The 246,457-nt window shown below is 43.5% G+C and overlaps 4 protein-coding genes, 4 long non-coding RNA genes and 3 pseudogenes across 21 annotated transcripts in view, besides 21 other annotated features; 5 read left to right on the forward strand and 6 right to left on the reverse strand.

Annotated features, from left to right (window-relative positions):
• HSD3BP4 (hydroxy-delta-5-steroid dehydrogenase, 3 beta, pseudogene 4) overlaps positions 1–2,188 on the forward strand; it is an 8,697-nt pseudogene extending 6,509 nt beyond the window's left edge. The window contains exon 1 of the transcript NR_033781.1: positions 1–2,188. This exon is cut by the window's left edge and continues 6,509 nt beyond it. The product of NR_033781.1 is annotated as a hydroxy-delta-5-steroid dehydrogenase, 3 beta, pseudogene 4 (transcript).
• On the reverse strand, positions 25,577–26,862 carry GAPDHP33 (glyceraldehyde 3 phosphate dehydrogenase pseudogene 33; annotated as a pseudogene).
• Positions 27,314–28,903, reverse strand: LINC00622 (long intergenic non-protein coding RNA 622). Its single transcript, NR_036540.1, has one exon. It is a non-coding gene; the product is annotated as a long intergenic non-protein coding RNA 622 (long non-coding RNA).
• Positions 30,864–39,150, forward strand: HSD3BP5 (hydroxy-delta-5-steroid dehydrogenase, 3 beta, pseudogene 5; annotated as a pseudogene).
• Positions 34,325–35,524: an enhancer, noted in NCBI's record as "MED14-independent group 3 enhancer chr1:120147336-120148535 (GRCh37/hg19 assembly coordinates)". NCBI's record gives its function as "activates an origin of replication core promoter dependent on BRD2, BRD4, P300/CBP and CDK7 cofactors, and independent of MED14, by STARR-seq in HCT116 cells {active_cell/tissue: HCT116}" and the evidence as "EXISTENCE:reporter gene assay evidence [ECO:0000049][PMID:35650434]".
• Positions 47,044–47,244: a silencer, noted in NCBI's record as "peak396 fragment used in MPRA reporter construct". NCBI's record gives its function as "represses an SCP1 promoter by STARR-seq MPRAs in K562 erythroleukemia cells {active_cell/tissue: K562}" and the evidence as "EXISTENCE:reporter gene assay evidence [ECO:0000049][PMID:32103011]".
• On the reverse strand, positions 48,989–77,878 carry ZNF697 (zinc finger protein 697). 3 transcript variants are annotated; one of them, XM_047433849.1, is made up of 4 exons: positions 77,683–77,878; positions 57,246–67,429; positions 55,487–55,749; positions 48,989–53,728 (listed from the first exon to the last, which is right to left on the reverse strand). In XM_047433849.1, exons 3-4 carry the CDS (start codon positions 55,710–55,712, stop codon positions 52,317–52,319), a joined length of 1,638 nt encoding a protein of 545 aa, XP_047289805.1. In that variant the 5' UTR covers positions 55,713–55,749; positions 57,246–67,429; positions 77,683–77,878; the 3' UTR covers positions 48,989–52,316. The 3 variants fall into 3 exon arrangements, with proteins under 3 accessions (XP_047289805.1, XP_005271372.1, NP_001073939.1); XM_005271315.4 differs by lacking the exon at positions 57,246–67,429; NM_001080470.2 differs by lacking the exon at positions 57,246–67,429 and having other exon boundaries at positions 77,303–77,878.
• Positions 61,040–61,089: a silencer, noted in NCBI's record as "silent region_1244". NCBI's record gives its function as "represses an Ori minimal core promoter by ATAC-STARR-seq in GM12878 lymphoblastoid cells {active_cell/tissue: GM12878}" and the evidence as "EXISTENCE:reporter gene assay evidence [ECO:0000049][PMID:35858748]".
• Positions 61,180–61,339: a silencer, noted in NCBI's record as "silent region_1245". NCBI's record gives its function as "represses an Ori minimal core promoter by ATAC-STARR-seq in GM12878 lymphoblastoid cells {active_cell/tissue: GM12878}" and the evidence as "EXISTENCE:reporter gene assay evidence [ECO:0000049][PMID:35858748]".
• Positions 65,412–65,521: a silencer, noted in NCBI's record as "silent region_1246". NCBI's record gives its function as "represses an Ori minimal core promoter by ATAC-STARR-seq in GM12878 lymphoblastoid cells {active_cell/tissue: GM12878}" and the evidence as "EXISTENCE:reporter gene assay evidence [ECO:0000049][PMID:35858748]".
• Positions 77,295–77,458: a silencer, noted in NCBI's record as "fragment chr1:120190306-120190469 (GRCh37/hg19 assembly coordinates)". NCBI's record gives its function as "represses an EF-1alpha promoter that drives an FKBP-Casp9 reporter gene in an ReSE screen in HepG2 liver carcinoma cells and phorbol 12-myristate 13-acetate-treated (for megakaryocytic differentiation) K562 erythroleukemia cells {active_cell/tissue: HepG2 | K562(+PMA)}" and the evidence as "EXISTENCE:reporter gene assay evidence [ECO:0000049][PMID:32094911]".
• Positions 77,756–77,815: a silencer, noted in NCBI's record as "silent region_1247". NCBI's record gives its function as "represses an Ori minimal core promoter by ATAC-STARR-seq in GM12878 lymphoblastoid cells {active_cell/tissue: GM12878}" and the evidence as "EXISTENCE:reporter gene assay evidence [ECO:0000049][PMID:35858748]".
• Positions 77,874–78,714: an enhancer, noted in NCBI's record as "OCT4-NANOG-H3K27ac hESC enhancer chr1:120190885-120191725 (GRCh37/hg19 assembly coordinates)". NCBI's record gives its function as "activates a minimal SCP1, AML or CMV promoter by ChIP-STARR-seq in primed H9 embryonic stem cells {active_cell/tissue: H9 hESC(primed)}" and the evidence as "EXISTENCE:reporter gene assay evidence [ECO:0000049][PMID:30033119]".
• Positions 77,886–77,955: an enhancer, noted in NCBI's record as "active region_1594". NCBI's record gives its function as "activates an Ori minimal core promoter by ATAC-STARR-seq in GM12878 lymphoblastoid cells {active_cell/tissue: GM12878}" and the evidence as "EXISTENCE:reporter gene assay evidence [ECO:0000049][PMID:35858748]".
• LOC124904389 (uncharacterized) lies at positions 77,928–78,588 on the forward strand. The gene is made up of 2 exons (XR_007066506.1): positions 77,928–77,999; positions 78,336–78,588. It is a non-coding gene; the product is annotated as an uncharacterized LOC124904389 (long non-coding RNA).
• Positions 89,278–89,572: a silencer, noted in NCBI's record as "tiled region #8207; K562 Repressive non-DNase unmatched - State 21:Repr". NCBI's record gives its function as "represses a minimal TATA promoter and a strong SV40 promoter by Sharpr-MPRA in K562 cells {active_cell/tissue: K562}" and the evidence as "EXISTENCE:reporter gene assay evidence [ECO:0000049][PMID:27701403]".
• LOC124904390 (uncharacterized) lies at positions 89,310–101,126 on the forward strand. The gene is made up of 2 exons (XR_007066508.1): positions 89,310–89,525; positions 98,803–101,126. It is a non-coding gene; the product is annotated as an uncharacterized LOC124904390 (long non-coding RNA).
• Positions 92,060–92,109: an enhancer, noted in NCBI's record as "active region_1595". NCBI's record gives its function as "activates an Ori minimal core promoter by ATAC-STARR-seq in GM12878 lymphoblastoid cells {active_cell/tissue: GM12878}" and the evidence as "EXISTENCE:reporter gene assay evidence [ECO:0000049][PMID:35858748]".
• Positions 105,238–105,739: an enhancer, noted in NCBI's record as "H3K27ac hESC enhancer chr1:120218249-120218750 (GRCh37/hg19 assembly coordinates)". NCBI's record gives its function as "activates a minimal SCP1, AML or CMV promoter by ChIP-STARR-seq in primed H9 embryonic stem cells {active_cell/tissue: H9 hESC(primed)}" and the evidence as "EXISTENCE:reporter gene assay evidence [ECO:0000049][PMID:30033119]".
• Positions 108,847–109,422: an enhancer, noted in NCBI's record as "OCT4-NANOG-H3K4me1 hESC enhancer chr1:120221858-120222433 (GRCh37/hg19 assembly coordinates)". NCBI's record gives its function as "activates a minimal SCP1, AML or CMV promoter by ChIP-STARR-seq in primed H9 embryonic stem cells {active_cell/tissue: H9 hESC(primed)}" and the evidence as "EXISTENCE:reporter gene assay evidence [ECO:0000049][PMID:30033119]".
• Positions 110,938–141,458, reverse strand: LOC105378937 (uncharacterized). Its single transcript, XR_947757.4, has 3 exons — positions 141,346–141,458; positions 117,679–117,757; positions 110,938–111,038 (listed from the first exon to the last, which is right to left on the reverse strand). It is a non-coding gene; the product is annotated as an uncharacterized LOC105378937 (long non-coding RNA).
• Positions 117,221–117,824: an enhancer, noted in NCBI's record as "OCT4-NANOG hESC enhancer chr1:120230232-120230835 (GRCh37/hg19 assembly coordinates)". NCBI's record gives its function as "activates a minimal SCP1, AML or CMV promoter by ChIP-STARR-seq in naive H9 embryonic stem cells {active_cell/tissue: H9 hESC(naive)}" and the evidence as "EXISTENCE:reporter gene assay evidence [ECO:0000049][PMID:30033119]".
• Positions 141,338–141,867: an enhancer, noted in NCBI's record as "NANOG-H3K27ac-H3K4me1 hESC enhancer chr1:120254349-120254878 (GRCh37/hg19 assembly coordinates)". NCBI's record gives its function as "activates a minimal SCP1, AML or CMV promoter by ChIP-STARR-seq in naive H9 embryonic stem cells {active_cell/tissue: H9 hESC(naive)}" and the evidence as "EXISTENCE:reporter gene assay evidence [ECO:0000049][PMID:30033119]".
• Positions 141,349–141,398: an enhancer, noted in NCBI's record as "active region_1596". NCBI's record gives its function as "activates an Ori minimal core promoter by ATAC-STARR-seq in GM12878 lymphoblastoid cells {active_cell/tissue: GM12878}" and the evidence as "EXISTENCE:reporter gene assay evidence [ECO:0000049][PMID:35858748]".
• Positions 141,539–141,818: an enhancer, noted in NCBI's record as "active region_1597". NCBI's record gives its function as "activates an Ori minimal core promoter by ATAC-STARR-seq in GM12878 lymphoblastoid cells {active_cell/tissue: GM12878}" and the evidence as "EXISTENCE:reporter gene assay evidence [ECO:0000049][PMID:35858748]".
• On the forward strand, positions 141,546–173,827 carry PHGDH (phosphoglycerate dehydrogenase). 8 transcript variants are annotated; one of them, XM_011541226.3, is made up of 14 exons: positions 141,546–141,772; positions 150,782–150,933; positions 152,988–153,053; positions 153,931–154,061; positions 154,397–154,487; positions 156,463–156,517; positions 156,616–156,714; positions 164,246–164,378; positions 164,907–165,055; positions 166,726–166,878; positions 169,998–170,130; positions 171,379–171,509; positions 172,419–172,656; positions 173,498–173,827. In XM_011541226.3, the coding sequence occupies exons 1-14, from the start codon at positions 141,635–141,637 to the stop codon at positions 173,650–173,652; spliced, it is 1,824 nt and encodes a 607-aa protein (XP_011539528.1). In that variant the 5' UTR covers positions 141,546–141,634; the 3' UTR covers positions 173,653–173,827. The 8 variants fall into 8 exon arrangements, 7 of the variants coding, with proteins under 7 accessions (XP_011539528.1, NP_006614.2, XP_011539529.1 ...); XM_011541227.3 differs by lacking the exon at positions 141,546–141,772 and adding an exon at positions 142,343–142,470; XM_047417680.1 differs by lacking the exon at positions 141,546–141,772 and adding an exon at positions 142,524–143,072.
• Positions 141,869–141,958: an enhancer, noted in NCBI's record as "active region_1598". NCBI's record gives its function as "activates an Ori minimal core promoter by ATAC-STARR-seq in GM12878 lymphoblastoid cells {active_cell/tissue: GM12878}" and the evidence as "EXISTENCE:reporter gene assay evidence [ECO:0000049][PMID:35858748]".
• Positions 142,099–142,198: a silencer, noted in NCBI's record as "silent region_1248". NCBI's record gives its function as "represses an Ori minimal core promoter by ATAC-STARR-seq in GM12878 lymphoblastoid cells {active_cell/tissue: GM12878}" and the evidence as "EXISTENCE:reporter gene assay evidence [ECO:0000049][PMID:35858748]".
• On the reverse strand, positions 177,608–198,544 carry HMGCS2 (3-hydroxy-3-methylglutaryl-CoA synthase 2). 2 transcript variants are annotated; one of them, NM_005518.4, is made up of 10 exons: positions 198,353–198,517; positions 193,784–194,238; positions 189,476–189,601; positions 188,730–188,894; positions 186,885–187,050; positions 185,039–185,209; positions 182,892–182,998; positions 182,161–182,286; positions 180,409–180,520; positions 177,614–178,453 (listed from the first exon to the last, which is right to left on the reverse strand). In NM_005518.4, exons 1-9 carry the CDS (start codon positions 198,454–198,456, stop codon positions 180,414–180,416), a joined length of 1,527 nt encoding a protein of 508 aa, NP_005509.1. In that variant the 5' UTR covers positions 198,457–198,517; the 3' UTR covers positions 177,614–178,453; positions 180,409–180,413. The 2 variants fall into 2 exon arrangements, with proteins under 2 accessions (NP_001159579.1, NP_005509.1); NM_001166107.1 differs by lacking the exon at positions 189,476–189,601 and having other exon boundaries at positions 177,608–178,453; positions 198,353–198,544.
• Positions 198,098–198,392: a silencer, noted in NCBI's record as "tiled region #1341; HepG2 Repressive non-DNase unmatched - State 4:PromP, and K562 Repressive non-DNase unmatched - State 22:ReprW". NCBI's record gives its function as "represses a minimal TATA promoter and a strong SV40 promoter by Sharpr-MPRA in HepG2 and K562 cells {active_cell/tissue: HepG2 | K562}" and the evidence as "EXISTENCE:reporter gene assay evidence [ECO:0000049][PMID:27701403]".
• Positions 210,704–210,902: a silencer, noted in NCBI's record as "fragment chr1:120323715-120323913 (GRCh37/hg19 assembly coordinates)". NCBI's record gives its function as "represses an EF-1alpha promoter that drives an FKBP-Casp9 reporter gene in an ReSE screen in K562 erythroleukemia cells {active_cell/tissue: K562}" and the evidence as "EXISTENCE:reporter gene assay evidence [ECO:0000049][PMID:32094911]".
• On the reverse strand, positions 223,629–241,072 carry REG4 (regenerating family member 4). 3 transcript variants are annotated; one of them, NM_001159352.2, is made up of 7 exons: positions 241,021–241,072; positions 238,641–238,814; positions 238,315–238,475; positions 232,680–232,777; positions 229,337–229,474; positions 228,109–228,214; positions 223,629–224,297 (listed from the first exon to the last, which is right to left on the reverse strand). In NM_001159352.2, exons 3-7 carry the CDS (start codon positions 238,379–238,381, stop codon positions 224,230–224,232), a joined length of 477 nt encoding a protein of 158 aa, NP_001152824.1. In that variant the 5' UTR covers positions 238,382–238,475; positions 238,641–238,814; positions 241,021–241,072; the 3' UTR covers positions 223,629–224,229. The 3 variants fall into 3 exon arrangements, with proteins under 3 accessions (NP_001152824.1, NP_114433.1, NP_001152825.1); NM_032044.4 differs by lacking the exon at positions 238,641–238,814; NM_001159353.2 differs by lacking the exons at positions 223,629–224,297; positions 228,109–228,214; positions 229,337–229,474; positions 238,641–238,814 and having other exon boundaries at positions 230,782–232,777.
• Positions 241,073–246,457: the final 5,385 nt, after the last annotated feature.

Raw genomic sequence — 246,457 nt, forward strand, 5'->3', positions numbered from 1 at the left:
CACCTCCATGAGCTTCGCTTCCACACAGCTCAGGGGAGGCGGCAAGGTCCTCCCAGTACAGGTGTTACCAGCAGAGGGCACACTCCTCTCCCCAGTCCTCCACCAGGCTCCACAGGAAACGCCAGGGCAGGGTTTAAAGGAAGGTTTATCACCCCGACTTTACATAACCAGGTAAACAGAGTCACAGCCAGAATTGGAAGCAGCTTTCCCAGGGAATGCACAATCAGGAAAAGAGTGTGGGTTTCCAGCATCTCCCCACAAGCCACTGTTCGCTCAATGACTCCAGGAATGGTCCTGGTGACAAAGTTTTACCAGTCCACTCAAAATGAGAAAAATACCAGCAATTATATGTATATTTAAGAGTACATTTCAGAGTGTATATTGCTTATATACAATTGTGTATGGGTGTGTGTGTGACATAAATTCTTCCAGTGCCCTTTTCTGCCTAAGGACTGGGACTGTCCATATTCTCAGAGTATATCTTCCTGATTTGTTAGTTTTTCAATAATCTGCCATTAATGGTATTGATGTCACATTGTAATTTTTCAACATCATTACTTGACAGAATATAAAGTGATAATTCTAGGTCCTTTGCCAAAATTACAGTATATACACACACACACACAGACACACACATCCATATACCCAAAAGTCTAGAAATTCTTGCTCCCCAGAACCCACATGTCAGTTTCTTTTCATTTTGGTGTTTTTCCTATGGCTGTAGCATGGCCCAGTCTCAGTCAGAGTCACATAAGAATATACCCCGAGTCTGTTATAACCACTGCACTTGGGAATAAATATCTATGCACGTTGTTGGGGCCCCTTAGTTATATTTCCTGACACTGACAGAATGCTTTTCGTAGGTAGGTACCCAGCTTCTGTTGGAGGCCTGTGTCCAAGCTACAGTGCCAATCTTCATCTACACCAGTACCCTAGAGGTAGCCAGGCCCAATTCCTACAAGGAAATCATTCAGAACGGTCATGAAGAAGAGCCTCTGGAAAACACATGGTACGCTCCATACCCACACAGCAAAAAGCTTGCTGAGAAGGCTGTGCTGGCGGCTAATGGGCTGACTCTGAAAAACGGTGGCACCTTGTACACTTGTGCCGTAAGACCAATGTTTATCTATGGGGAAGGAAGCCCAATCCTTTCTGCCGGTATAAATGAGGCCCTAAACAACCATGGAATCCTGTCAAGTTTCAGCAAGTTCTCCAGAGTCAACCCAGTCTATGTTGGCAACATAGCCTGGGCCCACATTCTGGCCTTGAGGGCCCTGCGGGAGCCCAAGAAGGCCCCAAGTGTCCGAGGACAGTTCTACTATATCTCAGATGACACGCCTCACCAAAGCTATGATAACCTTAGTTACACCTTGAGCAAAGAGTTCGGCCTCTGCCTTGATTCCAGTTGGAGCCTGCCTTTATCCCTGACGTACTGGATTGGCTTCCTGCTGGAAATAGTGAGCTTCCTGCCGAGGCCAGTTTACACCTGTCGACCGCCCTTCAACCACCACAGAGTGACATTGTCAAATAGCGTGTTCACCTTCTCTTACAAGAAGGCTCAGCAAGATCTGGCATATAAGTCACTTTACAGCTGGGAGGAAGCCAAGCAGAAAACCATGGAGTGGGTTGGTTCCCTTGTGGACTGGCACAAGGAGACCCTGAAGTCCAAGACTCAGTGATCGAAGGATGACAGAGATGTGCATGTGGGTATTGTTAGGAGATGTCGTCAAGCTCCATCCTCCTGGCTTCATACAGGTGACAAGGGCAAAAGTCCAGGTCCTGCTGCCTCCCTTTCACATAATAGCCAACTTATTGTCTTCCTCATGTCATCAAAACCTGCCCAGTCCCTGGCCCAACCAGAAGCTTTTTGTCCTAATCATATACCAGAGGAAAGACAATGTGATTTGCTTTTTCCATATCTCAGTGGCTGATTCCGAACAATTGTAGTCTCTTCTAACTTGAGGTCATTTTTAACTACTAGAGCTCCATTTCTACTCTTAAATGAGAAAGGATTTCTTTTCTTTTAAATCTCCTATTTCTTCACGCAGTCCAATGTAAAGAGCAATAAATGTTTTAATCCTTAACCTGGAGGGAGGTGTAGTTTCTGTTAATACCTAGTTCCCTCCTTTTCTTTTCATTTCCAGGTATCACCATCTTTTACCTAGGAGAGTAGCATGGAGCTGGGGAAGGGGGGTTGGCAGAGTAGTGGGAGGATCTGGAAGGGCGATGAAGACTGAATAAGCTCTACTATGTTTCAGGCATCTACAACATGACCTACATGTGACATATATTCCCTCACTCAATACTTATCAGAAACCTATCACGTGGGGGTGACTATTCCCATTTTACCCTTAAGGAAACTTGTTCACCATCACACTAATGATTAGTGGCTAGGCCTGCTACCAGGAAGTTGGTCTTGAAAGACTTTATCTTTCCCTAGAATCATGCAGCCTGAACTGGTCTTATCAGTGGTACAGCAGAGCACTGGAGCATGGGATGCTGATACTTGGGAGAGCCCCAGCTTTTTGGGGTTACCTCTTTCTTGCCCAATCTGGTACAGGGGAATCTCTAGAACCAAGGATAATCCCTGAGGGGCATCTGAAAGGGTTTGCATGCCTTTCCTAATGGGCCTGAGCAGGGCAGAGAGAAACAAAAATGCATCAGGCCTCCACCCGCTTCAGTGTCAATTTATTTGAAGGTCTCTAGAACACTCCTGGCTATATGTGTGTTGGCCATTCTGATCATACATAACCCTGCATTTCACCCTTTCAAATCACACAATGAGCCACACCATGGGTTCCTGGACAAGTACAAAAAACAAGTGTGAACTTCCTCCAAAATATACCTTCTACTCAGCCCAAAATTAGAAGTCTACTATCCCACATCCCCAGATTTAACTGTCTCTCTCTTCTTTCTCCTTCTCTTCTCTAAATCATATCCTTTCTTCCTTTATTCTTCCATATCCTTAGCCTCTTTCTTCTCTCCATCTCCTCTTTAATCACTGGTTCTCTCATTCTTCTCAATTTCCCTGAAGAGAGGAGGCCAATCAAGACAAGTTTGGGGACTTCAGTGATGACATAGTCATTAACCAATCAATGAAAACACACTCAAAAGAAACACTGTCAGGGGCATCAGGGACAGAGTTGAACTGAAGCAGGTGAGGAGGTTGCTATGGGTCCAGAGTGTGGGGTGGAAGCTGTCTCCCTCTGGACCTTTGTGTATCACAGCCATGATGAGAGTCACACCCAACATCAAGATGGCTTTTTTCTTACACAGGAAATTAACAGATCATTACTCAGTTGAATTTGATTACCACAATGGAGTTAGTTTCAGTGTTCATTCTGAAGAGAAAAGGGAACCACATTCTGGCCCAGATGAACAGGTTACCACCATCTTCAAAAGCCCAAGGAACAGATGATCATCACCAGCGTCAGGGGGGAGTGGCCCCAGGCAGTGGGGTAAGGTGAAAAATGCAACACCCAGTGGTCACTTCCAAGATGGCCGAATAGGAACAGCTCCGATCTGCAGCTCTCAGAGAGATTGATGCCGAAGATGGGTGATTTCTGCATTTCCAACTGAGGTACCTGGTTCATCTCATTGGGACTGGTTGGACTGTGGGTGCAGCCCACAGAGGGCGAGCTGAAGCAGAGTGGGGCATTGCCTCATCCAGGAAGCACAAGGGGTTGGGGGATTTCCCTTTCCTGCCAAGGGAAGCTGTGACAGGCTTGCCTGGAGAAAAGGTACACTCCTGACCAAATACTGTGCTTTTTCCACAGTCTTAGCAACCAGCAGACCAGGAGATAACCTCCTTTGCCTGGCTCAGTGGGTCCCACGCCCAGGGAGCCTTGCTCACTGCTACTGCAGCAGTCTGAGATAGACTGGCAATGCTGTAGCTTGATGGGGGGGAGGGGCGTCTGCCATTGCTGAGGCTTGAGTAGCTCACAGTGTAAAGAAAGAGGCTGGGAAGCATGAACTAGGTGGAACCCACTGCAGCTTAGCAAGGCCTACTGCCTCTATAGCTTCCACCTCTGAGGGAAGGACACAGTAGAACAAAAGGCAGCAGACAGCTTCTGCAGACTTAAATGTCCCTGTCTGACAGCTCTGAAGAGAGCAGTGGTTCTCTCAGCACGGCATTCCAGATCCGAGAACAGACAGACTGCCTCTTCTAGCAGGTCCATGACCCCCATGTAGCCTGACTGGAAAACACCTCCCAGTAGGGGCTGACAGACACCTTAAACAGGTGGGTGCCCCTCTGGGACAAAGCTTCCAGAAGAAGGATCAGGTGGCAATACTTGCTGCTCTGCAGCCTCCACTATTGATACCCAGCCAAACAGGGTCTGGAGTGGATATCCAGCAAACTCCAACAGACCTGCAGCTGAGGGGTCTGACTGTTAGAAGGAAAACTAACAAACAGAAAGGAAGAGCATCAACATCAAAAAAAAGGACGTCCACACCAAAACCCCATCCATAGGTCACAGTCATCAACATCAAAGACCAAAGGTAGATAAAATCACAAAGATGGGGAGAAACCAGAGCAGAAAAGCTGAAAATTCCAAAAAAGAGTGCCTCTTCTCCTCCAAAGGATCGCAGCTCCTCACCAGCAAGGGAACAAAACTGGACGGAGAATGACTTTGAGGAGTTGACAGAAGCAGGCGTCAGACCTTCGGTAATAACAAACTTCTCCGCGCTAAAGGAGCATGTTCTAACCCATTGCAAGGAAGCTAAAAGCCTTGAAAAAAGGTTAGACGAATTGCTAACTAGAATAAACAGTGTAGAGAAGACATTAAATGACCTGATGGAGCTCAAAACCACAGCACGAGAACTTTGTGACACATGCATAAGATTCAACAGCTGATTCAATCAAGTGGAAGAAAGGGTATCAGTGATTGAAGATCAAACTAATGAAATAAAGTGAGAAGACAAGATTAGAGAAAAAAGAGTGAAAAGAAATGAACGAAGCCTCCAAGAAATATGGCACTATATGCAAAGACCAAATCTACATTTGTTTGGTGCACCTGAAAGTGACAGGGAGAATGGAACCAAGTTAGAAAACACTCTTGAGGATATTATTCAGGAGAACTTCCCCAACCTAGCAAGGCGGGAAAACATTCAAATTCAGGAAATACAGAGAACACCACAAAGATACTCCTCGAGAAGGGCAACCCCAAGACACATAATTGCCAGATTCACCAAGGTTGAAATGAAGGAAAAAATGTTAAGGGCAGCCAGAGAGAAAGGTTCAGTTACCCACAAAGGGAAGACCATCAGACTAACAGCGGATCTCTCGGCAGAAAACCTGCAGGCCAGAAGAGAGTGGGGGCCAATATTCGACATTCTTAAAGAAAAGAATTTTCAACCCAGAAACTCATATTCAGCCAAACTAAGCTTCATAAGTGAAGGAGAAATAAAATCCTTTAGAGACAAACAAATGCTGAGAGATTTTGTCACCACCAGGCCTGCCTTACAAGGCTCCTGAAGGAAGCACTAAACATGGAAAGGAACAACCACTGCAAAACCAGCCACGGCAAAAACATGCCAAATGGTAAAGACCATCGACGCTATGAAGAAACTGCATCAATTAATGGGCAAAATAATCAGCTAACATCATAATGACAGGATCAAATTCAAACATAATAATAACCTTAAATGTAAATGGCCTAAATGCCCCAATTAAAAGACACAGACTGGCAAATTGGATAAAGAATCAAGACCCATCAGTGTGCTGTATTCAGGATACCCATCTCACGTGCAAAGACACACACAGGCTCAAAATAAAGGGATGGAGGAAGATCTACCAAGCAAATAGTAAGCAAAAAAAAAGCAGGGAATGCAATCTCCTAGTCTCTGATAAAACAGACTTTAAACCAACAAAAATCAAAAAAGACAAAGAAGGCCACTACATAATGGTAAGGGATCAGTTCGCCAAGAAGAGCTAACTATCTTAAATAAATATGCACCTAATACAGGAGCACCCAGATTCATAAAGCAAGTCCTTAGAGACCTACAAAACAGACTTAGATTCCCACACAATAATAATGGGACATTTTAATACCCCACTGTCAATATTAGACAGATCAGTGAGACAGAAGATTAACAAGGATATCCAGGACTTGAACTCAGCTCTGCACCAAGCAGACCTAATAGACATCTACAGAACTCTACACTCCAAATCAGCAGAATATACATTCTTCTCAGCACCACATCACACTTATTCTAAAATTGACCACATAATTGGAAGTAAAACACTCCTCAGCAAATGTAAAAGAACAGAAATCACAACAAACTGTCTCTCAGACCACAGTGCAAACAAATTAGAACTCAGGATTAAGAAACTCACTCAAAACTGCACAACTACATGGAAACTGAACAACCTGCTCCTGAATGACTACTGGGTAAATAACGAAATGAAGGCAGAAATAAAAATCTTCTTTGAAACCAATGAAAACAAAGACACAATGTACCAGAATCTCTGGGACACATTTAAAACAGTGTGTAGAGGGAAATTTATAGCACTAAATGCCCACAAGAGAAAGCAGGAAATATCTTAAGTCGACACCCTAACATCACAATTAAAAGAACTAGAGAAGCAAGAGCAAACAAATTCAAAAGCTAGCAGAAGACAAGAAATAACTAAGATCAGAGCAGAACTGAAGAAGATAGAGACACAAAAAAACTTTCAAAAAAATCAATGAAGGCCGGGCGCGGTGGCTCATGCCTGTAATCCCAGCACTTTGGGAGGCCGAGGCAGGCGGAACACGAGGTCAGGAGATTGAGACCATCCCGGCTAAAACGGTGAAACCCCGTCTCTACTAAAAATACAAAAAATTAGCCGGGCGTAGTGGCGGGCGCCTGTAGTCCCAGCTACTTGGGAGGCTGAGGCAGGAGAATGGCGTGAACCCGGGAGGCGGAGCTTGCAGTGAGCCGAGATCCCGCCACTGCACTCCAGCCTGGGCGACAGAGCGAGACTCCGTCTCAAAAAAAAAAAAAAAAAAAAAAAATCAATGAATCCAAGAGCTGTTTTTTTGAAAAGATCAACAAAAAAGATAGACTACTAGGAAAACTAATAAAAAAGAAAAGAGAGAAGAATCAAATAGATGCAATAAAAAATGATAAAGGGGATATCACCACCGATCCCACAGAAATACAAACTACCATCAGAGAATATTATAAACACTTCTATGCAAATAAACTAGAAAATCTAGAAGAAATGGATAAATTCCTAGACACATACATCTTCCCAAGACTAAACCAGGAAGAAGTTGAATCTCTGAATAGACCAATAACAGGTTCTGAAATTGAGGCAATAATTAATAGGCTAGCAACCAAAAAAAGTCCAGGACCAGATGGATTCACAGCCGAATTCTACTAGAGGTACAGAGGAGCTGGTACCATTCCTTCTGAAACTATTTCAATCAAAAGAAAAAGAGGGAACCCTCCCTAACTCATTTTATGAGGCTAGCATCATCCTGATACCAAAGCCTGGTAGAGACACAACAAAAAAATAGAATTTTAGGCCAATATCCCTGATGAACATCAATGTGAAAATCCTCAGTAAAATACTGGCAAACCGAATGCAGCAGCACATTAAAAAGCTTACCCACCATGATCAAGTAGGCTTCATCCCTGGGATGCAAGGCTGGTTCAACATACACAAATCAATATTCGTAATCCATCACATAAACAGAACCAACAACAAAAACCACATGATTATCTCAATAGATGCAGAAAAGGCCTGTGACAAAATTCAACAGCCCTTCATGCTAAAAACTCTCAATAAACTAGGTATTGATGGAACATATCTCAAAATAATAAGAGCTATTTCTGACAAACCTGCAGCCAATATCGTACTGAATGGGCCAAAACTGGAAGCATTCCCTTTGAAAACTGGCACAAGACAAAGATGCCCTCCCTCACCACTCCTATTCAACACAGTTTTGGAAGTTCTGGCTAGGGCAATCAGGCAAGAGAAAGAAATAAAGGGTATTCAATTAAGAAAAGAGGAACTCAAATTGTTTCTGTTTGCAGACAATGTAATTGTATATTTAGAAAACCCCATCCTCTCAGCCCAAAATCTCCTTAAGCTGATAAGCAACTTCAGCAAAGTCTCAGGATACAAAATCAATGTGCAAAAATCACAAGCATTCCTATACATCAATAACAGACAAACAGAGAGCCAAATCATGAGTGAACTCCCATTCACAATTGCTTCAAAGAGAATAAAATACCTAGGAATTCAACTTACAAGGGATGTGAAGGGCCTCTTCAAGGAAAACTACAAACCACTGCTCAACAAAATAAAAGAGGGCACAAACAAATGGAAGAATGTTCCATGCTCATGGATAGGAAAAATCAATATCATGAAAATGGCTATACTGCCCAAGGTAATTTATAGATTCAATACTATCCCCATCAAACTACCACTGACTTTCTTCAAAGAATTGGGAAAAAAATACTTTAAATTTCATATGGAACCAAAAAAGAGCCCACATAGCCAAGACAATCCTAAGCAAAAAGAACAAAGCTGGAGGCATCACGCTATCTGACTTCAAACTATACTATAAGGCTACAGTAACCAAAACAGCATGGTACTTGTACCAAAACAGACATGCAGACCAATGGAACAGAACAGAGACCTCAGAAATAACACCACACATCTACAACCATCTGATCTTTGACAAACCGGACAAAAACAAGCAATGGGGAAAGGATTCCCTATTTAACAAATGGTGCTGGGAAAACTGGCTAGCCATATGTAGAAAGCTGAAACTGGATCCTTTCCTTACACCATGTACGAAAAATAACTGAAGATGGATTAAATACTTAAATGTAAGACCTAACACCATAAAAACCCTAGAAGAAAACCTAGGCAATACCATTCAGGACATAGGCATGGGCAAAGACTTCATGACTAAAACACTAAAAGCAATGCAGCAAAAGCCAAAATTGACAAATGAGATCTAATTAAACTAAAGAGCTTCTGCACAGCAAAAGAAACTATCATCAGAGTGAACAGGCAAACTACAGAATGGGAGAAAATCTTTGCAATCTACCCATCTGACAAAGGACTAATATCCAGAGTCGACAAAGAACTTAAACAAATTTACAAGAAAACAACAAATCACCTCATGTAAAAGTAGACAAAGGATATGAACAGATACATCTCAAAAGAAGACATTTATGCAGCCAACAGACATATGAAAAAATGCTCATCATCACTGGTCATCAGAGAAATGCAAATCCAAACCACAATGAGATACCACTCATGCCAGTTAGAATGGCAATCATTAAAAAGTCAGGAAACAACAGATGCTGGAGAGGATGTGGAGAAATAGGAATGCTTTTACACTGTTGGTGGGAGTGTAAATTAGTTCAACCATTGTGGAAGACAGTGTGGCAACTCCTCAAGGATCTAGAACTAGAAATATCATTTGACCTGGCAATCCCATTACTGGGTATACACCCAAACGATTATAAATCATGCTACTATAAAGACACATGCACATGTATGTTTATTAAGGCACTATTCACAATAGCAAAGACTTGGAACCAACCCAAATGTCCGTCAATGATAGACTGGATTAAGAAAATGTGGCACATATACACCATGGAACACTATGCAGCCATAAAAAAGGATGAGTTCATGTTTTTTTGCAGGGACATGGATGAAGGTGGAAACCAACATTTTAAGCAAACTATCACAAGGACAGAAAACCAAACACTACATGTTCTCACTCATAGGTGGGAATTGAAGAACGAGAACACAGGGACACAGGGCAGGGAATATCACACACCGGGGCCTGTTGGGGGTGAGGGTCTGGGGGACAGATAGCATTAGGAGAAATACCTAATGTAAATGACAAGTTGATGGGTGCAGCAAACCAATGTGGCACATGTATACCTATGTATCAAACCTGCATGTTGTGCACATGTACCCTAGCACTTAAAGTATAATAAAAAATTAACAAATTAAAAAAAAGAAAAAAGAAAAATGCAACACCCCTCCTTCCCCAGCCACTGCACAAAATGCAAGAGCCAGCATCGCTCCAGCTCTTGTAAGGCAAACGCAACATCCATATGTTAATGCCAAATACCATAGGAACCAAAGGAAGGTGGTGGAATCAGAGACAAGACGCCTTCCCCTGGTTTTTCAGCCTGGTGAAACCCTACGCTTACGAAACCACCAGGGCAGTTTTCACAGGCAAAGGAAGGAAGAGGACATATCTCCAACAGGCAGTGAGGGGTGATCAGCGAAAGAGGCGAGGAGGCCTGATCAGTCAGCCATCTCACTAAAGAGGTACAAAGGCCTCAGAGTGTTACGGCCAACAAAATGTGCCATTCCTTCTTACAACTGAGGGTGCCAGGCAGAGCTCCTGCACCAAGCCCTGATGCACCTCACAGGATGCACCATACGGGGGCGGAAAGGCTTGGAGGGAAAAACAAGGAAGCCTAACCTGGAAGGTACTTTTGGGTCCTTTTTCTCCACCTGGGTGGCTCTGCAGGGTACCTGACAAAGGAATGAATGAAAGCAAAGGCAAGTGCTCAGCCACCGGCTTAAGGGCTAGGTATATATGAGTACAGAGAATGAAGCTGAGCTGAAGTCACTGGGAAAAGCCACAGGAGCCAGTGGAGCTTGAATGAGGCCTTGAATTCCTCAGTCCAAGCAATGGGCACAGCCCGAGCAGTGGTGCAGAGGAGGATGGAGGGGCATGAGGAGGACCTCTGCTTTCTGGAAAGCATGTACAGAGCGCAGATGAGAGAGCTCGGGTGCCAGACTAAGCCACAGACTAGATAGGCAGATTCCAAGGGCCAGGGTGGGCCCCAGAGCCTGTGATGGACTGGTGAGAACTGGCAGGAAAGTGACAAGAGGCCAACTCTTATGATGTGAAATCCCATGATTTCCAAATATTAGTGACTAACTCTAAACTTGAAAAAGCAGTGTGAAGATCTGCTCCAGGAGAGGGATGTGTGGGCTAGTGTTCCAACTGTATGTGCAATAATTTATATCTTAAAAAGTGGGTGGTGAGGTGTCAGCAGCAAATCTATTCATTCTTGGCGATAAGTCCCAAATATACATTATTATATCATACTCTCAGCTTTCCTGTATGTTTAACATAGGTTATAATTTTTTAATAAATTAAATTTGGTGGGGAACAAATATGCAAACTAAGAAAACACACTCACAGCCTGGCCCCAGGATTAAGGCCTCTGATTTTCCACTTCTGCTCCCAGTCTAGTGGTCCAGTGCGGGAGATAAAATAGGAGACGTGTTAGGTGCAGTGCACAGTAAATGTGAAGAGTGCCATAAGAAAGGAAAATGCTTCCGGGAGATCCATTCCCATAGGGGATTCATGGGGTCCTTGCATTTGGGCTAAATATCAGAAGATGGGTAGGATTTCAACAGACAGGAATGTGAGGGAAAGTATTCCAGGTGGAGACAATGGAGTCTGCAAAGACCCAAGTGGGAAAGGGGTCACTTTTAGGGAACAATGAGACCAGACCAGAGAGCACCACGCCAGGGAGAAATGGAAGATACACCTGGAAAGACATGATGGGCACACACAGGATCACCCGGGGCCACCCCTGGAGACACCCTGCCTCCTTCCTTCATTGACCTCAGAGTAGGAGTTCTGTGTCCCCATTAAAGATGACTTGGGCCGGGCACGGTGGCTCACGCCTGTAATCCTAGCAGTTTGCAATGCTGAGGTAGATGGATCACCTGAGGTCAGGAGTTCGAGACCAGCCTGGCCAACATGGCAAAAGCCTGTCTCCACTAAAAATACAAAAAAGTTAGGGGGCATGATGTTGGTGCCTGTAATCCCAGCTACTTGGGAGGCTGAGGCAGAATTGTTTGAACTCAGGAGGCAGAGGTTGCAGTGAGCTGAGATCACACCATTGTACTCCAGCCTGGGAGACAGAGCAGGACTCTGTCTCAAAAAAATAAGATAAATAAGTAAATAAATAAGTAAAACAAAGAAACAAACAAACAAAAACAACAAAAAAACCCGACGACATTCAATTACTTCACACATACTACATGCCTCATGTTCTCTCAAAAATTGGAATCTATGGGAAAAGAATGTCTCCTCCAGCAATGAATATTGATGGTGATGCTAAAAGCTGGGACGTCATTCACTCTGCAATGGGAATTGTTCAGCTGTCCCTGGAAGATTACCTTGGCAGCATGTCGTAGGATGGACTGAAAGAGATGAAGAGGATACTTCAAGATCTAGGTAAGAAATGAAGGCCTGATTTATGTGTTGGTAACAAAATGGAATACAGGGGCAAATGAGGCAGGCCTGAGGCAGAATGGCCACTAGTTTAGACAGGACTGGGTGTGGGCACAGAACTCTCATGCACCCACTTTTTCAAGACAGAAACCTGGACAGCAGCCCCCCACTCTTCCCACCTATCATTTAGTGCTACCAACTTTACCTCCACAACACCTCTTGAATGTGTCCTCTTCCTCCCTGGTAACATCATTCCTACTTGTACCTGCCACAGGCCTCCCTGTCTTGGAGAGTCACTCATGAAACCTATCCTTAGCAGTGTTGCCAGAGTTGTCTCTCCAAACTAGTCTCACCACGTCATGCCCTTCCTTAAAACCAACCACTGGGTGGAGCCCCAGGACTGTCAGGAGGAGCCTGAGAGCCTTAACATAACATAGAGGGCCTCTGAAGCCCTGGGCCCTGCCTAACACCCCAGACTAATTCTCACCAATCCCTGCCCTGTTCCCAGATTCTCCTACTTTGTGCCTCAACAATTTTCAAAAACTCAGGGCTTCCTGCTTGCAGCATGCTTTTACATCTACCTAGGCCAGTGCACGGCATTCCTTCTGCTTAGAGGGTGCCCAGCTCTCCTGCCAGCACATCCTTCCCAGCTCCTTATTCACCATCCAAAGCATCTCTTTTATAGCCTCTGTGCTTTGTGCATATCTAGTTGCACTGCCATTAATTTTTTATTTATATATCCTGTCCCCCACCCCTACACTGCCATGTCCTGAGGACAGTAACTCACCATGTCATCTCTCTGTCCCCAGTGACTGACACAAAATAGACACATGGGCTGATGGAGAGATAGATGGATGCACGGATAGAAAGATGAAACACCAACAAACTCAAATGTTAGGACGGAGAGAGGAGGGGATGGGGAGTCAGGGAGCACAATGCTTTCAATGACAAAGCAAGAGAGAATTCAAAGACAAATTTTCAGGGTGTCAATGAACCTGAAGAAGCTCGATCATCATGATGAGAGCTGGAAAAGAGATAAGCCACATAGTGGGTATGGTGCTGAGAATGAACTCATTTGTGTGATAGAAAGAGAGAGTGGGGTTGTGAGAGGCCCATGAGCAGGGAAAGGGAAAGGCTGTTGAAGGCGAAGCCCAGCTGCCAAGGTTATAAAGGGACTGGGAATTGGATCCAAAACCTGAAATGGTGCAAGGCCCAGAGCATTTTTATACTACAAAAAAAAGGAAAAACTGCTTTTGAAAAATGAATTCAGAAGAGAATCTCCCACTCTTAGTTGACTCAAGTGAGGACCACGCAACCTCTCTGTCTACATGTGCTTCTTAAGACATCAGGGGACTCTGGTGGAAAATTGAGGGGCGTTCTTTTTCTTTATCTTGGCCCAAGATCCCACCCAATGGTAATGAGCAGGGAATGGAGTCGGTGATCTGAGGCATGAAAGAGGTTCATTATGAGGAAGTGGAGAGGGAAGGCTGGATGAAAAGAAAGTGGCTTAGCCACTCTGTCCCCAAAGGCAGGGAGCACTGAGGTCAGTTGCAGACTCCAAAACAGTCAGTAATCTGTTCTGGAAACCTGAAGTTCCTTATTGAAGAGCGCAATCTTTCCTCAAGAAATGGAAGAACCAGCACTGATGCAGTCAGCCCTTCTTCCAAAACAGGTACTGGCGACAGAGAGGTGGGCGTGATATGGGTTCCGGGCCTATTGTCATCTTAGCATGAACGCTGGCCACTAAAGTAGGAATACCCTTCTCATGAGCCTGGCACTAACTCCCTCCTGCACTAGCTGGAGTCTGTCAAATCCCTGGTGTAGCTCTGAGCAGAGCAGCTCTCTGGGCACAAGGCCGGTGAGGTCACCCAGGGCCTGTGCTTGGCTTAAGGGGCTGCCATGGGACCCCACATTTCATTTTGCACTGATCCCTGTAAAATACACAGGCAGTCCTGACTGAGAGAACTTCTTTCAGCAGCAGGCAAAACACCTATTGCTGACCTAGCATGGTTAAATAGAAAAGGCTTCCTGACTCCTACAGGACAGATCAATGTCTTTGTGGAGTTCAGATTTTAGAGCAAAGAAAGTTTCATCAGGCATGGTAGGGCACACCTGTATTCCCAGCTACTGGGAGGCTGAGGGGAAAGATCACTTGAATCCAGGAATTCAACATCAGACAAGACTTCATCTCTAAAATTTTTATTAAATTGAAGTTAAAGAGGGATCTAGAGACCATTACTCCAGCTTTTAACTGTGGGTTCCTTTCCTGCTTTCATTTTACTGATGAGAAAACTGAGGCCTGGGAAGTGAGATGACCTTTCCAACGTTCACTTAGACAACTGTCTGTAATGGTGACCAATGATTTGCTACCTTTGAGGTAAAATATTTATTAAGGGAAAAAAAACTGGGATGAGAGACATTTGGAAACAGGGCAGAGGGTAGGTTTAATGAGAAGTCTGCTGTCTAAACCATCTATCTTGCCTATATAACCCAACCTCTCATCTGAACATCAGCTTGTGGACGTGGATGTTGCATAAATGGAGACAGGCAGGTGCTTCATGGTAAAGAAATGAAAGTAGTTGGGGGTGAGAGGGACTAAGGAAAGGGGTCAAGGAGGGCAAAAAACAAGCGAGTATTCTTTTGTTTTAGAAGAAGAATATTTTTGCAAATAAGAGTGAAGAGTGAAAATCCTGGGTTCTGATTTCAATTTTGTCATCGAAGTTAAGCAAATCTCTTCACCTTCCTGGGTCTGTTTTCTTTCCTACAAAATGAAGGTTATGGCTCATTTCTAAGGTCTTTTGCCAGTGACATTGGGCTGCAAAAGTGTAAGATGATTTGCATCCTCTGGCACCTGCACACTTCTGCCACTAAACTTCGTAATAACATAAGCCTCCTTGTGCTTATTTGTTTGTGTGAAGCCAAAGCTATTTGAGAAAGTGGTTTCCCAGTCATTCGTGGCTCTAGTGGCACATGGCACCTCACTGGAAAAGGGGCGTCATACCTCTCATAGGGTTGTAAAGGATCAAGAAGTGGGCCAAGTAGGAACCGATTCCCTCCTTCCCTGATATCTGATGACCACTGAACTGCAGAACTTAATGCTGACTTAAATACAGCCTTTTGTTTTGGCATTAAGCTATAGATGTTTCCCAAGAAGGTTTTAAAACTCTTAGACAATCACTAGAAATTAAAATGGGCAGGACCAATAGAGTCAGTGCCTACTGAAAAGGAATCAGAAACCCAGAAAAGTCATGCCTTGCTCAAGTCCACTGCCAGTTAATGCCAAAGCTCTGCCCTGCTCACTCCACACACAGCACACCCTCAAAGGAGGAGCAGAACTAGTTCCTTCTTTCTTCCTGTTCTCAGGAAAGGGAGGCCATGCCTTCTCACTTCCTCTTCACCCTGCCCTAGGAGCTGGAAATCCCAGAGGACAGAGTCCATATGCACTGCAACTGCCTCTCTCCTCCTTCTGGGATCCCAGGAGCTATGATACAAGACTTTAGGATGCCCCTCAGCAGCCCCTTCTCTGCAGCACTGAGCACGACCACCTTGTAACCACCTTGCTTCCTAACATTCACACAAGCCCGTGAATCTTACAAGAGCCTTCATGTTTGTCATTTTGTTTGATTTGATTTTCCCACACCTCATACCTGCATCTTTCCACTGCACAGATGAGAGCAAGATCAAGAATACCTATAGGGCTTGGTCTAGGCTGCAGCAGCATTGAACAGTGGCTGTATCAGTCCAGTGAATCTCAGGCTGTGAAGTCATGTCTGTGATTTCTACCTACTCTATTAACTTCAACACAGAAAGCAGTAGAGCTGCTTCAGGTGAAACCTTGAGGTGACCCTCATTTCAGACATTCACTAATGCTACCCCTAACAAGAGAAATGTCTAGCCAGATACTTTTCCAGCCCCTTGACAAAGTGAATTAGCTTTTCCAAGGTCACACACTGTCCCTTCCCTCACCCAACAAAGCCAGGTACAGTCGACATTGCCTGATTTGCAGCAGTGGTGGAAACTCTGACTTATAGTTGCAAAGTCCTTGGCAGAGAATCTGCTTAACTCTGAGCCTTTGTTGAATGTACCGTCTTGCCCTAGCATAACATGTGAAGCCTTGACATGAAGTTCCCCCCTGTCCACCTCCCATCCCTTGCAGCCCCAGGGGCCAAATCCTTAAAGTCATACATACAGTTGGCAAAATAATTCACCCCAAGCAGGTTGGACAGGCAGGAAACAAAATCAGCCTTCACCTTCGCCCTTAAATGGTGTTGGAATGTGTAAGCATCTCTACCTCTCTCATATCTGTCTCCCCAGCATTGAGCACTATGCCTGGAACATGCCACTCAGCTGAGGGGTGAACTTCTCAGGGTCTCTGCTCTTAATGAGTCACAGCCTTGGGGTCTGGGGAAGGCCAGTCATACACAGATGGTATCAGAACACCCAGGCAGAACCACTCCCTACTTCAGCCCTTGATGCTTTCAGAAAAGCATCTCAGTGGAGTGTCTTCAGTGAATAAAAAGAATGCATGGAACTGCTTCCAGTGATTCCCTAGTCTCTAGAAACAGGGGCCTGTCAATTCTTTCACTTGTGTTGAACATCTTCAACACATCTGGAATGCCAGCTTGAACACCGCACAAACACTGATACCTTTTTCAAACTTCTTAAACAGAGGGAAACATGGTATATGGAACAACTTGCCACCCACCTCACTGGCTTCCAAAGCTAAGCAATCCCGGCTGCCGGATTGAGGTAGGGCACCCACTGGATGCAGAGAGCACTGAGAAAATGGCCTGGATCTCATGGCAGCAGCTGGAAATTGAAACCCATTGGAATGTGCTTTGGGTTAGTGAACATGACCTTGAAACCACAGTCTGGCAGCAGAAAACTGCAGGGCACTTGTGGCTGTGACAATGAGACCGAGGAGCAAAGACTAGACAATTCATGCTGGAGACTGGCCAAGTATGCTCCTCCCCTCCCACCAGGGGCAGAGAGGATGGAAATTATGTGATTGCCAAGGGCAGCTGAGAAAACAAGTCATGCCTGGGGTTTTGCTTTGTTAAGAGAGCTGAGTTGGGGGAATAAAGATCTGAGAGAAGCAGAAGAAGGCTGACTCTGAGTGGTGAAGACGGTGAAGGCCAGCAGCAGCCTTCCACACCTATTCCATTGTCATCTGATGGACAGCCAAGACAGGCACTTTTCCTGGCTCTTACTTATGATATTGTCTTCACTATTTGGAGCAGTTGTGTGAAAGGTGGCCTACCAGGAGCAGACAAAGCCTGATGTACCTTGCACTGCCCTTTGCCTCCATAATTCTGGTGAAGGAGAGGATTTGAGCCTTATGTATTATACTTACTGTAATCCCCAAGAAAGAAAGGGGGTCCCTAATTGGTCCTAAAGAGTTCTCACCCTCTTTGCCCATTAAAATCACCCAGGGAGTTTCTACAAAATTACAGGTACTTAGGCCTCATTTCAAGTAAGTGCTCTCTACATTTAAAAGACAAACAGAAAAGCTCTCCAAGGTTAAGAAAATCTATTGCTTAAACTAATCAAACCTCAAAAATTCCATGGCAATCAGGTACAGTTTCTTTAATTGGAATGTGGGCAGAGGCTCACTCACATCAAAGATAGAGATAGTTGAGCATGAAGGTTCACGACTATAGTCTCAGCACTCTGGGTGGCCGAGCAGGAGGATCACTGGAGCCTAGGATTTGAAGACCACCCTGGGCAACATAGGGAGACCCCATCTCTACAGAATTAAAAATTTGTTAAAAGTCTAGCCAGGCATGGTGGTGCATACCTGTGGTCCTAGACACTCCCGAGACTGAGGTAGGAGAATCTCTTGGGCTGGGAAGTTGAAGATCGCACCACTGCACAACAGTACTCTGGGTAACAGAGCAAGACCCTGCCTCATAAAAACAAACAAAAAAAGAAGGTTAGAGAAAAAAAAGTCTCTCTCTAAATGAATAGCTTCAGCATTGGCTTTTCCAATGTCTCTCTTGCTGCTTACCAAACTGTGTTCTCCATATAACAGCCTGAGAGATTTTTTAAAGTAAACTCAAATCCTATGTCTCACCTATATAAAACCTTTCTGGGGCTTCCCATTCCATTTACTATAGACTCTAAACTGATCTCCAGCTCTCCCGGGCACCACATGATCTGCTCATCCTTCCAACTCGTGTCCTCATCACTCTCTCTTTTACTCACAGTGTCCCAGCCAGATTGGCCTCCCTTCAATTCCATAAACACGCAAGACTTTCTTGCCTCCGGATCTTCACATCTATCATTCCGTTTACATAAAATGATGTTCCTCATCTTCTAATGGTTGGCTCTCTATTGACATGTAGATCTCAGCTGAATTGTCATTGCCCTAATGAGTTGAAACATCCCTGACCATCCTCTCCCAAAAACAATCTGCTTCACTCGTCACATCACACTGTTTCTCCCCTCCTAGCTGTTACCACAACCTGCAACTAACTTATCAGTTGTCTATTTTGTTGTTTATCTGTACCTGCATAGGGACCTTAGACCATCTTGCTTCCTGCTACATTCCCAAGAGCCTAGAATCATGTCCAATGTCATAGAGGGCCCCATAAATATTTATTAAATAACCGAAGGCAAAGCTGGATCAAAATACATCATCACATCTGGAGAATTATAGCAGTCAGAGGAGGAAAACAGTGAGTTAGGATGGAAGCCAGCAGAATGGGTCACTACCTAAACCAACAGACGTGAAAAGTCTTCTATCATTCCTTGACTGGACACTTTCCTGCATGAACCCACGCCACAGTGCAGGTTCACTTTTGCCCAGATTAACCCCCAGAGTCAAGGGCTGGGTCAAGGAAACATTTGCATGGAACACTCCAAAAGAGAAACAGTCCCATAGCAGTCTCCCTGGTAATAACTTTTCAGACCTATTTGCTTAACCAAAATATACATATAGTGCCTTCACCACCCAAATATTTAGAAAGGGAAAATGAAGTATCGTCATATAGCTCTGCTTGCCTATAACTGCAATTCAGATCCCAAAATTAAAAAGAAGTGAACACCCAACCTTTCAAAACAGCAGTCCCTTTAAATAAAATAGTTCGGGCCGGGCACAGTGGCTCATACCTGTAATCCCAGCACTTTGGGAGACCGAGGCGGGCAGATCACAAGGTCAGGAGATCGAGACCATCCTGTGAATGGTGAAAACCTGTCTCTACTAAAAATACAAAAAATTAGCCAGGCATGGTGGCGGGTGCCTGTAGTCCCAGCCACTCAGGAGACTGAGGTGGGAGAATGGCATGAACCCAGGAGGAGGAGCTTGCAGTGAGCTGAGATTGCGCCACTGCACTCCAGCCCAGGTGACAGAGTGAGACTCAGTCTCAAAAAAATAATAATAATAAAATAAAATAAAATAAAAATAGTTCGTTAATTGTATGACTCAAAGAATTCCCATTGATTCTTCTCAGAACAAAAGATCTTAATAGGGCAGATCAGTAACGACTGAAACAGCCAGTAGCTTATAATTTTTTGCACATACTGTCCAAAACTATGGAACTTTGCACTCTGGACAGAAGAGCTATACCTATAAAAATTTCCCAACAGAAATCATACTCTCTATCTATGAAACAGTGCAGCAAAGTTAAATCAGTTGAAAGGAAAAAAACCACGTGTCATTAGAATACTTGGAAGAGTAGTGGATACTTTGGAGAATTGTGGTCATTGAAGAGAAGCACAGAAGGTTAAATCGGATGAAATTTTATTGGGTTGGTAAAAAGAAAAGGGAAATTGACCATGCTCCCAGAGTGAGGCCTTAACTTTTTATTTAGGTGTCAAATTGGCTGCTGCACTGGTGGGCTGATAATTTGAGGCCAAGGAGGGGCCTTTAATCCAGCAGCAAGGATGGAGTGCTTGTGCTGAAAGTTTAGGGAAATACTAAGAAAGCACATGTCTAGGGGTGACTGTCTGGCTGACACAGCAGTCACAGTTGCATTGTGGAACAGGATGCCTAGATGACCACAGGCCTTGAAGATTACTTTCAACACCCTGATTTGAGTGACTTGTAAAAAATGGAAGTGTCATGATTTAGTCTATTTGTGCTAGTACAACAAAATATATCAGATTAGAAAATGTACAAACAACAGAAACTTATTTCTCATGTTCCAGATGCCAGGAAGTGCATGATCAATGTGTCTGCAGGTTCCATGTCTGGTGGGAGCTCAGTGTCTCCTTCCAAGACAGCATCTTGTTGCTGCATTGCCTGTGTCCTCATGTGGCAGAAGAATGGAAAGGGTCAGCTAGTTTCCTCAAGCCCTTTTATGAGGTCACTAATCCCATTCACAAGGGCCCTGTCCTCATATACCAATCACTTCCTAAAGGCCCCAATTCTGAACACTATCACATTGGCAATTAAGTTTCAACATATGAATTTGGAAGGAACACATTCAGACCATACAATTTCACAAGATCAAGAAGGAATACAGGACAAAGGTGAATTTGGTATAGCCTAACTCATGCACTGCTGCAAGGGACTTTGGGAATATTTTTTACTTTGAGTCAGAGGGCAAAAACCAGAGACAAGAAAGAACAGAGGAGCAAAGGAAAGCCTAAAATATTCATTGTCATGACCTAGGATGTTACAGGATTTTGTGGCACACGGACTGATGTCTATTCTGTGCAATTCACTGACCTCCAAGAAAAGTAGCAGAAAGAGAGTTTTCAGATAAGAGTTTCAGGGACCCTGGAAACAAGTTAATATTAACTAGCCCAGTTCTTCACCAGGAAATGAGAAAGGAGATATCTTTATTTTGGTCATATTGGATAGTTTTAGTAGATACTTGGAGACTTTCTCAATAAAGTACTACAGAGCTAAATGAATGACAGTGATTAATGTCTAAGAAATTGTCTCTTACTCAGGGGTCTTCAAGAACACGGCCTCAGACAGTGGGCAGACTCATGAGACAGCTGTCCCACCAGGCACATCCCACAGCAAATGACCAAATCTAGGCAGACTTTGCTCTCCTCTGGCCTGTTCCCCAACCCTAATAGCCTTGTCATCCATCAAGAGTCAGCCTCATGGACAGTGGGACTTGGTATGCTTTCTTGAAGTGTACTCTCTGGAATTTCACTTCCAGATCGTAGAACTGTTCTGTAGATACCACCTTTCTCAGCCCCCTTCTATTTGTGTTAAGTTTATAATTGTAGTCTCATGATTCTCCTCACATCAGAAAAAGATAAGAACATTTTAGTGCTAAATTGTTCCTTGTGGATAAGTAAATAAATAAATAAATCCTTGAAGGTAAGACTTGAAATCAGAGAAAACATAAGATCCAAACACCCAATCACGGTCTTGTAAATCAATTTTTTTTCATGCTTTTATGCTGGTTAGTGATCAAGTTGCAAAATTTCCCAAAGTTGCCTTTATCACAGGCACTTCAATGCAAGCGTAGTGGCCAGCTTAAGGTCATCTCTTCGACCCTGAAATCACCAGCTGAAGACTTGTGGGAGTCAATAGAGATTGGTTTGGGGTAAGAGTAAAACAAATCACATGAGCATATGGTATTAAAGCAATTTGGTATACAGACAACGACATTAGCTTACTTTACAAGAAAAGGTAGTAGAAGCTCTCTTTGTATGCATCTACCTGGTGATAACTGTGCTCCTGGACACAAATGTGTGTAATTTTTTAAGTTGCATCTGGCTCAGGGGCTACATCAAAAATTCCAAGGGAAATGAGCAAGAATCTTATCAAGATACTACCAAAAGGCTGTTCTCCATTGCTTAGAAATATGGGAAAAGGAATGTCCACAGTAAACTGAAGAGATGCATACGAAATCTCAGAAGGAATCTCTTAACTCCTAAAAATGTCTTACACGTGGAATGCAATCTGATACAAATATAGGCAACAGACATGAACAGACACCCACCAAATAAGATATATAAATTATAAGAAAGCGTATGAAAAGATACTCAACATCATATGTCATTAGAGAATTGCAACCTAACACAAAAATGAGATACCACTGCACACCCATTAGAATGGTGAAAATCCTTAACACTGACAACTAATGCTAGCAAGAATGTGGAGCATCAGGAATGCTCATCCATTGCTGGTGGGGATGCAAAATGGTACCGACACTTGTAAGGCAGTTTGACAGTTTCTTATAAAACTAAACATATTCTTACCATATAATCCAGCAATTATGCTTCACTGTATTTACACAAATAAATTGGAAACTTACATCCACACAAAAACCTACTTCTAGGTTAGATCTTTATAGCAGTTTTATTCATGATTATCAAAACCTGGAAGCAGCCAATTTGTCCTTCAATAGTTCAATGGATAATGAAATATTATTCAGTGCTAAAAGAAAAAAAAGTGCTATCAAGCCATGAAAAGACATGGAGGAAGCTTAAATGTATATTACTAAATGCAAGAAGTCGACATGAACAGGCTACATACAGTGTGATTCCAACTATCTGACCCTGTCAGAGTCAGGGTGCACAGAGGGATTGACAGACAGAAGCAGATTTTTAGGGCAGATGACACTAAAATGGTGGTTATATATCAGAATACATTGGTCAAAACTAAGAATGTGCAAGACCAAGAGTAAACTGTGAACTTTGAGTGATAAAGATGTGTCAATGCAGATCAATGATTGTAATAAATGTACCATGTGGTGCAGAATGGTGATAGATGGGGAGTCTGTGTATGTGTGGGAGTGGGAGTATATGAGAACTGTCTGCACTTGCCCTCAACTTTGTTGTGAAGCTAAAACTATCATAGAAAATAAAGTCCATTTTAAAAACTAAATGAGATAACATACGTAAAGCACCTGATACATAGTAAAGGGCTCAATTAATATATTAGAGCTCATATGCAGAGCTTTCTTTGTGCAAGGAGATGTGCCATATGACATCTTGGTCTGATTTCAACTGATTATTCCTTAAAATAAATATCTGGAGTGGACTCGTATGGATGGGTCAAGTGTGTGAAAATTTAAAATATTTTGTCAGATACTCACCAGAAATTTGCATAAACTTACACTTCCACGGATAACACACCTGTCTCCCCACATCTTCACCAACACTTAGTAACTTCAGTGAATCTAATATTTGCTAAACCACTTGTGGTTTTCAAACTGAGTTTAATGAAGGGCTAATGTTCTTTGTAATGCAAGAGAAATCCCCAAGAAAAGAAAGCAGCTTGTTAAAAATATGTCAGTCTACCTATTTTCTTCTTAAACATTGGAGTTCCAAGAGCTCTTGACTTGACTGGCACAAAGTTCCAGTTTCATCTGAGGACTCAACTGGGGAAATATCTACTTTCAAGCTCACTTTCATAGTTGTTGGAAAATTCACTTCCTCGAAGCATATTGGACTGGGAACCTCAGTTCCCCTTTGACTGTTGGCTGCCCTCAGTTCATTACTATATTGTCCTGTCCAGCATGGCAGGTTGCTTCATCCAGCCCAATGAGAAAGAGGAAGTGTAAAACAAGATGGAAGTCACAATCTTTTCTAACCTAATCATGGAAGTAATATTCCATCATTTTGGTCCAATTATACTGATTAAAAGCAAGTTACTAGGTTCAGCACACACACAAGGGAATGAATACCAGGAAGCAGAGATCACTGGATTCAACTTAGAGGCTGGCTACCATACCATCATTGTCAGACTCCAGAGGAAATGGTTGAGTGACATCTATGTGATCTCCCCCAAAAATAACTGACAAACAGAATTCAGTAAGAAATAAAAAAGACATTTTGCTAAAGCCTCCTCCTTTCTCACTTTGAAGGTCTTGCCTGGAAAGACAGCCAAGTTGAGCTCATATAACCCAAAAGCTCTGGCCCTAGTTCTCCCTGTATGGTGGAGGGGATGGCCCATTGTTCTTTACTTCTGAAAACTGGCTCTTCAAGTACACTTCAAATACCTAGGATCCTACTCATATCCGTGCTATAGATGAGAAGAAAATTGCTTCTCCTTGGCAAACAGCTTTGGCCTGGGCAATGATTCCAGCCTCTCATTACTATGGGAAACTTTCTAGTATTTTCATTTTTGTGGTCACTGTTCTCTTCTATTTCCTTCTTTGTATTAGTCTATAAGCACTAACTTTCAGAAGCACTAAGACATTCTAGAGTCTTGATTGTTCACTCATCCTTCCATTTCTTTATTCAATAAGCATGTATTAAGTTCCTATGATGTGTCAGATGTTGTGCAAATTCTTATGGTAATAAAACGATGTATGAGACATAAACACTTTATTTAGTCAAACACTCAACAATGTTTGAACATTTGCTCTGTACAAGGTGCTAAGGATCAATAAAGGAGTAGTCCAGTTTAAGACAACACAACAAAAACAAACTCTTCACTCCACTGGCTGTAACACCTTTTTACTGAGATCTTCATGGCACAACTTCTTGAACAGGTGTTGTTTTTAAGAGTCGCTCTCTTCACATTTTTCTTCTATTCCTCAACACACAAATGAATTGTGTGTTGGACTTTCCAGTTGAACTTTCAACCCAACTATTTGTGGAAATTGCTCTTACCAAATTACTTACAATGTTGCCAAAATCAATAATCAATTATTTTCCTATTGCATTTGATCAGCAGCATCCAACATAGTGAACCAAACTCTTCTTGAAACACTTTCTTCAACTTGACTTTTACAAGGCCATCTCCTTGTAATTTTTCTCCCTCCTGCCACCAACTCCTACTCAGCATATTTAGCTGGCCCCTCCTTCTCTGTTCAACTTGTAAATATTGATATGTGTATTCCAGGATTCAGTCCGGAAACTTTCCCTATTATCCATGAATATTCTTATAACTTATTTCGTCTAGTCATGTGCCTTTAAAACTTATTCTATGCTACTCATGACCTCTCTAGGACTCAAGCACAAGGGGTGTAATTATCCTAAAATAAGCCAGGAGTTTAGTAAGCTGGCCAAGAAGAGGGATTTTCCTTTTCCCAGCATGAGAGACTGTGCCTAGTACAGCTCCCTGCAAAATGGGTGGCTTTCTCCCCTAAAAAAAGGGAAACCCTTTGCATGAGCCCCAAGGACTCTAGATGCTAGGCAGGTGATTTTTCCAGACAATCTTGTGAACATCTGGAACCTAAATCTAGACTGTTTCACACCAACAGCCTGTGTGTTCCTCCACTGATAAAGCTGTATCCTTGTGCTCACATGATAAAAAATTATAACAAGGGAGACTATTGTTCCTACACTGGAATGCAGACTCCCATTGTGAGCCCAGCATTTCCTGACCATTTATGCATCAGTATTAAATAGGAGGATGGAGAAATCATGCTGTCTATTTTTTTGCTGATCAGTAATCTTTGTGAGCTTTCCTAATACCGCTTTTTTTTTTCTGAGCATAGACAGGGGACTTTATTGGTGGTACACGACAAGGTGGGGTTCCCTAGGCCCCTCCCTCTTCAGGGGGTCTGCATGGAAACTGCATGGAGGGGAGAATCTCAGTGTGGTGGGGGACTGAGTGTGGCAGGGACTCCCCAGCAGCTGAGGGCCTCTCTTTTCCTCTCATGCTCTCGCGGGGCTGGTGGCCCAGAGGTCTTACTCCTTGGAGGCTATGTGAGCCATGAGGTTCACCATCCTGTTGCTGTACCCAAATTCATTATCATATGAGAAAATGAGCTTAACAAAGTGGTCACTGAGGGCAATGCCAGTCCCAGGATTGAAGGTGGAAGAGTGGGTGTCAATGGTTAAGCTGGAGGAGGCAACCTGGTTCTCAGTGTTGCACAGGATGCCCTTATGGGGGCCTTCTGATGCTGCTTCACCACCTGCTTGATGTTATCATATTTGGCATGCTTTTCCTGAGGGCAGGTCAGGTTCATGACCAACATGTTCGTGGTGGGGACCTGGAATGCCATGCTAGTGATCTTCCCATGCAGCTCATTGATATACTTGCCCACAGCCTTGAGAGTGCCAGTAGATGCAAGGATGATGTTCCTTTGAGCCCTGCAGCTGTCATGCCACAGTTTCACAGAGGGGCCGTCCACAGTCTTCTGGGTGGCAATCATAGCATTTACTGTGGTCATGAGTCCTTCCACTAAATCGGAGTTGTCATGGATGATCTTGGCCAGAGATGCTAAGCAGTTGGTGGTACAAGAAACACTGTTGATGATCTTGAGGCTGTTGTTATATTTCTCATGGTTCATACCCATCACAAACATGGGGCTGTCAGCAGAGGGGTTAGAGATGATGATCCATTTAACTGGCCCCTACAAATGAGCCACACACTTCTCCATGGTAGTGAAGACGACACTGGAGTCTATGATGTACTTGGTGCCAGCATTGTCCTATTTGATTTTGGTGGGATTTAGCTTTTGGAAGATCGTGGTGGGATTTCCATTGATGACAAGCTTCCTGTTCTCAGCCTTTACGGTGCCATGGAATTCACCACGGGTGGAATCATACTGGAATACATAGACCATGTAGTATGGAATTTGTAGACTATGAAGGGGTCATTGATGGTGACAATATCCACTTTACCAGTTATAAGTAGCCTTGGTAACCAGGCAACCAATGGGGCCAAATCCATTGACTCTGGCCTTCACCCTTACCATGGTGTCTCAGGGATGCGGCTGGCGCTGCACAAGAAGATGCGGCTATCTGTCGAATGGGAGGAGCAGAAAGCTACAGCATATTATTTAACCCATAGTTATCATATTGAGAAATTCTTCACACACTCTGATGTCAATAGGTGGTGACTCGGGTGGGCACCACTTGACATAGCAGGCTGACATTCCCTGAGCATGTGGACAATTCAGTTGTCTCAGTGTCACTTGTTTAAAAGACAATCTTTTTCCCTATTGAATTTGCTATTGTCAAAATCAATTGGCCATATGAATTTAGGCCATTAACCCACACATAGGCAAAACTTCCCTCAAAATAAAATAAAGGCCTAAATTTAAGGGCTAAACTATACACCTCTTAGAAGAAAACATAGATTATTATATTCATGATCTTGAATTAGGCAAAAACCCAACTTTTCCTGGTTAAAAAATAGTTGAAAAATGAAACAGGATCAAAACTAAAAATGTTGGCATTTAAAAGCCACCAATAAGAAAATGAAGAGATAAACCAGAGACTGAGAAAAAAAATTCAAATCATATATTTAATACAGGACTCATATCCAGAATATGAAATACACTTACAACTACGCAACAAAAAGATAAATAACCCAATTTTAAAATAGGCAAAATATTTGAATAACCATTTCATCAAAAAGGTGTAGGAATAGACAATAAAATACATGAAAAGATGGTCAGCATCATCAGTCAGCAGGGACATGCAAATCAAAACTACAGTGAGACACCACTTCTTACCCACTAGAATGCTATAATAAAAAAGGACAGTAACACCTGGGGGAAGTGAAATAATGACGTGGAAAAACTAAAACACTCACGCATTGTTGATGGGACATGCAGTCACGTTGGAAACCAGTTTGGCAGTATCTTAAAATGTTGAAGATATATTTACCATATGACCTAGCACTATCACTTCTAGCTATCTACCCAGAAGAAAAAAACCTATGTCCACACAACACATGAATGTGAATATTCATAGCAACTTTATCCATAATTGTCCATAAAGTAGAAACACTCAAATATGTATCAACTGATAAATGAATAAACTAATGGGAGCTATCCATACAATTTAATAGGATTTGTCCCCTAACAGGATTAAAATATTGATATGTGCTGCCACATACATGAACCATAAAAGTATATTAAAGTAAATGAAAGAAGACAGATACAAAAGACCACATATTGCATGATTTCATTTATATGGTCTCCAGAAAAGGCAAATCTGTAGAGTCAGAAAGTCAATTAGAGGTTGCCTGGAGCTGGGGACTGGGAAAAAGTGGTGGTGACTGATGAACATAGGGGATTTCTTAGGAATGATAGAAATGTTGCAAAACAGGATCATGGTGATGGTCACACAAGTCTAAAATTTTACTGAAAATAATTTAACTGCACACTTAAAACAAGCGAATGTTATGTCAATTATACCTCAGTAAAGCTGTTTAAAAACAAAAGAAATTTAGTAGTGTGGCCCCCATCAGTCTTGCCCTTTGTTTAATTTCTCACTTTCTTTAGGGCTTTTATTTATCGGTTCCACTCAGAGACTCCAAGAGACACTGGCTGAAATCTATCAGCCTCCAGAACTCTCAACAGCATAGGGAATGTCTGGCCCCATCCGAAAGGTGATGGGATCTGTAAGGTGCACTCTAGCATGTGCTATAGCAGGCAAAGGTGTGTGATGCACCTGGGTGGTTCAGATAGTGCTCCACATGTCTCAGCAAGACCCAGGGCCTGTAGCTATCGGAGAACAAGCTGCTACATCTTGCAGCACAGGGCCAACCTTTTCTAGGCAAGTGGGTTTGAAGCATTGGTAGTCAGGTCCCAAGTAGCAGTTGAATGTTTTCAACATGGGAGGAGGGCAAGACCTAGAGTGGGGTTTCAAAGCAAATCATTTGTAGAATATTACTTCCAACAACTGCAGAAAGCATTCGTTTCAAGTGTTTATGGGATGTTCACCAACACAGACCTTTTGCTGCACCATAAAACAAGTCTCAATATATACACAAGGATCAAAATCATACAGAGTATATGCTATGGCCACAGTAGTATTTAATTAGAAATTCAAAACAATAAGATATCTAGAAGATTCCCAATTTCAGAAAACAAGCTACATACTCTGTTGGTATCGGTCACTTGGGTCAAAGACGAACTCACAAGAAAAAATTCAAAACATCATTAACTGAGTGATGATAACCCGATGCATCAAAATGTTGGCTGCAGCTGACACAGTGCTTAGAGAGAAACTTACAACTTTAAATGCCTGTAGTGGAAATGAGCAAAGGACTAAAGTCAATTATATATGCTTTTATAATAAGAACCCTGAAAAAAAGGAGTAAAACAACCCCCAAGTTAATAAACATAAGCTGATAATAAAAACAAAGAAAATCATGAAATAGAAAAATGAACAAACAATAGAGACAATCAATGGTCAATCCTTCTGTACTCCATGAACAAAACTTCAGTTCAGAATGATTTTATATTTAAATATATATCCAGAACCACAGAGATCTTAGAAGAATAAATTAAGAAAATATAGGAATAAAATGAAAATTCTGTGGGAATAAAAATCAGAAAGTAGCTGCCTACCAGGGTAAATTGGGGGCAGGGGAGGGAATTAACTAAGAACAGGCAGAAAAGAACTTTCTGCAGTGAAGGAAATGACCAATACATTTTTTGGGTGCTACTTACATGGGCATACATAACTGTCAAGGTTCATCAAACTAAACACGAGCTCTGGGCATTTTAGTGAATATAAATTACACCTGATTACACCTGGATTTTTTTTTTTTTTCTTTTTTGAGACGGAGTCTCACTGTGTCGCCCAGGCTGGAGTGCAGTGGCGCAATCTCAGCTCACTGCAAGCTCCGCCTCCAGGGTTCACGCCATTCTCCTGCCTCAGCCTCCTGAGTAGCTGGGACTACAGGCGCCCACCACCAGGCCCAGCTAAGTTTTTGTATTTTTAGTAGAGATGGGGTTTCACCGTGTTAGCCAGGGTGGTGTTGATCTCCTGAATTCATGATCTGCCTGCCTCGGCCTCCCAAAGTGCTGGGATTACAGGCATGAGCCACTGCGCCTGGCCTCGATTTTTTTAAGTAGAGGAAAGTATCTTGGAGAGCTTATGGTGGTGAAATTTGGGCAGTTCTCAGGTATACGCTCAAGGAGCATTCACAGCATCTTCAGAAATTTGCTGAGAATGGTTTTGTACCCAAAAATATGGGAAAAGTTCAAACATCTATGATAAGAGTCATTGGAGCATACAACCACAAATCCCCACTCCTGTGGTACAGGCCATATCATTAAATGGTTAACACTAGATAGCTTTCCTTCAATGGTGTTCTTCATCTAGGAACCCAGAGCTCTCTGGGGGAAAATTGCAATTGAGGTTTTGGATATATTGAATAGGTAAGTAAGTCACCTCCGTAAAACTTAGTGATTGGAGCTGTCACCATTGCAAATTTCTAAACTTTGCAAGACAGCAGCAACATTTCAAATGACACTCAGAGAGAGGAGATAACGAGCTAATGTGGATTTCCTTCCAAACATATTTACTGCACAAAAGCAAAGTTCACATTACACTTGGAGATTTCTCTCAGCCTAGTTTAAGATCACAGATTGCGGATCCCCGATATCTGGTATCAACTGACCAGTGTCCTGTTAAGGCTAAACCTAAGACTCTTTACTGCATTGCTGCCTTAGAATTGGACTTCTCTTCCTGTTCCTGGGAAGAATTAGAGATATAGACTAAAGGTCACTATTCTTCTGAGAAAAGGGATGCTGGAGGAGGCAGGAGAAATGAGTATGTGGCAGGAGTTCAAGGGGATAAGGGGCAAGTCAGAAGCCACGGAGCATAAAGGCCCAGGGCTCCCTTAGGGGATGAAGTGACAAGCACCCTGACTCTTTTGTCCAGCTTTAACAATCTAACAGTAAGAGCTTCTTCATTTTCTTTCAGCTACTCCTGGCAATGGTGGAGACATGGAATTTTTGCAAAAAAAATGGGGTAGAGGAAAATAAGACATCTGTGTGAGTATATAACCATTTGATCTCTTTTTTTAGCCCTCTCCAGGGTCACCCTAGAATCAGATCTGCTCCCCAGCATCTTCTGTTTCCTGGAGTGTGTTGTCTGCTACTTTGGATTGGCCATGACAGGCTGGAGCTGCCTTGTGACAGGAGCAGGAGGGTTTCTGGGTTAGAGTATCATCCGCCTCTTGGTGGAGGAGAAGGAGCTGAAGGAGATCAGGGCCTTGGACAAGGCCTTCAGACCGGAATTGAGGAAGGAATTTTCTGGTAAGTAAACTTGATTCATGGGTGTGTGGTTCCATTTTAGACACTGCATGGGTGCAGGAAGGTGGACCTTTTCTAGCAAGTTACAGAGAACAGTAGTCAAATCTAAGCCAATCTCACATCGATAGTCTTAAAAAAAAAGAAAGAAAAGAAAATTAAATAGTATAAAATGGCATAGTGTGAAAGATTCTGGATGGGCTATCCAGAGACTGGATTCTGTCCCTGACCCAGAACTTGAGAGGCAACCACTTTGGACACCAGCCCCCTTTTCTTCTCATCTAGAAAATCCCACATCAGTTATTTTTCTTGTCTGCAACTATTTTAAGTTCTGAAGCTTTTTGTCTCGGCAATTGCTTTGCAACATTCACAAAGGACACCATTTACCTGAAGACCTCACCAGTGGGTCCCTGCCTCTCTAGACTTCCCTGAGCTTTGTTTTGTTTTGTAGCAACCTTGGCACCTTTGGTGAAGGCAAAATAAAAGGAAGTGAAGTTATAGATGAGTGTGTAAGTGTGTGTGTTTGTGTGTGTGAGAGAGAGAGAGCAAAAGAGAGAGAAAATGAGGGGGAGAGAAAATCAGAGAGAGAGAATGAGAAAGAGAAAGAATGCATGAGAAAGAGTGAGAGAGAGAGGGAGAGGATAGGAGAAAGAGACAGCATCAGTGAGAGAGAGAGAGCATGCACAAGTGCACAGCACAGAGCAGAGACAGAGTAAGAGGCAGTATAAGGCCGGATATCCCTCTTTTCGATTTTTCATTTATGGCTTTATTTTTTAACCATTTGCTTCTGTTGCTCAATACCCCCAAGAAATTGCAGAATTTGCTGTAGCAACTTCTTGTGCAAATAACTCCATGAGGAAAGTAGAAAAGGAGTCATATCCAACTGGACAATGAACTATCAAGATCCAGAAACATAAAACAACTTGCTAAGACCATCTGGTTAATGTGTAGCAGACCTCAGACCAGAGCTTCATCCAGAAGCATCATCACTTTACTCTGGAGCTGATCCTTGGCAAAGTGGGTCTTCAGTCTCTCCCTTTGCCTCTCTGGGTGCCCAATTCCCTGTCCTCCTCCCCAACCCAGGGGGTGGGTGAACTGTGTGTCTACACCTGGGCTCTGGCTGTGCAAAGAGTCATGCCCTGCCCTCAGAGAAGCCCCTACTTGACAGCACTCAGGGACCACCACACCCAAAATTCTGCTCTTCTTTTGCTCTTTTCTGACCTCTTCCAATTTCCTCCACCCTCTGTTTTAATGGTGTCTTTCATAAACAAATACTAACACAAGACCAAGATGAAATGTTTGTAATCCTTATGTGTCACCAATATTTGCAATCTAACACCTAATACCAGAAAAAAAGCAACGCTCAGCCTAGAGGAATAGTTCTCCTATGGTGAAAAGGTAGGGGATATAATGGATGGGCAGTAGCCTGTATAAAGATAAAAACAGAGAATCCTTTCAGTGTTCTTTCTGTGCCAGGCACTGTGCTACATGTTTTGCATGTGCTGACTCATTTGTTACTCATAGCAACCCTATGAGATTGTTAATATTATTATCCTCCTTTCTCACAGATTAGGAGACAGACATAGAGAGGTTAATTAACTCGTTGAAAGTCTCAGAGTTAGAATATGGCAAAGCTGGATTTGAACCCAGACAGTCTAGTGCGGCATCTGTGCTCTTAAGCAGTAGTTCACCTAGCAGCTTGGGGAATGAGGGAGCTATGGCTCCATCCACAAAGTCCCCTTTCCTGGTCTCTAGATCCCTGTGAACTCATTAAGGAAAAGCCTTTTCTCTTGGCTTTAGACTTCTTCAGCTTTGAAATGGCAATTCCTTTGAGCCAGTCTGTCTGAAGTTGGCAGCAAAGGGGAAGCAGAGGAAGGGAGCAGGAAGTGCAGAGGTGGAAATACAACCAGAGAAAATTCCACTCTCAGGCTGTCACCCATGTCCTCCCCAGCAGCCTCTTCCCTGCCTCCCCCATAGCATGGCCTTCTTGGAGTTGCCTGGCAATAGGAAGGGGCTGGGAGTAGACAAAACATGGCAGAGGCATTAGGAGAGGAAGTGGTCCCGCCTGTATCCCAGGAAGGAATTGCTCCGGTCTTGAATTTTTCGCTCTGAATTTTACTCTCACTGTTCTTTGGCCTTTGTTGCCAATTTCAGTTGAACTGGCTTATTCTTACTCTTTCTCAGAAAAGTTTATTCTAAACAGCCAGTCCTGTACCTGGTGTGCAGGGTACGAGGCTTGGAGGTGGAGTGGGCAAGTTTGAGCCTCTACTAGAAACGCGACCTTTGATCTGTCCCTTAACCTCTCTGAACCTCAGTTTCCTCACCAGTAAAGTGGGACTCAGAAAACCTATCTCATGAGATTGCTGTAAAAGGAAATAAGCAAGCTGTGAGTCATATGCAGATTATAAAGCACAAACAAGTGTAGTGTATTTATCCAAGCTTCATGTACCACAGTGTTCATTGCGTGGGCTAATTCCAGGTGACAACTTTACTGGCAGCATCACTTCTTGTGGATTTCAGAGGAGCGTGAAGACATTAAAGTTTTAACCACTGCCCTCAGCTAGACAGCTGGAATATCAGTTCATTGGTCGCTAACTTTCAGCATTGCTATCTGCTTTTCAAATCTGATGAGTTTTTCATGGAAATTCCTCATTTAAGCCCATCAGCAATTCCCTAGTAATGGCTCCACTCTCCTCCCAATTGCCCAAGGAGGAAACCATAGGGGTGATTTTGTCTTCTTTTTCTCTCAGCCCAGATCCAGTAGGTATCAGGACCTTCAAGGTAAGGTCTGAAATTCAAACCTGTTTTATCTCTCCCCTGCTCTGCTTCCACTGCTGGACCCTGCTTCCAGTCCTCATCGAAACTTTGGCACAGATACTCTGATTAATATCTTAATTACCTTACTTTCTCATATCCCCTATACCAGTCCATTTTATATCCTCAAGCCAATGTTGACTTCCTACATTACAATTCTGCTTCTGTTTCTCTGTCTCTCTTTTTTTATTAACAGGGTTTGGCTGTGCCACCAAGGCTGGAGTGCAGAGGTATGATCTCTGCTCACTGCCACCTTCACCTCCTGGGCCCCATTCATCCTCCTGCTTCAGCCTCCCGAACAGCTGGGACTATGGGCAAGCACCACTACGCCTGGCTAATTTTTGTGTTTTTAGTAGAGACGGGGTTTCACGAGGCTGTCCAGGCTGGTCTTGACCTCCTGGGTGCAAGCAATCTGCCCACCTCAGCCTCCCAAAGTGCTGGAATTACAGGTGTCAGCCACCATGCTCTGCCTGTTTCTCTACTTATTCCAAATATAAATAAGGGATTTTCTTTGACATGGTGCTGGAGACCCAAAATCATGATCCCGCATCACCAGCAGAATTAAATTCAAATTTTCCCTCTTATACCCAACTCTCCACAGTCACCTTACTCTCTTTAAATATTTTAGTGAGTCTCCCATGACTCTAGAAATGCTTATATTCCAAGCACACCTGACAGCTCATTGCTCAGATTACTTTTCTTAAATGAGATGGGGTAGAAACAGATGTTTGCTCTTTCCCAATAAATTGCTACATATTCTGACTTCTGTGTCCCTGTTTACTTGTTCCTTCCATGGAATGTACACCCTCCACTCCAACACCCTGACTCTAGCCATCCTCGAACATCTATGTAACAACATCTTTATCAGTTTCAGAAATCGTTTCAGAAATCGTTCTGATAACCTGACCGGTGTTCACACAGAGCTCCAGAACAAGACCAAGCTGACGGTGCTGGAAGGAGACATTCTGGATGAGTCATGCCTGAAGAGAGCCTGCCAGGACATGTCGGTCATCATCCACACCACCTCCATCATAGACATCATCGGTGTCACTCACAGAGAGTCCATCATGAACATCAATGTGAAACGTACAGTAGCCTGGGGAGGAGATGAAGCAAGGTGGGGAATTAAGGATCACAAAGAAGGACAGGAAGGGAAAAGAAGTCTCTCCACTGAACACCTGCTATGCTCTGGACCAAGTGTCTTTGCTGATCACTACCAACTGGGGGAGTTCAAAGCTGCTATCTTCAGTTTTTTACATGAGGAAACCAGTGCTACAGATGGCAAGTAACTTGTCCAAGGCCCCCCCAGGTAAGTAAGTAAATAGGAGAGTTAGACTTTAAACTCACCCCTGTGTGACTCCAAAGGCTGTGGACACTCTTTCTATAGTGGCTTCAATCAAAAGTCAACTAAATTCCAACTTCAGACTCTTGATATCCCTCTATGGGACAGAATCAAACCTTCCAGGTGCCACCATAGTCATCATTGTGCTACACACAAGTCACCTTGTGCGTAGGCTTATGATAATGAAATGGGAAAAATTCCCTCATCCCCCTCACCAGGCATGCAATGAGGGTGTGGCTTGCTTCTTCAATGCCTCACTGCTCAAACCTCTGTGGGAGCATAGAGACAGGCAGGCTGTGGGACTCCGACACCATAGCAGTGTCTGGGGTGAATGTTTACAGCTCCTGAAGCCTCAGTGGGTGTGTGTTACATGGTGCTCTTTTAGTCTTGCTCTTTTAGTTTTGACATCTACAGGCGGCTTGTTTTAACCAGCTAAATTAGACCCTCTACCTTGTCGGAAGGTCAGAGGGCTTTCTGTATCCTGGGTTCTTGTTTTGGTTACCAGAGAAATTAGATCACACCTGGGCTTGGAGAATGAGTGCCAGGTTTTGTTGAGTGAAGGTAGCTCTCAGCAGCTGGGGGATGCCAGAAGGGGAGGGTTTTCCCATGGAGTTGGCCGTTCAACTGCCCAACTCTTCTCCGACCATCCCAGGGAAACTCCACATCATTCTGCTGGGCGGTGTGTTCCTCCCAACGTCCAGCTGCCCATGTGTTCCTCTGCTGATGTGTGCCTCCACTGATGTGCCCCTCCTGACATCCAGCCCCTTCTATCTTCTTCTGCCAATCTGCTCCTCTCATTGTCAGGCAGTTTGTGTGTGTCCTGCTAGGGTCTTGGGGGTTTTATAGGCAGAGAATTGGGGCATGGCAGGCCAGGGTGGTCTTGGGAAATGCAACATTTGGGCAGAAAATGTTTGTCCTCATCTAGGTCCCTGGGAGTAGAGCCATAGCCAGGGACCACACCCTCCTTCACCCAGCACTTCCCTTCCCCCCTCCCATATCATTTAAAGGGACCATGCTCTTCCCTTCCCAGCACTCCCATATCAAGAACATTCAGAGCCCTCCTGCCCACCTCAAAGAAGTTCTCTCGAGAGAATTAGTAAAGTTGGTCCACAGAGGTCTGTCAGGACTGAATTATCCAGCACATGCTTTCTCACAATATTTTCTTAAGAAAAAGGGTTTCCCAGTGTCCAGAATACACAGTCTCTTCAGCTCGCCACAGGGCCTGCTATTACAGAGCCATTCCCAGCCAGGTGTCCAACATGCACCTTCATTCAATCCTCATCCCTTAAAGTCTTGGTGGTCTTTCCGAATTGCAGCTTTCCAAACTACTTTAAATTCAGACACATTCCCTTAAGGAATCTCGTCATGCAGTCTCACCCTCTGATTCCCAGAGCCCAGTCTCTTCAGCACCACAGCACCCCACCACTGGCCTAGCCCTCCACATTCAGTCTACTCTGACACCTTTTCTAAAGCAACTAATTGCTTTTGGGTCTCCAGCACCATCTCAAAAAAAAAAAACCTTTCCAGTTTCTACTTACGCATACCTTTAAGTACCTCTACAGTGTGAGGAGGGTGTTAAGAGTAACCAGTGTTTCATTTGAATTATTAACTCTCCACAGCTCCCAACAACAAGAAAGGTAAAATGACAGGGGAAGTGTTAGAGGCATCTGTTTCCTAAACCATTATCACTCCAAGACTTAGAAAATATTTCACAATGTTGGTCATTTCCCCCTTGAAGGTAAACTACTTCCGCATTTTCTCTGCCACCAGATTAATTGTTGAAAACATGAGGCTGTCTCTCCAGAAACTCAAATTCCACAGAGACTTTAAACAGGGCCAAGAATAAAAAAAAATAAGAAAAAATAATAATCCTTTGCCTAGGAAATTCCTTCCTTCTTCAAGGGAAGGCACTCCGAACACCTCCATGAGCTACACTTCCACACAGCTCAGGGGAGGCGGCAAGGTCCTCCCAGTACAGGTGTTACCAGCAGAGGGCACACTCCTCTCCCCAGTCCTCCACCAGGCTCCACAGGAAACGCCAGGGCAGGGTTTAAAGGAAGGTTTATCACCCCGACTTTACATAACCAGGTAAACAGAGTCACAGCCAGAATTGGAAGCAGCTTTCCCAGGGAATGCACAATCAGGAAAAGAGTGTGGGTTTCCAGCATCTCCCCACAAGCCACTGTTCGCTCAATGACTCCAGGAATGGTCCTGGTGACAAAGTTTTACCAGTCCACTCAAAATGAGAAAAATACCAGCAATTGCATGTATATTCAACAGTATATTTAAGAGTGTATATTGCTTATATACAACTGTATATGGGTGTCTGTGTGTGTGATGTAAATTCTTCTACTGCCCTTTTTTGCCAAAGAACCAGGACTGTCCATATTCTCAGAGTATATCTTCCTGATTTTTTAGTTTTTCAATAATCTGCCTTTAATGGTATTGATGTCACATTATAATTTTCAACATCCTTACTTGGCAAAATATAAAGTGATAACCCTAGGTCCTTTGCCAAAATTAAACTACACACACACACACACACACAAAAACACACACACACATCCAAACACCCAAAAGTCTAGAAATTCTTGCTCTCCAGAATCCATATGTCAGTTTCTTTTCATTTTGGTGTTTTTCCTATGGCTGTAGCATGGCCCAGTCTCAGTCAGAGCCACAAAAGAATGTACCTGAGTCTGTTATAACCACTGCACTTGGGAGTGGAGATATGTGCACGTGGTTGGGGCCCCTTAGGGATATTTCCTGACACTGACAGAATGCTTTTCGTTGGTAGGTACCCAGCTTCTGTTGGAGGCCTGTGTCCAAGCTACAGTGCCAGTCTTCATCTACACCAGTACCCCAGAGGTAGCCGGGCCCAATTCCTACAAGGAAATCATCCAGAACAGTCACGAAGAAGAGCCTCTGGAAAACACATGGTACGCTCCATACCCACACAGCAAAAAGCTTGCTGAGAAGGCTGTGCTGGCGGCTAATGGGTGGACTCTGAAAAACGGTGGCACCTTGTACACTTGTGCCTTAAGACCAATGTTTATCTATGGGGAAGGAAGCCCAATCCTTTCTGCCGGTATAAATGAGGCCCTAAACAACCATGGGATCCTGTCAAGTTTCAGCAAGTTCTCCAGAGTCAACCCAGTCTATATTGGAAACATGGCCTGGGCCCACATTCTGGCCTTGAGGCCCTGCGGGAGCCCAAGAAGGCCCCAAGTGTCCGAGGACAGTTCTACTACATCTCAGATGACATGCCTCACCAAAGCTATGATAACCTTAATTACATCCTGAGCAAAGAGTTCGGCCTCTGCCTTGATTCTAGATGGAGCCTTCCTTTATCTCTGATGTACTGGATTGGCTTCCTGCTGGAAATAGTGAGCTTCCTGCTGAGGCCAATTTACACCTATCGACACCCTTCAACCACCACAGAGTGACATTGTCAAATAGCGTGTTCACCTTCTCTTACAAGAAGGCTCAGCAAGATCTGGCATATAAGCCACTTTACAGCTGGGAGGAAGCCAAGAAGAATGTACCTGAGTCTGTTAGAACCGTGGAGTGGGTTTCCCTTGTGGACTGGCACAAGGAGACCGTGAAGTCCAAGACTCAGCGATTTAAGGATGACAGAGATGTGCATGTGGGTATTGTTAGGTGATGTCATCAAGCTCCATCCTCCTGGCTTCATACAGAAGGTGACAATGGCACAAGCCCAGGTCCTGTTGTCTCCCTTTCACACAATGCCCAACTTATTGTCTTCCTCATGTCATCAAAACCTGCCCATTCCCTGGCTCAACCAGGAGCTTTCTGTCCTAATCATATACCAGAGGAAATACAATGTGATTTGCTTTTTCCAAATCTCAGTGGCTCATTCTGAACAATTGTGGTCTCTCTCTCTTTTTTTTTTTTTCCTTTGAGACAGAGTCTGGCTCTGTCCCCCAGGCTGGAGTGCAGTGGCGCAATCTCTGCTCACTGCAAGCTCCGCCTCCCAGGTTCACACCATTCTCCTGCCTCAGCCCCCCCGAGCAGCTGGGACTACAGGCACCTGCCACCACGCCCAGCTAATTTTTTGTATTTTTAGTAGAGACGGGGTTTCACCGTGTTAGCCAGGATGGTATCAATCTCCTGACCTCGTGGTCTGCCTGCCTCGGCCTCCCAAAGTGCTGGGATTACAGGCGTGAGCCACCGCGCCCGGCTTGTGGTCTCTTTTAACTTGAGGGTCGCTTTTAACTACTAGAGCTCCATTTCTCCTCTTAAATGAGAAAGGATTTCATTTCTTTTCTTTTAAATCTCCTATTTCTTCACGCAGTTCAATGTAAAGAGCAATAAATGTTTTAATGCCTAACCTGGAGGGAGGCGTGGTTTCTGTTAATACATACTTTCCTTGTTCCTTTTCATTTCCAGGTATCACCATCTTTTACCTAGGAGAGTAGCATGGAGCTGGGGATGAGGGGTGGGCAGAGTAGTGGGAGGGTCAGGAAGGGCGATGAAGACTGAATAAGCTCTACTATGTTTCAGGCGTGTACAACATGACCTACATATGACATATATTCCCTCACTGAATACTCATCAGAAACCTATCACGAGGGGTGACTATTCCCATTTTACCGGTGAGGAAACTTGTTCACAGTCACACTAACTGATTAATGGCTAGGCCTTCTAAAAGGCAGTTGACCTTGAAAGTCCTTATCTTTCCACGGAATCACACAGCCTGAACTGGTCTTGTCAGTGGTACAGCAGAACACTGGAGCATGGGGTGCTGATACTTTGGAGGGCCCCAGCTTTTTTGGGTTACCTCTTTCTTGCCCAGTCGCACGCAGGGGATTCTCTAGAACCCAGGAGAATCCCTGAGGGGCATCTGAAAGAGATTGCACGCCTTTCCTAATGGCCCCGAGCAGGGCTGAAAGAAACAAAAACGCATTCAGCCTCTACCAGCTTCGGTGCCAATTTCCTAGAAGGTCTCTAGAACACTCCTGGCTATATGTGTGTTGGCCATTCTGATCATACATAACCCTGCATTTCACCCTTTCAAATCACACAATGAGCCACACCATGGGTTCCTGGGCAAGTAAAGAAAACAAGTGTGAACTTCTCCCAAAATATACCTTCTACTCAGCCCAAAATTAGAAGTCTATTATCCCACATCCCCAGATTTAACTGCCTCTCTCTCTCCTTTCTCCTCTTCTTTAAATCACATACTTTCTTCCTTTATTCTTCCATATCCTTAGGCTCTTTCTTCCCTCCATCTCCTCTTTAATCACTGGTTCTCTCATTCTTCTCAATTTCCCTGAAGAGAGGAGGCCAATCAAGACAAGTTTGGGGACTTCAGTGATGACACAGTCATTAACCAATCAATGAAAACACACTCAAAAGAAACACTGTCAGGGGCGTCAGGGACAGAGTTGAACTGAAGCAGGTGAGGAGGTTGCTATGGGTCCAGAGTGTGGAGATGGAAGCTGTCTCCCTCTGGACCTTTGTGTATCACAGCCATGATGAGAGTCACATCCAACATCAAAATGACTTCTTTCTTACACAGGAAATTTACAGATCATTAATCAGTTGAATTTGATTACCACAATGGAGTTAGTTTCAGTGTTCATTCTGAAGAGAAAAGGGAACCACATTCTGGCCCAGATGAACAGGTTTCCACCACCTTCAAAACCCCAAGGAACAGATGATCAGCACTAGCATCAGGGGCGAGTGGCTCCAGGCAGTGGGGTAAGGTGAAAAATGCAACACCCCTCCTTCCCCAGCCACCGCACAAAATGCAAGAGCCAGCATCTCTCCAGCTCTTGTAAGGCGTGCGCACGATCCATATGTTAATGCCAAGTACCACGGGAATCAACGGAGGGTGGTGGAATCAGGGACAAGAGCCCTTCCCCTGGTTTTTCAGCCTAGTGAAACCCTACACTTAGGAAACCACCAGGGCAATTTTCACAGGGAAATGAAGGAAAATGACAGATCTCCGACGGGCAGCGAGGGGAGTTCAAAGAAAGAGACGAGGGGGCCGGATGAGTCAACAGTCTCAACTGAACAAGCACAAACGCCTCGCAGTGTTGTGGCCAACAAAATTTGCCATCCCTTCTTACACCTGAGAGTGCCAAGCAGGTAAAGCTCCTGCACCAAGCCCCGCTGCACCTCACGTGGTGCACCACACGGGGGCAGCAAAGGCTAAGAGGGAAGAACAAGGAAGCCTGACCTGGCCGGGATTTTTGGGTCCTTTTTCTCCACCTGGGTGGCTCTGCAGGGTACCTGACAAAGGATTGAATAAAAGCACAGGCAAATGCTCAACCACCGGCTTAAGGGCTAGGTGTATATGAGTACTGAGAATGGAGCTGAGCCGAAGTCACTGGGAAAAGCCACAGGAGCCAGTGGGGCTTGAATGAGGCCTTGAATTCCTCAGTCCAGGCAGTGGGCACAGACCGAGCAGTGGTGCAGAGGAGGATGGAGGGGCATGAGGAGGCCCCTCGCCTTCTGGAAAGCATGTACAGAGGGCAGATGAGAGAGCTCGGGTGCCAGACTAAGCCACAGACTAGACAGGCAGGTTCCAAGGGCCAGGATGGGCCAGAGCCTGTGATGGACTGGTGAGAACCGGCAGGAAAGTGACCATTATGATGTGAAATCCCGTGATTTCTAAATATTAGTGACTAACTCTAAATTTGAAAAAGCAGTGTGAAGATCTGCTCCAGGAGAGGGATGTGTGGGCTAGTGTTCCAACTGTATGTGCAATAATTTATATCTTAAAAAGTGGGTGGCGAGGTGTCAGCAGCAAATCTATTCATTCTTGGCGATAAGTCCCAAATATACATTATTATATCATACTCTCAGCTTTCCTGTATGTTTAACATAGGTTATAATTTTTTAATAAATTAAATTTGGTGGGGAACAAATATGCAAACTAAGAAAACACACTCACAGCCTGGCCCCAGGATTAAGGCCTCCGATTTTCCACTTCTGCTCCCAGTCTAGTGGTCCAGTGCGGGAGATAAAATAGGAGACGTGTTAGGTGCAGTGCACAGTAAATGTGAAGAGTGCCATAAGAAAGGAAAATGCTTCCGGGAGATCCATTCCCATAGGGGATTCATGGAGTCCTTGCATTTGGGCTAAATATCAGAAGATGGGTAGGATTTCAACAGACAGGAATGTGAGGGAAAGTATTCCAGGTGGAGACAATGGAGTCTGCAAAGACCCAGGTGGGAAAGGGGTCACTTTTAGGGAACAATGAGACCAGACCAGAGAGCACCACGCCAAGGCAGAAATGGAAGATACACCTGGAAAGACATGATGGGCACACACAGGATCACCCGGGGCCACCCCTGGAGACGACCTGCCTGCTTCCTTCACTGACCTCAGAGTAGGAGTTCTGTGTCCCCATTAAAGACGACTTGGGCTGGGCACAGTGGTTCACGCCTGTAATCCCAGCACCTTGGGAGGCTGAGGCAGATGGATCACCTGAGGTCAGGGGTTCGAGACCAGCCTGGCCAACATGGCGAAAGCCCGTCTCTACTAAAAATACAAAAAATTAGCCAGGCAAGGTGTTGGCGCCTGTAATCCCAGCTACTTGGGAGTCTGAGGCAGGAGAATTGCTTGAATCCAGGAGGCTGAGGTTTCAGTGAGCCAAGACTGCACTATTGTACTCCAGCCTGGGTAACAGAGTGAGACTCTGTCTCAAAAAAAAAAAAAAAAAAAAAAAAAAAGACAACTTGACATTCAATTACTCCACACATACAACATGCCTCATGTTCTCTCAAAAATTGGAATCTATGGGAAAAGAATGTCTCCTCTAGCTATGAATATTGATGGTGATGCTAAAAGCTGGGACATCATTCACTCTGCAATGGGAATTGTTCAGCTGTCCCTGGAAGATTACCTTGGCAGCACGTTGTAGGATGGACTGAAAGAGATGAAGAGGATACTTGAAGAATCTAGGTAAGAAACGAAGGCCTGATTTATGGGTTGGTAACAAAACAGAATACAGGGGCAACTGCGGCAGGCCTGAGATAGAATGGCCGCTAGTTTAGACAGGACTGGGTATTGGCACAGAATTCCCAAGCACACACTTTCTCAAGCCAGAAACCTGGATGGCAGCCCCCCACTCCGCCCACCTATCATTCAGCGCTACCAACTTTACCTCCACAACACCTCTTGAATGTGTCATCTTCCTCCCTGGTAACATCATTCCTACTCGTACCCCCAACAGGCCTCCTTGTCTTGGAGAGTCACCCATGAAACCTATCCTCAGCAGTGTTGCCAGAGTTCTCTCCAAACTAGTCTCACCATGTCACGCCCTTTCTTAAAACCAACCACGAGGGGGAGCCCCAGGACTGTCAGGGTGAGCCTGTGAGCCTTAGCATAACAGAGGGCCTCTGAAGACCTGAGCCCTGCCTGACACTCCAGACTAATTCTCATCAATCCCTGCCCTATCCCCAGATTCTCCTACTTTGTGCCTCAACAACTTTCCAAACTCAGCGCTTCCTGCATGCAGCATGCTTTTACATCTACCCAGGCCAGTGCACTGCGTTCCTTCGGCTTAGAGGGTGCCAAGCTCTCCTGCCAGTGCATCCTTCCCAGCTCCTTATTCACCATCCAAAGCATCTCTTTTTACAGCCTCCATGCTTTGTGCATAGTACCACTGCCATTAATTTTTCATTTATATATCCTGTTCCCCACCCCTATACTGCCGTGTCCAAAGGACAGTAACTCACCATGTCATCTCTCTGTCCCCAGTGACTGACACAAAATAGACACATGGGCTGATGGATGGAAGGATGAAACACAAGCAAACTCAACTGCTAGGATGGAGACAGGAGGGATGGAGAGTCAGGGAGCAGAATGCTTTGAGTGACAAAGCAAGAAAGAATGCAAAGATGAATTTTCACGGTGTTGATGAACCTGAAGAAGCTGGATCATCATGATGAGAGATGGGAAAGAGATAAGCCACATAGTGGGTATGGTGCTGAGAATGAACTCATTTGTGTGATATGAAGAGTGAGTGGGGTTGTGAGAGGCCCATGAGCAGGGAAAGGGAAAGGCTGATGAAGGCGAAGCCCAGCTGCCAAGGTTATAAAGGGACTGGGAATTAGATCCAAAACCTGAAATGGTGCAAGGCCCAGAGCATTTTTATACTACAAAAAAAGGAAAAGCTGCTTTTGAAAATTGAATTCAGAAGAGAATCTCCCACTCTTAGTTGACTCAAGTGAGGACCACGCAACCTCTCTGTCTACATGTGCTTCTTAAGACATCAAGGGACTCTGGTGGAAATTTGAGGGGCGTTCTTTTTCTTTATCTTGGCCCAAGATCCCACCCAATGGTAATGAGCAGGGAATGGGGTCGGTGATCTGAGGCATGAAAGAGGTTCATTATGAGGAAGTGGAGAGGGAAGGCTGGATGAAAAGAAAGTGGCTTAGCCACTCTGTCCCCAAAGGCAGGGAGCACTGAGGTCAGTTGCAGACTCCAAAACAGTCAGTAATCTGTTCTGGAAACCTGAAGTTCCTTATTGAACAGCGCAATCTTTCCTCAAGACATGGAAGAACCAGCACTGATGCAGTCAGCCCTTCTTCCAAAACAGGTACTGGCGACAGAGAGGTGGGCGTGAGATGGACTCCGGGCCTATTGCCATCTTAGCATGAACGCTGGCCACTGAAGTAGGAATACCCTTCTCACGAGCCTGGCACTAACTCCCTCCTGCACCAGCTGGAGTCTGTCAAATCCCTGGTGTAGCTCTGAGCAGAGCAGCTCTCTGGGCACAAGGCCGGTGAGGTCACCCAGGGCCTGTGCTTGGCTTAAGGGGCTGCCATGGGACCCCACATTTCATTTTGCACTGATCCCTGTAAAATATGCAGTGAATTCTGATTATGGGAACTTCTTTCAGCAGCAGGCAAAACACCTATTGCTGACCTATCGTGGGTAAATGAAAAAAGCTCCCTGGCTCCTACAGGGCAGATCAATGTCTTTGTGGAGTTCAGATTTTAGAGCAAAGAAAGCTTCATCAGGCATGGTGGGGCACACCTGTATTCCCAGCTACTGGGAGGCTGAGGGGGAAGATCACTTGAATCCAGGAATTCAACATCAGACAAGACTTCATCTCTAAAATTTTTATTAAATTGAAGTTAAAGAAGGATCTAGGGACCTTTATTCCAGCTTTAACTGTGGGCTCCTTTCCTTCTTTCATTTTACCGATGAGGAAACTGAGGCCTGGGAAGTGAGATGGCTTTCTCAATGTTCACCTAGACCACCGTCTGTAATGGTGACCTAGGATTTGCTACTTTTAAGATGAAAAGGGAGGTGAAGGCATAGAACTAGGAGGTTGCCCTACCAACATATTCATAAAGTGGGGTGGGGGGGGCGGGGGGCGGGGAACCTGGGATGAGAGACATTTAGAAAGAGGGCAGAGGACAGGTTTAACCAGAAGTCAGCTATCTAATCCATTTGTCTGGCCCATACAGCCCAACCTCCCATCTGAACATCAGCTTGTGGACGTGGGTGCTGCATAAATGGAGACAGGCAGGTGCCTCATGGTATAGAAATGAAAGTAGCTGGGGGTGAGAGAAACTAAGCAAAGGGGTGGAGGGCAAAAACAAGCGAGTATTCTTTTGTTTTAGAAGAAGAATATTTTTGCAAATAAGAGTGAAGAGTGAAAATCCTGGGTTCTTATTTCAATTTTGCCATCGAAGTTAAGCAAATCTTTTTACCTTCTTGCGTCTGTTTCCTTTCCCGCAAAATGAAGGATATGGCTCAGTTCTAAGGTCTGTTGCCAGTGACACTGGGCTGTAAAAGTGTAAGATGATTTGCATCCTCTGGCACCTGCACACTTCTGCAGCTAAACTTCATAATAACACAAGCCTCCATGTGCTTATTTGTTTGTATGAAGCCAAAGCTATTTGAGAAAGTGGTTTCCCAGCCCTTCCCTGGCTCTAGTGGCACCTGGCACCTCAATGGGAAAGGGGCATCATACCTCTCATAGGGTTGTGAAGGGTCAAGAAGTGGGGCCAAGTAGTAACCGATTCCCTCCCTCCCTGATATCTGATGACCACTAAACTGCAGAACTTAATGCTGACTTAAATACGGCCTTTTGTTTTGGCATTAAGCTATAGATGTTTCCCAAGAAGGTTTTAAAATTAATTCTTTGACAATCACTAGAAATTAAAATGGGCAGGACCAATAGAGACAGTGCCTACTGAAAAGGAATCAGAAACCCAGAAAAGTCATGCCTTGCTCAAGTCCACTGCCAGTTAATGCCAAAGCTCTGCCCTGCACACTCCACGCACAGCACACCCTCAAAGGAGAAGCAGAACTAGTTCCTTCTTTCTTCCTGTTCTCAAGAAAGGGAGGCCATGCCTTCTCACTCCCTCATCACCCTGCCCCAGGAGCTGGAAATCCCAGAAGACACAGTCCATATGCACAGCAACTGCCTCTCTCCTCCTTCTAGGCTCCCAGGAGCTATGACACAAGACTTTAGGACACCCCTCAGCAGCCCCTTCTCTGCAGCACTGGGCACAACCACCTGGTAACCACCTTGCTTCCTAACATTCACACAAGCTCCTGAATCTTACAAGAGCCTTCATGTTTGTCCTTTGGTTTGATTTCCCCACACCTCATACCCGCATCTTTCCACTGCACAGATGGGAGCAAGATCAAGAATACCTATAGGGCTTGGTCTAGGCTGCAGCAACACTCAGCAGTGGCTGTGGCAGTCCAGTGAATCTCAGGCTGTGAAGTCATGTCTGTGATTTCTACCAACTCTATTAACTTCAACACAGAAATCGGCAGAACTACTTCAGCTAAAACCTTGAAGTGACCCTCATTTCAGACATTCGCTAATGCTATACTTGACAAGAGAAAAGTCTAGCCAGATCCTTTTCCAGCCCCTTGACAAAGTGAACTAGCTTTTCCAAGGTTACACACTGTCCCTTCCCTCACCCAACAAAGCCAGCTAAAGTGGGCATTGCCTGATTTGCAGCAGTGGTGGGGACTCTGACTTATAGTTGCAGAGTCCTTGGCAGAGAATCTGCTTAATGCTGAGCCTTTGCTGAATGTATCATCTTGCCCTAGCATAACATGTGAAGCCTTGACATGAAGTTCCCCCCGGTCCACCTCCCATCCCTTGCAGCCCCAGGGGCCAAATCCTTAAAGTCAGACTTATAGTTGGCAAAATAATTCGCCCAAGCAGGTTGGGCAGGCAGAAAACAAAATAGGCCTTCACCTTCACCTTTAAATGGTGTTGGAATGTGTAAGCATCTCTACCTCTCTCATATCTGTCTCTCTAGCATTGAGCACTATGCCTGGCACTTGCCCACTCAGCTGAGGGGTGAACTTCTCAGGGTCTCTGCTCTTAATGAGTCACAGCCTTGGGGCCTGGGGAAGGCCAGTCATACACAGATGGTATCAGAACACCCAGGCAGAACCACTCCCTACCTCAGCCCTTGATGCTTTCAGAAAAGCATCTCAGTGGAGTGTCTTCAGTGAATAAAAAGAATGCATGGAACTGCTTCCAGTGAATCCCTGGTCTCCAGGAACTGGCGTCTGGCAGTTCTTTACTCAGGTTGGAAATCCTTCAAATACGTGTGTGGGAATGCCAATTTAAACATTGCACGTACACTGACACCTTTTTCAACCTCCTTAAAAACACAGGGCAACATGGTATATGGAACACCTTGCCACCCACCTCATTGGCTTCCAAAGCTGAGCATTCCCAGCTGCTGGAATGAGACAGGGCGCCAGCTGGATGCAGACAGCATTGTGAACAGTGCCCTGGATCCCACAGGAGCAGCAAGAAACTGAAACCCATTGGAATGTGCTTTGGGTTAGCAGAGATGACCTTGAAACCAGTCTAGCAGCAGAAAACTACAATCTACAGGGTACTTGCAGCTGTGATAGGGAGACAGAGGAGCAAGCACTAGGCAATTCATGCTGGAGGCTGGCCAGGTGTGCTCCTCCCCTCCCACCAGGGGCAGAGAGGATGGAAATTATGTGATTGCCAAGGGCAGCTGAGAAAAGGAGTCATGCCTGGGGTTTTGCTTTGTTGTGAGCTGAGTTGGGGGAATAAAGATCTGAGAGGAGCGGAGGAAGGCTGACTATGAGTGGTGAAGACGGTGAAGGCCAGCAGCAGCCTTCCACACCTATTCCATTGTCATCTGATGGACAGCCAAGACAAGCACTTTTCCTGGCTCTTACTTATGATATTGTCTTCACTATTTGGAGCAGTTGTGTGACAGGAGGCCTACCAGGAGCAGACAAAGCCTGATGCACCTTGCACTGCCCTTTGCCTCCATACCCCCCAGCGGAGGAGAGGATTTGAGCCTTATGTATTATTATACTTACTGTAATTCCCAAGAAAGAATGGGGGGTCTCTAATTGGTCCTACAGAGTTCTCAACCCTGTTTGCTCATTAAAATCACCTGGGGAGTTTCTATAAAACTACAGGAACTTAGGCCTCACTCCAATTAATTGCTCTCTTCATTTAAAAGGCAAACAATCCAAAAAGCTCTCCAAGGTTAAAAAAATCTGTAGCTTAAACTAATCAAACCTCAAGAATTCCAGGTTGACCAGGTACAGTTTTTCTAATTGGAATGTGGGCAGAGGCCCACTCACGGCAAATTCAGGGTGAAGTAGCACAGATAATATGCAAATGTGCCTGTATGGGTATGACTGTATTCTAATGCAACTTTATGTACAAAAATATGCAGGGCAGATTTAGTAGTTTGTCAACCCTTGTTCTACAAGAACATAGCTTCCATAGATAGAGCTGAGTGACATTTAATGTGTGGCAAAGAAGAATGACATGGTAAAAGACTGATATGGATTTAATGACAAATATTCCATATTGGTTGCTGAACACCAGAATGCTGTCCAAGGAACCATCGTTAAATAAAACAACCTGAAAATAAGGCAAATCTCACGTATACAAGCACACTCACACGAAACCTGTTACTTTTAGGATCATTAAATTATTCACTATTTTAACAAACAGCTGTAAAATAACATTACAGTGAAGAAAAATGTGCACAAACTTCAGAAACACAGTTTAGATTGTCTATGAACACAGGTCCTTAATTTGTATTTTTTCACATATGTACAGTCTCTTGATTGTAAAGAGACCACATGGCTCAAGGGGTTAACTTCTCATTTTCTCCTTCCAACTCGGAGCTCAAGATTTAATCAAAACCATTTAGCCTATTTAAATTGCTCCAGGTTTTGCTTAGTAAAGGGCAGCAGAGGAAGACTGCTCTTCATCAAATTCTCCAGGAAACAAATAATACACTTGCTTCCACCATCATTAATGAGTTGGTGGAAAAAGTCCTCAGATTAACGTTTTCAAGGGTGAACCGCAGTTAGCAGGGTTTGCCGAAGAAATATTATTCTAAAACTAGATAGAAGAAACAAACAACCTCCTGAATGCATTTAACCTCACTTAATGCAGGTAAGTTCCCTGAAGAATTGTAAGAAAAAATGGAATCACATTTTAAATGCACCAATAGAGTCGGGTGTTGGTAGTTGGATTGTTTTCTTCTGCTAAGAATGTGCTCATAGAAGGGATATCAACGTAGCAGCTGACTTTTTTATCCATGGTAATAGAAATAATGAGAGAGGTAAATGAAGTCCAAAGATTCCCACTGCCACTAAACTATTTTACATTAGCTTCACTCTCCACTCCCTGTTGAACCCATTCTCTAAAGTTGCTGATATGTAGTATATTTGATGCAGACGAGACCAGGCATAGCAATGGCAGCAAAAAAGCAAAAAAAAAGCGGATAATCAATCCATGAATAATCAAAAGTTGGATGAGATTTCATAGGCACAGACTTGAGAAAACTTAAAACAGCTGGAAGAGGTAGATGTACATGGAAAGAAACCCACAAAGCAGTAAGATTACCTAGAAATTGGCTATATTATTTTCAGGTGGGTCTAATATGTTTAGTATTCAGATTACAAATCAGAATTCAAAACGGACACTTGTTTGCTTGTATTACTCCTGACTAGAAGAAAATGAGAATTAATGTCTTTCAAAACTGTCTGTAGTTTGAAAACCTATTTGCATTTGTGAATAACAATAAACTGATTAAGAGGGCAAGATCAACAGGCATTATACAAGCCCAGAATTATCAGGATTTTTAAGTGTTTTTATAACCACAAAAACATGCTTTCCTACAGTCCCCAAAGAGGTTCTTTACTAGAATACAACTGATCAAGTATAAATTACTAGCATCCACAGAAACTTTGCTAAAAGTGTAAAAACAATCTCGTAGCTTTTTTTCCCCCTTCCACTGTGTCTGATATTTTGTGAAGATGCTTCCATGAAATGTGTAGGGTAACAATCACTAGAGAAGAAAACAATACTGCTTTCCACAACTCTAACTTCTAAAGGCTAACCTAGCACAGGGATCTTCAGCATAAGTAACTGAAATCTATACAAGAGTCATCTAACTACAGCCCCTTACTAGAAATGGAACATAGCTAGGATACCCTAATTAGGCGACAAAGACCAGCTTTGTCAATAAGGACATGTTTGGCCCTTCTAGGCTAGCCTTAAGTTTTTCATCAAGCATAAGAATTTTCAGTGTCCTTAATTTTATTATATAAATCATGACAAGTAAGTCTTCCTAGCAGCTGAGCTGGAGAATGCAAAAGGTCAGGCTACAATTATTCACACTGTCCTCAGCCTCTCTTCAGGACAGCCTGCACACTCCTGTTCCCAGGCCTTCCCTAAGACAGCGGTCATAATACTGATCTAACTCACAATGATGTGAGAAACAGCTAACAATTATTAAAAAGCATAAAGCACTTTGCAAATATCAAAGTGCTATTTTGGCATCTATATAACAACCAGAAAACATTCATTGTTTGTGCTATTTGGCAATTTTGCATTTACACCTCTCCCTGACTGGGCTCTTCTGGGTAAAGCCTTGAGATTTCTACTGTGCCTCCACGCGCAGGCAAAAGACATTCTTACTTAGACTAGATCCCTCGTCAATATGCATGGAAGTGGGGGTTAGTGGAGGTCACTAACAAATGCAAAGTGAAGGCAAATGAGACCAAGGAGTCTCGCATCCCAAAAAAGTGAACACTTTCTTGGATTTCTCACATAAAGGCCAGCAAAACTCTGAGCTAGTTGACTTTTTAGCAGGTCACTGGGCAACTGTTGGTCTAAAGTTCACTTGAAACACCTACATCAAGGTGAGGTGGGAAAAGGAAAGTCACACATAGCTGTGATTGTTCCTTTTCCCTGCACTTAAAACACCACAGTTGAGACCTGAAAGAAATACTGGGTGTGGCACACACCTGGGATGGGCGAGGGCGGGGGAGGGGGGTCATCCAGGTAAACCACCTTGACCCAGCATGAAGCTAGAGTATTTTCAAGGAAGTAGCAAAGAACCCGGGACAGAATCAGGATTTCCCACATCAGAGAACCAGTTATAAATGAATTTCTAAACCCCAGACATTGCCCCTTGAAATGAGTGTGGCGTTTTTCAGCCCACTTCCCCTTGGATGCCTCAAAATAGCAGCTAACTGTGGCTCAGAGAAAGGAAAAGTACATTAAATATCCTGTCCTATGTGACTGACAAGGTTCCCCTACTTTTTGTGAGACAACAGGTGATGTGTGGAGATCGGGCAAACTCTTGGTGGGACCAAGATAGAATCACTTATACTTGGTTTTATTTCGCCCCATAACCCTCATTTAAACCCTCTCCCCGCAACCTTCTACAGGCCATCGCGGCCTACCCTAGTCTATTGCCCGCCATCCTGTTCCCACCCCAGCCCACGAACTGCCCTTCCTCAAAGTGCCTGGTCCTCCAAGCTCTTCACCCCCTACAGCGTGTATTTAAGGAAGTCATCACCCCAAGCGCATCTCCTGAACAATTCTTCCGTGGAGAGGAGGCAAGTATAGCACCGGGAAAGACCAACTTACTCAACACTCCTCCCACTTCAGGAAACCCCAAACACCAAAGGCTCCCCAGTCACTCTCAGATTGTCCCTCCCGCCCCTTCCCCACTTCCTTCCCCTGGGTCAGTCCCAGGATATCTACCCCCCACAGGCTCCCCAGACGGCAGCCTCCCGCGGACCCAGCCCCTAACACAGGTGCAGCTTCTGGTGCTGCGCGAGGTGCGTTTTATAGCGGAAGCCTTTGCCGCAGCCCGCACACTTGTGCGGCTTGTTGCCCGTGTGGATGCGGCGGTGGCGGATCAGGTGGGAGCTCTGGATAAAGCTCTTGCCGCACTCGATGCACGTGTAGGGCTTCTCGCCCGTGTGCGTGCGCTGGTGCTGCGTGAGCGTGGAGAAGTCGCTGAAGCGCTTCTCGCACTGGCCACAGCGGAAGGGCTTCTCGCCGGTGTGCACGCGCAGGTGGTTCACCAGGTGCGAGTTACGCCCGAAGCCCTTCCCGCACTCGCGGCACACGTAGGGCCGCTCACCCGAGTGCGTGCGCTTGTGCGTGAAGAGGTGCGAGCTGACGCTGAAGGTCTCGCCGCACTCGGAGCACATGTAGGGCTTCTCGCCCGTGTGCACGCGCTGGTGCTTCACCAAGTCCGAGCGCCAGCTGAAGCGCTTGCCGCACTCGCCACAGCCGTGCGGCTTCTCGCCCGTGTGGATGCGCTGGTGGTTGGCCAGGTGCGAACGGCGCACGAAGCCCTTGCCGCACTCCCCGCAGGCGAAGGGCCGCAGCGCCGCCGCCCCCGCGCCGCTGGCCGCCGCGTGCGCGCGCCGGTGGCTCAACAGATGCGAGCTGAGGCTGAAGGCCTCGCCGCACTCGGGGCACGGGTAGGGCTTCTCGCCCGTGTGCAGGCGCCGGTGCTTGAGCAGGTCGGCGCGCCAGCTGAAGCTCTTGCCGCAGTCGGCGCACAGGTTGGGCCGCTCGCCCGTGTGCAGGCGCAGGTGGTTGGTCAGGTAGGTGTTGCGGCTGAAGCCCTTGCCGCACTCCCCGCAGCGGAAGGGCTTTTCGCGCGGGGGCCGGGCCAGCGGGGGCCCGGCCCCGAAGCCCCCCGCCACACCCACCCCCATCATGCCCACCATCGCGTCGCACTCGCCCGCCAGGCCGAAGGGCTCCAGGCTGGCGGCGGCAGCGGCCTCAGCCAGGCGGTGAATGCGCTGGTGCTGCAGGAAGGCGGCGCCAGGACTGAAGCTCTCCCCGCAGTCGGGGCAGATGGTGGGCGCGTCCATGATGCTGGCCACCAGGCTATCCAGCTCCCCGAGGTCCACGGCCATGGGGTGGTGGAGCCGGTGGAAGCGGCGGTGGGCGGGCTTGTCACCTCGGTGCCGACTCCCCAGGGAGAGATGTCGCCTCCAGGGAAGTACGGGAGGGGCCGGCTGCTCCTCTTCCTCCTCCAGCCGGTTCTCCCCAGCACTCTCGTCGTCGTCCTCCCGGAGGCTCCGGGATATGCTGTCAGACTCAGACAGTCCTGGGAACATCGCCATGTCAGCTACACCGGATTGGTCATCCTCTTCCCCACGGACAGAAACGCCTTCTTCCTCACTCAGCTGCCCCTCTGCAACAGAAAAAGGTGGCAGTGGGGGATTACTATACTTGGCATTCAAAAGATAAGCCCAGAGGAAACCTCAGTAATAAAACTGTGATCCCCTCCCTCAGGCACTCTGGATCCCTGCCCCTCCAAGACCCCCTGAGAGTTTAGCCTCTCTCAACTGGATCCTCCAGGGAAAGGCCTAAAGGAGAGTGCACTCATTGCCCCCTCTGCCCACCAGTTCTTCAGGCAGCCTCCTCGGGCCCAGGCCCCCCTAGCTGGACCCGAGGCACTGCCTAGCAGAGCCATCTGAAGGCCTGACTGCCTGTGTTCAGGATATTCAAGTCTGTGCCAGGTGGGACACTACGTAAGATCTCAGGAGAAAAGGTTTACTCACTCCAAGAGCTACCAATGCCTTTTAAGATTCTAGTCTCAAAAGACAAGAACAGTCTGCCAACCTGAGAAAGACCACTTGGCCTAACCAGGCCCTGGACTAATTTTTTCTTTTTCTCTTTTTATTTTTGAGACAGAGTCTTGCTCTGTCGTCCAGGCTGGAGTGCAGTGGCGCAATCTTGGCTCACTGCAACCTCCGCCTCCTGGGTTCAAGCGATTCTCCTGTCTCAGCCTCCTGAGTAGCTGGGATTACAGGCTCATGCCACCACGCCCAGCTAACTTGTATTTTTAGTAGACATGGGGTTTCACCATGTTGGTCGGGCTGGTCTCGATCTCCTGACCTCGTTTTCTGCCCACCTCGGCTCCCAAAGAGCTGGGATTACAGGCATGAGCCACTGCGCCCAGCCCTCAGGACTAATTTTTAAAGTACATTTGGTCAGTCTGAAACAGCTTATGATGGAACAAAAAACTGAACTCACCTTCAGGACTTTGCTATGGGTGGGGGGAGGGGGATAGTAGTGGGGAATAGAGAAAGAGATTACAGAGCCTAGAGCTGGTGAGCCCAGGTTAGAGGCTGATCCAGGACACACACCTGTTGGTCTCTGGCTGCGTATCCCCAAGCAGAGGGAAGTTGCTGAGATGTGAAAGGCCTCACATGTGCCCTCCTGCACATGCTTCTGTGCACTGCGGAGGAGGGCAGCAGGGAGTCTGGGACTGTGTCACAGGGGAAGGAATGTAACCTCTCAGTCCTGGCCATAAAGTATTTTAGCTCATTTCTGTCCCCAGAGCATGCACTGAGCAGGATAAAGTAATGAATGCCCAAAGACAGAAACAAGGAGGTGGGTGGAGGCCCAGCATTCACTCTTTCAGGTCAGTAAGAGTAAGGCATTTAGCAGAGGCCATGGGCACTTTGGGAATTAGCCACATGAACCTAGGCAGGTCACTTACCAGTGAGATGACTTATCTGCAAAGGGAGATGAGGACGTAACTGTAAACATCTGGATACCTCCTATTTGCACAGTACTGTGCTTAGTAACTCTATATGCAGCAACTCATTTAACTCTCCCAATAACACTGTGAGGTAGATTCTATTACTAGCTGGGTAATTCTACTGTAGTGTTGTTCCAGGGGTTAATTTATAGCAGCATTCTCTACACTGTAAAAAGTACTGCGCCAGTGAGTGAGCCTCTTCACAGCTCACCTCAGACTGGGCTGAAAAAAAGGATGGTCTTCAGGCTAACACAAGAGAGGCAAGTCAGTACAGAATCCTGCTTAATGGTCCCCTCTATGGAACTCCCTTACAGAGAATGCTGTCGCTAGTTATGATTCTAGAGGAGCTAGAAGTAAGTGTAACTTTGGCAACTTGCATAGAAATCCCAGCTTTCTCCTCACCTGTGCAGATGTCGGGCACTGCTTCCCTGTGCCTTGAGTCCTGTGGGTTGGAGCCCATCTCCGGCTCCGGATGGCCTTCTCTCTTGTTTGTGTCATGTGGATTAGAGCCCATTTCTCTTTCTTCTGGGTCCCCTTCCCTGTCCTCAGAGTCCTCAAAATCAGAACCCATCCCTTTGTCTTCTGAGTCCTGGTGTGCACAGACACCCTGATTATCTTCTTGTTTCATCCAGGAAGAAAAGAGCAAGGGAGGTGACCAGGAATCCCTGCTCCAGAAAAACACAAAGAAAGGTCACGTCAGTCCGGTCTCATCCCCTCACCACGCCCAGCCTTAATTTCCAATTCTAATAAAATGTATGGAGTTCCAAGCCCCAGATGGCAAACCTCCACTTCACTCCACATTTTAAAGTAAACAAGTGAGTGCAAAGGAGGGTGGACTGGGTGGCAGAAGAACAGTGACAACCTCACTATGAGGTTGGATGCCAACTCTCACTGGACCAAATCTTGATCTTCTGGCTATGATATGGATGTCTATTAGTGTGGTTTTATAGTTTAACAGTGAACTAGATGTTCCCATTTTTACAGCTGAGAAAACTTGAAACTCAAAAAGAAGAGGCCACTAGCCCAAGGCTACATAAACTTATAAGCAGTAGAGTGGGGATTAAGCAATTGGGCTGCCTCAAAGTTCCATGCTTTTCATACTCTTATTAAGCTTGCTCGCCTCCAGCCCACAGCAACCTTGCAAGTATTTTGGTTATCGTGCAAGTATTTTGGCTAATTTAAGGAGCCAGAGGAAAAGTACATCAAGACACAAGAATAATAGAAGCATCAAGTATAGTAACTTCTTGTCTAAGACCATGTCACCAACAGCACCACCAACCTGGCTTTTGTAGTGAGGATCTACTTTGCAGGGAGGAATGAGCCAAGATGATTCAAGTAGGCCTGGTGGGGCCAAGAAAAAGAGGTACAGGGGACCCTCTATATTAGAAGCCATCTCTATCATCCTAATTACATATTTTACAGTATCCGAATTGTAGAGAACCCTTAACAGGAACATACACCAGAGATAATTGGTAACCCCTCTACAGAAAAGGCCAACATGTGAATCATAGGGAGAAAATGACATCAGATTCCTAAACCTTTTGTAGACGTCAGGATAACATTTCAAATTTAAAGGGCCCCCTGCCAAGACTGAGCAGTTGAGCCAAAAATAATTTATTTCTGCCATCCATCACTCCTACAGCTTAGCTCCAGGCAGCCAAACAGTTTCTAGGTCGAGGATCTTGGACTGTAACTTTGAAGAGACTAGCTCTCTGCCTCAGCAGTCCCCAAACAGCAAGAACATGGCTGAGCAAGATGCCTCTTGCTTGGCTGGGAGCTCTTCCTGCCTCTGTGGAGGCCTTCTCTGAGGTGGCCCTGGTTCTACAGAGCCTTTGGAATGGTAAGCTGGAGTTCCAGGCAGCGCAAGTTGGAAATTCCAGCTGGGTCAGCCTCACTAGAGAGCCCAAAGCAAGTCAATTAACCTCTTACTGTTCCAGTGTCCTCATGAGTGGAAGAAGGGTAAGGCTACTTAACCTTTCTCACAGGGAGGGTGTTAGAAGGAAACTAATGAAAAAGCACTTTGGAAAATACTGCAGAGAGTAACTGATGCTTTGAGTTTTACAAGCGTGTAATACACACATTTTTCCTCTTAAGTCCTGATGCCATTCTAGCACACCCCAAAGACACGCTAGCCCCTCTGTAATTTTGGCAGACTCATCACCATATTAGACTCTTTCTGAGAGACGATGATGCGCTCCCTCAATTGGAACATCAAGCCCTCTCCTTTAATGTCTTCGGATATGGCTGTGTCTGAGGTTGGTCAGTCAACAGGTCCTGAAATGCGGTTGAATTCCTTTAGAACGTATACTGTTTAAAGCACCAAGTTTCCAACATTTGGAGATTTCTTGTCTAAGACAGTAGGAGAAAAATCTCATTAAAGCTGTAAACCTTTTAAGAGGTATACTCCATGACTACTGACCCCAAATCACTTCTGCCCATCACTCTTGCCTCTTTGGAGCTCAGACGCAATGGACAAATACATCCCTTGAGTCTGCATATATAATACACCTGAAAGTGGCTAGGCAAGAGTAGTGTCATTAAACATGACCTATTGATTTGCTAGTAGTGGAAAACAGTGCAGGCGTTGGCGGGGCGGGGGGCGGGGGGAGTTAAGAGGGGATTAATCAATGGTTTCTACCAATCTTGAGACCAGCAGGAGGGTTCTGTGTCAATAAAGTCAAATAAGCATGTCATCAGAATCTCATAAAACTAAAATAGCAGAGGTACAGTGCCCAGCATGGCATAAAAGGGATTGCAGCACTCCATCCTGAAGGACAGGATTTAGGAGTCCGATCTGGGAAACAGGGAGCAGGGCTTCCCCTCTAAGCCCTTTTATGGACAGGCTTCTTATGGGGCACCTCAGACATAGCAATAATGGAACAACAGAACTTTCTGATTTGTGATTTATTGGGAACCGAGACATCAGATATTAAACGTGGAAACATGGTTTTTCTAGATTTGAAGGCAGGGAGAGGGGAGAACCAGAGTGAGTTCCCCACTTAGGGCTGACGTATGAAAAGTTCACAGTGCTGCCTCAGAATTAAGGCAGGTTCTGAGCTCCGAAGGGAGTAGTTCCTGATCCTTATTTTCATTTAGACTAGGGGAGGGAGGATTAGGTGTGCTCTGAAAAGAGCTTGAAGTTCCTGTCACCCAGATACCATTCATGGCACAACAACTACTCAAATTTGTTTTAAAATGCATTATGTTAGTGCAAAACTGGAAATCTGCATGCCCAGTAACACGGATTCAGTTCCATTCACGCCAGCACATCATGGGGTTTTAGGCAATTGTCAGGTGATGGAGAAGGTTATTTAGAAGTTAGGAAAGATGATCACGATGTAATTATATGAAAAGCAGCTGGTTTGAAAAATATTTCACTTTGGCTTATATGCATACTAACATGTATATTTACACATGTATACACAGATCAGAGAGGAAGACCAGAAGTTTATTAAAATACTAAACTTCTCAGTCACTTTGGGGGCTTTGCAGCTCTTAACTCATTTGATGTTAACCTAATAAAGTAGGATATTTCCAACTTCACAGATAGGAAACGGGCACAGAAGTGACTAGTCCAAAGTCATACAAATCATAAATTGCAGAGCAGGGATACATACCCTTGCAAGTCTAGCTCCCGTACACACATTCTTAACCAGAAGCTGGTATATAGTTTGAGACTTGTCCTCTTTGTACATCTGTATTTTCTACATAAACAGGTATTTTTTAATCAGAAAAATAACTTTGTTTTTAACATGATAGAAGATGTTAAACCTGCAATTACTCTAGAAGTAATAAAAAGGAAGACAAGGGCAAGAGTTGTGATAACCTCAATCTAGAAAACTTAATATTCAAAAACACCAGACACCATGGTATAAAGTGTCAGATATTCAGGCATATTTTGTTCCAGCTCCTTTCCCATTCATTCTCAAAAACTAGCAACATGTTTTCTTAGGCAAGGCTGGAGCTGGATATCCAGTGGGCAGCAGGGCAGTGTGATCACTTTGTGGCCAGACTGACCTGGGTTTGAATCCTCTGCTCTTTGCCAGCCACTTTACCTTGTACAAGTTTCTTAGCCTTGCTGAATCTCAGATTCTGCATCCATAAGAACAAGGATGCTGCCTCCTACCTTGCAGGGTTGTTTCTCGAGCCACAAAAATTAATGTTTGTAAAAGCTGCTGGCATGTTAGAGACACAATAAATGGTAGTTATTACTATGATGAAACTTCAGCCAACTTCTTAAGAAAATTATACACACCCCCATTCTAAATTGGGGGTCACCTATTCCCAGCTACGTTCATGGAGAATGGCCTTTGGCAAGTACAAACAGCTTCCCCTAGCCTTGCTGCTAAAGGTTCTATTAATGAACAACTCACCATGTGGATACAAGAACCAGGGAGTGACTAGTTGCTGAAGGGAGCTAGGTAGAGGGAGAAAGGTTTAATTCCAAATTCAATTAGTTTTCAGCTGCTGATTGCCCATCCTGTAAACAGAGTATAGGTCTAAAGCTAAATAGGGTGTGGGTGCCTGGTTCAGTAAACCCTAACGTACACCATCTGTAAGGGAGCTCTCCTTCCCCCAATAAGAAGGAATAGAAGTTTAAGGGGGAAAAGCAATAGAGTGGTGGGCATACAAAACTAATTCTACATCTGGTTGTAATCACTGAGGGAGACAACTCTGGTTTTTGGCCAACACAACCATTGTGCTGTGTGACTTTAAGCATTTGCCCCCTTCGGGCTTCCGTTCCATGAGAAGGTTGGGTTTGAATGTTCCTGAGTCCTCTTCAAGCTTGTCATGTGACACACAGGTGAGTTGATCCAGGAAGGCATCATTGTCAGTTTCATTAGACATTTCCAGCTCCAGCTTGTTAATCCACACAGCAAACTCTTAATCCCCAAACATTCCACCACCACCATCACAAAACCTTTTTCTTGGATGCAGATCACTTCAAGGTGGGATTGGGCAACTTCAACAAGACTGCTCAAATCCTGGTTTCTAGAACTTGTGATATTTTCATGTCTCTTTCCCCTACCCCAATTTCAAAAAAGTAAGGCCTATCACCCTATCACTGGGAAAATGCTCAAGAGCCTTCTAGACAAACTCAACCCCACTTGAAAGAAAGATCACTTTGAAGACACTGCTACAGAGCAGAGGTGAATGTGATAAAGTGTCTCTAAAAAGAGAAAAAGACTCCAGCCTGGGCAACAGAGCAAGATCCCTTCTCTACAAAAACTTTTTACAAAATAGCTGGGTGTGGTGGCACATGTCTTTAGTCCCAGCTACTTGGGAGGCTGAGGCAGGAGGATCACTGGAGCCCAGGAGTTCCAGGCTGCAGTGAGCCAAGACTGACCCCACCTTCCCCCGCACTCCAGCCTGAGAAACAGGGCAAGACCCCATCTCAAAAAAAAAAGAGGAAGGGAGGGAATGAGGTGGGAAGATCGGGGAGGGTAACTGAAGCCAGTAGCAGAGCCAGAATTAGAATTTAAACCAAGTTTATTGGCACATTCGCCAAATCCCCCACTTTGGGGCTACCTGTGAAATCTATCCCTATTGAACAAGGTCCCCACCACTTTGTGGATTTAACCTAACTTCCTATGAAGAGGTTAGGGCAGAGGAGTGTACACAACTCCCCCACCAACCTGGATTTTACATAGAAACCAAGGCCAGAAATAGCACCAAGTCTCCCAGCCTCTAAAAGATAAAGCAGGGGCGCAGCTGCCGCCTCGCTGAGGCAGCCTTCTGCGCGGACCCCAAGCTGTCACGCGGCCCCTGGCGTGGATGGCACCGCGGAGGCGGTGTCTCCTTGGAGCGGACCTAAGCACCTTCCTATGCACTGCAGCGGGTCCATCTCCTTTGACTCCAGTAACTGAGAGGTAAATCAGGGTGACCCGTTTGACGTGTAAAGAACACTGAGGCCAGGGAAGGTGAACCCCAGGCGGCGTCTCTCTCAGGTAGAGACAGCAGGTGTTCCCCTCCGCTGGCTCCTAGAAGGGACAAATGGCCAAGCGCGTTAGGACTGGAAGAGGAAGGCCAGTTCCCAGCGAAGCAGCGCGGGCCGCACCTGGCAGCCCCGACCAGCAGGGACGGCCAGTTCCAGAGCAGATCACTCCCAGCCCCCGCTTGGGCCCCGCTTGGGCCCCGCCTGGGCCCCGCCAGCCCCCAGGGCAGAGGGCGGAGGAGTCATGTGCCGCGGCGGCCGCTGCCAGGTGGCGGGGAGCCAGGCCGGCAGGGCTGTCATGTCAGGGGAAGGAAGCGGCCCGGCGGGCGGCGGGCCAGGAGCGGCTCCCACTCGGGCCTCCAGACTGCAGCTCCTTTCCTGTCTCCCACTCATCTCGAGGGTCCCTTCCCTACCTCCTCAGAGGAACGCAGGGCCGGCCAGCAGCAGCTGGAGGCTTCCTCCCTCCTCTTCCCACGCCCCCCTGCCCACCACTATTTCCCAAGGGAGCGCTTCCATAGCAGAGTCCAGGCGGGGACACCCGATTGGGTAGAGCGCTGGAAAAACAATTTCAGCCTGCGGTTCAAAAGGCTGAACTCATGACCACAACTGGGGTCTAACCAGAGATTCCAGGGGGTTAATCATTTGTCCATCTTCAGCACCAACTGGGTAAAAAGTCAGCTAGCCTCTCGGGGGATATGACCATCAAGGTCCTGCCTCCTCACTGCTAAGTTTATGGTCAAAAGGAACCCAAAGGGCAAAGAAAGCCACCTCGCCATATTTGCAGGGGATGCCTCTACTGAGCAAGGGGTAAGCACCTTACACAGAATGTGTCCACAACCAAACGTGGCAGGCGAACTTCCCCTCAGCTGGCTTGGCCAGGCACAAACCCAGACTGCCCAACCCAAAATGCCAGCCACCCAAGTGGCAGACTGCTGCGTGAGGGTGAACATTAATTCCAGACAGGGACAGCCAAAAGATTACTGCACCTAAGTGTTGCCCGCTCTCCAGACAAGAGGAGCTAAAATAATATGGTTTCTGCCTTGTGGTTACTGCTTTTTTTACCTGGAGAGGGAAGCCCAAGGTGGAAAAACAAAAAGGCTCAAAACCAAGGCAACAGAGAAACCAACCTACATCCCCATGGGTCAGCACCAGTTTGAGGCTCCTTCCAATCTCTGTGATCAGGAATAGCACAAATGCCCTTGGGGTCAGACATTTCCTGTCCATCGGTTGGGCTAGGGCCCCTCAGTTTGGCTTGACAGCCTCAGCTTATCACAAATGCCAATCCTCCACCACCACCCTATTCCTCCTGCACGAAATAAGAATTAGTGCAACGCAGACACAGATCCTAAGTGCCCTCAAAGTTAGACTATCTGCCCTCAGCTGAGAAGTCACAAAAGCTACAGGTTTTCCCGTTGGCATTTACTATCCATATTTTACATTTAACTGATTAGAATCTTCCGCGACATAAATCAGGGTGATCCATTTTCCTGTATATTTTCCTTATATACAGGAAATCCTTCTGTTGATGGTTTTTTATTCCCTGTGCTCCACCACCACTACTGTTTTACACCCTCAGTTGTTTTGTTTAGTAAGAGAAACTTTGGGCAGCCCTCAGAATTATTATCTCTAGACACTTTCTCAGCAGCTGGCTCAAATGTTCCATGTTTGCATTTCAGGAAATCACAGACCTTGGAAATCCCTTCGTTTAACCTTCTTTTACAGAGATGAAACTAAGGCTAGAAAGGGAAAGTGACTGAAAGTCAGGTTTTACTAGAAGAGTTGTGGCCAGACTCTCAATTTTGCGGATGGTGTCTCCAGTGATCTTTGCATCTCTTTAATATAAAACACATCTTCAAAAAATAGCCAGATAAATTGAGGACATATACTTGTCTTTTCTTTTTGTTTTTGCACACTGATTAATCAGGGTCCTCCTAAGAGAACCAATAGGATGTGTGTGTGTGTGTGTGTGTGTGTGTGTGTGTGTGTATAGAGAGAGAGAGAGAGAGAGATTGATTTATCATAAAGAACTGGCTCATGCCATTATGGGGTCTGGCAAGTCCAAAATCTGTAGGGTCAGCTGACAGGCTGGAGACCCAAGAGAGCAGATGCAGAAGATTCCTCTGAAGATCAGTCTGTTTGTTCTATTCAGGTTTCAGCTGATTGGATGAGGCCCACCCACATTATGGTGGGCAATGTACTCGAAGTCCACTGATTTATATGTTATCCTCATCTAAAAAACATACTCACAAAACACCCAGAATAATGTTTGACCACAAATCTTGGCATTCTGTGGCCCAGCCAAATTGACACATAAAATTAACCATCATACATACTGTAGCTTAAAGGTGTAGTCTGCAGTAATTGCATCATATTTACGCATTTAAACATTTTTCATGAAAATCATTACTACATACAGATAGTTGAATAGAGTCTCAGGGTATATGTGCTATAGAGGATGGCAGGGAAAAATCAAGATTAATCTTAAAGATCTACACAGCCACATGTGTGTGTTATCTGGATTGGGGTCCTAGTTGTGTAACACTCCTACAGCAGAAAGACATGCAATTTAATCATCTATTTCACTGAAGGACAAAAGAGAAAACAGGTTAAGACTGCACCAGGGGTTTATGTGAGCTATGTGAGTTGTTAACAGACAGCCTTGTTCTGGGAAAGTTGATGCTGGAATCCCATATTAACGTTGCCAGATGGGGCCAGGTGACCTCAGGAAGTCTTTTCCAACCCAGATGATTCTGTGATCATATTTCCACTGTAATGAATAGCCCTCAAGAGAATGCTTATCATAGCAAATAAGGAGAGAGGGGTGTTGGGGCCAAAGGACTTGAGGCACACATTCAATCACCCCAGCTTCCCACTGTATATTCAACAACAACAAAACAACCGCTCTTCTAATTCTTTGCCCAAAATAACTGTTTGGTGTTGTTGATGAAGAATGGCTGGCGTGTTCCAGCCCAGTGCATTTCAGCAGTGGGTAAGTGACACCTCTCCCTATAATCTGCCAAGATATCTTCCAAAAAGAAAAAACAGGAATAAAAATGTAAAGAAGTCACCTGATGCCTGAATTTTCCTGCCTAATTAAGTGTTAACTTCCACAGCTAGTTTTCAGCATGAAGTAAAACATTTGCATACACTTAAAAACAGGTTTGAAATAATTACATACCTGTTACTCTTATTTCCTTAAAAATAACAGATTATCAGCAAAAACCAGATCATAGGAAAGAATGTAACACACATGATCCACTTTCTTCAATAACAATGCAACAGTGACAAAAATGGCAAAGAAAGGGGAAAGTAGAGAGACCTGTAGGTCAAAAAACATAAACAATATCAACCAACCCCAATATACTGACCTTATTTGAATGCCAACTCAAACTTACAAATTACAGAAACAAATTATAAGACAACGGAGGAACTGTGAATACTAATTAGATATTTGATATCAAGGAACTTCATTTTGTCAGGTGTTGGTACTGAGATTAAGTGTACAAAGAGTTCTTATATCTTTAAGAGATATATAATGAAATATTTACAAGTGAAATGATATGTCTAGAATTTGCTTCAACATAACTCCCGGACAAAGGGGAAGGGGCTGGGGTACAGATGAAACAATATTGGTCATATATTGACCACTGTTGAAGCTGGATGGTGGTATATATAGGCTTATTACACTACTTTATCTACTTTTATATATTTACTAGAAAGCTTATAAAAAGTTTTGAAATGGATAATTATATTTTTTTCTGAAATTTTGGGTTATTTATGTTCATTTAAGTTTTGGCCAGAACATAATAAAATATCAGTGATTTCCATAAAAGGAATAGCCTGCTTTTATAAATCATGCCAGAACAAGAGTGGTTACAAGGCTTAATACTGAACAGAGCTCATGGGAAGTGGGAGAAGGGGCAGTGGAGCAAAGATACTAATAGAAACTTAAGTTTGATGCTTTTTGCTCTTTTTAAAAATGAGATAAAGGAATAGCTGTTATGTTCAAAATAGAATCAGATTCTGTTTCCATTTTCATCTACTTTTATATTTCCAAACAACTAAAAAATGATCCTGCCCACCAGAACTTGTTTATTTCCACCATTAATGCAGCAACTCTACACTCCAAACCAAGAAGGAATAAACTGGATTAGGGGTCCTAGTTGTGACAATTCTATTAGGGGAATGCTTTATCCCCAGGACAGACAAACTAATGAAAGGATGTGAGTGTCCAGTAGATTAAGTACATCAATTATTGGTCCTCCCTAGAATCACCTTCTAAGGGGATGAAAAATGGAAGATCATGTACAGATGAAAAGGAAGATAACACAGTAGTGATTTATGAAAATGTGATCTCCATGAGATGAACTCTGACAGGAACAGTACTTTACTAGCCCAAACTGAGAACTTTTAAATTTAGATAGTGTTGTCAGACAGTGCTCAGAGAAACTCTGAGGATGCCAGTCAAATTGCTTCATATCACACTACGAAGAGAGCAACTAGAAGATATTATGCTCCTACTTTACATGAGAACTGAAAGCTCACAGATATTTTCTGTTTCAGCCAATGGTGCACAGTAAATCTAGGATGCACACACCCAGTCACAGGACACAGCTTTCCTCCAGGAAGTGATGCATCTATCTCAAGAAGGAGGCTTGCGTGTCTGGGACTCATTCATAACTTGAACATCACGTTACTAAGTCATTCATCAGGTTCAGTCTGGGTTCCTTACCTTTAGTTCCTAGCATTTCCCAAAGAGAGCAACAGTACTACACAAACTTGCAAATAGAGTAATGGTATTTTTCTTGAGCATGAGTTCTTAGCCTGAGGGCCTTCAGAATCCGTGAACTCCCTGCAACCATACGGAAATGTGTCTGTAGACACTTTCTCCTGATGAGAAGGCCCATAGCTTTTTCTTGGACTCTGAAAGGATCCGTGGAACGAAAACAAAAACCCTGTTATAAACCACTATTACAAAGGACTCATGATACATTTCCTTATCATAACAATTCAAAAATGATACAGAGTGGTTTTGGGTAAGGGGGATAAGAGCAGTTTCACCACTATATGCCACAAGATCTTTTGGCGTGCTGGTGGAAAAGAGAAGATAATGGCAGTAAGTCCAAAAGCAGGGAGTAGCACAGACAAAAATATCAGTAAATTTCAAACACATATGGAGAGCGAGGGACCTAGCAAATGGAACCTGCCTGAGATCACCACTTTGGTGATCTCACCTAACACCCTATTTTACAGATGAGTCAGGCAATGGAGACCAAGAAAGGTTAAGTAAATTGCCCATGAACACACCAGTTAAGGGCAGACACGAGCCTAAATCACTGGCATATTAACCTTGGTTTCAATCTCCCCTTGCTACTCAATCCAACATAACCTTTGGTGCTTGGCTAATTCACACTTGTGATTTGGGTCTCCCAGCATCATTAGTTCACCTGCTCTTCACTTCCTAGCCACTCACATTATGTGACAGGTGCACTAAGAGGGAGGGAAGTTGTTCCTCAAGACTGTAACACCCTGCCTCTCTTGGACGTATCTAATTTATAAGCTTGACCCCAGGTTTATGGCTCCTATCAGCTGCTTACTTGGGCAGTGAGTAAAATCACATTAATCAAACCATAACCTACCCAGTACACAAAATGCTTTGTTATTTAATCCTTCTCCTCTCAAAGGAAAAAGAATTACAATCTGGACAAAGTCATCAACTCTTTCCTAACAAATCTTCAAAGTGTTAGCAAAGTTATCTTGCCTGCAAAGAATAACATGCAAATACCCAGATAAAGAAGGGCATTCTGAGAGTTACACAAAACTGCAACATAGGGAGGCCTAGTTCATATTAACTGCACCATGGGATCAAGGACTCAGTTCATCCAATGTGACCCATTACTACAAATACAGTTTCTTAGCTCCAACCTGAGCTTTAACAGCTTTGCAGTCCCCATATGGGAAGTTGTATAGATGTGGGCCCGGTGGCAGGGACAGCACCACTCCAAGTACATTTTGCTGTAGAGAATGTATCCACAGATAATGAGCAAATCTCATAACTTGAATTCACAAAGGTGTCAAGTTGGTAGAGGATGGGGCCACCCTTCAGATTACTGGATTCCTTTTAGGTACAATCTCCCTTGCACCACATTCTCCCAACCCGCTCTGTCATATTCATGAGTTTAGTGCTCTGGCTTTAGTGACAACATTTCACTGAACTGCATTTTTCTTGTTTTCTTCCTGACTCCTGATAATTTTTTTCCTATTGTAGTTTCAGTTATTTTTCCTCTAGAAAAAAACATAGAAAATGTTCTTCAAACTTAACTTCATGTGATCCTCAGAAGTGATGGCTGACTTAACAGGTTTTGGATTCTCTGCTGTTTTTACTAGAGAAAAACAGAACATCTTGTTGGCTAGAAAAAAAAAGCAGTTGTTTGAATTAGCATTGAGTTAATGGAGTGTTAGAGTAAACACTGAATAATACTGAGTCCTTTGTATACTATTTGAAAAAAGTCATCGTCTGTGTGTGTGTATGTGTGAGAGAGAGAGAGAGAAAGAGACAGAGAGAGAGAGAGAGAAAAGAGAGAGAGAAAGGAGAGGGGAAGACCATGAAGCCTCAATAGTACTGGTTATACCATTTAAAAAAATCTTTAAAGACATTTTTCTATTCAAACTATGAAACTCATTAAAAGGGGAGACTGCCTCATTCTGCAGTATCATTTTTAAATTACTAAAACCAATTATCAAACTATATTATATTTTCTCCTGCAATGCCATTTTTTGGCCAAATAAATCTTACAGGCTATTGGGAAAAGGAGGAATAAGTGCTAGTGAGCCCTAGTTAAAAACTTAACATCACCACCACACTCTCACAGTTTCCCAGTGAACTCGGGCTTCCAGATGGGACAACCTCAGCAGACAGTGTTAATTGCTAACATTTAGTTAGTGATCCAGACCCACATCAATTATCAGCTATGTATTTCTACCTTCCACATGCCGTGGTCTCCTCTTCTGCTTTGATCTCACCATCAACACTGTAAAGTGCTTGGCATTTAATAGGAGTTCAGTAAATGGCCCAGAAATCTTGTTGAGACACTCTCCTTGGAAATTCTCTTTGCTTAGCACCCACAATATTGCACTGTCCTAGTCCTCCTCATACTTCACTGACCACCCTGTCTCCTCTTCTTAACTCCTAAAATAGGTCAGCCTTCAAGGGTCTTTTTTACATTTCTTCTCCCTCTCCCTCAACGGTTTTGCCTCTTCCTGTAGCTTTATACAGCTCTTCTATCCAAAGACCTCACAAATTTGAACCTCTCACCCAACCCCTGACCTGCACTCCAGATCCACATTTCTCATGATGCCCCAAGCATTACAACTGAGGAGGCTGAATGTCCCTTCCAGTCCTGAGGTGCTGTCCCGCATGTCCCATGTGACAAGGGACAGGAGGCAGCAGAAACAGGAAAAGCACATGCGAAGGAGTCAACAGCACGGGTTAAAGTAGAAGTCTGCCACTGACATATGGTGTGCCCCGGGACAGCTATTTCACCTCTTCGAGTCTTAGTTTAATCATCTACACAATAGGGGAAAACAAGCTACCTTGAAAGGATGCTATAAAGACTCAATGAATTTCCATTTGTATTGTATCTGGCCCATGTCAGATTTAAAAACAAGTATTAGTTCCTTTCTTGAATCTTTGCTACAAATCAGCTCCTCCTGGCAGTGTCCATTTCTGTTAAAGCCGTCTTTGTTCTTACTCAGAAGCTCAAAACCATGGACTCAACTTTGACCCATCCCTCACCCCTTTCAATCAAATCAGTTGCCATGTTCTTTTCACTTTTCTCTTTTTTTCAGTTGCCACTATCACTGCAGTACACACTCTTACTAGTTAACATGCACCTACATGTCACTACTGCATCAATCTTAAAATGTTGTCACTTTATTATTCTGCTCAGAAACCCCTAAGTGACTTGGTCATATAAGCACAGACTCCAAGTCATTAACAATGTAGCCTAAGGCTCTCTTACCTCATCTTAACCTCTGTCCCCTAACCCCAGCCCAAAAGGGTTGCTTTAAATTCCCCAGAAGGCACCCTGTTTTCCCTTCCTGAGATGCTTTTCGTCCTCAAAGCATGGGTTACAGTCTGTCCTTTTCCGGAGGCAGCAGCACCTGTAATGGTTAAAAGCTCAGATTCTGGCCAGGCATAGTGGCTCACGCCTGTAATCCCAGCACTTTTGGGGGCCAAAGCCAGTGGATCGCTTAAGCTCGGGAGTGCAAGATCAGCCTGGGCAGCAGGGCAAAACCCTGTCTCTCCAAAAAAAAAAAAAAAAGCCAGAAGTGGTGGCATACACATGTAATCCCAGCCACTTGGAGGGCTGAGGTGGGAGGATTGCTTGTGCCCAGAAGGTATTCACACCACTGGACTTCAGCCTGGGTGACAGAGCAAGATCCTGTCTCAAAAAAACCAAAAACCAAACAAGATTCTGGAGCCATACGACCTGTGTGAATCCAGTCTAGCTGTTAGCCTTAAGCAAATTGTTCAACCTCTTTTGGCCTTAGTTTTCTTCATCTATAAAATGGAGAGAACAACTGAACCTACCTTATAGGGATAGTAAGTGCTCAGATAGAATTATTATTATTTTTTCACTTTGTATGACTTAAGATACTTTTTCTTATTCTGCCTAATATTAGTTTTTTAAATAGAATCATACTTACAATAATTCATATCTTATTTTTGGCTCTCCTTTTTCTCCTACCACCTCCCAACTGTAAGTTCCTTATGGGAACAAACATTTTATTCACTTTGATAATTCCCTCACACAATGGACCTTCAAATAGTTCTTGAAATGGATAAAATCAGGAGTAATTATTTCTTCCCCTCGGTCTCAAAAGGAAGACCTAAAAAGACTAGGAAATCTAGTGATTTGGCAAAATCACATCAGGTAAGGTAGAGTCATAGAGACAACCTAACTCTCCCAACTGGATCCAATAACCTGTTAGCACCAGGAGCCAAACATGCTTAATTACCCTGCTAAATAGGTAGCCATGACAGGAAATGGCAATTAGCCTCAAAAGTTAGGCAGACCATTCTCAAAAAAGAATTCTACATCTCTTGGCCCAAATGCCAGCATGCTTTGTTTGTATCAAATGCCCCTGTGTGGGTCCTCCCTCCACTCCAAGGGTTTAACCCTTGATTCAGCTGTGCAAACAGAGGTGGCACAGTGCTGTTTATGTTCATTGTGGGGAATGCTACCAGACTGTCCCACTATGACAGGACAACTACTTCTCTCCCACCCAAGGAAAATTGGGACTAGCAGTCACAGAAATTAAATGACGAATGAAGAAAGACCAACATTTAATCTTCAAAGTAATTATGAGACTAAAGAAGTTGCTGGGTAAGGCAGGGCAGGGAGTGCATTCAAATACCGGGGAGATTTGCATTTAACATTAAGAGTGGCTATTCAGACTAAAGTTTTATTCTCTGGCAGTTTTCAAGAGTTTCATGTTTTGTTTTGTTTTTCTTACTACAACAAGAAAGGCATGGATTTCTTGATTTCTCTTCTCACCTACATAGAATCATCAGCCTAGAAAACCCTTTCCCTAAAGGTCCAGAATTAGGCTGGGAAACAAATGAAGGCTCTTAAGAAAGTTAGTAAAGATTACATGCCATACAGGAAGTGTTGACCAGGAATACTTACCACACCACCTATTCAATCAATAAACACAAGCACATATTAGGAAGTAGAGAAACAGAAACAAAAGATGTCCTGTGGCAACTGCCCCCCAGACTAGTGTAGGCTGTGGCTGCAGTCTGGTTAAATTCAACTGATGCTTATTGTTATAAGGGGGGTGGTAAAAGGGGAGTGTGTCTTCCAGTTAATTTCACATTTTGGTTTCTCAGTTCTGGAGTAAACTAGTTTTATATTAAATTAAATCTGGCACACATCCCCCCCTAAAAAAGGAAAAGATGGGGAAAGCTCATATACTAAAAAAAATAACAAGAAAAAGAGTCACAGGTGGGGAGAAAATGTTTGCAAAAAAATATATATGATAAAAGGCTGTTAACCAAGATATAGAAAGAACTCTTAAAACCCAATTAAAAATGGGCAAAAGATCTGAACAGACACCTCACCAAAGAAAATATGCAGATGGCAAATAGGCACATGAAAAGATTTTTAACACTGATACGGTTTGGCTGCGTCCCCACCCAAATCTCATCTTGAATTGTAGTTCCCGTAATCCCCTCGTGTCATGGAAGGGACCAGATGGGAGGTAATTGAATCATGGGGGCAGTTACCCTCAGGCTGTTCTCATGATAGTGAGAGTTCTCAGAAGATCTGATGGTTTTATAAGGAGCTTTTCCCCCTTTGCTCGGCACTTCTCTCTTCTGCTGCCATGTGAAGAAGGACATGTTTGCTTCACCTTCTGCCATGATTGTAAGTTTCCCAAGGCCTCCCCAGCCATGCAGAACTGTGAGTCAATTAAACCTCTTTTCCTTATAAATTACCTGTTTTGGGTATTTCTTCATAGCAGCATGAGAATGAACTAATACAAACATCAATGTCATTTGAGAATTTCAAGTTAAAACAAGATGCCACTACTCGCTCATTAGAATGGCCAAAATCCAAAACACGACAACATCAAATTAGCTATCAAGGCGTGAAAAAACATGGAGAAACCTTAAAACGTATACTACTAAATGATAGAAGCCAATATGAAAAGGTCACATACTGTATGATTCCAACCATATGACAATCTGTAAAAGGCAAACTATGGAGACAGTAAAAAGATCAGTGGTTGCCAGAAGTTAGGGGAAGGGAAGGATAAATAAGTGCAGCACAGAAGATGTCTAGGACAGTGAAACTATTCTGCACTATACTATAATGGTAGATACCCGTCATTATACATTCGTCAAAACCATAGAATGTACACCAAGAGTGAATCCTAAAGTAAATTATTGATTTTGGGTGATAATGATGTATCAATATAGGTTCATAAGTTGTACCAAATGTATCACTCTGGAGCAGGATGCTGAGAGGGGGGGAGGCTGTACATGTGTGAGGGCCGGAGGCAGACAGGAACTCTACTTTCTCAATTTTGCTGTGAACCTAAAACTGCTCTAAAATATTTTTGAAATTTTATATATATATGTACATAATGTACATATATGTAAGCTATCTTCCCCAGCTTATATAATTTATAAGCATACAACCTTACCCACACCTCATTGTAAAAAATTGTCTGTGCCATCATTTTAGGAACAAATTAAAATGAAATAAAAAAACACATTCATTCAACAAATATTTATCAAACACTTACCATGCACTACCCATTATTCTAGATTCTCTGTTGTAAAGATTACATTCTAATGAAATTTCTATTCTACCTTCTATTTCTAAATACCTTCTAAACCACCTCTACTTTCTAAACCACCTTCTATTATCAGAAATCATTGTCAATACCTGCCTGAAGATTTTCAAAACTAGCAAAACAAAAATAAAGTGATTCTTTGAAATTCACAAAGGCTTCCAGGTATGGGGGACAAAAAATTTCAACAACTGGAAAAGTCTTCCTATAGTGCCCTGCTAAACTTCATCAAGCATCAAAGATGTGCTAAGCACATGAAATAGCTCTGAGATGATGAGCCAAAGCAAAACATTTCTTAGCAAATAAAACCCAGAAAGTTTATTCCTGTTTTATAATTATGGTAAGATCCTGATAAACTTCTCAGAAGACCATGTATATCTGAAGTAACTCTCTGAATAAAAAGTAGGCCCTTTCCTTTTAACTACCCATAGCAAATTTAGCCTCCACAGGAAGGAGAAATCTGAAGTATCGCATGTGACCCTCTCACACACCTGCTGGAACACTGTTGCTGGCCTATGGATGCACAGAACATGACTTGCTGAATAGATTCAGTGATCCCAAGAACTCTCCTATTCTCCTTTAACATGACTAATGTGCTTCTAACAACCCATAGCACACTGTGTTTATACCAGGGCTTTCAAAGTTCTCTGCACCCTTGAGGTCAGAGAAAAAGAAGGTTTAGTCAACCTAAGGAAATGTGTTCAATCTAGTGATAGGTGAAACTCTCTTCCACCCAAAGACGAGAAGCTACTGATCTTTTAACCATCCCTTATCAATACATGATGTAATGAATGCCAAATCTATACCCCACACAAATCTTGCTGCTCTGATGAAAACAGAATGAATTATCTTCCTTCCTCTCCCCAGCCTTCTTCTCCCCCAATAAGTGCAGCCAGTGAAACCCCTCTGATTTTCTCAGATGTGCATGACATCTGAGAGATTTGGCATGACAGCAAAGGGAAAGGTACTAAACAATGCCCCACCCCACTACCCGAAATTATTAAACACTATAATCATTCAGTGCCAGTGTTAGTTAAGCTCAGAAAACTCAGCTTACAGTGGTCTGCTCTGGCATATTTCCAGAAGGTACTTTCCTCTTTTGGAAGTTACATGAAAAGGGTGAAAATTAACTAAGAAAATAATTATCCTCTCTTTCTATCCCTCTTCTACAATATAAGCAAACTATCAACATGCAAATAATATTTCGTGCCTCCATTTCTGCATTTTAGTCATTACCAATTCATCATTAACTCAGTTTCTGAAAGTCTACCATATGCCAGGTTGTGTTCTGGACATAAAGTCCCTGTCACGTGTGGGAACCCACTCAAGTCTACTTTCATTAAGAAAACATTGAACTGCAGAATTTCAAACAATGCAAGAGATTAGGGGAGAGGCTGAGGGTGGCCTGGTGTAGTTGAAAAAGGCTACCCAAAAGAAGTGAGACTTGGCCTGGCAAGAGGAATTCAGACAGACTGGGAGAAAAAAGAAAAGAATTCCAAACACACACAGTTCTTTACCCAAAGGTCTTATTAGGGGTTCTGAACCTGGCCTTTCCAACTGATGGTCATTAGAGTTTAAGGACATAAAAATAACAGATCTATGAAGAAAACAGTACTTCTCAGAATAAGATCCATGAGGATGCTTTTAGAAGCACAACATTACTGGTAGGAAATCTGGGAAGTGGAGGACTTCAGGAGAAGAAGGAATAAAGAACTGTCAGTTTTCTCCCATGGAAAGCAAATTCTGAACAGGCTTGACAGTCAGCAGACGTAAATTCCAGTCTACACTCAGTTCAGAATCTGGGACTCCAGGCAAGCTTCTTAGCTTCTCTCCAAGCCCTAGTTTCCTCATTTTTAGAATGGAGATAACAATATGTAAGTCATCAGATTAAATAAGTCATCAGATTAGACATGTAAATCACCTAGTTTAGTAGCTGATATACAGATGTTCAATAAGTGGCGACTATTATTGTAATCACATAAAAAGAAGCATGAAAAATTGCCCAGTTCGAGATAAGTGAGGGACTACTAAATTGTAGTGTCTTTGGGGAAAATTTGAAAGTCTGATTTGTTTTCTATTTCTATATGCTACATTTTAATCCTCATAGATTGCTTGGGCTATAAAAATAAAAATGGCATGGTAAATGTCTGGCTATAGCAGGACAGTCTTCGTAGTGCTGCTTTTCCAATGAGCACTTTGCACCTTCATAATTGAATGGAAACAGTTACCTTCTTCAGTCTAGGACAATGACAAAAATTGTTGATTATTTGCTTGGGATTAATCCACTCCATATTCTGCCTGAGAGTTTAAAATGTAGGCTGGCAAATAACTTATTCAACAAACTTTTTGTGAATGTCCTTGTACTAGACACTGTGATAGGTACTTTTAGGGTCTCTTAACCCAGGAGCAAAAGGAAAAGCCTCAGTCTGACATGTCCTAGGTGCTTTATTTTCACAATTGCAATGAATCATCACAGGTCTATGAGAAAGGCTCCATCCCATTTTCTAAAGAAAAGGCAAGATAATTAAGATTTTTTTTATCCTTTCACTCCTTCTTTGATTTATTCATGTTTTCAAATCAAACATCCTTTGGGCACTTGTTAGATATTAACACCTAAAGCAGGTGTCATTGAAATAATACAAATTACCAAGGGGTAAGATTAATTTTGACTGTAAAGTTTGGGAAGAGTTCTGTAAGGGAGCTAATCAGCTGGGCCAGGATATGTACAAAAATAATTAGGGACAGGTACAGGGATGTCCAGCAAGCATGGGGTTCAACCGGACAGTCACGGAGGTAGAAGAATGTCTGTTGCATCTTCAAGGACTGGGGAGCTATTTGCTCGAAGGATGGGTAGGTAAATTGGGGTGGCACAGGTCCAGTAAAGGAGAGGGGTAGGTAGGCACTGAATTGTGAAGAATTTTAAATCCCAAAGTAAGGAGTTACTTTTGTTGATTATATTAACTCTACATAGTGTGTGGTACTGAGAAACCTGTTAAGGGGCAGGTGAAAGAAAAGAAAAAAGAAGTAGAATCTTAGATACAAAGAAAAGCCCATATGGTACTGACATAGGTTCAAGCTCCAGACCTCTTACTGACACTGTAGCTATTTTTTTCTTTCTACATAAGCAGACAAGCTCCTTCTTGCCTTAGTTTATCATCCTTACAACCAACCTTTACCCTTTCTCCTTCCCTTCACAGGACACTAGTAATTAGGCAAAAAATGTAGATTCTGAGGAAATTCAAAGAGTTTTGGTGGGGGAGGGAGAGGAAATGTGATGCAACTCCATGAGCCTTAGTCATGCTGCTGATGTGAGGTCACTATTTACCACTTCAATCCAGCCGCATCAATCCAGCCGGTTCTTCTGTCTGACTAGCATCCATTTACCCCTCTATCCCAGTAGTTCTGAAAAGCCATCTATGTGTTCCTTTGTGTAATGTAAAGGGCAGCCTGACTTCATATTTATGATCTTGTTCAATAGGATGCCATCTTATTCTCTGTTGGGCATGGCTGAACTTTTGACATCAACTTTCCCTTAACAACAACCCCCACTTCCAACACACACACACACACACACACACACACACACACACACACACGGCCAATATGTTCTAACTAGAAATCATCTAAATTCACAGAGCCTCTTCCCTTCACTTCATTATCCTCATGGCCTCATCCTAAACAACTCGGTTTTTTTTCTCGATTCCATTCTTTATCTCAGTTCAAATGCCTCATCTCTCCCAAAGAAGCTAAGGAAGAAATGTTTTGTTTCACCTCGAAAGCCATTTATATCAGGCTCAGGGCTCTCTCCATGTCCTACAGCATCATTCTTTCGACCATGAGCCTTGCATACTCCTGCCTGGCCATATAAGTGGCATTCTTAAAGGTTCATTTGGTTCCTCAAACGTATTCCACATTAAATAATATCCACATGTTGGCTTGTTGAGAGAAGAAGGTAAACAGTTGGGGGCATCAACAAAAAATCAGGTGAGGGGAGAAAGGAGAGATAGTGAGTGTGGCCCCTTAGGCATGCTGAGTTCAGTTACAACAGTCACACTTGGACTGTATTCAAAGTTGCCCACTCATCCACCACAGCTACTCAAAGACATTTAACTCGCTAGCCATTATCCAACCGCATTTACCAGACGCTCAGTCTTGAGGGAGGAGGGTAACGCAGTAGGGGATGCGGAGTATTGGTGTCATCCTACAGGTTAAGGACAAACATGCCCACTACAAGGACAGGGATACATCACCAACTTCAATTCAGCCCAGGGTTCATGTAGTAAGGGGTGGGTGATTCACTCCTGTGGGGGAGGCAGGGCGGGGGCGGTTGGGGGAGGCGGTTAGGAAAAAGGAAAATCGTGGAAAGTCCCAGAGGAAGTGGTAGTCAGTTCCCGATGCATGGCCATAATGTACATTGGCCATAAGGTACACTCAGCGCCTCTGTGTCGCTGCTCCCCCTCAACCTTTTACTCACCCACTCCTCCCAACACGCGCCTCACCCGTGCCTCCATGCACAATCCTGAGCCTCGGCATCCCCGCGAGGTGCAGGTTCCAGCTTTGCCCACCACCCCACCACCTACCTACATGGACACGTGTGGTTGGAATGCCTCCCGGGGCTAGACGGCCACCCCTCTTGGGCTGCGAGCTGCTGCCCATCTCTCCACCCACCCGTCCTTATTGTGTCATTTGCCCGGTCTGATGGCAGCCCCAAAGCCGCTCATTTGAGTGGGCTAGAATGGAGAAGAGAGGAAAAGGGAGGCACACATTTCATTCACTAGGACCCAAGATGACCTGCCGCCTCTCTCCTGCCCTTCTCGGAGCCCCCCACCCTCCCTTAGCCCCAGTGGGGCTGGAGGCACGAACAGACAAGGCAAGGGGAGCGCAGTCCGTCAAGGTCCACAGCTGCACACAAAGCCCTTCACCTTCTCCTTGCCTTCCAAGCTCCTCCCTGGGCTTGGTTTCTCCGAGGGTCTCTGATGCCCCCTTCGGTGGTCGGCGGGACGGTCCTATTCCCTCTTGCATCGCTGTCTCCTCCCTCAAGTCTCAGCCTCCTCCTCCCCGCCCCTCGCCACATACCCCTGAGGGAGCTCAGTCCTGGCTTTGGGGGCGCGAGAGCACCCCATAAGCCCGGGGCCCTGCGCCCCAGGGGAGCGGACAACGGTCCACTTTACGAGGCACAACTTCGCCCAGCCGTTCCGCCACCGCACTCGAACACACACCCCATCCCCGCAGCGGTCGGGTCTGGTCCCGATCAGCCCCATCCCCGGGAGGCGGTTGAGCCCAGCCACAGCCACGCTCCTACCTGCGAGGCGGCTGGCGCGGCGAGGAGCTAGGGCACCGAGCGCCCCGGCCCGAGCCCCGCACCGCAGCGCGTCTGCCCTTGTGCGGCGGCGGCGGCTGCAGCGGCCGCTGGGTGGCCCGCTGGCTGGCTGGTTGGCTGGCTGGCTGGCTGGCTGGCTGGCTGGCTCGCTGGCTGGCTGCCCGGCTGACTCCTCACTGGGGCTTCCTGTAGGGCTGGACAAAGGACATTTCCTGGGAGGAGCGGGAGAATGTTCCCAGCATGCCTCGATTTGTAGTTCCCGGGGACTTCCTGCCACCGCAGCAGCGGGCGCCCTGGAGGTAGCTCGGGCCAGGCTAGGACTCCGGGACAGGAGGAAAGGCGCTCGCTGCTTCTCTAAGCGCTGTGGGGAAGGGAGCGGCCGGCGGGTCTTGCCCCACGCCCCGCCCCGCGGCGCTCAAGGAGCCCGCTGTCCCGGAGCACGCGAGATCCCAGCGCTGCACTCCGAGCTCGCGGCACCGGTTGCGGGCAGCCGGTGGGACGCTGCCGCTGAGCTGTCCCATGGTTCGGGAGGGCTCTGCGGTGGGAGAGGCCTTTTCTTTAAAAACTGGGAAGTTTGTGGTGGGTTCGCTTTTTAAAAATTAATCTAAAAACACAAAATCTATCTTTTAAAATAGATTTTCTTTTTGTCTTTTACGCCGTTGACATCCTGCTGGGGGCCGATTAAAGAACTTGATTGCTCACCAGGAATTCAGGTTCCTTAAGATCTTGGCGCTTCATCTTTAAAACCATACAGAGCTGATTGTTTCCAGATCCCGACCCGGTGACATTCCTCCCTCATTGTTGACCTTGTCCCAAACATCTTTTCAAGAAAAGCAATTAAATTGAGATTGAAAATAAATTACGTAAATTAAATATTAGACGTGAAAACCTGTGTGCTGCTGAATTAGGAAAGTGCTGGACTTTCTGCGTATCTTTCCTTCATTAACCTTTAGGATTCAGCTTCTTGGTCCCATAAAACAGATGTGCTGGCCACTGTATATTGAGTGTGTGTATTTCGGGAGTGGAAGGGTGAGGAGAAGAGGACATTGGCTACAAGAGAGGAACTCTACTTCCAGCCTAGCAAGAGTCTATGATGCCCTGCACATGTTTTTGTCTATTTCTGGGACCACAGACTCAGGACCCTTAGAAAATCAAGGAAGGACCACATAGAGACTAAATGACTAAAAGCTATATTCTCTCCTGGAGCATGAGCAGAAAGTAATAAACTGAACTAGGAAAGGACAAGTTCTAGGATGCTCTAGAATGTGTTTGAAAAGTAATCAGATAGAAAAGTCTCTGGGAGGCCGGGCGCGGTGGCTCACGCCTGTAATCCCAGCACTTTGGGAGGCCGAGGCGGGCGTACTACGAGGTCAGGAGATGGAGACCATCCTGGCTAATACGGTGAAACCCCGTCTCTACTAAAAAAAAAAACACCAAAAATTAGCCGGGCGTGGTGGCGGGCACCTGTAGTCCCAGCTACTCGGGAGGCTGAGGCAGGAGACTGGAATGAACCTGGGAGGCAGACCTTGCAGTGAGCTGAGATCATGTCAGTGCACTCCAGCCTGGGCAACAAAGTGAGACTCCGTCTCAAAAAAAAAAAAGAAAGAAAGAAAGAAAAGTCTCTGGGCTTGGTGGCTCATGCCTGTAATCACAGCACTTTGGGAGGCCGAAGTGGGAGGGTCACTTGAGCCCAGGAGTTCAAGACCAGCCTGGGCAACACAGTGAGACCCTGTTTCTACGAAAAGTAAAATAAAATAAATAGCGGGTGTGGTGGCGCGTACCTGTAGTCCCAGCTACTCGGTCGTTTAAGTGGAAGGGTCGTTTGAGACTGGGAGTTTGAGGCTGCAGTGAACCGTGATTGCACTCCAGCCTGGGTGACAGATTGAGACTCTGTTTCAAAAAATAAGGTCATAATTACGTGTCACTTCCACTTGTCATTTCACATTTTAAATCCATATGATTAAAACATTTGGGTGAAGGGTTTAGCTTACATTTAAGTAAAGTTTATGCTAGAGTTCTCTTTCTCTAGAGATCCTTAACCTCACGGATAAGATGGCCTGGATTAAAATGTAGAATTGATGAGAAGCATGCAGATAGGACTGTTCACCTCCCAAAAGTTCCTGTTGTATGCCCACCCTAAAGGTCCTGCTGTATGCCCACTCTGTTGACTGTCCACCTAAATTAATTGTGCTGTGATCCTTGCATTTTCTGGACCCTACAAATTACTGCTCCTTCATATTCTCAACCTGGTAACATTCCAGTGAAACTAATCTCCCCATCTCCACCCCAAAGAATTGATTATTGTTTTGCAAATCAAGTAGCCTCTAATAGTGTTCAGTCTGAAAAACATGATATACTTGCTTGTAGCATTTAACATATAACATTGCCCATTGAAACTATTTTTTGCCTTGCTTTTAATACAACACACTCTCCTCCTTCTCCTACACTTCTAACTTGAGCTCAGAATAATTGAACTTTCACTCATTATTTCACGCCATTCCAAACCTGTCCCATCCTTTTGTTTCCAATCTCAGTTATTTTGTTACTTCAACAAAGTTTTGTTTAACATTTATTCATGCTAGTCTCCATGTCTGGAGTAGACATGTAACATTCAACAGTAAGATATTTTACTGAGTAACTACCAGCTATGTCTTACCCCCAAGAAGCCCACACTCCAGTTGAAAAGACAGATGTCACAAAATTACTTCACAGTGTTTAAGGGCTATAATGCTGCCTTATACTGGGGTTCGTGTTCTGTAAAAGTGGGGCTCTTTCCATAAGCCTTCTGTTCCAGTGAGTGGCAGGAGTGGACAGGAGTGGCCAGAGGAAGGCTTGGGAGGGAGGAAATACAGACGGTAAAGAAGACATGTAGTATGTGAAATTTGGTTCTGAACAGGGTGGTAGCTGAGAAGGAAGTCGGATCAAAGGACATTCTTCTGTTTGTAGGGGTTTTATTTGTTCGGTTTTTAAGATGAGAGAGCCTTGAGGATGTTTAAATGCTGATGAGAAAAGTCTTGGAGAGAAACAAAGGGTAACAAAGAGGAACGAAAGAGGATAAGGGATTCTTATTCAACAAATACTTGTTGAATTAACTAATTCCTGCAACTTAGTGTTGAAAATGTTGAGATTGAAATGACCAAACTGCATATTCCCAGCTAAGATACGCAGAGTCTGAGACCAGAAGGAAATGGCATTTCTTTCCTCCTTGTCATATGCTCTCTCCTGCCCTTGAGGCCCTCAGGGGAAGGTGACAGACAAGTGAATGAAAGGAGAGAATGGAGGCTTCCTCCACTGTTGAAGATTAAGTCTTTTCCAAGTTGACAATAGGTTGGAAAGGCACACCACAACTTCAGGAAAGTCCAAACTTTCAAGCCTGTGGATTTTCATTTCATCTTTAAACTAAAAAAAATTTTACCCTTGCCCTTTTCTTTTTCTTCTTCACCACTTTGAGGCAAAGTAAATAATGATTCTCATCCTCATCTTTCAGAGAGTTGAGTCTGGACAGATTTGCTTACATTTTTTTAAGCTTTCAAGTATAAAATGGATGGACCTCTGTTGTTTTTCTTAACCTAGCAAGCATCCCTTTCCCTTTTTTTGGTAACAGCACCTTTGAGAAAAAACCCCATTTCCACCCTTAGGTCTTGTGGTTTAGAGAAGGGCAGAGCCCATCTTCACCTCCACTTCATTGGCAGGTAGTGATCAAGACCCGCCAATTAGCCAATTCAGTGTTGTATGAGGGATAAGCTATTAAAGGAAACAAAGCTGAGAAAAGGGGTGTGGGAAGGGATGTATGCATAAGCAAATTTTTATGACTTGTTTGATCATGCCTGAAGCCAAGGTACCCTTAGACTTTTTAGTTACATGAGCCAAAACATTCCCTTCTGGGCTTAAGCTATTTTGGGTTAAGTTCTATCTCTTGCAGCCAAAAGAGTTCTATATAGCTGGAAGTGGGATGCTGTAGTGCAGATCCTTAAATGTAAAATTGGCTGAGTTGAGAAATGGTGAAAGTAGGAAAGATCCCTCTGTGCCAGGCTAGAGAACTGGAAATTCTTGTGATATGGTAGCCAGGAAACTGAGTGAGAGGTCTCAGACCCCAGCATTTCCAGGGTGGAGTTTGAGAGGTCTTGATTGACAAATGTCAGGGTTTTAGAGAGTTTGGTCTACTTATAGTTTTTATAAATGTTCCAAAGAAAAAGCCATGCTAATGTTGAAACTGGCCTATGTAGTAGCAGAGAGGAAAAAATTACAGTGTGATTAAAAGATTCCCCTTCTACCAGTAGCCAGCAAACCCAAATGGTCTGGAGTCAGATATATTGAGCCATGCCACGTTAGAAAACTAAAATCCTCTGCCTCTTACACAGTGACAGCAAAGGCATAAGTAAAAAACTGATAATAGACTGTCTCCTGAGTCTACATCAAACTCCTCCTGCTGTGCTGTTCCTGCCAGAGGAAGGGAAGAATTAACCCCATTTTAATTGGGTGACCATATCATTTCTTATCAAAATGGGACAATTCTGAGTGTGAGTATGGGTGCTATTAATAATTATACCTAGGTGACAGCTCTAAAGCAGGTCACCCTAATTAAAGAGCTATCTACTAGGACACCATCTTGCATCAAAAGGCCACTCCATTAGTCCTCCTCATCTGCAGATAGTTATTTCAAGTTGCCCTAGGCAGAGGCCAAGATGGTGGCTGTTAAACTGAAGACTGTTAAAATGAGTCATCTCTAAGGCTTTTCCTTAAAAGACAGAAACTCCCAGGACAGGGTCTAGAGCGTAGATAGACTCCATACCTCTGAAATACAAGAGAAGGCGGGGGGTGGCTAAAACAATTCGGTCCCAAGAACGGGAATCCTTCTCAATTCCCTTTACAGTTGTGATCATGGAGGAAAATAGTCAACAGGAATCCTTTCTGAGAGTAAAGCTGAAGGTAGCTAAATTGGCCAAAGAACTCAATTCCTGTGAGGCAGATAATTCTTGCTATTTCTAATTAGCAGAATGTAACACATCCTATGGTACAGTCTCCATACTGATTATTTACCCTTTCCTTGCTTTCCTGTAGGAGTTACTCAATTTTACCCTCTACTGTTTTATACTGACTATGTGGGGAGTAATCAGATTTGTAGTTTTGTCATATGTTGTCAGAAAGAGAGAATGAAAATCACTTAACGGTAATGGACTGGGAGCTAGACACAAAGAAAAAACAAGAGAAATGAAACGAGTTAGACATGTGAAAATGCATTTACCTTTTGGATTGTGGGTGAATGCATTTTCATGCATATGTAGAATAATTGCATGCTATTAAGTGGGGGCATTTTAAAAACTGTATGGAAGAAGGGAAGCCAAGAGATGAACTGTCAAGTGTGGCTGCTATTTTTTGACGGCTCAGCATTCATTCCCACTTTCTTGTAACAGCACTCTAATTTTCCTTCTGAGGAACAACCCCTCCTTCAACTTTAGTCTTGTCTGGAAGAGGGTCTATCTTTCCCTACCTCTACCACTTCATCGCCCAGTTCTGAGGCTGGATCTATAACCCAGGCCTGGCCAATCAGTGCCTCCCATAGCTCACAGACCAGTAATTGTGTCAGAGATGGGCATATGACCCAGAAGATAAAATCAAAGAAGCCCTCTTTCTCTGTTGGAATTGCTAGTTGAAAAAAATAACATTAAGCTGAACATGCTGGAATGTATAGCCTGAATGTGGAGTCAATACAGAGAGTGGAAGAGCTGAGACAGGGAGACACAGAAAAAGAGAAATTGACTTGAGCTCTTCATTCCAAGCATTTCGAAATCTATCCTTGCACTTTTTAGTTCTGGGAACCATTAAATTCTCCTCCCCCACCATTTTATTTATCTGATTTGAATTGGATTTTTGCCTAGTTCAACAGAAATAGTTCTGAGCAAACTCAGAATTTTAATGTTTTTTGGAATTTTTCGTGGTCAAATTACTCAGGAAAGAGGGATGTGAGAACAAGACAGGGGAAAAGGGGTAGGTTCACATGAAAAACAGCTTCCAGTGAAATGTTCTTTTCCTTATTAGAGACACTGTGGTTCCCACCGCCAGCTCCCTAACTCCATAATCCAGGCTGGAGAATTAGGACTATGTGTGGTAAACTGACCACTTTCTAGGACATAAATGATGGGGACACATGGATCACTCAGTGCCTATTAGGAGAACTCAGCCATGTTTTCATTCTTGTATTGGTTCTTTCGGAAAAAAAAAAAAAAGGCTGGGCATGGTGGCTCATACCTATAATCCCAGCACTTTGGGAAGCCAAGGTAGGAGGATCCCCTGAGCCCAGGAGTTTGAGACCAGCCTAGGCAACATAGTGAGACCCCATCTCTGCAAAAAAAAAATAATAAAAAATTTAGCTGTACATGGTAGTGCATTCTTGTAGTCCCAGCTACTTGGAAGGCTGGGGCAGAAGGATTGCTTTAGCCTGGGAGGTCAAGGCTACAGTGAGCTCTAATCATGCCACTGCACTATAGCCTGGGTGACAAAGTGAGACTTGGTCTCTATCAAAAACAAACGAACAAACAAATTCATTCCTTAAAGTGATTGTTTAGCCTGGTTGGTTTATTAGTAGGTAACACACAGCTTGGTTTTCCAATTTTATGTTTTGTTTTGTGTCCTGGTGGCATTTAGCTGCTTCATCTTAAGTCCTAAAACTTATATTCTATTCCCACCCAGATCAGGGCCTTTCCCCCATTTATGCCTGGAGTCAACACTCCACCTCCAGCCCCAGCCTTTCTGTGGGTAGCTCCTTCTCATCTTAAACCTAAATGTCACCTGCTTATAGCAGTTTTCTCTGGCCACTCTATCTGAAGTAGCCCCCTTTATTTTCTGCTAGTCCTTTGTTTTCTTCTATTCAAAACGCTTTAAATTTTGTTTACCTGGCTTTTTTCTCTCTTGCAACTAGCTGGAAACTCCACAAGAGTAGGGATCTCTATGTCTGTATCATTCCTAATTTTGTCCCAAGAGTCCAACACTGTGCTCAGCTTTTACAGTAGGAACTCATAAGAAATTTGCTGTATACACTTAATGAATATTTTTAAAGCAGCTGTGAGGAACATCACTGTTCATTTGTGGACAACTTGTCTTAGATATACTTTTTCAAAGTAAATTTTTATTGAAACGTAATGTATAAAAGTGCATATTTCATTAACATTTTCAGATTTTGAAGTATATCTTATTCCCTACAGGAGAATTTAGGGAAGGGGAAAGTGAAAGTATTTCCCAAAGGAAGTGGAGGGAGGAGGAGGGGATGTTATCACTGGGATTAGCTGGGCTGAAGACTGGCTCTAAAACATCCTGCCTTCTACAAATGTTTCTCCTAGCTAAAGGCAAAGACACTGTTTCTTTGCTGGGCTTCATATAGCCTGGAACCTCTAATCCCTCAAGGTTGGGAAGAGAAGGAAAATCAATTGTGAGTTACAGGAAAAGTAGATAACATAGGTCAAGGTGTAGATTTTACTCACCTCCACACTCCAAAAACTAGAAAGATATTTAGTTTACTAAGCTTTTTAAACAAATCTGTATCTGATTTAATGGAGAAATTTTTGATGCTCTCTCTCTCTCTCTCTCAGATTAGATACAGGAAAAGGATACTCAATATCACTGCTACTCTTCCACTTGGTACTGGAAATCTATTCCAACCCAACAAGAAAAGACAGTTAAATGTATAAAGATTAGAAATGAAGATACAAAACTGTTACTTGCAGATAGTCTGATCATTTACATGAAATTTATTATAAACCAGGAACCATCTAATGTGTTTAATATTCACATAATCTGTATTTCACAAATAAGGAAAATAAGGCTCTGAGAGGCTGTATTTACCCAAGATCGTTCAGCAGTCGGATTCAGAGGCTGAATTTAAGTCCACGTAATCAGAAGGAAAAATGGGAACATTCAGAGTCAGAGTGTGAAAGCGAAAGCCAGGAAGCCCCATCCATCCATCCCTTCAACAGTGAACAAAATATGGTTCCATCCATTTATTCATTCAATAGTAGAAAACATAGTGTGTTAATTTGCACCTGCTCTCTTCCCTGCACAGTGCTCAGCGCGAGGGACACCAAAATGAAGACTCAAGCCGTGAGCACAGTCCAGTGAAAGAATGATAACCACGCAAGGAGACAGAGCTGTTATCACTGAGCTTGCATAGCAGATAATGGGTGCTGAAGAAATTGGGGGTGTCAGAAATCACTTCCCCAGTGGTGACGCCTGAGCCAAGTCTTAAGCGTAGATGTAGGTTTTCTGAGGAAGGAGCTAGGCACTTCAGGTAAGGGCAAAGACCTGCAATGCTGTGAAAGGTGGGACAGGGCAGCTGAAATGAAGAACATTGCCTGAGACTGGAGAAGTAGGAACGGACCCAGAATGCCATTGTGAACCATGCTGAGGAGTGTGGATAGTGGACACAGTATCACGGTAATGACATACAGACTCTCTATACCAGTAGATAGACTAAAAGTAAATGACTCCATCCCTGTAGGCTGAATGAGGCAGTAAACTGCTTTGTTTTCTTTTACTGTGTCTACACTCAGTAGTCTCAGTTTCATTTCCATTGGCATGCTAATTTTCTTATAACGTACCACCAGTCACAGCTTTTTAAGTGGTGTCACCAAAACTTTCTCCTATTCTCAATAAAACTGCTTTGGCATCTAACTGACTTGACTAGCACGCCCCACCTACTCGTCTTTTCTCTGGAAGCATTGTGGCTTCATCACCAGGTTTATTGTTTCTGATCAACTAAGGAGATATGGCTTCAGTGAAGGAGAAAAGATAAATCTATTTATTCAATACATATTTATGGAGCATTTACAGTGCTAGGAATACAATAGTGAATAAAATATGGTTTCTCCTCTCAAAGAGCTTATAGACTCGAGTTGACCAAACAGGTAATAATAATATTTAGTGCCAGAATCAGAATCTCAGATATTCTGGTATTTGCTGATTCTAATACTGTGTGCTAAACCTTGTTCAATATGCTTTGTATATGAACCCTTTAGTCATTCAATACTCTTGACAACCTTATGAGGCAGGTACTATTGTTACCACCCTCACCCAATTTACCTTCCTTCCCCATTTCATCTTCTAGTTGGCTCAGAACCCAAACAGTGTAGCTCCAGTGTCTGTGCTCTGACCTTCTTCACGTTAATTTCTTAATGACAATCTAATGTGATAAATGACCTGATATAGACACACTACATTAGAAAAATGTCCAGGGTGCTACTGGCACCTACCATAGTCTTAGGGGCCAGGAAACATTTTCTGACAAAGTTTCTAGCTGAGCCTGGAAGGGGGAGGAGTTGGCCAGGTACAGAGGAAGGAGGGAAGTGATTTGGGATCAAAGGAATCTTAAGTATAAAGATCCTGAGCCTAGAAACAACTTGTCACTCAGAAGATCTACAGAGCATTTTGGAAGGCCAAAATGGGTCCAGGATGAGGGGGTGAGGGTGAGGGTGGGAAGGAGTAAAAATAAAGTTGGCTGTTTTAGATCTTAACATTTTACTGCTAGAAGAAATTGCATAGACAAGGCAATAAAGCCAAGTTCCAGAAAATCCTGAATTTAAATATTACATCCCTTTTAAGGCATGCTGGTCTTTTTCTTCAAACCAAAATCAGAATCATTTTTTGGACTTGTGGACTTACTTAGGTAATAAGTCTCAGAAAAGTAGCTCTTATTAATTACATGGAATTTGATATTTAACCATTCACCTTTGTTGAAAGAAATAAAAGTACATTAAATTATATAAAATTACCCCATAAATCAGTTGATACAGTGATTGAACTGTCATTCTTATATTCAACATATATTTTTACTGAGCACTGCTATATATCAGGCCTAGTGTATGACACTGTAGGATACATCAGTGAAGAAGAAGAAGACAGGTGCTTGGGCTTGCAGTATGCATATTTCAGCAAATCCTAAGTATCTCGATCTGAAAAGCATGCTATCCATGCTATCTAGAATACATAAGGGTTTTAATCCAAACATCTAATTTTACAAATGAAGAAACTGAAGAGGTTAAGTGATTTACCCAAATTCACGCATTTCAGTTTAGTACGGTGCTGGAGACTTGACCTAGTGTCACACACTGGCAAGCCATTGCTCTCTCCAATAACACCCCATGCCCTCATATATTATGAACCATGGATTTAAGAGAGTTGTTTGACAAGAAGTCAAGGAGTCTTGTAAGACAGGATTCTCCTTGCAATATTTCTTTAATAATCTCATATTCTCCTTCACTAGTGAAATAATAGCCTACAGATGTCCAACATCGTCCTCTTTGCAAAAATGTTTTCACATTCATTATTTCATTTGAGCTTTGAGTGGCCCTATGAAGTAGATTCTGTAGATATTAATATCCACATTTTACAGATGCGAAAAATGAGTTTAGAGAGTTTCAGTGACATGAGCATGGTTACAAAGTGAGGACCAGACTAAGGGCAGACTCAGCTGCCCCAGGCCTCAATTCATGGATGCACTAAAATATTACTGGAATTAATCAGAGATTCAGTCCTATTTAACTCAAGTTTTTACCAACACTACAACACAAGTGATGAAATGTAAATTAGTTTTTACTCCCACTTAAGAAGGAAGTGTGTTTGGATAGAAATGTAAAAACACTCCTAGGGCTGCAGATTTATCTGCGATATATACATGCATGTTTCTTGGTGTAATTAGAGTCCTATCCCAATCCTAAGAAGATCAGAAGCTAGCAGTTGAATTCTGAAACTGAACAATGTGTGGCATAGCACAGGGAATAAGATATTTTTTAGACTATTAATTTTAATTCATTTAGTATATCTCCCATTGAGATTATCTAATTGGACAATTGAAATGAAAACTGGAGAACAAAAACTATAGAAATGTGGCAAATGTTTTATTGGTATGAGAGCCAATAAATAAATAACTAATACAGGAGAAACTTTAAAAACATATTCCTGTGTATAGATTCTGCAAGTGATGTGTGAATACATTTTTGCTATGAAGGAATTACCATTAAGCATTTAGATTAAAAAGTAAAGTTCACTTTTCGTATGCCACCAGTGGTCTCGCTATCCTCATAGCACTTTCAGAAAAAATATTTTGACCAAGCCTGTGTAACTACACCAAGCAAGTTATCTTTGCCCTTTGTGAGCGTGAGTGAATAATGCTTTCTAGTTATGAACACTAGAAAAATTGTGAAGCAAAGAACAATTCCAAATAAGTAGAATATTCTGCTCTAGTTAGTGCATATAGCAAATCCCCTATTTGAGCATAAAGAGATATTTTATTTTATTAATGAGAATAATCATCAACTTTCACATCTCTTGCTGCAAAAGGATATTAATTTGGAGGGACACCAAATTATCTAGGGACTGGATCTCACTCTTAAGACTTCTATTCAGTGGCTGGGGCTCAGCTTTCCATTTTACAGGTTTTTTTTCTCTCTCTAAATTCCCCTTTCCCTACTATATATTCCTCCCCCCAATGAATGCCTATCATTCTGATAAACTGGACCACAAAATACTCGTTTCATTTTATACTGTTTTAATTGGCTCTTGGGATGTTTCATGCAATCTATTGGTTCTGTCTCCCCAGTTTGAAGCTCTTTGGCACAGGGATGTTGCCTCATGCTTTGCCTGTCCCACCGAGTGCTTCCAGCTGTGCTGCACACAGAGCAGTTCAGGAGTCCCTCCAGGAATGTAGCCCTCCCCCTCTCTCTTCTACAAAACTCAGAGGGACTCTTCAGGAGCCACATGCTCTCATCAAGCAGAAACTTTTTAAGAGGTAGACAACAACCCAGAGTGGACACAGAGCTGGTGCTCTTCCAGTAGAGGTAAGTCTTGGCCAGCTCTCAGTGCCCTGGCTCTGTAAGCCTCCCTCCCAACAACCTCACTGAGCCTCTTGCTGGGCCTGATCCCCGAAGTAGACTTTCCCTTGTCGTGTAGTTAGTACTCCAGCTGCACTCACTTCCCAGCTTAACTTCCTGACTCTTCTCAACCAGAAATCTTTTCTGGTTCACAACTTTAACTATATTAGCTCTCTTATTTTTCAAACTTTGTATCCCTTTCCTACTGTAGGACTCACTATGATAGCTTCAGTTTCTCTTGGCTGCTTCTGGAGGCACTTCATCCATTAGCAATGGATTCTTTAATAGTTGCTTTAATTATCAACACTTACAGTTATGTACAGAGATTTCCCAGATTAGGCTATAAAATGTTTCCCTCCATCCATGTCCATGCAATGGGGACTTTTGTCCTGTATAATTGTGTCTTATGGGCTTAAATTATACCAGTATGTTCTCCATTCACGTTTTTCCCCTGTGAGATTTTATTCATGGCAATTTGTTTCAGCTGTTGATATAGAGAAACCAGTTTAACAGCTTCAAAAGGTCAACTGAAAAAGGAACCAGTCATCCTGTGTACTCATTAAAAATAAATGGAAGCATTATGGAGAGTTATTATATATCTTAAGACTTTTTTGGAGGGGAAATGGAATGCAGGGCCAGGTGGGAGACGGATGATTACCTGGGATTATATTCTTAGCTACATCTGTTAGGATATTTGGGATTCCTCCATGTGAAGAGGCTAGAAAACCAGAACGACAGTTTATACCAGGCTGGGATCTCTAGAGATAAGGATTATGTGACAGGCTTTGTAAGCACAGAATCCAGGGGAGTAACTATTGTAAGAGTTCAGACAGCTATTAAGAACAATGTTGAAAAATTAGACCAAGTGGAAAGAGAAAGAGATACGAGCTGTCAAGCCAGAGTTCAGCTAAGCAAGCTGGTTAATGGTTAATACCAGTAGCTTCTCTATCTGTGTGTTGCTTACGTCAACCCCAATTCCTCATCCTATTGTAGAGTTGGTACTTAAATCTGAAAACTCAGGTGTGCCCTGAACTGATAACCAGCTGAGAAAGTATAGGGAAGAAAGGAATGGGTGGGCAGGGCTAAAGGTAACAGTAGAGCAAAGCAGAGGTACTGGGTTCTCTAGAAGGTGGCAGATATTGTTATCAAAGAGAGTTTACCCAAGAGACCCTGAGACATTGCATTAGCAGACCAGGACACATGACTGTTTCTTAATTCTATCTCCAGTTTAGAACTACATGTCAGGTAGAGTTGACAGAAGCCAAAGAAAAAGAACAAAACAAAACAAACAAAAAAACCCTAAAGTTAGAGAAGGAACCACATGTCTGCTATAAGTAGTGTTTAGAGAGCAGGGAAAGAGATGAAATTTGTTTTCCTGCTTCTCACGTCTCATTAAAATATAGATGCTGTAGGTAGGGTATTCATCATCCCCTTCTTTGGTAAGCCCTCAGATTGCAATGGGCCACCTTGTAGTAGTGTTGTTTGATGACACAGTCAGGAAGGATGGTTAATGCACAGCAGTAGGTGGACAGAGTTCAGTTGGTCTTAAATATTTAGATCTGGTGCCCATCTAGGGATGGTGCTATGGAAAAATAATAGCTGGTAATTATTAAGAGTGTAATATATTCCAGAGACTGAACTAAAAGTCTTAAGGGTATTTCCTCATTTGCTTCTCCCATCAACCCAATTAGGCAGTTATTACTTTCTTTATTGTACATATGAGGACACTGAAGCTTAGAGAGGTTCAGTAACTTGCCCAAGGTACACAGCCAATAAATAGCAGAGATTTTCCAACCCAGGCCTGCCTCCAGATCTCATGGTGGAAATCACTTTGCTGTCCTAGGAAAGGCACTGTTAGCTCACATGGCTGAAAGGAAAGCTAATGCTACATTTTTTTTTTTTACCCTGCAGGTTAAAGAGTTAAAAATAGAGGTGAGATGCTTATTTCCTTACACTTTTTCCTGCATTTTTCTTCATTTCATCACGCATTATACCCCACATCCAGGTGCTGGTCTTGTGCTTTCGGTTACATGTTGAGTTGTGTGGAAGGGCAAGCCAGGTTTATTTCAATGGAAGAGTGTTCATTCATCAAATTGACCTACCATTATACAACACCAATGCAGATGACACACTCTACCAGGGTGTGGAGAGGAGTGTGCACAGTCCTCACACTCAGGAAATTTACAGCCTCCTTTGGAAGATAAGACATGCCTGTAAAAAGATAATCGAAGGCAGCATATGATCAGCACTAAACCACCAGGAAGAATAACTGCTCTTCATGTCAGAAGAGGGAGAGAGAGCACTTCTCAGCGGGTGGTCAAGGTAGGATTCCTGGAAGAAGGCCGGTTCTGAAAACTGAGAGAGCTGTTTATTTTTGGGTAGTGGAATCATGAAATGAATCACAGAGAGAGGAAGTGAAAGGTGTGTTTGGGAACAGCAACAGCACCAGGTTGACTTTAGCTAGGCCCACTAGGGGAGGAGTAGGAGATGGGGCAGGAAAGTCAAGCTGAAATTGGATTGTGCAGATCCTTGAAAACAATGCACAGCAGTTTGAATTCATTAAAATAAATAAGATTCAACGTAAAACACCAGGCCTACATAGGCACTTAATAAACTGGGGAGGTTTGTGTGCAACAATAGCAGAAAGAGTGAGAGCTTTGGAAATAAGGTCAGCCTGAGTCAAATTCTAGCTCTGCCATTTATTAGCAGTGTGACTTTGGGCTACTTAATTTCTCTGAGTTTCAGTTTATTCATCCCTAAAATGTAAATACTTCCCATCTCACACAGCTATAGAGCAGGGATCAGCAAACCTTTTCTGTAATGAGCCAGATTGTAAAGATTTTAGTCTATGGACCATGCAGTCTCTGCCATTGTATGGTGAAAGCACATTGACAATACGTCAACAAAAATTAGCAAGCCTGTGTTCCAATAAGACTTTATTTACAAAAAGTCAGCTAGCTGAATTTGATCTTTGGGCCACAGTTTACCAATCTCTGTTACAGAAGATTAAATTAAACATCTATAAAACACCTAGCACAAAATAGATTTTCCATAAGCATTCCAACCTTTGACAATTTCTTTTGTCCCCTCATGAAGTGGCTTCTATCTCCATTCCCACACTCTGTTGTAGTTGAGACTTATGCATGTATTATCACTTGTTTGTCTGTGGTGCGGCCATAATATTGCCCCATAAAAATGGATTTCAAAACTGACAGAGTTTTTGAGGTTCTTAAGAGGATTATTTGCTAAAGGCATACAGAAAAAGGACCTTTGCTAGTCATAATCTTAAGTGAGAACCATGTCCAATTTCTGGGCTGAGGGGATATGAGGCAACGTGCTCTGTTCCATCCCTTCACTTAAGGCTATAAGAAAAAAGCACTGAACTCCACACACTGAATTTGGAATGAAAGGGAGCCCCCTCATGGAGGTTTACGAAACACAGTTGAATTCTGTTTCACTACTCCAACTAGGATTAACCAAGATGAATTTAACTTGTGAGCAGTTGGAAAGAGTTAACTTACTCTTTCCAAGCCTCTCATGCTACCTCTCTCTCTCTCTCTCTCTTTTTTTTTTTTTTTTTTTTTTTTTTTTTTGGAGACAGGGTCTCATTCTGTCCTCCAGGATGAAGTGCAATGGCATGATCATGGCTCACTGCAGCCTTGAACTCCTGGGCTCAATTGATCCTCCTGCCTCAGCCTCCTGAGTAGCTGGGACTACAGGTGTGCACCACTATGCCTAGATAAATTTTTATTTTTAGTAGAGACGAAGTCTCGCTGTGTTGCCCAGGCTGGTCTCCAACTCCTGACCTCAAGCATCCTTCCATCTTGGCCTCCCAAAGTGTTAGGATTATAGGCATGAGCCACCATGCCTGGTTGTGTTACCTCATTTGGTCAACAACTGCATTGTGAGATAATTTTGCTCCTGAGGAAATTGAAAAAGAAGTAGTTACAAATTGGGCCAAGTCTGCACTTCATAAGTCAAAGCAATTTAGAGAGAGCAGGCTAGGTGTTGGAGGTGGGACACAGTGGAGAAGGCTTACCAGGGCCAATAGTGGGATGCTTTGCCAGGCCCCACAATTTTATGTAGGACCTGTTGTCAACACCATATCACGCTGAAATACAGTAAGATATCATCAGCCTTTCTCACTGAAGCCTCTCCCACTGCAAAAGAGTTGTAACTGAGCTTGCTAAGCTCTAGGCACAGCAGCCCTCCAGCTGGTAAGCCAAGCTAGCCAACAGGATGACCTTCATGGCTCTTTACCAACAACATCGTCCTTTAGAGTCACAGGACACTCATTTGCAACTGGCTCTTCTTCATCCCCTCTCCCCCCGCCAATAAATCACCTCCTTAGTTGCTGAATGAGGCTTGTTGGCTGTGGGACCACATCCCTGGGCTCTGCATTGCAGCAAGTATACACAGTCACCCAGGAGCCCTCTGTCATCGCCTGCGAATACTAGAAGCATGAGAATAAGAAGTAAGCCCGACCATGTTGAGGAAGGGGAAACTAGCTTTTGTTCCACAGAGTGAAACCTCAATAAATTGGCCATCTGATTCCTCCTTGAACTGTATAAATAATAGAATTTGTAAGGTAAATTAAGAGCACCAAGACTGTAGTAGGAAGTATTCTATTAGCTTAAGAAAACAGACAGATCTGAAGCAAACCCAAGTACAACTCCTAAGGAGTCTTGTTCCTTAAAGCAGTAGTTCTCAAACTCAGCCTCTACTTATTCTGTAAACCATAATTTTTTTAACTGAATTTGAATCAAATAATGGCATTTCTCCAGGGAAAAAAAAGTTAATGGGAAAATTTTCTCAGTTCTATCTATAATTGTTTACCATTTACTTATACTAAATCTAGTGTGAGCACTAATATATTCTTTTAGTGAACATTTAACATAGCAGTATTTTATCAAATTTTTATTTTGTTTTATTTTTGGTGAAGAGCACTTTCACCTCAGCCTATTTTTCACCTGAACATGTTTAAGGACCATTAAGATCAACACTACTCACAGAGTGTTATCTAAGAACAACGGGCTAGCTAGTATTTCATTATTCTTCTGCTTTAATGACAAAACAAATTTCCAACTTGAATGCAATTTTACTGGATCAATCTCTTATTTACTTCACTCTGCAGCCCATTAGAATGAGAATTTTCTCTCCTTGGTTGACACCCATTCTAAAGAATTGGGCTCTCTCCTTGATGGATCTCCAGGATATTCAGTGTCCAGTTGCCTCCCTCTGTTGCTGATCTCTGATAATCCTTATCATAGGGCTGACTTCCCTGTGAGCCTTGTCTTTATGTAAGGACCTAACTGGAAAGCCAGAAGACAAGAACTGGCTAGAAATGTTAGATGTGTTGGCTAAATATGTTGACCAGGAAGAATTAGGTTTGCCACATTTAGGTTAGAATCTTCAACTGATTGTGGGTCCAAGTTCATTTTTTTTTTTTTTTCTAATTCTCAGTTTCTTAATTTGCTTGTCCAGGCCTTACCAATAGACTTGCATGTGGACATGAGCAACACTGTTCCTGAAGGTCCTGTGTGTGCTCTGGGCACATAAGCCTCCTAACTGCCATGGAGATTTGGGAAAAATGAAGTAGATGTCCAGCTGTCTCTGGTGGGGCCCATTCTGGGACCCAGAAACCAGATTAGTAGGGTGACCAATCATCCTGATTTGCTTGGGACTGAGGGGCTCGTGGGACTTTGAGTTCCAAAACTGGTAAAGTCCTGGATACAAGAGGCTCAGGTGATGTATTTGCTGGTTAGAAAGGACTAGAGCCTTGTCTGTAATTGAGGTTCAGAGGTCTACTGAGCTATCTAAAGAACTGGAGAACCCTGAAGGATGCAGGACACTAGGGACTCTCAACTGGTCCCCCGAGAGCAGATGACCAGGAATAAAGAAATGTATCTAGAGCAGGTCAACTGAGCAGTAGCGTCTGGAGTCAGAGGAGCAGGAGCTCCAGGCATAATGCCCAGTGGTACTTGCTACCCTTCCATGCAGTCCCCCTTTGGTCCCAGGCTACCTGTGAGCTCTGGGAGGGTAAGGCAGTGGTAGAAATGCTAGAATTGTATCTAAGAGCTCACATGGCAGAGCTGAGGGAGTCCTCTCTGAAAGAACTGGACATGTGGATATACTGGCCAGAGAGAAGAGGGCACGGGAGACTGGGAGAGAGAAAGAGATGTCAAGAGAAGGACAGCAGTGGCAAGGCCAGCACGGGAAATGATGAAAGTAACAGTGGACAACAGAGGAGATGGTCCACAGAGCCCCTGATTATACATGACGAAGAGATCACCAAAAACTGATGGTTCCCCAAAATTATGTATTTTCTGGGAATTCTCAGATATAGCTGGAGAATTGAACACTGAAAAAATAAAAGCCTACTGATCAGCAGTTATGGGCAGCATGAAGGATTGAGATTTGGATTATTATTGCAAATATGATCCTGGGCTATAATTACATAAAACTGCCTAGTAAACATACAGACTATAATTACATTAAACCATTTTATGTAAATTTTCTATTGAAGTAAAAGTACATAGAGAAAAGCACACTAATCACAGGTGCACGGCTCGCTGAATTTTCCCAAAGAGAACATACCCATGTACCCAAAATCTAGATGAAGAAACAGAACATGAATATCATCCCAGAGGCCCACCTAATGCCCTTCCCAGTCACTGCCCCCTCCCAAGGGTAACAAGTATCCTGATTTATAACACCATACACTAGTTGTTGTATTTGTCTGTTTTTCAATTTTATATAAATGGCAACATATATAACTCCTTCATTTGCCTTTTTTCACTCAACATTGTGAGATTCATTTTTATTGTTACATGAGATTGTAGTTTATTTTTTGTTATTGTTGTATGGAATCCCATTATGAAAATACCACTATCTATTTATCCATTCTACTTCTGTTGAACATTTGTGTTATTTCTAGTTCGAGGCTTTTTTGAATAGTGCTGCCATGGACTTTCTACTATGTGAAATTTGGTAACTATATGGTGCATTTCTGCTAGGCATATACCTAAGAGTGGAAATGCTATGTCATAGGGCCTATGTATGCTCAGCTTTGGAAGATACTGCCTAACAGTTTTCTGAAGTGGTCATACAATTTATATTGCCCCAATAATGTTTGAGAGTTTCAGTTGCCTTACACCTTCTTCAACACTTTCATTTTGGCTATTCTAGTGGGTGTGAATTATATATAAAACTTTAAGTTTTGGCCAAGCGCAGTGGGTCACACCAGTAATCCTAACAATTTGGGAGGCCAAGGCAGGAGAATTGCCTGAGCCCAGGAGTTCGAGACAAGCCTGGGCAACATGGTGAAACCTCATCTCTGCAAAAAATACAAAAATTAGTTGGGCGTGGTGGCACACTCCTGTAGTCCCAGCTAATTGGCATGCTGAGGTGGGAGGATGACCTGAGCCTGGGAGCTTGAGGCTGCAGTGAGCTGTGACCGTAGGCTCACAACTATAGCTGTGGAAGTGTAGCTATACAAGAACATTTCCTTTTCTTCCTGAGCTGGTTCTTTTTTTTTTTTTTTGAGACAAGGTCTCACTCTGTCACCCAGATTGGCGTGCAGTGGCCCAATCTCGGCTCACTGCAACCTCTACCTCCCAGGCTCAAGCAGTCGTCCCACCTCAGCCTCCTGAGTAGCTGGGATTACAGTCTGTGCCACCATGCCTGGCTAATTTTTTGTATTTTTGGTAGAGACAGGGTTTCACTATGTTGCCCAGGCTGATCTTGAACTCCTGAACTCAAGTGATCTGTCCACCTCAGCCTCCCAAAGTGCTGGGATTACAGGCATGAGCCGCCAAGCCTGGACTTCCTTAGCTGGTTCTTTAATACGCTACAGTAAGGCTTGCTGCTTATACCCTTTCTAATAGATGCATGTTGTCTCTTTAGATGTCTGGCCACACTACCATAACATAAGAACCTTTCATTTAATCTACACATCCCAAAGTAGAGAATATAATTGCTGGAGACCTGCAGGCACTATTAGCAGGGGGACTGCAAGGCTTTTCATATATTTACTCTCACAAAGGAAGACTGTTTTCTCATAGACCATTTCTCTAGGGGCCACTGTGTGACTATAAGTGGAAGAAATCTATCATAACCAAATTGTAGACCATAAAACAAATCTGGAGTGGCACGGGAGTTTCTTTGATTTCTACCCTAGAGATCAATGTGTAAAATATGCATGATTGGTTTTCTCTGTTTAATGTCATCCTTGGCCTAGGGATTTTGAATTCTGCAGAGTCATTTTTGCCTTTAAATGAATCATTGACCTAGCTGTCCCCAACGTGTTACCATACTTGCATTGAAAAGATTGAAAGGGAATGAGGGAGTCTCAAATTCTTTCAGTAACTTTCTCTGTTCTACACACTTACTGGTCTCAGTTGGCTTGAAGGAAAGAATCTCCCCTACTGGCCTGAAAATAACTTTAAAAAAAAAGCTAAAACGAAATTGTGCTGTTGTGCAAAATGGGCTTCATTCTTCAGGGCTGATAACAAGGACAGTTAAGAAACCACAGGCCGGGCGCGGTGGCTCACGCCTGTAATCCCAGCACTTTGGGAGGCCGAGGCGGGTGGATCATGAGGTCAGGAGATCGAGACCATCCTGGCTAACAAGGTGAAACCCCGTCTCTACTAAAAATACAAAAAATTAGCCGGGCGCGGTGGCGGGCGCCTGTAGTCCCAGCTACTCGGGAGGCTGAGGCAGGAGAATGGCGTGAACCCGGGAAGCGGAGCTTGCAGTGAGTCGAGATTGCGCCACTGCAGTCCGCAGTCCGGCCTGGGCGACAGAGCGAGACTCCGTCTCAAAAAAAAAAAAAAAAAGAAAAGAAACCACAGAGCCAGGTGCAGTATTGCACACCTGTAATCCCAGCGACTCTGGAGGCTGAGATGGGAGGATCCTTTAAGCCCAGGAGTTCAAGGCTATAGTGTACCATGATGGTGTCTGTGTACTCCAGCCTGGGTGACATAGTGAGACCATGTTTCTTTTTTTGTTTTTGTTTTTGTTTTTGTTTTGTTTTCTTTTTTTTCTTTTCTTTTCTTTTCTTTTTTTTTTTTTTAGATGGAGTTTCACTCTTGATGCCAGGCTGGGGTACAATGGTGTGATCTCGGCTCACTGCAAACTCCGCCTCCCAGGTTCAAGCAATTCTCCTGCCTCAGCCTCCCAAGTAGCTGGGATTACAAATGCCCACCACCACACCTGGCTAATTTTTTTTATTTTTTATTTTTAGTAGAGACGGGGTTTCACCATGTTGGCCAAGCTGATCTCGAACTCCTGACCTCAAGTGATCCACCCTCCTCGGCCTCCCAAAGTGCTGGAATCACAGGCGTGAGCCACCGTGCCCAACCAGTGAGGCCACGTTTCGAAAAGAAGAAAGAAACGACAAACTAAAATACATGACTGTGTAGATGAGGAAGGACATGAAATGAAACAGGAAAAAGGTGACCTGAAAACTTTTAAGAATTTTATGTTATCATTGGTATTTTCCTCAAAATCACTTAAGTATCATAAAGCTTTGCAGGAAACTTTTGGTTTGGCTGCAAGGAGAGAATTCAGGACATACTCATCCAGTTGTTATCTGAGGGACTTCCTCTTAACAGCTCTTAATTTCAAAGATTATGTATCATATCCTTGTTCTTCAACCAGACTGTAATCCTCTGGAGGGCAGGGGCCATTGATTCACTCAAACATTTTTGTTAGGCACCTGCTAGATGCTGGGGATGGTAAGTTGATACTTCCTGCCATCACATCTTCCTACGCCAGCCACCTGCCTGCATCCCTGACAAGCGCCTGTTTGCCACCTCCTGGGAACTACACCCTCCTCTTCTAGAGACACCCTGTACTTTTGGCTCAGCCCTCATGATGCCAACTATTTGTTTGGATCAGCACCTGTTGTTTGCCTGAACATATGTTCTGCCTAACAGACCTTTCTCCTGGTCCTTGGATCCAGTCTACCGCCCCCACTTCCAACTGCCCCTCTCTATTGGTGTGTCTCCTTCAAGGTTCTAGACCCTCTTAGGCTTTCCATCCAAGTCTTTTCTGGGCTACAGTACTTCACTTATAAAGATTTTCATTCCACAAATGTTCATTGAGCTTCCCCTTAGTGCCAGGAGCTGTGCCAGTTGATAAAGACACATGTTAATGGTTATCAGGCTGCTAAGAAAAACATAGGCATGTGAATACGAATGTATAAGAAAATGCTACAAATGCCTCAAGAGATGTGTGAATGAGATAGAGGGGCACCAAAACACAGGTGATCAATTTTTCCATGAGGTTAGGGCTAGGCAGGTAAGATTTCATGAGTAAACATTAGATAGAGTAGCTTCAACTAGATCTCTGCTTCTATAACAGCTCTTGACATTCTCACTTGACCACACTGCATTGCTGGTCAGAGATCTGGCAGCACTGGACAGAAGAGAGGGCAAGACAGGCTATCTAAGGGAATCTAGGTCTCATCTCCAAATTGGGTTATTTATTCTTGTATTGTCGAGTAGTAAGGGTTCATTATGTGCTATGGATACACTTAATGAACTATTATTTCATTATATGTTTTCCTCTAAATTAGCCTTCTTTTTTTTTTAGACGGGTCTCACTCTGTTGCCCAGGCTGGAGTGCAGTGATGTGATCATGGCTTACTGCAGCCTCAACCTCCCAGTCTCAAGACATCCTCCTGCTTCAGCCTCCCAAGTAGTTGGGATTACAGGTGTGCTCCAGCACAGGTGGCTAATTTTTGTATTTTTAGTAGAGACAGAACTTCACCATGTTGCCCAGGCTGGTCTTAAACTCCTGGGGTCAAGCAATCTACCCTACTCAGCCTCCTAAAGTAGTGGGATTACAGGCATGAGCCACCATGCCAGGGCCTTCTAATTTAGTCTTGACATCTCTCTTAGGATAGAGACTATATAAACTCTAGCCCTGGGCTGTAGGGAATTTGGTCATGGCTGCTTACAGTGTCCTTTCATGAGATACTTCTTTATCCTGGCAGATGCTTTTGTTGCTGTCTGATCTGTGTCCAGTTTATTCCTACCAAGATGGCCACTGTCTAGGAGATCCCTGGCTAGTAAAAAAGTTAGATTTGGGTGTGTCAGTCAGGTGAGCCATGTAAGAGGCAGCACAACAAAATGCATGAAGTAGCAGAAGCAGCGTATTACTCACAGGTCCTAGAGGGAGGAGGGCAGCACACCAATAGGAATTGAGAGCCACCTGGTACAAAAAAGCCCAACTAGTATTTAAAATGGATGCCGAGACAACATAAAATGACAATAATTCACTACCATCCCTTACAAACTATGATTTGTAAATATTTTCTCCCATTACCTAAGCTATCTTTTTACTTTCTTGATGATATTCTTTGAAACACAAAATTTTTTATTTAAAGAAGTCTAATTTATTTTTATTGTTGTTGTTGCTTATATCTTGAGTGTTGTATGTAAGAAGGGTTTGCCTACACCAAAGTCACAAAGATTTACTCCTATATTTTCTCCTAAGAGTTTTATAGTTTTAGCTCTTAAATTTAGATCTCTGGTCCGTTTTAATAAATTTTTATAAATGGTATGAGGAAGGGTCCAACTTTGTTCTTTTACACGTAGGTACCCAGCAGTTCCAGCATCAATTTTTGAAAAGATTATTCTTTCTCTCATTGAATTGTCTTGACTCCCTTATTGAAAATCAATTGACCATAATTATAAGGGGTTATATCTGGATTCTCGATTCTGAACTATTGATTTATAAGTCTATCTTTATGCCAGCACCACACTGTCTTAATTACTATAGTTCTGTAGTACATTTTAAAATCAGGAAGTGGGGATCCTATAACTTTTTCCTTTTTTTCAAGATTATTTTGGCTATTCTGGATGCCTCACATTTGTACATGAATTTTGTGTTTAGTTTCTCAATTTTTGCATACAAGCCAGCTGGGATTTTTAGGGATTGTGTTGGATCTGTACATCAATTTAGGGAGAATTGTCATCTTAACAGTATCTAGTCTTCTGATCCATGAGCATGTATGTCTTTCCATTTATTTGGATCTTCTTTAAGTTCTTTCAACAATGTTTTCTAATTTTTAGAGTACAAGATTTACCCTACTTTGGGAGGCTGGGGCTGGAGGATCACTTGAGCCCCACAGTTCAAGGCTACAGTGATTTATGATCATGCCACTGTGCTCCAGCCTGGGTGACAGAGAGAGACTCTGTCTCTAAAACAACAACAATAAAAAACAAACAAACAAAAATGACTTACTTTTGTCTTACTAAATTTATTCCTATTTCTATTTTATAATTCCTATTTTCTTGATGCTGCTGTCACTGGAATTATTTTCTAATTTCTTCAGATTTTTAATAAAGCATGTAGAAGTACAATTCATTTTGTGTGTTAATCTTTTTATTTTTATTTCTTTCCTTTTTTTTTTAAGAGACATAAGCTCGCTATGTTGCCCAGGCTGCTCTCAAATTTGTGGCCTCAAGAGATCATCCTGCCTTGGCCTTCCAAAGCTCTGGGATTACAGGCACAAGCTAATATACCTGGACCACTTTGTTTATTAATCTTAAATCTTACAATTTTTCTGAACTCATTTATTAGTTCTAATAGTTTAAGTAAATTTCTTAGTATTTTCTATATGCAAGATCATGTCATCTGCAAATAGAAAGAGTTAGTTTTACTTTTTCCTTTCCGATCTGGATGCATTTTGTTTTATTTTCTTGCCTACTTGCCCTTCCAGCACACTACTGAATAGAAGTGGTGAGAGCAGACATTCTTGTCTTATTCCTGAAAGAGGAAGTACTTGCTTTAGTCATAAAGCTATAATAGCTAAAACAATAATTGTGGTTCTGGCATAAGAAAAGATAGGCAAATCAATGAAATAAAAAGAATAGCTCAGAAGCAGATACTAAAACAGAGAAGTTAAAATATCATGAGGGAAGCGCTACAAATCAGTGGTGGAAGGTTGAACTACTGGATAAATTGTGGCTCTAAAAAACTAGTTGGATGTTTTGGGGAAAAATCAATTAAGGGATTCACATGATACATCAATATACAATTTTAATGGATAAGAATTAAATATAGAGAAACACATCACACCATTAGTAAATATAAAATATAAAAGCAACGCCTGGATGAAAATCAAATCTCCAGATAAGAAAGAACATTTCGAAATGGCTTTCCAAATTTTTAAGTTATCATGTTTTTTGACTCGGCAATTTAACTAAAAGAATGCAAACATCATCTTTATGGATCTCAGACAATTGACTAGCTTTCTCATTGCTACATTTGCGGATGGTAGAAAGTCAATACATACTTATGAATTTAAAAAAAAGTTGTACAAAAACTTAAAGGTGTACGTTCAGGAAGGATGTCATAGCGGTGCCATTTGCGTGAGTCAGTAGCCAACAGTCACCCTATGCCTTGAGATTTAAATGAAGTTCACCTGGGAATCCTAACCCTGTCAGATGTACATTGCCCTCCCTGTGATTTCTGTGAGTTATGGCAGTTTTATTTTCTCACAGTTCTTTCTATCTTGCTCAGAGCTCTGGTTCTGTCTCAAGCCCACTTGCATCTCACCTCTTTTAGCCTGTCTTGTCTTTTTGACTTGAACCAATGTACATGTGAAATTCAATACCCTTTCCTTACCTATCTTTTCAAGATAAAACAAGACAAAGCAGAACAACAAAAACACCTCCCAAGCCATCTGAATGTGGATTTTTTACAACCACACAAACTGACTCATTCAAAAATTAATATTAGACTTTCTCATACATAAAGGCCCTTTGTCCTCTTGTCCTCTTTCCCATGAAGAATTTCTCACTGGCCACATTTCTCCATGGGCTCTGGTATCCTGCTTGTCACTTGACCTTCTCTCTCCACCTCAAGCATTTCCTGACATTTTATCAGTTCTGTGTTTTCAGGATTTGCTTTCCCATGGACTATTTAGAGACAGTCAAAATACCCAAGGGGAATAAAATCAAGCTTTTAAAGAATTAAAATAAGTTTTATTCACAGTCCTTACTGAGGACTATAGACTGAGGCCCATAGCCCAGGAGGAGTCTTTCAGAGAGGTCTGTCGGACTCCTCTAAAGCAGTGTTTCAGCCCATTGGTAGGTAGGTGGTGGAGGTTAAGTATATGCAAAATCACATCTATGTTTGGGTGCAAGAGTACATTTGATTACAGTTTACTAAAGCACATTTGGTTATAGGTAGTAGAAGCATAGTGACTAAGCCCATGAGATGTTATCGTGTGTAAGAAAAGGCAAGGGCTAGCTAGGGTCAATTAACTTTTAAGAAATATAGTGACTCAGACAAGAGGCATGGGGGATGTGCTCTATCCTGTTTTGTCAAAGTATCTTTCTGGAGAGCTGCAGGCCTCACAATCAGGGGCTTTGTAAAATTACCCTGGCAAGCAGAAACAGGCAAACACCGCTCCTTCCGTTTGTTTGCTACTTTGTCTCTCGGTATGCAGAACAATTCTGCTTTCTAACCCTCTCCATTCCTGGACCTTCTTTGCATGTCTAAAGCTTTGATAACATCTAGACTACTGGAGGGACCATTAATTTGGCCTCAAGCTTTAACAGTACAGAAAATGGGTGGAGGTTTCCACATTTCAGACTTCCTTTTCTCTTTTACCCACCAAGATTTACAAGTAAAAGGAAGCAATATGGATACTTGTTTTCCCTCTGCTATGAAATATGCCTTTCTTCTTCCCTTACAAGTGGCTACAGACAGTTTGGGTTTTAAATATTTTTTTTCACCAAGCTACATTTGTAAAAGTAAGAAAATTAAAAATGATCCAAATGATCATCCATAGAAGATACCAGGTTAAATAAATCATGATACAATAGACTGAAGGATGTAATCGGTCCAGATGTTCTGAAATGGAAAGATGACCAAAATCTATTGTTAAGATACAACAACAACAACAAAAATGTAAGTTGAAAAGCCAGTTGCCCGAACGTATGTGTAATATGAAACCATTTGGCAATGTCTGGATGCATTATTGGTTGTCACAACTAGGCGGTGGTGGTGGTGGTGGTGAGGCTACTACTGGCCTCTAGTGGGCAGAGGCCAGGGTTGCTGCTTATCATTCTACAATCCACAGGGCAGCTTTCCAAAGAATTTGCTGGCCGCAAATACCAACAGGTCTGAGATTAAGAAACCCTGTTCTAGATGAATATACACCAAACTTTCAACAGTGGATATCTCCAAGAGTTGAATTATAGAGGAATTATACTTTTTCTAAATTTTTAATCTATTCGCATTTCTTGTAACGAGCTTATTATATTCAGAAAAAAATGTGAAAAGCTATAAACAGTTGGAAGAGCTTGCACATAAAAAAATAAATATTTCTAATCAAATTACACAGAAGATGAGCAGATAGGGAGAGAGCAGTGCCACAGAATCTAGGACAGGAGAGACCTCCCTTCCCAAGGACACCCAGTTGGGAGGGAACTCAGGTAAGAATCAGCCCTTCATTCAAATGGAGGAATTTCCTCCCGAGAGCACATCTCACCAATAGCCAGTTCTTTCCTAGTCTCACGGGGCGGTGCTCTGTCTTCGGAGATTACGGGTGGTCGAAGGGGAGGGAGGCCGGGTGTGGAAGCTTGTGTTCCTCCCTGTCTGAACATGATACCCAGAATCCAGGGGTTTGGAGAATGTAACTGTTAGGTGCTTAATAGAACATAAAAGTACACGTGAAATAGAAGTCATAGTGCTATTTATTCTTCCACGGGGCAAATTTCCCTTTTTAATTTTTCTCTAGTTGTTTTGTTACACTGGAATCTCTTGAGCGCCATCTGGTGGACAGATTTCCATCACCCAATCAGATGGTCAGCCTTCCCCACAAACATTTTAGTCACACTATGCCTCTGTCCGGCAGGATCATGTCTTGTCTTCAATGCCCCAGCACTTTGTGCAGTTGACACATTATAGGTAACCAGAGTCTGTTTGTTGAAGTAGTAAACATTGGTCCATTAGAAGCTGGGAGTGAATATTGAAGTCAGGTATGAATTGGCATTGGGAAGAAGGAGCTGAAAAGCAGGAATAAGCTGTCCTGATTGTGAAGGGTGAGTGCAATGCCGGACTGAGAAATAAAACTAACTCCAGGCCAAAGAGCGTTGGAGATTCCCAACAGGCTCCCCAAGGACACACAGGGAGCCCAGTAGAATTTTCCTGGAGCCTACTGAATTTCTGCTAGGAGTGGACTCGGCCCTCTGCCCAAATGAGGTGCCATGAGGTACACAAAGGCTCTAATATGTAATTTGACACTTCCCTGGGTAAAACAGAAAGTACACTGGCCAGACCCCAAAGTAAACTTACGTACTTCCTCTTTACCCCTTTTTTTCTGCTTTAAAAAATCTCAGCGATTCTTTCCTGCCTTTCTTTTTTTTTTTTTTTTTGAGACGGGGTCTCGCTCTGTCACTCAGGCTGCAGTGCAGTGATGCGATCTCGGCTCACTGCAAGCTCCACCTCCCGAGTTCACACCATTCTCCTGCCTCAGCCTCCCGAGTAGCTGGGACTACAGGCGCCCGCCACCACGCCCGGCTAATTTTTTATATTTTTAGTAGAGACGGGGTTTCACTGTGTTAGCTAGGATGGTCTTGATCTCCTGACCTTGTGATCCGCCCGCCTCGGCCTCCCAGAGTGCTGGGATTACAGGCGTGAGCCACTGCGCCCGGCCTCTTTCCTGTCTTTCAGCTCTGCTCCTCTCAATTCCCCAATAACACAATCCCTAGTCTCCTAAGAGTGGGCCCCAGGATAGTCTGCAAACTCATCACCTTCTAAGGGGGACTGCTGTCACTGAGTGGTCCCAAGTGGGCACTAGAGGCCAGTGTTGCAATGTTTTCAGTCTTTTCAAAAGAAATAGAAATCTTTATTATCTTGTGAAATCCCTTAGTTTGGAGCCAATATTGGCTCCAATTACTTTTGAAACACTCCATGGGCCAAAAAGCACTTGTGTTTATGGCCAACAATTAGTAACCCATCAAAGAGGCTCTCTGGACTGAGTGTAGTGGCTAATGCCTGTAATCCCAGCACCTTGGGAGGCCAAAGTAGGAGGATCACTTGAGCCCAGGACTTGGAGACCAGCCTGAGCAACATAGCAAGACCCCGTCTCTACAAAATTTAAAAAATTAGCTGAGTGTAGTGGCGTGGGTCTGCGGTCCCAGCTACTTGGGAGGCTGAAGTGAGAGGATTGCTTAACCCAGAAGGTTGGGGCTTCAATGAGCCATATTCTTGGCACTGCACTCCAGTGTAAGTGATAGAATGAGACTCTGTCTCAAGAATAAAAAAATTAAAAAATTAAAAAAAGAAGATTTCTAAGCTTCTTCCCAACGTTTCTGACACACTGTGACTCTAACCTCTGCCCACATTTCTACATGGCTAATTTTTAAATAAGGTCAACTGCTGATCCTAGGTCAGCAAGAACCACAAGGTCAGGAGTGTTCTTTCTTCGAAGTTTCAGGTTAATCAGTTTCTGTTTAGGAAAAAGAACAAGACTTCTCTTTAGGTAAGGTATCTACCAGAGCAGCCCCCACTCCCACCCGAAAGTCACCTGAATACAGCTATTTCCTGTGCCTCTTTCTGCTACAAATCTCTGCAGCATGTTTTGTTTTATGCATCAAAACTAGATCGACCTCTGCATTCTGATCATTCCCCCACGGTGTTGTCTTTTTCCAAACTTTCTGTTTTCATTAACTTAAAGTCTATGATGCTATCAAACTGATTAAGCTCATTCCAACCAAGCACCACATGCTGAAGCTAGTGAATCACATTGCCAGTTGGGCTTTAAAAAGAACAGGTTTGAATGTACATCCTAATGTATTATATACTATATTGTGAATATGGATTGTGTTGAAGCTATAATTATGAGGGATTTAATACATTGGGGTCTACATTCAACCCCGATGTACACATACTTATATATATGTAAAATGTTTAGCCCATTAACTTTGCCTTGCTGACAGTTGTGGGAAAGTTTCTAGAGTTGTCAGTCACAAGGTCTTGTGAGAATCTGATCTAAGCAACTCAGCCTTCCCTCAAGAAAAAAGCACTCATAAGCAAACAATTTCCCAAAGTCTGTGCATAGACCCTTAGGCATACCTGAACCCCAGGTAAGAACTCCTGCTGTATCAGTGAGGGGCAAGGCAACTGCTCAGAGCCTGTAGGTCTCATTTAATTTGAAGGTGGCTGGTTGACCCTAAGCTCTTTCTCAGTACATCACGCCTTCCAGTAGAACTGAACCAAAACTCTAAGACACCCTGTTTATGCTCCCTTGGGAATTTAGGGCCCTTACCATGTATAGCTTCTCTGGGGTGGTTTCTGATGCTCATCAATTCTCTGACATCAACTGGGTATGTTACCAGTGGAAGATATCCTGGTTATCGGTGGCAAATTCATATGTGTCTGCAGCAACCTCAATTCTTGCCTCCTCAGAAGAAAGAATTCAACTGAGGGGCATAAGGCAGAAAAAAGACTGAGGCAAGTTTCATTGTAGGAGTGGAAGTTTATTAAAAAGCTTTAGAGCAGGAAAGGAAAGTGCTTTCGGAAGGGACGCAAGTGGGCACTGAGAAGGTCAAGTGCCTGGTTTAACCATCATCCTAGGACTTTATAGGCTGGCAAACTCTGGCGTCTTGCGCCCCCTTTCCATGATTCTTCCCTTAGGGTGTGTTGCCTGCATGCACAGTGCCCTCCTTACCCTTGGGAATTGAGCACATGCAGTGTGTTTAGGAAGTTGTATGCATGCCCATCTGAGACTTTCTTCCCTTTTCTGGTGGAGTGCCACCAGAAGGTCATACTCCACCATTTTGTCTCTTAATGCGCAGGCCTGGGAAATTGCCTCTCTGGTGTCTGCTGTCAATCAACACTTCAGTGCAATGGGTATGGACCATCAAGAAATGGCCTCTCTCTGGAGGCTGGCTGCCAATTTATCGCTTTTAGAGAGGCAACGTGATAATCATCAAACCGTCACCTGCCATTCCTGGTGGGTGGGGGAGAGCCCTCTCCTGCCCCACTCACGCCTAACTACCTGTAACAGGTATCAAAAATTCAATTATGACACTATCTGGAGTTAGTGCAGACACAGATTAAGGGCTCAGTCCTATAAGACTGCACTGACTTCAAATGTCAGTCTCATCTGGGCCAGGCCACCCATGCTTCTGACCTACCAGCTATAAATCAAGGATTCCCAAGATCCCCTCCTCAAGTTCAATAATTTGATATAAGAGCTCACAGAACTCAGAAAAACAGTTTACTTACATTTACTGACTTATTATAAAGGATACAACTCAGGAACAGCCAAATGGAAGAGACGCAGAGGGCAAGGTATGGGGGAGTAGGGTGAGGGTGGCACAGAGCTTCAATGGCCTCTCTGGGTGTGTCACCTCCCAGCACCCAGTAGCTCTCTGAATCTATTGTTCAAGAGTTTATAGAGCTCAACAGGTCAGAGGGTGGGGCTGAAAGTTCCAACCCTCCAATCACTTGGTCTTTTTAGTGACCATCCTATTCTGAAGCTATCTAGGGACCCCATCTCAAGTTACCTTGTTAACATAAGTTTCAGTGTGATCTAACAGGGCTCATTATGAATAACAAAAGATAATCCTATCACTCAGGAAATTCAAAGGGTTTTAGGAGCTCTGTGCCAGGAACCCAGGATGAAGACCAAATACATTTTTTAAAATACTATCACAGCTTCTCTGTGCCATCCAGGCTTATTAAGATCATAACTGATCACTCAATGTTCCCACCTCTAGCTTTTTGCTTGATTGCCATCTCCTCCATTCATCTTTATCTCTCTGTCTCCAACTGGATTAGGAGTGGGCTTAGGGTCAGAACCAGGGTTCTTTTGGCATTGGTGATGGATCAACCAAGAGAAGGTTAAAACCTCCAAACCTGATCAGTCTATCAGGTTGGGACTGGCTCCAGTAGTAGGTAACAAAACGATGTCCAGGGAGATGCAGGAGGTAAATAACCAGGCATGTGGGCAGTGCAGAGCCCCCAAAAAAGCCAAGCAGGATGGCAGGTGGCATTAGAGATGGCTGGAAGCAGGAACCTAACCAGAGGACTGCAGTTCAGGGCCAGGATTTTAATCTCTGGAATTGAGAAGAGCAAGACAGGAAGTAGAGTTTGAAGCCGGGAGTCAAGGTGGGAAAGTGACACAAGGGAAAAGCAGGCACCCAGTTACCAATGTTGTGGTACAGGCATTGTATTTAAAATAAGGAAGATGGGCACAGTGGCAAATGCCTGTAACCTTAGCTACATGGGAGGCTGAGGTAGGAAGATTGCTTCAGCCCAGGAGTTCAAAATCATCCTATGCAACACAGCGCAAACCCATCTTGATAAATGAATAAATACATAAGTAAAATTTAAAATAACCTAAGGAAATAATCCATAAACAAAGTACATCTAAGCAGAGCTAGCAGTAAGTTGGCTTGATTCCAAGTCAATGAGCTTTGACCCTATAGTTCTTAACACGCTTCTTGGGGATCAGTTCATCTCTGAATCAAGATGAGCTGAACCTGCAAGTGGGGACCAAATGGATCTAGTAGTGGGTTTTAGAGGCCTTCAGCGGGTAGAGAGCCAGGTGGAAACAAGAGGGATGCCACCAACATCCTCATCTTTGGTAATATTTTAAATAACAATATGAGAAGATATATATGAGAATATAACAAATATGAGAAGTCAGTGCTGAGCATTTCCTGGGCCAGCGGCAGATAAGCCAGGGATATTTTCTTGTTTTCCTTAAAGCAAGTAGAAAGACAACAGAGTATTGTGGTTACAGCTGAATTTGGAGCCAGATTGCCTGGATTCAAATCTCAACGCTGCTATGAGGTCAGCTGCCTAAAATTGGCTTTTTAAATTTCTTTAAATTGTCTTTAAATCTCTATATTACTCATTTAGAGAGTAAATATAATTTCTATTATGTTATGGATGCTAATAATAGAACACACCTCCTAGGGTTCTTATGAGTAATGAATACATTCTATAAAAGTGCTTATGACAATGCCTGGCATACAATAAACACTATACGTGTTGAAATATAAATAGTGGTTGAAAACATTGTAAGACTCAGGCCACCTCAATATGAATCCTGAGTCTCAAGTGAAATCTCTGTGGACAAGGAGATAGTGAGGAAATTGTCCAGAATGGAATAGTGTTAGAGTGGCAAGAGGTGACAACCACAAGACTCAGGCTCCTGTTGAGACTTGGCCCTAATATAATTGGGTCTTGCTTTTCTGGAATTCCAAATGTATGCCCAAGAGTGAAGAATTACAGTCAATACATCAATGGGTAGAATCAACTGTCTAGGAAAATTCATAAGGTAATGGAATTAAGGCTATTTGTCTCATGCAATACAATCCACTTGGACCTGCAAAATTTTAAGGAGGTAAAAAAGAAACACCGGATTTATCCAAATACCATTTAATCCCAGTTGATCTCAGTTTTTCCAGGTCTAGAACAGTGTTCAATTCCTGTTTGTATTCCCTGTCAATAAGAAAAGGATTTTGATTCAATGATTCTGTGTTAAATAGCATGTTGTTATACAGAGTAGCATTCGGTTTGTTATTAGTCAAGATTCTCCAGAGAAGCAGAACCAATAAGATGTGAATATACACAAATAGAAAGAGATTATTATAAGGAATTATTCATGTGATTATAGAGACTGGCAAGTCCAAAATCTGCAGAGTGGCTGACAAGGTAGAGACCCAGGAGAGCCAGTGGAGCAGATAAAGCTGGAAGGCAGTGTGCTGGGGAATTCTTGCTTGCTCAGGGAGGCCAGCCTTTGTGTTCTATTTGGCTTCAACTGATTGGATGAGGCTCACCCACATTATGGAGAGCAATGTGCTTACTCAAAAATTCACGGATTTAAATGTTAATCTCATCCATAAACACACGCCAGGTTTTAAATGTTAATCTCATCCAATAACATCTTCCAAGTTAACACAAAAAATGAACCATCACAGACTGTAAGCCCCCTTTAAGACCAAAAATAATCTGTTGTTCTTATACCCTTATTCTGAAGGAAAATGAAGACATTTAATATCTTTCCACTGTTCTTTTCTATTTTTTTAAGAGATAGGGGTCTCACTCTGTTGTCCAGGCTAGAGTACCATGGCATGATCAAAGCTCACTGAAGCCTCAAACACCTGGGCTCAAGTGATCCTCCTGCCTTAGCCTCTCAAGTAGCTGGGGTTACAAGTGCACACCACTGCACCTGCCTTCACTGTTCTTTTCTAGCACATACTTTTAGTGTACTTGTATTGGGAAAAAAATGGGCATTGTTTGGGAAAGAACAATAAATTCTTACAACAAAAGCAATTTTAATTATAAAAATAAGGGTGGTACTAAAGGAGATGGTGCAACAGTAAGGTGGAAAGACATGAGTCCTGTATGACCTCATGGAGTAAGGCTGCCTACCAACTTAAGACTGCTCATGGTGAGATCATTATGTGTGTAAGAAAAAATCTTCAATTTTTTAAGTACTATATTTTGTTAGTAAATAATATAAACCACTGATACCTGGAAATGGATGCTGCCATCAAATGACCTTAAATACATAGCATCATCCTAGCAGTGAGGGATGGGCAATAAGAACAGATATTGTGGCCCAGAAAACTGGTGAGCCTTGTGGAAGACAGACCACTGTCCTTTCTTTTCCCCTAGGGAAAGTTAATGTCTCTCTCAACTATGTTCCACAACACACATGAAATACTTTGGATACCTAGTTATTTCTGTATGTTTCCTCAGAACATTTACTTTATGGAGCCGTTTATCCCCAGCATCTAACAGAATGTCAGGCCCAGAAATATGAGTTGGATGAATGAGTGAATATATGCCCAATGAGTGAATGAATGGTCAGGGAATTATTTTCTGAGACTTCATCTAAATAGGATTGGCTATAAACACGTAGCATCTCTAAAGGTTGTGAGAGCCTTTCTTTCCCTCTGAGTGAAGAGATTCATGTTAGTTGTTCATAAAGGTAAGTCACTGGTTAGCCAGGGCTTCAAGACTGGAAATGATATGTAATAAATTCTAAGCTTTGCTTACTCACAATGTCGCTGCTGGCCAAGGAAAAGTTTCCTTTATTTGCTGCCTCAGATTTATTTCTATAAAAAGGGCCATAATCAAACTCCAGGAGAATGGTAAATTGCTATTGAGATGATATATGGGATACAAAAGAAAAAATAAATAAAAATAAACCTGCGTTGAATTCCAAAATATTCTTTGTAGTAGATCTATGTTTATTGTAGAATGTAAGAGAATCCAATGTCTTATTCTTCCTGTTCTTGTAATGCCTATGCTATGAGAACAGAAGGAATCAATTATTCAGTAATTTAGAACAAATAACTGGAGGATTGAATTCTGTATCACATTTGATTCTATTAAAACAATGAGGCTGGGCATGGTGGCTCACATCTATAATCCTGGGAGGCAGAGGCAGGAAGATCCCTGGAGCACAGAAGTTCAAGACCAGTCTGGGCAACATGGTGAGACCCTGTCTCTACAAAAAAAAAAAAAAAAACCAAAAAAAAACAAAAAAAAAAACCTTAAAAAGTTAGCTGGGCGTGGTGGTGCACCTCTGTGGTCCCAGCTACTCGGGAGAATTGCTTGAGCCCTGGAGGTCGAGGCTGCAGTGAGCTGCAAAAAAACAATGATAACATGTACAGAAATCAAAACAAAAGAAAAAATTATCTATAATCCTATCATCTTACAATCTTTTAAATTTTTTTTTCAAGACAGTATTTTGCTCTATGGCCCAAGCTGGAGTGCAGTGGTGCAATCACAGCTCTCTGCAGCCTCAACCTCCTGGGTTCAAATGATCCTCCTGCCTCAGCTTCCTGAGTAGCTGGGATGACAGGCTCGTGCCCCTATACCGGCAAATTTTTTTATTTTTTGCAGAGATGAGGTCTCACTATGTTGTGCAGGCTGGTCTTGAGATCCTGGCCTCAAGCAATCCTCCAGTCTTGTCCTCCCAAAATGTTGGGATTATAGGCATGAGCTACTGCACCTGGCCTGTTTTAATTTTTGTATGTTCTGTTTTACACTTTATATGTTTGTCTATATTTTTCAAACACATAATGAAAAGAACTCATGCACGCAAAACATGCACAGACAGATTTTATGTGTATACAGGCCAGGCCAGCCTGAGGGTAGATATCAGGTCACACTAGCAGTAATCAGACAATATTTCTCTGATTCTAGCCCTACTCATTCTGCAGAAATTCCAGTCCTCCTCACATCCTTCCTAACTAGTTCTTGAATTCTCAGGAACTAATCCTCCCAGCTATCATGTGTCATCTCCAATTTTCCTCTTCTTTTTAGCATCTCCCTTTCAGCATGTCTCCTGTTGCTGGTGCTGCTGCAGAAACTTCAAAAGCTGCCCGGTTCCTCTGCCCCAGTGTGATGCCCTCTTCCATTCTTCTTCCAGCAGCAAGCAAAGGCTGATTTGACTCCTCAGTCAGCTTGCTTGTGATCAGCAAGTCCACTGTGTTAGAATCAGGGACCTGGTCTATCAAGTAGTGCAAACGTGGAGATTTTGATGGAACTGCCCTTGTGGTTTTTACAGGCTTTTTATTGCAGTCCATACTCCTTTGAGCATCTGTGAGTCCACAGTTTGAGAGAGAGCAAATTAAATTGCTGACAGTCTTTTTAGGACGACCTATTTCTTTTTTTGCTGATTCTGTTCCTAAGCTGAGCTTATGATACTTGATTCTCTTTTCCTTATAATGAATTTTTACTCAATAGGTTCCTCAGTACCTCATGCAAACATACGCCAGGTAAGTCTCTTCAGACAGGCCTAAATATGTTCAAAGTCTTGCATGAACGCAGTTTGAGGTGTCTGGGCATCCTAATACAATAGTATAGATAGAATTATGGGTTTTGCTTTGTTCATTTCACATTGTGAGTGTGTTTGCAGGTTACTAGAGAGTTCTCATAATTATTAAGTGGCTATATAATATTATATAGGAAGGAGATGCCATAATTTACCTAATTTTTCTCTTAATTTGGACGTTTATGTTATCACTGATTTGTTTCTAGTTAAATAATGTGAGTTGAGCAAGGACAAATTAGTGGTCTTGATTGTGTGTTTTATTTTGGAGACATATATATTTGTTAAGGGAATTTTTGCTTCTGTAACCCCCCAAATTTCAAGAACACAAAACTCTAACCATTTATTTCTCAGCCATATACCAGTCCAGTATGGGTTTTTTTTATCAGCAATGTTGGGGAGAGCTCTGCCCCACACATTCATTAAGAGACCCAGGGGATTGGGGCACCACCATCATCAGCACATGGTTTTCAAGGTCTCTCTGGGCACCATAATCAGCCAGCAGATGAGTAGGAGAGACAGGGTTGTGTGAGGGTTTTTTTAAATTAAATTCACCCAATTTAATGGTACAGTTTGATTAACTTTTGCTAATTGTGTATAGTTGTATAACCACCATGAAAATAAAAATGTAGGCTTTATAACATCCTAAAAATTTCCTGTTGCCTTTTTACATCTGATCCCCTCTTACAAACCCCTAGCCCCAGGCAACTTTCTGTGAATACAGATAAACTTTGCCTGTTCTCTAATCTCGTACAAATGGAACACAACATGTATTTTGTGTTATGCTTCCTTTGTTCAGCATAATCCATGTTGATCATTATATTAGTTCTTCATTGATTTTTATTGCTGTGTAGTGTTTCATCGTATGGATACACAATGATTTGTTTATGCATTCACTGTTTTTTGACGTTTGGATAAGCCCCAGGTGTTAGCTATTATGAATAATGGTGCTATGATTTGCATATATGCCCTTTTGTGTGCATATACTTTAACTTCTCTCGTGTAAATATCTAGAAGTGGAATTACTGGGCCACATGACAAGTGGATGTTTAACTTTGTAAGATACGGCCCTACTATATACCAAAATTGCTGACCATCTTGCACTGTCACAAGCAATGTCTGGGACTTCTAGTTGCTCCAAATTTTGTCAATGCTTGGAATTGTCAGTGTTGTTAGTTTTAGCCATATCAATGGATGTGTAGTAGAATCTTATTTCTCATTTGCATGATCCTAACTAGTGAGGTGAGCATCTTTTCACATGTTTATTGGCTATTTGTATATTTTCCTTTATGACATGCCTTTTCAAATATTTTGCCCATTTCAAAAATAGGGTTGTTCATCTTATTATTGAGTTGTAAGAGTTCTTTAAATATTCTGGATATGAGCAAAGAGTATACTCGTCTCTATCTAGTACTTTCCAGTACATTAATTATTGCTTTTTGCCTTATGTCCAGATTTGATAAGTGTTTTGTATGAAGGAGTTGGTCTTGCAGAATCTTACTGTATCATTACAGAAATGTAAACTACAACAGAGGTTTTAAGAACCAGGACTAGAACTGGCCCTCATCAGTTCAGCTTACACCCTATTGGCTAGAATTTAGTCATGTGACAATACCTAACTCCAAGGAAGGGTAGAAAATGTGATCTATCTGTGCCCACAGGGTAGTGTGCCCTGGAGAAGAACAGGGTTAGTGATCAGCCAGCACTATCTGCTAAAAGGAACCTAGCAGGGCCTAGAAGGGCCTAGAAGGAACATGGAGTGGCAGAAGTTTTGTCCCAGGGACATGGTAACTATTTCTAGATCCCTTCCATGATAAACAATCATGCTGTACCTATCATATGCTAGACATTGAGCTATAATAACTGAGGCTAGCATTTATTGAGCACTTACTATGTGTCAAGCATATATAGACTCTATAAATGTTTACTGACTGTTGAATGGACCCGATTTCTTGGAGTGGTCTGGGGAAGACTACCCGCTATATGTGTTTAATGATACCTTCGGATTTTGCCAGCCCAGCAGAAGCAGGGTTGTGAGTAATGAGGCTGCTTGCCAAGCATGCCAGTTCCCCTGTGGGAAGAGATCACTGGAGAAACAGAGCATTATTAATGTCCTCCAAACTTCAACAAACCAGTTTTTCCACTCTCTGGGTGATTATTTATGGGTTTGGGTAAGATGCTAACTTGCAAGCTCTCTCTTTGTCTCTGCTCTGCTTCTACACCAAACTCATGACTATTTACAGCATTCCATTCTAGAGCTGTTCACAAACCAATGTTTCTGATTTTTTAGTGAATTTCCTGCTTCCCTACATTGTGCTGCCAGATTTATTGGTAATAGTTCTTTGAGTATTAAGTGGATTGAAAATGCTGCCTGTGTTATCATTTCTCTGTTGAAAGCAGCTAGACACAAAACATACATAATAACAGCTAGCCCTTGTTGGGCACTGTTGCACACAAATTGCCTTCACGTCTATTTGGTCTACCCCCTCACATGATTCATTTGAATGATCAGTGGTAGAGCTATTTCACTTGTTCACATGCTTATTAGAGTAATATGTTCAAAGTTAATTGATCTTTTTCCCCATCCTACTCTTGTTACAAAGGTAATTGACACTGAAATGGTCAAAAGACGTTCAGTAGGGATGGCCAGTAAGAGAAGTAGAAGGACCACACAATACAAATAGGATAAAAGGCTCCTCAATATGTAATAATCGAATGGCTGTAAACACATCCACACCTGGAATCTCTCTTACATATCATAGATAAAATCTCACCACCTTATTGTGCAATCTATTCCTTCATTACTGTACTTTTTTCCCCCTGATTCTGCATACTCCTCTGCACAGCTCCTCCTGACCTGGCTGATGTCCATTATCCTGTATTATTACTCATCACTACTCCCTTAGAACCTATACTCTGAAATTGCTAATCTTATTGCAGTTTCCTGGATATGTTATGGCTTGTCATGTATCGATCCTTTTAGGCATCCCATTCCCTCTGCACAAAGCATGATTTACTTACTAGATTGCTCCAGTGGTCCCTGGCATTGGAAGCTTCCACAGCCCTGCCTCCCAGCTAGCCAATCTGATTTCTGTTAGAGCATCTAGGAGCACCCTCCTCCAAAGCCCTTTTGACATTCTTTTGTGATAGTGTTATTTATTTACATGACTATGTGGCCCTCCTACTGTGAGCTCCTTAAGGATGTAGATTTTTTCTTATTTGCATAATTTCTGGAATATTTTAATTGAACAATTAGTGTGAATAAATAGTTAGATAAATGTTCATACCACACACCTCAACTCTTTCATTTCTTTGACTTGAATTCGAGGTACATTTTATAATCTTGTAGACATGGACGAAGCAAGAAGAGACACTGTAGCAAAGGAAAGATCAATAAATAAAATGACTGCAAGAAAAACAGGTTCAACGACAATGGTATAAAATAACAGAAAAAAAATGGTCATCTTTGAGTATGTTTGCCCTCTTTATATCAAGCATATACTTCTCAAACTTATTCAGAATAATAAATGATGAATGGGTGTGGAATTATGTCTCTTAGTCCTTATTACTGTATAATAATAACAAATAACAGTTGTTTAGGAACTATGTTTTCAAAGCATTGTCACATCCATTTTTTTTTCAGGACATGTTTACAACAACTCTGTTTTTCAGATGAAGACATTGAGACACATAGAGGAGAAGTAATTGATCAAAGATCATATAGCCACTGTGGCCTAACTGAATGGATAACATCTCAGTCTGTTAAGTCAGCATGGAGTCGAGTTGTTGGGATGATTTCTGTTTACTAGATTGCCAATTTATACTTTATCTGCCAATCTAATTTCCTTAGAGTCCCTGTTTGTCCCTGCAGAATAAAAAACATACTGCTTGCTGTATAAATTATACATTGTCTAATAACTGGTTATAGTTAGTTGAAGCAAGTTACTAATGAATATGTAATCTTGGATTTGATTCTAGAATTTACCTGTTAGCTTGTCTTTTCTTCCCCTATTAATAGCTTGAGCCCCCTGTCAATCTCTAAATTAAAAGCTTCTCCATAGCCTACTCTTTGAACCTAATCTCATTTCTTTCCTTTTTTCAACAGGCAGACTAGGGTCCTTCTCTTCACTTCCACCAACCTCCTATGCACATTGCTGCTTGCACACTTGTGCTCAGAACCCCCTGGACCAGTTCATCCTGCTTCACTGCCTGTTCTAGTCTATCCTTCTTAAGGCTCAGCTCATAAAGCCTTCCAGGAATGCTAGCCCCCAGTGATCTAGCCCTCCTCTGAGCTAACCAGCTGCATGTGGCCCATTCCACTTTGTTGATGCTTGATAATACTGATCATAGTAACACTGTGTCTTGTTCCAGTTTTTACATTATCAGCATTCTTTACAGTCCATGGCAATAAATGTTTGTCAAATGAAAGAATAGGTGTTGTGTTTTTATTTAAATCTTCTAATGCCAGACTCAGCTTGAATTATCAATGAGTAGTGTTTTAAGACCATCACAGATCTTGGGCTCTTGGACCTGTAATCCTTAATGGATGAAATGGCCCTGCTCTTGATTTGAAAGTGGACTCACTTTATTAGCATTCTAATTTTGATGGTGGAGTTGCACTCTCAGGACATATTCAGAACTTCCCACACTCTTCCCTAAATTTCCCTTTCCTTTTTATCTCTGATACTCGGAATAGAAGATAAGCTCCTTTGAGAGCAGAGCATGTACTTCATTTACTCTTAGATTCCCCCCCAACACTACCAATGTTGTACCAACTTTGTATAGAATAAGAATGTAATCAGTGTTTGTTAATTTAAATTAATGGCAGTGTTAAATGCAGCTGCAGTGGAGTGGGTTAAGATTGACCTTGGTGTCAAAAGCCCTGAACTCAAGTCCCAGCTCTACCACTTTCTGACTTTGGGCAAGTCATCATTGTATTTGCTCACATAGTTAGCATTACTGGGACTCTTCATTCCTTTGTGTGGATCTAGATCTCCATTTGGTATCATTTTACTTTGCTGAAAGGCTTCCTTTAAATTTTTTTTTAATAGTGAAAGTGTGCTGGTGATTAATTCCTTCAGCATTTGTAGTTTGAGAAAGTTATCTTTATTTTTGAAAGGTGTTTTTGCTGGTTATAGAATACTTGTTGATAGAGTTTCTTTTTTCCTTTTCAGTACTTTTAAGAATGTTAATCCACTTTCTACTGGCTTGCATTGATGAGAAATCTGCAATCATTCTTATCTTTATTCTTCTATATTTACCATGGTTTTTTGTTTGTTTGTTTTTGTTTTTTGTTTTTGTTTTTGTTTTTTTTTTTTGGTCGCTGGCTGCTTTTAAGATTTTTCCTTTGTCCCTATTTTAATTTTTGTTTGCTTTTTAGCAACTTTATTATGTGATCATTGGTGTCTTTTTTCCTATATTTTATGCTTGGGGTTTACTGAGATTCTGGATTTGTTGATTTACAATTTTCAACAAACTTGAAAAACTTTTGGCTATTGTTACTTCAAATTTTTTTCTCCTACTTTGTCCCCTGATCTCTTCTGGGGACTCGAATTGCATTGATATTAGGCCACTTGATATTTTCCAGCAACTCACTGATCCTCCGCTTATTTTTTCTTATCATTTTTTCGATGTGTTTCATTTTGGGTCATTTATATTGATAGATCTTCAAGTTCACCAGCCTTTTCTTCCATAATGTCTAATCTGCTGTTATCCCCATCCAGTGATTTTTCATCTTAGGCATTGTAGCTTCCATCTCTAGAAGTTTGATTTGAGTCTTTTATATATCCTTTCCTGTCTGTACTTAACATGTTCAATGTTTCTTTTTTTCTTTTCTTTTTCTTTTTTTTTTTTTTTTTGAGACAGAGTTCTGCTCTTCTTGCCCAGGCTGGAGTGCAGTGGCACGATCTTGGCTCACTGCAACCTCCGCCTCCCAGGTTCAAGCAATTCTCCAGCCTCAGCCTCCTGAGTAGCTGGGCTTACAGGCACCCACCACCACGCCCGGCTAATTTTTTGTATTTTTAGTAGAGACAGGGTTTTACCATGTTGGCTAGGCTGGTCTCCAACTCCTGACCTCAGGTGATCTGCCCGCCACGGCTTCCCAAGGTGCTGGGATTACAGGCGTGAGCCGCCATTCCCGGCCCAATATTCCTTTTGGTATTTTAAGTATATGAAATATGGTTATCGTAATAGTTTTTATGTTCTTGCCTACTAATTCTGTCATCTGTGTCAAGTTCTAGGTTGATTTCCACCTATTGATTTTTTTTCTCTTCATCATGGGTCACATGTTCCTGCTTCCTTGAATGTTTGGTAATTTTTATTATTATTACTATTATTATACTATAAGTTCTAGGGTACATGTGGTGCACAACGTGCAGGCTTGATACATAGGTATACATGTGCCGTGTTGGTTTGCTGCACCCATCAGCTAGTCATTTACATTAGGTATTTCTCCTAATTCTATCCCTCCCCCAGGCCCCCACCCCCCAACAGGCCCCGGTGTGTGATGTTCCCCACCCTGTGTCCAGGTGATCTCATTGTTGAATTCCCACCTATGAGTGAGAACATGTGGTGTTTGGTTTTCTGTCCTTGTGATAGTTTGCTGAGAATGATGGTTTCTAGCTTCATCCGTGTCCCTGCAAAGGACATAAACGCATCCTTTTTAATGGCTGCGTAGTATTCCATGGTGTATGTGCCACATTTTCTTAATCCAGTCTATCACTGATGGACATTTGGGTTTGTTCCAAGTCTTTGCTATTGTGAACAGTGCCCCAGTAGACATACGTGTGCATGTGTCTTTATAGTAGCATGATTTATAATCCTTTGGGTATATACCCAGTAATGGGATTGCTGGGTCAAATGGTATTTTTAGTTCTAGATCCTTGAGGGATCACCACACTGTCTTCCACAATGGTTGAACTAATTTATACTCCCACAAACAGTGTAAAAGTGGCCCTATTTCTCCACATCCTCTCCACCACCAGTTGTTTCCTGACTTTTTAATGATCGCCATTCTAACTGGCATGAAATGGTATCTCACTGTAATTTGGATTTGCATTTCTCTGATGGCCAGTGATGATGAGCATTTTTTCATGTGTCTGTTGGCCGCATAGATGTCTTCTTTTGAGGAGTGTCTGTTCATATCCTTTGTCTACTTTTTGATGGGGTGATTTGTTTTTTTCTTGTAAATTTGTTTGAGTTCTTTGTAGATTCTGGATATTAGCCCTTTGTCAGATGGGTAGATTGCAAAGATTTTCTCCCATTCTATAGGTTGCCTGTTCATTCTGATGGTAGTTTCTTTTGCCATGCAGAAGCTCTTTAGTTTATTTAGATCCCATTTGTCTATTTTGGCTTCTGTTGCCTTTGCTTTTGGTGTTTTAGTCATGAAGTCCTTGCCTATGCCTATGTCCTGAATGGTATTGCTTAGCTTTTCTTCTAGGGTTTTATGATTTTAGGCCTAACATTTATGTCTTTAATCCATATTGAATTAATTTTTGTATAAGGTATAAGGAAGGGATCCAGTTTCATCTTTCTGCATATGGCTAGCCAGTTTTCCCAGCACCATTTATTAAATAAGGCATCCTTTCCCTATTTCCTGTTTTTGTCATGTTTGTCAAAGATCAGATGGTTGTAGATGTGTGGTGTTATTTCTGAGGCCTCTGTTCTGTTCCATCGGTCTATATCTCTGTTTTGGTACCAGTACCATGCTGTTTTGGTTACTGTAGCCTTGTAGTATAGTTTGAAGTCAGGTAGAGTGATGCCTCCAGCTTTGTTCTTTTGGCTTAGGATTGTCTTGGCAATGCGGGCTCTTTTTTGGTTCCACAGAAACTTTAAAGTACTTTATTCCAATTCTGTGAAGAAAGTTATTGGTAGCTTGATGGGGATGGCATCGAATCTGTAAATTACCTTGGGCAGTATGGCCATTTTCACAATATTCATTCTTCCTATCCATGAGCATGGAACATTCTTCCATTTGTTTGTGTCCTCTTTCATTTCATTGAGCAGTGGTTTGTAGCTCTCCTTGAAGAGGTCCTTCCCATCCCTTGTAAGTTGGATTCCTAGGTATTTTATTCTCTCTGAAGCAATTGTGAATGGGAGTTCACTCATGATTTGGCTCTCTGTTTCTCTGTTATTGGTGTATAGGAATGCTTGTGATTTTTTTTTTTTTTTTTTTTTTTTTTGAGATGGAGTCTCACTCTGTCACCCAGGCTGGATGGAGTGCAGTAGTGTGATCTCGGTTCACTGCAAGCTCCGCCTCCCAGGTTCACACCATTCTCCTGCCTCAGCCTCCCAAGTAGCTGGGACTACAGGTGCCCACCACAACACCAAACTACTTTTTTTGTATTTTTTTTTAGTAGAGACGGGGTTTCACCGTGTTAACCAGGATGGTCTCAATCTCCTGACCTGGTGATCCGCCTGCCTTGGCCTCCCAAAGTGCTGGGATTACAGGCGTGAGCCACCGCGTCCAGCCTGGAATGCTTGTGATTTTGCACATTGATTTTGTATCCTGAGACTTTGCTGAAGTTGCTTATCAGCTTAAGTAGATTTGGGGCTGAGATGATGGGTTTTTCTAAATATACAATCATGTCATCTGCAAACAGGGACAATTTGACTTCCTCTTTTCCTAATTGAATACCTTTTATTTCTTTCCCTTGCCTGATTGCCCTGGCCAGAACTTCCAACACTATGTTGAATAGGAGTGGTGAGTGAGGGCATCCTTGTCTTGTGCTGGTTTTCAAAGGGAATGCTTCCAGCTTTTGCCCATTCAGTATGACATTGGCTGTGGGTTTGTCATAAATAGCTCTTATTATTTTGAGATACGTTCCATCAGTACCTAGTTTATTGAGAGCTTTTAGCATGAAGGCTGTTGAATTTTGTCAAAGGCCTTTTCTGCATCTATTGAGATAATCATGTGTTTTTTGTCATTGGTTCTGTTTATGTGATTGATTATGTTTACTGATTTGTGTATGTTGAACCAGCCTTGCATCCCAGGGATGAAGCCAACTTGATCATGGTGAGTAAGCTTTTTGATGTGCTGCTGGATTCGGTTTGCCAGTATTTTATTGAGGATTTTCACATCGATGTTCATCAGGGATATTGGTCTAAAATTCTCTTTTTTTTGTTGTGTCTCTGCCAGGCTTTGGTATCAGGATGATGCTGGCCTCATAAAATGAGTTAGGGAGGATTCCCTCTTTTTCTATTGATAGGAATGGTACCAGCTCCTCTTTGTACCTCTGATAGAATTCGGCTGTGAATCCATCAGGTCCTGGACTTTTTTTGATTGGTAGGCTATTAATTATTGCCTCAATTTCAGAGCCTGTTATTGGCCTATTCAGAGATTCAAATTCTTCCTGGTTTAGTCTTGGGAGGGTGTGTGTGTCCAGGAATTTATCCATTTCTTCTAGATTTTCTAGTTTATTTGTGTAGAGATGTTTATAGTATTCTCCGATGGTAGTTTGTATCTCTGTGGGATTGGTGGTGATATCCCCTTTATCATTTTTTATTGCATCTATTTGATTCTTCTGTCTTTTCTTCTGTATTAGTCTTGCTGGGAGTCTATTAATTTTGTTGATCCTTTCAAAAAACCAGCTCCTGGATTCGTTGATTTTTTGAAGGGTTTTTTGTGTCTCTTTCAGTTCTGCTCTGATCTTAGTTATTTCTTGCCTTCTGCTAGCTTTTGAATGTGTTTGCTCTTGCTTCTCTAGTTCTTTTAATTGTGATGTTAGGGTGTCAATTTTAGATCTTTTCTTCTTTCTCTTGTGGGCATTTAGTGCTATAAATTTCCCTCTACACACTGCTCGAAATGTGTCCCAGAGATTCTGGTACGTTGTGTCTTTGTTTTCATTGGTTTCAAAGAACATCTTTCTTCCTGCCTTCATTTCATTATTTACCCAGTAGTCATTCAGGAGCAGGTTGTTCAGTTTCCATGTAGTTGTGCAGTTTTGAGTGAGTTTCTTAATCCTGAGTTCTAATTTGATTGAGAGACAGTTTGTTGTGATTTCTGTTCTTTTACATTTGCTGAGGAGTGCTTTACTTCCAACTATGTGGTCAATTTTAGAATAAGTGCTATGTGGTGATGAGAAGAACGTATACTCTGTTGATTTGGAGTGTAGAGTTCTGTAGATGTCTATGAGGTCTACTTGGTGCAGAGCTGAGTTCAAGTCTTGGACCCTTGTTAACCTTCTGTCTCATTGATCTGTCTAATATTGACAGTGGGGTGTTAAAATCTCCCAGTATTATTGTGTGGGAGTCTAAGTCTCTTTGTAGGTCTCTAAGGACTTGCTTTATAAATCTGGGTGCTCCTGTATTGGGTACATATATATTTAGGACAGTTAGCTCTTCTTGTTGAATTGATCCCTTTACCATTATGTAATGGCTTTCTTTGTCTCTTTTGATCTTTGTTGGTTTAAAGTCTATTTTATCAGGCAGTAGGATTGTAACCCCTGCTTTTTTTTGCTTTCCATTTGCTTGGTAGATCCCTTTATTTTGAGCCTATGTGCGTCTTTACACGTGAGGTGGGTCTCCTGAATACAGCACACTGATGGATCTTGACTCTTTATCCAATTTGCCAGTCTGTGTCTTTTAATTGGAGCATTTAGCCCATTTACATTTAAGGTTAATATTGCTATGTGTGAATTTGACCCTGTCATTATGATGTTAAGCTGGTTATTTTGCCCAATAATTGATGCAGTTTCTTCTTAGCATCGATGGTCTTTACAATTTGGCCTGTTTTTGCCGTGGCTGGTACCAGTTGTTCCTTTCCATGTTTAGTGCTTCCTTCAGGAGCTCTTGTAAAGCAGGCCTGGTGGTGACAAAATCTCTCAGCATTTGCTTGTCTGTAGAGGATTTTATTTCTCCTTCACTTATGAAGCTTAGTTTGGCTGGATATGAAATACTGGGTTGAAAATTCTTTTCTTTAAGAATGTTGAATATTCGCCCCAATCTCTTCTGGCTTGTAGAGTTTCTGCAGAGAGATCTGCTGTTAGTCTGATGAGCTTCCCTTTGTGGGTAACCCAACCTTTCTCTCTGGCTGCCATTAACATTTTTTCCTTCATTTCAACCTTGTTGAATCTGACAATTATGTGTCTTGGGGTTGCTCTTCTCAAGGAGTATCTTTGTAGTGTTCTCTGTATTTCCTGAATTTGAATGTTGGCATGCCTTGCTAGGTTGAGGAAGTTCTCCTGGATAATATCCTGCAGTGTTTTCCAGGTTGGTTCCATTCTCCCTGTCACTTTCAGGTACACCAATCAAACGTAGATTTGGTCTTTTCACATAGTCCCATATTTCTTGGAGGCTTTGTTCATTTCTTTTTACTCTTTTTTCTCTAAACTTATCTTCTTGCTTCATTTCATTAATTTGATCTTCCGTCAGTGATACCCTTTCTTCCACTTGATCGAATCAGCTATTGAAGCTTGTGCATGTGCCATGAAGTTCTCGTGCCATGGTTTTCAGCTCCATCAGGTCATTTAAGGTCTTCTCTACACTGTTTATTCTAGTTAGCCATGCGTCTAACCTTTTTCCAAGGTTTTTAGCTTCCTTGCAATGGGTTAGAACATGCTTCTTTAGCTCAGAGAAGTTTGTTATTACCAACCTTCTGAAGCCTACTTCTGTCAACTTGTCAAAGTCATTCTCCATCCAGCTTTGTTCTGTTGCTGGTGAGGAGCTACGATCCTTTGGAGGAGAAGAGGTGCTCTGACCTTTAGAATTTTCAGCTTTTCCGCTCTGGTTTCTCCCCATCTTTGTGGTTTTATCTACCTTTGGTCTTTGATGATGGTGACCTACAGATGGGGTTTTGGTGTAGATGTCCTTTTTGTTGATGTTGATGCTATTCCTTTCTGTTAGTTAGTTTTCCTTCTAACAGTCAGACCCCTCAGCTGCAGGTCTGTTGGAGTTTGCTGGAGGTCCACTCCAGACCCTGTTTGCCTGGGTATCACCAGCAGATGCTGCAGAACAGCAAATATTATTGCCTAATCCTTCCTCTGGAAGCTTTGTCCCAGAGGGGCACCCTATTATATGAGGTGTCTGTCGGCCCCTACTGGGATGTGTCTCCCAGTTAGACTACACAAGGGTCAGGGACCCACTTGAGGAGGCAGTCTGTCCATTCTCAGAGTTCAAATGCCATGTTGGGAGAACCACTGCTGTCTTCAGAGCTGTTAGACAGGGACGTTTACATCTGCAGAAGTTGTCTGCTGCCTTTTGTTCAGCTAAGCCCTGCCCATAGAGGTGGACTCTAGAGGCAGTAGGCCTTGCTGAGCAACAGTGGACTCCACCCAGTTTGAGCTTCACGCAGCTTTGTTTACTTACTCAAGCCTCAGCAATGGCGGACACCCCTCCCGCAGCCAGGTTGCTGCCTTGCAGTAGGATCTCAGACTGCTGCACTAGCAGTGAGCAAGGCTCTGTGGGCATGGGACCTGTCCAGCCAGGCACAAGAGAGAATCTCCTTGTCTGCCAGTTGCTAAGACCTTGAGAAAAGTGCAGCATTTGGGTAGGAGTGTCCCGTTTTTCTAGGTACAATCTGTCACAGCTTCCCTTGGCTAGGAAAGGGAAATCCTCCTACCCCTTGTGCTTCCCGGGTGAGACGACACCCTGCCCTGCTTCAGCTGGCCCTCTGTGGGCTGCACCCACTGTCCCACCAGTCACAATGAGATGAGCCAGGTACCTCAGTTAGAAATGCAGAAATCACCCATCTTCTGGGTCTATCACACTGGGAGCTGCAGACCATTGCTGTTCTTGTTCTTCCATCTTGGAACCGCATGTTTGGTAATTTTTAAAATTGAATTCTATATATTGAGAATTTTATCTTGTTGCATGCTGGCTTTCATTGTATTTATACATATATTTCTATTCTCAAGTTGTTCTGGGACATAGTCAAGTTAATTGGGAACAGTTTGATCCTTTCAGGAATTTCTTTCAAGCTTTGTTAGACGGGAGGTAAGCCATGCTTAGTTTGGAGCTAATTTTTCCCTTTTACTGAGGCAAGGCCCAGTGGCCCATAAATTATGAGGGTTTCAGTTTTCAGTCTGGCTGGTGAGAATAGGAATGTTTCCTTGCCTGTGTGAGCTTTAGAGATTGCTCCCTCTAATACTTGCAGGTTTTTCCTTGGCCTCCAGTAGTGTCAACACATGCATGCTATGGTCAGTCTCAGCTGAAAACTCTAAGGGGTTCCTCTGCTGATCGCCAGAATTATCTCGATTTTTACCTCTCTTCCCTGCAGCATTCTCTATCACACAGCTTGATTTCTTTAAGTCAGGGAGACCAGTGGACTCCACCAGGTTTCCTCATTCCTGCCCTGTAGCCTGGAAACTCTCTCTGTACAGTAAGCTGGGGCAATCATAGGATTTACCCTGTGTATTTCTTGTGTCTCAGACATCTCTGTCTTTTGTCACCGAATGACAATTGCTTTATGCATTTTGTCCATTGTTTTAGTTGTTTCAGGTAGGAGGGTAAACCTGGACTCTGTTACTCTATTTGGCTGGAAGTAGAAGTCCTATGCAGCTTCTTTGTGCCTCAATTTTCTCATTTTGGAAATAGTGCTCTTAATATCAGTCTGTTCTACATTACCAATTTATTGTTATTTTATGAAATATATAATTCATACATAAATATAAGATCTTATTTGAATAGATGAAACGTGCATACAAATAACTGTGAGAGAAGTTATATTAAAATTATATCAGTCATTTGTACTTTAGTGAGCATGTGTTACTAAGATCTTTTACTAAAACAGATTCAAAGTTGATAGTAGAATTGCAGGTAGCTACCCATTTTTGCCCCAGGCCTTCTCACTCCCCAAAATACAAGTAAGAGATTAGGGATCCAATACAGAAGAATGAGTCTAGATGATAGTAGGTTAGTCAAGGAATTATTCCAGATTGCCCTAAAATGTAATGTTAAATGTTTTATCAAAAGTCACTGAATAGGCTCTGGAGCCTGGTTAGAAAAGGATGCTGCCTCTTTGAGGACATGAAGGCTTGGAAAGAGGGCAACTGCGGCCTGAAAGTATGAGAAGGCAACCTAAAAAGAGAGAAGAGTAATTCCAAGATCAGGATAAGGAATGGAGAGGAGAGTTTGCTGTCTGGAAAAGCAATAAAACTAGAAGAACTTGGAAAAGATGAAAGATTAATGCCTCCAGTACAATCAACGCAAACAATAAATGGGGACTTTGAATTTATAACTAATTTCATCCATATATATAATATTTGTGTATATATATATATATGTTTGTATTCTGAAATCTCATGTGTACTGAGCTATAGAAGTATCTTGGACTTGATATGTGTTGAGGAAGCCTGACTTTAGAGCCTGGAATTTTTGGGGGTGCGGGGGTGGGATGGTAAAGATTTGCAGGAAAGTACCTTTTGCAGCAAGTACCTCTGCTCTCCATAGGTCTTTCTGATTCATCTTGAGGAATGACAGAAATGGAATGGGAAGAAACTTTCTACCTAGTGTCTTCTTAGAGATGCTCATTTTGTCTTGAACTCCACTTTCTATGTGCATGGCAATTATCAAAGGAGTGACAGTGCCAGGGCCTTCTTCCAACCCAGTCCTGCCTAAGATCCTAGTGGCATCAAGGGATCAAAATGCATCTTCTCTATGCATTGATGACAATGATTGAATCTTCAATGCTGTGACAGAGGACTACACCTCAAACTACAGAAGATCCTTGCATTTGGATGTAACATCCACGTTCTTACATTATATTAACAGTGAAAGTCTGAATTTCCTGGTTCTTGCCCCACTTGCCTACATAGCTGAGTTTGCCTCCTTTCTGCTTCTCTGCTGATGGTCACTGTGATGATACAACAATCTCTGTCAGTGACACAGTCACCAGTCCTGGAGGTACTAGAATGACAGTCTGTGCATACCTGTGCATACCCTCCTCTCTGGACTCTGGCCACATTGGCCTTCTTTCAGTTTCATGAACATTCCATGATCACTTCCCATTCTCCCACCCCAAAGGATCTGCACTTGCACTGTTTCCTCCTGCCTGGAGCACTCTTTCCCCCTTTGTGTCTCTTCCCCACGAAAGGTTCAGAGGGCTAGTTAATATCTCAGCTTTCTTCAGATATCATCTGGATCTTCATTCCCTCAAAGAAACCTTGATTCTCTTCTTCCTCCTTCTTCCACAAGTCTTGATTAAGTCCTTTTGTTAAAAACTCTCAAAGAACCAATTCTGCAGTACATTTATCCTAGGTTATAAATATATTCTCATTTGTGTGATTATTTGATTAATTTCACTTTAGTCTATCTCTCAGGCTCATTCGCATTCTACCAGTTAATTTCTGTCTCCTGAGTCCATTCATTCTCTCTAATAATCATTTACTATACCTCAAAAGAATTGCCTACATTCTCCATCTCTTCCCATTAGGTTATTGGATAATAATTTTCCTGCTTTTTCACTGTGTGTATGCATGTTAATAAGATTGCATGCCTTTTTTCCCTGTTGCTCTGTCTATTGTCAATTAACTTCAACAGAATCAGACTTGAACCTTCAGAGGGAAAATCTGAACTTCCCTCCAGTGGAAAGAAGGAATGGAAGAGTGGAGTACAATGCATTCCCTCACCTCTCTCCTCTCTACTACATAGGTACACCTAAGCAGCATTCCCTATGCCTCAGGGACACCTCCTTAAATAGCTCTTTCAAATTTTTTTGCCTATAGTGCCAAACTCCAAAGACTAAAAATCCAGCCGCTTGAGCTGGCTTGGGGATAGGATACATTTTCTATCTTGCTCAACTTTGGCCTCAGGCATCCTTAATCAGTTAATCATTCCAGGAAATAGATACTTGATGATATGGTTTGGCTCTGTGTCCCCACCCAAATCTCGTTTCAAATTGCAATGCCCATGTGTTGGAGGAGGGGCCTGGTGGGAGGTAATTGAATCATGGGGGTGGACTTACCCCTTGCTGTTCTCATGATAGTGAATTAGTTTTCATGAGATCTGGTTGTTTAAAAGTGTGTAGTGCTTTCTTCTTCATTCTGTCTCTCTCCTGACATCATGTGAAGGTGTTTCACCCTTTCACCTTCCACCATGATTGTAAGTTTCCTGAGGCTTCCCAGTCATGCTTCCTGTTAAGCATAACTATGAGTCAATTAACCCTCTTTTCCTCATAAATCATCCAGTCTCAGGTAGTTCTTTATAGTAGTGTGAAAGTGGACTATTACAGTAAATTGGTACCAGGAGTGGGACACTGCTATAAAGATACCTGAAAATGTGGAAGAGACTTTGGAACTTGGTAAGAGGCAGAGGTTGGAACAGTTTGGAGGGCTCAAAAAAAGACAAGAAGATGTGGGAAAGTTTGGAACTTCCTAGAGACTTGTTGAATAATTTTGACCAAAATGCTGATAGTAATATGGATAATGAAGTCCAGGCTGAGGTGGTCTCAGATGGAGATGAGGACCTTGTTAGGAATTGGAATAAAGGTGACCCTTGCTATGTTTTAGCAAAGAGACTGCCCCTGCCCTAGAGATCTGTGGAATTTTGAACTTAAGAGAAAAGATTTAGGGCGTCTGGTGGAAGAAATTTCTAAGCATTCAAGAGGTGACTTGACTGCTGTTAAAAGCATTCAGTTTTATGTATTCACAAAGATATGGTTTGGAATTGGAACTTATATTTAAAAGGGAAACAGAGCATAAAAGTTCCAAAAATTTGCAGCCCGACAATGTGATAGAAAAGAAAAACCAATTTTCTGAGGAGAAATTCAAGCTGGCTGCAGAAATTTTGTAAGTAATGAGGAACCAAATGTTAATTGCCAAAACAATGGAAAAAATGTCTCCAGGGCATGTCAGAGGTCTTCACAGCAGCCCCTCCCATCACAGAACCAAAGGCCTAGGACACAGGGCACCAGGGCCTTTCTACTTTGTGTGGTCTTGGGGCTTGGTGCCCTGTGTCCCAGCTGTGGCTAAAAGGGACCAAGTTACATCTCAGGCCATGACTTCAGAGGGTGCAAGCCCCAAACTTTGGCAGCTACCACAAGGTGTTGGGTCTGCAGGTACACAGATGTCAAGAGTTGAGGTTTAGGAATCTCCACCTAGATTTCAGAGGATGTATGGTAATGCCTGGATGTCCAGGCAGAAGTTTGCTGCAAAGGCAGAGCCCTCCTGGAGAACCTCTGCTAGAGCAGTGCAGAAGGGAAATGTGGGGTTGGACCTTCCACACAGAGTCCCCACTGGGCACTGCCTAGTGAAGCTTTGAGAAGCAGGCCATTGTCCTCCAGAACCCAGAATGGTGGATCCAACAACAGCTTGCACCATGCTCCTGGAAAAGCCACAGACACTCAATGACAGCCTGTGCAAACTGCTGCCAGGGCTGTATCCTGCAGAGCAACAGGTGTAGAGCTGCCTAAGGCCTTGGGAGCCCACCCCTTGTATCATTGTGGCCTAGATGTGAGACGTGAAGTCAAAGGAGATCATTTTGATGCTTTAAGATTTAATGACTGTCCTGCTGGATTTTGGATTTGCAGGTGGCCTGTAGCCACTTTGTTTTGTCCAATTTCTCCCATTTAGAATGGGAGCATTTATGCAATGCCTGTACCCTCATTGTATCTTGAAAGTAACTAACTTGTTTTTGATTTTACAGGCTCATAAGCAGAAGGGACTTGCCTTGTCTCAGATGAGACTTTGGACTTGGATTTTTGAATTAATGCTGGAATGAGTTAAGACTTTGGGGGACTGTTGGGAAGGCATGATTGTATTTTGAAATGTGAGAAGGACATGAGATTTGGGAGCGGCTAGGGGCAGGATGATATGGTTTGGCTTTGTGCCCCGACCAACATCTCATGTTGATGTGTAATCCCCATGTGTTGGAGGAGTGGCCTGGTGGGAGATGACTGAATCATGGGAGTGGACTTCCTCTTTGCTATTCTCATGACAGTGAATGACTTCTCACAAAAGCTGGTTGTTTAAAAGTGTGTAGCACTTTCCCCTTCACTCTCTCTGTCTCCCTCCTGCCACCATGTTAAGAAGGTGTTTCTAATTGTGTTGTAGTCCTTTGAATCTTTCAAAATATAATCTAAAGTCCTTCAATCTCTAAACTATTATATTAAGTTTAGAAACAGCAACACAAAAAGGCTTGAATGTCATATTAATGACAGATAGAAATCAAGGATTTGTGTTGCCTGTTGTGCATTTACTAACTGGGTGCCAGATGTAAACAGAATTGACTCTTCCCCTCCCTGCTCCCTTTATCTTGCAGCATGTGGATTACCATACCCTCCCTTTTTCCCCTCCAGTCCACTTTTCCCCGCTAAATATCAAAGCCCTCAAAATCATCTTGGGAGAAAGGCACAAAGTACAGACTGTTTCTCCGTTTCCAGGTTCTTGTCTTCCAGGCATGTCCTTAACCTTGGCAAAATAAGCTTCCAAATTGATTGAGAACTGTCTCAGATAGTTTTTGGTTTACATACTTCTAGGCCTATTTTGCATCTGTTACAATGCCTAAACCATATAACATATGGAATTCCAATAAAAGGTTCATGGGATCCTAGGAGGCCCATGAGCAGGTTTCAGGAGGTATATGTATCCTCAAAACTGAATACACAGCTTAGAAGTTCAGAGGGTTTGTAGCTTTCATTAGATTCTTGTTGGATTCAGTGACCATAGCAGGTTTTGAGGCACAATGGTTGAAGGGAAGAACTTCAACTTGAGATGAGAAAGCTCTCTGATTATGAGACTTCCAAGGCAACAGCTCAGATCAATAAATTTAAGAATGTGATTCTATCAGAGCCCTTCGTGTTGAGCAGAGTTTCAGACCAACTCACATGATATTAGTATACACACCAAAACAGCCACCATGTTCAGTGGTGTGAGGGTGGAGCTTGCCCATCTAGTGACCACGCACCAGTTTCCCTCTCCTGTACTGCCTGGCTGGGGTGCCTGAGCAGCATTTCCCTGCAGACAGGGAGCCCTTAAACCATTTTGTAGCCTTGCCTGTTTTCTCCTTTTGCCACAAGACTTAAAGACAATGGTAACTGGTGGGAAACAGATCACCCAGCAGCTCTTTACTGGCATCAGGATATCTGGAAAACAACCACTCAGAAGCGTGGCAAAGAAAGGGAGTTGTAGAATCAGGAGGCATGTTTTTGTACAGACTATGATAACATCTGATGAATTCCCTCTGTACCACATCAAAGTAGAACTCACTAATGACCACAAGACCCCTGTCTGCCACACGCACGATCTTCCTTTCTTTCTCTTGGAACAGTGCTGAGTAAAAGCCAAGACTTTCCTTGGCTCATTTTTGTTGAATATGCCAACCAGCCCTTTCTATTAATATATTCTTTCCGAAGAAAAAAATTATAATTCATTATGTTACAGGATTTTTTAATGTTCAATTATATTTTTATGAAATAGTCTCTTTTGTTCTGGTGTCTCCTCAAACCCTTTTTCGGCATCTGCCTTCTCTCAGGATAGGTGACTTTCTTGGATGGTTAACTTCCTTCATGATTCATTGATTCTTAGTTTTCACTATCAGAGAGTTGCCTTTTCAAGTTATAGGTGTGTCTTATCCTGTCTTTTCATGTGCCCCACAAGGGAATCACCTCCCTGCTCACCATGATCATCGTCATTGTGATAATGAAAACATGAAAACACTGTGAAATGTAGCTTCTGTGTTAAGGTAGAGTGCTCTGTAAAAAAACTTAGTATTAGTCCCCTCCTTATAATTAACCCATCAATTGTTTCTCATCTACTTAGAATTAAATCTAAACTTCTTCACCATGGTGGAGTAGTCAATGTTGGTGTTCCTTGCCTGTCCTCCAATCCCCATTTCCCTTCTTTCAGCTTCCTGAATTTTCCTCTGGGGACCCACTTTTCTTACAATTTTAGTGTATACTTCAGATAGATGAATTCTTTCCTCAGATCTGAAGTGGTTGCTTTATTCAGGACTGACAAATCTGCATATTCATCCTCCTGGGCACTGTGACTAATCCAAGGACAGATATGTGGCCCAGGGGGATCTGATAAGGATAAGGTCTGGACATTTTGTGGCAATTATTAGAAAACCAGTGCAACACGGTGAAACCCCGTCTCTACTAAAAATACAAAAATTAGCCGGGCATGGTGGCGCGCGCCTGTAGTCCCAGCTACACGGGAGGCTGAGGCAGGAGAATGGCGTGAACCCGGGAGGCGGAGCTTGCAGTGAGTCGAGATCGCGCCACTGCACTCCAGCCTGGGCGACAGAGCGAAACTCCGTCTCAAAAAAAAAAAAAAAAAAAGAAAACCAGTGCAATCTTTTAGGATTGCTAAACTGCTAGACTATGTGGCTGAATTTTATATTCTTTACTAACTTGTGACATTCTTGCCACATTTTGCCTTTCTGGAAATGAAGCAAGCCAGAGGAAAACAGACAGGTGAGAGAGACATGGATTGCCAGTGACACTATCTGAGCAAGTTTTTGTCCACACTTGATCTTTTTGGACAACTGAGCCAATACATTCCCTTTTTTCCTTGAACCAGTTTACACTGGGTTTCTGATACTTGCATCTCCCAAAGTCGAGACTATTCCCATGGTCTCAATGCTGTGGCCCCTGCTGATGTCTCCCACCTTGTCTTCTGCCATGTTCACCCACATTCTCTATATCATTGCTGTTCTGACCTTCTGTCAGTTCCTAGAAAAATCCATGTACTTTCCTACCCAAGGGACTTTGTTTTTATTATTCTCTTTCCTCTAAATGGTCTTCACTGGCTGTCTTCACCTTCAGATCTCTGCCTAAGTGTTACCGTCTCTGAGGCTTTTCTGACACAGACTACACACATAGCACATACATGCTCACACACTAGACTGCAAGTTCCCTATGGGCAGGTAATTTATAGATTCAATGCCATCCCCATCAAGTTACCAATGACTTTCTTCACAGAATTGGGAAAAAGTACTTTAAAGTTCATATGGAACCAAAAAAGAGCCCGCATTGCCAAGTCAATGCTAAGCCAAAAGAACAAAGCTGGAGGCATCACACTACCTGACTTCAAACTATGCTACAAGGCTACAGTAACCAAAACAGCATGGTACTGGTACCAAAACAGAGATATAGAGCAATGGAACAGAACAGGGCCCTCAGAAATAATGCCGCATATCTACAACTATCTGATCTTTGACAAACCTGACAAAAACAAGCAATGGGGAAAGGATTCCCTATTTAATAAATGGTGCTGGGAAAACTGGCTAGCCATATGTAGAAAGCTGAAACTGGATCCCTTCCTTACACCTTATACAAAAATTAATTCAAGATGGATTAAAGACTTAAACGTTAGACCTAAAACCATAAAAACCCGAGAGAAAACCTAGGCAATACCATTCAGGACATAGGCATGGGCAAGGACTTCCTGTCTAAAACACCAAAAGCAATGGCAACAAAAGCCAAAATTGACAAATGGGATCTAATGAAACTAAAGAGCTTCTGCACAGCAAAATAAACTACCATCAGAGTGAACAGGCAACCTACAGACTGGGAGAAAATTTTTGCAATCTACTCATCTGACAAAGGGCTAATATCTAGAATCTACAATGAACTCAAACAAATTTACAAGAAAAAAACAAACAAACCCATCAAAAAGTGGGCAAAGGATATGAACAGACACTTCTCAAAAGAAGACATTTATGCAGCCAAAAGACACATGAAAAAATGCTCATCATCACTGGCCATCAGAGAAATGCAAATCAAAAGCACAATGAGATACCATCTCACACCAGTTAGAATGGCGATCATTAAAAAGTCAGGACACAACAGGTGCTGGAGAGGATGTGGAGAAATAGGAACACTTTTACACTGTTGGTGGGACTGTAAACTAGTTCAACCATTGTGGAAGTCAGTGTGGCGATTCCTCAAGGATCTAGAACTAGAAATACCATTTGACCCAGCCATCCCATTACTGGATATACCCAAAGGATTATAAATCATGCTGCTATAAAGACACATGCACACGTATGTTTATTGCGGCACTATTCACAATAGCAAAGACTTGGAACCAACCCAAATGTCCAACAATGACAGCTGGATTAAGAAAATGTGGCACATATACACCATGGAATACTATGCAGCCATAAAAAATGATGAGTTCATGTCCTTTGTAGGGACATGGATGAAATTGGAAATCATCATTCTCAGTAAACTATCGCAAGGACAAAAAAACCAAACACCGCATGTTCCCACTCATAGGTGGGAATTGAACAATGAGAACACATGGACACAGGAAGGGGAACATCGCACACCGGGACCTTTTGTGGGGTGGGGGGAGGTGGGGAGGGATAGCATTAGGAGATATACCTAATGTTAAATGACGAGTTAATGGGTGCAGCACACCAGCATGGCACATGTATACATATGTAACAAACCTGCACGTTGTGCACATGTACCATAAAACTTAAAATATAATAAAAAAAATAATAAATAAATAAATAAGTACTGAAGGATGGGGCTGCCTTGCCCTCCCCAGCAAAAAAAAAAAAAAAAAAAAAAAAGTTAATTCTTCCGTGATTTTTGTGCCGTTTATGTTTTTAGCTTTTACATTTCACATGTAAATTATTTGAAATTTGTCTTGGCATAAAATTCAGATTTGACTTTATTTTCTAGATGACTGTCCACTTGTTCAAACAATATTTATTGAATGATTCTCTATGGAGTGTATTTATGGTAATAGCCAAATGTAAGGAATTGTCGACGGGGAGAAAAGTGAAGTTTAATCAAGATTGTCAGTGAAGATATGCTTGGCTAAGCCATTTCTTTTTGTCCTCTTCTCCCTCCTTTCCTTTCTTCTGCTTTCTTCCCCTCTCATTCTCTTCTGTTCTTTGTTTTTCTCTTTTTGTCGTATTCATATGTAACTTGATTCATTCTCTTTGGGGATAGAAACATTTTTAAATTTTCTTACGAATTAAAAAATTCTTTAAATTTGTAAAAAAAAAAAAAGTTCCCTCTGAGTAGGGACTACATGTGACTTGTTCAGCATTGTTATTCCAGTGCCTGGCACATAGTCAGTACTATAGAAATATTTGGGCAGGTTTCTTGAATGTGCCACACTTGTTCTGTTTTTCCTTCTGCCTCGAATTCTCTTTTTCTTTAATTCTTTGCATAGCCAGTTTCTTCTTATTTCAGTCTCAACCCAAGCTCCACCTTTTCAGGAAGGCCTTTCCTCATCATAAAGTCTATGATTCCTCTCCCCTAACCTGTCTTTCACATCATCTGGTTTTACATTATTTATTATATATGCCCTGAGATTATCCAGTTCAATTTTTTGTTTATTTATTTATTTTCTATCCTCAAACGCAATGTAAGCTCCATGAGAGCAGAGACGGTCTTAATCAAAGCTTCATTTCCAACCCCCTCAGCAGTGCCTGACACATTACAGTTTCAATAAATATACACTGATTGAGTGGATGAATGAAGGAAAGTCAAGCACTAGAGATTACACTCACTTGTATGCTTTGCCTTATTTAATCCCTACAAAAGCCTTATGAAGTAAGCACTATCATACTATTCATTCCATATTACATAGGAGAAAACTAAGTCTTAGGGGGGCAATGTAATTTGCCCAAAATCACATTGTTCATAACTTGAGAAGCTGAAATTCAAATCAAGATATGCCTGTTTTACGGATGACAGTTCATTTTCTGCATCTTAAAATATCATTTTATTTCTTTTTTTATTATACTTTAAGTTCTAGGGTACATGTGCACGACATGCAGGTTTGTTACATATTTTATTTCTTATGATTCGAGTTTGGATATCACAGCTGGTCTCCAAGCAGAAAAAGAGAGTTCCTACTCTCCTCCCCTTAACCCCATTAACTTTATCCTCAGAGTTACAGGCGGAACAGCTGGACATCTTGCAACCTTAGGTAGGGGTAGGTCTTGCCTTGACAGATTCACTACACACAAGGAAGCAGGAGTGTGTACATTATTTTAGGCTTCCAGCTTCGAAAGAGAGAGCCAAAAGGGGCTGGCCTGGGCACGCACTAGGACCTTTTCCCCAAACTTCACTAATCAGAGTGGTTTTCTCTTCTGAAGGGGTTGGGGCCAGAGGAAGGGAGAGAAGGAGGGGTCTGAGGAGAAGGGCAGAACTGTTTTCCTACTACTTCCAAGCTGGCCAAAGTTCCTGTTTTATGGATGGATGCAATAACACAGGGAGAGGGAGAAATTTCCCCAACTCCAACCCTCAGTTATCAAAGAAAAACCCTTAGTTTGCAATTGATGTTGGAGATTCTGGGGTGTAGTGGTGAGGGATATATCTGTATTGGCAGTATCAGGTCTCAGCCCGACCAGCAACACATTTGATGATATCGCTTCTAAAAATCACTCGGTACCTCTGTACTAACTTTGGAGTCAAGTTTAAACTCCTCCTCAGGGCAAGACACTTCATGAGCAGCCCCTGGCCCCTCTGCAGTCTCACCTCCTGGTATCCCACTGGCATCCCCCACAGCCATGGTAGAGAAGCCATGAACATGTTGCAACTCCTCACAACTCTAAGCCTTTGGAAATGTCATTTCTTCTCCCCCGGCTAATTCATATTCAGCTCTCAAGATTAGGCAGTTAACCATGAGCAGCTTCAAGGCAGGTTATGTTTTACCTATCTCTGTATCCTTGAGCCTCTCAAAGTAGCTGCCTTGAATGAGTTTCAAAAGGTTAGCTGAAAGGCAACCTTGCTTGGAAATCCTCCTGGCACCTCAGGAGATGGTTCTCCTCCTTGCTCCCAAAGCCCTCCAGCACACCTTTATTTATAATTCTTAAACTATACCTTTTTAATTTTTTTTATTATTTTTTAGAGACAGGTCTCACTCTGTTGCCCAGGTTGGAGTGCAGTGGCACAATCATGGTTCACTGCAGCCTCGAACTCCTGGGCTCAAGCAATCCTCCTGCCTCAGCCTCCCAAGTAGATAGGACTACAGCAATGTGCCACCATGCCGGGGTACTCTTCTTAAAATGTTGTTCTTTTTTCTTTTTGAGGAAAGAAGGCTGTGTCTTATGTGTCACAGGGCCTAGCCCATAGGAGGTACTGGATAAATTAATTTTTGAATCAAACCTCTTCTGAGCCTCTGTGATGTGGAAGGCATGGTGCTAGGCACTACTGGGGGTATACAAAATCGTGTCTCTGATTTAAGGAAATGAGAGTTCATGGGGAACAAGACATGAAAAGTTCATAAATATATTGCTTAAGGCACTGTGAGATAACTTGAAGTTAATTCTATAGAAATTTAAAAGGAGGGAACATTTCTGACTTATGTAACAATTATCACACACCCTCCTTTTCACTTGGAAATGGACTCTTAATCTGTTAATTATTTTCTTAACGGTTTAGAAGTGTCTTTTATTGTGTGGCTTGGATCTGTTTAAAAAGTAGGTGGGTCATAAATAATAAATAAAGAAAACAGGTGATCAGGCTTAGGAGGCCCTCTGGGTTGTGCGTTCAGACAGTATCCAAGAAGTTTGACTTGGTGTGAAAGGGTGGGATTACATGTTAATGATAGCAGGGTTTAGATTCTACACTGAAAGGAAGCAGTTAGTGAGCCCTGGGAGGAGTTGAAGGAAAGCAGTTACAAAAATGGATGCTTCCCAAGACCCTCCATTAAGCCTCCTGGGATAGGTCCCCTGTCTGTCCCTAGACTCCAGGGTACTGCTGGGCACTTCAAGAGAGACAGAGAATTTGAATACTCATGAGTCTTGGAATGTAGGAATAACAATTCATCCGAACAAGCAAACATGATAGACAATTTTTTTTTTTACCCACTGAGGACATTGTGTCTAAAAATCTGATTTGTGCCCAGGAATTATCTGTATAGAATTTTCATTACTTTATAGAATTGATATTGCATAGTTCTGTAGGATAAGGATCTAGCACTTGAGTTATGAATAGCTCAGGATGACATAACACACAATGGTTAGTTGGACTGGATATGTCCATAAAGCTGAATTCTAATTCAACTATGAGCATCTCTGATTCTGCTTCTGATTCTAGGTGACTTTAATCCCAAATTGAATTTTCTGACATTTCTGTAAAATGGGGCATGAGAGAGCACGTCGGTTATGGGGTTTAAATATAAAAGAGTTAAGAGCTGAGAAGTGCCTCCTTGGTCAATTAAACCACACTGACATCCCGTTTTCCTTTTCTTCTTTTTCATAATTAGAGAGGAAGTGGAGGGAAAGGAAATAAATAACTTTAACAAAGTATGCCTAGTTTAAATGCACCAGGTCCCCGCTCTTTTATAAACTCATAATTCTCATTGCATCACTAATTTGAAATTAATCACAGCTCCTTGGTGTCTCAGAAAGCTTCCTATTGCTTTTCACTACGTAACTTTCCAAGTCTGTGTGTTTGGTACTCTAGGATGTTAGGCCACCAGAGGAAAGAGGATGTATCTTTTTTTTTTTTATACTTTAAGTTTTAGGGTACATGTGCACAATGCGCAGGTTAGTTACATATGTATACATGTGCCATGCTGGTGTGCTGCACCCATTAACTCGTCATTTAGCATTAGGTATATCTCCTAATGCTATCCCTCCCCCCCTCCCCCCACCCCACAACAGTCCCCAGAGTGTGATGTTCCCCTTCCTGTGTCCATGTGTTCTCATTGTTCAATTCCCACCTATGAGTGAGAATATGCGGTGTTTGGTTTTTTGTTCTTGCGATAGTTTACTGAGAATGATGATTTCCAATTTCATCCATGTCCCTACAAAGGACATGAACTCATCATTTTTTATGGCTGCATAGTATTCCATGGTGTATATGTGCCATATTTTCTTAATCCAGTCTATCATTGTTGGACATTTTCTTTTTGATAGTCGAATTCCCTTCAACGTCTAGCACAGTGCCTTGCACATTTACCCACTCAAAAAAAATTTCGTAAGGAATTAATAAATGAATCCTTAGGAGGAAAAGTGAAAATGAAGTTTTTCTCTCAGGATGAGGTGTATTTCTCCGTTCATTTCAGATATGCATCAGCTAGTCAGCGTAAATTGTGCTTTTTATATGCTCACCAGGTGTAGGTAAGAGCTTTGGCTGAGATGGAGAAATTCATCGCGGGAGGATAATAAAGCGGGCAGGGATTTGGCAACCTCAGAGCCGCGAGGAGGAGGCGGAGTCGCGGAGAGTTTGAGTATTTCCGTCCAATCAAAAGGAGACTGTAAGAGGAGGAGGAGGAGGAGATGACTGGGGAGCGGGAGCTGGAGAATACTGCCCAGTTACTCTAGCGCGCCAGGCCGAACCGCAGCTTCTTGGCTTAGGTACTTCTACTCACAGCGGCCGATTCCGAGGCCAACTCCAGCAATGGCTTTTGCAAATCTGCGGAAAGTGCTCATCAGTGACAGCCTGGACCCTTGCTGCCGGAAGATCTTGCAAGATGGAGGGCTGCAGGTGGTGGAAAAGCAGAACCTTAGCAAAGAGGAGCTGATAGCGGAGCTGCAGGTAAGGCGAGAGAGAGAAAATTGAGGTCTCTAGGGCAACCTCCATGGAAAAAGGCTGGCTGCGCCCAGGCCAGCGCGCCCCCCTCGCATGCACCCCGTATCAATTAGTTCCGGGGCCTCCTGAGATTGGGGGGTAGAGAAGAACGGGGGCGGGAGGAGGCAGAAAGAGGGAAGAACAAACGGCGGCGAGATGCAAACTTTTCTTTTAGTTTGCAACCGCGTCTTTCACGTTGGCATGCCTCCGCTAGCATTGCAAAGTGCGGGCTGCTCCAACTGGTCCTGCAGGCTGCTCGCGGATGCCAGCGCGGGATGCCAGCGCGGCGCCCCAGCGCCTTAGCGCGCAATTGTTCTGGCAGCCTCGCGCCGCCTCTCCCCCAACCCCCAACCGCCTCCGCGCGGGGCGATCGGGAGAGGGGCCCCAAAGTGGCTTCTTTGCGGGGAACCCAGGGACTGGCGATTCTTCCCAACCAAGTTCTGGGCCGCCCCGCCGATTCTAGCCTGCCTTGGCGGTGGCGGGGTTGGGGGGGTCGGGGGGCGGGGGGAAGCTGGCGGAGACCCAACCAGTCTGGTGGCTGCTGGGGCAGCTGGAGGGGAAGGCAGCCCTCGTAAGGCAGCAAACACGTACCCGCCCCTCGTCTGATGCAAGACTGCTCCGTGCTTTCGCCGCCCCTCTGCCTCCTGGGAGCCTTCGGAGGAAAGGGAGGCGGGCGGGGAGCGCTGGGGTCCAGATTTAGCCTCCTCCCCACCTTTGGTTTATCGCTGGTTGGGAGTGACCAGACTCGACTAGAATCCGATCCCAAACGCTCCCAGATGATTTATAGTCTTAGCAAATTTTTATCTCCTTTTGTTGTGATATATAATTAATCTACTTCAAATCTTTATCCACCGTGTTTGAAAAGGCCTGCTGGGCCTGGTGGCCTTGTCCGGAATATTTATTTTGTGAACTCTTCACTCCAGTGCCTGCACTTTCGACCTCTGTAGTCGACCCAGCTGCCCAGTCTCTACCTCACCTGATCCAGTATATTCTCCCCCACCCTCCAAATCGCACAACCGCCTTCTGCCCGCCTCAGCCCTGTCCACCACCTTCAGCCGTCTCCTCCTCCGAGGACCCCTTAGACCGCAGAGGCTGCTGTTGTTGCTTTAGTTGTGCCACAACCACGTGGTCCTGGAAACTGCCTCGCTCACTTTGTCTGCCTTTGTATCTGCTGGCGTGGATCTTGTCACCATGGCATGACACTATATCCAAGTATCCAGCTCTGCCCTGTACTCAGAAGAATTTGGTCCCTGCCTTCAAGAAGTTTGTAAGCTGGTTAGGGAGCATGGCTAATACGCAGGAGACAGTTGAGCAGATGACACAAGAGCATAGCCCCGAATTAGACCATCCAGCTCCCTAACCTTTGCGTGTTCCCCTTCTGGAAAAGCCAGAGAAAGGTCCAATCATCATGCACAGAATTGGTGGGCAAGGGCTTAGGACTTGAGTAGGATTGGACGGGTGGCAGGCTCCTCACATCTGTCACCTCCTTTCTTGTGTGAAATTGTATCAGTGGCTCTGGGGAACAACCAGGAAAGGCAGTGGGGTGTCCTGCAGAACAGCCTCTGACTCTCACCTCCACCAGAGCACCAGGTTGGGAAGAGGGTGGCAATCAAGTGCTTTCACCTCTCTAAAGGAAATTAGAAACCTGATACCCCAGTGAGGGGGTGGGGATAGGGAGGGATGAGGGCAGAATTGAGAGGAATGGGAGGCCTCATCCATAATGAGGGGTTGTTCCATGAAGTCAGGAATCAGCTGGGTGGATGCTGGGAGTCTGGTGCTGAAACTTGGAGAACATTTTAAAGGCGCTGAAAACTCTTGGCAGGAGAGGAGGAGTGTTTGTTGGCTAACTTGACTGCTGGGCATTTTTGGACTGTTTGGGAGGGCTCAGCTTTCTTGTCTGTCTTTGCAACACATTTGGTTCAGAATGCCAATTAATCTCCTTGGTCAGCCCACTGAAGGGTCCTCATTTCTACACTATGCCTTTTTATTCTGCATGAAGAGGTGTCTGGCATAGTGTCTCCTGCCCTCCCCCACTGAAGTCTCTTTAATGCTGAAGGAAGCTTCGGCAGCGTTGCTAGAACCGGGCCTGGCCTTGGTTCCCACTGCCTTGTATTCTGGGCAGGCGGTCTCCTCTCACTCACCCCCTGGTCAGGAAGTACAATCATTCCTCCCTGCCCTTTCAGTGGTGCTTTTCAGACTTGGAGCAAGTCATAGTTCAGTTTAAGGGGTCATGACGAGCATTTTAAAAAACAAAGTAGGAAATATCAGACAGCAATGCAGATAGATAGTAAGGTTGTAAGTATTGTTTCATGAATTTTGTTTCATTTATGTTGTGTAGTTGTATGTGTGTGGCATGTGAGTATGAAATTACAACTTAAAAATGTGTTTCTTGGCCGGGCGCGGTGGCTCACGCCTGTAATCCCAACACTTTGGGAGGGGCCAAAGGAGGCAGATCATTTGAACTGAGGAGGTTGAGACCAGACTGGGCAACATGGCAAAACCCTGTCTCTACAAAAAATACGAACATTAGCTAAGCATCTTGCACAAGCCTGTAGTCTCAGCTACTGGGGGATGGGGTGGAGGGCTGAGGCCCTGGTTGCTGTCACTCTTCCCAACCTGGTGCTCTAGTGGGAGGATCGCTTGAGCCTAGGAGTTTGAGGCTGCAGTAAGCCATGATCTCGCCACTGCAATCCAGCCTGGGCAACAGAGCTAGACCCTGTCCCACCCCTCCACCAACAAAGATGTGTTTCTTACAATGAACCTCAGTCAAAAAAGTTTGGAAAACGTTGGCTTAAAATAATAAAGCATCTTGTTTGGAACTCACATCTTAAATATACCTAATATGCCGGAAAATATTTAAATAATATTACCATGTATCAGTGGCTTTTAAACTTTGACTGTGACCCACAATAAGAAATTTGTTTTATGTCATAACTTAAACACTCATACATATGTGTACACACAGACACACACAAATTTTATGAAATAATACTTACTCTTTTTACATATGATGCATTCTGGTATTTTCTTCTGTTTCATTAAGTAGCATTGCTGGTCAGGACCACTAAACTAAACACTGGTAATGGTATTTAATTTACTGAAGCACATCCATACCTTCATATCAGTACTTGAAGAAAGATTAAGAAGGGAATAAATCTTTCCATGCCAAATTTCTTTTCAAATTTCTTTAAAATAGGAAGTTCCCAGCCTTTACACAAGGATTTAGTTTGCAAAAGTTAAATAACCATCAAATTAATCAGGATCACACATCTTGTGCAAAACAGGGTAGACCTGCCTTCCCTATAGCTGGGGAACATGACCTGGATAGTTTCATTGTCTTGCCCTATGATTTAAGTCAGAGGCATGGCAATGCTAGAATTACCTCCTAGGCCAAGCTTGTCCCCTTGGGAAAGGAAGCATGTGTGAACCTGAGGAATGGCAATGGATTCCCATTGCTGAGTTAGCAGTTTGTCTCGAACAGCCATAAATCAAGCAGTTTTCTAGCTGAACAGCAGCTAAGGACAGGGGAGCGGGAGGACTTGTAGGAAGTGTGGGAAGTGCCTGTTCCCGCCACAGTGCAGACACAGAAGCCACACGCAGAGGGCAGTGAACATCAGAATTTGGTGCTGTGTAGAGAGAGACTTGCTTCCTCACCCAAGGAATGACAAAGAGAGGGGAGGATCTCTGGACACTGGAGAAGTTTTAATCGCAAACTGCAGAGGATGTGAGCAGATGGGTGCATTTGGTTAGGGCTGTGGTTTCCATAAGTAGAGGACAGGAGCAGACAGCTTGGGGCAAAGTCTTTGAAGGGGGTGCGTTGTGGCGTGAGGAGGGAAGGGGCTTGGGTGCAGGGGCTTTGAGGGTCCAGCAGGAGGTAGGTTGGATTCAGGCTGTCTGTGAATATGTGCTGATTGAATGAGTGGATAGAGTGGGTAGTTGAGGTTGTAAGAGGCCTTGGAAGCTCATTAACTCTGACTGATGTGGGATGTCTGGTTCTAATGTGGGACCAAGGTCTCCTGAGTGACAGTTTCTGCCCTTGGGAGAGGTGAGACCTGATGCTCATCTGTAGGAGTCTGACTGGGGACTCTTAGTTTCCCTGGCACCAAAGAAGGCTGGTTTGAGGGAAAAGTGAAGAGACTACAGCATAAATCTTTACAAGGGAGATCCATCCAGAGAGTCCATGCTCATGAAAGAAACAATAGTGCTGTTTCTGTGCTTGTTCAGGGGCTACAAGAATGGGTGGACTTTGGGGAGTCTGCATGCTCTCCAGCTAGTGTTGCCTGTGGGGAGCAGGTTTGCAAGGTTTGGGGAGCATTTTGGCAGCTTTGGAGAGAACATTGAAGAAGGATGGACCCTTAAGGCCCAAGGGAGTGATTGGTAGAGCCTCTGGAGCAGGACTGGGCCTGAGATGTGGGCTCTGGAACTTGATGCTAGAGAGACAAGGTGATAAGATGATGACTCTGGGTGGTCCCTTCTCCTCTTGCTCCATGCCTGCTTCTTGTCAGTTGAACTTTGACTTTTGGTCCTGAGCTGACCACTTGAAAGGAGGTTGTGTTTCCTCAGTGTGTTACCAATTTTCTAAGGTGTCAGTGCTGGCTGCAAAGAAATGACCACTAAAAATGTGCTTACCCACCCACTGCCCAGTTGCCCTCCAAAAAGGTCATGCAGTGTACACTCCTGTTTCCCTCCATGCTCACCAATGCTGAATATTATTCATTTTCTTTCTGCCAAAATGATGCCCAAAAATATCATATTTAAAAATCTATATTTCCTTGATATCTAGCGTTGAAGAGTCTATAAACTAGTGAAACTAGTGACCACTTTGTAGTTCTTCTGTGCATTGCCTATTTATATATTTATCTATTTTTTATTGTGCTCTTTATCCTTTAAAAAAGTGGATTTGTGGTGCATGCCTATAATCCCAGCTACTCGGGAGGCTGAAGCAGGAGAATCGCTTGAACCCGGGAGGCGGAGGTTGCAGTGAGCCAAGATCGCGCCATTGCACTCCAGCCTGGGCAATAAGAGTGAAACTCTGTCTCAAAAAAAAAAAAAAAAAAAAAAAAAAAAAGTTGATTTGTAGGAATTCTATCACTTTTGGTGATGAATCCTTGTTCTGTTACATATGGTGAAAGGAGTTTTCTCCACATATCAGGACCACTACTTGCTTTTGTTTATGGGATCTTTTTCCATGCAGAAGTTTAAAATTTGAATGTAACTGGATTTGTCAATATTTTCTTCCAGAGTTTCTAAGATTTGTGCCTTGCTTATGAAAGGTTTTCCCAATCCGAGTCATAAAAATATCCCCTGACATTTTCTTTTAATGCTTATATTTTTAAAAATTCTTTAATTCATCTGGATTTTTAAAAATCTGAAGTGAGGTAGCAATCTATTATTTTTCTTCTTGAATTTTCATAACATTATTTCTTGTTTAGTTCTTCCTTTCCGCATCAATTTGAGTTCTGCTTTTTATTTTCTAAATTCTCACATATTCTGTTTGTCTAGTGTCTATTTAGTTCTGTTGACTGATTTGTCAATTTCTGAACGTTTTTCCTGCTTTTTTTCAACTTCTTTTAATAAGATTTTTGAAAATCCTTGAGCACTCTTAGAAGTAGACCTTATGCCTCCTTATCACAGTCAAAGGAAGGGATTTCTGATGAGCAATTTTCAGGCATGTGAAGTGTTAAAGTTATTTGGGAAAGAGGGTGAAGGTGTGAGGATGGGGGACTGATGAGGGTGGTTTCTACCGGCCTCTCATCACTGAATTCATTTATTCAATGGAAGTGTATAAAACACTTCATTGTGAAGTATCAACTGTGAGCTTGCCTACAGGCCACAGGCAACTTGCTCTTCTCGACAGAGGCATTTGTGCCTATTTCTATTATCCCCCAGTAGGCAGGCTGGCTGGGAGGAGCAGGTCACCAGAAGATCCAGGGACCTTTGTTAGGGAGCTTCTGCCATCTTGGAGAAGCCACAGGATTTCTGGCAATGTCTCTCCTGGTTTAGGTGTCTAAATGCTGTATTTGGAAGGTAGTTGGAACTCAACAGATTTGGACTTGATTCCAGCTTCTGCCATATCCTAGCTATGTGACTTCAGCAAGTTCTCTAAATTCTTTAAGTGTCAGTTTGCTTGTCTGTACTATAGGGATAATTGTAATATCTGTCTTAGGATTGTTGTGAAGCACAGTGCTGGATGTAAAGTACTTGCTCAAAAAATGGTAGCTATTGTTACTAGTAAATCTCTCCAAGGGATTTTACAGTTTGGTTTTTGCACCTAACTGGCCATGGCCTTGGCTCTGGCCCTATCTTCTTGACATCTTGGCAGGTCTACCAACTCTTCTTCAGTTACAGTCTCAGAGTTAGCCAGTGGCAATGACTTTCCAGTTCTTGGCTGGTTTTTGATCTGTAAGAGTGACCTTGGGCAGGTTACCTCTCAAAGCCTCTGTTTCTTTATCTGGAAACTGGGGATGATTATACCCCTTCTCCTTGGAGTTGTGAAGAGAATAATGTAAAGCAACTGGTGTAATGCCTAGTACCCAGCAGGTGCTCAATAAATGGTTTATGTGCTGGTGAGGCTGGTACTATGGATATATGGTATAGAGTAGATAAAGTTTTAATATAAAATCCCTGCATTAGGCATAGAAAATATAACTAAGGAGACCAAAACTGCAGGTCTAAGAGAGGACAACTAGATATGAAACATATTATATTGGTGATCACAACAAAAATGGTGGGGTGTAGGGAGAGTGACAGTTCAGGGTTGTTGGCAAATGTTTCCTGGAAGATAACTTTATTGCACCTTGAAAAGTCAGTAAAGTGTGTCCAGGCAGGGAAATCCTTTTCTTTGGAGCCTGTGTGGTGGACTTGAATGTGGAAAAGATGCCAGTATCCTGTTTCTGCCTGGCTTGGCTGATATTTAACTAGGCTGCTATGGGGGGAAATCAGAATACCTCCAGGTGCTCACCTGGTGTTGGCCTCAGCACTGGGGCAGTCAGCACTGAGGTGGCTTCTGTTTGATTCCTCTAAGCCCTGGGTGCCCATGTGACTTGTATACACCCAGGTCATAATCAGTTTAGCATAATGCCAGATACGTACATAGCGGGCATCCGATAAAATGAAGGAAGAAAAGTACAGGGGAGGGGAAGGGAAAGTAGGCAGGCTTAACTTTGTTGGGCTTCAGTTTTTCCTCTGTAAAATGGAGTTGGACCAGATGCTGGTGAACATTTCTTCAAATCTCCCACTCTGACGTTCTGCTTCAGAACCTCAGACATAAAAGGATTTGGAGTGTCTTCCAGGCCGCCTGCATGTTTCTCTCTGCTGGTAGGCACAGCCCCCAAGCAGTGAGGATGTGTGATGCATAAACACCTCCAGAGGAATCGTTCTACTATTGCTCTTGAACAATTCTTCCAGTGTTTAGAAGCTCTTAAGGCTTAAATATTCTATGCTGCAGCCTAAGCATCATTCCTCTTCTCTTCTTAGTGGAGATAAAATTACCCACTGCTCTCCTTACATTTACTTTGTCCATATTTGCTCCTATGCTCTAGGCTCGTGCACAACAAACACAGTGTGGGCCCTTACCCTAGAAGCCAACTTCTCATGACCTTTCTCTATCTCCAGAATCCATGCAGTGGGAATGAAGGTAAAAGAAGGTTTTCATGGGATCCAGCTGAGAGCTCTACGGGGAAAATGGATCTGAGGAGCCATGTGCTCCATCTCTTTTATTTTACAGGTAGAGACTAGGGGTATAGAGTGAGGTGAATTACCGCAGTGACCCACACATTGTTGGCAGACCTAGGATTAGAACTCTGTCTTCCTGGTTCCCAGCTTGGTGCTTTTGAAAGCATACTTGCTGCTTTCTTACCGGCCTGGTGTCTGCCACTTTGGGACAGAGTGTGGACTTGCTCACCTGCCCCATTTCTTAGGGATTCTCATTCTGTGTTTGAGCAAGAATATTCTTATTCTGGAAAGAACCACATACCACAGGATTCTGGGTGAGCATAAGGAAGATTGTCTTGGGGATCTGACTTAGCTCACGTATAGTGGCTATGATGAATTCAGTGTCTTATTTTTTGCATATGTATATTTTTAGTCTAATATTGCCTGGGTGTCTGAGCAAGTCTAGATGAATTTAATTGCTCTCATTTTTCCCCTGCCCCTCTTCCTTTGGTCTCTCTTTTAGGAAATGTTTTTCTTTCAACATTCGTTTCATTCATTATTTACTCATTCGGCCAACCAACATTTATTGAGTGCCTTCCCTGTATCAGGGACAGGGGCTTACAAAGTAGAATTTGATCCCACCTCTGCCCTCAGTAGCTCAGTGTCTAATGGAGGTAGTGATGTTCATTAAGCGTCGCCAGATACTGTGCTAGGTGCTGTGCCTGTTCTCTCTCGCTTGTTCCTCACACACTTGAGAAGGCCGAAGCTGATTCATAGCTTGGAAGGCAGGGGCCTTGGATTTGAACCCAGGCCTGACCAATGGCAGAACCTATCAGATGTGTGGACAGATGACATTGCCTTTCTTTCTTTGGATATATCAAAATCAGCCAGCAGGCAGGAACTCCCATTTTGAGCAAGCAATGTGCAGGAATGATAGGGTATACAGAGAGGAACAGGAGATGGCCCCTGACTTCCAGCATGTGTCTGATGGACATCCAGGCTGCAGGCATCATGGTGCTGTCTAGAGAGATGAGCCAGGTGCCCAGAGCCCATGGGCCAATGCTGCCCTTTCTTGAGCATGCCAAACAAAGCGGTTGGTGTGTTAGAGGCACAGTCTCCTCCACTCTAAGTAAAAATCAGCATGAGTCCTAGCCCACATTTCCCTAGTGAGTATACCAAAGATATCTATGAACTGGCAGTCATCAGTGACTTCCTAAGGTTCCGGAAATGCATCTCTTACTCAGGAGTAAGCAATGATGTGCCTGCGGCTTTACGAGTTCTCACAGAATGACTTTCTGGACCCAAATGTTTTTTCTGCTTCAGGACTGTGAAGGCCTTATTGTTCGCTCTGCCACCAAGGTGACCGCTGATGTCATCAACGCAGCTGAGAAACTCCAGGTGGTGGGCAGGGCTGGCACAGGTGTGGACAATGTGGATCTGGAGGCCGCAACAAGGAAGGGCATCTTGGTTATGAAGTAAGTCATGGAGGCTGCGGGCGGTTTGGGGGTAGGGGGGTGAGTGCGGAGACTGACCACACCTAGGGAGAAAAAACTCACTTGAGAGAAAGCTGAGTCCATTGGAAGGGCTTCCAGGAGGATGCCTGGTCTAGGGCCTGCATGGTCAACACACACAGCATAGTGGTTTCAAGGTTTTTGGAAGGCAGCTATGCTCACCACTATATCACCAATGCCATCAGGGTGTTACACAGTTTTTGAAATTGAGAGTCCCTGCATAATCTCAAAATGTTTCACGAGCCCACCCCATGCGCAGTTGCTTGCACCTCTGTGACCTGGTTCAGGAATCGGAAGGTCAGTGAGTTCATCTGCATTTCCTGCTCCCACCCAGCCCCCTCTGCCTCTATTAATGCTGTTTGTGGCAGGTTTTTGTCAGCTCTACTTTACTGTGCTTGTACAGAGGCACAACCTTTGCTAGCAGACTAATGACTAGAATCCTTGCCCTCCCCACTTCCCTGCCACCTTCTGGAACTAAGACACTAGTTTCTCTTTCAGTGCTCTAGGGCAAGAGGAGAAGGGTCCCATTTAAAGCTGTTTCTGCAGAAACACAGGGGCAGAGGTCATCAGCACGCCAGTGCTGTACTGTACCCGTTCTGTCACTTAGATGGTATGGCAAGGCCATCCCCAGGCCTCTTTGTTCTTAAGACTTTTCTCTTCCCTTGGGGACTTCATTGTCCTTAAGACCTTTCCCCTCCCCTGCACTGCACTTCCCCCTGTAGGGTAGAGGTTAATTGGTCACCTGACTGAAGTCAATATTCAACAGCAGAAATGTTAAACGATAACCCATCCCACATTCTTGCCTTGGACCCAGAGGCAGCCAGGCCCCAATCTCTGCACCTCTACTTGCGCCCCCATACAGCCTGTTTGCTGTGGGAGGATGAGAAGCCAGGTGGTTTTGCAGGCAGACAGACTCTGAGAGTCCGTTTATCTTATACAGGATCTCTTGACTTTTTCTTCTTGTAACCTTATTAACCTTCATTCCAGAGATGAAAAAGACAGACCCAGTAGGGGAATAATCAGGGTGAACACGTATATGAAATTCTTTCAAAAACCTAAAAAGCATTTAAGAAAAGAAAAATAGTTTTGTGGGTTGCCACCTCTATTTTTTTGTTTATAAAATGGGAAGGGTCTGGATTGCCCTGTGACTTAGGGTGTGAGGAGGCTTTCTCAGTTCAGAACTTGTTGAGAGATAGGAAGAGTAGTCAGACAGGTGGAGATTACTAATAAAAGCTAGGTTGGGGCTGCGTGTGGGGGCTCACACCTGTAATCCCAGCACTTTGGAAGGCCAAGGTGGGAGGATCACTTGGGCCCAGGAGTTTGAGACCAGCCTGGGCAACAAAGTGAGACCCCCATCTCTACAAAAATACAAAAAAAAAAAAAGAAGGAAAGAAAAGCCAGGTATGTTGGCACCAGCCTGTAGTCTCAGCTACTGAGAAGGTTGAGCTGGAAGGATTGCTTGAACCCTGGGAAGTCAAGGCTGCAGTGAGCTGTGATCATGCCAGTACACTCCAGCCTGGGTGACAGAGCGAGGCCTTGTCAAAAAAAAAAAAAAAAAGCCAGGTTGGGTAACTTGATGAAGATATGTAGGCATTGGACTGAGCCCTGAATTCGAGAGACTCTGACCTTGGTAAGATCAATGGTAGGAGCAGCAGGGAATTTGTGCTTTCTGGAGGCAGGTAGATCCTGAAATAGGAGAAAGAAAAGGGCTGAACCACACACAAATCTGATCATGTGAGACACTTCTCTGCCTTGGGAGGAGTGTTTGGATAGAGAGAAGCCAGATATGTTTCTCTAATGGAGGTCCCTCTGCAGGGAAACATAAAGCCAGGGGAAGGGGGTTTCTTTCCAGCCCTTGGCTTAGGGCGAGAGTACATCAGAGAACTCTGGACAGTGGCGTGGTCAGTTCATGGAGCAGGAGTGAGAGAACACAGCCTGCACTCAAGGCTTTCTCTTGGGGAAGGAGTGGGAATACTGGGTCTGTGCCCATTGATGTCCCCCTTTTCTTTGATCTTTAGCACCCCCAATGGGAACAGCCTCAGTGCCGCAGAACTCACTTGTGGAATGATCATGTGCCTGGCCAGGTAAGTCCCTGACTTCTCAGCAAAGCTAGTCTCTCCGATATGCCAATTATTACCACTTGCCAAGCAAATGGACCCAGAAAAACTTAGAAACATTTCGTCTCAGCGACTTGCAGACTGCTAAGAAGGCGACATGCAGACTGCAAAGAACCTTTAAGGCCATCAGGTCCTCTATTCAACATTCATTACACAGGTTCCCTAGTGCACAAAGGTGCACTTCTCTTTACTCATGTTCTATTCTCCATGCTGCAGACAATCTGCCTTCTCTAGCCTCCAACTCTTGCAAATGTTCTCCATACCCTGCTGCCTGGAGATAACAAGGAAGGATGTTCCAGGCAGCAGGGTATGGACAGTGTCTAGGTACCCTCTGCTTACTTTTCAAGATTAAGCTTCAGTATTAATTTATCCAAGAAGCTCTCTGGCTTTTCCAGCTAGGCTATGTCCCTCACTGATTCCCCTGGCCCTCAGGGCTTATCTCTGTCACTGCCCTTACAAATCTGTATTGTAATAGAATGGAGTAAGAACCTGCTTCAGGGTCCTTGTGTGTTCTGTGGGTTCATAACACAATGGAACTCAAATGGGCAAGACTCTTGCTCTTCTAGCAGGAGTTCCAGGCCTCTTGAGTGGATGGGGCAGCCTAGAAATCAAATGGTTGTGGCACAGAATGTGCTTGAGTCTCAGTGTGTTGGTTAGTAATTTGGCAAAACTGATTGCATGGAGCACTTCTGTTGAACAGGCAATTCAAGCATTTATGTGGTCAAGGGGAAGAACAAGGCTCCCAATAAACAGGGTAGGAAGTTGTTCTAGGTCCCTTTGAAGCTCCATGGATTCCCTAAACCAGCGGACCTAGGCATCAAGGACTCCTTGTTTCTCTACTCAGGCCTGAAACCTTCCGGGACCAAGAAATTACTTTTCCCATGGCGAGACCTGCTTTCCCTCCTGCTGGAGGAGGATCTGGGGGAATTTACCTCTGCTCTAACTCCTCCCTGCAGTTTCCATCTGAGCTCTCTGGTATTCACTGATATTCACTGGTAGGTGAAAGGAGGCAGTGGGGGGAAAGGAGAAACAGGGATAGCTTACACAGCAGTAGGGTCTCAGCCTAGAAGGGGCCCCCAGGCTGGCAGCCGGGTTCTCCCAGAACATCTAGGCTGAGTGTCTCTCCCCCTGGAGAAGTACAGAAGCCTGGCACCCTGGTTTCACTTCAGCTATTACCTTCAGGGATTTTTTTTTTTTTTTTTGAGTAAGGGAAAAGATCTCAATGTGGCTTTCTGATTAATTACCTCACTTTTTTTCTGGAGGTGGAAGGAAAGGATTGGGAGCCAGCAATACTTTCCCTCCTTTTCCAGGACCAGCTTTGTTTAAAGGAATCGGTGAAATGCTGTGGTTTAAAAGAAGCTCCCCATTGTCAACTGCTCACCATGACCTCACTCATCAAAGGTGCATCAAAACTAGGAAACACGCACACCCTATTGGGAAGGAATGCGTTCGTTTCATCAGACTGTTCCTAGCAGGGAGGACGGTAGGAGAGTGTGGGTGCCTATATGTAGACTCTACAGGATTGGGCAATGTGGGTGGAGAGCAGGCGTGGCTGGGCCTCACAGTAGGGACTTTGAGCAGATGGCGGGGGCTCCTGAGGTGCAGAAGAACAGCACACAGAAAGGAAGGAAGGAGAGAATCAACAAATGTAGGTTTCACCATTTTTGCCTGCTTTACCATCTCCTCCTCTAGTAAGTCAGGCCAGCAACCATTTAATTATTGTGAGGACCCTCGCCCACATTAGAGTCCTCTCCAGTCTGGCCTGATGAGGATTCCAAAGCATTGAAACCTGGAGAGGCTCCATGATCAGCTGGGAGCAGCAGCCAGAGAAAAGGGTTAGGGATTTCTTGTGTTCTGTGGTGCCGCACGCATACATCTTAGATAGCACTGTGGAGTCTGGTGGGAAGAAAATAGGATGTGAGGGAGAGGAGAGAGGGGCCAGGTGGGGCTCTGTCTCACTAGGTCAAAGGCATTTTATCAGGCAAGCTTTCCCAAGAAGTGAACAGTTCCTCAAGGCAAGTCCCTGTCCTTATTACCTGCCTGATGGGTCAGAGCAGTGAGGTGAATGCAGCTTGTCCCCCATGTGGCTTGGTACTGAAGTTCTTCTGAGTTTACCCATAAGATCGTGCGCCTCTGTGATGGAGGACAGATTCCACCTTCAGCCTTACCCTCAGATGGAGATCAATGTCCTAGTGATGTGTAGAGATGAGAGAATGTTTTTGTGTTAGAAGTTAGTGAAGTGAAAGCACGGAAGTAGCAGCTTGAGATTTCTCTTTTTGCACGCTCGCTCACTCTGAGGTTTTTGGCATCAGGTTAAAGGCCTACATTTAAGTACTCAGGAGGCTGGCCGTGCTGGGGTTGACTTTGCTGGCTTTGAATCTGTTCAAGTGCCTCCAGTTGGGTGATCTGGGGAGAACTGTTTAACCTCCAGTGCCTCCCTCCGTGCAGCTGTGAATGTTAGAGGAGTTAATGTGTGTCTAAACATTTCTTTTAGGATGTCTAAAATAAAGTGCTCCTTAAACATTGTTTCTCAAATCTTCCTTTTTTGCCTCCAGAGATGTGTTGATGACCCATGCCCACAGGACATATATCGCCCTTTGACCTCTAATGTTGCCCTAATTGCCACTTCCTCTGTCTCCTCCAGAAAACACAGATGTAGACTCAGACTTCCATCTGGACTAATAGGAGGAGACAGGCTGTGAAGAGTGTGTGTGTGTGTGTGTGTGTGTGTGTGTGTGTGTGTGTGTGTGTTGGTGGTGGTGGGACAGGAAGGTGGTGCGGATGTTTAAAAATGTTGGGACCACGCATTCAGGACAGAATGGAAGTGTCTGGGCTTTGGCATCCACCCACCCACTCTAGGGTCCAGACTAGTCTAAGACCCTCGGGGTTAAGAAACTCTCAAGGAAGCATAGGTAATTAGGTGTCCTCTTCATAATAGTAGAAGACGTCATAGGTTATGGTGCTGGATGAGATAGGTAGATCAAAATAATTCCTTGAGCTTCTGGAGTACTCGATGTCATCAGAGTTGCCCAGTACCCCACTCAGTTATCCCTACAGACCCTGGAGGATTGGCGATCGCTTAAAGTAAAAAACTCACTCTGGTTGATGCCTCAGTGGCTGAGGTGGAATCCATACCTCCTCCCAGATGCCTGGCTGGTCACAGAAATCCCAGGCTTTCTAAGTCAGATCTTGCCAAGGGTTTCTCTCTTCTGTTTTCCCTTTATCCCCCATCAGTGTTCCTAAACCTGAACCCCCAGACCCAGTTCTTGGGGAAGTGGCTGTCATGGGCAGTGACTGTGCAAACCTGATGTTGCATCTCCTTCCTGGGCTGGCGGGAGTCCGAATGGACCCTCTGAACCTGTGTCTATCCTTGCAGGCAGATTCCCCAGGCGACGGCTTCGATGAAGGACGGCAAATGGGAGCGGAAGAAGGTGAGCAGCGGCCTTGACTCGCCCCACCTGGGCTCAGGGCCCGGGGTCCACTCATGTTGCTGACTTCAGCTTCTTTCCTTTTGCCTGTTTGGTTGCAGTTCATGGGAACAGAGCTGAATGGAAAGACCCTGGGAATTCTTGGCCTGGGCAGGATTGGGAGAGAGGTAGCTACCCGGATGCAGTCCTTTGGGATGAAGGTAAGATGTTGCTGGAACCCTGTGATGTGGGACTTTCTGCAGCAATTTTGGGAAAGGCAGCATGTCTGGGCAGAAGCCAGAAGCTTTGTTCTAGGAGGGTCTGACCCTCTCTTGGAGCCCCCATCTAAATAAGTGTTAAAGTCAAGGAGGGAGAGAACACTGGCCTGCTGATCTGGACTCAAAAGCTGGAAATACTTGGTGGGGGTCCTTTAGCTCTCTGGTGAGTGAATAGCCCTGAGTCCCAGTGAACCAGGTGTTGATGGCTCTTTTGAGACTTTGGTTCCTGTCTTCTTAGTTTAAAAGAATTTAAACAAGAGACACGGTGCAGCATTGAGGAGTTTATTGCAAAGGAAAAAGAATATTTTGAAAGTTAAGTGCAGAGTAGACAGTACACCTCGGGAGAGAGAGAATTCAGGGTGGGCTGCTCATAAGAGTGAGGCAGTGTTGGCCGGGCGCGGTGGCTCACGCCTGTAATCCAGCACTTTGGGAGGCCGAGGCAGGCAGATCATGAGGTCAGGAGATCAAGACCATCCTGGATAACATGGTGAAACCGCATCGCTACTAAAAAAAAAAAAAAAAAAATTAGCCGGGCGTGGTGGCGGGCGCCTGTAGTCCCAGCTACTTGGGAGGCTGAGGCAGGAGAATGGCGTGAACCCGGGAGGCGGAGCTTGCAGTGAGCCGAGATCATGCCACTGCACTCCAGCCTGGGCGACAGAGCGAGACTCCGTCTTAAAAAACAGAAACAAAAACAAAAACGAATGAGGCAGTGTTGATTATTGCTGGAGAAACTCCCTTTATAGGAGTTTTACATGATTATTCATAAGGAGGTGGGAAGAGCTGTTACTAGTAAGCATGTTTTGGGTGGTCCTCTGGGTGCACATGAGTAGTAGCTGTACATTCTTGTTCATTTGGCACATGTCTTATTAGCATCTTAAATCTCCACCCAGGAGTGTGTTTTTTACTATTATAATGAGCCAGGGGGTCAGTTTGAGGACAGGAAAAATCAAAGTGCACAGGCTGTCTAGATGGGAAGTTCCCTACTGAAGATAGCTTTGCTTGAATGAGCTCAGTTAGAATATGAATACCGAGGCTTATTGTGTTGACTATAGGATCACCAAGGTTGCTGCACTTCCTTGATTACCTATCCTGCCTCACAGGGAGGGTGCTTGTGTCCTGCCCATTCTTTCTTTCCTTCCTGCTTTTGTTTTGTCTGCTTTCCTGTGATAATTTAGAAAACAGGAACAAGTTTATGGCCTCACAGTAGAGCCTTACATCCATTGTCCATCTGTCCTTCCAGTTTCCCTCCATATTTCAGAAAAGATTTAAAAGTGCTTGTATGTACACTATGATATGATTGTAGAGCCTATGGTGGCTGGAAGACCTCACACCGGTCTCAGAAATCACACCTAACTCCTGTCTTCCCCCAGGTCTCTGCCTTTTCCTACTCTGGGAGCTCAGTAGGCTTCTGGCTACTCCCTTAGCCTGATTGCAACCCTCTGGTTGCCATCAGTAGCAGTGCCACCCACTTGGGCTAATCCAGGAGACCTTGCAAATGAGAGAGGCAATTCAGCTAAGAGAGGGGATCTGCAGGGCTTCCCAGATAGGCCAAAGAGATGAACCCACTAAGGCTACTATGGGACATCTCTCTGTTCACTTTCTGTTTTAGGGAATTACAGGGATTATGGGGTCAAACTGCAGCCAGGAAGTCTTTAAACATTAGGAGATCAGTTTTGACAACCAGATCATGTCAAATCTAGAAAAGTTTACATAGAGCTGCTATGGAACTCTCCCTTTTTCTACATCCCTCCTACCTTCTTAGAGTTAGAAGGGATCTTAATAGATTAACCCTTAATTTTACATTGACATCTAGAATTTGTAAGCTTATGCCTAAGGACTCATAGCAAATGGACAGTAGCCTAGAGCCTGGTGAGCATCCCATTGTACACATTGAATATTATCCTCTCCCTCCTGCCTCCACTCCCCATCTTATTTATTTAAGTCAGCCAGATATCTTTCCTAAGCCTCTGCACTGAGAAGGGCCAGGTGTATTCTTGATCCCTGGACTCCTGAGAGAGGCAGATGTAGCCCAGCAGGATCATTGATCATGTAAACAAACCACAGCCTTGCCCTCTGTGCAGGGATGGTGGGATGCCATAAGCCACAAAGAGCACTCCCTCCTCCATCCTCTTTTGTAAGGGATCAAGGGTCAAGGTTTAGTCCATGGAGAATTTTGATATAAAAGGCAGAGGTCAGGAGTTAAGTAAAACTAAGAGCACTCATAGCCAAATAGGTGAGCATTTCATTGATGAAGCAGTAACTGGGAGACAGGCTCCAGACCAGTGGCCGTTCCAAGGCTCCTGCCCCCTTCCCCAGGGGGTCCTCTTCCCCATGACTCCCCTTCCCCAGGCTTCCTTCTCCGTGGCACCACTACACATCAATATTCCTGGCAATATTCTTCATCATGGAGACTTCGGCAGCGACTTCAACCAGATGAAAAGCCCCACCTCATTCCTGAATGATTGAGGTGCTAGGTAAGCTTGTCTGTCCATCTGGCACTGCCCAACTCTCTACCCTGGGATGCTTCCAAGAGGTGCATGGGTACCTGGGACCTTGAGCATCAGTGTCAGGAAATGGCTGACACCTCTCGTGCATGTGTTTGATTGAAAGAGATGTCTACGGCCTGCTCATTTCAGTGTTAATCTGTGCCTCAGAGCAGGTCACCCACTGAATGTTTTATTCCCATTCCCAGCATGGTGTGGAGGGTGCCAGTGCCTTCACTTTGCATTTCTTCTGTCCAGATGTCTCTGGAGGGTCATTCTTAACTGTCTTGCTTCCAGAACATGCTCTTTGTAAACCCCTGAAACATGGCTTGGATCATTCCGTCTCCCACCTCAGCCCCTCCGGAGCTGCCTGGACCTCATCATTCCGGAGAGTCTAAGTGGCCTCTTCTCGTGCTCAGCTGCTTACCTCAACCACGTCATTATCATACTTTTGAGTCTGGATGAATTTTGTCTTAGGGCGGAGAGCTCATCAGTTCTACCGGTCTTGGAGAACAAGATTTTCTAAAGGGAAAGGAAGATTCTTGAACATATTGTGAAAGAGATGTATAAGCACCCAGACAGGAAATGAGGATAAGTGTTTATTAAACACAAGTTATTTCATACTAGCCTCATCCTCTTTTTGGAAACCATTATTAAACTGGTAGAGTATGGAAATCCCTAGATGTCAGATACCCGGACTATTTAAAGTTATGTTTTAATCATGTAATAAAGGAATGCATTCTCATATAAATTAAAACTTGGACAAGGCTATACTTGATTACCATCTGAACCCTAGTCTCCTCACGGTAAACATCAGTTTAGCATGTCATCCGAGACTTTTCTATGCATTTGCACAGAATGCATACAGTTCCATGCCTGTGGATGGATTCTTTGGCTGCAAACAATAGAATATTGTTTGTGATGTTAAGAAAAAAACATGTTTATCTCAGAACAACTAAATCTAGCATATTTTTAAACAGTTGTGTGGAATTTTATTGTGCAGATAAATTGCTTTTTATTTGGCCATTCTCTCAATGATGGGTATTTAGATTGTGTATAGATATGGACTTTGGTAAGACATCTTTCATGATTCCCTCGGGGTTCGGATGGAGCCCCTTGAGCTTGGTGCTATTGAAGGGATTAGTGCTTGGTGCTGTTGTGGAATGGGCCACCTCAGTTTGGAGGGAGATAGTATGCAATAGTGCTCCACCTTGCCCACCATTCTCATCAACAGCCTGAACCATGTGTCATTTGTGGATGGCAGGAAGCAAGGAGAGGTAGTTAATACTTAAGGGTGCAGAATCAGGTCCAAAAAGACATATGAAGGCTAGAATGGTTGGGCACCCTCACAGGAAATTTAGCTAGAATACATTTCTGCACCCTACTTGTGGGTCCAAAAAGCAGCTAGACAAGTTTTAGATGTAGAAGCATTTGTCAAAAGCTTTTCTGGGGGAGCAGGGCTTTGGTTTACAAAAGAGCAGTGTGGTTGTCAGTGGCATAGCTGATAGAAAAGGTAACCTGACATTTGGCAGCATTAAAAGAAGTATGGCTTCCGGAGCAAGGGAGGTGACATTCCTCACACTGTGGCCTGACCTGCAGCCTACCTGTGGTCTGAGTCATACAGGTCTTAACGCTCTATACTGTTGTGTCTGCGAGAGACTTTTTCTCAATAGTGTTGCTGAATGACAGGTCGTGACCTCAGAGACTCAGCTCATTCATGCTGGTGTGTTCCTTAGAATGTGTTAAGAGGCACAAACCAATCAAGAAGCGAGCCTTGTGCTTTATGATCAAGGTTTTCCTTGAGGGAACAGACAAGCATCTCTTAACAGTTTCTTTGTAGCCAGCGTTGTGATGAATCCAACTTTAGCCCAGAGGGTTGGATGTTGAACCTGAGGCACCAGTTATCACCGATTTTTTCAGGTCCAGCTAATGTTTGCTGAGGTCTACTGTGTCGGTTCCTGTGCTTGAAATGACTCTGCAGGGTCAGAATTATTATCCCAGGTTTACAGATAAGGAAACTGAGGCCCAGGAAGGTTCTATGATATGCTGAAGATAATGCAACTATGAACTGGTGAATTTCGGCTCAGCCTTCCAGGCTGGCATTCTTTGCCCAGTACCACTTAACTTTATTCATGATCCATTTTAGGTAAACAGTCCCTGTGCCATGCCGGTATGCTTAGCTATTCCAAAGACAGATACTCTCCAGGATGGGCAGCTCCTATCTCAGTGTGTTACCTGGAATGCTTACTGCCCAGAGCAGTGATTCTCAAACTCAAGAGCCTCGGGTTCTGGCAAGGTGCCTTAGGGACACAGGTGGGAGCAAGGAGGGGCCCAGGGAGACAGCAGGTGGTGGCACATTGAGCCTTTACCTCTGCAGCTTTGAATTGACCTATTTTTATATTTGGGTCTCTGTTTAAGATTTCATTGCCGTGGTAGGGAGAGTTCCAATGCTAAACTAAAAATTCAGCTGTGGGGCAGAGAGAGCACGTGACGGTGAGGGTTCTTCTTCAGAGCCTCTTTAACTGGGAGGCCTCCTTGCTCTCCTCTTTGCTCTGCTGAGCCAGCAAGGCCCTGCAGCCAGCATACCAGCCTCTCAGGGCTGTCTTCTGTGACCTCAGGCAGGTAGGAGCCACCAGCTGCCCTGGAGTCCTGCTTAGAAAGTGAGGCTTCCTCTGTTGCCTCAACATCAGGAGTCTGCCCTGGGGCTGGGATTGAGGTGAGGGAACCCCTTCATGTTTCTCCCCAAGGCTTCTCTCCGGGAGTAGTCTTTGAATGGTGGGTACCCAGAGGTGCTCCAATGTCTGTATATTAGGACATCTGACCCTTTCCAGGACACACCAGGACCCTGACAGGCACGTGTGTCCTGGGCCTGTTGTCACCCTTTCCATCCCCTCAGTGTTGTCTCCTAGTGTCGGAACCCCAACCCCCAGCTGAGTTCAGCTCTTCTCTGCCCTGGTTATCTCAAATGGAAAATGAGAACAGAGGTTTGCTCAGCCAGATTCCTTCCCTGCAGTCATCTGCAGATAAATGAGATACTCTCTGTGAAAGAAGGAAGCTGAGTCAGTGCTTCGCTCACCCCTGAGGAAGATGCTCACCTGCTCCTCTCCCCAACCCCCTCCCTCCAGCCCCAGTCACCTGTCTGTGGAGGGGGCCAGGTTCAGCCTGCAGGGTCCTTCCTCCTGCCAGCCCCCAGGTTGTTCTTGGCTCCTGAGCATGGAGTAGACGTCAGTCAGGCTGGACCTTGTGATCTCTATTGGTGTTCCCTTCCTCTCCCCACTCCATATGAGAAAAAAAAATACATCTGGATTAGAGATGAACAGGGCCATTGTTCTGGCCGGCCTCAGGGCCAGCAGACGAAGAAGACTTGTGACAACGATGGCAGGGATCCCATCTCCTCGCCTGGACACTTTCTCCTCCCCACCAGAAATGAGTAGGTTACAGCCGAGGGGAGCAGCAGTGTCTGAAAAAGACCACCAGCGTTCTGAGCTGGAGGTTCTTATAGGGCGTGGGAGAGGCAGCATCTTTCCCCAAAACCTGCCTGATGGTTGGTGTGGGGCCACTTGGCTTTCCTTATTCCACAAGGCTAATGATGAAAAAAGGGATCCAGAGGCTTCACCTTAATCATAACCATTTTAGCTTCTGCCCTAGAATTACTGAATTTGAAGTCCTCTTTCCTATTACGTTCTTTTTTATTTTGTTTTATTTTTTTTTTTTTTTCTGAGACATCTTGTTCTGTCACCCAGGCTGGAGTGCAGTGGCACAATCTTGGCTCACTGCAGCCTCAACCTCCTAGGCCCAAGTGATCCTCCTGCCTCAGCCTTCTGGGTGGCACAGGTGCATGCCACCAAACTTGGCTAGTTTTTTAAATTTTTTGTAGGGGGGGGGGTCTGACTATGTTTCTCCAGCTAGTCTCTGACTCCTGGGGTCAAATGATCCTCCTGCCTCAGCCTCCCAAAGTGCTGGGATTATAGGTGTGAGCAATGGCACCCATCTTTCCCATTATATTCTAAAGTATCTATACTGTATCCCTAATTTCAAAAGTAATTTATGAATAATGTAGTAGAAAACTTGAAAGCACAGGAAAGCAAAAAGGAGAAAAATAATTCCACTACCCAGAGACAACCGCTGTTAAAGTACTATGCTGTGTATTCTTTGTTTTTGTCTAATCCTGGGCTCACTCTTTACATTCTGTCTCGGGGTTAAGGGGGATTTCTCTTCAAATAATTCCCAGTGATTGAATGTGAGAGTGAGAGATGGCTGCAATCATCTGCCCAGCTCCTTTATTTAGGGTTGAGGACCCAGGTCCAGGGGAACTGACCTGTACCTTTCCACACAGTGGGCAGTGACTGGGGGAGGACACAGGTCAGGCTTCCTGATTTAGAGGGCATGCAGTCTTGCTCCCACTCTGGGTCCTGCCTTGTACCCCTGTTGTCCTCCTCCTTCGCTTCTGCTCACTCTGTTTTAGTACCTGATGCACCTGTTTCCTGGACTGGACCCTCCAGCTGCAGCTGCCATTTCTCCTTCTCCCTTTCCTGGCTGTCCGCTCCCTACATGACTGCCCTCCCTCCCTCAGGACTCCCTGCTTTCTAAGGACTTCCAAGCTCCACCTTGTCCAGACCTATATGAGCTATTGTTGCATCTGTGTGTGATCACAGCATGGAGGCAGACGCACCTTCTTTTGAGCTCTGGCTGTGCCCCTCCTCATTGTGGAAGCCCTGCTTCCCTCAGCTCTCAAGCAGACAAGAACAGTCCCAGCATCATTGTGTGGTCATGAGAATTAATTAAGCTGATCATGGTACTTAGTATATGGTAAATAGTACTTAGTATGTGGAACATGGTACTTAGTGTATGGTAAATTAACTGGAGAATTAATTAAGCTGAGCATGGTAGTTAGTATATGGTAAATGCTCAAAAAATGTTTGCCATTCTTAATAATAACAATACTAATAATTAAGAATGACACTTCCTCCCTCTCTCTTGCTTCCAACCAGACTATAGGGTATGACCCCATCATTTCCCCAGAGGTCTCGGCCTCCTTTGGTGTTCAGCAGCTGCCCCTGGAGGAGATCTGGCCTCTCTGTGATTTCATCACTGTGCACACTCCTCTCCTGCCCTCCACGACAGGTAGGTGTGTCCTTACATTGTGGATTGGTCACAGAAGCCACAGACCAGTTAACAAATGGGCCCTCCATCTGGGCCTTCCCCAGACAGTGGTAACCAGCTGTGGGGAGAGGTCCACCTGGGTCCTGCAGAGGCTGGTGTTTTGTTAGACACCCCTACGTTGGATAGGGGAGGGTGAGCCAGCTAGAAGTGCTTGGGGTCTAGGTAAGCTGGGCACAGGGACAACCAGTGACCCCCATGGATGCTTTCTGCAGCCCCTGCAGGGCTTTCTGATTCCCAGACCCACTTGAAACAGTAATATCTCAAGAATTTCTAAGATGTTTCTAAACTGAGTCTGGCCCAGATCCATAACAGGGACTCCTGCCCCAGAGCATCTGAGGAGGAAGAGATGAGAGCAAAGAGGCTGCCGTCCAGCAGGAGAGAGGCTCTGGGAAAGAGCTGGCTCAAGGAAAGGGAAGACCTCTGGAAGCCAGGGATGAGCGTGGGGATCCTGGTGCTGCCCCAGCAGGAAGATGCTTCGCTTTCTTCCAGGCTTGCTGAATGACAACACCTTTGCCCAGTGCAAGAAGGGGGTGCGTGTGGTGAACTGTGCCCGTGGAGGGATCGTGGACGAAGGCGCCCTGCTCCGGGCCCTGCAGTCTGGCCAGTGTGCCGGGGCTGCACTGGACGTGTTTACGGAAGTAAGTGCCTGGCAGCCTCAGCGTCAGGAGGACGGGAGAGATAGGGAGCAGAGAGGCCCATGGCAGGGAAAGCCTGGCGTTTTACAGAAAGCCTCTAGCTTATTGTCTCTTTCATCCATGGTAAAAGGAGAAAACTGTGTTGCCAAAAACACACCTTTGTGGTTTGAGGAGTCCTTGCGGAGCCTGGTATGGAGGCAGCTATGTGGTTTTCTGCAAAACTCGGGCTTTAAAGGGGACCCAGTTCCTGGTTCCGGGCTTCTCAGACTGCTAACATATTGACAAAGATAAAGCCACAAATCAGTTCTGAAGTTGAGGGTCTGGAGCAGGAAGAGAGGGGGCTTTAGTGTATAGTTGAGGGACCCTGATGGAAATGCAGTCCCATTGCCAAGAAAATGTCCTTTTCAGTGTCCATGGGCATTCTTTTTCCCTTCTTCTCTTGCTGGGTGGACAGAAGCCCGAGGATACTGGCAGTATTCCCTCAGGGTCCTCGGGGTGGGCTGCTTTCCCAGCTGGAGCAGAGGCTCAGCCTCACACCAGATCCAGTAGGGAAGAGTGCATTTGCACTCGAATCCTTTTGGCTCCTCTCCTGAAAGATCCTGTCCCCAACATTGGAGCTTCCCCTGGTGAGGAAGGGGAAAGGACATGGACTTTGGATTAGGTAGTTGTGGTTCGCAGGTTACTAGCTGTGTGTCCTTGGAAGGTCACTGGCCCTCTCTGAGCCCCTGTAGCACTCACTGTGTACTCCCAGCCCAGGGCACACAGTGCCTTTTGGTTTGTAACCTTGGTCATCTTTCTCAGCTCTTAGATCATAAGCTCCCTGAAGGCAGGGCAAGCCTTGTCCATCTTTGTATCACCATCCTCCCTAACACAGCACCTTCTCCTGCTCTCTTCAGCATCCTTGAACCACTTGCTGGTGGTACTTACATGGTTACATGTGGCCGGGACTCACAGGATTACATGGTTACATGTGGCCAGGACTCACAGGGTTAAATGGTCAAAATTCAATGGGACCAACAGAGCCCTGAGGAGAATGGCCGGAAGATGCCTAAATAACATACCCAAGGGCAATCTTCTCAGTGAGCAGAAGGGTGGAAAAGACACTGGAGGGTGGGGTGGAGGTGCCACAGATGGGCAACCTGTCCTGATGAGAGCCAAGATGCAGTTACCTGCGTGGAGTGTCTTGGAAGAGCAGGACACTGTGCTAAAAGTCCAGCAAGGCACATCGACAGCAAGTGCTGCATGGATGCAGGGGGGTGAGTTTCGGGGAAAAGCCCAGTAACAACAACAACAGTAGCTCCTATTGGTCAAGGGCCTCCCATGTTAAAGGTGCATAATCCCCACAGTAATGTTATGAGGGAGATAGGATCAACCCATTTCACAGATAAAGAAACTGAGGCTTAGATCAAGGTTCACCCCCAAGGCACCTAGGTGGTTAAGTGGTGAAGGTGAGATTTGAATCTGGTTCACACTTTGTGCTGTGTCCACTCTGCTGAGATGGAACATTCATGTGGAAGCCCATTATTGAGTCCAGTGACCACCCTGACAAAATAGAAGTGGAAGGCACCAGAACTCCTGACTGCCTTCCCTCCAACTTTCCTGTTGCCTGGGGTGGCCCAAGAGGGTGTGGCCAGTCCATGGCAGCCAACTTAGAGGTATCTCTTTCTGGGCAGGAGCCGCCACGGGACCGGGCCTTGGTGGACCATGAGAATGTCATCAGCTGTCCCCACCTGGGTGCCAGCACCAAGGAGGCTCAGAGCCGCTGTGGGGAGGAAATTGCTGTTCAGTTCGTGGACATGGTGAAGGGGAAATCTCTCACGGGGGTTGTAAGTATCACCACCTGGGGCTGGGGGCCAGGAGTCAGAGGGAGGAGAGGAAGGAAGGCATCTTGTAGGGGCTGGTGGCAGCGTGGGTGAATAGATTCAGCCCTGGGAGCTGAAGATAAGGGAAATCTGCTTGAGTCAGCACTCTCCGGAGCAGGTGGGCGGGAGCCTCCCGTCTCCAGCCTTGATAGCAGAGGCCTTGGCAGCAGAGAGCCCGGCTCAGGCCTGTTATATCGTAGTCTTGCTGCAGAGATTGTGGCCCTTCCCAGGCCCAGCCTCTAGAGAAAGGCTCCTTTGTTCTCCACATGCCGTGGGAGTGAAGGAGTGCTGCTTGGGTGCCAGCTGGACGCAGCCGCAGCAGGTGGGGATGTGGTTGGGGACGGCCATGTAGAAATTTGCACCCTGTAAGCTCCCCAGACCCTGCCTTGACAGCCTGCCCTACCTACTCCCAAATGAGCCCTCTGTGCTGGCTGACCCCCTTGCTTTCCCCAAATCAAGGCATAAGACCCCCACTTCTTGTCTTTGCTTCCATCAAGCCCTTCCTGGCATGTGCGTCTCCTACGAGCTTAACCTGACTTACACTTCAAGTCCTGTCTCATTCATTCAGTCTGTGGATATTCCTTAAGTTTCACTGGGTACCAGACATTGTCATAGCTCTTGGGAGACACGGGTGCATGAGGGAGGCATAGCTCTCCTTCCAGGGGCTTGCTGCCTCCTTCTGAAGTCTTGCTTGGCCTTTCCAGCCCCTTCTCAATTCTGAGAACCATGTTCTTTCTTGTTATTAAGGTTCAGTTCCATGGGGTGTTTTTTTTTTTCCCTAATCTTTCTACTTAACCTAAGTTCTAAGTTCCCTGAGGACAAAAAAACATGACTTAAGCCTCTCTGCAGCTTGTGTGGGTGGGCCCAGGCCATGGAGTCAAAGGGTCAGGAAAATGGGCTGGGTGTTCTTGGTTGTCCTGGCTGACCCTCAGCTGGGTGATTTTCGCTGGTGAGGACAGCACTGTGGCAGGAGAGACGGGGATTTTGGTTCTGCCCTCCCACCTCTGGATTGAGAGCCCAGCCCTCCAGGCCTCTCTGCCCCCTCCATCCTGAGGAAAGAAGGGTGCCTCCTGCTGCCCAGCAGCCCCACACAGTCCATGGAAGTCAGCAGGGCTATGACCAGCAGCATGCGAGGAGGTCAGCAGAGACTCTGACCTGTCTGCATCCTCTGTCCTCTATGCTGTGTGGGCTCCTCAGGGCAGAGCACACTTCACTCATCTTGCACCTGGTCGGCCTCTGAGCAGGTTCGTTCCTCCCAGGAGATGCTGCTCGTTTCCCAGGCTGAGGTTTGAGCTCATCACCATTGCCAGCCAATCTGGGCTTCAGGGTTTTACCCTTTCAGCCTTCTCAGAAAGCAGCTGTCTGCCTTCCCCATCGCAGCCTTGCAATTTATTGCCATTACCATTAGGTAGCAGTGACATTCCAGAGCTTTTCCTGAAAGGGACTCCTGAATATAAGCTCTGGCAGAGCGAGGGGGTGGGGGAGGGAGGGGGACCTTGCAGAGAGATGGGGAGGAGGGGGTGAGAGGTGTATGGGCTCTGCCCTGCTGGGTGTATCTGCTGCAGGACACAGAGTTCCATCAAATGGACCACACAGTGTCCCCATCTTAGGAGGTGAAACCTCTTGGTCAAAATAACTACCCTTAGCAAATTGAACTGTTCACCCACATCAGCAAATAGTCTTAGAGTAGCCATTTGGAAAAAGAGACATTTTTGTCACATAAGAAATATATTTTCCTAATTCTTCCCTGCATTTTCCCCAGTTCAATTCTGTTCTAACCTCAGACACAGAATAACATTAGGGTCAGGTTGGTGTCCCAAAGTGCCTGACTCCTCCCTGGAATTCTCCCACCTGTCCACCAGGGAAGACTGAGAATCCTCCTTTTACTTGGGAGCCCTGTGATGGACACCTCCCCGGGCTTGGGCTCTGCAGGCCCACACAGAGGACAGAGAGATGTGCCGAGGTGCCTGCGTTATGGGCCCTCTTAGTTGGACTTTCCTCTGCTGCTGCAGGCCCTCAGCCCCGGCAGTGGCAGCATGGTGCTCCAGATCTCCTCCCAGCAGCTAGCTGCTCCACCCCACCACCCTTCTTGTCTGTGACTCCTTGGAGAGGATCCAGGAGCCATGCAGCAAGAAGCCTGCAGACCTGTCACCTCCCACACTGGAGAGGCTCCCGTGAAGCCCGGCCTCAGCAGTCATTTCCCATACCATGATTCTTTCTCTGTTTAAAAAAAAAAAAATTCTTCCAATGATATCTTTATGAAAACAGAAAGAGAAGCATCTGTGTTTCCTTCTAATTACATCTTGTAGCTGCCTGTTTGATTTGCATCTTTCTAAGATGGTTGACTTTACAAGTTATCTCAATAAAAGTGGCCAGATGCCTAACTCAGAACCAGAGCATTTTGAACCACAAAATGGAATTGAAATTTTGGCCCAGAACAAGCTGGTTCTGTTATCAGGCCCCTGGGTGGGGCAGGGGGCAGCCAGCCAGGTCCTAGACATAACTTTTGGGGGATATGGGGCTTGTGTCCCCTCAGTGTCACAACATGCCTCACAGTGGACTTCGCATGCGTTGATATTTGAAGCACGATCATCAAAACTTTGTGATAATTGATCGTAGTGTTTAGTAACAATGTAAACACTTAAAAAAATTCAAGATAGAAAATAAAAATGAAGGCAAGTTGGGACTGCCAGAGAAGACCCGTCACTCCTCATCCAAGTTATCTGCGACTCCCATATGTTTTGTGTCAAAGACTCACCTTTATTGTGCTGTCCAATCCCTTCCCCAGTGCAGAAACAAGTCTCCCATGGAGGGGGCTGGGGCAGACACAGTTTGCTGAAAGGAGCAATTTTGAGTGGTTGTGGCATTCTGTGTCCATTTCTGGCTCCACAGCTTTCTTCATTTGTAGGAACAAGTCCTTGTCCTGTTGTTAGTGGCTGATGGAAGTTGTCACCCACCAGGCACCAAGGCAGGAGTGACCCTATACTGTCTTTCTTGTGGAGCTGGGTCTTGGCAGCCAGATCTTGATTCAGGATCTGCCATGCCTCTTCCTGACCACAGCCCCGCTCCTCCATCCTCTGCAGGTGAATGCCCAGGCCCTTACCAGTGCCTTCTCTCCACACACCAAGCCTTGGATTGGTCTGGCAGAAGCTCTGGGGACACTGATGCGAGCCTGGGCTGGGTCCCCCAAAGGGACCATCCAGGTGATAACACAGGGTGAGCTGGGGACCTTGCAGAGGGAGGGGGAGGAGGGGATGAGGGAGTGTGGGATCTGCCCTGCTGGGTGTATTTGCTGCAGGACACAGGGTTAGTGAGAGGCAGTGAGGGTGCCTTGGACCCTGCCCTGAGTATAGCTCCCTTACTACTGGTGGGAGGGTGGTAAAGGGAGGGGTTAAAAAAAGTCGTTGGAAAGATGTACTGAATATTCATAAATCATGTTTATGTAGCATTTTTAAGACCTAGATATTTTGGGTGCAAGAGAAACCTCTACGAGAGAGAGAGTTTCATGCGAGAGGTCGTAGGATGGCTGGAGGGAGGCCCTAATTAAGCAACAGGATGCTGGATTCTGGTTTTTGGCCCTGTCTCTTCCCTGCTGTGTGACTCTCCCTTCTGAGGCTTGGATTCTTCACTTGTAAAGTGAGAGTTAGGGGCAGATGAGCCAGGAGCGGTGAGGACACTTTGTGCTCTGTAACTTACTAAGGTGGTACCTTGGGCCGTCTGACAGCCCTCGAGAGAGAGTTTGCTCAGCCGTGGAGTGGGAATGAGAACAGTGCCCTCTGACCACCCCTCGGGCTGCTGAGTGGGCTGTGGCCACCTTTGCAGTGGATCCAGTACTGTGCGGATGTGGTTGAGTGACCAAGGAGGGCTCCAGTTTCCTTAACCCTGTAGACGTGTATCTTTCCCCATGGACTCTTGGGTGTCTCACAGTTGGGCAGAGATTGCAGGGAGAGGGCAGCTAAACCCTAGGCATTGACAATACCAGGGAAGGGCAGAGCCAGGGGGTCCCACTGGCCTGGGTGTCCAAGCGCCGAAGGAAACAAGGCAGGGAGCTGGGCAGCAGTTGCTTCGGTTACTTCTTTCTGCTTTGATTTCCTGAGGCTGGCAAGGCTCTGAGTGCCAGGAAGGGGTAAGAGTAGGGAATTTTCCTGTGTCCCCTGGGAGAATAATAGGTAGGCCAGGATGGCCAAGCCAGGTGCAGGGTTGGGGAGCGGAGTGGAGTTGAGCTGAGTTTTGGAGAGGAGTTTCTCAGGGTGGTTAAAACATCCTGGGTTTCCTGGCTTGGGCCCAGATTATGCCTCTTCTGAGCCCACTGAAGGGCGAGTGGACCTGCCTGGAGCAAGCTGCCTTTGGGGTCCCCAGGGCAGCGAGGAGCCCATAGTCCAGAGCTAGGTGCCAGTGGCTTCCTGCCCCCTCCTGTAGTGCTCAACAAACAGTGACCTCATGGTAGCTTCTCTCTGTCCCCAGGAACATCCCTGAAGAATGCTGGGAACTGCCTAAGCCCCGCAGTCATTGTCGGCCTCCTGAAAGAGGCTTCCAAGCAGGCGGATGTGAACTTGGTGAACGCTAAGCTGCTGGTGAAAGAGGCTGGCCTCAATGTGCGCCCCTCTCCCCCACGCTGCCTCCCCATCCCTGTCAGCACTAGTCTTCTCCCCCACATTTCCAGAGCCCGTTCTCTGAGCGGAGGCCTAGGTCCCAGCCTTGCATCGGCCTGTCTACCTGTGAGGGGTAGCTGCAGTTTCTTCAACTGCAAAATGAAGATACTGCCTGGCCCCGAGTGTTGCTAATGGCACTGCTTTGTGTATGAGTGCTGTGGGAATGGAGGCAGTAGAAGTGTCCCCATTTCACAGCCAAAGAAAATGACGAGCTAGTGTGTTTGACTCTGCCCGACATGGCTGCCAGGCCATGTTTGACTCTGCCTAACTCCCCTCAGGGCTCCTCATGCCGTAGCACCCGGGTTCTTGATTCACTTGCAAGCTCTAGGAGCCCTGCTGCCTTGCACGGCTTCCCGTTGGCGCCTTCCCCTCTGGTTCCCTGTTTAGATCAAAGTCTGTTTCAAAGCCTGTTGCTCAGCCAGTGGGAGCTGGCAGAAGGGATAGGCAGTAGAGCTGCCATGTCCTCACCCCTCTGCTCCCCTCCACTCCTGCATGCCAGTCATGCCACTGATGCCGTGCAGGAGGCTGTGTCAGAGCAGGAGGGGCCAGAGTGGAGTCTCCTCACAGCCCTGCCTCCCTGCTTTTCTTTCCTCCCTGTTTTCCTCCAAGCCTTCGCCTGTGCCTGGCAGATCTCTTTGCCCTCCCTTTAAGGAGATCATTGGCTGTTCCAGGAAGCTGATGCCGAAGGGCACACAGCTTGGCCCATTTGCCCTCTCCCTTCTGGTCCTGAATTACTGAGCACATTATCCAGGCTGGAGCCCTACATCCTACCAATGGGTGATTTGGCCAAGAGAGGAGGGTGGACGTGGTGCAGCCAGGAGGTGTAACAGTCACCTTGCCTTCTCCACACAGGTCACCACCTCCCACAGCCCTGCTGCACCAGGGGAGCAAGGCTTCGGGGAATGCCTCCTGGCCGTGGCCCTGGCAGGCGCCCCTTACCAGGCTGTGGGCTTGGTCCAAGGCACTACGCCTGTACTGCAGGGGCTCAATGGAGCTGTCTTCAGGCCAGAAGTGCCTCTCCGCAGGGACCTGCCCCTGCTCCTATTCCGGACTCAGACCTCTGACCCTGCAATGCTGCCTACCATGATTGGTGAGGAGGGCCCTGTAGGGCTGGCTGGTGTCCTTGAGGCTGGGGTGGGGTCTGCCCTGGAATTGAACTCTACCCACCTTCCTTTAGCCCCTCTTCATGTCCCAGGGTGTCTCTGGATCTGCACCATACAGAGGGTCTGATGCCAGTTTTCAGAACCTTCAGGGAGTGGATACTCAGTTCAAAGAGGGAAAGTGCCTTATCCAGGGTCACAGAGCAGCATGGCAGGGGTGGGGCCATAGCCTCTATTCCTGCCCAGCTGTGGATCCTCAGCTTGCCATGTTAGGTACACTGGACCAGCTTGTGGAGCCATAGCCCAGGAGCTCAGGGACATTGAGTGCAGGTTTCTTACTCCTACCTGCTGGCCCTGTGGCTGTCCCTGGTGGCCAGCCCAGCTGCAGCAAAACCTACAAAGCCTCCAGCCATGGTAGGCGTCTTGGACCTGCCCCAGTCAGCTGGGGCTTGGGCTGCTAGGGGTTTTGGCACACGTCCATGTTTGGCGGAGGGTGTGCCTTCAAACCCTGAAGGGCCTAATTTCACCATTCTTTCTGGCTGCCCAAGGGAACTTCCCTGCTTTTCTCCCTTGCTGTTGGCTGGATAAAACTGGCAATCAGAAAGTCAAGAGCTACAGCTGATGGTCATGGTGTTCCCAGAGAGTCAGGAATATCCATGGAAGCTGAGCAGATGCCCTGTTGCTCTCCCATCTCAGCTCTTTGATTCTGAGACCATCATCCGCTCATTGCACCTTTGATCACAAAAGCTTTGAACTTCTGATTCTGCTCCCAATCCCTCGCTCCTTTTTCCCCTATCCCCTGTGCCAACCAGGAGTTTCTTCTATTTCCAGGCCTCCTGGCAGAGGCAGGCGTGCGGCTGCTGTCCTACCAGACTTCACTGGTGTCAGATGGGGAGACCTGGCACGTCATGGGCATCTCCTCCTTGCTGCCCAGCCTGGAAGCGTGGAAGCAGCATGTGACTGAAGCCTTCCAGTTCCACTTCTAACCTTGGAGCTCACTGGTCCCTGCCTCTGGGGCTTTTCTGAAGAAACCCACCCACTGTGATCAATAGGGAGAGAAAATCCACATTCTTGGGCTGAACGCGGGCCTCTGACACTGCTTACACTGCACTCTGACCCTGTAGTACAGCAATAACCGTCTAATAAAGAGCCTACCCCCAACTCCTTCTGCACTTTTGTGTGGTCATTATCCTAAAGCGCCACCAGAGGGCGTCCAAAGGCAGACGTAGGGTTTGGTTTAGACTGCGGGAGCGGAGCGGGTGTGGGGGAAGATGGGGATGAGCAAATGGCTTGGTTGAGTTCTTTGAAGGTGATCCCTCTCTTGTCTGCCGAAGGTTACTCAGAGGCACTTTTACAGGAGCAAAGCTCAATGTATTTCACAGTGCTACGGTATTTCAGACCCCTTCCATCTGGGAATATACATGCACGTTAATAAGTAAGATTCAACACACAAGCCCAGCATTATGTACCAGGCACTGGGCTAGGTGCTTTACTTTAAGAGGAGAATTCAAACCTGACCCTTTTTCCATAGAAGTCTGGTGGGAGGGACAGAGCATGCAGAGGTGACTGGAAGCAGTGAGTGATGCTACAACAGAGGTGTATAGGAAATTCTCTAGAGTCCAAAGGAGGAAGTAATTTGAGCTGAGGATATTGGTGTCTCAGGAGATGTTTAGAAGGATTTCATAAGGGAAAGAAAGTGTAAAATTATGGGGGTATGAGACTATTTGGCAAGTTCACAAAGCAAGGTCAGTGTGGGTTGGTGAACATGTCACTTTTTTTTGAAAGATGATTTTCATGCAAAATACAGCTGAACGGCACTCTACCCAAAAGATTCACTTCAGGGAATTTTTTTCCCCATTAATAAGGGATGATCCATTCTTACTGTGTGCCCAGTAGTGTCTGTTTCTGAGATTCCTGGCCTGGCTAAGAAGGCTTGACACAGGGCAGCTGCTTGGCACTGGCAGGGGCGAGTCCAGCACTCTGGCCTCCTTAGTTTTGTGATGGAGCTAAGCATCAATAAGAACTCCAGCAGTAAGGGCTGTGTTAGTGTCTGCAGTGAACTCAGAGGGGTTGGCCTTGCTGTAGCTCACCTTGAAGGGAATGGGCCTGGTTGTGAATGTCATGGTCAACTCTGGACAGCTGTCTGACTGGGAACTCAGTGTTTAATTATCCTAGACCTTTGTTTCCTCATCTGTGGGAGGGCTAATGGTGCCTCTCACAGAACTGCAATGAGAATTTACTGGATTAAACAGTGACTTACGGGAAGTGCCAGGAGCACTTGGTGAATGTTGGTTTCTTCATCCTATGTTAGTCTGAGAGCAGACAGGCAGGTCTCAATTCTTTACATAGAACCAACCCCATGAACCAAATAGTTCTCAACATGACCTCATTGCAATTATGTTCAGCCAGATCTAGACACTGGGTGTCCTGACATCAGACAACCCATTCTCTCCAACTGGAAATATACCTGTGCCTCACATGGCATCCACTGAGGTCACTTGAGTGCACTGATGGATAGAAAAACAGGCTGAAATTTATGAAGTTAAAAATTCAGTTAAAAATTGAGCTCAATGTTTAGCCTCTCAGCCTCCTTCCTCATAAGCCCCTAAACAAATCATGTTCTGTGCACTAAGGTCTTCGGAACAGTACTAGAAACGCAGATTACTTGAGCATCTCAAAATATCTTCCTAGACTGGGTCATGAAAGAGGGCATGGGACGATCTTATCGTATCACGTCTCCCATGGCTGTCCACATGACCTCTCCCAAACTTAAAGGGCAGGATTCGTTGTAAAATTCAGCTGGTTTCTTTAGGAAACTCTGTAATATTTTTCATAATAGCTGCATCAATTTACATTCCCATCAACAGTCTAGAAAGTTTCTCCTTTTCTCCACATCTTTACCAACACTTGCTATCTCTTGTCTTTTTGGTAATAGCCATCTTAACAGGTGTGAGGTGGTATCTCACCGTGGTTTTGATTTGCATTTCCCTGATGACTAAGTAAATAGGCCAGACACAAAAAGAAAATTATTGCACTTACTCATTTATATGTGGAATCCCCCCCCAAAAAAGAGGTCAAATATATTGACATAGGAACTAGAAAAGTAGTTGAGGGGGGTGTCTAGGGAGATACAGGTCAAAGAATGTAAAGTAGAAAATACATAGGGTGAGTAAGTCAAAAGATCTGATGTACAACCTGAGGACTATAGTTAATAACAGTGTATTGTACTGAGGATTTTTCCTAAATTAGTAGATTGCAGCTGCTCTTGCCATGGTGGCGGGGGATGGGTAACTTTGTAAAATAATGAATATGTTAATTTGTTCCGTTACAGTAACCATTTTACTACATATATATATCTTACAACGTCATGTTCTATCCCTCAAATATATACAATGAAATTTTTGAAAAATCCAGCTAGGGCTACAGGGAGGGTGCCATGGACTCCCTCATGTTCTTTGTGGCATGTGGCATCTCTTCACTGCCCCTTTAGAGTAGAAGTTCATTCTTGTGCACACACAGCAGAAGGCTGGCTGTGAGCTCAGGGTGGAGGCAGGGCAAAAGCTGGGCCACGCACAGAATCTGCCTCAATGTGCTGACTCCTGAAGTTGTGATCAGTGTGTCCCCCTAGAGCTTGGGCTTGTCTCATGGTCAGTGGCGGGGCCATCTTTTGCATCAGTTTTAACATCACATGTTGAGTATTCCCGTTTGAATGAGTGTATCATAGCCCAACACTTGCCCAATCTGCCGTCCTCTCTCCTGCCCTAGGTCACCCTGTGTGAATTTTTGCCCACAGGGAAAGTCTTTATTTGTATGGTATCTGTAGACTTTAGGGTGAAAATGTTGACTGAGCCATTGGCAACTCATTCCCTCGTGTGCTGACCTTACATGGGGGAGAGGGCTTTGTTCAGAGCAGGCAGGCATCAGTGTCCCAGAGCTGCCAGAGGAAGGCCTCGGGCTCAGTATAAAAGTTGGTGAATAAGGAAGTTGGAGGGAGCCAGTGCTGATGCCCAGCTGGTGTGTGGGCTGTGGGCAGTGTCCATTCAATTGGTCAGCCCTTGACAACCTGGTTGTCGAATGTTTAATATCATTCCATTTGTGCTCAAATGCCTCCCTAGTGGAGACAGGCCTGGCCTCTGATGCAGGAAGTATGGGAAGTTCTGGTTGCTGAGGCTGACTGAGGCTGATGGAGAGAGTTTCAGCACCAACACTGCACAGTGAGCTTCTGTGTGGATAGAAGGCCAGGCCCGAGGCCTCTTGTCTCCAGAGCTAAGGTTAGTGCTGGGTTTTCTCCCCTGCACACAGATACCGAAAGGCACATGTTGTTCTGCTAGGGATGCCAACCAGGTTGAGGGCCCCTAAACATCTTGCTGAGGAGGTGCAGGCAGCAAGAGGGTAGCAAAGAGGGGCTGCTAAGCAGCGGCTGCAGCTGGTGTGATGAGTAGAGTTTTGCAGGCACCTTGAGAGAGGCCTGGGAAGGCAGTCAGCTAATGCTGGATTCTCTGAGCAAATTGGGGCTTATCTGGGATTTGTTGTGACATGAACAGCCTTGAGCAAAACAGTGAAGGGAACAGACCCAGCTTCTCATTCCTGTGGGGCCATTCTTAAGCGCTCCCTGAGGCTTAAGGGAGCCTTAAGCCTCCCCTGCTTCTCCTCCTCCTCCTCCTCCCCTCCTCCTCCCCTGCCCCCACCAGCTCTGCTCCCCGCCAATGGAAAGCATCCTCTCTCTTTTCCAAGGTGCCCTTTCCTCATGGGGGTGACTGAGGAAACTTTCTAAAAGGAAGTGATGACAACACCCTGATACTTTCCCTCTCCTCCCACTCCCGTCCTCAGCTCAATCCCCATCTGCCTGAACCATTGCTATTTTATAAGAGGACCCTAGAAGAAGCAGTGCCCTCCCCCAAGGGGGAAAGATCCTGTAATGGAATAATTTCCTGCCAGGCATCAAAATTTATTTATTTTTTTATTTTTGGCTATAGAAGGCAAAAACTTGTTAACCTTTGCGCTGTGTTTATTTGTTCAAATAACAGCGGCAAGGAATGACCAAGAAGATCTGAACTACAGCTCCTGCTGGCCCCTGTCTGCTGCTCTCTGTCTATGTGGTGTCTTTAGAACAGGGAAGTGGGCTGGGGGAAGCTGTGTTCTACCGTTCTTATTTGCCTTGTACCTGTCATAGCACTTGGCATGTGGCAGAAATAGAATGGAATTGCAAGGGGACAGAGGCAGCCTGTGAGGCAAGGACCCAGCCCTCTGACCCACAAGGTCTAGCAGGCTTGCTGCATGTTAGGCTGGGTTTGTATTCTGGGTTCCAAGAAACGCAGGAATCATTTCCTCTTTCTCTCTTTTTAATTGCTATATATTAGCTTAGAACAAGGTACAAAATTTGGAGATTCACAGGAACAGCACAGAAGTTTAACAATATTAATAATAATAAAGTTCTAACACATGACAGGAAAGTTTATCTGGATCTTGAAGGCAACAGCTGATCTGCATGCACATTTCTGGAGTCCAGTGATTCAGGAAGAGGTCTTCTCTCCATTGCTCCATCTTGCTCTTTCACAAAGGACCCCTAGTCCATAGCACCATAAGCCCAGGACAGTGATTGCAGCATGGAGAGGAATGAAGGGCCCGCTAGAGATGGCTCCTCACTCTACAGGGCTGATGCTTATGGGGCTACTATGTCGATTCAAATTCATTTACCAGCTAAGAGTGGGATCTTAAAAATATGATTCACGGGGAGAAGCTCTGCTAGCATACGTTTCCCAGGAAGCTTTCCATGGATCTGCAGAACTTAAATAAACAAAAAGTCATTCAATCATGGGTCTCCTCTTGGGCACCCTGCCCCCAGTACCTGCTTCTTGCCCGAGGTGTGGCTGTGCAGAGGGGCTCCCCTAACTGCATCCTGAGGGTGCTCCCACTATGCACCCTGTGCCAAGCCTGGACACCTGAGGGATCTGTGCCCAATGCTACTGGAGCCAAGGCTGGGGGTAGGCAGGGTCCCCGTCGCACATCTGCCTGTGATAGGAGAGCAGGAGAGGCAGGCTAGGGCGCTGCAGAGACCTGTAGAGCTCCACCATGAGCACTGCACTGACAGCAGCCCTTCATTTCTGCTAAAATCTCATTGTTGGAAGTTCACTGCTCATATTAATAATCAACATGAGAAAAGGTCAAGAGTTCCAGCTTTTTTTTTCAGGTATAATTCTGCCTAAGCACTTGCAAGAAGCTTGTCTACCATGAGAGGGAGGGAGGCTGACGTGGAAATTCTCCTTTAAAAATTCCAAATTTCTCTTTCTCTCTCCCCCTCCCGCTGACTCTCTCCCCAACCTCTCTCTCTCCCTTTCCCCCCTCCCTCCCTATTTCTCCCACTCTTCTTCTGATGAATGAACTAAGTTGACACATTTAACAGCCCCTCTTTGCTACTGACCTGCCCTTAAGAACCGTATTTCCAACATGCACACAGGCTCCCGGGCAGTACCACAGTCTTCAGGGCTGCTAACTGAGCTCGTCCTCTCAAAGGCATCCTGCGGCCCTCAGCCCACTTGTCCACCTCTCCTAGCCCTAACAACATCTGGGCTGCAACAGCCTAGCACCTGCCAATATCCCAGCGGTAAGGAATGAACCCAGGGCCCCTCCACCCGCACCTCTGCTTCCTCTCAGGTGGCTGTATCTGTGCATCTCTGCCACCCACTGACTTCTTCCTTCCCTTCCTCTGCTCCTTCCCTGCCTCGGCACACCTTTTTCTTCTTCCCTCTCCATCTACCAAAAGGAGGGGAAAATCTTAAAAACTTGAGCATGGAGACTGCACTAATTAAAATTTATGGGTTGTAAAATAAATCTCTTCTCACTCTATCATTCTGCTTATCCTACCTATTTGGTCAACTGAAGGCAGCTACCTGGGTTCATATAAGATTCTTATTTTTGAATGTTTGCTTTCCTTTAAAAACGATCATAAAGAATATCTCCCATTTCTCCTGTCACCGCAATCCTCTTTCACCTTGCTCTCTTCTCCCTATCCTTGTGTCCACGAATTTCCTGAACCTCATTGCTTCTCCCCAGAAGGAATCCCATGATATAAGAATTGTTACATGACCCTTAGCCTAAAACTCCCTCCAGCAGAAGTATCTGGCTTTAACAGAATCTTCAACCGCCCCATTCCTTATGAATCTGTCTCCCACACATTGGTGTGTACCATTTCTGAGGTTTTGGGGCTGTTCATCTTGGTTGTTCTGTTGCTCATCAGATCTGTTGATCTCATCCCCCTGGAGTAATGATTTCTATAGGTTCAGGTTCACAGCCTGTTCACTCAACGGATGCTCTGAATGCTAATCTGTCAAGCTTCTAGGAGAGCTTCCTATCTTCAGCAGATCAGGTAAACAAATCCAGCTCCTATTTTTCACATTCAAGATTTCAGAACATGTTTCTCCCCCAGCTTTTGCCTTTCCAAGGCAAAGAGCCCCAAGAGTTTTAATTGGTCTTTATGGTACAAATCCCCACTTCTGATTAGTTTGAAAGCTGTGAACCCTCCCTGGCCTGGTTAATGTTCCCAAACTACAAGATTCCTATTCTGAATACTTGCTTTTCCTTTTAAAAATTCCACAGATAATTCTCCCATTTCTCCTGTCACCCCAATCCTCTTCCATTAAACTTTCTTCTCCCTGCACCTGTCCCCACCTTCTCTCTCTGTGTTGTTACTCAGAGGAAGACATTAGGGTTTTATGCCACCAACTCTGCAAACTCTCACTCACCACCTTTAGACGGGACGCCGGGCATACTTTCGGCGATGCTGCTCGTCCACTCGCTCCAGGTACCAAGTACCTGGGAAAAGGCTGTTTGTGTCACCAGGTGGGGAGAAATTCACTGTGGAATGAGGAGAAGAGGCAGTACTCACAAAGAGTTATATGAGTTTTTGGAAGAGAAAATAGTAATGAAGATGTCTGCCCCTTCACAGTGAAGCTCTCTTGGCTGGGCTGTAAGGGGCTGCAAGGTCACCCTTAGTCCACCAAATAGAACACTGGACCCACAGAACAAGAGGGGCAGCCATCTTGAATCTAGCACTTAAGGCCTTAATAAAAGTCTATTAAGACTTTTATTATAAGAGTACAACATTTTCCTACAGTAAACATAGCCTTCCTCCATTGAAATCTTCATCCCATCCTTTTGCCAATAGTTCCTACTTTGAGACGTAATTCCCAGCTTCCTGTTTCCTAACAGACACGTCCTTCTAAACTCTAAATTTTCTGGTTCTGATTCATTGCAGTATTTCAGTGCTTTGTCCGTTAACGTTTGTCTCAGAGGTCCTATTTTTCTTTTCTTCTTTTTTTTTTTTTTGTTTTGAGACAGAGTCTTTCTGTGTCACCCAGGCTAGAGTGTGGTGGTGTGATCTCAGTTCACTGCATCCTCTGCCTCCTGGGTTCAAGTAATTCTCCTCAGCCTCCTGAGTAGCTGAGATTAGAGGTGTGTGCCACCACACTCGGCTAATTTTTACATAATTTTATTTTTTTTATTATATTCATATTTTTATAATTTTTATATTTTTAGTAGAGATGGGTTTTCACCATGTTGGCCAGGCTGGTCTCAAACTCCTGGCCTCAAGTGATCCACCTGCCTCTGCCTCCCAAAGGACTAGCATTACAGGCGTGAGCCACTGTGCCCTGCTCCATTTTTATTTTCATTGTCTTTCTTTGCTATAACATATCCACTGGTCCAGAAGAGATCAATGACCACTAGGTCTAGGTTTTCTGGAACATTTCCAATTCCGTATATTCTGTCTCCTTTTGAGACCATGCTGCAAAACAACATGCATCCCAAGTTTTGCTTGAGAATATATATAAAACCTGTAGAAATCATGGTAAAACTGTGTATTACTATGGTTTTAAAACCACCAACTAATCACTCTAGTATTACCTTTGGGTTTCATTTTCCTTTCATTTGTTGCTTTTGGAGCAATATTTTGTTTTTTGTTTTTATGTTTGGTGGAGAAAGAGGGCAATTTGGAGGGGACAGTAATATTTGTCGATAACATATTTATATAGAGTAATTCATTTAATTTGTTTGGAAATCCTGCAAAATCGGTATGATTTTAGAAATAAGACAACTGAGAAAAGTTCAACCATTTTTCCAAAGATAAACAGCTAGTGAGTGGCACAGCTCAGGGTTAGATTTGGATATCTAGCTCTAAAGTCTGTACTCTTTCAACTGTTGCAGATGGTATTTTCAAAGACTATACTTCTGGCTTCCATGGGACTACACATTCTGGGTGTTTAGCTATATTCTATACTGGGAAGCTGCATCCTGCCTCCCTCTTCCCAACTCTATCTTCTGTTTCCCCACCCACTTCTTGCCCCTTTGGACAACAGATCTTCTAGCAAATCTTCTCCCAACCATATCTCGTAAAAGTCTTGACCCTGGACTACTAAATTCTAGATTTCCAAAGAAATCCCTGGCTCCCAGCTACTGGAATGGGGTCTCTCTTCCTCTCTTCCTGACTTTTTTCTTACCCTTATGGTAGAATTGCTCTCTTTGGTTCATTATTTCTGTGAACTCCTCAGGAGACACACACTTTCGGGAGGCTAGGCGTTTTGGCAGGTCTGATGTGCTGGACACCAACTTGTCCAGGGGAGAGCCTGGGAAGCAAAAGCAAGATTGTTACACCTTTTTCATTGTCATTATCACTATTGCCAATCACGAGTTCAACAGAGAGCCAGGTTCTGTGGGAGGTTACACCCTGGAGGAACGTGTGGTGTGTGTGGCTTAGAATACCAAGAAATGATAAGCAAGCATACTTGTTAGCAAAACATGCAGGCAGACACACTGATTTGGTCAAGGTGTATGCCACATAGTACTTAAATGCATGTCCTTAATCACATCAATCACAAAATAATCAATAAATTCTTATTAGGTATCTCAAATCCATCAACTTCTCTTTAATCAGTTGCAATCAAACCACCATTACCTCTTGCCTGAACTAGTTACTGGAACAATCTAAGTGGTTTCCCCATATCCAGCTTTGTTCCTTTTCAATCTAGTCTCTAAGTAGTAGCCAAATAAGTGCTTTAAACACATAAATTAAACAAACTTACTCCATGCTTAAATCCCTTCAGTGATTTACTTTGCTATTAATAATAACGTAACTCTGTCAAGATGGCAGCCTCAGTAATGGTGGGGAAGAAGATGGTTATTCTACCAGATGAATCTTGTCAGGAAGGCCTACTAGAAAGATGACACTCACCTGGAGCAGCATCCTGGGATACTCGAAATGAAAAGAAACTTGCTGCTAAACCAGAGCCATAAGAGAAGGCACCAATCCTGGAGCCAGCCAGTTCTTGGGCAGAGTGGCTGTGGGGAAAGAAATCAAATAAAACACACACACACACACACACACACACACACACACACATATATGTATATATATATTATATTCTGCACTTCAAATAGAACAACAGCCTATCATCCCGATCTTCTCCCTGTCTACCTCATGCAACTAGAAATGGGTTCCAGGCACCCTACATAAAGAGGGACTTCTGGTAGACCCCAGGGACAGGCCTTTGTGTAGGAAACCTTGCCAAAAGGAAAGCAGCTAATATCCAAGATATATAAGGCAGAGAAAACACAAGATAATTTTTGGTGTACATAGAGCTTCTCCCCTCTCATGAGGACAGGGTAAATTCAGTGCATTCTGAAGGTGTCTCCAGATGGAGATCAGACCACTGGACTCACCCTTCAGGCTCCCATGTTGATTGGTAATGGTTCAGCAGTCATAACTTTTTGATCATCCCCTGTGAGTAATAATTTGATCAAGTTCACCCATAAGCACTTTTTCCTGCCCGTTTTTTTTTTCTTTTTTTGGCAGAGTCTTGCTCTGTTGCCCAGCCTGGAGTGCCCGGAATGCAGTGGCGTGATCATGGCTCACTGCAGCCTTTACCTCCTGGGCTCAAGTGATCCTCCCACCTCAGGATTCAGGATCCTGAGTAGCTGGGACTACAGGTGCAAGCTGCCACACCCAGCTAATTTTTTTTTTTTTTTTGAGACAGAGTCTCACTCTGTCACCCAAGCTATAGTGCAGTAGCTCGATCTCAGCTCACTGCAACTTCTGCCTCCCGGGTTCAAGCAATTCTCATGCCTCAGCCTCTCGAGTTGCTGGGACTACAGGCACGTACCACCATGCCCAGCTGATGTTTGTATTTTTAGTAGAGAAGGGGTTTTGCCATGTTGGCCAGGCTGTTCTCAAACTCCTGACCTCAGGTGATCTTCCCACCTTGGCCTCCCAAAGTGTTGGTATTACAGGCATGAGCCACCGTGAACATCCATGGCTAATTGTTTAAAAAAATTTTGTAGAGATGGGGCCTCCCTCTGTTCCCAAGGCTGGTCTCAAACTCCTGAGCTCAAGAGATCCTCCTGCCTGAGCCTTCCAAAGTGCTAGGATTATAGGCATGAGCCACTTCATGAGCCCTTTCTTATGTTAGATGCAGTACTTCCTTATAAAACCCACAAAACAGAAAATGAATAGAAATAACATCCAACATTTGAGCACCTGCTAAGCACTGCTATTTTAATTGTTTTAGATACTTAATGCTCATAAAAACAGTAGAACACAGGTATTGTGATTGCACACATGCTACAGTTGGGGAAGGTGAGGTGCATTGAGGTTAAGTATTATCCAAAGTCAACCCTAATAATTGGTTAAAAAAATTTGAACCCAGGTTGTGGGCTCTAAAGTCAGACCCATTTAACCACCATGCTCTACTAAGTATAGAGATTTTAAATAAATGAGACAAAAATATGCATACCAAAGCTACTGTTTTCTTGATGTGCCCAAACAGATCTTGCCCATCCCTTGACATCATGTACTTCACTTTGGAGACCACTGTCTGATACAGACTGTAAATCTGCCTATACATACACCTTTGGTACGAGTTTCTTTCATCTTCCTTCCTTTTCCTGCCTTCTCCCTCCTTTCCTTTCTTTTATATTTATTTATTTATTTATGACAGGATCTCATTCTGTCATCCAGGTTGGAGTCCAATGACACAATCATGGCTCACTGCAACCTTCCACTCCTGGGCTCACACCATCCTCCCACTTCAGCCTCCCGAGCAGCTGGGACCACACGTGCACACAACCATGCTCAGCTAATTTTTGTAGAGATGAGGTTTCACCACGTTGCCCAGGCGGGTCTCGAACTCCTAGGTTCAGGCGATCTGCCCGCCTAAACCTCCCCAAATGCTGAGATTACAGGCATGAGCCACTACACCAGGCCCCTTCCTTTCTTTTAAATTTCTGAGCCAAAAGAGAAACCCAACTTTGTTGACCCTGCAGCCCACGGGGGCGGAGGCTGAGGGTGTGCATGGAGGACATGGAGCCAGATGCAGTACTCACTGGGACAGAAGCGAGGCCAGGCACCCGTACAGGGATGAGGTGTACATGTTCCCATTGTGAGTGGAGAGGTAAAGGGAAGCCTTGGTTTTCTTGTCGAACATGTCCTGAGAGGCCTTTAGAAGTGCTTTATCCAGGTCCTTGTTGGTGTAGGTGTCTTCCAGCTTTAGCCCCCTGTGAGGTAGCCAGAGGTAGCCATGTGAGAGGCCAGGGGACGGGAGGCAGGGAGCAAGGGGGAAAAGTAACAGCTTCTGGAGAGGACTTTGGGGCGCATGTTTTTCCTACAATATTTGGAAATACAGAACAGTACAGAGGAGAACATACCACTAATGGCCTTACCATTCAGAGAGAGTACTTAGGGCTTATTTTTCTGGTGGAATCCATCCCTAATTTTATAGAGCTTACTAGAAAATTAGAAAGAAAATCATGCTATGTGTTGTGGTTAGCATACTTTCTTAACTTAGTGTGTGTGTGTATATATATATATATTTTTTTTCCATGACATTCTATAACATTATTTGTAAAGGCTGAAGAATGGTCCATGACAGGATGTACCGCACTTTAACCCATCTTCCTGCTCCTGTTCCTCACTAGTTAAAACACTACAGCGAATAGGTAGGTGTTCTTTTAAACACATGGGATTACTGAGCCCAAAGTTTGCACATCTTTAAGGCTTTGGCTTCATGCTCTCCTGTTACTCCTCAAAACACCTGATCCATTTACGCATCCACTACTGCCCATTTTCCCACAGGCTTGACAATTCTGGGTATTCACATTTTAAAAAGACTATCTAGAGAAAATGGTAACTTGAGTAAACTTTTTATTAATGAATATGCATATTTAAAATGTGATCATATACATGTCTTCTTTGAGAAAATTTTCTGTTCATATCCTTTGCTCATTTTTCTATTAGGGTATTTATTTTATTATTGATAATATCTTTATATATTAAAGATATTAAGCTAGTATCTTTGGTATATGTTATACTTTTTGTTTCGATAGGGCTGGTCTTACAAGCAGTGTTTGTGCTAATTTTGATGTTTTAGTTAGTGGCAGGGTTAGGAGTACTAGTTAGTAACAGGGGCTACACTTGGTAGCCTATTCTACTGTTGATAAAATTGACCAAAATTTGAAATAAACAGGTACCAAGAAGAAAGGGAAAGATTCCTTTCCCAGTGGAAACTGTATTGAAGACATTTCTTTGTAAATATTAGTGTATTAGTGTAGTGAATCAATAAACAGCATTCTTTCTGCTTTTTCACATCTAAGGGGATGAGCTGGAACATCCCCATTTTATAGATGGGAGAAAAGCAAAAGCAGGACATGAATTAAGACAATGGCAAATGAGAATGGGACCTGACACTTCTCAAATTGCTACCCTGTAGTGTGATCATTTGCTTCTGTGTGTTTGTGTCTGTATAGGCTGTGAGATGCTCTAGGGCAGGGACCATGGAGTCACATTCATTTTAGTATCCTGAGAGGTTAATACGATGTCTAGCACATAACATGTTCAGAAAATGTTTATTGACTGAATGATTTAGCTACTCTCTTTCTCCCTTCCTCTCTTTCTCCCTTTCTCTCTTTCTTTCTTTATCCTCTGTAGTTTCTTACTGCCCCTTGATCCTGCAGTGCTGCCAAATCCCCCATGTTTCCCTGCAATAACTCATGGAGGGCCCTACCCAGACAATAACCCACTACCCCGTGGAAGGACCTGGGATTGTTCCTGTTCTGCTGGAGGATTGCCATTTGTCCCCCACAGGGGTGCTGGTGGTCTAGACTTAAGGCATGAAGAAGCCTCCTTCTTGCTCACACCTCACCAGCCTCTAGGCTCCCCAAGAAGAGAACTCACCCGAAAGCCTCCAGCCCCTTATATAAGCTGGTTTGTGTGTCACTGCTGGCTGACAGGAAGTCATTGAACATCAGGCGAGCCAGAGACTTCTGGACCATCTTGCAAAAGGGTGTATGAAAGATCATGTACTGTAAATCGTCAAGGGTGAAGGGTCGATCGCTGCCAGCTGGAAGAGGAAGCGTGAAGGCAAGGATGGGGCATGAGGGGCGAGCCATTTAGATATCCTCCCTGAGATTTAACTGTGCCGAGTTTCTCCAGGCCTCCCAGGGAACTACTTCCCACCTCCTGCAAACACATATGAGCTTTATTTATTCATTTTACATGCACTTACTAAGCAATCTCTACGAATAAGGAAAGAAGGGAAAGAAACAAAGCCTTTGTATCTACTATTACCAGCCTCTATGATACTTGGCTCAAATCAACCTTGTGTTATATAATTTTCTTCATTTGCCAGAGGAGGAACCGGTCTACAAAACATTGTCATCTGTCCAACTTTGAAAAGGCTGGCTTTGGATTCAGGTTCAGATGTCTCTGACTCTACTCTACAGACTGTCTCTCTCACTCTGAAGAAGAGGGCAATGCAATCTCTGCCCTTAGGAAATATTACATTTTAGTGCTGGGATCCAAAGCAGCATCTGTCACCTTACATATGCAAATAAGGAGTAAAATTTAAATGCCACAAGAATTCAGAGGAGTTAGGAGCAAATAACCAATTACAGAAGACAGACTGAGGCAGAGAGGCCCAAAGCAACTTCTTGCCCATGAGGTTCACCTCTGGCAGGTGGTGTCCCACCCACTGCAGTAGAAAGGGACAAGAGGTAGCTCTTTATGACACCCCCAAGGCATCCATGCCTTCTCCCACACTGCAATCTGTCTTTTGCGGATGCCCATCTGGGCATGCCTGAGCAGGCAAGAATACTATTTATGTCTTTAAAGTAGGTTTAACTGTATTTTATTTTTATTTATTTATATGTTTTTAGAGACAGGGTTTGTTTCACTCTGTAGTCCAGGCTGGAGGCAGTTGCTTGATCATAGCTTACTGCATGGGCTCCTGGTCTCAAGCAATTTCCCCCATCTCAGCCTTCTGAGTAGCTGGGACTACAGGCTTATGCCACCATGCCTGGCTAACTTTTGTACTTTTTTTTTTTAGAGACAGGGTCTTGCTTTGTTGCCCACATTGGTCTCAAATTCCTGGGTTCAAGCAATCCTCCTGCCTCAGCTTCCCAAGGTGCTGGGATTACAGGCGTGAGCCACCACTCCCTGCTTTTCTGTATTTTAAAAGGAAGATTTATTTGCTTATTTTCTGCTTATGAAAGCAGTACATATTTCTCAGGAGGGAAATTCCAAAACTAAAGGTGAAAATAAAATCAACCTGCAGTAGCATCACGAAGAGAAAAATCACTGATAACACTTCAGCATATAGAAAATATAGGTATGATTTCTCAACGTGAGACTTTAAAAGATGGTAAACCACAAACCAAGAGCCAAACCATGCCTGACTTAACCAGAAACAAATGCCAACCACTGTCGAATGTGACTGCCCAGCCTCTTAACACCATCTTCTCAGGTGGCTGACATCCCTTGGTTTCACACTGGGGGCCTTGCCCTGGATTATTTACTTTCTTTTATTTAGCTCAAGTTAGAAGCAATTTTACACCTGAAGTTGAATGACTTCCAAATGGATTTTAGCATAGACCCAGGGAAGAGTGTAAGAAAGAGGACAGGAAACAATTCTCTTGACATTATTTTCAAGGCAGGAGAGAAAAGACCATCTCATGGCCTTTGGGTACAAACCCTTGGCCTATGTAAATAGAGCCCCCACTTTCTGCCCTCTGAATCTCATACCTTGCTTCCACTGATTCTGGATTTTTTTACGGTATGATGTGTAACATCGATCCAAGGCCCGCAAGTAGCACTGGATGGAAAGCTTCCCATCCACTATTGGGTACTCCGAGGCCAAATTTGGTTTGTAGAAGTCATACACATTCTCCATATGGGTTCCCCTCAGCCCTGGAAAGGCACACAAAGTGTTTCAGAGACTACACAATGCAGCCTACCTTGAGCACAAAAGATGAGAGAACCATATAAAGGAGGTTTCTGGTCATTATCTGTGTCCCATGCCCAAGTTCAAGCCCATTCAACATCCCTTGCATATTCAAAAGGAGTTGGACAGGTTGTTGGTATTACAAAAATGAGATGTATATTTCCCTTTCCTCACCTACATGGGCTTAACAAAACCTAGAATAGAAGCCAACAGTCTCAAAGGAAAGACTTTCACTTTATATCCAGTTATATATTTTAATCTTCAATTGCCAGAAGAGTTCCCTAAGATTCCTCACCATCATCTGCACCACTCATTCCATGCATCGTTATCCCAATGCCTGATGATGCAAGAGAGGAAGCCTCGCGGATTCCCCTCTCCCATTTCTCCTCTCCTCCCTCTGCTCCATAGACCAGCCCTTTTTAGAGGCAAGCAATACCATCCTCAAACGCATACCTCAGCCCTGAGTAGCAGGTGTGCCAATGTGGGATTAGGATCTATGTTCTTGGCTATGCCATGCACAGCCTCTTGGTAATGGATTACTACAAACCTCGCTCCAGGGCCAGAGGGGCCTTGGGCCCAATCAGCATAGCCACAGCTCCGGCCCCACCTGTGGGACGAGCATTACCACTGGGATAGACGGCAATGTCTCCACAGACCACCATGGCATAACGACCTGTAAAGAGAAACAAGAAATATTTACCATCATTACCAAATCTAGAGTAGACTGAGTGCCTACTGTGTACCAGGCACAATTCTAGGTCCTGGATATAGAGTGATAAACAAAATAAAAAATCCCAGTCCTGTGGAGCTTATGTTCTAGTGCAATTCATGATACATTTGAAATGTAAAGTCAAAATTTAGTGTCCTGACACTCTGTAAAACGCTCATTTATTCAGAATTCTGTCTCTGACTTCAGTGAAAAATGTGTTAATTCGCACTTTTGGAGACAATTCAGGTTTGGGTTTGTACCCATCTCCTTATAGCACACCATGATCCTGAAATTATATCCTAAATCATAGAAGGTAAAGGACAGGGAGGGAAACTAACATTTAAAACACTAGTAGGACACTAGTTAACCTTAAACAATTCTTGAAACAATCCAATGAGGTAGGTAACATCCACATTCACAAGTGAAGACATTGCCTTCCTGAGAGACTGAGTAACTAGTGTAAGGTCACATAGCTAGTTAATATGGATTTTGATATTCAAACCCAGTTCTGACTGGATCCTGAACCACGTGCCTTGAATTGTGTGGCACTACTTTCATTGTGAAAATAGTTTATATTGAGTAAATGATCCGTAGTCACTAACTTTATGATAATCAGACTAGTATTCAATAAATAATTGTGGTCTTGACTATTATGTGTTCCACTTTCATCTGTAAGAAGTACTGTCCCAAAAACTCAAGTTTGTGGGTGAGATATGGTAGTAATTTTAGTATTCTGACCTGTGAGGAAGCTCCCAGTATTCACCCACAGCACTGCTTTGGGAGCCACATTTCTATATAATTTAATCCTCATGATAAATCTATGTAGCAGATATAGTTATCCCCATCCTACAGATGAAGAAACTGAGGGCTAAAGAATTTAAGCCACTTGCCCAAAAACCACATAGCTAATAAATGGTAGGGTAAGGATTCAGAGTCAGGACTCCAACCCAAATTCACTGAAATCCAGGGACCTTCTCTTAAGAATTATAACAATCCCAACTCCAACATCAACGAAAAAGTATTGTTTTCTTCCCCAATGCTATGTGCATGTGTGTGTGTGTATATATATAAATATACAAATAATTTATATAAATATATAAATGTAAGTATATATTTAGTATATATAAATATATTAGTATAAGTAAATTGGTATATTTAATATATATAAATATATATTTAAGTATATATAATTTTTATATACATAAAATTAAGGGAAAACAATACTTTTTTCTACCTGTATATAAGCACACACACGCACACATTTTGAAAACTTTAGAAACTATAGAAAAGTATTTAGAATCCATTTAGGAAAAGGCCAGTAAATTTGATTATCTAAAAATCAAAGCCTTCTATCAGAAACAAAGTCAAAAGACAAATTGGGGGAGTATTTACAATACTTACAATCAACAAAAATCAATTTATCTTCATTTATAAAAGTTTCATTAAAAAGGCAAGCTAGGCCGGGCACGGTGGCTCACGCCTGTAATCCCAGCGATTGGGGAGGCCGAGGCAGGAGGATTGTGAGGTCAGGAGATCAAGACTATCCTGGCTAACACGGTGAAATCCCATCTCTACTAAAAATACAAAAAATGAGCCGGGTGTGGTGGTGGGGTCCTGTAGTCCCAGCTACTCGGGAGGCTGAGACAGAAGAATCGCTTGAACCTGGGAGGCAGAGGTTGCAGTGAGCTGAGATCACCGCCACTGCACTCCAGCCTGGCAACAGATCGAGACTCTGTCTAAAAAAATAAATAAATAAAAAATAAAAAAAGGCAAGCTATATAATAAAAAAAGGCCAATAAACAACATAGAAATATTCAAGATTTCTTATAGTAAAAGAAACGCAAATCAAAAACATTATAATTTTACTTGTTAAATTGACAAAGATTAGAAAGTTTGATAATATATACATTGTAGGAATGTAAGTTAGTACAACATTTTGGAGAAGAATTTGGCACATTTTATCAAACTTTTAAATCAACCTATCCTGATATTCCACTTCTAGGAATTTATTCTTACAATACAATGCCAAAAGTATACAAAGCTATTGTACAATGTTCATTAAAACTTTATTTATCATTGCTAAAAAACTAAATATCCATCAATATGGGATTAATTAAATAAAATTTGGCATATCCATCAAGAATATTGTGGTTTTAAAAAGAATCAGATAGACCTTACATATGTTGATACAGAATTACCTCTAAGACCTAAGAGATGAGGAATATTTTGTACAATGTTTAAAATGGAATAGATATGTGTATACTTGCAGGTACTTAGAAAAAATATTGGAAGAATACATATAAACCATCAGTGTTAAATTTTGGGAAGTGGTAACAGGTCAAATGAGGAGTCTTTCTTTGCTTTATATACTTTTGTGTATGTGTATGTTTTTTTCCAAATATAAATTTTAATTATTTTCATTTAAAAAAAAAAACACAAGAAAACATGGGGACTCCCAGCCAATCTGAGCCAGAAATACTCTTCTCTTTCCTCATCCCCTCCACTTTTCTCTGGAGTGATTCAGAACTCCCTGAGTCTCAGAGCCACTCCCTCCCACCTGAGGGTCCCCAGATGAATGACTGGCTAGGTCAGAAGCAGAGTTCTCATTCACACTGGCATCCTCTGGTCCTGGTGGTTACTGTCACCTGCAGGGTATGTAGTCCGAGTGTCCAGGCTCAAGCTTAGCTGTTTTTGTTTTAAATACAAACTAAAGATTCACATTTCAATAACTTGTTTTTTAAATTTTTACTTTTATACCTAGATACCACATTTTTTTAAAAGATGCATTTGCAACCCCATCTGTGGAATACCCAGCCCCTCAGAAGAATCTACGCATTTGAAATGGCATGCTTAAGGCTGACAATGCTCTCAAGAATAGGCTCTTTGATTTTTGGTTAAAGGCTGGTGAATGCCCCTTATTTTTCATTTCTACTCCTCAACTAAATAATTGGTTGGACATATCAGTGGTGGTAATGGTGGTAGGGGTTACTAGAGAGGTAGTAATACAAGTATCAAGTAGGAGAGGCACTTTAAGAACAGACTTGATGATGTAGACTGGACCATCCCATGTCAGTGGAATTGTTAATGATGGAGCCAGGTAGGGCAGTTGGAAAAGCCTGGAATGAACTTTTGTAATTGCACGGTCTTGCTGCATGTACAGAGATAAACTGTTACACTCCTCTTGACCTCTTTTTTCTAAAGCAAAAGATATTGAATTAGATGATCTCTGAGGACTCTGCCAATATTAAGGCTTTTTGATTAATTTTATAATTAATGCTTATCATGGTTTCTAAGGTTTTTAATCCTAGTTTCAAACTTAGTAAATATAGAGTGTCTTAACTACTGCCAACATACTGTTTTTTCACATCTTTATGAAAATTTCACATTTCTATGAATTATTTTATTCAGTCCTCTTATAAGTTAAGCAAGGCAGATAGGCAAATAACCCTGAGGCTCAAAGAGGTTCAGGAATTTATCAATGATTATTGATAGAGCTATGGCTTCAAGCTCTCATACTGTACTGTTTCCCTTGAATCATTTCTTGCTGTAACAACAGGGGTTAGTCCTCAAATATAGCACTGGGAGAAGATATAAGTAAGATACAAGGTAATGTTAATATGTTAAGCAAAAAGCAATATGCAAGGAGCCACCTAAGGGAGAAAGAGTAGAAATACTCACAGTCTATCTTGTGGTTTTCTGGGCCTGTTTCTATGAAGGTGTTTTTTTCCCGAACATCTAAACTTGCATACATCTTTCAACATCACCAATCTCTCAGAGACTTAGGACATGTTTAAGAGAAACAGGTACGGTAAAATAGGAAATATGTCAGATGTGGTTTGGCATTTTTGCCTCTGCCACTCACTATGTGTAAGCTATCAGATCTTCCATGTTCTCTTCTATAAATCTGGTATAATACACACTTCCTAGGCTGTTGTAAGAATTAAATGAATGGCTATGTGAACATGCTACCTAACTGTAAAGCTATATAAGTCTAAGTGGTTATTGTGGGATGATAGCAGCAGCTGTGTGAATATATTGTCCTTCCTTCACTAGATGAAGCCACCTGGGGAACTGAAAAGCAAAACTGGTAATATTCAGCCTCCAATTCCAGCACCTTTCTTACATAAGGTTCGTGGCCGTACATACCATCCCAGGAACTGGACTCCATCCAGTTGGCAGCATTGAAGAGGGAGGCAGTACCACCGTAGCAGGCATTGGTGGTATCTATGCCCTCAATATCAGTATTGCCTGAATCCTGGAAGAGTTCCATGAGCACTGTTTTGACAGCTTTGGACTTGTCAATGATGGTCTCAGTGCCTACTTCCAGCCTGCCCACAGAGTCCCATGGGAGCTGTATGCGCTCCATCAGCCGTTGCACCACCGTCAGGCACAGGGAGTTGATGTCCTCTTGGACTGAGCAGAAGCCCATACGGGTCTGGCCCAAGCCCACTGTATACTTTCCTGCTTCCACATTGTTATACTTCTCCAGGTCAGTTTGGTCCACATATTGGGCTGGGAAGTAGACCTCCAGGGCCAGGATGCCCACGTCCTTTGGCCAAGTATCTGTTTTGGCCAGGGGGACAGCAGAGGCTGTAGAAAACCTGTGATGGAGATAACAGTCAAACTCCCACTAATGGTCTGTAGACAATTTCCTCAAAAGACAGTAACATAGCAATCATTTAATTAATTTTCTATATTTTGAAGCTATGTTATCAGATGACTACAAATTTAGTATTGTTATTATCTTTTCATTGAATTGACCCTTCTATACTTATTAAATATCCCTTTTCATCTTTGTGATATTCTTGGCATAAAGTTTCCTTTCCTGACGTCGATATAGCTACACTAGCTTTTTGCTTACTGTTTCCATGGTACATCTTTTTCTGTCCCTTTTTACTTTCAACTTCTTAACGTCTTTATCTTTAACATACATCTCTTGTGATCGGTATATATATTTTAGTCCTTTAAAAAAATTTTAATAAGTCTAACAATAGTGGTGTTTTAATTTGAGTATTTCATCCATTTATATTTGTTGTAATTACTAATATAGTTGGAACTAAATCTTTTTTTTTCTCTTTTTTGAGACGGAGTCTCACTCTGTCACCCGGAGTCTCACTCTGTCACCCAAGCTGGAGTGCAGTGGCGTGATCTCTGCTCACTGCAAGCTCCGCCTCCTGGGTTCACACCATTCTCCTGCCTCAGCCTCCTGAGTAGCTGGGACTACAGGCACCTGCCACCACGCCCAGCTAATTTTTTGTATTTTTAGTAGAGACAGGGTTTCACCGTGTTAGCCAGGATGGTCTCGATCTCCTGATCTCGGTCTTCCAAAGTGCTGGGATTACAGGCGTGAGCCACCACGCCCAGCCGGAACTAAGTCTATTTTTTTATTTGTTTCTATTTGTCTCATTTGTTCTTTGTTCTTTTATTCCTCCTTTCCCATATCCTTTTAGAGTAAGCAAATATTTATTATTCATTTTATACCCTCTTTTCCTTTTACTGGTGACCTTAAAGATTATAACATGCATAATTGGCTTGTTGTAATCTTACTTAAATTAATACTTATCTTACTTTTGGAACACTGCAAAAACTTTAGGTTGACTTTATTTACTCTCTGCATCCTTTTGAACCATTATTGTCATATACTTTACTTCTACATGTTATAAGCCCTTATAGGGCATAATTATACAATCTTTACTCATTTTAAAAGTGTACCTCTAATTACATGTCTTTCTCCTTTCTTTTTTCTACACAAGAACATACCCACTGTTTTCCTACTTTTAAGTAAGTTTTCTGCTAGCTGATTTTTCTGATAGGGCCTTCCAATGTTTATTGAGCACACCCAACACAGTTCTAGTCCAAATACACAGCAGTGAATAAGACATGCATTGTGCCCATAAAGAGAGCACAGCCCAGTGAAAGAAGCAGACATTTTACAGCTAAATATGCAGGGAACACAGACAGCAGAAAGAGCAATTCTAAACGAGAGCAGAGGAAAAAAGGAAGGGGAAGGAGTCAGCAGAAGAAGGGAGAGATGATCTATTTCTTTTCTGGACCAATTCACTTCTCTTTAACCCAGATTCTTAATATCCCTGGCGAAAATCTGTGTTCCCTTTTGTATGGGAGCATACTGGAGGTGAACTTGGTGATCTCTGTACTGCTCCCATACAAAAGTACTTTATACCTTCTGTTCACTTTAGCAACATTCTTCATTTTATAGTTAGTGAAACCAAGGCACACACTGGTAAAGTGATGCACTCAGGGTAACTTCATAGTTTCTCACGTGTTAGAAATACTCTGTCCCTTCACTGCCCTGGGTGCCAGGCTTATAAATTTAGCTCCATTCTACGGGAGCTGGAACTCAGATTGAATGTGTCTATCAATCATCTTTGGGATTCTGAGCCTCTGGTAGAATTCTAGAGCCTCTCCCAGCAGCAAGGTCACTTCTAAGGACAGCTGTGAGGCAAAAGTGGATCATATGATCACAAGATAGTGAGGCAGAATGATAAATACACATTATATCTGACAGGAGAGGTTTGGAGTTTATTTATCTTCCCTATTTATTTGACTCCCTCCAAATAACTGGAGTTTGTACTCTCAAATATTTACGGAGGAGCTTCCCCAGTACCCGGGAGCTAATGGTTAAGCCAGCGCTTGTCCTGCCAGCTTGGCTGCCTTTCTCTCAGCCTCATTCTCGCTCTGACTTCTCTGGGCTGGCTCCCTCCCTTTCTTCCCAGTTAGAAATCAAAGCTTGCAAGAAGAAGCTTAGAATGGGTCAGTTGGTAACTTTTGTAGCTGTCTTGGTGGGGAGCTATTTCTAGAAATGGATTATAAAGCCTTGAAGAAAATTAACACGGAGAGGCTTCCAGAAGCTTCAGCCCACCGAAGTTAAGAGTATCCTTCTCATCTTGTGCTTTCTCTAAAGAATGATCACTTTGTGTAATTTTAAATCATTTTTCTCCTGGTGTTGCCCACTTCAAGAACATGCACCACACCTTTACTTCTGTATTCCATCTTGCCTCCTTCCCTTGTGTTTCAAAATTAATTACTACACTTCAGGCACTGTGCTGGGAAGGGTTTGTGAGGGTTGAACAAAGGGGTTGGACAAAGAAAAGAAGAGGGTGAGGTTCTTGAGACCTCCTTGACCAGTGTGAGGAATGATAAGCACACATATAACCCAACTTCAAGGCAGAATGTGGTCAGGCCCACAAAAAGGAATGTGAGCAAAATCTACAGGAGTTCAAAGGAAGCAGAGATTTCAGTGGGTTGGAGGATCAGAGAAGCTTCGTGGAAGAGACCGCATTTGAGGCAAACCTTGATGGATGACAGACTTCTGCCAGTGAAGAACTGGAGGGGAATGAAGGGGCAGTGGCCACGGCAGGGGGTGACTGAACAAGTAAGGAACCCTGGAGATGCAGGTGTATAGGGGAGCAGGGAGACAATATGTGAGAAATACAGTAAGTGGAGGGCACAAGTCTTACCGAATTTTGAAGACAGCAAAGCAGATGCTGAGATGAAAGTCTCTTTTAGGTTGGAGTTAGAGCCAATGTGGGTTGGATTAAAGGCGATTAGACATATAGAGAAAAGGTGACTCATGAAAAGCAATATTAGTTCAAGCCATGCATAATGGGATTAACTGTGAATATACCAGAAGGGAAATGGGAATGATTCCAAGAGTTTGAACCAAGGGAGTCAGAATGTTGGGGAGGATTGATGTATGTCTTTTGGCTGATGGCCAACTATTGCTATTAAAACAAGAAACCCACATCAATCTCTTCTTCACAAATATAGAAACAGGTTAAATCCTGAGCTGGGACATTTAACCCACATGCAGGGTTTGGCAGTGCATGGGGAGAGTGAGATGATGGTAGCATAATGAAAAATATAAGAAAGCTATGTGCATTTGCCTCTACCATGCACATCTATACACCCAGGTTCCTTGGGTATTTGGCAAGGAAAGACACTAGGTCAAAATCATTTTTCTAAATATTTAGTAGTCATAGAATATAGAGTAAAAATGTAAGGAAATAAAGAACTAGTCCCAATGTGTAGTGGATGGTTTGGGGATTAGACAGAAACACATAGGTGGCTGGGAGCCTGAGGCACTAACGATAGCTGTGTTACCATCATCGCTGACAATGGAAAACATAAGCACTTGAGCCATGTTCAGGGACTATTTACAAAGAAAAGGAGTGTGCATGTTCTTCTTGCAAAGAGCATGTACACATACACACATAAACACACATTTCCCCTTTTCATAAAATTGGAACACAAGGCAAACACAGCTTCTCATCCTCAGTCCATTTCTGATTCTGCTGCAGTGATATAAAGTCACTGGTTTTACTAACACTGCAGTTGGCACAAGGTCCTGTGGTTCTAGGCAGAGGCTAGGGGTGAAGGTGGGAATGGTGGTGTAGAGAGGAAAGCTGTGGCCTGGTACTGATATTTCTACTGCTTCATGCAGCTGGCAGAGTAAAAGTTGCCATTGCTCACAAACACAGCATGTGTCAGAGGTTTGGGCTCTTCTCACTCTACAGCTGAAAGGGATTGTCTGTTTAGAGATGAGGTAACTGAGACCCTTTAAAGTTAACTTGCTTGTCTAAGGCTGCTGTGCACAAGCCTTGCCAAATTTTGAGTGGGATTCTAGTGAGTTTTCCCCAATAGCAGGGAAAAACTATCTTTTACTAGTTACAAGGTGCTTCTCAGAAAGTGACTCACCTTTGGTGGGCTACTGGGAGCAGGCGAGCAGGTGTGAGGGAGGTTTCCTGCACCGCTCTTGTCAGTTGCAGAATGCGCTTCACTGGAGTCAACAGACGCTGCATCTCCAGAGGAGCAAGCAGAAACCCAGCAGTTCAGAAACCCAGCAGAAACCTTGAAAGAGATGCCCAGTGGTGCCCGGCAGGACTTTATAAAGCCCCAAGACTCCTGCCTCCCTAAGCCCCGCCTCTGCTCACCGTGGCTCAGTCTGCTTCTAAAACTGGGTCAAAGGGCTCACTCAGAACACGGGCGAGTCAAAGACAAACAGCATCTCTCCAACATGTACATAGCTGCCCTGCTCCTGAGCATGTGTGGGAATGGCTGGGCATTGTTCCTCCTACTCCATCAGGCTCTGTGGCAGCCTTGATTCTGCCCAGCTACCTAAGCAGGAGGTTATGATGTTCCTTGTTGTATCACATCCCAAGGTAACCCTATGTGTCTTGTTTTAGACCCTGGCTCCTTATCTGTATTACTCTCACTGGGTGTTCCACACTCCTCTCTGTGGTGTTAGTTGTTATTATTTTAATGTGCTATGCATTATAAGAAACATCTTTCTAAACCAAAGGGAAACTCTTTTAATAGTAGCTTTTCAAGGAGTTGGGAGTGAGTGTTGGCACATAGGCCAAGGGCTGGGCGTTAGAGTATGTGGAACCTACTATATTTCTCCTGTTTATTGTCCACCCTTTTACTTGTACAGCTCTACACAATTTCCAAGTGGGATGAAATTAGTGTTGTAGTAAAGGGACAGGAGCCTCAAAGAGGTGACAGTTTGAAGCTCAATCTCCTAAGGAGGAAAGGTTTACTTTATAGATGAGGTCAGAGTTATGTATAAAGGAGTCATTTTCCCAAAGACCTGCAGCTAGGAAGTTGCAGAATGAGAACTCAACCATGTCTTTTGACTCCAGATTCTGGTCCTTCTGCTTTGCTCTTCTACTACTCAATAAAAAGGCTCCTGCCATCTGATTTTCCAAATGAATGTCTCCCTCCACTCCTCCCACAGCACCAATCTTCCTCTACCTTTTGTGAGTCATGCATTCACTCCTTAGTTCATTCAGTCATCCCCATCACCAACCCCCTGTCTAATATGAGTGTGTAGGGAACACAGAAAAGAGCTGGAGTGGTTCCTGCTTTAGGAGGATATAGTTGACTTCATGTTCCTACAGACAGAGAATGTCTAGGTGCCCCCAGCAGTCCAGGATATCTAGGTCTTCCATCTTATCTTTAAATTCTTATCTCCATATATCTTGGTGTGTTGGTGTTCTAACTCAATCTCCTACCTTGCTGTGTCACCTCCTGCTCTTACACTCAGCCTTTTGCAAAGTTCTGTCGTCAGTGAAATTCTTCATTTCCAATCTCTTCTCTGAAATACCTGTTGCTTCTTGTCAATCCAATGCACTTTAAATGCTTACAACAAGGCCTGTGTCCTCTTTGCTTCATACTATCTCTTCCAGGGTATTTCTCCTCTTCCTCCTCTCAAAACCCCTGCTGTCTTAAAGCACATGCTACAGTCTGTGCCACCCAGTGCCCTTATTCTTGCAGTCAACTAACTGTCATGTTCCACTGTCCCTCATTGATAAAATTTAAGCACATAGATCACTACTTTCCTCTCCACCATCAGTCATCTCAATGGATGTGAGATGTCAATCTCCACATAAGATAATTCACCTGCCCTAGCCTCTCACTGAAGCTCCCACAGCCATGTCCGTGTTCATGGACATGACTTTAGCCTCCCACTCCACAGTCATAATGTGGACTTTGTTATTACAGTGTCTATGCCACCTCCAACATTTTAGTTTCATGCATTCCAATTTCCAACCACCTCTATATTCCCTGCTCCTGTTTAAAGTACCCTCACACCTTTTTCTCCCACTGAGACCACCACTGACTCCTCTATGTTTTTAGCATTTGTTACACCTCATCACCTCTTTTCTCTCCTTATCCAGATCAGATTAACCATGGTGCCTCACCATAAGCAATCCCTTGCACACACTTTGCAATTTGTGCTCTCTGTCGGACTGGCCTAGCAAACCTTCAATTTTGGTTAAACCCAACTCTTAATCTACTCTGCGCCTGCATCTGAGCAGCTAAACATAGATGAAGAAAAACACAACTTTGTACTAACTTGTTAGCTTTAAATTTACAAACATACATCTCAAGTGGACCCTCACCATGGCCTGGTAACTCTACTACCTTTTCCCAGTCCATTTGCTCTCCCATCCCAAGAGGGCTAGTCACAACTTCTCTTCTGCCATAGCCCCTTTCTACTCATTCTCAGCTGATCACTTTGACTCTGAATTCACTGAGAAAATAGAAACAATCAGAAAAGAATAACTCCGTTTTCCATGAGCAAATCTGGCAAATTGCCTGCCTTTATACCCCACACATTGCCTTCTCACTGCCTTCTCACTATGCAGAGGAAGAGTCCCTGCTCTGGCCTCGGGCCAGCACCACCATGTGTGCACTGGTTGTACTGCTTGTTTCTCACATAAGGCTGTGCTCCTGCAGTTTTCCCCTCTCTTTCTCATGATCTATTTTCCCTTTCTACTACATTCTTCTTGTGTTATTGTTCTTATACAATCCCATCTTTAAATACCTCCTCTTGACTCTATATGTCTTACTGAGTGCCACCAAATCTATGCTGTCATCTATAGGGAAATTTATTTAAAATGTCTGCTTTCAGTGTTTTACAAGCTTACCTCTCATTCTGTCTTTAATTGACCACTAAGGCTTTTGCCCCCAGTGCTCCAAGGAATTCCCTCTCATCAAGGTCACCAGTGGCTTCCTTATTGCCAAATGCAGTGTTTGCTCTTGAACCTTCAGCTTACTAGACCTCTTAGCAGCAAATGGCAAGGCTGCTCTCCCTTCTTCTCAAAGCACCTTTTTCACTTTGCCCTTAGACCTGACAATCCCATGGTTTTCCTCCAAATCCCTGGCCACTCCCCACAGGTGCTCCCCTCTTTCTGATCTCTAAATTTTGGAGTACTCAGGTAGTCTCCACATGTTCCTTATTCCACTAAGAAAATGGATAAAACTCGATAGTGTTAAAGTAAATTTAATGTGGCCCAAAACTGCCTAGGTAGGTAGGGTACTTAACCTAATATATAAACAAACCGCAACCTAACCTGAGAGTGTATTCATGTAACAAGTAGCTGAGTCTTGACCAATCATAGCAGCCATGCTTTCAGTCAATCGCAGGCTGCAAATTGCCAAAACATGTTCCTGTAAGGCAAATGCCAGCTGTAACCAATCAAGCTATTTTTGTCTCTAAATACTGACAGTCCAATATTTCTATTGGAGATCTCTAAATCTTTACTAATTCAGGGTGCTGACTTATTCATGAATGGTTTCTTTGCTCAAATAAATTCAACTAAATTTAATTTGTTCAAGGTTTTACTTTTAACAATAGAAACATTAAACTCTTACACAAACATCACACGGGATTATGGCTACATCATGGCTCAGTTTGATAGAATTGAAGACCAAAACTATCCAATCCAATGCAAATTTTAATTAGTGTATATAACAAATTGGCACTGTGATAAGCACTGGGAATACAGATAGATGGATCAACTTCATTCCCTTCTCTCTTTTAAGCTGACATGTACTAAGTAATTACTGCGTGCTAGGTACTGTGCTAAGTACTTTCCGTTCATTATCTCATTTAATTTTTACAACTGTCTGAGGTTGGCACTATTGTTAAGCCCATTTTACAGATGAGGAAACTGAGGTTCAGGAAAATTATATAACCATTTGTGGTTTTAGATCTAGTAAATGGCCTGAATGGGCTTTGAATCCAGGTATCTGGCTCTACACATAACCTGAGTCAATCATGAACCATTTTTGACTTGGGAAGGTGGAAATTTTATATGGCCAATCTAATATTAAGTTGTTCCTTTGGGATAAGGGAACTTGTAGATTGAGGAAGCACCAGGAATGCATTATGCAAAGTATAAATTGAGGGAAATAATAGTAAAACACCATGAGGTGGTAGTTTTTCATACTGAAGGAAATTTATATGACTTAGTCAAGTAATTGTATTCAAATACAATCAAATAACTGGTTTGTCTACTAATTGCTCAAAGTGTTGAAGAAAATGGAACACACTATTTGTGTCTGAAGAAGATACTACCTCCCAAATACTTAAATAAACCCACATTTTGATACTTCCTAGATGAAAAAAGATGTATTTATTTTTGATTTGAGACTTTAGGGTCCTTCAACTCCTAGACTTCAGCTTTTCAGCTGAAGTGTTGATAAAAGGATTAATTTAAAATGCATGTTACCTGCTAGATAAGCATTAAAAGTCAGAAAAATTGATTATGAGGGATTTTAGAAGTTTAGACATCTAGGGTGAGGTCTTGCAAAAACAATGTTTGTTTTTTAAGCAATTCTGACAAAAGAGCCGGTGTAGGAGAACAAAACTATAAACAAGGTTCCCAGGCACCTGGATTTGCCTCTTTTAGCCCACATAAAGATTGCAACTCTTCTACCTCAGTAGCCCACTATTCTCCTTTCAATAAATGCTCTGAAAATGCATTTACCCCAGGTTCCCATGACTGATAAATTGAAGCAATCTTTTCCCATGCAGATTTGCCCTTTACATCTCAACCTAAGGGAAAAAGAACTTTCAAAATTCTCGGCATCAGAAAGTGGGTAGGAAAGCTATTTCTATGGAAAGTCTAGACCTAGGAAGAAGTCTTTATACTTGCAGGGTCTTTGTACCTTTGGAAATGAGCCCTGTTTATTTCACGATACTAATGCATTACTAGCATATCTGGTGCTTTATCAGTTTTCAGTTGCTTTTGCATACGGTCTTTTCTCATGAAAGTTCCATGGAGTTAACCTGAATTATTAGCCCCATTTGGAAGATATGGACATTGAGGCTTTGAGAGATTAAGTGATCTGGCTTGTGGATATGTGATTAGTGACAATGGCTGGGAGGGCATTTGACGGCCTTGGCTCCAAATCTAGGGCTCTTTCATTGCACCTACTTGTGGAGTCTGCTGTGGAAGAGGAAGAGCAAATGTTGTTTGTGATTTTGTTACTGGTTAGTACAACCTCTTATTTGCCAGGTCTTGCCTTTTCTGATTGCCTGGGGAGACATTTAGAACTTTGATTTCAAAGCCTGCAGAGTTTGGTGAGGGAGGAGTCCTGAATCCTGTGACTAGTATATATAAATTCCTAGCTAATTAGGTGAAAGGTCCAGAGGAAAGTAGGGGAAAGGGCATGGAGTCTGATGAGATCTCCCAAACAAAACCAATGAGCACTGGTGTTTTGATGCTTCTCAAGTTTCACCATTCCAGGAGTTCCTTAGTGTATGTTCAGCTTCTAGGGAGCAAACCTGACAAGCTAATTGGAGTCTCAAGTGGGAATTAAGCATTTGCATGGGGAGACCTAGTGTGCAGCTGCCCATAGCTCTCAAGGACCTGACCCCGGCATCACTACGTGTCAATCCTTCTTAGTGTCTATTGTCAAGCTTTCATCTTCACAGACACTTAAACAGTTAAAAAAAAAAAATCTGTTCTCACAGCCACTTTATGTCAAACAAATAATGTCACAATAATACCCATAACTAACTTCCTTTTCTTTTTTTGTTTTTGAGCACTAGAAGTTTATTGATAGATAATTATCAAGTATTTGTCCTAGTTCTTATCATATTTTATATTTGCATAACATTTTATCATGTCATCACTTTTCTACCTGGCAATATGGCAAACTGTCATAGGCTGTGGAGTGCTTCTTCCAAAATCAAACTGAAAGGCACTTAAAAAAAAGGAAGTATTAATTTGAAAAACAATTTATAAAAAAATCTGACAGAAATTGTTCCTGGACCAAACCGAAGGTTGGGTTGTTTATTCTTGTGGCCCAATAACGAGATGCTGGTGAACTGGGAAAGAAGAGAGTTTATTTCTATAACCAGGTACAGGGAGAAGGCCGGGAAAATATTGCCAGACCAGCTCAAAATTACAAAATTTTCCAGGGCTTATATACCTTCTAAGCTATATGTCAACGTGTAAGTGTGCATTCATCTAAAGACATCAGTGATTAACTTCTTCTAATCTATAACTAAGGTCTCAGTCCTAAAGACCTTCCTCAGGAGCCTCGTAAATTTACTTAATCTAAATGGGTCCAGGTGCTGGGGTGATTAACCTTATCTCGTCTCCTGCTAAATCATGGAGATTTGGGGAGTTCCTTCAGACTCCCAATAAACTTGTTTGTGGAGGCCTGGGAAGTTTTTTTCAGACCCCCAATAAAACTTGTTTAATTCTAAACGGGTCCTGTTAAGAATTCCTTGGTTATCTTGTAATGCTTCAAGGCCCAGGAGAGGCCTGGGCAAAACTCTTGGTGGGCTTTTGATACAATCTAGCCTTTGTATAAGGGCACTGGCTTAATCAGCTTTTAATATTTAACTTAACCACTCAGTCAGTACTGAAACAGTTGTTACTGAGACCTGCATTAGTGAGACCTGACTTGCCACAAAATCTCTGAGGAGTTGGATGTGTAAAGGTCAGAGGCAGAGCTGGGGATAGGAAGGGCTGGAGCCTGAGGTGGAGGATGGCTGGGCGGGGTAGGGGGGTGGCAGTGAGAGGAGGAACATTGTAAAAGCCCTACCGTGGGGCCTCTTTGATGACAAGAGTTTCGGACTGAGCAATCACACTCTGACAATCACTCCAACAAACCTCCATTTCCAACCCCCAGATGGGTGTCCCAGCAATAATTTCCTCCTGGTGCTCTTGCCTTCTAGCAGCTTAAATGTGAAACCTTGGTCACAGGAGTCTCCAGGTGAAGAGGCAGCAAACAGGGATGGTCTTCTGCCATGTCTAGGGCTCTCCACTGTGGGGTTCCTCCCCGTCCCTCACCTTACATATGCCTGGAGGGACATAGGCTGGGACCAGGCCTTCTGTGCTTCCCCAGAAGCACCAGCCATGACCACCAAGGAACATGAACTCACACACCAACATAATCAGACACCTGGGGATTGGAAAAGGAAGACAGCACCCTGAACAACAGGCACCACCTGAAACAGACCAAGAATGTAGAATAATCTAGTACATGTACTCAAGGACACAAAGAAAGATTTCCTACTATAGTGCACTAAAAAGAAATCATAACTAAGAATTACATGTATAAATACTTAAATATAATGTTGAAATAAAGAATATGCTAAATGAGAAATATTACAGGATGGATGTAACTAAAAATAATTAATGAGGAGGCATATTTTTAGTGAGGAGGCATATTTGATTGGGGAACTCTCACAAAAAAGGAAAGAGCAAAGAGAGAAAACATTTAGAAAAGTGCTAAGATGTTGGGAGACTAGAAATAAAAGTAGCAAGACTATTTGAATAACGGGATCCCCACATAGGAAAAATTAGAACTAATAAAGACGTATTTCCATTTTTAAGGAAAGATGACACATCTCATTTAAAAAAAGAAAAAGAAAAAAAAAAGGCTGGGCACAGTGGCTCATGCTTGTAATCCCAGCACTTTGGGAGGCTGAGGTGGGCAGATCACTTGAGGCCAGGAGTTCGAGACAAGCGTGGGCAACATGGAGAAACCCTGCGCTACTAAAAATACAAGAAACACCCGTGTGTCGTGGGGCGTGCCTGTAATCCCAGCTACTTGGGAGGCTGAGGCAAGAGAATCGCTGGAACCTCGGAGGCGGAGGTTGCAGTGAGCTGAGATCACGCCACTGCACTCCAGCCTGGGTGACAGAACAAGACTCAGTCTCAACAGAAAAAAAAAAAAAAAAAAAAAAAAAAAAAAAAAAAAAAAAAAGCTCATCAAGGAACAAACAAGAGAGTTCAGGAGAAAATGGACCTAGAGTACACAAAGACAAACAGGACATTCTAAACGCTGCTAGAGAGAAAGATCACCTAAAAAGAAAAAAGTCAGGTGGCATTGTACTACACATCAGCAACACTGGACTCAATTAGACAATGAAGTAATATATTTAAAGAACTGATGAAGATGACACATGAAATTGTCATTCAAACATAGGGGCATAACAAATATGTCCTCAGGCACTCAAAGACCCGTAATGGAAACAGAATCGGAGGAAGAAGCTAAATCTCTTTACATTTGTAGAGAAAAACAAATTCAGGAGGATGCAGTACTAAGTACAGAAAAAGCATAGCTGATCAAATACTTTGGTAAATGTATTGCTGATGCAACAAAGTTCCAACAGACAACATCAGTTTATAAAAATCAGTAGGATTTCCTTACATTTGCATTAATCAACTAGAAAATTTGATGAAAAAATGAACCAACAAGAGCAATTCGCAATAACAACAAAAACTAGTGTCTAGAAATTATTTTAACCAAGGTTATAAAAGATCTCTATGAAAAACTTTTACAACTTGAACAGATAATATAGAAAAGAATTTTACTTATTTATTTTATTTTTTTTGTAGAGAAAATAATTTTACTTATTTATTTTATTTTATTTTTTTGTAGGGCAACATATTTTCCTATGTTGTCCAGGCTGGTCTCGAATTCCTGGGCTAAAGCGATCCTCTCACCTCGGCCTCCTAAAGTGCTGGGACTATAGGCATGAGCCACCATGCCCAGCTGATTTTAAAATAATAGAAAAATATTCTGTGCTCTTGGATGACACAATTTACTATTATAAAGGTATTTGTTTTTCCCGAATTAATCCAAAAATTCAATGCAATCCCCATACAAATTCTAGTTGGATTTTTTGAGGAACTTGAATTATTATTCTGAACTACACTGAAAAGAAATAATAAATATTCAGAAATAACTAAGTTAAAATTGAAAAATAAGAATAATGAGGGAGATTTCTTTTACCAGTCACTGTAACTTAGTACAAATCTCTAGTAATAGAAACAGTGTGGTTTTGGTGCAAGAAAAAATATATCATTAGGCCGGGTGCAGTGGCTCATGCCTGTAATCCCAGCACTTTTGGAGGCCCAGGCAGGTGGATCACTTGAGGCCAGCAATTTGAGACCAGCCTGGCCAACATGGAGAAACCCTAGCTCTACTAACAATTCAAAAGTAGCCCAGTGTGGTGGTGGGTGCTTGTAATCCCAGCTACTGGGGAGGCTGAGGCATAAGAATCGCTTAAACCTGGTAGTCGGGGGTTTCAGTGAGCCATGATAGTGCCACTGCACTCCAGCCTGGGTGACAGTGCCAGACCTTGTCCCCACCTCCACAAAAAAAAAAAAAAAAAAAAAAAAAAAAGACCATTGGAGTAGAACGGAGAGATCAAAAGGAAATTCATGTATAGATGGACATTTTAATGACAAATATCATACCCCAGGTCAATTGGCAGAAAATCAAATGGATTATTTAATACATGATGTAGAGAAAAATAAAATCGAGCTCAAACAAGGAGTTGAGGGTAATTGGGTGTCCATCTTTGGGGAGAGATGGGTAAAATGTGGTTGGAGATATGACACAAAGTGCTGTGAAATTGTTAGAAAAAGCACATTAAATGTACAAATGATAGCATGGATGCATCTTAAAGGCAGTGCTAAAGTAATGCAAAGTAACATTTATATAAGTTTAAAATAAAGACCCACAAAACAAAAATATGCGTTTCACAAAAACAGATTAAAAACAAGAATAGTTGCCACAGTGGATTCGGGGAGGGAACTGGAAATGGAAAAATAAATAATCATAAAAACATAAATTTTATATCCATGGCTGTATGATTTGATAGTACAGTGATAAAACATAAATTTTGTGTGTGCTTATTGGTGTTTCTTTTCCCCTTCCTTTTGAACTCAGGACATGTTTGGTTATGGGGAGACGCGATCTGGAGGAAAAGTCAAGTATTAAAGCCACTGGACAGAGCACACAGCCTCAGAAATGAAGTGCTTTGTTCAAGTGCACGTAGCTGGTTAAGTGGTGGTGCCAGGGACTCCGGACTCCTACTCTCGTGAAAACTCTTGTGCCTGAAAATTATTGTAAAATATCTGGAATTATTATTATTATTTATTTTTATTTTTTGAGACGGAGTCTCGCTCTGTCGCCCAGGCTGGAGTGCAGTGGCGCGATCTCGGCTCACTGCAAGCTCCGCCTCCCGGGTTCACGCCATTCTCCTGCCTCAGCCTCCCGAGTAGCTGGGACTATAGGCGCCCGCCACGACGCCCGGCTAATTTTTTGTATTTTTAGTAGAGATGGGGTTTCACCATGTTAGCCAGGATGGTCTAGATCTCCTGACCTTGTGAGCCGCCGGACTCGGCCTCCCAAAGTGCTGGGATTACAGGCGAGAGCCACCGCGCCCGGCCTGGAATTCTTAGTAAAAACATCTGGACAGCAAACGTGAATTTTTTTCCCACAGAGCAAGTTTCCTTGATTGTTCCCTTCTCAATATAAAGACAAAACTCATTTCAGAAAAATGTAAATAAGCAAACAGAAAACACACCATGATTCTGGCACAACCCCCCTTTTTTTTTAATTTGCAAAGTGAGAAACTGACACTAAGTCGAGGAGAAATTTCCTGACCCTGAGTCTTGGAACCTTCTTTTTTGGAGGAGACAATTCCAGAAAAATGGTTGTTCTGGAGCTAAAGACTTTAAAACCTGTTTTGTTTTTGTTTTACATTACTTTGGCATCTGCTGAGTTAAACAGTGACTAGAAAGTCAAGAGAACATCAGAGGCTGTGTGAAGCAGGCAGAAGGGCATGAAGTTTAATGGTGGAAACTGTAGAACCCCAGAGAGCTGATAGCTAAGGAGAAGTACCTTCTACAAAAATTTAACAAAAGGCGTTTTCTATGAAAGATCAGTAGTACTCCAGCCCTGACCCCCAGGAGGCCTTCGGGGGCCTCATGAGAGGCCAGCTATAGCTCTAGGTCCAACTCACTGTTTCACAAAAAGAGTTTTCAGAGATTTGAACCTAGACAATTTCAGAACAGGAACAAACCTTAGAACGAATCTATAAGTCATCCATCTTATAGATTCTGGGAAGATGGTGGTGGCATAGTTTTCAAATCTCTGAATCCCCACATAAAAACAGAAGAAAACAAAAATTTGCAAATCAATATTTGCAATAAAGCTAAGTGATAGTGTGTCTTGTTAGTAGAAGCCCCGCAAAAAAAGTGGATGAGGATAAACCAACAGTCATGAGACCTGCAGCAGCATCTGAGAGGGAGGAAGCAGAGGGCAGCAATGATGTGTCTAAGGAATGTGAATCTCTGAATACCCAGAGAACTCACTGGAGAGCAGGCAGACCGATTCAGCAGCAGTAGCTCAAATCAGAAGTAGTTTTGCCTACCCCAATGCTGATGAGTTTAAGCTCCACTCCCCAACCCCAGATAAGATCTCAAGGGCTGGCACAGCATAAACAGTGCTGTGCTGATAACTTGCACAACCTGATTTGTAGTGTTTGCTGATTTCCATGATGTAAACACTCTCATCACGGTCGATTGCAGGCTACCGACATGAACATGACGCTGGGAAGTGTTATACACAGTTGACTCTGATTGGAGGCAGCTGTGAACTCTGGGAAGAGCCAGGGCTCTTTTCCAGGACTGGCTGGACCTTTGGGAGTGAAATAAAAACTGAGCAGGAATAAGGACAACAGCAATGAAGGGAAGAGAAGGTTGATATAAAAAGTGGGGATGGAACAGAGCCAGGGCATTTCAGAGAGCAAGCGGCCATGCTTCAGAACACTACCCAAAAAACAAAGAATAGGGAGCTCTCCAAAGTTGGATGAGTTGCCTCTAACCGCCCCACCTTCTAGAAGTTCAGGAAAGGTAATGTTACATAAAAATGTACCGAGGTAAAATCCCGAGCAAAGTTATTATAAAGCATTTAACTCCATGGTTTCCAGACTTGTAGCACACGATAATCACTGGAAGCAAAAACGAAAACAGAGAATACTCTTTCTGTGCCATTTATTGTGGATATGAGGCCACACTCCTGACTACCTACAATAAGTTAAACTGACCTAACCAAAGCCATGACATTGACAGCTGTTGTCTTCAGCAGCCTCCTTCCACCCACTCAACTCGCTGCATCCTCCTAACTTTCTCCCAGTTTTCTAGAGATTTTCAGCTGCAGGGGTATCATGACAACTAATATTTCAGTGATTAATTTTAGCTGAGTAAAATTTCCTTCCCCAGTACTTTCATACAATAGCTGTAGTATTGTATGTTTTCATTGTATGACCCTCTAGGAATCACTAATGTGGGGATTTCAAAAAAAGTATAGGCTGGGGTAATGGGGAAGAAATTTTGGGTCAGAAGAGTTCAACAGTTCCAGTTCTTTGGCAGACTAGAAAGAAGGGCTGTTCATGTCCTTAGGAGGGGCAAGAACCGGGGACCCTTTGGGAATTGCAGTAGCACTTATTCAAGAACCATCTGCTTTGGGTGTGCACTCGGTAACTCAGGTTCAAAAACATTTGATTTTCAAGATTCAAATTCCTGGGTGTGGTAGCATACGACTATAATCCCAACTACACCAGAGGCTGATGTAGGAATATCCCTTAAACCCAGGAGTTCAAGACCAGTCTCGAAACCATTGTGAGATCCTCCTGTCTCATTAAACAAATAAACAAACAAAACAACTAAGAAAGTCACACACACAAAATTAAAATTCCTAAGAATGAAACTTTAATTGGTCTGTTTTGGGTCCCATGTCCATTCTCTTGGTGTATAAGTGGGATTTTATAATCAACAGCTCTGGACTACATGGAATTTCTCAAGAAGGGAAGCAAAAAAGCAAAATTATACAAGATGTCCACTGGAGGCATTTGTCTAAATTTGCCTGGTTCCAGTCAGCCTGATTAGGTAACTTGATGCATTTTGTTGAATGAAATCTAATGAGTAACTCAAGAAATTAAAATCGACCTGATGTGGCTGGTTCTCACGTGGCTTCTGTTCCATGCCACACTATCCCCGACACTGGACTTGGCACTTCTTTGCGTTGACTTTACAAAATCCTTTCACGCCCCACATCATTGATTAAAGATTTTGTGTTGAGACAGAGAAAATGATGATATTGTATGCCACAGAGCAAACAAACTCAACCAAACTCAAATCCTATTAAGAAACTACCCCAATGCCCATCAACAATAGAATGAACAATTTAGTATATATTTCCAGAATGAAATATGACATAGCATGAAAATAAATGCTCTAGAATGATGCAATGACATGGATGATGTCACAAACAATATTGTCGGACAAAAATGAGTATATGTTATATGATTCCATGTATATGAAAACAGGCAAAGCGAGTCCACGTTGTGCTGAGTCAGGATAGTGGTTGCCTCCTCGGGGGGAAGGATCAAGAGTGGAAATGGGCACAAAGGCAGCTTCTGGGGTGCTGTCCAGGTTCTGCTTCTTGATCTGGGTCTGGTTCCATGGCTGTGTCCTGTCTGTGAAAATTCATTCAGGTGTGTACTTACGATATGTGCACATTTCTGTTCGTGTATGATATACTCAATAAAAAGTTAAAGCAACTTTGACAGTCCTTCTCTTCCCACAGTGCCTCCTTGGTGGTCAGGCCAATCAGGGATGCTTCTGCTGTCAGCTGTTAGCTGCATCCCCACTGCACCCCTCATGCTCAGGGGTCCTGCTTTAAACGTGTGCGCATCTCTGCTCTGTACAGCTCCCTGGAAGTTGCAGTCTTCTACTGTAACTGCTTCTCTCTTGGGGGTCAGCCCTGCCTGGCCTTCTGGCTTCCCTGGTTCTTCCACGGTTCTTGTAAATGAAATGTCCTTCATCTCATGATGTTTTCAACCTGAGGAAAGTATTTGAAAATATTTACAATTTTGGATTCAAAAATTCTCTCCCTATGGGATAGATTAGGAGAAGAGATCTAGTAGTCCACTGACTTACAGTACAAACATATTTCTTCATCTTCCTTCTCTCAAGGAAGTTACATGCTAAGTACTAGGGGTGCTAGTCTAGTGATCGACCTTGTGATATTTGTGCTCATGAAGTTGCCCTCAGGTCTTTCCTGTATCCTCTCAGTTCCTGCTGTTTTCAGTACCTGCTGCTGGTGGATAAACACTGCAGCCCCCAGCCCTCAGGTAATACTCTGACGCGTGTGTATTGTGTGGGAGTCTTGAATTCCCAGAGGGATGAAAGCTCAAGCAGTCCACAGTTCATAATTTATTAACACATCTTTTCTTAGCTGCCTCTCTTCACTATGGCAATTTCCCCTTCCCCTGCAGCCCTGCAGGCATTTCCTAGGATCAGCTCCCAAAGAGACCAGCTCCACATGAATTCCTGCCTCAGAGTCTGAGCCTGGGGGAACTCAAAACCAAGGCAGTGATCTGCCTTTCCCATAAACATACACATGTGCCTGTGTGCACAGGTACACATGCACACACAATGAATTTTATTGGTGCGTGGCAGACATACCTTAACGTTACCCCCAGTGAGTCATGCCCTTTGTTTAATTCTCTCCCCTTGAGAGTGGAAGGAACCTGTGACTTATCTGTAGCCAAGCGAATATAAGATGATTACTCCTGTGACTGTGTTCCATTACAGCAGACTAGAGAGAGAGATTCTCTCCAGTTTTGAAGAACACGGCTACTATGTTTGAACTGTCTATGGGGTTTACAGGATGAGAACTGTGGCTGGCCTCTAGGAGTAGGGTCTAGTTTCTAGCCAACAGCCAGTGAGAAATAGGGGCCTCTGTCCCACAACCACCAGGAGATAAATTCTGTCAAAACCCAAGTCTGGAGCGGATTCTTAAAGCCTCTGATGAAAACACAGCCCTGCTGACACCCTGACAGCAGCTTTACATGACCTCAGACAAGAGGACCCAGCTAGGTCATGTGTACACTTTGGATGCACAGAAATTCAGAGATAACAAATGTGCGTTGCTTGAAGCTGCTAAGTTTGTGGTAATTTATTACGCAACATAGAAAACTGTTCTCTATGGGAACTTCTGACCAGAGTTGGAGCATTATTTCTTTCCACTCTAGGAATTTGTTGGCAGGGATCTGACCTCAAGGTGCCTTTCTTTCTTTCTTTTCTTTCTTTCTTTCTTTCCTTTCCTTCCTTCCTTCTTTTCTTCCTTCCTTCTTCTTTCTCTTTCTTTCTTCCTTCCTTCCTTCCTTTTTCTTTCTTTCCTTCTTTCTTTCTTTCTTTATTCTTTCTTTCTTTCTTTCTCCTTCCTTCCTTCCTTCCTTTCTTCTTTCTTTCGAGATAGGACCTCACTCTGTTGCTCAGGCTGGCGTGTAGTGGCATGATCATAGCTCACTGCAGCCTTGAACTCCTGTACTCCAGCAATCCTCCTGCCTTGGCCTCCCAAGAAGCTGGGACTACAGGTGCCAGCCACCAGGCCCAGCCCACTTTGCTCTTTGGTTTGTTTTGAGAACAGCCAATATTGCCACCCTTTCTTGTTCCTCCTGAATGATTTTTACTGAAAGTAAATTTTAGGATGGCCCAACAATTCTCTGTTGAATACGTATTTCTTCAATAATGCTTCTCCATCATTGCTTCTGCAGGGCTTGCCAACACAGCCTGATTTTTCCAACGTCAGGACCAGGTCAAGGCTCACAGGACCTTGTTCCATGGCTCATTTCAAAAGTCTGTGGGGTAAAGTTCTGTCCTTCCTGAACATGAGTGTCATATATTTAACTTATGAATTTATGCAATCTTCTAAAATGCTATAAAGCCGAAGCTCTCTCTTACTCTGCTATGAGAAATTTACCAGCATTATTTGGCAGCTCTGCCTATTTCCAAACACAGTTTTACAGGCTTCCAAGAACTTCCCTGCAGCTGTGGAGGCATTTTCTGGAGTGAAACCACATTAGCCTCCTCTTGTTCTTCCTTTCTGATATCTGTACTCTTTCCAGTCAAGATTCAAATATTTCTTCCTAGAGAGAGTGATGGGGGAAGCTTCTTCTGGCATCTCAGCATTTCAATTTGGCTAAGTAGAGCTGCTCCCTGGCTGTCCCACACCCCAGCCCTCATCTCTGTTGGCTGTTCCCAGCTTGGGCAATAGGCAGGCTTGCGTAACCCAGGCCAGGGTTGGGCCTCCATATCAGCAGGCTCCACATCTGCAGATTCAACCAAATGTGATAGAAAATATTGAATATTAGATTATTAATAAAAATAACAATATAGCAATAAAAGTTAATACAAACAAAAACAATACAGCATAACGATTATTTACATTGTGTTAGGTATTATAAGTAATCTAGAGATGATTTAAAGCATTTGGGAGAATGTAAGAAGGTTATATGCAAATACTACACCATTTTATGTAAGGGACTCAGGTATCTGAGGATTTCGGTGTCTGATAAGTGTCCTGGAACTAATCACCCACAGGATACTGGGGGATGACTGTACTGAATTCTCTCATGCCTCAAAAAGATTAGTCTTTTGAGAAATTTAGACAAAGTTAGGATCTTTAAAAATCACTTTCTGGTTATTTCCCTTCTCTATTATCACACTGGAAGTCAGAAAAATTAATATCCTATTAAAGCTGTAGTCACTTTGTCTTCTCCTGTGAATAGTTTTTCAAACTATGTTATATTTGCCCTCATTTTAAAAAAGTCTGCAAGTAGGATCCTTTCAAACTCTGGCTCATCACAGTCCATGGGTATTCCTAATATCAAGCATCCACACCACCCACGAACCCTTCACAGGAGCGGGCTGCTCTCTCTAGTGCTGGACTACTGCTGCTGTCACTCTTGATTCTGATTATCGGAGTCTGGTCAGGTACATTCACTTGATGGCTTTGTTCACTGACACAGGAGGGAGACATCTTGTCAAGGTGTTTCCATGCTTGGGATCTAAGCCCATCGCCCCTTCAGGTCCCCCTCTCACGCTCAGCCAGTATTCCCTGAAGCCCAGCCATTGGGCTGGGAGAGCTTGTTCCCAGTAGTTTGCAGAATCAGCCATGGGCTGAGCTGACGGCACCATACCCTCCCATTCTACAGAGCGCAGAGTGCTTCTCCTGCTCTGGAGCTGCTTAGGCAGATGATCCATCTCTCCCTGTGACAACTTTGTTTACTGTGACTCTCAGGAAATTTTAATCAAGCCTCAAAACTTTCTGTTAAATCCTTATCCCGGGACAATGACTGCCTGGGACAATACCTAGTTGCCATTGATTGACAGCAGCCATTCAAATGTGTTATTTCTTGAAAGGGCAGACTCACTACATGGGTCTAGGGACACATGTCACTGTGCTCCTAATTTAATACCTGTGTTGACACACAATTTCATGTCATCTGTTCCACAATCATAAAAAAGTCATTCCCCCCATGCCCCCACCCTCCATTTTTTAGGTGGGAAAACAGCCTCAAAGAGGTTAGTGAGCTGTTTAAAGTCACAGAGCTATTAGTTGCCAGGCCTGGGATTGTAACCCGAGTGCATATGACAACAAAAATCCATGCTTTTTCCTTGTCCTCTGACATAAAGAAAGAGAATATAAAGACTTGCCTCATGAACCTAAACACCTGAAACTGGAGCCTGTGCACCCCTTGTGCTCTGTAGAAATATGTTGGGTATTGCGGGATCTGGCCAGCAGCCCGCAATGCAACGGGGCTTTCTCTTTGTTCCCAGGCAGATCGGCAGGTTGAGAAATAATAGACACACACAAGATAGTGAAAGCTGGGTCCAGGGGGGTCACCGCCTTCTGGTCCTGTGGTGCCAACAATACACTGGATATACCAGCATTTATTATTAAGTTTAGTGAGGGCGGGGGTAGGTTAGTGAGGGATTTAGGGTTATTTGATTATGAGGTGAGATGGTCACATGGGGATGAAGTAATTCTTTAACATAACATTTGTATGTAGAAGTACAGTACATTTGTATGCAGAAGTACAGTATACAGAGATAAGAATTTACAACATAGTGTGTGCATCAGTAATTTCTAACAGAGCCTTAAAACAGAAACACAGTCTTTCCATAACCTATGATTAGCAAGATATTAGTCAGCAGTAACAATTGCCACAAAAGCTGGTTACAAACAACCCATGGAAACAGGATGTGAAGCTAGACAACTGGTTAGACCAGAAATTCTCAGAAGGGAGTATGCCTTAACCCTAAAGAGGCCTAGAAGAGCCATGGCAAGATGAGGGCGTTTATAGCCCTGTCTTATCCATATGGACAGCTGCCTCCCATGCGTTCGTTTATAGGCTCTCCACAAGGGTTGCATTCCATTCCCAGAGCTATGAACATCTGCTTTCCTGGGATAGGAATCTTGGTGATGTGAAACTTTCCTGACTGCACGTCCATTCATAGGCTCTCTGCAGGGGGAAGCACATCAGGGGTCTCCCTACAGTTGGGCAGTTTGCTTTGCTACTGGTTCTCTGGAAAAATATTTATTTTTTTAAAAAAATTTTGTGAGTATATAGTTAGGTGTATATATTTACGGGGTATGTGAGATATTTTGGTACAGGCATACAATGCATAATAATTACATCATGCAAAATTGGATATCTACCCCCCTCAAGCATTTATCCTTTGTGTTACAAACAATCCAATTACATTATTTTAGTTATTTTTAAATGTGCAATTAAATCATAATCAACTGTAGTCCCCCTGTTATGCTATCAAATACTAGGTATTATTTATTCTTTCTAACTGAAAAAAAATCTTAAAATGTATTTTCTTTCTTTTCTTTTTTTCTTTTTTTTTTTTAGAGACTACAGACAAGGTCTTACCTGTCACCCAAGCTGGTGCAGCATTGTGATCATAGCTCACTGCAGCCTCCAGCTCCTGGGCTCTAGTGAGCGTCCCACCTGAGCCTCCCAAAATGCTGGGATTGCATGTGCACACCACCACGCCCAGCCTGTATTTTTTTTAAATCACTTTGTTGAGGTATTATTGATATTAAAAAGCTGTAGATATTTAATGCATACAACTTAATGTGTTTGGAGAAAAGTGTACACCTGTGAAACCATTATCACATCAACTCAATAAACTTAGCCTTCACCTCCAAAAGTTTCCACCTGCCCCCTTTGTTTTATTGAAAGTTTATTTTCATTTGGATAATAATGTGTATTTAAAAACAGAGTTTTCTAGATAACGTGCTTGATTACTTTCTGAGAAATGCATTGGGATTTTCATGCTGCATTTTGCATTTATGTTAAAGTTCATTGACATCGAGTTGTACAGTAACTGAGATAATGGGAGAGAACATAAGCTGACTTCCTCTGGAACAGGGTGTGGAGTAGAGGCCAAGTGTTGCAGGGCTCTCAAAGAACAAAGGCCTTGCACCACTTCATCTTTAAATAAAGAAAAGTAAAGTAATATTTCAGCCACAAACTGACTGTCAAACCCCAAAAGAACCTGAACCACAGCAAGGCATTCCAGACTTGTTTCGTAAGCCAAGTTTAGTTGCAACAAACCCACATTCTCCATGAAATCAAACTTATCTGAGTTTGAAGTTTATTAGATATGTAGTTTATTTCTATTTAGTATGTCATTTTCTTGGTTTTATAAGAGCTACAAGCATAACGGACATATGCTTACTTTAAGGTTTGTATGAATTTAACATAAGAAGATAGTTCTCTTATACACTGGGGAACCACAAGAATTTTTCACTATAAAAACTGATCATTACTCACATTTGACAATATTTTTATTAAAGTACAATAGCCTTATTGTCTTTTTAGGAACAAAATATGCATGTTATAAAAAGTTAACTCTAAAAAATGTAAAGAGTAAATTTAACAGAGGTTACCTCAATCCCACCACTGCAAAAATAAACATTGTTAACAATGGTGACATGGCTTCAAATATCTACCTACATGCATGCAGATGGAAGGAGAGATAAAAAATAATTTTAGATATGGGGATATAGCAGATGCATCTATTTAAGATAAAAGTATCAGCTTTGATTTTTATATAAACTAAGCACCTATAGTGAAACTAAGGGAATTGCCTTTCTTTAAATAAATGTTTGCAGCAGAAAATATTAGTATCTGAAGAAGCATTTTTTAAACTTAAAAACCTCAGCTATTTTTATTATTATAAGTAATACATGTTTCAACTTTAGAGAGTATCTATTACCTCCTTACTTCAAAGTTAGAAAATTCATGCATTTATACTTTATTCTGTTTTCTCCCCCTTCATATTTCCAATGTAATTCTAATCTTTTTTTATATTGTCATGGTTTAAAACATTTACATTCCATTCCACTGCCATAAATCTCAGTTACTCAGCCTTAGCTCTATAATTAATTAGCCACCAATAATTTTAGTGCCTTTTTACTCTATTACATATAAAATTATTATTCAGACTTCTTTCTTTCAGAAGCTTGTAAATATTGCTTCACTGTCTTCTGACATTGAGCATTGCTGTTAAGAAGTCTGAGACTGACAAGATACTTATTCCCAGGTATTTGTCTTTATTTTTCCTATGTACCCAATAGATTCTTTACCCATAGAGTTCAGAAACCAAGATAGCATATGTCTTAGTGTTTATCATTTTGAATGAATTTTTCCAGGAACGCATGTGTCTTTTCAATGAGCAGATGCAGGTTCAATGAAATTTTCTTATATTTTATCTCTGAATTTTTTTTCTGTTCTATATGTTCTATTCTCTTCTTCAGGAACAAAAATTACACATTTGTTCCTTTATGTCTTCAATTTTTATCATTTTCTCTTTAACCACTTAAATATAATTGCTATTTTCCTTGTTTTGTTGTGATTTCCTCAAGCCAATTCACCATGCCACACGATTTTCTTAGTAATATTATTTCTCCCTTTAATTATTTCTACTCTCTCATTTCAATGCTAATTTCTTTCTTTTTCTTTCTACAATTCTGCCAGATCCCCTTATTATTTCGTCTCTGAGCTCTTTTTGGGAGAGGGGCATGGAGTGGATATCACGTTATCTGTAATTTATTTGAATAAATGGAGAACAATTTTTCTGATCTCCTCCCCTTATTCCCTGGCTTTTCCTATTGAGCTGTTTATCTGCTTTTCTTTTTTTCTATGCTAATCCTCCCCTTATTTTTGCAATGTTTATTCATAGGTATTGTGGTGATTCAATTTTAATTTGTAATACAAAAAAATTTTGTGTTTCAATGAAAATCAATGCATTGTTTCCTTTTTTTTTTTTTTTTTTTGAGACAGCGTCTCTGTCACCCAGGCTTGAGTGCAGTGGTGCCATCTCGGCTCACTGCAACCTCTGCCTCCCGGGATCAAGCAATTCTTGTGCTTCAGCCTCCCAAGTAGCTGGGATTACAGGTGCCCACCACCACACCTGGCTAATTTTTGTATTTTTAGTAGAGACGGGGTTTCACTATGTTGGCCAGGCTAGTCTCGAACCTGACCTCAGGTGATACACCTGCCTCAGCCTCCCAAAGTGCAAATTACAGACATGAGCCACTGCACCCAGTCACATCCTTCTAGATTATCAGATTCTAGACCTGTTCATTGTCTTAATTCTATCTTCTGAAGTTTTTGGAAGCAATAATAGTTTTAAATAAGATATGATCAATCAATCATGTATTTACTATTGACTATGAATTTACTATGACATAATACTCTATTCTAGAACCTTAAAAAGGTTTAAAGTCAAAGTCATTACTCCCAAATCCAGGATTCCACCTGCAGATTTCTTTTTGCTCCACCTTGTCCCTAAAATTTCCTCTCCAGCTGTCTTCATGGGGTCCTTGGGCTGCAGGGCAGGGCCTTGAGGTTGCTCATAAACTTCTACTTTCATAACCTGCTTATATGTCTGTACTGTCTGTTCCTTGGTTCCAAGATAGCCTGAAATGACTGTCCTCAAGTAGGATACATATCTGATCCACTATTATTGTGCATACTCTTTTGTTTCATATTCACTTACTTTTGTAAAAGTTCTCAGTGACTTTAGAGACTGATTCTTGACTTAGGGAAGTACACGATCCAGATATAAACAGAACAAGATAATGCTGGAGCTGGAAGGGATTGTTTATTCCAGGGTTGTCAACTGGCCCCGTGGGCAAAGGTCAACAGACCTGCTTTGTTTGGCTCTCATATGGTTGAAAGAAATTGATTTCCGAGCTCATTTCCCAGTTCAAATTGCCCTACAAGAGACCACTCCACTTATTCACATCTAACTAAACCCTATAAGCGTTGGGATTTAGTTTAAGGCCCCCATTTTATAGATAAACTGTGGTTTGGAAGAGAGACATATATTCGCGATCACAAAGATTTAAAATGGAGACAATAACATTTGCTAAGCATTTATGGCAGGCCCCATTCCAAATGCATCACATATCTTAACTAATTTAATCCTCAAATCCCGGAGAAAAGAAAACAAAGGCTCTGACACTGTAGGCTAAATGTCACCCAGCCAGTTTGAGGCAGAGACAGCCAGTTCTAGTGTGGCTTAACTCTTAACCCTTTGCTCTTCCCACCATAATAAACTGCCATGAGCCGTGGCTGGAGTCATATAAACGGGCACATCTCAGGAAACAACATTTACCTGAATTTTCTCTTGCATCAGATGCTTCTCTAGTCTCAGTTGAGACTCCTGGTTCTAAATTATTGCAGTAAGGCCTTAGGATAAAATTTCCCAAAGCGTGGTCCTTGGTCCCCTGGGTTGAGAACCACTCTGCCCTACTGCCCTTTCATGTACAGTGGGCCACAGAATAAGACTGTCTAGTTTGTGCACTGCACAAAGGCACACAACTAAGAGGACAAGAAAGGGCTAAATTCCAGCCTGTCTTGATTCTGAGAGACCGTGGGGCTATGTTTTCTTACAAAGAAGGGGCATCTTTTTTTTTTCAATTTCTACAAAGCCACCACATGGGTGAGAAGTGGTTCTGTCCTTCAGGTGAAGCTGCGTAAATTCCTGGGCTCTAGAGGAGTTACAGGTGATGACTTAGCTAAGTTAATCATCACATTCCATCCTCCTCGCTACCTTAATCTGTTGGAGAATGAGCACATAACTCATGTAGGGCCTTTCCTGGCCAATGGGGCTTAACTTGGAGGCTCCTGTTTAAGGGTTGTGGATCTCTTTCCTGGTAGAGGTGAGGCTGGACCTGCTTCAGCCACCTTGCATTAGACGGGGCCAGAAAATGAAGCTAATCCCCAGCAAAAAATAGCCACAAAATAGAGGAAACTCCCGTCTGGTAACTTTGTTGAGCTGTTGGTCAAGTTATACCTGAAGCTCAAATATACTTATGGAGTGTGGAGTGACACAAACCTATACATTTTTTTTAATGGTGAAACAGTCTGGCTGTCAGTTGTGACCAAAGGAGGAGGGGAAGCATAGCACCTATTCCATACACACTCCAACACATCCCTGTTCCCTGTGCCCCTTGCTGGCTTTATGTTTTCACCACAGCTCTTGTCATCCTCTCATACTATGTCCTTTACTTATTTAGTTTGTTGTTTGTCTACATCCTCTCCCCATCCGTGATGAAATGGATACTCTATGATTGCAAGGAATTTTATCTATTTTGCTCACTGATGGATTCTCAGCTTCTAAAATGAGTTCTTGGCGCACAGCATGCATTCAATAAAGATATGTTGAATGATATATCCACTCAGTGAATTATTGAGGATTATTAAAGTTTTACATACATAAATGAAAATCATGACAGTTCTAGAATTAACTCCGTACTATCCCAGGCTTCCAATAAGATGGGTGACTGCTTATCCATGCCTTTCCCAGCGTATGTGCACATGCAGACTGTCAGCATTTCAGCAATTTCAGGGAGGGAGCCTTGTTATTATTACATTGCCAAGATGGTCTTAAGTTGGTGATCCTTTTCAATTGGAACTATTTTTAAATATATTGTATATATTTTTATATATTGTAAATATTTATAGAATGACTTGACTTTATTTTGTCTCAGTAGATTTGCTATCTGTAATTTTTTTGATTTTTATTTTGTTCATCTCTACTTCTTTGCTATCATGAGGTATTTTTCCTCTTGAAAAAGCAAATAAATTAGGAGAGGGAGGTGGGCCATGATGTTCCTTTTTTTAACTTTCATATGTGCCACAGTCAGAAAAAACTGAGAGCTTCTACCTTTCTGAGATATTCTCAGCCATGTTTCCTTTGCATTTCTTTTTCGGTTCCTACAGGTAATACTACAGAGTCTTGCTCAGTCACCCAGGCTGGAGTGCAGTGGCGCGATCTCGGCTCACTGCAAGCTCCGCCTCCCAGGTTCACACCATTCTCCTGCCTCAGCCTCCTGAGTAGCTGGGACTACAGGCACCCGCCACTACACCTGGCTAATTTTTTTGTATTTTTAGTAGAGACAGGGTTTCACCATGTTAGCCAGGATGGTCTCGATCTCCTGACCTTGTGATCTGCCCGCCTCGGCCTCCCCAAGTGCTGGGATTACAGGCATGAGCCACCCCAATTTATCTTTTATCTCTATCATGCAGTCTGATAATTTTGTTTGTTTCTCTGACAGTGACTTGCCCAGAACCCTCTTAGGAGTTGGTGGTTGCAGTTTTGCTGAAGCTAACTATATGCTTTGAAAGAATGAGCCTTTTCCATTTGCCTGTCACCTTATCTGAAATATCACTATTAGGAGACTTACCTTTTCGGTTATCCAGCCTTTTTATACTTGAGAGGAGCAATACATTATTTCTAGTGTTTTCCTCTTTGACAACCAAAAGAATGACAAGGGCGTGATGAAGGAAGGAAGAAGAAAGGAAGGGAGAGTAGAAGGAGAACTGGTTAGGGCAGAGGCTCCATGACTTCCTTTTCCCCCTTCTTTTTACTCTTCTTTCAGCCAGCACTCAATAGCTGCTAAGATGAGAGGGAATGTTCTCAGACTAGGGAATATGACTTGGTGTGTTTGCCGGTTGGCAGCACATCATGGATGAAGCAAGTGGTGATCTACACAGCCTGAACTGCATGGCCAACCCACATGGCCTCTCTTGTATGGTGGCATTTCCCTCTAAGGAATGCGAATGTGATCATACCACAGCCATATGCTATAATCATTGAGTCCATATTTGCTTCTGTTTACATGACCACTCAGATTCGTGACCTGGGGAGTCATATATCTGTTTGCAGGCAAAATCACATCCTTATTATTGAAGTAACCACCTCATAAGCCATTGCAAACCTCACAGGGCAAAGAGAGTCACACAAGGCCACACATGTTGTCAGTGGCAGTGGGGGAGAAGAGTGTCCAGGGTCCAGGTCAGCTCCACCATACCTGCTGTGACTGTCATCCCCCTCATAAGCTGAGAAGCACTTACAACTAAATAGCACCCACTCGCCCAACCTTGCTCAGAAGTTGGCAGGCATGTCACCTGCATCTCTCCTCTCCTTGAACCAGTGCTGTTGCTGGGGTGGAGGAGGCAGAGACTCAGATGAAGGAGACGAAGAAGCACTTGGGTGTATTTCTTGGTCTTATTTCACTTTTCCACATTCACCATTACTGAACTGGAACACAGCAACCTCTTATGTACACAATGGTTTATTAAAGGAATGTATGGCCCACATCAACCTAGCAAGGATTCTACTGGTAAACCTTCCCATGGCCAAAGGAAAAACAAGCAGGAGTTGAGTGGCTGGGGTGGGGTGCAGGCAATGGAGAGAGGGCAGAAGGGTGTAGAAGCTGAAGGGGTCTAGAAGCTTACTCCTGAGTTTCTTCCTTCTGTCTTCAAATCTTTACTTCTTATGGCCAAAGACCCAGCTGTTTCATAGGCTGGAGATGCACTCTTCTAGACTGCTCGAGACAGCCAGAGACAGGGGAGGAGGGAAGAAGGATACTGTGGAAAGGGATGGCGGGGCAAACATTTAGAGCTAGAAGCCACTACTGGGCCAATGCTAAAGTTTCTGTCTCTAAGCCTAAAAAAGCCAGTGTAGTAGGGCCCTTATCACTCTTAGTTTGCTAGGTTTCCCCTCTGAAATAATGAGCAGATTTAGCCAGGCTAGCAGAAAGGAAGAGGACGGGGCTGTGCAGGAGTTAGCAGAATCTTGATTCTTGCTCTATGGTCGGTACTTGCACAGGAAGTGTTGGCGCTTGTTGCATTCGTTGCTGCTCCAAGTTAAAAAGTCTGTAAGAAAATAAACAGATATTTAAATCCATTCAGTACTATACTGAGCTTGCCAGAGTTATCTGGGTGTTTTTCTTGGAAGCATAGATAAGGCAATATGATGGTTGACTTTATGTGTCAACTTAGCTAGACTATGATGTACAGTTGTTTGATTGCTGCGAAGGTGTTTTTTAGCTGTGATTAACGTTTAACAATCAGTAGACTTTGAGTAAAGCAGATGGCCCTCCATCATGTGTGTGGGCCTCCTCCAATCAATTGAAGGCCTTAAGAGAAAAGACCTGTCTCCCAAAGAGGAAGAAATTCTGCCTCCAGACCGTCTTTGGACTCAAGACAACAACATTAAGTCCTGCAAGAATTTCCAGGCTGCTGGCCTGTCCTGCGGTTTTGAGACTTCACAGCCCCCACAATTGCATGAGCCAATTCCTCAAAGTAAATCTCTGTCTCTCTATATATACATCCAACTACTTCTGTTTCCCTGGAGAACCGTAATACAGATACCAACTTTCCCAATGAAAGAAAAACACTTGAAATGTCACACACCATGGCAAAAGCTCCACTCCAGCACTGCTTTTGAGGAAAGGCAGGGGTTGACATGAATCAACTGAGAATGAGGGGCTCTTGTGTTGAGGCAGGATGCAGTGAGGATCTGAGTGTGGCCTGTCCTCAAGCCCACAGCTGAGGCTCTAAGAAGCTCCTGTTCAAAGTTCAAAGAACTGAAAGCTGCTAAAGCCATTCACATCCCAACAGGCCATCTGCTTATGAAAAAGGAGAGAGCCCAAGGCGGAGGTGGCCTTTTGAAGGACTGAAGTATTTTTGAGGTGAGATCCAACTATTTCCCTCCCAGAAGCCAAGCTCCACAGCATCACTTGTCTTCCATGGGTGTCTGCAGCAGAGCGAGGAGTTGTTCCCTGGCTAGGTGTCTGCTTGGGCCCTGACCTGCAGATCTGGCCCTGTTCCCAGTGCGTGTGGGTGGGTGAGAACCCTGGGGAGAGGAGGGGGTGAGGTGTGCCCCTCCCACTCCTGGTTCTCAGGAGCCACAGAGGATGGGGCCTGCCCATGCCTGCATCCATAGTGCTCAGCGCAGGAGCCACAGAGTATAAATGAAACAGGGCCTGCAAGCTTGTGGGTACTTTCACAGTGTGGGGCAAAGAGAATACGGCACAAGGCCATGGGCCAGGCTTGAGACTGACTGTCTCATCAGCAGGTCCTTTTGAGGTTGCTGCCCATTGAGCCTGTGGATAAGCTAGAATAGCAGCTTCAAACAATCAAGCACAGCCCAGCTCACTATAGGCACTAAGCAAGAGGTCTGCTTTTCCCACCTCATCAGAGGCGGAGTGCAGGGAAGGGTGACTGAGAAACCTTACTTTCCCTTTTCTCCAGGCCACGGAGCCATTAGCCTAGCTTGCACGTGATAAGCATGCCACATGTATTCAGATGATTAGGGCGATTATTTCCTCCTTTTTATAAGGAGGCATTTGAGGCACAGAGAAGTCAGAGATCTGCACAGGGTCACACAGCTCAGCTAGGAGGAGCTGGAATTCTACCCTGGGCATTCAGAATGCAGAACCCATGCTCTTGACCTCAACGTATACTGAATATGAAATTTCTTTTCCAACTGCAAAACCCAAGTTATCATTATTAAATGTCTCAAAGTGGACCAGCAAAACATCAGGAAACATTGCAAGCTGCAATTTTCCAGAGTCACAAAACACATTTTGATGTAAAGGGGAGAGTCAGAAAGGGTGAGAGAGGGACACACAAAATAAAATGCTCTGGAATTCTTTCTAAAGAGTTATAAAAAAGGAACAGCCCTGTCACAAAGAGAGAACAAGAATGTGTGTGTGGCTGTATATTGGGGCATTAATATACATTTTGAATTAAAAAAAATAGAAACTGAGTGGGGAGCAAAATCCATTGTACTGATGTGGCTGAGGGGGATGGGCTTTTAAATTCTACCTTCCACCAGTTTCTCTCAAATCCTTGCTTCATTCCTTGTGCTTTTCTGCCTTGAGAGCCTGTGTTCTGACAGCCACGAGCTGGGTAAGTAACCATGGGAAAGGAAAGGAACCCAAAGACGTGCTGTTCTCAGAGAGCTTCAGGCTTCTGGTTCCCATCCACACAACAGAGGCAACTTCGCTACTGAATTTTGCTGATGTGATCATCGACTCACAGGGAAAGGACTTTCGTTTGAGGACTTTGTCCAATGGGAATGTCAGAATCTGGGGAATGTGAGGGACTTAGGGAGGCATCTGGTCTACTGCTCCCAAAGCAGGTCTGGCCTCCAGTCCCAGAAATTCTGATGCTGCAGGTCTGAAAACGAATCCCTGATATTGGTATTTTTACAATGTTCCTCATTTGATTCTTTTGTGCCATGGAGCCTCGCTTCTAACACTTAATGCGTCAACTGCAATAACAACTACAATGTCCACCTTTTGCTTGGTTAACTCTGGTTATAAGGTTTCTCACTACTTCCTGGGGTAGCTCATTATGTGTTTGAGCAGTGCTAACTGTTTAAAATTTTTTCCTTGATTGGAGTAAAAATCCACTTGTTGATAGCCTCTACCTATTGGTTTTGGTTGTGTTTTTTCCATTTGAGCCAACTTCTGCCTTGAACAGCAGCAGCTGTGCTCTCACTGGTCTGTGAAAATCCCCTCTATGGCTGTTTATCTCTGAGGGCTTTCCTCAGAGTGTGTCTCCTCATGCCTGCCCTTTGCCTCATGCTGTTAGAAAGTTTTCTCACTCTCTCTTTCCTTCTTATAAGTTTATTCCTCTGACAACAGTAAACTGCCCCCATGTCCTGCTGGGGATGACCAAGTCCCTCCCTACCCCAGCCCAATAGCTGAGACCTCAGCCCAGGCCTGCTCCAGGCCGACTTCTTGGCTGGCAGGGGGTCCTGGTGTCACTATGATGGCCTATTAGACCCACTGGGATATTCTCAAGTATACGACCTTTGGCACTGAGTATTCTTTAATATTCTGTGATCTTGTACAGCTGAAGTTTTCTACACCGCTTATTAATCATGGTTCTCACCAGGGGGTGAATTTGCCCCCCACAGGAAACACTTGGCTATGCCTGGAGATATTTTTGATTGTCACGACCTGGGAGGAGGAGTGCTACTGGCACCTACTGATTAGAGACCAGGGATGCCGCTCAACCTCCTGCAATGTACAGGATAGCCCCCACAACCAAGAAGTATCCAGCCCAAGATGTCACCAGTATGAATGCTGAAAAGTCTAACTCATGAGCATAAAGACAAAGAATGAAAGCAGGCCAGAGAAAGGAGAAGGCTCACGCGAGTGTGTGCAGCCTGCGCTGAGCTTCAGGCCACCACATTCTGGGGACAGGATTCAGGGAAACAGACAGAAGGGAAGAACTCAGGCAAAGACCGGCCTTCCAGGGCTCATGGCAAACCCTCATTTTAAAGAAGTCAGAAGAGATTTATCTGTTTTCACCACATATATTTACTCCCTGTGGTCTGGGCTTCCCAAAATGGGATATATATCCCTCTCATGGTATAGAATGTGATTTTAAAATAAGTGTATTTCAGAAAAAAAATGAATGGATTTAAAGAAAATATTGAGTAAATAACAGAACAGCTGGTACATTGATGTGACAAAGACTGTAAAGTGATCACAAAGGACTGAATGTTGGTAACCAATGTCTGTGGCAAGGCCACTGCCTTGCTGGAGAAAAGAGTTGTTGGTGTGGAATGAGGAGGGCAGTGGTCCCCTGTGCCTATTTTTGTGCTTACTAGGTAAAGGGAAGAGTCTGCGCATTGGGAAGTGGTGAGGGGTGGTGCATTATAACTTACTGTTATTGGAGCTCATCTCAGCACAGTGCTTGTTCCCACCCATGGACTTGCCAGACCAGGATCTGTACAGATACATGGCCCCATCAATCCACTGCCACTGCTGCCTCTGCAACAACAGGAGATGGAGAAGTGTACAGCTCAGCAACCCACCTGCCACAGCCAAGGAAGTCCCCTCAGTCCCCTTTAAAACATGGTTTTCATTGCAAACATTGGGAAAGTACAGAAATGCTTAAAGAAGGAAAAAGAGAAAGTCATTCCACTCAACCGCTAATAGGAAAACATTACCAATATTACTGCAAAAAATAGAAATAGATGTAAATATTTACTCCATCTGAATGACAGGGTTCTGATTGATAGCAATGTGAATACATAAAAATGTAAAATTTCTGATAGTCAAATAAATGACATTAAAAACGAAATAATTGTATAAAATATTTGTAACAACTATGGTAAAGGATTATCTGTTTTTCTGTAACATAATATTTAAAAAGAGAAAAAGCCATAAGATGTTTATAGACAAGTACTAAAGGATGGACACATACATATTCGTGAAAGAGGTTGAACGAATGTGTGGTATCTTCAGCAGTTTTATTAAGAAGCAGGAAGTATGGGGCTTCCCGCTTTATGTTCCCTGTGTTTGTCTGAGTCAACTAAAGAAGCCCCACCAAGAATCTGTGAACTGAAGACCCCACACCTAGACCTCATCAACCAGCTGTTCCTTACAAAAACCACTCACGTCATTTCTTACAAGAAGGTATTGATGAAAAGAACAGGAAGTTACAGTGAAAAACATCAAGGATAACATAAAAAAAATTACAGCATCTAAAAAAAAAGGCTAGCTGAAAGTTTTCAACTTTAACTCAAGATCCAATGGAGATTTGATTAATCTGTCTCATAATAGGCCTGTGTGCGTACACACACACACACACACACACACACACACACACACACTTTTTAAGGCTCTAGAAAGCTGGTAATTTTGTGTTCTGCCATTCAGGAGGGCCTTAATTAGACAAAGGTCTATACAATGGAGTCATTTAAATCATATCCTCCACCGAGGGCCAGAACTGGGCCCCTGACCTTGAGACTTTGGTCTCCGTCAGCTGGAGGCACATCTGGAGAAGATCCACCCGCTGTGTCCTTGTTATAGGCCGGGAGGCCATTCCCCAAAAAGAGGATGCCAGCCTGGCTTTCCCAAGAGGGCCTTTGTGGCCAAGTCTGAGGTTACCTTCTGTGGGTCGTGCAGGCCAATCCATATCGGCTGGCTTCTCTGATAGCCACTTATGTACTCTGCTATGGTGCTGGCTTCCTTTAAACTCAGGATAGATGCCAGGTGGGCTCCGTTTCCGTAAGACTGACACTCGAGCTATGTACAAGGAGAGGTCCTGTTAATTATGCCTGCATGTTTAAAGCACAGCCCTCCCCTCAGAACGCTAGCGTGCCAAGAAGGAGGGACTCACGCAGCCCCCACTTCCTCCACACATCGTGCTCTAAGCCCCACAGAAGGCTTCCTGCCACCCTGGGAAAAAACACAACTGCTGCAGCGTTCGGTCTCAGAGAAAGAGGCAGTACAAGGCCAGGGCAAGAGATTTAGGGTCTGAGGACGTGCCCGGGGTCCTGGTCTTGCCTCTCAGTGGTTTATGTGACCTTGACAAGTCACTTCACCTCTCTGAGGCTCAGTTTCTTCATCTGTAAAATAATTACTGCTACCTAGGACCTGTCATGAGGCCTATTGTATTATAGTACTGCATTTCAACAGATCTAAGAAACTGCTGATTGTAAAATGTGCCATTATTTTGTGTCCCACGAAGAAAGAAAATAAAATCACTGTCAATGAATCTATGATACACAGTGACACAGTGTGTTTGTAGCACACTCCTGATTTTAGAGGTGTCAGTATGTGAACACAATGTGCATCAGAGAACAGGCATTATGGCAGTGCTCTTTGCGGGACACCTCCAACACACTGGGCACCTCACATTCGGTCCTAACAGCAGCCTAAGTAGGTGGGGCCCACCTTTAGTTTATGGATGGGGAGAGAGAGGATCAGGAATGGGCAACTGGACACAGGAAGAGAGCCCAGCTCTCCCTAATTCCTAAGCCTATATTGTGTTTATTTTAATTATTATTACCCTATATTACATAAGAATAACACACTGTAAATTGTAAACAGTGGTCTGTAACTTATTTTGACTTGCTAGTGAATGGGCATGGATCAATTGCCTAAACATGTGAGGTGATCCTCCAGAGGAGAGGAGACTGCTCCCCGTGCTGGTGTAGAATTCCTGCTGATTGGAGGTGAATATGCCCACCCCTTTGTCTTTCCTCAACAGTAACCATGCCTCCAAATCTGGTTGGATTTTGGGGGTTTCCTGGGCACTAGAGGCAGATATGTAACTATCTGCTTTGTTGCAACTTTTAAAACTTTCAGCTCTAATCCCAAATCTGTTTTACTTCTGTATGTCTGCATATCGATCCCCAATTTTTCCTTCTTCCTTTGCAAAAGTGCTGTCTTCTTTCATATCCAAGGCCATGCAATCTGAATTTTTCTTGTGGGCAAATAAATGGTAATCACTCACTGTTTTAAGGATTGTATGAAACACATGACATGATAAATTCTTATTCTGTAACCAGAAACCTATTGTTCAATTAAACACGGCAAATGTTTATATATATGGGTGTATGTATATAAACTTTATTTTATTCTCTTCTGGGGTTGTGTTACATGACAAGAAATTGAATTAATTCAATAAAATTTTAGTTCGGGTTGCTTAGGTTTTTACTGCTCCCATTCTTGCTTTTACTAATTTATCCAAGATTAGATGTGATTACTATTTAATAATAATTTAGTCCTCACACTTACAAACCACTTACAATACCAGCATGCTTCTATCACTGTAATTCTATTCAATTCTCAGGCCCATGAGGCATGCCAGCCAGACGACCAGACAGCATTTATTGAGTGCCCACTCTATACCAGCCACAGAAGATCCTGTGTCAGAAGGGGAAACAGGTTTGGAGGCTTGAAGTATGTACGTGATAGCCTCCCTCCCAGTCCACACAACTGGTACTGCTGGGGCTGTAACTAGAACTCAGGCCTCTGCCTCTCAAGCTCAAGGTCGGATGTCCATGTGCTTCTCACGTTGCCTCCATCAGCTTCCAGGGGTCTCAAGAGCCAGCCATGCAAGAAGAGCCAAGGGCGGTAGCAACACTGGCGAGGAATCAGGGAGCCGCACAGCTCTTGTTGGGTTTGAGGGGTCCTCTTTGGCTTCGCTGTCCTAGCACCCTCTCTGCACCTTGGTCCTGTTAACTTTGTTAAGGTTCAGTGTCAATCCTGTGGGCTGTTCTTTCTTGAGACCCTGAATTGGCATCTACCATGTGGCATAGGCTTTATGCGAGTCGTTTTAATGAATCCTCCTGACAAGTCCATGAGGTAAAAAGTATTATCCCACTTTCCAGTAGGGAAACAGGTAAAGGGAGGTACCTAGGGAGTGGCAGAGTAGTGATGTAAACTCAGGTCTCTATTACTCCTCGGTTCCCAGACATCTTCCTCTTTGTTCCCTCTGTTTTCATAGAGAAAGTCTATTCCTCTCCACGAGCTCATTTTCTTTCCTGGGACAGAGTCTGGGAAACCCTTTCTTCACTCTGTTTCTCTCCCCTTTTTATACAATTATTCAGGACTCAGCTCAGACTTTGCTGGGGTTGCTGTGTCAGTTACTCTCAGTGTAAACTTGGGAAAGTCATTTATACTCATGCTGTATGGAAATGTTCTGTTTAAATGTCGCAATCCTGCATTAATCCTGGGCTTTCTAAGGCGGGAGAATACCTTCATAGCCTCAGTAGCTGGCATGTGGTAGGTGCTTCGTTCTTGTTTTTTTGTTTGTTTGTTTTGTTTTCTGTTTTTCATTGTCTAGTTTTATACAGGGATTGTAAGACCGCATAGGCCCAGATCATGCCAAATGTACCTATATGGCTCCCCCAATTAATCACAATTCAGCAGCATCCACTCCCCATATGTGGCTGAGATAACTTACTTTGACTGTCTATTTGGTTATCTCTCAGACAAAGCTTCAACGAAATAAAATGGACAGGTTTGTGGACTGTGTAGAGCAGCGGAAAAGTTTCCACATTTTCTTGGACTGCTTCACCTTCTGTCAGCGGCTCCAAGGTGTCTGCTCCAGGCATGTCTACACACCACTCTCTTTCTGGTAAATCTTGTACAGAAACTCCATTATCCTTTCTGTGAATTCCTCATCTTCTCTTCCTCCTTTGATTGATGTATTTCTGTCTCCTTTACTGACAGTGAGCTTGCTGAGGGTAGGGGCTCTTTCCTATGTATCCGTATGTGCTTGTAGCCCATCTAGGGTCTGGCATACAGCACCTGCTTCAGCAATGCTTACAGAATTGAATGAGTTGAACACACAACCCTCTTCTCTCCATTTCACCAGCCAAAGGGGCTTCTCTTCATAGTGCCCAGGAAGGACACTTGATCCTGAATCAAATGAGATCTGGGGCTCTGGCTGGTCCTTTGCTCTAGAAAGGCCAGGCCAAGCAGGCAGCAAGTTTCTTACCTCGGCATCAGACCAGTTCCTCAGCTTCCTGAAGTAACCATAGCAATTGGACTTGTGGTAAAACCATCCAGGAGCACAGCTGGGTCTCATGATGATATCTGCACATAAACAAAAGGCAATTGCACATTATGATAGCAAAAACAATCAATTCCCAGACTTGATACAGTTTGCAATCAGGAACCCCTTGAATGAAGAGAGTCCCTTCATGAAGGGTCCTGCTACACTGCCAAAAATGTATACAGCTTACCCTTCTTCTGGCTTTTCCCAAAGGGACCTATGGCCTTTTACCAGTGTGACTGTGTTTCTGCGATTACTGGACACTGCCTCTGAACAGACATTAATTCCAAGAAAACGTCACTGCGGTCCACCAGTCAGAGTAGGGGTTATGGAAGTCAGGTGATCAATGGAGTTTTAGCTTGATCTGCCTCACAGTGGGTCCAGTGAGTCCAGTGGGTCCCCTGAACCCATGCTGTGGTTATCTCCCCAGTTCTGGAATGCATAATTGGAATATACATACATACATAATTGGACTAGATAGACACTCATAATTGGAATAGATTCTCAGCAGCTGGCAGAATCTTGTATTAGCAGTGAAGGTCAAATAACTATAATTTAAGGCATCACAAGAGTGGATGAGGGACACAAATTGGTAGTTTGGAGCATTCCAAGGAGGGAGGAGTCACTTTGGCTTGGGAGACAAGGGAAGGGTTACATGGCAACTTGACTGGAACTTGAGCATAGGTGGGCTATGTGTCAGTACTGGGGGAGGGAACATTTTAGGCAAAGGAGGCAGGAATGTGTGGGGAAGGATAGAAACAGCAAGCACTTAAGTCTGCCTTAAGTACAGGGTGTCTGTCAGGCAACCATGGCAGAAATAGGAAAGAGCCAGGGCCTAGAAGCAAAGGAATCCATGATTCAGGGAGGCACATGCTTTTCCTGCTAGTCCATTGGTGAATGTGCCATGTCACTGAATCTGAAGGTTTATAAAGAGGGGGAGATGGCTGGATGTACAGAGGCATCAGGTGATCAAGGGGATGTCAAGCTAGCAAGTGTAGGCTTTGTGACTATGTGGCTACCTTCTGACACCATGGTGGGTGAAAAGTGTTTCCTTCCATAAGGGAGGTCCACAGACTGCAGCTGTCATAACAGCATTTTCTCTCTCCTCATTCAAATGATACTACTGTCGCTTGTTTGCCCCACTCTTCTGTTTTATTTCAGCCCCTGCCTATGCATCTCCCAGGGCTCCCCATTGCTTTCAGATGAGCTCTCTGCTCGTCTAGCATGTAAGAGATTTTATAACCTGGTTGTATGCCCCTATCCAGCCACATCCTTCTATGCCATAGTCCCAGCTCCGTCTTGGAACACGAATGCTCAGTGTAGCTTTAGATCCTTTGTATGTGCTATTCCTTGTACCTATGAATAATGAATAATGACCAACCTAACTACGGCAAGGCAGGAAATGTTTCAGTGAGTATGTCAAATATACTACAAACAAACAGCAAAGATATTCATGTATTTAAATGCTTCATCTTCTACTACATTCATAAACATGAACATAATTTTATGATAAATAAAACACAGCCTTTATGCCATTGCCGTTACTACTAGTACCACTGTCACTAGCTTTTGTAAATAAGGTGCTTGACTTTCTATCATCTCTCTGTTCTCTACCTGTCTTTGCACTCTGTCTACATCTCGGTCTCTTTTGTCTCTGTGTTTCTGTGTGTCCCTCCTTGTCTGTGACTGTTTTCTGCTCTCATTCTTTTTTCTCCCCCTCCTCCTTCCTCACTTTTCTATCTCTCTCCCCTCCCCTTTCTGCCCCTCACCCTGCAAGGTGCTTTCTTGATGCCAGGCACCATGTTAGGTGTTTTATCCATATGGCATTTTTATCATAATTGCTTGAGGAGGTGAGGAAACAGGCTCAGGATGGTCATCTGCCCACGGTCACACAGTAAGATGGAAAAGCTGCTTTGCAGATCCAGTTCTCTATGATTTAAAAATCTATGTTACTGCCACCAACCCTCCCAACCTTTATAAAAACGAGAAATTCAAAACTTAGCAACAGAAATAATTAATTGGGCTGCCTTGATTATTTTCTCAGGAGGAAAAGAAATCCTTGCACTTTACGTAAAAATTGATCTTCTTAAGAGAAGGCTGGCCATTGATTACCAGAGGGCAGATAATGACATGGGCTTAAATTTCAGAAAGGGACAGCTGCGAAAACATGCCTTCCAATGTAATACCAGTGAGACTGTTCTGAAAGAGGTGGCAAAGAGGAACCCAAATTTCTGACCTTTGGCCCGAGGACAAAGACCCCTGGCATCACACCTGGTGCTCCTGGTTTGGTCTTGTGCACTCTGAAGCAACTGTCCTTGGCCTTCCGTGAGCAAACATGTTAGGACAGACCCTCTACCACCACGGTCTTTGTTTCCCCTGGATCCAAGCCATGAAAGCAGAGGGCCGAGGGACACACGCAGAGGACTTGGAAGACCACGCCGGAGCCCAGACAATCATGACTCTCTCTCTTCTCTTTCTCCCCTTTCTCTGTCTCTCTTTGTGTTTCTCTGAGTGCTGCTCTCTGTCTTACCATCTCTCTGTTTGTGCATCTCTGTCTTTGACTTTCTATGTATCTCTCCGTTCTCTCCCTGTCTTTGTACTCTCTCTTTTCTCTCTGTGCCTATGTGTGTTCCTCCTTGCCTATGACTGTCTGTTCCCTGACTCTCATTCTTTTTCTCCCCCTCCTCCTTCCTCACTTCATCTCTCTCCCCTCCCCTCTGCCCCACACTCTGCAAGTTGCGGCTGTGGCCGTGAGCTCCTTGGTGGAGACATTTTAGCTCCTAGATATGCAACCAACGGCCGCTCTGCTGCGCTATGGCTCTGCCTTGCACTACCCCACTCCCATCGCCCAGGCTGGAGGGCAGCGGCGCCATCTCGGCTCACTGCAGCCTCGACTTCCCGGGCTCAGGTGATCCTCCCACCTCAGCCTCCTGAGTAGCTGGGACTACAGGCGAGCACCACTGTACCAGGCTAGTTTTTTGTACTTTTTTTTTAGTAGAGACAGACAGAGTTTCGCCACATTGCCCAGGCTGATCTGGAACTTCTGGGCTCAAGTGATCTACCCGCCTTGGTGTCTCAAAGTTCTGGGATTACAGGCCTGAGCCACCGCACCCGGCTTTACTCCACACATTTATTGAGCATTTACTATGTACCCGATGCAGGTCCAGGCCGTTTACATATATTCTAATCATCTTCATAATAACCCTGTCATTATTCCTACGTTCCAGATGAAGAAACAAAGGCAGAAAGAAGACATCGTGTCCCAGGATCCTACAGCAAATAAATGATAAAGGTAAGATTTGACCCCAGACAGACAGTCTGACTCCAAGTCTTAGTCATCTTAGTAATGATGCTCAAGTTATTGCTTTAAATCCTACATGGGTCAAGCACATTCGTTGAGATTATTTTGTTTAATTACCAGAGCCTCCCTGAGAGATAGGTGTGGATAACCATTTCCATTGTACAGAGAAGAGAACCTCCTCACAGGGGCGAGTAACCTGCTGAGGTTACCCAGATGGGGAGTGTGGTGGAAACTGGGAGAGAAGCCAATGTTTCCATGGTGGCCTTAGAACCTTGACCCCACCTCACATGGTGCTAGAGCTCGTCATCTCTACACATGCAGTATCAAGAGGTTTCAGCTTCTAGCATCTTGCCTGGACTACTCCAATACTCGTTCTACTCCCTCACTTATTACATGTATGACCTTAGGAACATGATTTAATCTCTTTCAGCTTTACTTTTCTTGTCTGTACAGTGGGATCAACAATATATGCCTTCTTCACACAGTTGTTGGGAAGATTAATTAAGATAATTCACGTACAGTGATTAGCACAGAGCCTAGTGTATAGGAATTGTTCGACAAATAGTAGCTAGTTAAAACCTGAAGCTATTAAAACCCATCATCATTATTATGTAATAGTTTTGAAAAGATAAGCCAGATGAAGTTTTTTAGTGTCCATAAATGATGTTGCTCTATGTCTCTCCACTCACTGAATCAATGCCATGAATTGCTTCAGGTGAAGGGCAGGTATCAGGACAAAGAACTCACTGTGGAAGCAATAAGAGTTTAATATTCACTACAAGGTCTCATTGAGAGAGAAAATTAATTTCTAAGTCCCCTCTATTTCTCTTAAGTACAGCAGTGCAAAGAACATTTAGGATATGTCATAAGGGAGGTTCCCCCAAGATAGTAAGAATAAGTAGAATGTCCTTCTGCAGCTGGAAGGAAGATCTATCTGGAAGAGAGAAATTGAAGGACCTGTAGTGAATCTTGTGTCTGCATCTCCTCCTCAGGAGAGAAGCCAGAGAGTTTAGTGAGATCCCAGGGATAGGAAGATGGTTGTATCACATTCCCCAGGATATAGCTTGGGCAAATTTCAAGTTTCACTAAGTAGGTCTGAAGTCAGCACAGAACAAGAGTGGCAGGGAACCACCTGGCCACATAGAAATGGCCACAGAAGGCAGCTCTGCAGGAGGGGCTCAAGAGCAGCCCCCCAGAGCCTTGCACTCTCTTGCATGGTTTCCTTTGCATGGCTGAGTTCCACAGGTCCTGAGCAGCCTGCGATAGTTCAGTGAACTGGTGTAGGGTTGAAGACAAAGAGCCATGAAAGACATATTAGGGATAACTATGACCAGGACCGCAGACTGCAGCCATAGGGGCCAAAATGATGCCCAAAGAACCTTGCTTCTCTTAGTATGTCCTTCCAAACCGTCCTACCCTTGGCCAAGGGCATTCCCCAGCAGTAGCAGTACTAAGTAACAGATAGCACTGGTCCCCTCTGGAAGCCCTCTTCTCAACAGAGGCAATGCTCAAGTATGGATTCTTCACTCACTCTTACATGTCCAACACCCAGCAAAGCCACATGGGACTGTGAAAGGCACTAGAAGCCCAAGCATCACTTAATCTTACTGTGTGACATTGGGCAAATCTCTACCCTTTTCTGGAATTCATTTTCCTTGTAAATAGAACAAAGACATTACACCAGATGAGATCACATTTCATTTCCTTCCATTTCTGGTATTCTGTGACATTTCTTCTTAGCTCACTCGTACACTGTTCCTCCCCTGCTTTCTCTATTGGTGGATTCTACAATATTGCTACCCACTTTGTTGCCATGTTACTTTGCACTTGATGTGTGATCTATAAATGTATAAGCGCCATCTCTCTAACTAGATTGTAGGTACCTTGCAAACTGGAATCCCTAATAATGCTCAAAATGATAAACCAGTGCATAAGCATTGGGGAATTCTAATTATGGCTATGACTTATTGACAATCTGCTAGGCAACAGGTGTTTCAAACACATTATCTCTGCCCTTCACAATAAACTTGCCAAATTAATATTATAACTTACCCTTAACTGATGATTTAAGTATGGGTTATAATCATATGGAATTGAGTTTTGTTGGATTCTAGAGCCCTTGAATTTTTTAGTACCTATCTTTGTTTTTCATCTCCATGTTTAAAAACCTATTTCCTGCAGTTCCTAAATGTTTTTGTGGGCAAATGGATGACTGTCTCACATGGGCTGTGTGAACACTGGCTGTGGCTCAGTTCCAGCTACGTGATGGATACTCACCACCCAGGACTCCTGTTTTGGCCAGGCAGCTCAGCAATAGGAGCAGCCGCATGCTTCTGGAAGCCATCTTCCTCCTACCCTGAGGATGTAGCTAGTGCAAGGATCTCAGAGACCTTACTAGCGCTTCTTTGAAACTCCTGGGTTCTCCTTGATCTGCAAATCTGAACACATTTGCACAGGTGAGAAGGACCCAGGAATCTAGATGCCAACTAATACATATGGAGGAAAATAATACAATATTTTCCTGGCTAAATCCAGACTTTATAATGAAGGGAATCTCAAGTTAGATGTACAGGTTAGAAAATTTTAAGAGATTTTGTTCTTACCTGCAAGACCTCCTGGGCCAGTGCCAGAGATCTAACTATAGCAGGCTGAACAGTTTCATAGTCTGCATGGAGGCAATTTGTAAACCACCGAGCACTCGCCCCTGTTAGCTTCAGGAGGGCCAGCAGAGGGCGCCCAAGGCAAGCTTCCTCACAGGTAAGACGGATATGGGCATTCTGTTGTCAAGAAAATCCAATAGAATGGCTCCGACATTGAATTTTTAAATGTTAAAATTAAACGTGAGCACAGTGTCCAATACCCACATTTTACAGATGAGAAAACCTGAGGTCAGTAAGTATGAAGTCATTTGTTCATGGACACCAGCTATAAGCAGATCTGACTCCATCAGCACTCTTTCCTTTACACTTAGTTGACATCATTTTTAAAAATAAAGAACATGGCTTTATCTTTTCCCCATTAGCAAACAACACATGAGCTATTAGAAAATCAATGCAAAACTAGAAAATAAGAAGTAAATCCCATCTCCAGGAGATAATTTGGTGAGTAGCCTACAGATATCTTTCTATGCACCTCTCTCTGTGTACAATTTTATAAAAATAAGATCATATAGTCCTATAGCCTGGTTTTGTTTCTCAGAAACAGATTAATTGTAATACATTGTCTTGCACTCACATAACTTTCATGCATTTTTTATTTTTTCTTTAGTATAAATTCTCATATATAGGGTTGTGGCATCACACAACATGCACATTGTCATTTTAATACCCTTTGTTAAAATGTATGGGCTGTGATATTTACCTCATTAATAGGGCACTAAAAGGATTGGTTCCCTAAGCTCCCAGAGAATGCTTAATTTTGTCAAGTTTTTGGCTAATTTTGGTATATTAAAGAAGAACCTTAGTGTTTTAAAATATTTTATAATTACTAATGAAGTTGAACATCTTTTTATATAATGATTTGCTTTTAGTATTTGGTGAATTTTCATTTTACAGTTTTGCACATTTTTCTATTTCATTGTTTGTGAGATCTTTTTTGTATGTTTATTTGTGAGATCTTTTTTGTATGTTTATTGCCTTTCACGTGTTACTAATAGTATTTCTCAGTTTGTATTTTTCTCTTACTTATTATAATTTTTGCCATTCTGAAATTTTCAAAAATATTGTTATTTTTTATGTTTTTAAAAATAATTTTTAAATTTATATCAAAAGACTGGCCATTACTGTCACATAAGGTTAAAATATTTATCACTGTTCTATTTTCATCTGTCTGGGCTTTGTTTTAACATAAGTATGAAACTGAGTTCTGGATTTCCCTCCCAAATAATTCTTAAAATGAGTTAATTCATTGAATTCACATTTAATCATACTTTATGATTAAAAAATCTGAATATACAATCTAACTCTCAAATAATGGATTGCTTAAAGAGAATAATGTAAATGATGACTTTTCTGGAAAATCAATTCTGGGGTCCATCTGAACACTTTAAGGCAACATTAACTGAGAATGAGACAAAGCTTGGAGAGTGTGGATGTGACCTTCCCCACCCCTTACTTCTTTTTAAATCATTGCGTGAACCTTGCACTTTGCTAAACTTTCCTTCCAAAAGTAATAGTGTATTTTCAATGTCCTCAAACCCCTTTAAAACGCAAACAGAATTTCTCTGTCAAGGTGACCATCTGGGGGAAGGGAGAGGCAGCATCTTTTTTACTAATCTGTGAATAATTTTTAGTGAACTGATATTCATTGAATGTCTGCATGTCATGTTCATAAGTAAGCTGCACTGGGCCGGGTGTGGTGGCTCATGGCTGAAATCCCAGCACTTTGAGAGGCTGAGGCAGGTGGATCACCTGAGGTCAGGAGTTCAAGACCAGCCTGGCCAACATGGCACAACCCTGTCTCTATTAAAAAATACAAAAATTAGCTGGGCGTGGTGGCAAGTGCCTGTAATCACAGCTACTCAGGAGGCTGAGGCAGGAGAATCACTTGAACCTGGGAGGCAGAAGTTGCAGTGAGCCAAGATTGCACCATTGCTCTCCAGCCTGGGAGACAGAGCAAGACTCCATAAAAAAACAAAAACAAAAACAAAAACAGAAACAAAAACAAAAAACCTGCACTGTAGATCTCATGAATGCATGTTACAAATGAAGACACTGACACTTATGATTGAGTAACTTTTCTAAAGTTTCCCAGCTACCAGACTGCAGAGCCAAGATTTAACCCAACAGCTTGACACCAAAGCCAATGCTCTTTGCAGTGAAGGAAGAAAAGAAGGTAAATAATTTAAATCAAACAACACAGCAACAGAAAGCCTGACAAGCCTCACTAGAAATACAATTTGTCATTTCTGGCCTGGCTAATAGCTGACAGAGGAAAACAGATGTTTAAAGAAAGTCCCCCATCATCAACCGCGAGGAGGATTACCTGTTTGGCAACCAAGACTCTAAGGGCCCCTGCCTTCTTCAGTGTCTCCAGTGGTCCCAGTCAACGTTTCTGGAGCTTTTATATCTTCTTGCCTCAGGAATTAATAATCTTTACTTTAGTCACAAAGCGATAATATTATTTGAGAAAAACAATCCATCCATAAAAGTCTTATCTACAGTGAAAAAAATGAATCATATAAGAGACGGCTTCAGAATGTACGTAAGGTGTGCTTTGACTAGCCAGGAAAAGAACCTCTCCCTGTGTGCAAACAGAATCTTTTCTTCACATCACGTTATTAAAACTGACAACATCCTGTAATCTGTTATAAGCCCATCTTCCTCTCCCCTTATGTTACTTTTTCATGGCTGTCTTTTTATGCCTTGGTATGGTGGATTTCCTTTATTTCTCTTTTATTTCTAGAAGGATTTTCTGTCAGGGTCAGGAATAGGTTATGACCCATGCGGTGAGACTTGAGACCCACACACAGATTTTCCTTCCTAAAGCACCGACTCCACTCCTTCAACATGCGTGAGTTTCCTCAGAGATCTACTATTTGAGCTTCTCCCGCAGAACATGGATGATCATGTCAAAATAGCTTACATCAACAGAGTGTGTTACAATAACGGGTTTTCAGTGAAGTCATCAAATAAGATGCCAACAAAATCCTTGTGAGCAGCATAGGACACATATCCCCATTACACACTCAAGAAACCCAACCTTAAGAGAGATTAGAAACCTTCCGAGGTTCACAACACTGGTCAGCAGTGGACCTGGACACTGAACCTTGTCCTTCTGACTCCAAATATAGGTGTTTGCCAAAATACAGTTCTACTGAAAAATAGGCTATTTGAAAAGAGTAACAAGATTTTCTTTTCCAGTATAGATGGCAAAGGGTTAGGTTGTAGGTGCCAGAGATGACTCAACTTTAAACTACAGATTTAAGTCTGTAAAGGACCTTTATGTCTGGAAACTTTAAGTCTGGAAGGGACCATAGTAGTTATCAAATCTTACTCTTTTGTTCTACTGGTGAGGAAATTGAGGCCTAGAGAAACATTGTGACTAGTTTAATGCACAGACAGTTGTGGGTGAAGCTGATATCAGAAGCCAGCTTCCTTGCTCCCAGCTCACTGTTGTTTGGAAAATGCTACTCAACCTTTGTTATTAGATTTTTGCATCAGTTGTGTAAATTCATGGTAGGACATGAGAAAGTAATGCTTTCATGGTTCACAAAGAACATTTTAAAGAATCTCTCCCATCAGAATGTTTGACACAAACCTCTTTCTCTTTAGGCAGCTGGATGGGAATCATCATTGCTTCATGGCACAATGGCGTACAAAGATGTTAACTCCAAGCCTTTCAATTTCAGAAGTCCTGGTCCAGATGTAAGACAGAAAAGTTTTAACAAAATGGGTGATTAGATAGATCTCCTGTGTTTCCAGCAGCCATCCCAACCCTTAGTCTGCTATCCCCATGCCATTATCCAGATTTAAAGACTTGAGATGAGAGAGAAGAGAGTAGAACAGATTAGAAAACAAGATGTTCATAGGACTTTTAAGAGGTCTCTTACTGAACCCTCACATTGACTAGCTCCAAATTAAGGCATTGATAGGACTCACATAAACCTTTGAGATGTAAGAATGTAAAGGACCAGAAAATTGTCTGAATCAAAAAGGTCCACTGAATAGTAAGTTTATTTAAAAAAAAAAAGTCTACATATAAACACCTCATACATGAAATGGTCAAAGTGAGAATCCTAAAAGCCCCAAATCAGCAATGATCACCTTCAAAGTGACAAGGATGGGGATGGCACCATAATGGAGAGATAAAGTGGAAGCCAGGCAGCTTTCGAATAGTAGCTTTATTTATTTATTTATTATTTTTAATTTCAATAGGTTTTTGGGGAACAGGTGGTGTTTGGTTACATGATAAGTTCTTTAGCGGTGATTTCTGAGATTTTGGGGCACCCATCATCCAAGCGGTGTATACTATACCCAACGTGTAGCCTTTTATCTCCTGCCACCCCCCACCCTTTCGCCCGAGTCCCCAAAGTCCAGTGGATCGTTCTTGTGCCTTTGCATCCTCATAACTCCCACATATGACTGAAAACATCAGTGTTTGGTTTTCCATTCCTGAGTTACTTCACTTAGAATAATAGTCTCCAATTCCATCCAGGTTGCTGTGAATGCCATTATTTCATTCCTTTTTATGGCTCGGTAGTATGGAACACTAGCTTTAAAGTGCAAAGGAAAACAACTTTCAACCTGGAATTCTGTACCCAGCTAACCAACCATTAAGGGTGAGTATGACAAAAAGATATGTTAAAGTTATGAGAACGTAGTAAGATTGCTATCCATAGACTCATTGAAATTACTGCTTAAGCGTGTCCTTTGTCAAAAAATAAAATAATCCCAGAAGATGTGTTACAATAAAGAAATGTGTTGACTGTATTAGTTATAATAATGTTTAAAATAAAATTAATAGTAACTTTATTTCATTTTTAATATAAGTAGGAACAAAAATACCAGACAATAACAAACGAGATTAAAGAGAGTTAGGAATGAAGTTAAAATATTCTAAGATCTGATCATGATTAAATTGAGACTTCATTAGAAAATATTAATTTAAGTATATGTATTATCAGAGTACTTTTTTGATAATGCAAACTTGATGTTGCTGCACTTATGATGAAATATTACAATTGAGCCCCACATTCACCAAGACTTTCAGTATAGCAGGAAAATCTTTCTGAGTCGTACACCTTCATATCACTCTTGCCTCCAGCACTAATACTCCATCCAGTCAAATCTGTGCCCATCAACACCACATGTTGGTACTCCCTGGAACAACCCCATTCAAGGTCACACCTCCATGCCTTTTTTCATGTCATTCCTCTGCTTGCAATGCCCTTTTTCTCATTCCTTGTTTGGGTGTGTTTATTCATCTTTTAATTAGTTCATTCAATAAATATTGAATGTGATTAAGTGCAAGAATCTGGGTATATGGGTGTAGGTGTGGTAGGGAAGGGGACAGGAGGTGATAAAAAGTTGAAGAACAGCCATCTGGTTTCTGTCCTGCAGGATCTTGCCACAATGACAGCTTGGTTTGGTTTACAGCATTGCTTTGGAGGCTTTTCCTTATTCTACTCTCTGACAGCAGAGATGCCTTCCATTGTGCTCACATACCCCAGGCTCGGCACTTAAAGTCTCTATTTTCTGGTTGGCTACCTATATTTCACTAAGCTACTTCAGGTCAGGGATCACATCTCCTTCCTCTCTCTCACCTTATGTTCAGCAATTTTTAGTAGCGAAACTAACCAGCAATCCAAAGAAGAGTAATTGCTTCAAAATCTGCCTCTTTTCTTCTTAGGTATTTCCATCTAGAGGTTCTAGGGAACAAGCAAGCTCACTCATATCTTTCTTTTTCCCACAGAGGAAAACTTCACTTTTTTTTTTTCTCTTTTGAGATGAGTCTGGCTCTGTTGCCCAGGCTGGAGTACAGTGGTGTGATCTCAGCTCTATGCAGCCTCCATCTCCCAGGTTCAAGTGATTCTCCTGCCTCAGCATCCCAAATGACTGGGATTATAGGTGCCCATCACCAAGCCCAGCTAATTTTTGTACTTTTAGCAAAGATGGGGTTTCACCATATTGGTCAGGCTGGTATGGAACTCCTGACCTCAGGCGATCCACCCGCCTGGGCTTCCCAAAGTGCTGGGATTACAGGCATGAACCACTGCACCCAGCCCAGGAAAACTTCACTGAACATATTTTTGGAGAAGACATTCACTTCTTTGTCAGGGAGAAAAGCCTTATTTCCTCTCTTGGAAGAATTCATGCTCTAAGCCCACTTGAAACAATTAAACTTCATCTATGTGGTGATTTAACTTGGCTTCCTAAAAGACTCCAAATGGAAACCTGTGCATTAGTACATCCCTATAGGTAGATAGTACATTTCTCAAAAGTGGCATGTGATTAAACATGCTTAGATAAAAGTGAATATTCTGATAAAAAATTAAAATGTGATCTCTCTCCATAAGTCCACAGATATTCAGTAAGCTCTCATCAGTTTGTGACATGCTGGTACAGCTGTCTAACAGAATTCCCTAAGATAATGGATGTATTCTAATCTGTGGTTTCAGTGAGGTAGTCACTAGCCACATATGGCTATCAAGCACTCAAAATACGATGACTAAGAATGTGGAATTGAATTGTGAGCTTCATTTAATTCCAATTAGTTAAACTTAAGTTTAAACAGCTATGTGTGGCTAGTGGCTACCATATTGTACAGCACAAACCAAGAAGATGGGGGCGAATATTTTTGTGGAAACAAGTTGATGTGGAAGAAAAGATGAATCGTTCCTGTTTGCAGGGAAGCTTAGAGACAGAGGGAAACTCGTGGAAGTAAGTTCTGAGTACTGAAGGAATTGTGGGGAGTTTGGGGGAAAGCTATAGAACTTGCATTTGAGCCAAATGTAATTAGGTCACCAAGCAGGAGTGTCTCAGCTGACACCTAGGGTACATTTTAGAAAGAAATCTTTGTCCTTCTCTGCGATGTGATAGACTGAGTCTGGTGTTCTTTTGTCACATCTGCAGCACATTTTTCGTTCTCTTCTTTCCCTAGTTGAAGCTTGGATGCGATTCCTTTCCCTTCCTCTTCAAATGACTGATGAACTTCATCCTGAGTCGAATAGTGGAGCTTCTCAGTATTTCTTCATTTGAGGTCGAGGGTAAATTGCCTATAGTTTCAGTCTGACAGCTACTCACTTAGGACCCATTTTAACTAATGAACAGTTTCTGTTTTACTAGTAGTTGATAACTGTCAGAAGTTTTTTGAAAGGGTCGAAAGAAGAACCCCAGCCAGATGGGCAGCAGTGTGGAAAATATAGATTGAAATGGCGTTAGAAAGAGGTCAAAGAAGGTGTATTTTGGGGGAATGTAAAAAAATGAAGTCTGGTAGAAGGATTTGGGGAAGAACTGACATGACTATATAATATGGAGGTGAGTCTTGTAATTTTTTTCTAATCTTAAATCCTAAGAAACAGCATGAACTAATCATTATATTTAAAAAGAAGGAAAAAAGTACTGTGATTTTGTCCCTGCTTCCACAGGGTGCAGAGTTTTATGGCCTTGGACTTTGTCCCTTCATATTTGACAGCGATGTTGACCATGATCACTGATACAAGCAAACCCTTAACATCTCCTGATATTGAAGCAAATCCTATCAGCAGGAGAAAGGAAATGAGTCACTGTGGAGGTGTCCATTAACTTTTATAGCCAGTTTGAAAAAACTCTTGTCTTGAGAGCAGCAGGATTCATCCCCACTCACTCACCCCACAGTGGGAGACACGTGGCATGGAACTAACTCTCCTTCTCCACCACTTCATGAACAACCTATTATCTATTTTCATGATAAGCTCTCCAGCTAGAAAGCATCAGTTGAT

This window comes from Homo sapiens, chromosome 1 (assembly GCF_000001405.40).
Source record: "Homo sapiens chromosome 1, GRCh38.p14 Primary Assembly".
NCBI lineage: Eukaryota > Metazoa > Chordata > Mammalia > Primates > Hominidae > Homo > Homo sapiens.

Coding starts and splice junctions, on each gene's coding strand:
- HMGCS2 (NM_005518.4), bottom strand. CDS start 198,456: ATGCAGCGTCTGTTGACTCCAGTGAAGCGCATTCTGCAACTGACAAGA. Junction 194,239..198,352: donor CTCCCAGTAGCCCACCAAAG/GTGAGTCACTTT, acceptor TCTCCATCACAG/GTTTTCTACAGCCTCTGCTG. Junction 182,999..185,038: donor CTGGCCTCGCTTCTGTCCCA/GTGAGTACTGCA, acceptor CTTTCCCCACAG/CCACTCTGCCCAAGAACTGG.
- PHGDH (XM_011541226.3), top strand. CDS start 141,635: ATGGCTTTTGCAAATCTGCGGAAAGTGCTCATCAGTGACAGCCTGGAC. Junction 153,054..153,930: donor ATGATCATGTGCCTGGCCAG/GTAAGTCCCTGA, acceptor TTCTCTACTCAG/GCCTGAAACCTTCCGGGACC. Junction 164,379..164,906: donor TCTCCTGCCCTCCACGACAG/GTAGGTGTGTCC, acceptor GCTTTCTTCCAG/GCTTGCTGAATGACAACACC.
- ZNF697 (XM_005271315.4), bottom strand. CDS start 55,712: ATGAAACAAGAAGATAATCAGGGTGTCTGTGCACACCAGGACTCAGAA. Junction 53,729..55,486: donor AGTGCCCGACATCTGCACAG/GTGAGGAGAAAG, acceptor TTTCTGTTGCAG/AGGGGCAGCTGAGTGAGGAA.
- REG4 (NM_032044.4), bottom strand. CDS start 238,381: ATGGCTTCCAGAAGCATGCGGCTGCTCCTATTGCTGAGCTGCCTGGCC. Junction 229,475..232,679: donor GGAACTGGTCTGATGCCGAG/GTAAGAAACTTG, acceptor CCTTGTACATAG/CTCGAGTGTCAGTCTTACGG. Junction 228,215..229,336: donor GCCTGCACGACCCACAGAAG/GTAACCTCAGAC, acceptor CTGTTGTTGCAG/AGGCAGCAGTGGCAGTGGAT.